The sequence below is a fragment of the Pempheris klunzingeri genome, chromosome 9 (genome assembly GCF_042242105.1).
Source record: "Pempheris klunzingeri isolate RE-2024b chromosome 9, fPemKlu1.hap1, whole genome shotgun sequence".
Classification (NCBI taxonomy): domain Eukaryota; kingdom Metazoa; phylum Chordata; class Actinopteri; order Acropomatiformes; family Pempheridae; genus Pempheris; species Pempheris klunzingeri.
This window is the reverse complement of record NC_092020.1, coordinates 12,365,615-12,645,698: the sequence shown is the minus strand read 5'-3', so window position 1 is coordinate 12,645,698 and position 280,084 is coordinate 12,365,615. Positions and strand designations below refer to the sequence as shown.

At 42.3% G+C, this 280,084-nt stretch overlaps 26 protein-coding genes and 1 long non-coding RNA gene across 35 annotated transcripts in view; 10 read left to right on the top strand and 17 right to left on the bottom strand.

Moving 5' to 3' along the window:
- Positions 1-33,229, top strand: part of LOC139207169 (amyloid beta precursor protein binding family B member 2) — a 37,442-nt gene extending 4,213 nt beyond the window's left edge. The window contains exons 2-14 of the mRNA XM_070836813.1: positions 1-478; positions 1,150-1,358; positions 3,184-3,327; positions 3,970-4,055; positions 4,205-4,265; positions 6,389-6,535; positions 6,975-7,102; positions 23,174-23,288; positions 26,803-26,878; positions 29,413-29,493; positions 29,605-29,720; positions 29,860-30,042; positions 32,030-33,229. The exon at positions 1-478 is cut by the window's left edge and continues 802 nt beyond it. Of these exons, the coding sequence (XP_070692914.1) occupies positions 1-478; positions 1,150-1,358; positions 3,184-3,327; positions 3,970-4,055; positions 4,205-4,265; positions 6,389-6,535; positions 6,975-7,102; positions 23,174-23,288; positions 26,803-26,878; positions 29,413-29,493; positions 29,605-29,720; positions 29,860-30,042; positions 32,030-32,206 (2,001 nt within the window). The 3' untranslated portion in view covers positions 32,207-33,229. The remainder of the gene's footprint in view (positions 479-1,149; positions 1,359-3,183; positions 3,328-3,969; positions 4,056-4,204; positions 4,266-6,388; positions 6,536-6,974; positions 7,103-23,173; positions 23,289-26,802; positions 26,879-29,412; positions 29,494-29,604; positions 29,721-29,859; positions 30,043-32,029) is intronic.
- Positions 33,230-33,909: 680 nt separating this feature from the next.
- LOC139207168 (putative methyltransferase NSUN7) lies at positions 33,910-52,743 on the bottom strand. The gene is made up of 12 exons (XM_070836812.1): positions 52,397-52,743; positions 47,193-47,251; positions 44,490-44,620; positions 44,245-44,397; positions 43,458-43,641; positions 42,305-42,539; positions 41,469-41,612; positions 40,867-40,968; positions 39,304-39,439; positions 38,618-38,741; positions 35,083-35,338; positions 33,910-34,724 (listed from the first exon to the last, which is right to left on the bottom strand). Exons 1-12 carry the CDS (start codon positions 52,725-52,727, stop codon positions 34,327-34,329), a joined length of 2,253 nt encoding a protein of 750 aa, XP_070692913.1. The 5' UTR covers positions 52,728-52,743; the 3' UTR covers positions 33,910-34,326.
- Positions 52,744-57,173: 4,430 nt separating this feature from the next.
- Positions 57,174-62,796, bottom strand: LOC139207392 (neuronal acetylcholine receptor subunit alpha-9-II). Its single transcript, XM_070837099.1, has 6 exons — positions 62,748-62,796; positions 61,901-62,046; positions 60,669-60,823; positions 59,294-59,474; positions 58,644-58,995; positions 57,174-57,955 (listed from the first exon to the last, which is right to left on the bottom strand). The coding sequence occupies exons 1-6, from the start codon at positions 62,794-62,796 to the stop codon at positions 57,174-57,176; spliced, it is 1,665 nt and encodes a 554-aa protein (XP_070693200.1).
- Positions 62,797-65,022: 2,226 nt separating this feature from the next.
- Positions 65,023-70,147, bottom strand: ube2ka (ubiquitin-conjugating enzyme E2Ka (UBC1 homolog, yeast)). The gene is made up of 7 exons (XM_070836655.1): positions 69,827-70,147; positions 68,993-69,086; positions 68,701-68,759; positions 68,493-68,575; positions 68,122-68,221; positions 66,433-66,561; positions 65,023-66,345 (listed from the first exon to the last, which is right to left on the bottom strand). Exons 1-7 carry the CDS (start codon positions 69,887-69,889, stop codon positions 66,271-66,273), a joined length of 603 nt encoding a protein of 200 aa, XP_070692756.1. The 5' UTR covers positions 69,890-70,147; the 3' UTR covers positions 65,023-66,270.
- A 918-nt stretch (positions 70,148-71,065) lies between these two features.
- klb (klotho beta) lies at positions 71,066-76,696 on the bottom strand. Its single transcript, XM_070837200.1, has 6 exons — positions 75,733-76,696; positions 74,221-74,734; positions 73,846-74,114; positions 73,461-73,717; positions 72,334-73,265; positions 71,066-71,900 (listed from the first exon to the last, which is right to left on the bottom strand). The coding sequence occupies exons 1-6, from the start codon at positions 76,492-76,494 to the stop codon at positions 71,464-71,466; spliced, it is 3,171 nt and encodes a 1,056-aa protein (XP_070693301.1). The 5' UTR covers positions 76,495-76,696; the 3' UTR covers positions 71,066-71,463.
- Positions 76,697-78,026: 1,330 nt separating this feature from the next.
- tlr1 (toll-like receptor 1) lies at positions 78,027-82,371 on the top strand. The gene is made up of 2 exons (XM_070837457.1): positions 78,027-78,268; positions 79,635-82,371. Exon 2 carries the CDS (start codon positions 79,642-79,644, stop codon positions 82,048-82,050), a length of 2,409 nt encoding a protein of 802 aa, XP_070693558.1. The 5' UTR covers positions 78,027-78,268; positions 79,635-79,641; the 3' UTR covers positions 82,051-82,371.
- On the bottom strand, positions 82,339-89,891 carry ints10 (integrator complex subunit 10). Its single transcript, XM_070837458.1, has 17 exons — positions 89,343-89,891; positions 89,121-89,188; positions 88,912-89,015; positions 88,645-88,784; positions 88,472-88,553; positions 88,235-88,375; positions 87,936-88,110; positions 87,286-87,455; positions 87,051-87,190; positions 86,728-86,881; positions 85,823-85,905; positions 85,424-85,579; positions 84,669-84,777; positions 84,244-84,323; positions 83,941-84,103; positions 83,706-83,799; positions 82,339-82,874 (listed from the first exon to the last, which is right to left on the bottom strand). The coding sequence occupies exons 1-17, from the start codon at positions 89,469-89,471 to the stop codon at positions 82,718-82,720; spliced, it is 2,145 nt and encodes a 714-aa protein (XP_070693559.1). The 5' UTR covers positions 89,472-89,891; the 3' UTR covers positions 82,339-82,717.
- A 238-nt stretch (positions 89,892-90,129) lies between these two features.
- Positions 90,130-93,801, top strand: slc25a51b (solute carrier family 25 member 51b). Its single transcript, XM_070837459.1, has 2 exons — positions 90,130-90,241; positions 91,837-93,801. Exon 2 carries the CDS (start codon positions 91,892-91,894, stop codon positions 92,825-92,827), a length of 936 nt encoding a protein of 311 aa, XP_070693560.1. The 5' UTR covers positions 90,130-90,241; positions 91,837-91,891; the 3' UTR covers positions 92,828-93,801.
- A 1,802-nt stretch (positions 93,802-95,603) lies between these two features.
- Positions 95,604-113,198, bottom strand: frmpd1b (FERM and PDZ domain containing 1b). Its single transcript, XM_070837252.1, has 16 exons — positions 113,122-113,198; positions 110,671-110,781; positions 108,827-108,999; positions 107,300-107,402; positions 106,828-106,873; positions 106,392-106,496; positions 106,122-106,217; positions 105,180-105,305; positions 104,910-105,029; positions 104,016-104,149; positions 103,034-103,160; positions 102,546-102,638; positions 102,187-102,369; positions 101,690-101,837; positions 100,428-101,405; positions 95,604-100,213 (listed from the first exon to the last, which is right to left on the bottom strand). Exons 2-16 carry the CDS (start codon positions 110,775-110,777, stop codon positions 97,626-97,628), a joined length of 5,127 nt encoding a protein of 1,708 aa, XP_070693353.1. The 5' UTR covers positions 110,778-110,781; positions 113,122-113,198; the 3' UTR covers positions 95,604-97,625.
- Positions 113,199-120,981: 7,783 nt separating this feature from the next.
- Positions 120,982-121,854, top strand: tomm5 (translocase of outer mitochondrial membrane 5 homolog (yeast)). Its single transcript, XM_070837106.1, has 2 exons — positions 120,982-121,180; positions 121,539-121,854. Exons 1-2 carry the CDS (start codon positions 121,060-121,062, stop codon positions 121,571-121,573), a joined length of 156 nt encoding a protein of 51 aa, XP_070693207.1. The 5' UTR covers positions 120,982-121,059; the 3' UTR covers positions 121,574-121,854.
- Positions 121,855-123,119: 1,265 nt separating this feature from the next.
- Positions 123,120-125,174, top strand: LOC139206713 (zinc finger and BTB domain-containing protein 5-like). The gene has a single exon (XM_070836275.1). The coding sequence runs from the start codon at positions 123,120-123,122 to the stop codon at positions 125,172-125,174; it is 2,055 nt and encodes a 684-aa protein (XP_070692376.1).
- Positions 125,175-125,385: 211 nt separating this feature from the next.
- grhpra (glyoxylate reductase/hydroxypyruvate reductase a) lies at positions 125,386-128,909 on the bottom strand. The gene is made up of 9 exons (XM_070836738.1): positions 128,667-128,909; positions 128,280-128,410; positions 127,586-127,658; positions 127,216-127,332; positions 127,001-127,089; positions 126,734-126,835; positions 126,444-126,579; positions 126,131-126,261; positions 125,386-126,013 (listed from the first exon to the last, which is right to left on the bottom strand). The coding sequence occupies exons 1-9, from the start codon at positions 128,750-128,752 to the stop codon at positions 125,892-125,894; spliced, it is 987 nt and encodes a 328-aa protein (XP_070692839.1). The 5' UTR covers positions 128,753-128,909; the 3' UTR covers positions 125,386-125,891.
- Positions 128,910-130,925: 2,016 nt separating this feature from the next.
- ssh3 (slingshot protein phosphatase 3) lies at positions 130,926-144,316 on the top strand. Of its 3 annotated transcripts, none has more exons than XM_070836848.1 (18): positions 130,926-131,098; positions 131,193-131,282; positions 132,087-132,251; positions 133,927-133,964; positions 134,081-134,267; positions 135,811-135,926; positions 136,066-136,134; positions 136,982-137,047; positions 137,275-137,457; positions 139,010-139,103; positions 139,177-139,305; positions 139,796-139,842; positions 139,966-140,112; positions 141,084-141,284; positions 141,416-141,632; positions 141,734-141,832; positions 141,966-142,055; positions 142,809-144,316. In XM_070836848.1, the coding sequence occupies exons 3-18, from the start codon at positions 132,204-132,206 to the stop codon at positions 142,944-142,946; spliced, it is 1,869 nt and encodes a 622-aa protein (XP_070692949.1). In that variant the 5' UTR covers positions 130,926-131,098; positions 131,193-131,282; positions 132,087-132,203; the 3' UTR covers positions 142,947-144,316. The 3 variants fall into 3 exon arrangements, with proteins under 3 accessions (XP_070692949.1, XP_070692947.1, XP_070692948.1); XM_070836846.1 differs by having other exon boundaries at positions 141,416-141,644; XM_070836847.1 differs by lacking the exon at positions 131,193-131,282 and having other exon boundaries at positions 141,416-141,644.
- A 79-nt stretch (positions 144,317-144,395) lies between these two features.
- On the bottom strand, positions 144,396-147,062 carry mrpl18 (mitochondrial ribosomal protein L18). Its single transcript, XM_070837036.1, has 4 exons — positions 146,844-147,062; positions 146,539-146,719; positions 144,740-144,974; positions 144,396-144,652 (listed from the first exon to the last, which is right to left on the bottom strand). Exons 1-4 carry the CDS (start codon positions 146,926-146,928, stop codon positions 144,587-144,589), a joined length of 567 nt encoding a protein of 188 aa, XP_070693137.1. The 5' UTR covers positions 146,929-147,062; the 3' UTR covers positions 144,396-144,586.
- Positions 147,063-147,472: 410 nt separating this feature from the next.
- On the bottom strand, positions 147,473-156,907 carry tcirg1b (T cell immune regulator 1, ATPase H+ transporting V0 subunit a3b). 2 transcript variants are annotated; one of them, XM_070836401.1, is made up of 21 exons: positions 156,802-156,907; positions 155,714-155,849; positions 155,167-155,245; positions 154,908-155,056; positions 154,690-154,785; positions 154,523-154,584; positions 154,230-154,356; positions 154,024-154,106; positions 153,826-153,919; positions 153,144-153,356; positions 152,888-153,038; positions 152,631-152,770; positions 151,910-152,067; positions 151,723-151,813; positions 151,491-151,609; positions 151,147-151,360; positions 150,338-150,448; positions 149,756-149,842; positions 149,536-149,656; positions 149,174-149,345; positions 147,473-148,342 (listed from the first exon to the last, which is right to left on the bottom strand). In XM_070836401.1, the coding sequence occupies exons 2-21, from the start codon at positions 155,828-155,830 to the stop codon at positions 148,249-148,251; spliced, it is 2,478 nt and encodes an 825-aa protein (XP_070692502.1). In that variant the 5' UTR covers positions 155,831-155,849; positions 156,802-156,907; the 3' UTR covers positions 147,473-148,248. The 2 variants fall into 2 exon arrangements, with proteins under 2 accessions (XP_070692502.1, XP_070692501.1); XM_070836400.1 differs by having other exon boundaries at positions 155,714-155,836.
- A 987-nt stretch (positions 156,908-157,894) lies between these two features.
- prpf19 (pre-mRNA processing factor 19) lies at positions 157,895-163,111 on the bottom strand. Its single transcript, XM_070836583.1, has 16 exons — positions 162,943-163,111; positions 162,588-162,737; positions 161,933-162,009; positions 161,463-161,604; positions 161,217-161,290; positions 161,053-161,118; positions 160,918-160,959; positions 160,703-160,777; positions 160,506-160,581; positions 160,275-160,384; positions 159,987-160,142; positions 159,799-159,868; positions 159,521-159,694; positions 159,152-159,234; positions 158,843-158,948; positions 157,895-158,726 (listed from the first exon to the last, which is right to left on the bottom strand). The coding sequence occupies exons 1-16, from the start codon at positions 162,959-162,961 to the stop codon at positions 158,629-158,631; spliced, it is 1,518 nt and encodes a 505-aa protein (XP_070692684.1). The 5' UTR covers positions 162,962-163,111; the 3' UTR covers positions 157,895-158,628.
- Positions 163,112-163,729: 618 nt separating this feature from the next.
- Positions 163,730-166,329, bottom strand: LOC139207610 (uncharacterized). The gene is made up of 7 exons (XM_070837347.1): positions 166,323-166,329; positions 165,880-166,164; positions 165,363-165,701; positions 165,077-165,258; positions 164,705-164,806; positions 164,512-164,610; positions 163,730-164,424 (listed from the first exon to the last, which is right to left on the bottom strand). Exons 1-7 carry the CDS (start codon positions 166,327-166,329, stop codon positions 164,206-164,208), a joined length of 1,233 nt encoding a protein of 410 aa, XP_070693448.1. The 3' UTR covers positions 163,730-164,205.
- Positions 166,330-166,938: 609 nt separating this feature from the next.
- On the bottom strand, positions 166,939-167,372 carry LOC139206728 (uncharacterized). The gene is made up of 3 exons (XR_011585007.1): positions 167,335-167,372; positions 167,116-167,246; positions 166,939-167,025 (listed from the first exon to the last, which is right to left on the bottom strand). It is a non-coding gene; the product is annotated as an uncharacterized lncRNA (long non-coding RNA).
- Positions 167,373-171,103: 3,731 nt separating this feature from the next.
- LOC139207515 (uncharacterized) lies at positions 171,104-174,226 on the top strand. The gene is made up of 8 exons (XM_070837251.1): positions 171,104-171,135; positions 171,272-171,314; positions 172,285-172,433; positions 172,600-172,732; positions 172,873-173,148; positions 173,244-173,549; positions 173,636-173,796; positions 173,884-174,226. Exons 2-8 carry the CDS (start codon positions 171,275-171,277, stop codon positions 174,109-174,111), a joined length of 1,293 nt encoding a protein of 430 aa, XP_070693352.1. The 5' UTR covers positions 171,104-171,135; positions 171,272-171,274; the 3' UTR covers positions 174,112-174,226.
- Positions 174,227-176,557: 2,331 nt separating this feature from the next.
- Positions 176,558-182,521, top strand: LOC139206715 (uncharacterized). 3 transcript variants are annotated; one of them, XM_070836277.1, is made up of 8 exons: positions 176,558-176,727; positions 177,664-177,927; positions 178,415-178,723; positions 179,007-179,170; positions 179,275-179,373; positions 179,469-179,513; positions 180,899-181,066; positions 181,497-182,521. In XM_070836277.1, the coding sequence occupies exons 1-7, from the start codon at positions 176,679-176,681 to the stop codon at positions 181,046-181,048; spliced, it is 1,080 nt and encodes a 359-aa protein (XP_070692378.1). In that variant the 5' UTR covers positions 176,558-176,678; the 3' UTR covers positions 181,049-181,066; positions 181,497-182,521. The 3 variants fall into 3 exon arrangements, with proteins under 3 accessions (XP_070692378.1, XP_070692379.1, XP_070692377.1); XM_070836278.1 differs by having other exon boundaries at positions 179,010-179,170; positions 180,899-182,521; XM_070836276.1 differs by having other exon boundaries at positions 180,899-182,521.
- A 2,195-nt stretch (positions 182,522-184,716) lies between these two features.
- Positions 184,717-188,485, bottom strand: LOC139207099 (voltage-gated monoatomic cation channel TMEM109). Of its 2 annotated transcripts, XM_070836733.1 has the most exons (4): positions 187,493-188,485; positions 187,047-187,106; positions 185,469-185,571; positions 184,717-185,208 (listed from the first exon to the last, which is right to left on the bottom strand). In XM_070836733.1, the coding sequence occupies exons 1-4, from the start codon at positions 187,727-187,729 to the stop codon at positions 184,853-184,855; spliced, it is 756 nt and encodes a 251-aa protein (XP_070692834.1). In that variant the 5' UTR covers positions 187,730-188,485; the 3' UTR covers positions 184,717-184,852. The 2 variants fall into 2 exon arrangements, with proteins under 2 accessions (XP_070692834.1, XP_070692835.1); XM_070836734.1 differs by lacking the exon at positions 187,047-187,106.
- A 201-nt stretch (positions 188,486-188,686) lies between these two features.
- rnf20 (ring finger protein 20, E3 ubiquitin protein ligase) lies at positions 188,687-197,966 on the bottom strand. The gene is made up of 22 exons (XM_070837092.1): positions 197,892-197,966; positions 197,335-197,515; positions 197,156-197,224; positions 196,947-197,045; positions 196,707-196,854; positions 196,433-196,618; positions 196,193-196,308; positions 195,722-195,868; positions 195,528-195,602; positions 195,290-195,409; positions 194,737-194,916; positions 194,523-194,658; positions 194,294-194,415; positions 193,996-194,152; positions 193,562-193,874; positions 192,721-192,838; positions 192,346-192,495; positions 192,048-192,260; positions 191,632-191,757; positions 191,319-191,459; positions 190,746-190,850; positions 188,687-189,449 (listed from the first exon to the last, which is right to left on the bottom strand). The coding sequence occupies exons 2-22, from the start codon at positions 197,503-197,505 to the stop codon at positions 189,273-189,275; spliced, it is 3,069 nt and encodes a 1,022-aa protein (XP_070693193.1). The 5' UTR covers positions 197,506-197,515; positions 197,892-197,966; the 3' UTR covers positions 188,687-189,272.
- A 3,397-nt stretch (positions 197,967-201,363) lies between these two features.
- On the top strand, positions 201,364-204,274 carry aldob (aldolase b, fructose-bisphosphate). Its single transcript, XM_070836456.1, has 9 exons — positions 201,364-201,477; positions 202,130-202,242; positions 202,329-202,540; positions 202,649-202,703; positions 202,846-203,006; positions 203,109-203,192; positions 203,275-203,449; positions 203,555-203,754; positions 204,007-204,274. The coding sequence occupies exons 2-9, from the start codon at positions 202,131-202,133 to the stop codon at positions 204,100-204,102; spliced, it is 1,095 nt and encodes a 364-aa protein (XP_070692557.1). The 5' UTR covers positions 201,364-201,477; position 202,130; the 3' UTR covers positions 204,103-204,274.
- A 541-nt stretch (positions 204,275-204,815) lies between these two features.
- LOC139207420 (uncharacterized) lies at positions 204,816-209,214 on the bottom strand. Its single transcript, XM_070837139.1, has 8 exons — positions 209,096-209,214; positions 208,180-208,338; positions 207,951-208,061; positions 207,176-207,232; positions 206,925-207,071; positions 206,715-206,828; positions 205,788-205,934; positions 204,816-205,754 (listed from the first exon to the last, which is right to left on the bottom strand). The coding sequence occupies exons 2-7, from the start codon at positions 208,309-208,311 to the stop codon at positions 205,884-205,886; spliced, it is 612 nt and encodes a 203-aa protein (XP_070693240.1). The 5' UTR covers positions 208,312-208,338; positions 209,096-209,214; the 3' UTR covers positions 204,816-205,754; positions 205,788-205,883.
- Positions 209,215-209,265: 51 nt separating this feature from the next.
- On the bottom strand, positions 209,266-214,108 carry tmco6 (transmembrane and coiled-coil domains 6). 2 transcript variants are annotated; one of them, XM_070837137.1, is made up of 13 exons: positions 213,966-214,108; positions 213,217-213,323; positions 213,030-213,142; positions 212,734-212,917; positions 212,526-212,630; positions 212,171-212,262; positions 211,907-212,023; positions 211,667-211,781; positions 210,794-210,974; positions 210,580-210,674; positions 210,243-210,410; positions 210,014-210,121; positions 209,266-209,929 (listed from the first exon to the last, which is right to left on the bottom strand). In XM_070837137.1, exons 1-13 carry the CDS (start codon positions 214,054-214,056, stop codon positions 209,906-209,908), a joined length of 1,500 nt encoding a protein of 499 aa, XP_070693238.1. In that variant the 5' UTR covers positions 214,057-214,108; the 3' UTR covers positions 209,266-209,905. The 2 variants fall into 2 exon arrangements, with proteins under 2 accessions (XP_070693238.1, XP_070693239.1); XM_070837138.1 differs by having other exon boundaries at positions 213,217-213,312; positions 213,966-214,085.
- A 257-nt stretch (positions 214,109-214,365) lies between these two features.
- On the bottom strand, positions 214,366-218,821 carry LOC139207144 (uncharacterized protein DDB_G0286299-like). Of its 2 annotated transcripts, none has more exons than XM_070836779.1 (8): positions 218,605-218,821; positions 217,935-217,987; positions 217,760-217,836; positions 217,341-217,399; positions 217,032-217,206; positions 215,224-216,519; positions 215,024-215,133; positions 214,366-214,904 (listed from the first exon to the last, which is right to left on the bottom strand). In XM_070836779.1, the coding sequence occupies exons 1-8, from the start codon at positions 218,710-218,712 to the stop codon at positions 214,875-214,877; spliced, it is 1,908 nt and encodes a 635-aa protein (XP_070692880.1). In that variant the 5' UTR covers positions 218,713-218,821; the 3' UTR covers positions 214,366-214,874. The 2 variants fall into 2 exon arrangements, with proteins under 2 accessions (XP_070692880.1, XP_070692881.1); XM_070836780.1 differs by having other exon boundaries at positions 217,935-217,984.
- Positions 218,822-225,986: 7,165 nt separating this feature from the next.
- arsia (arylsulfatase family, member Ia) lies at positions 225,987-228,741 on the top strand. The gene is made up of 2 exons (XM_070837152.1): positions 225,987-226,300; positions 227,343-228,741. Exons 1-2 carry the CDS (start codon positions 225,987-225,989, stop codon positions 228,739-228,741), a joined length of 1,713 nt encoding a protein of 570 aa, XP_070693253.1.
- Positions 228,742-280,084: the final 51,343 nt, after the last annotated feature.

Sequence of the window (280,084 nt, the reverse complement as noted above, 5' to 3'; positions counted from 1 at the left end):
GACCCCACACCAACACCCAGACAGCCCCTGCTACCAGTGGTGATGGAAGCCCCTCTTTCCTCCACCTCCTCCTCTTCCACCAATAGCCCAGAGTGGGTGCCAGATAACCAGAACCAGGCTCCAGCCCAAGTCAGAGAGGAGCTGTGTGTCCAGGTTCAGGCTAGTCCCCGCAGTCCTGCAAAGCCCCCTAGGACCTCCCAGCCCAGAGTGATCAAGGTGGAGCTGCACCCCAACAACGAGAACCAGTTCCTTCAACAGTACCCACCTTCTTCCCCAAAACAGGCCCGGGCTGCAGAGAAGAACACCCCTACCAGGAACTGGGCACCCCCTGCCCTGTCAGATCCTGAACCAGAGACTGGACTCCCTAAAGTGGGCTTAAGAATGGATCTCACTCCTGATACTCCATCAGAAGATGAAGACTCAAGCTGGACCACACTGTCCCAGGAGACGCCCTCTCCTCAGACCCCACAGGAGACAGGTTCGATTTGTGTGTGTTTGTCTTTTCATCTGATCTTTCTTTCTAAAAAAAATATCTGTGTCAGCCTTTAATCACGCCTCTATTCATCTCTACACACTCCTTTCATCCCCTCTCTTTATCTCTCCCTCCGTCGACCTCCTACAGACTGTCTGATCTGGAAATTTAAACAAGCAGGTCACTCTAGCAATACTGCTGGAACCTTTAAGGCCCCTGTGAGCCACCTTATGGTGCAGAGAGTGATTAGGATGGATAGAAGGATAGGATACTGCAGATATAGGGGTGTGAAAAAGGAAGGAAAAAAGCGGGTTTTTGTAAGTGACGAATGCCAAGGATGTATGACAAAGCAACAGTTAGAGGACATGAGGATATGGAGACAGAAATGAGAAGGCAGACATGAAGAAAAAGGAAAACCAGGAGAGAGGGAAGGGAGAGATGTGGTTGCCCAGTGGGTCCTAGTACAGGGGATGAGCCCCAGAGTTGCTATGACAACAGACAATAAGCAGGGGCAGGCTGACCATCTCTGAAATTTACCCTGTCCATCCCTCTGTGTGTGTGTGTATGTGTGTGTATATAGCCTTGTCATTATTGTGTGCAAGCATGCATACCAGTACTTTTATGTTTGTGTGATACTCATATGCAGTATGTGTTTGTGCATCGCTGTCATCCATCAGCAGATGTATGGGGTCAAGGGGATCTACCCCCAGGCTGGCGGGAGATCTCAGACTCATCAGAGGTCTATTTCTGGCATGTCCCCACCGGCACCACACAGTACCACAGACCTGTTGCCTCTGGCAACCAACACACCTCTCCCAACACTGAGCCAGACACCGAGGGTGACCCACGACAGGAGACGCAGGACTCACTTAAGCCACCCATTGAGGTGAGAGGACCCGCAGACCAAGCACACGTCATGGTCAAACAGATTTATAATTAATTTCACATGCACAAAGCTACAAACCCAGGTTAAACCAGTGTGGCTTTTTGAAGTAGAAGTACTCCTTTATTAAAATATGGTGTTTTTTATCATGAAGATGTTTTATGTCAACATACTCAATCCCCAGAGAGAATACACAACATTTTATTCTGCTGGATGTCAATGATAATAGTGTTAGATGTTTGAAGGTTAGATGGTCAGCAACCAAACTGATAACAGTTTCATGTCTTATCTATATATATCCACCCATTGTTTATACCGCTTACCCTTAAGGGATTGCAGGGGGGCTGGAGCCAATCCAAGCTGACTTTGGGCGAGAGGCGGAGTACACATAGAGACAGACAACCACTCAAGCTCATACTAACAAGCAATTTAGAGTCACCAATTAACCTAACCTGCATGTCTTTGGACTGTGGGAGGACGCCGGAGTACCCGCAGGGAATCCATGCAAGTACAGGGAAAACATGTAAACTCCACACAGAAACGCTCAAGGTTTGAACCTGGAACCTCCTTGTTGTGAGGGAACAGTGTTAACCACTGCACCACCATGCTGCCCCTTCTTATCCATATATGTTAAGTGTAAATATATGTAAATATATAAGTAAATATGTCAAGTGTATCTGGGGACATGCAAATGTATTTTAATTTTTCTCAGATATGCTTGATACATTTACATTAGCTATACAGGCAAAGCATGCACATTACTAATTCAAAACATTTGAAGTTGGAGCTATAATGTCTCAATGCTGAGGCCGTGATTTGGAAAATTAAGAGTACAATGAGTTATGATATACTTATAAGGTGGATGGCAGTGACACGTCTCTGCCTCCATTCTTCTATAGCATTTTAACAATGGCACACTTCATTGAAATCTAATATCTATATCTAATGGGTGGTAGCAACAAGAACACCTTCTCCTTTGCGAAAACATTTATTTATAAGTGTTAGAAACTTTTTCGGCCGGTTCTTATATTGGCAGCTCAAGAACTCAACGGAGGTTTTCAGTCTGGTCTCACAAGCAGTTTATTCTGGTCACAGGTCACAGGTAAAGTACTCGCAGCGCTGGGCTCATGACGGACCCCGAGGGGCCGGTCAGAGGAGCTCCCTCTCGTGTGTGTGTCCCTCTGGTGTGTCCTGTCCCGTCTCTGTTTCTGTTTCCAAACATCTCATGTTTAAATGCTTGTTGGATATCATAAAGTACGTAACCATTTCTGATTAACTGTTTAGGTTCGTGCGTCACAGATAGCACGTTCCTGTAGTGATGTTATGGTAGTCTAACAGTTGGATGTTGGTTGCAAGGCGTGTATCTATAATCAAACTTCAGAATATGTTTTGCACAACAAAAGCACTACAATCAAGGTCTGTCTGGTACATTCTGGAGGTCAGATTGACATATTCTGTTCACTCTCATGAGGAGAGAGTAACTTTATTTGAGAAGGCCTGAAACATTCTATGGTCATATTAAATTCTAATTCAACATAAGACTAGAAATTTGTAAAGTAGTCCACTTACTAGTTCTCTCCAGGTTTCATCACATCTAACAGTCCCACTGCTGATGAATGCAATTGAAAGCTAGTAAGTGGACCTTGAGTTAAGATTGTTTTGTCTAACTTTTATGAAATTGAAAAAAAATACAAGTACAATACAATAACTATACTGGCTGTAACTGGCAAATATACTATCTATGCCCAATACACTGGAAAGCTGTTGGTGGTTAATGATGCCCACCATCTTCTGTCTCTCTCCCTTCATCTGTCTCTCTCTCGTACAGCGCCCCAGCAGTCTGATATCTGACAGCTCGGTTGAGCCCGTCCCCTCACCCTCTGGCTCTTCCCCCTCCTCCTCTTCCTCCTCCCCCTCCAATGATGTCATCTCTTCTGGACCAAATCTCAACCTGACCACCTGCCCAGCCGACGTGAGACACAGAGCCACATTCATTTCAGTGTTCACTTGTTGAACCTGTCTCTCTTTGTAAAAGTCCAAACACATTTTTGTGAGATGTTTATTTATTCATTAATGTTGGTCTGAATTAAAAAAAATTAAAGCATGCTACTAAATTCAAAGGGAGATGTTTGCTATATTTGATCATTCATAGTTATATATGGTTGTATACAGTGGCATATTCCTTTAATACAGGGAATGTTTCACATCACAGTAGCTGCAAAATATTCCATTCCTGGTCGAACTTTTGTGTCTAAATCACACATCATTGTCAGCTTATTAGCTTTGGTTCATTTAGTCTGGATTTTCCCCTAAAAGCTTGATGGTGTTATCGATATATCTCTGCCTTCACAACTCCATTTATTAAATTGAAATGAGCACATAATAATCTCTGTCCAGGCCAGTCTGATGTGTGTATTCAACAAAGATGAATATCTTTCATATTAAGTTAAACTGAGTATTATCATGCTCAGTTATTACAAAGCACATACATCAACTAAATTGGTAAAATCAGTATTAGAATCTGCCAGTATTTTTCCTCAGTCCTTTACCAGTGTCTGCTGCTGAGGTTTGTCTCTCTGTTTGAATATCTGTCTCTGTGTCTGTTTTGTTGCAGCAGCTAAAGGACTATCCTGTCTATCCAGATCCCAGTCTTAAGGCGTTTGAAGGGGCAACCCTCCGCTATGCTTCACTTAAACTCAAGTAATGCAAAAACACACCAGAGAAGAGAAAAAATGTAGTTTTTCCACTAGATTTGAGCAACAAGGCCTGAGCCATGATATTTTTTTTCTTCATGTACAGGTTTATGAACTTCACTGTGGTTATGTGTTATGTTTGATGTTTCTCTGCAGCCCCCCAGCCCAGCTAGAGACAGTGGACCTCAACAATACCTTCTCCGATCCAGAGGCAATGGTAAACCATAACACCAACACACTTGTGTATGAAATAATTTTGTGGCCAAGAACAATCATCTCCTGGAATTTTTTAGTGCACAAAATCATAAATATTCCTTGTTAATGGCTGCACTGTGTCAGGGTTTGCAGATTGATATACGATACTGAAGCTCTTTCATAATGTTTGTTTTGTTTTGCTTATGGACACACAGTGTGCACGTTGGTCAGACGAGACAAAGTTATACACAGTTAAGGTTACAGGCAAATTCCCCAAATTGTGTTTATAAGTGAGAGTTCAAATATTATGATTTAAGTTACAAACCAGTGTGGTGATTTACTATATCTTCCATAGACTCTCAGCATCATTTGTGCATTATTCCAGACTCTGCATGAACTGAAATACTATTCAGACAATTGGTAACAGGATACCACATATAACTGTATAACTAAATGTCGGCCTTTCAGTAAATCATGCATTTGTTAATGAAGGGAGGTCACCAGACTTTGTTTTCAATGACGTAATGAACCTGCACACAAGCATCTCGCCCTCTCTCTGGTCATTGCAGTGCCACTCAGTGGTGACTTTGTGAACTGAGCTGTGGTGAATGTGTTTACAGCCAAATTAGGTTTTGGTGGTAGAATAGTATATAGACAAACGTGTGGGATGTTCACATTGAACATAGCGGAAAGGAGAATGAGCTGAAGAACGGAAGGGGGACACCAGCTCTCCGTTTAGGTTTAGAAAAAGACAGACAGAAGGAGTCATCTTTTCTCACTCAGGCATACCAGCTGGAATCACAACAAAGAGCGAGTGTTTTGAGTGGAAGTGTTCTGTCCAATATTTTTTTACTTCTGAGTTGACAGACTTCACCATTATCACAGAGGACATATCCAGTTAATCCAGCATTAAAAAGTCAAATGTTGCTCACTCACTTATGTGCAGAAACAAGGCAAAAAACAAAGGCAAATGTAGCAGCATATTTTAGGATCCAAAAACCAAAAGCACCGTGTAAATGAAACCACGAAGGACTGAAAATAATTTGAATTCAAGTGAAATAAAAGCTTGGGCCATTTGATATCTCAGAGGAACCCAGGATCACCAGGGAGAAGTGTGGGAATTCAGACCTCAGGATGTGTGAAAGTTTAATGAAGGAGAAACTGAGAGATAGAGAGAGAGAGATGATTGGTGATTCTGTGTATTTGTGTGTGTGTGTGTGTGTGTCTGTGTGTGGGCATGTGCTGAAGTGCATGTTTGCTTGACGCTGTTGACAAATGTATCCTGAGGTTTTCCTCAGCAGGGACAAGAGCTCCTCATTGTGGTAGAGACAAAGAAAGAGGAGAGGAGAGGAGAGGAGAGGAGAGGAGAGGAGAGGAGAGGAGAGGAGAGTGTAATAGCTGCTGGTCTGAAGCAATCTACACGCATACAGTACAGACAGAAAACACACACTCTGTCTTTCATATTTCATGTGCTGTCGTCCCCAATCAAACCTCTCTCAGTTATTGCTCTGATGGTACAGTAGCTGTCACTGTACCTCTGTGACCACAATTCAACTTTAAAAGAAACTTTATTGTAGTTAGTGTAATGGTGTAAATTAATACCTAATTTTGTACATTTGGCCCTGGTTTCCTTCAGTAATGGTGACCATCTCAGTAACAAGTTAGTTACTGAGATCTGGGACAATGGCAACATTGCTGTAAATAAGTTCGATGTGCCAAAAAGTACGAGCAGCCAGGCACTTTTTAAACAAACACACAGATTAGCCAAATGTATTTGGGGGAGAATAACAAAAGTGAACAGCATAATCAAATCCATCACAGTTTCCAGTGTGACATTTTGGATTAACGTTGACCTTCCTTACTTGCTCTAATTATGCAAACAGTTTTCATGTGCAATGAATGATTATTCTTTGACATCTTGGGTGACAAACCAAAGTGGTTTAAGATAATCTGGCAAAATCTGTCTAGTTGTCTGACTCTTTGCCTCTTCCCCCGAGAGACTTTATTGTGTCAGTGTCACCCTGTTATGAAATCACACCAATTATTTCGGTGAACGCTGTCTTATCATGACTGACAAAATGATAGTTTTGAGTTGAAAGTTAACATGAAATTGTCATTAAAATGTGTGTCTTGTGCTTCTGTCAGTCATTTCCGGTGCGATCTCTGGGCTGGGTGGAGATGGCAGAGCAGGACCTATGTGAGGGGAGGAGCAGTGTGGCCGTCCACCACTGTATCAGACAGCTGTCCTACTGCAGGAGGGACATACGGGACTCAGCCGGTGTCTGGGGAGAGGTCAGTGTGTGAGCGCAGACAGTTACATACAACATGCAGTACGTATACTAGAGTGGGGTAGTTCCTGACTTTTTGGCTTGTGAGCAAAGCACAACAGTTTATATGTCTATGAGTTGCAACAAGTTCAACCAAAAGTGATTTGCCTTCTCAGTTTTAATATCCATGTGTTATTGTGGGCTGTTGGTGGTTTAATAAAAGAAAAATATAAGAAGAAAGAAGAAAAAGTGCTTGTCCTATCCAATAGAATCATCTTCTGGCTGATAACAAAATAAAGAGATTAAAAGGAAGACAATGAGTAGAGATGAAGTCTTTAGAAGCCTGAAGAGTTAAACCAATTATGCCCACAACAAAACCAAGAATTAGTGAAATGTCGGGAGAAATAATTTAATTTGTTGTGCGCACAAGCTATAGCATAATTTCCTTGTTTGTGGTCTTACAGGGTAAAGGGATGTTGCTGGTGCTTCAGGACCGCATGTTGACCCTGGTTGACCCAGATGATCGCAGCCTGCTCCACTCTCAGCCAATCAGTAGCATCCGTGTGTGGGGTGTTGGCCGAGACCACGACAGGTAGGAGGGCCAAAGAAATGCCTTTCTTCTTCTATGAGATCTTTTGTTGTTGTTGTTGTTGTTGTTGTTGCTGTAGGTATGCTTGGCTGTTTGATCCTGTTTTTTTTACATGCGTGTTTCTTCTTCTTGAATTTAACTGAGACGCAAACAAGAACATTCACACACATGTAAGTCATGCTACAAACATACACATCAGTGTGCAAACACACAGCACATAAAACACTCTAAAATGCATGTGTGGAGCGCTCTTGCTGTTAGAAGGTGATTCAGAGTTTTATCTAATCATCAGAGAGTGGAATCAGCCTCATTATTATTCAGTGCATATTTGCACAAACTGCATTCAAAACACCATAATTACGCACATTGCTTCATGTTTCCGCTCCAGACTGAGGACCTATGGGGCCTTCAGTCATTGGGCAATGTCCCATGGTCTTAACCTTTCACTATTGAGCTGACACTGTGCTGAGGCTAGCACCACTGCTAATGGGGGGGACATGCTAATGTGCCCATATATGCTTAACATAACAACACCAGTACAGAAGTCTTGTGAAACTCTGTTCTCACTATTAAATGTCAAACCACTAAGAGACTTTGGGAGATTCACTTTGGAGATGTGTCATACAATGACTGTACAAATGAGCAGAGTAGGTGGGGGTTTGCAGTCCAGGAAGCTGTCTGGACTTGACATGTGTAATCAGCTGTTAAGGGATTGGGTGAAAATGGAGTTTAAAATAGCATCCTTGTAAAAGGCTTGATCTCAGTTCACACAGTGTCTTGTTACCTTGTTTTTTTCTGATGTCTGTCATCCCATCTCTGTGTCTTCCTACCCATCTCTTTTTTCTGTCTTTCTCTTTGTCTTTTAAGAGCTGCCATAGTCTCTTTCACACGCAGAGGGAAGCTCTGGGACATGCCATCCCACTCTTCTCTCCCTCTTGTCTTTCTTTCTTTCCGTCCCTCAATAGCAACACTTCCACAACATTAGCTGTGTGTGTGTGTGTGTGTGTGTGTGTGTGATAGATAAAGAGAGGGAGAGAGAGAAAGAGAGTCCCTCTACCCTCTTCCATCTCAGAGGATTGAGAAAGTTTTCAGTGGCTGCCTCTCTCAGCGGTAATGGATAAAGCGTGTAGTGGAAAGAAGAAGGGAGGGTCGGCCCAGGCTAGCTCTCCCTCTTATCCTTTTTCCCTCACTCCATCTCTCTCTCTCTCTCTCTCAGTATTACAGCTTCCACTCTCTTCATCCTCTCCTCCCACCCACACTTTAAAATCTGCAGTTTACAGTGTGCACTCTGTTTCTGTTTGATTTGATGAACTATAATCCTACCCTGGCTGGAGGTGTGTGTAAAGATATTAGAAGATATTTGATGCTGTTGGAGCACAACGCACTTCCTGTACATGCAACAAATTGTTTTATAGTGTCCAGCATCTGAAGAGGGGTGGTCTGCATGTGTGTGTGCATGTGCATGTGAGAAAGAACCTTTTTGGAGTAACTTAGATGTGCCACTAGAGTGCACTGTCATCAAAGTCTGTGCATCCAGAGAAGCAGATAGAGTGCAGTAAAGAAGCATATCAGTTTATCTATTTTGTTTTTGTCTGTTATTAAACCACACTAATTAGATATTAACCCATCTATGGGGAATGTGTGTTTTTTTATTTAATCTTATTTACTGGTCACTCAGTACGTCTATCACAATGCATATCATATCTAAATGTGTTCGTTTGAAATCATACAGGTAATAGTTGTTAGCAAACTAACCGCCTTTCTGAGTAATGTAAAGAAAGTGGAAATGTGACAGAGAAAAGGGGAAAAAAGAAAAGAGAAATGGAGCACAGCATTTGAACAACTAAGCTAAAGAGAGGGCAGGGGTGAATGAGAGACGGAGATGCTTTTGCATGCATGCATGGAGCATACCTCAAAGTAAAGCTCCCTTTGCTCTCTCTCCATCCATCTCTCTTTCTGTCTGCTGTCTCTTTCTCTATCCATCTATGAGAGGACTATTCCCAGTCTTGTCCTGAATGATCTCCCCCTCTCTATCTCTCTCCCTCTCTCTTTGTCTCTCTCTCTCCCTCCCTCCTACAGCTTGATTCAATATGAATGAGTCCCCCTGTCTCTTAAGCGGGGTGGGACGAGGGGGGGTTAGCTCCTCGATGAAGTCACGAAGCTATATCTGGAGCACTCAGCAAGTCCAACTATGTGCACACTCCTGTGTGCGTGTATGCATGTGTGCATGTGTGTGTGTGTGTGTGTGTGCACATGGGCTTGATTTGATGAAGTCATACGTCTATATCTGGAGCACTTTGTTTGTATGTGTGTGATGGTGAATGAGTAGGTGTGTGTGGTTCTCCCCTGTTTCCTCATCTCTTCCTTCTGTCTGTAATGCTCTTGCGCTATTTCTACTCTTTGTCTCCAGCGCTCTTTCTGCCTCTCTCTTGTGCCATTGGCTGAACAGCTTTGACTCTTCTTCTTTCTGCCTCTCTTTGTTTGTCCCGTCATTGCGGGGTGTTAGCCTTCCCTTTTTATCAGCTTCAGTAAGACAAGAGAGGGAAAGACAAACATAGCAGCAACTGAGGAAGAAGAGAGGATACCCAAGACAAACAGGGAGAGTGCAGGAAAAAAAAGAGTGGTGGTGCTTTTGAGAGAGAGTGGGGAATAAACAGAGCGATGGAGAGCCGGTGAGGGAGGAAGGGGCAGTGCATGCTTGCATGCTTTCCTGCTTGCACTGAGCAGGACACAGCAGGACTTTGTAGGAGACTCTTGGACTGGGCGAGCAAAGCAAAGGGACCCGACCGTAGAGGAAGATAGGGAGAGAAAAGGTGTAGCAGAGGGAAGACGAGGAGGAGGAGAGGGAGAAGCAGGGGGGAGGGGAAGGAAAGAGGGTGAGGAGAAAGGGGAAAGGAGCCCCAGAGGATTAAAACAAGAAGGGGAAAGAGAAAGGAGGCAGACGGGAAGAGATTTAACCCCGGGTACCACGGAGAAGGGGCTGTAGCAATGTCACCGTGGCGGAGGAGCTAACGAGGCAGGGAAGTAGTCGACTGTAACGGGGCGAGCATGTCTGCCTGTGTGAGTACCCCTATCTCTTATTCATTCACTCCTCTAGCTCTCCCCATCCAGCCATCCATCCCTCTACTCACAGTCATCCATTACTGCCTCTCTTTCTATCTCAACATCACCCCACATCTCTCTCCTCTCCTCTGTTGATTTCCAATTGCTTTGCTTGTGTGGAGGACACAACGCACAGCTTCCAGCCCTACTTTCAGTCATTAGCTTCCCCTTTATTTTTTCACTCATTTACTTCTCAGCGTCCTGCTCTGTGTTTGACTTCGAGCTGTCTACGTTACTCTCTCTCTCTCTCTCTGGCTCACTGTCAGGTGTGGGGATGCAGGCTGGCAGCAGCCAGAGTCACAGTGACATGAGCACGACGTTCAGGGAGCCAGATAAGAAAGAAAACTCATAAGAGTGGGGGGGAAGTAAAGAAAGAGAGATGAAGTAAGCAAAGAAGGGATTGAGAGACAGGATTAAAGAGTCTGGATATGCTGCAGGGATTTTTGAAAGTGTGTGTGTTACAGCTGGTTGATATAGCACTTGGTTTGTGTGTGTGTATTCTGCAGAACCAAAATATTGCTGCTTTTTTGACACACACACATTGAATTTGTTAAAGTGAGGATACACACCTAGGTGAAGGTGCGCGTGTGTGAGAGAACATGATAAATGCCTTCACTGTATGCATATGTGGCATTTCCCTCTCTCTCTCCAGCACAAGCAGAGGAGGAGGAGGAAAGTGGAGGATGAGGGATGAGCAGGGAAACACTAAGCGAAGTACAAAAAGCCAGAGTGAAATGATTTACAACATCAGGGGGCAGTTCCTGCTTGTTTTCTTGTCCTTGGCGTGTGACACTTATTAGGACTGAGACAACAGTGTTTCAAAGCTGTGTGTCCCTATGGTATACGCCTTTTAATAGTGTCTTTGTGTAGCCGTGCTGTCTGTGCATGTGCTTGCTGGTAGTGAAGTGAACTGTTGGTACACACATATCGGTCCACATTTCATTCATATTCATTAGTGGGCAGCAGTGGTGCTTATTCCCCCCAGGTCTCACTTATTTCCCCCCAATATTGACCTTCTGTGGACAGCTGTGGCATGTAGAAGAGAAGAGAAGAGAAGAGACACGCAAACCTCCAGTATCATTAATATTTTAATGCTGAACACACTCAAGCGATCACCTCCATTTATGTCAATGAAGTGAGTTTGCATGTGCATGTTTGGGCAGTCACTCTTCCAGCCCTTCCAGTCATGACTTGCTGATGTCAAAGCCCCTATAATCTTAATTAACATGCAAGGCCCCTCTGACAGCCCACAGGGACGGAGCCCGAACACCTAGACCCACTCGATAGACGACAGAGTGATTGATGGCCTTTCCTCCCCACTCCTGCTCCGATTTGACCAACCCTCTCTCTTTCCCCACGAGTCATCGCTCCCACACGTCAGCCCCTTCCATCTTCCCATAATCCATCTCTCCCACTTCTGCGCACACATACACACACCTCATGTCAGCATATGTCCACCCAGCCTCCCAGAAACCCTCCTTTTCTAAAGGGTCATTATGGTAGGAGCTGTGTCCCCGATCACTGTCCAGGTCAGAGTCATGTGTCACACAGACACAGAGAGAGAAAGGGAGAGAGACAGAGAGAGAGAGAGAATGACAAACAAAGACACTCAGGCATACAAAAACCTTAAAAGCACACAAATATTTCTTCTTTTTCTCTCATATTTGCTCTCTCTCCATCTCCCTCTCTCCCTCTTACATTAGCATTGTTAGGCACACCTGCTGTAATCCCTGTCTTCCTGACGGATTACTCCTCCTGTTCCTCCTATAGATTCCCTCCCTTGTCCCACCAGCCAATAAATCTCCTCCCGATAAACCCTCGCCGTTCCCGGCGGCATGAGGTGATGCTGATGTTCGCTGATCATACAGGGCTGAACACGGCAGGACGCTGGCGCAGTCACTGTCTGCCTGCAGTCCATCCATCTATTCAGACTACAGGCGGCAGAAGTGGGCACGGATTGTTTAAGCTGAATATATTTGAATACTCAACATGCTTGGAAGTGCTCAACGTCAGTTTCTGATGATGTCTTCTGTGGGGCAGCTGTGCCTAGCGGATTAAATGTATTACATGGTAAATTAATCTCCCCTTAGTTATTTCAGGATCAATATCACACTTTATTCAGTGTGTGTTTAAAGATACATTTATCACTTTTCATGAATAATTGTGCAGCTCAGGATCAGACTACTATGACTCACAAATAACTGATTTGCCAATAGTTGCATGTAAAAACTTTAACTAGTAAATGAATTTGAGTTGAACATATGCATGTCTTACTGGGCAAACTCGCCAGCAGCTGAAGATCATGTGATATGATCGAAAGATCCAGGGCAGCTAGGAAGTGTACCATAAAAACATTAATTTAACAACTAGAATGTTTTTATATGATTTGCTCAAGAGATATGTTGCCATTTAAAGGGTCAGTTCACCCAAATCAACGAACCTTTATACTTAACTTGTGTGGTGTCTAGTCAGAGAGACAGTATTTGCCCAGGCTTTTTGAGACTTCTACCTCCACCCAAATACAAAGTAATGATGAATGGAATTTAATTTCCAATTTAAAAAAAAAAGAGCTTTGATTGTTCACAGCAGAAATGTCAGAGGTGAAAATCTCAAATAAAACCATACTATTTACATGGAGGTGGGTGAGGAAAAACTGCTCTTAATCAATAAACCATATGGTATATTAAATGTCAGAAAGAATGCCTGTTGATTTGCTTAAGCCCAAATTAATACCTTCCTTTTTCTAATCCAAAACAGTCTAAAACCCCCAAATTGCCCATTTACCACAAAATAAGAAAAGACAAGCAGCTGGAACCTGGGAATGCTTGAATTCATTGACTAATCATTTGATTGATTTGAAAATATATTGTTTTTTTGTCAGTAAGGTGAACTGACCCAGATTTCAGCATATCTACTGTAAGAAGAATGAGATAGAGACTTTTAATTACTGTACACTGTGTGCATGAAACCTAATGATATATGGCACATGCAGCTAATTAGGTTACATGCATACAGTATGATCCAAACTGCACTGTGAGTAGAGCTTGGAATAACTCTACACTAGCTCAACACCAAATCCCTTCACTCTCCCACACACTCTCTTATCTCTCTCTCACACACATACACACACACACACACACACACACACACACACACACACACACACACACACACACACACACACACACACACACACACACACACACACACACACATTAGTAAGATACATGAATGGGGGCGTCTTCCTGAAGTGACATCTCACTGAAGCTTTGTCTCAGTTGAGAATATTGGCACTTGTGTACAAAATCACGCACACACGTGCACAACCACAAACATTCACTGACAAACTCACACACACACCCACATACACGCACGCACACTCCAGAGCAGTGTGATGTATAAATGATCAAGAGCGAAGAGAACAGCAGGACATCATCTTTCTCCCTCTCTCGCCCTCTCTCGCCCACCCAGGATCCCTCTTTCTCCCCCTCGTTCCCCACACTCTGTCTGTGTCTTTCCATCTCACCCACCCACCCACCAATCTCTGCTCTTAAATATGTAATGAAACACCACGACTGTTGACACATGGGTACTGTGTGTGCCTCCTCAGATCGTCGCCCCTCCCTCTCATATTTGCCTCTCTGCCACACCGAATGCTTGGAATTGGGTCACAACATAAACTGGGGTTGTGTGCGTTTCTCCCTTTTAGTTAAACACCATTTTCACCATCAGCTTTATAAATCTGTGCGTTTTCTTAGAAATGATGTGAAGGTACTGGGGCTAAATCAAACTGAGGCTTGTTTCTGCTGTAAACAACATCATGTGTCTGCTCAAATCACGCAGGCAGCGCCCTGTGCTGTGTACGCTGTTTAATACACTGTAGACAACAGTTTTATTTTTATTTCGACTTGATTTTGTCCTAGTTCTTTGCTGCTTCGGGCGATATTGGTGATAGGGTGTGTGTTTCTGTCTGTCTGCCTGTGAATGTGTATGTGGGCGCAGAGAGACAGGGAGGGTGTAATGCAAAGAGGGCCTCCTCCTCCTCCTTCGCTGTACCCTCTGGCCCTGGGTGCTCATTTTGCGGCTCATCTTGGTGCTGTAAACAAGTTTACGGCGTAGAGAGATAATTACGCACAGACATTTAACATTAGGCTTAATAGCTGTGGGCCATGACTAATTCACCAGGTCGCACAGGGGTTTACCCTGCTCAGTTGTCACACAGACTTTAAGCACTCCAGTGCCGCTGTGGATGGAAAAGGTTTTACTGGTGTTACTTTTAGTGAGTCCAAATTAACTTCAAAATCCTGCTTCATAGACACTTACTTTTTTTTTGTCATTGTGCCATTTTGGGTAATATCCTTTGGGAGATTTGGTTTCTTGCTTGACAGATGAGGAAATACTTTTCTTCTGATATATGTTATTATAAGTGTTTTAAGCACAGTGCAGGGGCTGGGAGGTGATTACCTTAGTTAAGCATAAAACCTGCAAGCCAAATTTCAAAAACACACCTTCCAACACCTCCAAAGCTCATTAGATAACACCATGTGGCCCGTTTGTTGAATCCATATACAAGCAAAAATGTAAAAATGTGTTTTAAGGGGAGATAGAGCTGTATCCATTTCCTGATGAACAATGGCTCGGTGCAGTAACTTCCCAAAACTTTCACTGTGACATTGCCAGGCAGCCAGTGGAGATGCTAAACATGAATGTTGGGCAGATAATTCATGTTGTTAAGAAACAATTCCAGCACACAGCTTCTGCCAAAGGCTATCATTTTTATATATATTTTTTTGTATTGATTCAGCCGATTGGCCTGATGTTAGGCTAGCTCTTTTGCCCTGATTCCAGTCTTTATGCTAAGTTGAGCTAAGCTATGCTAATTGCTTCCAGTTCCATACTGACATAACAATGGTATCAAATTTCTCACAAGATAGTTAATATGTTTATTTCCCATGATTTCAAATGACCAATTTGTAATCAGAGCCCTGTGAATACATCAGCAGGCCGATATTCACCTCAGAGGGCTTCACATGTACAATTTATGACAACGTCCATGTTTAGATTCTTAATTCAAATGAGGAAAAAAATTCCACACTAAAAAGGAACAAACTTTGGGAAGGAAGGAGGAAAGGAGGAAATCCTTTTTCAGAAAAGCTGTTGTGCATACAGAGTAGACAGAAGTAAGTACAAAGATGGAATATTAAAAGAGCAGTGAAATTTATTTTACTACTGTAAAATGTTCTGTTCAGTATATATCTTAAATACATAAGAGATCCTTCAAAAATGGTTTATTCATGTTGAAAATAAATGTTTACCAATAAATCATCACCAACAGCAGTATCAGCCTCAAAACTCCAGTGTTTGTCAGGCTAATTAAAACATTGGATATCTCAGCTTGCTATTGACACAACTGTAAATACGAGATAGTGGACACTAACATAACATCAATAGTGCAGTGCCGTAAAACTAAGCCAATATCTGTCAGCAGCTCTGTACAGTCCTGTTAATGGCACTTTGCATCTCTTCTTCTCTGGTTTTATCTTTGAGTTTTATTTGGCTTTTTATCACTATAATATACATTCCATTACAATAAAGTAAAATTAACATGAGCTACATTCACTGTTTCTTGCAAACACAATTATCAGCACTCAGGGGTCCAATTTTTTATAACTGTTTACTCACAGCGGTGCATTGCTATGTTCATTGATAATGGATAAATTTGCAGCAGAATACACGTAGATTATGAAGGCCCATCAACCGAATTTGAATTATTCAAAATAAAAACTAATTTGTAAGCTGTGTGAACAGAAACGTTTAACTTTTTTTAGCACTTAAAGGACGCTTTAGGGAGGATTTTCTTTTACTACTTCTTACAATATTACAATATGAACATTATTATTGCTGTCATTTTTATGTGTTTATATTGCCTTTGTACTGATTATATTACTCCACTTAAAAACATTGAGGAGCTTAGCTACACTGGGGATGATTTAACGCTGCGTCAGGTTTTTAAGTGAGCTTCTAAAACAAAGAGTCTCACACAACTGTTGCAAAAAGCAGCTTTTTAAAAGAGAGCAATTGGAGGGAAAGCTACTAAATATAAATATACCTCAAGGTGTTTTGTTATTCTCTTTACAGTATGATGAAAGGGCTTTCCTCTAAATCACCCACCAGCTGTTCCACTCCAGTGTTGCTCTCACTTGTCACAGTTCTGCGTTGAGTTTTACTATGAAACTGGATCAGATCTGCATCCACTTTGGACTGAAGCCAAAGTCACAAGACCATCTGCAATATACAGTTACCAGTTCAGTTGCAATCAATAAAATAACATATATCCCTTTACTCGCACACACACACACACACACACACACACTGTACACACCTGGCCCTCTCTGCCTCCCCGTCTACTTTCTGCTGACGGGAGAGTCACTAGAGCTTGCTCCTCAGACATTTCTAATCACCACTTGTCTGTGCAATTAGCGTATGCAAGTGCATTAGCATAGCGGTGGGCACTAAGCAGGCTCTCTGTAAAGCTGTTTGATAATTGAAGTCTGTGTGAAGTGTGTGTGATGCCACAGTGCTCTATGTCTCTCTCTATGTGTGTGCGTGTGACAGATGGTTTGGAGAGGACACGAGTCTCTGCTGAGTGATACTGGAAGCTACAGAGCAGAGGAAAGTACAGCAGATCAGGCTGGGGACTACTTACGTTTGTGTTGTTTTCACTGCCTCTTAGAAAGCCTGTTTTACTGCAGCAATTCTGGACACTTTATTTTATTACATCATTTAAGGACCTGAAGATGCATAGTTAGAAGTTACTCTCTATTTTCTCTGTAAAGGAACAACTTGAATTTAAATAACACGGTTTAATCTGTGAAAAAAGTGTTAGTGTGAGCATTACATTTGCAAATTGTAGCTAATGCCTATGGCGAAGAAAGAAAAGGGGGAAAAACATTACCAACACTTTTTACTGAGGTGCCTCCATTCCTGCTTCTGTTTAGTGTTTGCTGTTTTTATTTTACTGGAAGTATTTTTCTGTGTTAAATTGTTTACTACTGCCCTTTTACTCCTCGTAGTATGTGCAAGTTTAGCTACTCACAAAATATACAAAATAGCAATGTATTTTTCCTATGTACCCTAAATAATCAAATAATAAAGGATTGTATTTGATCCTCACATTTAAGATAACAAGTGTAAAGTGTTATGGTTTATGTTAAAGGAAAAATATAGGATGTTTTCAGGTTCAGATGAAAACAAAGTTGTTTTAAAATGTCAATGAGGGAAGAAACACATTGACAAAATTCTTAAAAGCTCTCCTGCTCATTTCTCAAGCAAAACATCATCTTGTCATCTCGGCTCATTATAGTTCCAAGCAGCATCAAACTTGGCAACCATACCTCAATCATGAGCGGGAAAAATTATTGGTCTTGTTTCGTGCAGAAAAACATTATGAGGGAGACAAAGACATCGACTTCACAATCAACCTCAGCATCAGTAGTCTGCAGTCTTTTTCATCGTAGCTTTTCACATTTCATTTTCCTACATTTGTCATTAGCGTATGATATATTTACATCCTATTTGGCGCCCTTTCATCACTGCAGGTATAAGAGATCTAAACATATAACTATGATAAAAAATATGTGGAAATGCATCAACCACTGAATATCACAAACTGAAACCATGTTTAAGTATGCAAAGGTGGGATTTTCCTTCAGCTGTACATGTGCTAATGTTACTACTACACTCTGCTGTTAGTATTCCTGATGGTGGGTGACTGATGTCAGAGCTGCAGACACTGACGATTCTGGGTGACTTTCTCAAACCCAGTTCACTATACATCTGCAGCCATGACCTCATTTAATCTGCAAGTTGTACGCACCCTCTCCTGCCGAGCCTGCCTCACAGCCATCAGGATCAAAGAGGGATTGGTAGTAGTGAGTCAGTCATCCTTTATTCAGCTCTGGAAATATGTGGAGCACAGAGAGAAAAAAAAAGAACACATGAGTAGTGGGAGTCTTGCTTTAACTCATCTTTCTGCTGTGGTGCTTTCATACCTTTCATCTCGTACCTCTTTTTACCTCTCTTTTTCCTCCCCGCCTCATCCTCCACCATCCAGCCCCCAGTGAATCTCACACCTCGCTTCCATCCCTCTCTGCTACACCCCAACCTTTTCATTTTGGCTTTCTGGTCTCCTGCTTTTATCACTCCCCTCCCGACATTTTATCTTTCCATCTTCTCTCCTCACTTTCCTGCCAAAATCTCTCCATACATCTCTGAGGTCTATGTGTCATTCATCTTCAGTTGTTGGTTGATTCACCGCCTGTCTGTCTCTTCCATGTGTCATCCCCTGTGGTAACTGAGGTCAGGGATGACTGCTTCTTAATGCCCAAGTAAGCCAACAACTCTCTCCTCTTTTTCCTCTCCATCTCTACAGTAAGCCGCAGTATATCTGTGAAAACAACCTGCATCCACACTTGTTTTTAGGTTGTTTTCACAAAAATCTCTGTCTACACTAAAATACTATTTCATTAGGAAATTTACTATATTCCTTCTTTTTCCTAATTTGGTTACAGCCAGCACGTAGACAGGTAGGGCACTGAGGTCATGTTCTTGGTAATATCGCCTGTCTTTTGTAGGAAAGAAATGAAAGTAAAATGAAAGGAATTTAATATTCTCCACCAGGAAATTACCATATGTATTACATACCTGGCACCAGTATATACAGTACAGAGCAGGAAATTTCAGACGAGTTAAATGTTTGCTTTTTTTAAGTGAGTTTGAGTTTGGTTGGTGGCCAATCAAAAATCTCTCAGGTGTGTGAAGTTCCACAAAGGGACTCTATTATTTCTACAGTATATATTTCTTGTCTACGACTCCGGCGCAGCTCGGTTACACTGCTGACTCTCAGCTGGTTAAATCTCCGTTCGGTCTCCTCTTGTTCTATTATCACCTACAATGTGTTTTACAATGTCATTTTCATACAGTTTTTGTTTCTCATTCAGACACCTGATTGATTATAAACCAGTGGTTTGATCACAGCTCATAAATGCTACCATTTAAGCTCACGAGTATTATTTGCACTCAGTAAACCTCCAGTTTATGCTTGTGAAGTCATCTGGCAAATTCAACATAGATATGATTTAATGAGGATATCGGCTTTGTATGATCGACTTTACTGACATAGTGAGCATAACTTTACTTAACTTTACATGACAGTACTGGAGGTTTTTGGGAGGCAAGAGTCTGTTCTGGGTTTGAATCAGGTCTGATGTTGTTCTTCCATTAGTAATAAAGCATTTGCAACACTAGTCTGACACTCACATGCAAATGTAGAAAAGAATGGCATGTAGTGTTAAGGTAAATGGAAAGCAGCTTTTGGGGCATTCGGAAATTTGACACCAAAAATCCAATTCCACCAAAGTGACTGGCAGTAAGAAAAGCATTGAGCCTGAGTTTGAAATGGAGCAGAAGGAGGTAGAATGAAAAGTAAATGGACTTGAAAATCCTGAATGAAATTCAAACAGAGAGAAAGAGATGCATTTTAACACAGCATGTGCCACCACATGTTCATGTGGCAAGTGAGAGCTTTTAGGCAACTTATACATGTGTTGATTTAGTCTCCATATGTCTGTGTGCGTATGTTTGTGCATGTGTGTGTTTGTGTTTGCATGTGGGCGACCACCGTCTGCTTGGAGAGAAAGTTGAAGCAGCAGCTCTGATGCTCTGCTCTGACTCTGAAGATTCTTGTTTGAAATAATCTGCCAGCTGCTACCATATACACACACACAAACACACACACACACAGAGTGCTTCTAAGTGGATCGTCAAAGAATCAAAGGCAGTTGATGTTTGAATTAGCCCTCTGTTCTATATTCAGCCTTTCCCTCCTTTGTAGTGTTCCTGATAATAGAGTGTCACAGACTATATGGAGGAGAGCGGCTGTGATGAGTTGCACTGTTGATATGAATCATTCTGTGTTGCATCGTTTGTCTTTTTTTGGGCTTCTCCTGTCGTGGAAAGAAAAGAGAGTGAGTAGAAGAGTGAGAGATGGAGAGAGCTGAGGAAGGGGAGAGGAAGATTAAAGAGCGAAAGCAAAGAGAAGGATGAAAGAGAGATTGAGAGGACGAAAAGGTGGAAGAAAATGGGGAAGAGGGGGTGGAAAGCTGCTGCAACAAGCTTGTGTGTGCGCGCGCGCGTGCATGCGTGCGTACGTGTGAGTATGTTGGCATATCTAATAGGAAAGGTGTGCTGTGTCATAATGTAGCAATGAAATGAAAAGTACACAGAACTGAGCTCCAGCGCACGCGAACACACACACACACACACACACACACACACACACACAGCATACATACACAGCATACATACACAGCATACATACACACACCTCACAGGAAGACCATGGTTGAGGTGAAAGAGCATTGTGTCTGTTCCTAACTCAGTATATTGTATTTATTAACATTGCTTGTTTTTTTCCTTTCTTTTTCTATCCTGACTTCTGCTCCCATTTTTCTTTTCCCTTTTCATCTTTTGCTGTAATGCAATTTTCTGATCCTTTTATTTTTTGTCTCTCAATTTTCCATCCCACTTTCTTCCGTAAATTCATTTATTCTTACGTACTTATTATTTACTATTTCCTCCACCACCCTCTTTTTTTCCTCATATTCCCCACCTTTCCCTCTCACTTCATTCTGCTTCCTGGGATCCAGAGAAAGGTAATCACTCTTCATGGTGTGCACAAGAGTGTGCGTGCTTCTTCCTTGTTTTCAGTAATCGTTGGCTCAAGACTCCCACCCCTCCCTGTGCAATCACATCTGTCACTTCAGGCATCAAATCAGCAGCTTTGCGTGGCCCAGAGTCACTGTTGCTCTTTACAGGAGTACAGCAGCAACTACTGAAGGTCTAAATCACTGATGTTAAATCATCAGCGAGCCAGACTGGCCACAGGCTATTTCCTATTAAGAGTTGCATGCTGTTTTATAGCATTTTGATGCCCCAGAGAGGGTACAAAAGTCATAAAAAAACCATTTGTAGTACGTGAGGCAAGGCCACTCATGCTGCTTTGGTGACACCCTGCTCAAATGTCCCTGAACGAAGCACGCTCACTGCATACATACACACACACACCACACACACACACACACATCCCATTGCAATTTCCTATCAGGCCACAGGCGTAGAGCATTATCGACCCAAAGTATGTGAGCACACAATTAAGCAGAGGAGACGGGCCGGATAATGGACTCATAAACACAAAGAGCCTGTTGTGATAAATGTTGGCTGTGTTTGCCATATTTCTGATTACGTCTGTGGGAGTGTGTGCATGAAGCTCTTCAGCTGCATGTGGTGACACTGCCGGCATCCAGTTGGCTTCCCTGCATGTCCCCACTCTCCATTTTGACTCTGCTTTTCAGTCATTTCAGACCGAGCTGTTAATGCATCCTCCTACCTTTTGTTCTGCAGCTTGTCTCACCTGTTAATGAGGAAGAAGTCTTTCATCTTGTGCATGTGTTTGTGTGTGCGTTGTATCTCCCAGATGTAGCTGTATTTCATCTCCCACCCACTCTCTACATAAAGTTTCTCTCTCAGTGGAACTTCCTCTCTCAGGCTCACCCTCACAATCACCAGTTTTCTCTGCCATGTGGCACCACTGTGAAGGGTTTGGCACATAGTTTCCTCAGTTTGACTCATGTATGTGCATATGTCCTTGTTGCTAAAATTGGCACCCACCATTTTCAGCGAGGGAACCGAGAAACCTGTTGTTTATGGAGCAACAGCACACAACATGTTAAAGGGGCTTTAAGTAAAGTCAAATAAAAATAAATCTTGACTGGTGTAGAAGGAATTGCAGCAACTTCAGCAGAGCCTATGGCAGCCTTTAAGTGACATAAATAATGAAGCAACATTTTCACAATAAATGAGTGAGCTAATTAGAGCAGAACTCCGACAAGAAATGTCTTGAGAAGAGGTAAATAAATCATGATGCAAAATGGGGAAATAATTTTGTGTTCATTTGCTTTTTTAACTTGTCTGAGAAACTTTTTGTTTTGCAATTAATTTTGCTGGTTCTTCTTTCCATTGTTGAACAGCTGAAAACACAAACGGGTGTAGAGAGGGGGCTCTGATGTTTGCAAAAAGACACCTCCTGACCACACACATAGAATAAAGAAACATCCACTCCAGTGGAGCAATTCTTGATGAGGAGAATGAGAATAAAATCACTGGGAGGGATTTTAAATTGAAAATAATCAAGACACTTCCAGATACTGTTGATAATACCAAAATTGAACCCAACAAATTGGCAATCATACCCACATATTGTCCCTAAGCTAGGTGCCCTAGAGATGTTTGAAGCCCATAAAGTGTTTAATCTTAATATGCAACAATGTCCAAAAGTGGCTCTCCAAGGAGTTATACCAGGAGGCTTTGAGAGGAAAACACTATTTGCTGAAAAAACGGCTTGTAGCAGCTATTCAGTACATTAAAATAAAGTGGATGAAACCTGACTTTCCCACTATATGGAATGAAGAAGTGTTAAGAGATGGAACAAAGGCAAAAAAAACATACATTAACAAAGAAATGGAATTCTGTGATGGGCCTGCAATTAGGTCATTTAGCATGTTTTGTATTTCAACCCAACTGTAAATAACCCACACTTATTATCTCCCATCTCCCCTATCAGACACACACATACTTACCTAATATTACATGTTAAAATAATTCCTCTCTCTTGTTTTGGTTTTATATTTTCATGTTTTTGTCCATGATGAAGTTAGACAGTGGAACAGTAATCTGTACATAAATTGCTCAGGCTGGATGTATAATGATTGTAAAGCTTGTGTTATGGGACAACAGAGATTCTTACTTACTGCCTCTTTAACAGAGCAAAATGTTTGTTATGTCTGCTGTGGAGATGCATGAAGGGATATCATGTTTGCTTGTGATAATCCTTGAGTGTCTTCGTCCGTGTTTCAGGGACTTTGCCTATGTGGCAAGAGACAAAAACACGCGGGTGCTGAAGTGCCACGTGTTCCGATGTGATACTCCTGCTGCAGCCATCGCCACAAGTCTCCACGAAATCTGCTCCAAGGTGGGTCTCATTAACTCCGCATGAATGAGCTTATCTGCCACTCCGAAACAAGCTATCAAGCTTTAATCAGGGTGACTAGTGAGGAGAGAAAAGAAAATCTTTTTTTCTGCTGATGCAGTTATTGAGAGCTACTTATTAAAGCTGCAACTTAGCTAGTTCTCTATGCATGTTACTTAAAAATGAAAAAAGCATGAGGGCAAAACACAGTGGCTGTAACCTGGCAAGATGTCCATTATCTTTCTGTACAGAAGTAAGAGCTGAGGAGCGAGACAGAGGAAGGTTAAGTTAAGAGCCTTTACGGCAAAGAGAGGAGATAAGATTCAGGTTGCAGAGTACATGCAGTATTTCTTGAAGAGTTTGCTGTGTGTGTGTGTGTGTGTGTGAGAGAGAGAGAAAGAGAGAGACAGAGAGAGAGAGAGAGAGCTGGTGGTGACAGTGTGTTAACCCTCTCAAGAACAGGAAGACCCCTGATCCTTAAAGGTGCAAAGCTGAGGTATCACCTCTTCTCCCAGAGCAGTTACTCTGCTTACTGCTATCTGCCTCCTGGTTACAGAGATTACTGCAGGTCCAACTGTCTTTGCACTTACTGATTGTACATTGAACAAACCTCACGTAGAGAAAATTACATTAAGAACCAGCGGTCAGTGGAGCTCTGTCTTTGAAAGTGGTTCAGGTGGCGTCTCTGAGTCAAGTAGAGTCTGAACTTTCATCACTGGAAGTAGCTTTTTTCTGAGACTCGATCATGGAGATCAATGATATGCTGAAGCCCTTTCAGTTTTATATAGCTCTGGTGGCGTCTCTGTTACTGGAGTAAACAGTATCAGAATCTGTGTCTTTTGAACCACTGGGGACTGAAACTCTGTCAAAGGCCACAGCAGTGGCTAAACCTTCATCATAGTCTTCATCAGAATCCTCCTCACTGGAACCAGCATTGCTTGAGGCTCCATCACACGAGTCAGTGCCAGCTAAAGCGCTGACACCTCCAGAGTCTGTCAGCTCTGGGAATGGGAATCCTCCCAGAAATCTGAGTGGTCCAGGGGCCAGACAGTCTGCATAAAAGCTGATGTCATTGGTCAGAAGTTAAAGCTCACCAGGACTGATTCTCTTTTTATCATCCAGATGAAACAACGATTTCTTCGACTTCAAAATGCAGCTTATCTTTGCACTTAATGATCTCTACTTTCTTCAGGTATCTCTGGATAAAGTCACTCTGCAGGTGATTCCCTGGCTGATCCAGGAGGTGCACATATCAATGACTTCAAGTATTGCGAAGCCCGAGGTTGAGTGTTCACACCAACCTTCACTTTGTACACTGGAAGGGTCAGTCAAAGACAATTGACGTCATCCTGATGGGAGGGTTTTTGAAGGATGTAACTACCCTTCAGGGCTTCTAATGCCACGAGCAGCTGGTGTGTATCAGGGCGAATTTCAGTGAGATACAATCACACATCTCATTTCAGGTCCCTAATGCTCCTGTCCAGCACCTCAAAGGGCGTGAAAGGTCTTCAGACTTCAGACTCAGAGTTTTTGTTCTCAGGATCAAAAGTCCTGACAGCTTCCACCATGTTCCATGTTTTTTTGAATGATGTAATCCTCTCTCTTAATTCTCTAAATTCAGACACTTGGCAACTATGCGAAAACATCCTTGTCCATTAAAATCCAATACAGACTTGCTGGAGAGTATTTCACACTTGTCTACCGTTTTTGTAGTCAAATGTTTCCAAATACCACCCAATGTCAATATAGATTCACTCTTCTTCTTGGTCTGAAGGTGACAGATTCTGACACCAAGTCTGGATCTCTGCAGGTCTGTTTGTGACATCATTCAGTTCTGAGTTCTAAAAGAGTTCTAAATTCTAAATTCTCTCCCTCATATCAAATATGATTCGATTTTTTTCTTAGTCTTTTGACATATATTATTTTTATCCTAAATCCTTTGTATCCTTTTTAGGACATTGCACTGACTTCCGTTCACTGTGAACAGCCTAACCAAAACATTAACATTAACTTTAACTATAACAAATTCACACTTTACCCTTACCCTTAACTAGAACCTAACAAATGGTGTTTTGCCTCATTAGGACCAGGCTTTGGTCTCCATGGAGTCTCCAGGAGTCTTCAGGACTGCTGGTCCCACACACACACACAGACACACACACACACACATACAGTACTCTGTACACAAAGAACAAACAGTGTGTCCTCTGGCCAACAGTGACCTTGTAAAGAATGAATCTACCTGGAACTACAGATCCTCTTCCTTAGAGACATGTTGACCCATTTAGAGTTTTTTTTTTCCATTAATTTCTCCTTATCGTCTACCCTAAATTGAAGGAAAAGTGTGTATCTACGTATCTGTATGTCTATGTGTGTGTGACCATGACTCTTCACGCCGCCTATTTTAAACATAGTGGCTCTACTGCAGCCAAGAAACTTGGTGACCTGAGTGTTGCAGCTGCGCAGCGGGCTGAGCGGGCTTCCTTTGTGTGTGTGAGTGTGTGTGTGTGTGTGTGTGTGTGTGTGTGTGTGTGTGTGTGTGCATGCCTCTTCTTGCGTGTTCCCCTGTGAGCAGAGGTGCAGACTCACCACGGACTTTGATTAATGACACCTACAATTAATCAAGTATCTGTAACAGGAAGAGTGCAGCAGCTCAGTGCAGGGGCCATGCAGACTGTTCAAGACTCTTTAAAGAGTGTGTACACTCCAGCAGAAGAGCAGAAAAAAGAAAATAAGAGTAAAAGATGGCTTTTTTTGAGACTGTTAAATTCAAATATATTATTTCAAAGAGAATGTTTTGAAATATAAGGCTGGTAATACTCAATATTTTTCTTATTATCACCCGTACTTTGATTTAGACCATATTCTACTCATACAATGAGCCCCTCACAAGATGGAGTAACATCCATTTTTGTCCAGTGCCATTGCACTTAGTGACACATTCCTTCATCACAATGAACATGGGTACTGTAGTTTATTTGGAGTCAGTCCCACATACACCAACTTCCTGCTGTAAATGCACTCACACCAAATCCACTGCAGAAAATAGTCCCTTTACTCCTGTTTGTGTAGCATTTGCTAATAACTAAAGTGCCCAGTTGTTTTAGGAAATTACCCTTTTAAAAAAAAAAAGAAAATATGTGTTTGTGTCCAGTTTGTGTTCAGTAGAAACAAAAGATCCTGAGACACTATAACACATCGTTGGTTTTGGTATTTTCATGGGCTTTGGTGACAAAAACAAAAATATAGAATATCACCAGCCCTATCAGTTACATGCCGTTATTATTTGTGTGCTTCCGCTGTAATTCTTTGCTGAAAAAGAATTTTGATGCAAATTTGTAACACAATCTAAGCCAATTATGCCCCTGCTGTGTCCACTTTAAACCTCTTCCCATTCCCATTCAGGTTGCTTACCTCTTCTCCTCTCTGTCTCCCCCTGCTTTCTTCTCTCATTTTGTCCCATCCCTCCTGTGTTTTATCCTCCTCTCTCTCCAATTTTTCCTCTCCCCTCGTCTAGATTATGGCTGAAAGGAAGAGTGCCAAGGCTGCAGCTGGCAGCTCCTCCCAGGCCGGCTCCGATGTACCCCTTCAAGGTATATACACACACACACACACACACACACATCTTTTTCTTTGAGTCTCATTCTTTTGTAGTTCGCTCGTGAGAGAATTGGATTTGTCTGCTGTGTACTATCTTCCCTGCTGTGGTTTCTTGTCTCACATCACAGCATTCCTCATCTAAAACCATGTATATGTTTTTTTTTTAAAAATGACCTTATCGCCTCAGGAGCGACTGTGAACATTTGTTAATAGAAAAGATAGCAGTGTTTGGTTCAGTTACACGCGGATACTGCTGACTCCATAGCAACTCCTCACTCCACGATCCCTGAGCTTTATCCTCCCAGCGCAAATTCTATTCACCGTTTCACATTTCGCTAAGTCTCACAGCTTGTTCCTCTCAGTCCCAAGTAATTATAGGAAGAAAGAGAAAAGGCACCCGCACAATTCATCCTACGCTGTAAATTCAGCTGGTGTGTGTATCTGCTGAGCATAGGGGGAAAGGAGCCCTGGCATCAGAATATAAAAGAACTATATCGGCTCTTCACTTACACAGGCAGTCGGCCTCATTAAAACCCAATTAGTGTTTCTTTGAGGCAAGGCCTAGTGCTCCACTTCACCCATCCCAACGCCAGGATCAAAGAATTTTTTGGCGAACCATCCCTCACATCTTTTAAAGCTATAACTCGCTTGAACTCATAGTCTTTTAACTGACAAACCAGTTGGTATCCAGTGAGAGGTGTTGCCCTTGCAGTGGAGAGTCTATTAGCTCTAGAGGTCCACTCATTGAATGGAAAACAGGTCTTGTCCTCCCCTGGATTAGATCTCTTCAGGGTAGCTGGAACTGCACAATCCCATGTCGGGACGCATTTTAGGTGATTAGCACCAAATGATTTGGGATGAGCACCAACGCCAGGATAATGGCCCTGCTGTCTTCATCAGATACGGCCTGTCAAATATCTATTATTAATGTATGAAAACTCTCACTAGTCATCATTCTTGTAACTACTGTTTTCAAAGCTTTAGCTGTACATACTGACTAAGGGACTCTAGCTTTTTTCTTTGAGTAGACTGATGAGGTGAATCTTGGCAAAAGCAATTTTCCCTGATTGATTTCCCTTTTTCAGTCCATAGCGATCACATGGCGATGAGTTCATGATGAATTGTTAATCTTGGAAATTCTGTAATTAAGATGTGGATAGTGCAAATTGGGCTGAAACTCTAAATGAGCGGCTTACATATCTCAGCTGATAAAGTTTAGCTTCACATCCCCTGAAAATCTTGATTTTCCTTACCTCCTTAATGGTTTAACTTTCAACTTTTAAATTAAAGTGATGTATAGGTGTAATCCAGGACACTGTGACATCACTGTTGGGTGTAGTCACAGGTGCCACAGGGCTTCTGACCACACCTAACCACATCCATGTGATGCTGAATGTAGTCAGAGGTGAAACAGGCTTGAAATTTTCAACCAACCATAAAAAGTGGGCAAAAATATGTTTAACTGCACAGTACATTTTTAAAGTCACCATGTTTACAATTTTTGATAAAATGATTCACATTTTTTTTAGTGCTTTCATCTCACTGTGACACTTTTTTGATGGTGTAATGAAAGTTTATGTATACGAAAGCACATTGTGGTGTTTTTATGAGCAATTTGCAATTTACCTGTGTGATACATTTTGGAATCTGCCTTTTGCTATTCAATACTTCAAAACAAAGTATTTTGGGGCATTTTATGTCTTTATCAGTGAGTTGACAGTAGCGAGATAGCAATAAAAGAAGGAAACAAAGAATCGAAAAGGAATGCTACTGCACATGGTCAGCATCTTAAACTCTTCAGTCATATGCTTCCATATAACATTAATACATTACCACTGTCATAAGGTTTGTATATAAATTACCCACTGAGCTGGGTGTGTCATTCAGCAATAATGAAGATTTCTTTTTTTTTCTTTTTTTCATGTGGCAATTGGCCCTAATTTTTAAAATCCATGTCGGAACGCGGTACAGCAAATATAATTAATGTTAATGTCACAATTTTGACTTGGATTTTTTGATTGTGCCCTTTTTATTATTGTTGAATTGTTAATTAACAATCTGTAAACTGTGTAGTTTAACCTCTTTCAGTGTTTTGCATTTTACCTTGTCGGAAATAATCTCAAGCTTCTGTAGGTAATTGCAGTGTGTGTTAATAGCAAGATCCATAGAGCAAATGATGTTCTCTTCTGCCCTGATTGAGATGCAGGTGATACATCTTTGATGGTCCGCAGTCACAGTTTATGGCAATTTCGTGTGCCTACAGGCCATTGTGTAAACAGGCACAGCTGGGTTTTCATGTAGAAAACCCTGAAATCTTGCATGCTTGTGAATATATTTTTCATGCCCTAATCATGTCAACACCACCCTAAAATATTAAAATATTCACCAGTGTTTGTTTATTTCTCTAGTCTAAGCCAATTATCATGTGTGGACTTCTCTTTTGGAACTTTGTGTTAGATGTAGTGTGATAAAATTCCCTGGAGGTGATCTGTGCATGTGTTTTAATGTGTGTGTTTTCCCTCTGCAGAGTTTCCCATGCCAAAGACTGAGTTGGTGCAGAAGTTTCATGTTCTGTATCTGGGTATGACGTCTGTGTCTCGCCCCATAGGTAAGCCTGAACTAATACTCTGACCCATACACACATCATCACAGGCCCTGCATCCCATAATAAATTCACACAGTGGCTCCCCGTTCAGACTCTCCTGTGATTTGTCCTCAGGTATGGACATAATAAATGGAGCCATAGACAGCCTTGTGTCCTCCACAGGCAAAGAGGATTGGACTCCTGTCATACTGAGTATTGCTGACACTACTCTGGCTGTCATCAAAGAAAAGGCAAGGGACTTTTTGTTGCCGTCCTGAGGAATAGCAGATAAATAAATAAAAGATATGAATGTGCTTGATGTTTAGAGAGGAAGATCCACGAGAGCAGAGTTTAGCACAGATCTGATTCTCATGTTGGCTCTCTGTGCAGGAAGAGGAAGAGGAGGCTCTGGTGGAGTGTCGTGTCCGGTTCTTGTCCTTCATGGGCGTTGGACGGGATGTGCACACATTTGCCTTCATTATGGACACCGGGAACCAGCATTTCCAGTGTCATGTGTTCTGGTGTGACCCCAATGCAGGCAGTGTGTCTGAGGCTGTGCAGGCAGCATGTGTGGTGGGTTCATATTTAATTATTTTGTTATGGAATGATGATGAGATGTTATGCTAACCTGGCTCTGTACGAAGGTGACAAAGCCGACCTATTAGCACCTCTAATGCTCATGAATTAACATTTTGTATCTTGCTTGTTAAATTCAGAAAGTGTAAAAAAAATTCTGAGTGAGCCAGGGTAACTGTTTCTCTGATTCCCGTCTTAACCTAAAATAAGCGGCTGCTGGCAGTAACTTTATATTTCGTGTATACAGTGCTGTGAAAAAGTATTTGCCCCCTTACAGATTTCTTCTGTTTTTGCTTTTTTTGTCACACTTACATGTTTCTGTTCATCAAACATTTTAATATCACACAAAGATAACCTGAGTAAACACAAAAAGCAGTTTTTAAATGATGATTTTATTTATTAAAGGACAAAAGCTATCCAAACCAACCTGGCCCTATGTGAAAAAGTAATTGCCCCCTAAACCTAATAACTGGTTGTGCCACCCTTGGTGGCAACAACTGCAATCAAGTGTTTGCAGTAACTGGCAATGAGTCTTTCACATCGCTGTGGGGGAATTTTGGCCCACTCTTCTTTGCAGAATTGTCTTAATTCAGCCACATTGGAGGGTTTTCGAGCATGAACGGCCTGTTTAAGGTCATGCCACAGCATCTCAATTGGATTTAAGTCCGGACTTGGAGTAGGTCACTCCAAAACCTTCACTTTGTTTTTTTTTTTAGCTATTCAGAGGTGGACTTGCTGGTGTGCTTCGGATCATTGTCCTGCTGCATAACCCAAGTGCGCTTGTGCTTAAGGTCATGAACTGATGGCCGGACATTCTCCTTCAGGATTTTCTGGTAGAGAGCAGAATTCATGGTTCCATCAATTACGGCAAGTTGTCCAGGTCCTGAAGCAGCAAAGCAGCCCCAGACCATCACACTACCACCACCATGTTTGACTGTCGGTATGATGTTCTTTCTCCGAAATGCTGTTAGTTTTACGCCAGATGTAACGGGACGCACACCTTCCAAAAAGTTCCACTTTTGTCCCGTAAGTCCACAGAATATTTTCCCAAAAGTGTGGGGGATCATCAAGATGTTTTTTGGCAAATGTGAGATGTGCCTTTGTTCCTTTTGGTCAGCAGTGGTTTTCGCCTTGGAACTCTCCCATGGAGGCCATTTTTGCCCAGTGTCTTTCTTATTGTTGAATCATGAACACTGACCTTAACTGAGGCAAGTGAGGCCTGCAGTGCTTTAGATGTTGTTCAGGGCTCTTTTGTGACCTCCTGGATGAGACATTGATGCACTCTTGGAGTCATTTTGGTAGGCCGGTAGTCCTGGGTAGGTTCACCACTGTTCCATGTTATCTCCATTCGGGGATAATGGCTCTCACTGTTGTTCGCTGGAGTCCCAAAGCCTTAGAAATGGCTTTTTAACCCTTTCCAGACTGATAGATGTCAATGGCTATGTTTCTTGTCTGTTCTTGAATTGCTTTAGATAGGGGCATGATGTGTTGCATTTTGAAATCTTTCAGCCTACTTCATGTTGTCTATTTAAGTGATTTCTTGATTCTACAGCTCTGGCAGTAATCAGGCCTGGGTGTGGCTAGTGAAATTGAACTCAGCTTTCAAACATGTGGTTAATCACAGTTAATTCATGATTTAACAAGGGGGGCAATTACTTTTTCACATAGGGCCAGGTTGGTTTGGATAGCTTTTTTCCCTTAATAAATGAAATCATCATTTAAAAACTGCTTTTTGTATTTACTCAGGTTATCTTTGTGTGATATTAAAATTTGTTTGATGATCTGAAACATGTAAGTGTGAGAATAAAGCAAAAACAGAAGAAATCTGTAAGGGGGCAAATACTTTTTCACAGCACTGTATTTAGTGTATAGAGTAGTATCAATCTTCTCATCAAACTCTGGGCAGCAAAGCAAATAAGCGTATTAAAAAGTATTCCTTTCCTTAATGACCAACAACTTCTAACACTGTCTTTTTCTTCCCCAGCTGCGGTATCAGAAGTGTCTCGTGGCACGGCCACCCTCCCAACGCGCTGGCTCCTCCACCTCACCCTCTCCGGACTCAGTGACCCGCCGGGTGACCACCAGCGTGAAACGAGGTGTCCAGTCTCTCATAGACACTCTGAAAACCAAGAAACAGCCGTCAGAACTCCCCCAGCAATGACCTTCACCAGTGACCACAGCACCCACCCCCCCAGCCGATGCCTGGACGCCACTCACACTACCGCCACGATAACACGTAATCAGTACCAGCCATGGTAACCAATGATGTACATATATGTTAACAAACACCACTGCAGATGAAGGAGAGAGGAGCAATCATCCAGTATGCCTGGTGATAAAAAAAAATAATAAGAAGAAAAATTTATCTGTTTCATGAGGAATGGAAAAGCTGGCGTCACTGGTTGAACTCTGACCTTTGAACGCTGCTGTGTCCAAGTGGAAACCACCTGCTGGTTTCTTTGGCCCTTACTGTATGTGAATCTCTGGCCTACGTGGATTACTTGATCAAGCAGACAGGATACAGGATAACCCAGAAGAAAATGATCAAATTTGTATTAACAGACTGGTTCCTCAATGTTCTTTCATGCTCTGTCCCTTCCTGAAAAGCAGCACAGTAAGAGATCCTGGACTGGACACCTGAGACACCAAGATACCGAAGCCTTCCAGGACAGTGAAGGTGTCATCTTGCTGTAAAGGAATTTTGACAGGGGGAATACTTAAAACAAGAAGGACCTGACAGACAAGGCCTGTCAACACACTCCCTGCCAGCAAATGGCATAAAAATGTTTTGATCCCTTCGATGTGTGACAGACTTGAAACAGACAAAAACTAAACATCTCCGTTGAGGATGAATGAAGCGACTGTAATCATGAAGTGTATGTAAATGATTGTATGTAGGAGTAATGAATTTAGGGCACAAAACTTGTAGATATGAGGGACAGAGGAGGTGTTGGTAACAGAGGATGGCACAGATGCGGGTTTTGATTTTGCATGTTATCTTGATGGGATATGTTTTATGTTATTGAGCTAAAAAGGGTCTCAGTAAGAAGAGTGGTGAATACACAAGAAATAGATGCTCTCAGCACAAGTCATCTCCACTTGACCATGACTGGATTTACACTGGCACAAAAAAATCTGGCCAATTTCTAACACGTACCTAAATAAAAGGATACTCTCTGCCCCATTTACAGATGATCTTTACTTTCCATTCCGAGATGGACAAGTGGATCAGTAAAAGAAAGGTTTTTAATGTATTTTGAAGCTTTAAATTAGTTATGATTGTATTTTTTGCATATATTATAGAAAAAGTGAGTTTAAAAACTCGTGAATGTTACATTGCTTATGTTCAAACTTAACAATTTCCTCAGGAATCTTTATGCATACACCCAAGATCTATGTGGTAGCAAGAAAGTCCTGGTCAGGGCTTTGACTTTGGCAGATGTGGTAGTGGTACATAATTGTTTGCCTTGCTTAGACAGCATGGCAAAACATGAAGTCTATACCAGATAGCAAGGGTTAACTATATTTTCTCTTCCTCAGTAAATCCAGCCAGTCTACTCCCACTCACAAACAAAACACACACACACACACACACACACACACACACACACACAAACACACAAACACACACACACAAATATGCACATAAAGCAGTAAAAAAAGTCTGCTGTCACTGCTTTCAAAACCTTTACACTGCTCCTATGGCTTGGGTCCACCACCTGCACTCATCATGAACTCTGTGAATGCAGTCCGATCTAAATGAAAAAGACACACACACTCAACAAAAAACACAAAACAAACCAGAGAGATGCTGTAAATCATTACCAGTTCTGTTCTTCACTCATCTCTACACCATGTAAATGTAATCTGTTGTGACAATAAATGCATTACCAAAAGAAACGTATTAGCTTCTTGAATATGTCCTTTAATTTTTCAGGTCAGTAGAACCCCATGTAATAGCTATTCATCATGTAGTGACATTGAAATGACATTGGCCCAGCCCTATAAATATATGCGGTTTGATTGGATTCTGACTGTGGCAAGGTTGTTCCTTTATAGCACATAAAGGCACTGTAATAATGACATTGTAATAATGACAAGTAATAATAGCTCTGGAAACATTTAAGGTGACTTATATGTTCATATGCTCTATGAAATTTGGCAGTTCAAGAACACTTTATACATTTTCGAGTTTGGTTTACATACTATTGACTTTATTATGGAAAGCCTTTGGCACAAAAGTTTAAAAAAAATTGTATATTTGCGTTGATGTTTCTCAGCTCAAAAAAGAGGCCGGGATTTGACCATAGCATCCTTGGACAGACTACCACTAGAACGGGACAGGGGTACGGTTTGAGATGGCATCCTCCACTTGTTGTAGTTGAAGCTGGGGCTGTATCCTGTTCGGCTATGCTGAGGTGGGAGGAAGTTGGGGAAGTGAACGGGAGGAAACACAAGCACCATAGGCTTCAGCACCTCCAGATTAGCTCTCCGGGGATGGACAACGGGGGCCAGCGGGGTAGCAGGAGGAGGGGCGGGACCCAGACTGGGGGTGGAAGTTGTAGTATTGCATACAGGGGTCATGCTTTTCTTGGGTGTGCTGTTTTGTAGTTTGGAGGAAGAGAAGGAGCTGGACATAATATTCTTTGAGGCCGGCAAGCGCAGTGCTTTGCCTTTTCCTGAAGGACAAAAACAATGAGATGGAGGTCATGGGAAGAGGTTTTTGGACCAAAACACACAAAGCACTGAGAAAAGGGGATGAGGAATAATAGTGCAAAACATTACATGCTGAACTACATCTGGTCTAGACTGAGGATTGATACCACTCTCATATTTGTGTAAATATGAAGCCACAGCCAGGATGCTTATCTTGGCTTAGCTGTAGCTTTCATATTCACTGGACAACATGGGAGTGGTGTCATAAGCAACAAAGCAAAAACAATTATTTACCAAAATGTTTCTTGTTTAATCAGCTGCATTTACCCATTACTACATAGCAACTGACTTAAGATATAGAATTGAAGTAATCATGCCCACCTTGTGATGGCTGATGCCTGTTAGATTCCCGATGTCCAGTAGTATTGTTGCCACCCTTGGTTTCTTGGTTTTTAGACTGAATACGGGAAGAGAGTTGGGGCTGAGAGGTGCGAGCATGGCTTATTTTTGTCATCCTGTTGCTATGTCCATGCTGCTCTTTTCTGGTGAGCTGGTTGGAGCTGATCCCGTCCAGTATGCCTTTGGCATTTGCCCTAACAAGTACTTTGTGTGGTGCCTCTTTGACCACTGGCTCAGGCTGTTAAGAGGTAACAAAGCAATTTCTTTTATTTTCAAAGACATGACCAAATAATTTTTGAGGTGAAAATGTTTTTGAATTATGCATATTTTACACTGAAGCATACAGCCGACCTTCCTGGTACCACATGGCCTCAATAACTGACAAGCCACACAGACACTCCAGAGTAAATTAAAAAATGCTATCATACATTTTTATGTTAAACGAGAAATCTGGTATCACACACATAAATGTATGCTGATACACGGCTACCTGCTGTGAAAAGTACTGTAATCGTATAGCCACACTGTTTAAGCCCTGAGCATTAAAATATTAGATAAAAAATTTTAATATATTTGTTTACATACAAAACATAGAATTTATGGTCCAGGTGAGGTACACTATATGCAATATTGGTATAGGATAGGAGAGGAGAGGAGAGGAGAGGGCCACCATGTCCTTGCTGCTGGCTGCGGGGTCACCTGCTGTCTCAGCACCAGCCCACACAGCAGCCTACTGCTCTCCTCAGTGCCTGAATTATTCACAAGCACAGTGTGCACTACTGGGGCATGCAGCCTGTGTGGGTTTATGTGTGTATTTGTTTTTAAGTGCTTGCTTGTCCTTTAATGCAAATGTGTATATGTGTTTGTACAAGCTGTCTATAATTCTCTGTACACAGAAATGTGTGCATACATGCTTACACGCTGCATGTGCATATCCATTGTGTGCATTTTGCATATATGTATGTACTTATGTATCTTGCTAAACTCTGTGCACACAGGTAAACATGCTTCAGAAGCACCGCTGTAATGCAGTCTTTGGTGACGCCCTGAACTTCATTGATGCTAACTCATACAGACAGGGGGGCGCTGAATTATTCAACAGACACTCTCCCTTGCCTCCCTTTCCTCCCCCTCACCCCTGTAAATCTCACCTCCTCTCCATCTCCACTAACCAAGGATGCCATACTCTCTAAATCTCTCATTTCCTTCAATACTCCGCCAAACTTAGCTGCCACAGTGTACCCTGGAGCAGAACCCATTCTGTTTTAATACTTGCGTCAAAGATTCATTGCATCCAATATATCTTGCCAAATACATCCAACTTTATGAAACTCACCCTAATGAAAAAAACAAAGTAAAACTGAAAAATGTAGAGTTTTGAATCCCGTATTTATATTGTCCAAATTCGTCCTTCAGTGGATGTCCACCTGTAATGTGCTCTGCTTCCTCTGGAATTTAGGCCGGAAACACATCACTTGACTGTCTTTATTGTTCCCAGCTGTTTCTGTATGGAAGGCTCATAAAGACTTTTACTGGGCACTGCTATGACAGTCGATGTAAACCAGACAGCATTCAAACACTTATATAATTGCTATTTTTATGGTGCCACAATAACTTTTGATTAGCTGAGTTGAGAGAAAAAAACCTGTTTGAGGCACCATTACAGCAGTTTGATTATCTTTTCATACCTATCTGTGGAGGAATAAAACATGATGGATGGTTAGAGAGGAACAGACACTACAGTGGGAGAGAGCTCCGTCATACCCAGTGGGGGTAAGATGGCTTAATAAGCATAAGAACAAATTTCATAATGTGAGGGAGTATGTTGTAAATGTGGCTATATTGTGGATTATGAGGATATGGGGAAGCCCGGTCACACAGACTTGATGAGACTTGCTGATGCACCTTTACCAGCCCTGTTGTTCCACTGCAACACACTGCACCTAAAGCCAGTGGGAGCTGGGCTTACCTCCTGTAGCAGTCTTAGTGTCTCACTTAACAACCACTGACAAAAATAATTAAGACGTAGAGGAGGAGAGAAGGTTAGAGGGAATCAGGTGATAGCAGGAAGGAGAAAGGGTCAGTCTAGCTAAAATAGAAAAACTGAGACTGACTTTGTGAAGAAATAAAAGCCTGTGACTAGACAACACAACATAGTCGGAGGCTGAGCACATCCCAATTATAAGTGCACATAAAAGAGTTCGCAAATTTATCAGAAAGCTCCTTTCAGGCATGGACATTGTTGAAGTTGCTACAATAAAGCCACATCTCGTCAAATATACTTCCACAGTGCCTAATTTTCAAGAGTAATTCATAAACACCTTCATAGACATAGTCATACACAAAAAGGTGGACTAGATCAGGGTCTTCCCTGTTCCCCTACGAGGTAGGACGTAATGAAATCCAAGACCAACTCTGTGCTCTAACTGCATACTAAGAAGCTAACATCCATCTAACATCTCTCACTCCTCCAATCCTCTCATCTCATTCTGATTTTCCCATTTCAGCCGGACAAGATTTTCACCTGATCCCAACTTCAGTCACCTGGTTCGATAAGATCTTCAAAGTGCACAATTTCTACAAATGGAAGAAAAATGTGCTTCAGATTCACAATGGATAAATTGTTTTCGGCAGATATCGGGCAGCATTATAATTCCCATGCTTGTCTTAAGGCTCACCAATCAGACACCTTGTGTCTGTTGTTCAAGTGTCTGTGTCATGAGACAGCCCACTGCGTGATGTTTTTTCAGTTGAAGAACAAGAAGTTCCACAGCAGACATAGTGGGTCAGTCAGTGTTTATCTTCACACTTAATGTGTGTGTGTGTTTGTATTCATGTTATACCCAAAGATATTTTTTTCTCTGCAGCACACATTTGATACTGAACAAACGGTCACTCATACAGTCAGCCAAGTGCCACTCTGGCATCATACTGGGTAAGCCCATGGCCAGGTCATTGAAGACCAGACAGCTTGCCGGGGCCAGATGCTAAATGAGCTAAATTTGTCCCAACTTGTCTCTTTGGCTGCACTACCTGTGAGCAGCAGCAGCAGCAGCAATGAACTGCTAGTGTAACTTTGTCAAGGGAACTACAATAGTTCTGTTCAAGAAGTAAAATTGTCATTTGGACTATGACACCTTGCGGAAAAAGTTCTTGACTTTGCATTTTACAAGAGAAATGTTGTAAGAAATGTTGTAGGTTTTACCAGTCCTTCTGGCAAGCAGCTGCTTGAAGTGAATAGAGAAACTGCACCTAAAAAATGTTACAGTTGGTACATATATGTGTTATGTACATGTGGTCAGCTGGACTGCATCCATACATCACTCTGCCTTTCTTGTGGTCATGACATTTAATAAAATATTAAAGGGCTAAATTGAAACTAGACTTCCTCTGGTAGACAAGTGGAGATAAATAATAGACTGAATATTGGTGATGCAGAAATCATCCTTTCTTGGTCAGTTCATCAGGGTTAACCACTGCTTTGCTTTGTGAGGTTTTCTGTTAAAGCAATGTTTACCTCTCTGCTGAGAACAGCTAGAAAACAGCCATTGCTCTCCTCTGAGGGCTCCAACGTGAAGAAAGGGTCTGTTTCCTTCAGGCCCTCGGCATGGTCAGGAATGCTGAACGGGGATGGACTAAGCCTGTATAAAGCACACATACACACAAACTGAAAAATACAGTTTTCAAAAATATACATAGGTGCAGCTGCTAAAAATACAACTTAAAACAAGATACATTAACATTCATAGTGTTTTATTTATGCTAGCCTGCGGCATTGCCGGCACACCAGGCCAGCTTACTATAGAGAGGAGTCAGTCTTGGTATATTTAAGTCTATAGGAATAGTAAACTTCAAGAAGTCTTCAAACCACACACACACACACACACAAACGCGCACACAAACAAAAAAACTACTGAAAAAATAAAGTATGTCAATGAGAAGGAAAACTGTCTGAAAATCTTTTTTCTGCCCTTTTCACAGCATTTAGAGACATAAAATGGCACCTTAGATTATACTTTCACTGAGACTCCTTCAGTTCCTGTGTGAGGTATGCTGAGACTTTGACAGAAGCCTGTCTGAAGGGAGACAGACAAACAACCCAGCAGGCTGACAGACAGCGAGGCAAACAGACAAAGAAAGACAATGACAGAGACAGATGCAGAGAGTGCACCGAGGCACTGAGGTACAGAGAATGAGGCTGACCTGAAGTTTGCTTGTTTTGGTTCCCCATCCTGCTCTGAGCGGGCTTTGGCTTGCTCCAGAGCTCTGCTCACCACCGCCTCATTTTCCTCTGGGTATGATGAGCAGGTAGCGTATACCACTGCCAAAACCTTAAGGACTATACAAAAAAATGTGTGCAATGTATCAACATACTGAATGTTGTTAAATAAATATAGATTATGTTTAACCTCTGTGTTTTTCAACTGTATCAGATTTAATAATCTAAAATAAATAAATAATCGCAATCTAAATAAATCTGACAAATCTGTGACACATAATACCAAGACACTCAAATAAAGCTGCATGATTGACACGAGACCACACCCATAAACAACAAACTAATTTCATGTTCAATTAAAGCAGGGGGACAGACAAACACACACACATTCAGTCCAAGAGTTTCTTCCTCTCATTTTATGACAATTAAATTTGATTATTCAAACTGAGCCATCCTCCTCATCAAGCGCTCCCTTTGAAGAAATGGTTTCTTGAATATTAATTTCTTGGTACTGTTTACGTATGTACATGGCTCATCTTATTCAGCTGCTGCTGGCTTGTAGATTTGCGGAGCTGTCGGCCGTTTGATTTCCTTCATTTGAGCTTTGATTTCTTTCTTGCTCACTAATTATAGCCCGACAGAAACAATTAACACCGAGCTGATAACAAATAAAACCTGCTGAGATGTGGCAAATCGGCTCCAAACTTCTAAGGAAGTGGAACTGATTCAAGAAGAAGAGATGACTGAGGTATGAGACAGACACATTTGTCTTTCAGATGTCCTGTTCTACAACACATCCACCTCACAGCCTGGACATTAAAGGCTATGGAGGTGTGCTTACATATGTCTACAACTCAACCAAATGTCGACTCAACCAAACCAAGGCTCTTGATACCCGTCCATTAATTAACAGTTCTGTTAGAAAGAATCTACACTTGCAAAAGCGTAGACAAAGGCTGATCGATGGCAGTGTGATTAGAGGTGCTGGTTTTCTTTGTGCTTCCACCTGCTCGATCATGATCGAACATGACTCAGACCAACACAGAGAGAAGAACAATATAAGACGGAGTGAGGCTAATGACTGTAGATCGTGGAAGCTGATTGACATGCTATTGAATGGAACAAAATAGATCAAATGGAATACCACTGAGCAGAAACAAAGTATTGACTGCAGTTTAACACCTGTGTAGAATAGAATATGATGTGGCTTAACAAAGTAGGTTAGCTCTGTCATATCCAGTTCTACAGAATGTATGCAATACAAAGCAGAATTAATAATCACTTGTTTAAAATATGCGAGGAATGCTGCAGCAGACTGTGGCTGACCGGCGCAGAGCAACATTAGCATTCCTAATTAAGACTCAGACGATCTCCCAGGGACACTGCAGATTTCAGTCTAATGGCATACGAGATTAGATAATTAGGAAGTATAAGCTTCATTGTGTCAGAGAGGTGAGAGAGGCTAGACACTCGAGACTGTGCTCATATGGTGCGTGTGTCTGTGTGTATGTGCATGTCAACATGAGAGCAGGAGGTTCAACACTCACACTTCAAGGCATGATCAATATCCTTCCTCTGCTGGGCTACCAGAGCTTCCAGTTTGCTCTGGGCTATGGAGCCCTGGGATAAGTCCTGCAGAAGGTCTGTGTCTGAGAAAAGGAAGCAGTGTTTCAAAAGAGCAGAATTGCTGTTTTATTAAATGATCTGTTTGCAAGTGTGGTGCGTGTAAGTATGGGTATGGATATATAAACAAGTCTAATATAAACCACATCCACATAAGTAAATGGAAGGGCAGGTTTTGACAGGTTCGTTAGAGGGTTAGAGTTATCTATAATTTTCTTAACTACATCAAACATAGCAATTAAATGTATAAATTGGAAGACAAAAGAAAAACAAGCAATTAAGTAACAGAGACCTCTGTGACATAGTTGTTCGTATGTGTGTGCGTGTGTGTGGTCAGTATGAACATGCAGAATGTTGTGAGTGCACTGTACACACAGCATCCTGAATTTTGTAGACTTAGCAACAGTATGTACCTCCGTTCTACTTAAGTATGGATTCAACAGGGTGTAATGTAGACTTAGAATTACAATCTGTATTTCTGATGTATCCACACTTTATGTGCTGTAGTGCATAGGTCATTATGTACCTCCATTCTCTTGCAGTATGAATTCGACTGGGTTGCTGACTGCAGACACAGAACACTTGGGGGTTAAAAGGATAACGTGCACCCTCTGAAGTCGTTTGTCACGATTGTCCAAAGACTGGAATTCCTCTGGTATCAGCTTCACATCTGAGCACAGTGCAGATAGAGTTTAAATAAGATTTTCGAGACCCACAGACACACATTTTCACAATGCTTAAAGTCTGTTCTCAGTGTTCCACTATATTTCTTTGTAGAAAAATATCTTGCCCGAGGGCTTCTTTTGCAATTATAAAAATGTCAGCTTTCCCTAATAACTAGCTGAGAAGGCAGCCTCTATCAACATATAATATTTACATACAGCTCAGAATCTCAGCAGACAGTGTCTGATTTAAAGTGCCTGCATACAAGAGTATCTGAGAATTTGCTAACAACAACTACCAAAACTATAGGCAAAAGTCTCTGTCTAAATATCCCGAAACTCTATTGTAATTGGCAAGCTCAGAAAAAAGCCTGTCAACATTTGATCAAATTCAATCACCTCGCTTTAGCATTTGGTTATTTTTCCAAAGAGGCCATTTTCTCAAAAGAAGTCAGTTTGAAAAAAAGCAGAGCACTTTGAAGAGGCCAACAGGCAGTTTCCTATTTTCTCTTCCATTCATGTAGGAGACACATAAAGACAGATACAAATTGCCTACATAGTCATGAAACAATGATAAAATATAATAAAATAAATAGACAGCTGTTTTCTCTGCTTCCGTTTCTGCCTATCTCCTCTTTTGCCTCGTATACAAAGACACAAACAGATACTGCACTCATGGACGCATCCATTTTATGCCTACTCTTGCAGCCCATGGCAGTGACGGCCTGCTGTAGCTCCTCCCTCTGAGCCTGTGTACGATCGCTGACACAAATGTAGACTGTGGGCTGGCTGCTGCCGTTTGCTTTATGCTTCATGACAATTAGGGAGGCAGTGTGGGAGACGGTGAGGCCAGAGAAGCAGCCCACCATTAGAACATCTCCTTCCTCTGGTAGCACGGAGCAGACTGCAATTGGGCCCAGGCTGCAAGATTTATCCTACAGACACACTGAGACAGCATTAGTTTGATAAAGACTCCAATAGACTTCAGCATAAGACTTCTAGATTCAGGCTTCTGCACAGCAGCAACACTCTGCAAAGTGATGAGACATAAACCAGGATAAGAGAAAGTAGAAGGAAAATCCACACTGTAAGAGAATGGTAAATAGAATTTAGGCGGGAATAGTTGAACGAAACGAAACTGAGTTGCAGGTGGGGGGGAGAAGGAAGGGGGCAGAAGGGGAATACGGAGATAGAGAGAGAGTGAACAGTGAATTCAGATTACAACAGAGATGTCCTTCAATCAATAGGGTCCCCTCTGGAAATAGTGCTGAACGCATCCCTGTGGAGCTACAGGGCTGGCTTGAGTTTCTGTAGTTAATATCCTGATCACAGGGAAAGACGAACCAGGAAGGAGAAGAACAAGGACATTTGAAAAGAGAGGAAAACAGAGGAGAGAAAGTGTGATGGAGGCTCATAAAATGGAGAGAGGGAGAGGTGATTAATTAGGCAGGGGCGTTGAATATTTGATTGAATTTGGCTGCGAAATCTGATTTAATTGTGTTGTGGTGCTGTGTGCTGCTTACAGTTTGTATGGCAGCTTGACTTTAATGGAGTAGAAATTAAATGATTAAACTGCTCTCCCCCTCCCAGACTGGAGAATTCTTTATGGCTCAAAGTGAAGCATGGCCAGATTAGAGGGAGGAGTGTGAAATATTTGTATCTGGGCAAACTAATCTTAGTTGGCATAAGGGGTCTCAGTCTTGTAATCAATGTGAGCAAGTCCATTACTGAAGTGAAATCATAAATATCAGGGAAGACTTATGGAGCTGAACAGATTTCCACAGCTACATTAAAGTCTAGTCAGGGAGAAGGCTGCTCCTGTCAAAAACCTCCTCTCTCTTTGCAGTATGTACCTGGGGGATGAGTTTGTGGTCACTAAGCAGCTTGGTAGAGTACAGCTGAGCCTTCAGATGAGCAGGGAATACCAGTATATGCCCACAGTGGGGATCCTGGCAGAAGGTCTGGCCCTCCAGTTGCCCAATTGACTTCACCTGCGAGAAGCCTGCACTCCTCAGCACGCTTTGGACCTCATCAAGGCTAGAAATAAAGGAGAGGACGAGAGAGGAGAGCAGATTAGTGGAAACCCAAGAGACAGGATGAGGGAAGGAGGGAAAAAGGTGAGAGGTGTAAGGCTGCCATCATAGATAATAATAGTGTGTGGAATCGCTGTGGCCTTTTAAAAACTTTAATAGTAAAATGTGCTGTAAAGGCCATTAAGATACGCACATGCACACACATGTACACACACCACTAGTCCCAACAGGTGACCTTTACAGTCCCAGAGCTTGCTGAGGGTTGTTGCTGATTGAATCTGTCCACAGCAGCAGGATTTACACCTAACTGAATCAGCCTGACGGTGTGCGTACAGGAACACACAGTAATACACACACCCAACGACACAAAGACTCACACATACACACACACGTAGTCCCGTGGTTTAATTGGATGTCAGCAGGGCACCTGGCCCATAAAACATTGGGCAGCACCCCAAGTTAAAGGTCTGTGTAGATGTAGGTGTGTGAGTAGATGCTTGCACACACTCATATTCTTACAATGCATTCCTGTGTTTACCTACAGGTGTGCATGTACAGGTGTATGTTATCTGCTTCTGAGTGGGTGAGTGTGTGACGTTCAGCTGACCTGCTCTTCAGCGTGTTCACCCATGCATAAAGTGGAATGCTGCTTGATCTCTCCTGCTTTGTCTTCACACTCTCTGGCAGGATACACTCAATGGTCAAGAGATTATGTTTGATCCTACAGCGGGCCAGAGAGGCTGCCAGCTTTGTTTTAAACCTGCATACAACACATACAAAAGAAAAAAAAAATGTTACCTCTTTTTTTGACGATTACACTCCCAGTTTGGGATCTTCTTTCTCTTTTCTCACCTGAGGAGGTAGTTCTCCACATCTCTAACTATCTGTATTATCTCCTCCTGCCCCTGGTGTTCCCATGGGAGGAACTTTCTGTCCTGGAAGTCATACAGCATGACAGCAACAAGGCTCATCTGATCATCTGGCTAGAACATAAGAACAGAAAGTACACTTAATTGGTGACTTCCAATGTCAAATTTTTAACAATATGACTGAGACATATGACATAAGCTTTTATTTTGTGTACTGTTTAGCCTCAATGGTCAGCTGCATATGGTACATATGTATATATGTGTACAAATAGACAACACAACTTGACACCTGGTATTACTGCTGGTGGTTGCTTTATTTTGGTTACCTAATGAGAGGTTGATTTAGAGATTTAACTATCCAGCACAAATTGACACACACACACACACACACACGCACGCGCACACACACACACACGGTACCTCAAGGATGTCCTGAAATGAACCACTTTCTGCCACTTAATTAAAAATAGGAGGAAGCCTGAGTTATGTCTCCACCTCTCCTCCTCTACAATTATCTCAATCCCTGTCCTCTCTCTCCTTTTCCTCCCATGTCTCTCTCACTCTCTCTCTTTCTCTCTCCACCTTTCAGTCCCTAAGGGTGGGAGGGCACGAGTCGCATTAGTGGCAGATGGTGTTTCACGGCAGCAACAGCTTGCAACATCCTCACTACTGGGCTAATGGGCCGAGACGCTAGAACGCTACAAGGGTTTATGGTGCAGCTAAGGAATTAGCCCGCACTTATTATTCATTCCAGAGGCAGTTAATTTCATTTTTGGAAAGGTCGCTTTCAGATACAGGTTGTAGCCCTCCACTTTTCCTCTCTTATCCTCATCCTCTCTACCTCAAGTCCCACTTGCCCTTTATCAAGGTTAAACCCTTGGGTGTGGGAAAATTCCCAGTCATTAAGTTGCCTGGCAACAGTGTCCCATGGTGAGACACTGGCCTACAGTAAACACGCTGGCTGTGTTTAGTCACCTAACATGCAAGTCTATGACATATGAATCTTGATCTCATCTGGATCTGGTATTCCATGTCACCACATGATCATAGGATGGATTTAAAAATAATATTAGTGTAATGCTAAGGTGCTAGATGCTAAACTCTGGTTTAATTCAACAAAGTATTATGAGACTTGTGAGTTTACTTCTATACATAAGGCAGTTGCAAAATATAGCATTGATGTGCACCAATGCTTACTTCTCACTTAATGCCATGCTTATTTTTAACATGAAACAAAGCAAAGTACTAAACTACTATTTTCAAGCAGATTCTTATTGTTATTAGTGTAATTTCATGTGAACCATGGGGCTTGGGGTACATGGGGCTAGGGACTATTTCATGTTAAATGTGCCAGTGTAACTAATATGCTTGCCTCACTTCTACATTGTCACTCAGGCTCACTCATTTCACATCTATCCTCTGCAGAATTTAGGCTTCATTTTCTTTCCATTGTGATCAAATGTGCCTCCGGCTCTTTCAGCATGCAAGTCTATCTCTGTCTTCATTTTTCAGTCTCATTTTTTCCCCCCAACACCCTCATGTACTCCCCTTTTTCCAGCCCGCCTATTTCCTCTCTCTTTCTCCTCTCTCTATCAAGGTTGAACTTTATAGATGCCAGCAGTGTAAAAGGAGGTGAGAGTGAGTTCTAAAGACTGTCTCATTGTGTCTGGGCTTTATTGTCTCGCTAGAGGGATGCAGAATAACGACCTGCCAGCAACACATAGGGAGACCCATTCATTTCACCCAGGGCCATATTTCACAAGGCTACAGTGTGAGTGTACTGTATGTGTGTGTATGTGTGTGTGTGTGTGTGTGTGTGTGTGTGTGTGTGTTTCCTTTGCAAGCAAACATTCATGTGTATTAATGTGTCTGTTTATATTTGCTGAAGTAGACATTGGTTGTCTATAATCTGTGCTCTCCGTGACAGCTCTGTTTGCTGTTTACACATTCACCACCTCTTGCTTTCATCAGTCTTCTTCTCTACCAGCTATGTGCACACAGACTAGCTCCGTGCATGTTTTATCACCATGCAGACATTTAGAGAAGCCACTAGAGCAGCCCCCCTCTTTCTACAGCTTCTTTTATGTGTTGTGTTAAAAGTAGGGCAAAACTATATTCCAATCTCGTCCAGAGGATACCTCTTCATTTATATAGCAGAATGTTCCTCTACTGTTTTGATTTCATCACTAATTAATGGGGCGTTTTGTTTGAGAAAAGCAATAAGGAAAAGACACATTCTACTACATAGTACCTTTCAGATGTGTTACTCCAAGGGGAGTGATTGTCATTGATTAGGGTAGGGAATCTAAAAGACACAAGGTGCTTTGTGAGTTGAAAGGAGTGTATCAGTGTAATTCATCAATATTGCTGTAACTGATTAGAGGTCTAGAGAATAGAACAAAGAGGAGTATGAACAGCAGGACATGAATATTGGAGAGCAGTGAGTAAAGCACTGTCAAAGGATTGTGAGCAAAACTGTTTAGGGAAACAGTACAAGGTAAGCAAAGCTATAAACAAAGGAATAGTATGGTAAACATCATCAAAGGGCCTTTTACTTTAGGCTGTAAATTGAAACAGACATGCCTCTGTGTCTCATAATGCCAACATACACCAAGGGAATAAATATGTTTACTCCTCTCAAACTACTGCCGTATTGAAAAATACTGCTCCTATGGATCTCACTTACCATTGGCTGAGTGAGGTAAAAACAGCTGTCAATCATGATGTCCTCCAGCAGTTCTTGATCTGCGCAGACACAAAGTACAACAAGGTTAGGTAGAAGGATGGAAATGTAGTACTGGGGCTTTCCATTACTAATTATGAGCAATGGTGAGGCATATTAGCGCCATCTTTTATATCAGTGTTTAATTATGCCTGGAAACCAATCCCGACTCTTTCATTTGCAGCATGAGATAGAGGCACAAGAAATTACTCCTATCCATTAACTGGCAAAATACATGCTGCGAAGGACAAATCCATATCTAATGATGAGAACATGTCTAGAAAAAAGACAGAAAAGAGATTAAGATAGAGAGCAAGAGAGGCTCCTGGAGGCACCCCAAATGATCGTGATGTAATTTAAAAAGATAATTCAATTAGATGGGGGTAATTAAACGCTTATTTGGTGTTTAATTATAGTTAATCTGATTCTTCATTTGCCTAATTTCTTTCATTTATTATGTCTGTGGTGAGTGGGCGTGTGGGTAGTCAAAGGACTAATGATATTAATGACATCTGAAGTAATAAACAGGCTACATCTAGTCTCAGGTTCCTGTGGATACGCCCGGCTACAGTTCTCAGGCTTCCATGGATCCTCACTGCAGACTGCCTACCATGGTAGGCCTGCACGACTCCTACTGTTTCTATTACTATTATTAGTCAATATCCATTATTAGTCATCCATTATTCTTTTTATCATGAATATAGTTGCTATTATGCCCTGTGATTGACTGGCAACCAGTCCAGGGTGTACAACGCCTCTCGCCCAAAGTCAGCTGGGATTGGCTCCAGCAATGGATGGATGGATAGTTGCTATTATGCATCTCTCTCCCACTCCCTCTCTCCCTTTCCCTCTCTCTCTCTCTCCCTCAACCACAGCCAACACAGTCCCAGCAGGAATACGCTCACCTCTGAGCAGGATTCTGTCTGAGCTGCTCTATATGAAAATTGTATTGAGATATCGTTTGTTATGAATAAATAAAGATTGATTGTTTGGTTGATTGATTGACTGATTGATTGATTGATTGATTGATTGAGGCCCATTATAACAATATAACACATGTATTTCATACCAGGCAAGACCGTGTTTGCCTTGTTATCTTTATTTTATTCAACACCTGTTCATACTAATGATGTTGTGGTGACTTGATGGACAATAATGATTATTTATCATCTATGTGTCTTTTATTTTACACATATTTATTTTACAGATATAGGACTTATAAGGCTTATCTATTACCTGTTGAGTTTTTTGGGAGTTTTCCTTTTCTCCCTCGGCTATACAATTAAACTTTGCTTGACCTTCTTTATCAAACCGGGTAAAAGGTAACTTTTTCAGACTACTGAGCTGTAAAGCTCATCCCCATGCCCTGGCTGTCATATCATGAAGGCAGCAACTGTCTCGCTAGCCTACAGGATGCTTTCTCTCTGAAATACACATAAAAAAGATCCCTTCCATTCCCTTCTGTGAACAATGGGCTCTCCTTTTTAATATGAGGGAGATGGAGAGGCAGCAGCAGTATCCAGTTTATCATGTCAGGATTAATGAAGAGCCGCTTCCACAGCCACTCTGCAGGTACAGTGTTAGCTTATAGCACACAGGAAATGGGAAAAAAGGATAATTTCTCTAATGTGGGTGGGTTTCTAGTGAGGTTTGAAAAAGCGTCCTTATGTTACTGCAGAAGAGTAAATAAAAGGTGGAAATTTTAACATTGAAGTACGTGTGCAGTATGTACTCGTGGATGCTTTCTTGGTTAATTCTTATTCTTGACGGATACACCTTTTAAGCTGAAAATAGGAGGTATGCCCAGGACACAGCCCGTCCACTGGGACACCATGGAAACCACAGACACTGCTGTTAACTTATCACAACATCACAAAGCATGCTGGGTAGATAGTGTGGAGGGCAGGACAAACACACATCTGCATGCAGTGTGTACACCCATACACAAACAACCAGGTACAAAAATAAATGTTCGCACGTAATAGAGCTTATCTTTAATTGAGGAAACAAATGCATATCATCAGCAGTGGTGTAATTTATGGTAGATGCAGGTTAGTTCAGTTTACAATAGCAGCCATTAACTCAGAAGGCCTTAAAGATAAACCCTGAAGAGATAACCACTCAGTGCACACAGAGCAGCACAGACCCCAGAGGGAGCCATAATGGTTTGGTCTGTAGAGGTCATTGTCTTCCACATGCTATAAATCACACATAGCAGGCTGTGTAAAACACAGAGACAATTCAGCTATAAACCACTTACAGTAGACATCTTTACACAGCAGACACAGTGCTTGGGTTTTACTTGTGGAACATGACAGAATTTCTCAAATCAGAAGTCCTAACTCTGTATGCCGACATTTAAAAAAATGGTTTGAAATCAGCCAAACAAGACCGGCAGGAGGCACTAGTCATTACAGGACTCGTGTTGAGATTGTGTGTTTGGTGGCATCCGTCCAGGTATTACACAATGAGCAGTGACTGATGGTGCCTGTAGTCAAACAAATCCTTAGTGAAAGAGCCCGAATGCAGGCTCCTCTTCTCTTCAGCTAGGTCTTTGTCTCACAATGCTCTGCACCAGTACACTAGACTGCACATCAATATAACCGAGGACTAGCCAAAAAAGATATGTGGCATCAGTTATACAATCACCTTTGCACTAAATGGCAAATATATCTTACATATTTATATATACACCAACTTCCTGCGCAATTTATTATTTGCTGAATACTGGTGGTAGCTGCTCTGATTGTGGTCAAGGACGAAAAAGTCAGCCTTTGTCTCTCTCAAGGTTTAAATCCAGTCTAACACAAAGTGGTCAAATAAACCTCTCTAGTTGCACACAGAGAATACAGCAGCCACAGTCATCTGACAAGGACGTCTGGCAGCCCATTCGGACAGTATGGAGAATGAGGCAGAAATACTCAGAGGAGTATAGCCAGGAGGAGTGGAGGGGGGCTTTCATGGCCAGCAACAAGGTCAACTAACTTTTTACATGAAAAACTTCACAAAAAATGACTTAACATAACTTAACATCTGCAAGTACCTCAAGCACTGAGAACACAAAACATGAGTCAACAAGAAATGAGACCTTGACAACACAAACTGCCTCTAGGTCAGTGATCAAGAAGGCAGTCACTCGGATATGAAAAAGGCATTTTAAAGAGACGGGAGAGGTCAAAGAAATCGAAAAAGCCCTGAAGACATAAAAAGAGGCCGAATGAAGTGAAGGGAGAGAGGCAGAGGCAGACAAGGGAAGGCGAAAAGTACTTGACTGCTAATATTTGTCATTTGGGTGACTTCAGCTTTGTCTTTGTCTAAGAAATGTCAAATCTACACCAGGGTAAAAAAAACATCACTCCATATATTGATACTGATTGACAATCACAGCAACAGACCCGTCTGTGTCCTCAGCCACCAACGCATAAGCTTACAGAGGGACTTTTTTTGTTTTAAGCAGATAAGAGTTATAATCACAAGATCAATACCAGAGCTCATTGACATTTTGCTCTGTATGTTTTTCGCTGCTGAAGCATTTCTTCTTTAGGTTAACAACTGACCTCAGCTCAATTTTGGATCATTCCAAGGCAGCGAATGACGTGTGTGTGTGTGTGTGTGTGTGTGTGTGTGTGTGTGTGTGTCACTAGCAAATCAATTTCTGCACCAAAAGTCAGGCTGTTCGTAGGAGGAGGAAGAGGAGAGATTAACATTGGCTTCCAGGCTGTGTCATTTCATCTGCACCCTATTTCACCACACAGCCAGCACGGGTGAATCTAACATGTGACTGAAATACGTATGTGATCGGGGCAAGATCAAGGCGACAATCTTGTCCCTATAACAGGAGTCAAATTTTATTTATAATTGGTACCGAGGTGCTTGTCTTGTGTATCAATGATGTGCAGTCAATTTGTTGTGCGAACTGTAACAACGAAAACGTCTTTCAGTATGGATCGAGGAGTACTTTTACCTCTTTTTTTCTACTATAGACTACGGTCCATATCAAAAAATGTATAACTAAAGATCAGTAATAATGTAAGGACTGCAGGTATTTGCGTGTAAGCTATCTAGTGATGGCTTTTGCAGCTCCACCTTTCTTCAAGTTATCACTGTTGTAGTACCCCACTAGCTGAAATTCTACAATGCTAGAAATTCTAGAAATGCCAGACATGTGGGATGGGACCTGTAGAGAAGAACTGTACTAACATGGCACTGATAACACAGAATATTTGTCTTTGAAATAAGCTCTGAACAAAACGGAGGTTACACTTAAGAAATGTAGTTCATTGTAATTGTTCTTAACTCAAGCAGGCCATTGTTTATAATAATAGCAAACGCATACAGGCATGCTCTCATGGAGAGGAAAAATTATGATGGATGAAAACAAAGTCCTGGCAGTAAGGTTTTCTCTTATCATCTTCAGCAATCTAGTCAATTTCACCTTGTAATGTAACTACTATGATCCAAAGCTGTAAAACTAATACAGGTTACTGCAACAAGGTGCTTGGGCTTTTGATGATGGATATTTTGAGCTGATTTGCATTAACTGTGGGACATGTAGGCCCGAGGCTTATCCAAGTTCAGCGGATGGATAGTGAGAAGGAACAAAATCCTTCATGGCAACGAGTGTGTTCCTGCTACTTGACCTCTCCATCCAATGAGAACGCATTAAATCAATTCCAGCCATCTTCCTGCGCTGACAGTCGGCTCACCTCCCCTCCCTTATCACCATGGTGATTACACATCCCTGTGACTTCGGCCACCCAGACCCCACCCCAGCCCTAGATAACAGATTATGGGCCAAATTGATTTGCAGCATCACACAGAATTCCCACTGGTCTTTCAAGCATTTTTTTCCTCTGTTTGCCCTTCATCAATCTATCTATATCCAATTCTACCTGTCAATTAACTTCCCCAGGGCTATTCATTCTCATTTCGAATGGCTGCTTGTTTCCCTGGAATCAAATAGGGTTTGCTTGGAATTTAATGTACCTGAAATGAATCAAAACAGGGTTTGCTGAACACCCTTTGTCCTCACTCCAAGTGTTAAGTGTGTGAATATGTACATATATGCAATGTTGATAAAAAAGGGAGGGAAGGAAGGTAAACAGTAAAGACAAAACATTTTTAAAAAATCAAAACAATTTCACACTACCAGTCACTTACACACTCACATTTAAGTGTATTGAAGGCCAGCTCATAAGCTGTTCGTTGCATCCCCTCATCTTTGACTTCAGGTAACGGAAGCCCTCTCTCTTTGCCATAATTCACCAGCCGATGGGAGGCAGGCTTCTCCAGGTGATTATTCTGGAAGATGACTGATGCCAGCATGTAGACTCTGTCTGGAAAGCCCAGCTGACCTTGGCCGCTGGTCTGGAGCTCAGAGCCTGCTGGGTTATCCAGAGGAGTCGGGTCTTTGCTGCTTGTAGTTGGAGAGTCAGCATTCTTTGTCTTGCATGTGGAGGAGCGACTGGGACGCCCATCAATATTTTTATTTCTCACCATCTTCTCACAAATGTATTTTCTTCCTGACACCTGAAAACAAACCACATATATGAGCCCTGTGAGGACTTAAATAATGCACAAATCACTCTCACACAAGTCTGGCACTCAAAACTAAATTTGTGATTTTGGGCAACAAATTTACCTTGCTTGATTTTAACATCACGATGTTAGTCAACGCTTTAGACATAATTAGGATAAAGTAAGTTATTTGCGACTAAATGTCCATAATTTTCAGATTTTGATACATATTTCCTACAGGCTATATTATCTTTGCTTTGTTTAGTTTAAGGTTAGCAGGTTGCAGGAAACTTTCCTAGTTGAAGTTACTCACTTCAGCAAAGAAATGCTAATTTGTGATACGTAATTAAAAACACAGAGTGGTAGAGAGACACTTGAGTTAGTTGACGCTAAATAAAAGTTTGTGTTGAAACAAGTGAAGTAAATTAAGCTAAGAGTAACCAAGGTAGCTGTTATGTAACGTTACATTTTCTGAATGATATGTTCTAGCTAGCAATGCTTGTTATGCTAGTTCAGCTAAATTAGCCTTGATTTAACCACGCTGACGTTACTGTCTGTTAGCAGCGGTAAACTACAGCATATTTCTGTGTAATTCACCTTACCTTATGAGAAGAGTGTCATGTTTTCTCTCCTAAAAACACCGTACTTGTGTCCGGGACTGTCCATGTTTTCTGCCGGTGCTGGTGTACGGTCTAACGGTAACGTTACAAACTTTTAACTGCCGGTGACTAGAAATCTGGCTCCGTTATGAGGCTCCGGGCGTCTCCGCCGATGTTTACTGCAACCCCCCCTCTGATCCTGCCCTTCAGTCTTTTTATCGTTATTTTACAGAAGCCCCTTTAAGTCTTTAGACACACAGGTCTGTGTCTCCGCTCAAAAACAAACTTTCTGACTGTCTGTTCTGAGCTCTCTGGATTAGCGTACTTCCGTCACCATGGCAACCGCATGCTAATAATTTCAAGGTCCCGTTCTTCACGGATCAAGAGCTAATCTCTTTAACGCTGGGCGTCCTCTGTCTATTCTGTCTACATTGTGGGCTTGTTAAAGTTTTACAGAGCATTATGCCAGGGGGAGAGCTGTGGCAACAGTGGTGGACAGTAACACATTGACCTAAATCAGCTGCAGATGGCGTGCAGCTGCTGTTTCAAAGCTAGGCTCCATGTCATGGGCCTTCTGTAGAGAAAGGGACTGAGGGCCGACCTCTGCTTTCCTCTCCTATTTGCACCACCAGCAGTCCGTCTGATACGATCAATTAATCTGCATGTTTATAACCACGCTGCGCTTTGACCAGCAGACCAGTGTTCAAAATCTGAGAAAAACGTGGTCAGAACATTGTCAAATTGTACTCCTGATTCTTCCATTTCCAGTTTTGTATATTTGAAACTAAAATGTAAGCAAACAATTCCAATGTTCTCTTTGCAATTAAATAGAAAATACTGTGCACTTCAAGTACAAAGCTAGTTACAATGGTGGACAAAGTATTCTGTAAAAGCATCAATGCCACAGTGTAAAAGTGCAAGAAATAGTTAGTGATTAAGTACAGGGGTATCACAAGTGAAATATACTAAGTACTCCTTATGGCCCCTGGTAGAGAATTATATTATCGGATTATTATGATATTTGATGTTTGAGGTGGAGTTAATATCAATTGCTTTATATACTACTGGACAGTTTAAGATCATATGTTTTGTATATAAAATCTTCATCTGATCAGATAAATGTGGTACAGTACAAAGTACATTTCCCTTTGAAATGTGCTTAAGAATGGTGATTGAGTGAAAACACTTGGTTCTGCACCACCATAAGTTTTTCATGGGTGAATTAATTGTATCATCACAGTGATTTTTCTATTCTGTTTGTAACTCTAAGTGGAGATAGATAGTACATCTCTAAGTGAAATTTTGTAAAGAACATGGTAATGTCCTCAACAGACTTTCCATCAGTGCCTGAGCTGCTACGCCTGTCCAAATTACATGGTTCGCACTTCTCCTGGTCTCCCGTGGTGATTGCAGCCTGCTGTGGCCCCTGCGGCTCACTGAGCACTAATGGAACGCAATGCAGTCGGGTTCCTACAAACAGAAAATAGGAGATATTCTCACTTAAATCAGAAGCATCATGCCTCAGCATGACAATCACTCTGGAGAGGAGGGTAAAAAGAAAAACACTCCCCTTCCCATTTGATTCCTGCTCAAAGAGCCCACTATGGAGAGCCTCGACAGAACAATCAACAGGCCTGCTGCCTGCTGCCCCAGCACGTTTTACTGACAAACTCACTTCCATTAATAGCCTCCAGATTTAATTATGGAATTGCAGCAAGACTTAAGACTTACAGTTCATTGCCATAGAATAAACTGGAGGACTCATAAATAGCCTACAAATCTTTTTCCTCTTTCAGGAAAGACATTTTGTGAGTGAATCACTTTAGATGGTTGTGGGAATGATCCAAGGTGCAAATCTTGTGCAATTGGGCTTCCAAGTAAAGCTTCAAACAATAAGCTCTGGGGCATCCGTCACTAGAATGGTATGTGGGAAATGAGCGCCCTCTACTGTAATATTAAGGTAAGCTCACCTGGAAAAGCAAATTACCTAAAAATGCAGTTTTCCTCAGTGCCATTCTGCCTCCATTCTGACTCCTCTTTTTCCCTTCCTAGTGTAGTGTGTCCTTTCGACATATATATGTAACATATGTATGTTTTGTTTTTTTTTTGTTTGTTTTTTCAGATTGCGTCAAAGTCTGACATACTGTAGCTTGTATATGCGTCCATTTCATGTCAAAAACTGTTATGGACACATTACCGCACTGCAAGACACATTTGTGCATCACAATGAACACGAGCACTTCACTTTATTTTCAGCCGATCCTGTATACACCATCCTGCTGCCATCAATATTCACTAGCACACAAAATCCACCTCTGAAAACAGTCCTCAAAGCTTACATGGTTTGAGTAGCATTTGTGAAAGACTACAGTGTTGAGCTGCTTTAGGAAATAACTTGGCCTTTTTTATACCAATGAAGATAAGCAGAAAAGTTGGAAATACTGAGACCAACTAACACAGTATTATTTTGGTCTTTTCATGGGATTTATCAACAGCAACAGATACACAATATTGCCAGCTTTCTAGAAAATCCTCCATTCAACACTATTCTTTTAGCAGCAAAGTGTAATCAAGTACGAAATGTAAAAGTATCCATCATGAAGAATGTTCAGAGCACTGATGTTTTAACATTTAAGTAGTGTTTTAAAGCTGTTGTTGGTTCAGGTGGCATCTATCTTAGGTTAATAAATCTATAGGAATGCATCATATTAATAAATGCAGCGTGTTTTGTAAAAAGTACAATATTTACATCTGAAGTCATATGGAGAAAAAGCATTAAATCATATCATATACTATATACTGTATAAACTAAACTAAACTGGAAATACTTCAGTGATCTACAATTGCTTTAAAACTCAACAGTTTTGTACAGTACTCAGCTTTCAGATTCTGGTACAAACACTATTAGGTTTTCTTTCCTTCCTTGTTGTACTCTATTCTTTCATATTCCTGCCACCTTGTACATGTGTGTGCTCTCTCTCTCTCTCACACACACACACACACACACACATTCACTTGACTTTTCCAAGTTTTCCAAGGGTATGGGGGTTTTGGTGGTGGGGGTGGGGTGTCTGAGTGTGCTCATTGTGTTACATAATTGATGCTCCATATTACCTTACAGCCCTAGCTGTGTTACAAACAAAGCTTGCTCATTAACTATTCACTGGATGATTTTGAACAGAAAAATGATTCTGGGGATCCAGAGCGTACGCTGACACTCAGTGACGCTCAGCCGCAGGCATCTGATTTCACAGTAGTGAATAAGACATGTGCTGTCTCCACTGGTCATATTTTAAATTGACAGCAGATCCCCTCCAATATACTCAGTGGTCAGATGATGAAGTACCTGTATATCAAAGCCATGACTGATGGGGATGGTAATAAGATGCAACATGCTAACAATAGAGAAGGTAAGGATTGTATAGGAAGTAGTAAAAATGGATGTAGAGTTGTGGGCAGCAGAAAACAATAATTTAACAAACAACAAATAATCGTCATATCTAATGTCCTTTCCATTAAGTTCTCAGCATTGCCTACATTGTATACATTGTCAGAGTCTGGCACATTATGTTTTTTTTTTATGTTAAAGATAAAGACCAAAGAATGTAATAATATATATAGGACACTACACTTACTACGTACATTTTGTTTATCATGAAATCACTATAATCTGTATTGTTATTATGAATAAAGAAATAATGTCCACATATGCTTCAACTTAAATGATGTTTATAAAACACAAAATAGTCCCTTTGACATTTTCTTTGACCAAAAAAAGTTAATTGAGTCAAATATTAAAAAAAACAAAAACTGCAGCACCACTGCTCGGTCATGGTGCCTTGCCCATGATGAGGATGCTCATGAGGAAAACCATGATGAAGAAGATCCACATGAAGAATCTGTCCATCACCTTAGCGATCTTCTTCCATTCTGCCACTTTAGCACATGTGGCCCTCTGCTCACGGAAGCAGTTGGCGATATACTCAACATTACGCACCACCTTAGTGTCCACACCAGGGAAGCCACTGCCATGGGTACAGAACACACAGGGGCCAAAGGTTACAGTGGGGCCTTGAGGTGGAGACTTTTTGTCTTCAGGGCAGCAGGGAAGCTTTTGGTTGTCAGGATAGCCGGGAACCTTCTGGTCTTCTTTACAGCAGTCACCTGTGGGAACCTTCCCATTGGAGCCTTCATATTTCACAGGAGCAAAGCTGGAAAGGCGGCTATTCTCCTCTCTGGTGATGTGGTGCTGGGCTTTCACTCTGGGATGGTGTTGCGGCTTGGGGGTCTGAGGTCTGGGGTATTTGTGACTCTGCCAGTCCTGTCGGCTACCGTGGCTGCCTGATTTACCATTCACATGAATGTAGGGGCTGAGGTGCTGGTGATGGTTGTCATCCTGGGGGTGAGATGACGAAGAAGAGGAGGAGGTAGAAGCACAGTTCTCGCCCACCTCATAAACAAAGAAAATCTTGGACATGTAGTCAATGATGAGGACTTTTGCCCATTGGGGGACTGGTTTGGCCTCTGCACCACAGAAGTGGATGTTCATGATGAAGATGGTAAGAGAAGTGGACGCTGTGACCATGGTCATAGTGGCAATGTAGTACTTCCCTGTGTAATGAACAGGAGAGAGATGTGCTGTTAGAACTGACAAACAGAGAGGCACCTATCTTACCTATCTTTTGTCTTTTTGTATCTCTGTATCACCTGCAACCAGAGCCATGGTTTTGGCCAGAGATTCCACTCAAATAACAAGCCTTGGAAGTAAATCTGTGAAGCTGGCTCAGTATTGCTTTGAGCTAAATTTAACATCAGCATGCAAACATCACAATGACAATATTGATGTTTAGCAGGTAGGCTAGTATTTACTATGTTCATCGTGTTTCAGCATGCTAACATTTGTTTATTAGCACTAAAATTAAACATAAAGTACAGAGTATTACATATTTATGATGCCATACTTAAGTTACAATCAATGATCCTAAGGAGGGGATTTCACTCAAAACCACAAATGTTAACCTCATGGTAGCATTAGAGGAGAAGTCAAGGAATAATTAAGGCACTAAAATACAACACCTGGGCATCATGAACGTCCATACAAAGTTTCATGGAAATACATCCAATGGTTGATGAGAGATTTTAGTCTGAACAAAAGTAGTGGACCAACAGACCGACATTGCCACCCTAGTAGCATGGCTAAAAACACTAATACAGTCAGGATTACAAGCCACTATAACAATTATGTGACAGTCACATAAGAACACATACATACTGACTTCCTGAACCACCACAGTCTTACCTATTAGGGGTACACTCTCAGATGGAGGCATGCTCTCAGCCACCATTAGCTGGAACACAGTGAGAGCCAGAAGAACTGTCACGCCAAGGGAAACCTTCTCCCCAGAGTCTGCAGGCAGGTAGAAACCCAGAGGAGCCAAGAAGGATATGAGGAAGCAGGGGAGGAGGAGGTTGAAGATGTAGAAGGAGGAGCGGCGCTGCAGGAGCACTGTATAGGTGATGTCTGGATATGGGTCAGAACAACAGCCGTACATGATTACATTCTTGGTGGCCGGCATCCCGTGGCACTCCCACTCCACGTTTTCCACAAAGTCTGACAGGTCGCCGCTGTCCATCCCCATAATGATGTCCACCTGGAATTAGGGTAATGGATGAGTTGGTGTACAAGAGGCACACAACCAACTGTACCCACTCATAATGTCAGACAAGACAAATTCAGTAAATGTATGGAGTGTAAGTGTGTCTGATCTCTTCTTCAAGATGGCCTGCCTCAGTTACCTCCTAGTCTGTATCATTTAACTAAATCAGCTGGCCTAATAGATTTAGGTGGCCCACATCATCATCCTAAAAAGGTGGATAAACTGAAATGAAGTGTTTTTTTCCTGCATTACATGTAACAAGTGAGTGCGACCGCCATGCTTCTCTACAAACCTGGTTTCCATTGTAGGTCCAGGAGCCAAAAGTCAGGTTACATTCCTGGCTGTCAAAGGGGAAGTAGGAGACATCCACCACACAGGAGCTCTTGGTGATAGCGGGGGCATCCCAGGTTATCTCTCCATTGTAGCGCAGTCTCACGTTGGTGTCAAGCGGTCCTGAGAAGTCATCGTCAGCTCTGATGGAGGAGAAGCAGTGGGCAAAATTGACTAGTCATATTTCCTATTTTGGTTAGATGGTGATGAGTTGTGGTATACTCTGAAGTTAGCATGCGACCTGCAGGTTGTTGCTAGTGTTTTTTTGTTTGTATATTGTATGTTGTATCCTTTTCGTATGAAGTTACTGGTGTGTTAGACACTCCATTACACAATAATATGAGCCATAAAAACTGCACTTAACAAGTTCAACATTTCAGACTACAGACTCAGAAATTACATTTTTTGTCCAGGACTCCATAATACCCTAATAAACTGGTAAGTTAGTATAAATCACCATAACGTATTTGTTCATTATACACTGTTGCCCATAAAGTTGGAATAAAATGTTTTTTACCTCTTCTCATGAAATGATTGTGACAATGTGATTTATTCTTGATGAATAAAGTGTATATCTTCTCAACTTTATTGATCAAACTCTTCCAAACATATCACAGTGAAACTTAAACCACAATTAACCTTTGCAAACTGTGTATTCAGGCTTTAACAAAATTGGGGGTATTGAACAATTATTCCAACTTTATGGGCAACAGTGTATATTACATGATTAGGGCTTCATTAATACAGACTTTTTATAATATTATTATAAATTATATTACATATTCCATGACATAATATATAAAACTGGCATACCAACATAGTTCATGTGTAACATTGTATGAATTCTGACAATGGCTTATACATATTTTATGAACATATTAAGGTATGGTTTACAATAAAAATGTTCGTTCAAATACTGAATATTTGTAATAAATGTTTTGGCTGATATTTTTTCTATTTGAATCTTTTAATGCATTCAAATTGCACTCAATGCACTTTGTTGGCTTAAGAACTTTGTAGCACTGTAGACGTAAAGAGTCATCTAACTCAAGAAGATTATTATTGTAAGATTAGAACTATAATTTCACAATTATAGAGATTAATCCATGGACCCTTGAGTAATGTTAGTAAGGCTGTGGAAGTATTTAACTCCCAAGGGTGAATGTGTGTAATTATGCATCTGGCTGCGATTACTCTTTTAAGATGATGTTGCGGTAATACAGTGTTCTTAACCTATTGCAATGAGAGTTTGATGAAATGTCAACATAGGGCCCTATGAAACAGAAAGATCACAGAATTATAGTGTGTGTGTGTGTGTGTGTGACCTACTAGCGTACTTGTTATAGAGGACGAGGTCGGGCCTCCACACCAGGCTGCTGGGGATGTGGATCACCTCCAGTCCATCGTAGTCCTCCTTATTCCACCTCAGGTACGCATCATACCATGTCTGCCTGATCCACAGGTAGGCAATCAGCACCTGGTTCCTCTCATCCTTCACACACACAGAGACAGAGAGAGTCAGAGTCACACAAATGAGAACAGACACATACATACCTACAGTACATACACACAATGGATGAATACCAACAGCAGCTTGAAGAGGGATCCTCTTGGTCTCCTTCTCATTTCTCTGTTGCTCATTAACTCCCTATGAGGGCAGACACGCTTCAGATTATCGCAACAGCTGAAATCCAGACCTGTCTGTCAATATCAGGTGAATGAGCTGAATCCCTGTATAACGGGGGTGGTTTTGATATCGTTGCCAGAGCTTCACTGAAGCACCGAACCGAAGAAAAACATCAACACTTTCTGTAATAGGACACTCCAACATAAACACACAGGAAACCTGGTATACTACGGAAGGTTGCACTCAGTAGGAGAGCTGTATTATATGGTATATACACTTCAACCACACACACCCAAACACATGTGCACAACACAAATGCTAATTCAATGCGGGCTGACACAGCAGTGAACCTGAACAGCAACCTGAGCCAGCTGAGTAACAGTAGGCACAGCCAGTACAGCAGGAGGTCTATCATCCATACACACCAGCACCTATATTTTGACTTCTGCCTTTGCAATGTTGAAAATGCATTGATAAAGGTTAATTTTGCAAAGATTGCACAAAGACTGAGAACTGTAAGTTACACCACAGATACGCTGAATCTAGAAACAAAATTAAACTTTATCAGGGCTCTCAGTCCGGCATTTATATTGAAAGCACCAGTGCACTGTGACTAATTGATCGACCAAGAAATCTTATGTTGACTATTGATTTTTTTATGGTGCTGTAATGAAGAATGCGCTCTTAGTAATTACTGAAAGTAGCCACATATCAGGCATCAAAGCAATGTTCAAAATGCCTCTTGGTCTTTAATGACAACTTTGTGTGCATGATGGATTCATCTGCAGAGGTATTATAACATTGGAGAGATACTTTTACAGACCTTTCAGTTAAATGAAATATGAGATATGGTAAATCTTGATCACTAAAATCTTATAATAATATACAGTACATATAGTGAACATTAAAGAATGTAGATGTCGCACATGAGTTAGTACCCACCATGTCTTTGATTTGAGAGAGGGTGATCTGTAAGGTGACGTTCAGGGCTCTGTCTGTGTCCTCCACAGGCCGCAGGGCGCTGGAATAATTCTCCATCAAATCATTCAGGAGCTTGTGGGCATAGTGACCCTGAGCTGAGTGAGCCACTGGAGGGGGAAAGTATTTTTTAGGTCTTATGTACCAGCACTTCTAAGATAATTCTGTGGTCTGGATGTGTCACCACTATGAAGACCATGAAAAACTCTCATGCTTAAACAATATTTCTGTTAATTCATTTTATCATTAATTCACACCTGCCTACCACAATATTATGCTTTATTTTATTTCTATATTTTAACTTGATGTCTTATGTCTGAGTTTGTCATTTTTACTTTTACTTGCATGCATTTCTTTTTCATACATAATAGTTTGAGCTTTGTAGGAGGGACACTGAGATTTAATTGCCAATGACTACTTCACTATAACTGTGCACATGACAAAACTTAAATGCCTTAAATGCAATGTGATGACTTGGTAATTTTATATGAAAAACTACTGTAGGAATAATCATTGCGCTTTTATTCACATCCTTGGTAAATCATTAAGAAGGTTTAGGTCATTAACAAGTTAACAAGTTTTTACTTTCATAAGATTCTTTAGATTGTTTGGATAATTTGAAAGTCATATACAAAATTTTGCATCAACGTAACTGCTCATTGCTTGAGTGGCACACTGACTTGTGCATAATAATGCACAGAGCAAAGTGTTTAACATTGATAAACTTCGGGCACCTCTTTGTAACTCTTAACCTCATTAACAACAGCACAGACATGTTTTATCTTAATGCAAGTGTGGGCGTCTGACTCACCTTCAGGAAGCAGCATCACCAAACAGATCATGGGAATCATCTTTGGCATTTATTAATACATCCAAGAAGAAATAAAAGGTAACTGCGACCAACAACCTAATGATCCTTTGGTTTCATCCTCCAACGGGACTACATGATGCCCGTTCAACCCCAATTGAACTCAGCTGCAGATAGCAGAGCACCGTTTCATCTGCTCGTCCTCGTGGTCAGGCCAGCTCTTACTGCTTGGCAGGGGAGACAGCCTGTCTGCTGACTGAGACATGGAACAAAACTCCGGCTATCACATAGCAGCTGCAGACCAAGAGAAACAGGATGCCCACGAATCATCGCCTCACCACACACTGGGCTATCACCTGTCAATCAAAGGCCTGCAGCCAGGTGGGCTGGAGGTCTGCTCCTACATTAAAAGTTAACAAATAAAAAGTTTTTATTTGAAGTTAAACCACTAATCTGACTGTGAATCTTCTTTGTGGTTGTTGTTGAAGATATTGATGCACTATAGTAAGTAAAGGCCGGTCAGAGAAAAACACCAAGGTGGGAGCACCAGTAGTAGGCACAGTAATTTTCATCAAAATAACTATTAACATTGATATAATACGTCTATATATACACTGTAGGGATTTTAGAGCTTTATTTTGAATATGGTAACTTGCATTGGTCACATTATTTCTGACATTTTATAGACTGAAGACGGTTATACTGGTTAATTGTTTTTCAGGATGGGTTGAAATCTGTCACTGTGGCCTTAGTTAGATTTAATTGTACCAATAAACATACAACATTTCATTGCTGTGAGTAAATTCTCTCTGAGCCCTCCAGTGAAGTTGTTAAAATGACTCCTTACTGAGAGGTCATAATGGACATAACACATGAAATACATGTTTTGGACTTGATGGTATGTGGCCTTCTTGTAGACATATATATTATAATCATCCATGGCAGGAGGGCTTATAGATTCATTCAAGAACTGGCTAAACATAACAAAAAAAATAGTGAAAGGAGTGCTGAGGGACTTATCTTCAATTATTGGTTTATACTGGAAATACTGACCCACAACAGTGCCATAAAAATCTCCACTTATAAAACCACATAAAAGTGAATTTCATTTAGTTCCCCCATAATAAAATTTTAAAAGAGGCCAGTAAAACCTCACTGTTACATCACTGACACGAAGATTATTAATGGCAATATTATGGGGGTCATCTTTATTTTCTTACAGTCTTTAATGCATCCAATCAGCAAAATTGATCTATGGTGGCGTGGCTGGAACAAAGTGTATCCAAAGAAGCATGCTGTGGTGAAGTCAGTAGTATGGAACCTTCAACACTTTAATAATGCAACTAGGTAATTTATGATTATCTCAGTGCCACTAGATAAGCTAGGAAGCATGCTCTTTATGTATTCAGCCCTGGATAGCAGTCCTCTGCTCTGGGAGGCTTGGAGGAGTTCCAGATGGTAGATGTACTAGGGATCATCCAGCATCCAGTGGAAAGATACAAAATGAGCTATTGTCACCTGGGATGGCTGGGAAACCTGAGGCTGTGCAGCAGGTGCATCGCAACATCGTAGTATTGTCACTGAGGTCCTTCGATGGATCCACATGACATCCTGCTGTTGATAAGCAGACATAAACACATCAGTGGCAGCTCGTCTCCCCTTCGTGCAAGTATGCAGGCTGAAATGTGATGTTCAGATTATTGCCAGGGTTTCTTGGAGAGGTTCAGGATGGCACAACATGCTACCAAACAGGCCATCTGTTGTTGTGCTCATTCTCAGTGTGCCTACTATGAGCAAGGTGATCTGAACATTACGATAAACGCTTATATCACTTCCTTGTTGAAATGCACTAAAAAAAAAAAAAAGTTTGCTCAACCACTAACCTTATGCAATACAGCAATACTACTGTACAAGTCCGAAGTACTAGTGCACAGACTCCTATTATGCATAACCCATTTGCTTGTTCTTCTGCATGCACATTCTTCATTTAAATTGGCTTGCTTGCTCCATTCTTTTTTTTTTTACTGGCAATCTAATTCCCTGTAGGTTTGATTTCTGTTGAGCTTGTAAATTTAGAGCCTCACCCTAGTTTTTATTCAAATGTATGCACAGCCAAACAATCTGGATCCTAAACACCATCAAGCATTAAAGGTTTTCCTGTTAATCAATATTGTGACTGAGATTAAACTCATAAGAAACTGATTTACTGGGGGGGAGAAATTATTCCAGTTGAAAAATAATACTGCAAAGATGCATCACAGAAAGGCCAGAGCGTGGATTAATTTACACAGACTTTAATATCTTTATTTACAGATGAATCATTTTGACATATTTATCCATTGGCGTCGCTAAGATGATGCAATATTTTCAAACTCATTTTGAACTATTTCCATCCCGACATGTGACAGGTTGTGTCATGGCTGAACATGTTTTTTTGTTTTGTTTTCTCTCAGTTTAAAAACAAGAATCCAAATGTATTCCTGCAGAAGGCCAAAACCAAATAAAATGTTTAAAAATGTGGGGAAAAGAGACAGAAGTAAGCGGTGTCAGGAACAGGTGTGGGGATGGACGCTGGGGTTTACTGCAGGAGCTCTGGGTTTCGTCAGACAGGTGGAAGAGGGCTGGGGAAATGAGTGTGGCCACTGTGTGAACACCTAAGTGACACTTTATAAGCTGGTTTCCTGAACAGGGAATAAGCCTTGTCCTATTCTGTGCCCAAATAACTCAATGTTTTCCCACCAGGTGCACTACATTTACTTTATTTTAATGTGGAAAAAGTGAAAAAAAAAATGTATTAACTTTAAAGCCTCTTCAAAAAATCCCAGCGGCGGAACAAGATAATGATTTAAATGAGTCAATTTCAATTTACCACTAATTTCAGAGTACACTATACCACAATAGAGTTCCCCCAAAAAAACTGTTTATTGTACAAGGATGAGTGAGTGAAGGTACTGACGCTACCGGCCTAAAAATGTGGTTAGTGCAGGACTCGGCTCACTCCCGGTTTAGAAACCCAGTCCAAAAGTGTGTAAAAATCCAAAAGAGCCTCCTAGAATGGCTTGGCTGTCTCCTACAAAAGGTTTTCGCAAATGAAAGCAAATGCACTGCATAGGCAAGGATAAGCCGCTGACAGCCGCTTCTTGGACACAGCCAGGAAAGCTGGGAGACTTGGTGGGCGTGGGCGGGGTCTTAAGTCTGACATTTGCTTCAAAAGGGGGCGAGATGTGGTTGAACTTCTGATTGTAGCGCTGAGTGGAATGTTGAATGAACTTAAAGAAATCTCACAGAGCGACTGATTGGAGTGTGGTACAGCAGAGGTGATGGGGGAGGGAGGGGATGCCACAGACGGGGAATAAAGGGGGTGGGGGGGTTGGAGAAGAGTGTGGAGGTGAGGAGTCGACTGTGAAACAGAGGATGCAACAGGGGGAAAGACGCCTTGAGACAGCGGGAATTGGGGGGAGAAAAGGTGTGTATGTGTGAGGAGGGGACATCGGTATCGAGAGGAAGATGAAGAGGGTGTCAAGATTCAGTTACTGAGCAGTAGCTCTGTTGCTGTCTCCACGTCCCAGGATTTCGACGACAACGCCACTATTACTGCATTCTGGGAAGAAAAACAAAAAACATTCAGAAGCCGTTCAGTTTTATTCAACAGCAGGGGAGCAAAAAAAAAAGATAGAGAAATACTCACTTTTTCAAAGCCCATGGCACAGAGTTTGTCTATTTTGCGTGTGTACTCCGGACTGGAGACGGGAGCGCCTGCATAGACATGAGACCAGAGCCTCGCTGTCTGTTTGAACATCTCTGGGTTCTGCTTGTACTGTGTGATGAACAAATGTGAGAAAATAAACAGTAAGTTTGTTTGTAAGGGGTTCAGTGTACAACAGTCAACCACTGAAACATTGCGCTTTTCTATTTAGTTTACATCCCCAAGCACATATGCGCCTATAAGCAGAACAGCAGTGCACTTATTCTCCATCTACACTATTTTGTATGTGTGACTCCACAACAGGTTGCCAATAAAATAATTCTCAGCAAGATTTTAAGCCGCTGAGACATTCAGAGACAGAGACAAGTAGAGCTGCAGTCTGCCAGACACTCATTTCTGCCCAACGGCCCAAGATTCTGCTCCTGTGCTGTGTTTGCATTTTTGAAATGTAATGCAGGTGTAGAGTTTTGATCATCATAAACTGTTGGAGTATTTAAAGTGTTATGTAAAGAAAGGAATTTATACTTTGACTCAGCATACCTTAATTAAAAATGGTCAATATTCAGTATAACAATTGCAATAACCAAATATTATTAATGTCCATCTGGATAGCCTTGGGTATCTGCTCCATATTGAGCCTCTGTTTAACATTTCAAAATTTTCTGCATTTAAAAACATTGCAGTACAGCTACCAAAAAAAAGCCATCTTATACTGTACTAAATCTTATCCAACCTTATTTCCCTCCTTCGCGTAAGTTTCATTGGGATGTGGGTTGGTAAGCAGTAGATGAGTGTTACTACACTGGGGATTGGTGATAGTATGTAGGTGTTATAATGTGTTCAGTAGAGTAGGGCAAACAGCTCACTGCCTACAAATGATATTTCAAAACAGTCTCACTTTACTAGCACTCCACTGAATATTGCTTCACGTGCAACAATTAGCTGGTGTGCAGAACAGCAGAAAGCACGATGCCTCCGCTTATATAAATTTAAGGCAACAATCCAGGGTTATAAAACAGGTGGACATAACTATCCAAACAAAGAAAATTAACTTGTCATGACGATTAAGTGTTTAGTAATGAGGGTCTGAGGGACATCATATTTATATCAACAGTTAAGACTTTGAAATGTATAATTTAGTATGTGTACAGTACACAACTGTGTGCCAGGCAGATGCCACAAATGCCACAGTAAGTTTCAAAATCGTTTTGAAAAATTGACCTTACAGCCTTTTTCGGTATGGATAGTAGTGCTTACGGAAGGTATTTACACGCTCATAAATTTTGAGCAGCAATCATTAGCAGTGCGTATATGATCCAATCAGGTGGAGGAATTCACTGTTCTGTTTCATTAGAACAGGTTAATACAGAGAATTACATTTACAGGACAACTCTTTATATCCTTATGAGAATGAGTTATGAGAATTATTGTTCCTGAAACACACAATAAGTTATCAAAATAAGAAATATTGGCATCTCAGCTGATTGTAACTGAAGCTTTTATAAGCAGAAGACACTTGATCTATACATCAACAAACCTCCCTTCTATCTAGTATCATATGACAATAAATACAACACATACATATGTTGCTCTCCTTGAGATATTTGAAATGCTTATCCACAGTAAATTTGTTAAACAAAGGTCAAAACGTTAATACACATGCACACCCACCTGATTAGCTACCACTGCGTCCTGTGGATCATCTGGTTCTGCGGCTGCCAACAAGGCTTGTAATGACAGAAGGACCGTCCTCAGTGTCATAGCTGCTGCCCTGAAACAACATACTGACTGTTTAGTGCAACGCAAAAATAACGCCAATTGTCTATGTTTTATTTTATATAAATAAAGAGGATATGCATATTAGGGACATCTGCACAATTTCAAAGTTGTAATTAAAAGTTGTTGTAGTAAAAAAAAGTGGACTATGTTGTTAACTAAGTGTTGACAGGGGTGGGCAGAAATGGCTACTGTCTTACACGACTACTAAAGTATTTTTCACGATGGATGAAAAATGTTAGGAATGCAAGAGCACATTCACTCACCACTGGTCTTTGAGGATGTCCAGACATATTGCACCTGTAACTGAGCTGATGTTTGGATGCCAGATCTTCGTGATGAACCGCACCTGAGAGATTAAATGAAAAGGGAAAAAAAAAGAAAATCATTTGCGGATTAGGAAAGTAATGGAAATCTTCTTAAGCCAATATCCACGAGGAAAGGGATGGTTATCAGTAACAATAACAGCTCTACCTTGGGTGGATTGAATGGATACGTCTCTGGAATTTTAATTTCTAGTTGATATCTACCCCCTGGAAGAAATTAGAGGAATCACAGTTATTCAAAAATCATGACAGTAACGTTTAAAGTCGACAATAAAAGCCTGACTATTGGGTTACATAAATGAGGATGAAATATCTCTTTGAAAAGATTGTTGGTGGAGTCTTCTCAAAAGGCTTTCAGTGAACACCCAAGTCACCTACTGATATTGTTTGTCCATGCATACAGGTTAGCAGACAGCAGTGTGTCTCCATGAGCCCCTCACCTTCATATGGTGTGTCAGGTGGCCCTGCTATCTCCCCTTTAAGTTCTGTGAAGTTCTCATCCACCAGATCCACCTTTATCTGGTTTTTGCTCGTCTGGAGGGGCGAAAAGGTAAAGGAGCATTTTAGCTTCAGCAGGCAGGCAGGCTGCACAGTGTTGAGTTAAGCTAGCTTGCTGTCAAACTAAAACCTGCCAATGCAGCAAAAGTTGACACCCCCATCCCCAACACGGCGTTAGCCAAAGTTGCCCTCAACTTGTTGCACACATCTTACGGACCTACATATATACAGGCTGTGTATAAGGCTCTCTGATGTAAGTTAAGACGAATCTATGCAGCATGTAGGGGATCATATGTGAGCAAACCTTTAGTACTACACGCGGATCACACAGATGTATCTTTGCTAACACCGCTAGCTTGGTTGCCATAGAAGTCATGATACATTAGCAAAATGTGCTTGATTTCACTTCTCTCTGTTAATGCTTTCATAAGCTGATAAAAGTGCTAGCTAACAACTCTAACTTCCCCACGGCGGCATATTAAGCAGCTAGCTTTGTGTGTGTGTGTGTGTGTGTGTGTGTGTGTGTGTGTGTGTGTGTGTGTGTGTGTGTGTGAGTGAGTGAGTGAGTGAGTGAGTGAGTGTGTGAGTGTGTGAGTGTGCGAGTGTGCGAGTGTGCGAGGAGCCGGACGCACAGCCGTGTCTGACACAGTTAGCTCCAGCTAGCAGCTCGGTGATTAGGAAGCTGACAGCTGAGCCATCGGTCAGATTCAGCCCCGTAGCCAAAGAAAGGAAAAACAGGAAAGCTGTAACATTATCCGGCAAACATGACAACCAACCTCTTCGCTCTTGAGCACCTCCTTGAATTCCCGTTTTATCCTCTGAACTGCGATGTTGGCCATGGTTCCCCCGTGTTCCCGTCCGGTTGGGGCCTCGCCGCCGTCCGACCTGACTAACGTTAGCTAGCTTGCTCTGCCCACAGCAGCTCTGCACTTTTTTGGATACAACCTCAAAAATAACAGCTGCAACGTTGTTGACGGTGAGCGCCGTCAGTCCCGGTTATCAGCGTGATGGTGTAATTCGTTAAAACAGCTCAGCGTGTGTGTATCATCTCAAATGTGTAACAACACAATGGTTGGTGGTACTGAAAACATTTTAATACCAAACTGCATGCAGTCTGGAGGAGAGGGGGTCATGTGATCTGTATTGCCATCCTGAACGCCTTCTCCTATTGGCTGATCTGTTCACGATGAATAATGAATTATTATTATTATCATTTATTATTGTTGTAATTTAAAAAAATACAATCATAGGATTTCCGGCGGTGTGCTGCATACTCAATAACAAGGTCAATGTGCCATTTTAGATCACTTTTTGATGCAAAATAAAAGTGATCTCAGACCATTTCTGAGCAGTAAAGATGGTTTCACACAATAACTAGAAGATTAGTGCCGTGGCATGATTTGTTGTTAGTGAACGCTCTAAGATGAACTTAGGCGACACTGTTCTGACATGGATATCATGGGTTATATGGTTTTGAAGACAGGTATGGACAAAGATAAGTCAATAGAAAATTCCTCACTCTTGAGGGACAGAAAAGCCCTCAGAGAAACACACAATTAACACACAGCCTACTGATTCAAAGTGATTCAGAGTGAGAGGCACTCATCCAGATGTGTTACATGCTTAGCTGTACTAATTAGCTGTAACTAATGTAAGCTGAGCCTCTGGCAACAATCATGACAACATCTGAAATGCAAAGTTATCTTTCAGTGATCCACAGTCACAAAAAAAAATCCCTGTACCCTGCCATGCAGCATACACTGCACGTTTGGGTATTCTTCCCATTCAATAACAAAAGACGGATTCATGTTTCACATTGTTTCATCAGAACTGCAAACTTCAACACTAGGGGGCATCATTGTCATATGGAGACTCACACAGACTGAGAGTCAACAGTATGTCCCCTGTTTTAATATTATATAGAACATCATATCAAAGTAAAACTTTAGTCTGATCTGCACAATATAATCATCAGTGACTGACATTATTACTACATTACACTCATAGAATTAAGATAAGATAAGATCAACTTTATTGATCCCGAAGGAAATTACTTTGCCAGAGTACAGTACAAAGTTGACGCAACAATAAAAACGTTAAATACAATTGAATTGAATTGAAATACTTTCACCATAATGGGGGTCTTCGGTAAGGTGAGCAATTATGTGAAGCACTTCTTCTCCTTTAGAGTGAACCATGGAGCTCAAATGTCACAATTATCAACATTGGTAATCTATTATCCTTATATAAATAACTCTGTAAAGTGATGGAGACATTTCCCTTGACAGCGAGTGTTGGTGAACTGATCACACATTTGTCACAAAACACAGATATAGCTATTATTAGACACCACACAATTATAGATCCCTGCTCTTCTCTGTCAAAGAGCCACTACCTGCTCCGCCTTACTGAGTCAATGTCTCAACATTGAGCACTTTACAGTTGGACATGAGCATACAGGAACTCCTTCCCTTCTTCTCCTTCTGTTCATCCTCTTCATCCTCCCTCTGCCTCTTGTTTGTTTTTTCTTGGTGAAGACAACGAAGACGACAAGCGCTGCCAACATAACAGCTGTTATAAGTAGGCAGCCCCCAAAGACGAGCATCGCTTTGTTCTTGAACATCCATGCACACACAGAGCAAGGTTCATGCAGCCCACTAAACCTGCAGGCCTGCATTGTGTTATCCTCAGGGAAACCGCCCTGAGTGATGATTTCTCTGTAGACAGCAATGGAGGCTTTGGCTTTGGATTGATGGTGGGTTGAGGTGAAGAGGCCAAACTGGGGGGCGTGTCGATCTTGCAGTTTCCATATGTAGAAGCCCTGCAGGTTGACTCCATCTAACTGGTGAGCTGAAGAAAAATAGAAGAAAAGAGAAAAGAGAAATGTGAGGTAAGAACCAATCATCGACTCTCCAATTTCTCCTCCATTTTGAGCAATATGGAAAACCCAGACATACTGTGTTTCATCATCAACCAAACATTAAGAATATGTGCCCATGTTAGAAAGCAGCATGCGAGCAAATACAGGCAAACTTACAGCCATAATGGGCAAAGTATGAACATGACACTGATCTGATCCGTCACTGTGTTGTTTTTCTCTCACTTACTCTCTCTTTTTATTATCTTCCTGGGTTTTATAGTAGGAGGCAATATAGTCATAAAACCTGCATTGCCTGTGGAGTTATAACTTTGTCTAAACATCCTTTGAATAAATCTATTTTGTATCCACCAAAAAATGATGATACAAAATCAGATCGGAGAGGAGAGGAACTGCATGTCCCACCTTTAAAGGCTTCCTGCAGATAACTTCTGAGAAAATGCTGCCTGAGTTTGTCCTCCACAAGAGCCTGATCATCAACCCCGCTGGCTGTGATGATGATAGGCAGAGCCCCTCCATACCTCTGGCTCACCCAGTTCAGGATCTTCCGCAGGCCCCAGGGTACAAGAGCCTGCCCCATACTGGAAGAGGGCCAGGTGGGATCAGAAAGGGTCAGACAGCCATGATCAGGGGGTTGTTTCTCCTGAGAATTGACCAGTGTGTTGAGATATGGAGAGACCAAATGGGTGGTAAAATGGTTCAGTGCAATGAAACTCAGTGCGCCTCTCAGTTCCTCCCTCTCAGTCTTAGTAAAGTTAGGGAGATGGGTTCCAGTGAGGCCCATGACTTCAGTTCTCTCCTCCAGGTATGCCTTCATTTCTTGTGGATAGTCCCCTTGGCTACGCTTCTCCTCATACATAGTCCCAAGCAATGGGTCTAAGAAGCGACCAAGTTCAAACAAAAGGAATCTCTGTGCTGCTGCCGCATGTGAATCCAGGAAGGGGTTTGCAGGTTCAACCCAGTCAGCATGTAATGCGAGTGATACCAGTGCTCTCTCTTGACGAAAGTGTTCCCTTTCATACAGCCTCCAGGCTTTTGCATGAGCCAGGAGAAGGTTATGAGCTGCCTGATGCTTCTCTTCCCCACTTGAATACACATCTACCAGTCTGTTTGGCTCATTGATGGTGATCCAATATCGAACCCAGGGCCCCAGCTCCTGGTAGCACAATGCTGCATATTCCTGAAAGGCCTCCACAGTGCTGTAGTTAAGCCAACTACCAGAAGCATGCAGCAGCCTAGGCAAACCCAGATTTGGAGCTCTGTGAGTGGGGTAGTAGAGAGTAACGACAGCCTCCAGGTCCAGCTTCTTGAGCTCGGTCAGGACACAGCGGTAGTACCTTGTAGATGAAACAAAGATGAGAAACAGGATTATGGAACCAGAAGTTAATATGTGTTTGCACAAAGACAGTTAGACATCTAAAATCTTTGGTGTGGATCAGGTTATGTTATAGTTTTGAATTGAAATTAATCAAATTGCATTTGGTAAGGCTGAAACAGTGACCGTCCATGTTTCTTTTTTTGTGTGTTTTTACCTCAGAGCTTCATTGTTCACATTAGAGAGGTCTCCTTGGGGTAAAATCAGAGACCAGTTCAGAGCAAAACGGTAGTGAGATGCACCAGTGGACTCGAACAGCCGTAGATGACCAAGGATGGACAAGTAGTCGGTGCACTGGGCTTGTCTGGTGTGGATCCTCACTCCTGGGACAGGACGCAATGATCCATCTCCTGTCAGATTCCAGCTGTACAAATGGGGGTCAGTAAACTGTGGTGAGAAAGGGTAGAAGTGGACCTACAGTAACAAAAAAAAGATGAAAGAATATCAGAGTGAATATAGCCATTAATTGTTAATTATCTTTAATCTTTAATTTTTTTTCTAATCATTCAAAATTACTCTTTTCATATTTTCTCTCTTCTTACCTGTAAAGCGGAGTCAGCAACACCCCAGTGAAATCTGCAGGGGAAACGGCCTTTGATCTCTCTGGAGGTTTCATCACTGGGGAAACCATTGTCAGCGACAACACGCTTGTAGTACTGAGCAGTGGTCTTTGGGGTCCTGTTTCGGTTCGGTTGGCTAAAGTCGATGTAGAAAAGGCCTCGTCTAATAGTGAAGCCATAATTCCACTCAAATCCATCCACCAATGACCAGGTGGAGTAGCCAAACACCTGCACACCATCAAACTTGATAGCTGCAACACACAAAACACAGCAAAAAAATGGATGGAAAGGATAACTTTTATTTTTTCTGCCTTAATTAGATCATTCATTATATACTCTTGTCACTTCTCCTCTTACCTTGCAGGACCTGGTTGATAAACCTCTTCATCAGGTAAATAGCCACTGTGTCCTCCTTTCCCACACTAGCTTCAGAAAACCAGCCTCCCTCAGCCACCAGCACCCTCGGGTCCCCATACTCCAGCTTTATCCAGCCCAGTACGCGCCTCAGGTCTGGAACCACAGTCTGCCCATACTGAACCAGGCCCCGGCCAAGACGGAGGTTGTTTGGCCCGAAGGACAGAGCAAAGAAGTCAGCTGTTGTCTGCACCCAAAGCTTCTCCTCATGAGAGAATGCAGGCATGAGAGTCCCATGCTTGATTTTTAAGGAGACAGGGTAGTCCCCATCGCCAAAGATGGGATTGGCAAACCAGCCAAGGACAGCCTCTATTGACTGCTGGCAAAGCTCAACATTAGCAGCAGTGGCTTGGCCTCTTTGAGGCTCAACCCAGTGGGATCCCAAAACAATGGATACTTTACCCTTCTGAGCTGGACGGAAGTGGGTGTCATAGGTGTGCCATGCTTTGGCGTGTGCCTGGAAATCAGAGCAGACACATTATTATAATACACTGTATTGTAGTCTTCAACACAATATCACAATAGGCCTTTCTCACAGAAGACACGTTGACACTGCCACAGCCATCTTTAATATAATTTGTAACACACACAACTTTTGTTTTTTCGTAGTATGACAAGTCAATATATCTGCAGTGACAAAAGCCTTTTCGCCCTTTTAAAACACTTGCAAAACTTTAAAGCTCCCACAGAATGCACAATCTTCAGGATTTGTTGTTTTAAGGACAGAGGAACATCCATTAATTTGAAACACACACCTGGATCCAAATGGGCATTGAATGACAGTGTGAGATAATCATGTAATAGATTCATATTCATTTGAGTACTTAAAATGCTGTAGCTGTTTGAGTTGGGTGGTTCAAAGTTGTAAATAGTTGTAAACAAATGTGACTAAAGACTTAACTTTCTTGGTAGAGGTAATAGGACTAACATGAAAACTAAAAACTTCAGAGAATTAGTATTTGCTCATGCTATCCGTGCTAGACTGCACACATACAAGTGATTATTAATGAGGCATATCTCCATGACTTCCTGTCACACACTGTTTCTCTACAGCACAAAAGTGCTGATGTGGTGGACTTTGACCCCAATGTCTCTTTAAGTGTCCTGTTTACTGATCACAAACCCCTCAAAATAACACATGAACAACTGGCCATAAGAGAGATAAAATAAAAGTGAGCATCAAGACTTGGCTGCACCTCTTATATGTTACAAAGCAATAAATCAAACGTCAGAGTCTTTATTGATTTGATTGCAACAAAATATCAGAGCACTTGTGCTTGTTTTACTGCCTTGTGACCTCAAAATCATTTGGAGGACGCAAACATTCATTTACCATCATAAACTGATAACTGCAGCAGTTCAAAGTCTACAGACGGTCTGTATCATTCTCCAGGCAGAGTACACACTATATTTATCTACATACTCACATTAATCACTTGACCCTGTCTGACTTACTCTGATCAGATTGTGGGCCACAATGAGAGATGCTGCAGGACCCCCTGTTTCTCCTGGAGCATGCACACCTGTCCCATACCCCTGTACAGCCACCAGGTATGGATTATGCATTGTGAGCCAATACCTAACACGGCTCCCAAACGTGTGGAAACAAAATGCAGCATACTCCTCAAACACTCCCACCAGTGTGTCATTTTTCCAGCCTCCATAGCGCTCCTGCAGGACTTTTGGCAGGTCCCAGTGATACAGAGTGACGATGGGTTCAATTTTCTTTTCCAGGAGCCTCTGTATGAGACGGCTGTAATGCTCCACAGCAGCTGCATTGGGCTGACCTCTGGCATTGCCATCAGGAAAAAGTCTAGCCCAGCAGAGAGAGAAAGAGTATGATTTTACATCTAGATACTCCAGCGCTTCCACATCTTCTTCCCAGCGGGTGTAGCTGTCACTAGCTACATTGGCCGTCTCGGCCAAATTATCACTGACAGTAGAGTGAGTGAAATGGTCCCAGATGGATTGGCCTTTGCCATCCAGATCCCAGGCTCCCTCTGTCTGGAAGGCAGATGTCCCCGAACCCCAAAGGAATCCTGAAGGGAAGGTGTCATGAAGGAAATTCTGGTCTTTGATGATGGGGTCATGATTGAGCTGCTGCCAGATCTTCCTGCCGTTCCCAAGAGAACAGGCTGCCTTGTTCCAGCCGCACACCAACAACAGGAGGAAGAGTAAGAGGCTCTGAAGTGTGGGAGGCGAAGGATGGTTGAGCATACTGAAGGAGTCTACCTCATTTCAGAGATCCACTTAAATGGGGGTAGCTGGTGTCAGTCAGACCATTTAATCTGTTGAGTATCGTAAATTTTCTTGAGAAAAACAATAGATCCATGATGGTGGATGGCGAAGGAGAATGATCACAGCCAGGAGAGAGTAACATCTGAAGCTGCAAAGTATTGTATCTGTCTGAGAACCTGCTCAGACTTCCCTATCTTGTGCTCCCTCTCAGCCCCTCCCAATCACATAGTGTTCACACATACAAAGGTTGACTCATATCCACACACACACTTGCATTTTTTTTTTTTTTTGAAGTTTCCGGTGAATTAGTCTCACCTGTACTTCACCTGTTGATCGTCCTTCAATTATATCACAAAATTTAAAAAAAGACCCCATAGAAGAGAGGATGAACACTTTGGAAGATATTAATGAGCTACTCTTGCAAGGACACACACACACACACACATACACACCTTGACATACTGCTCTTGCTGGAAAAAAAAGGTTCGTGTCAATAATTAGCTTGTACTCTGATCTTAGCTCCATGACCAAGAAGTAGTTCACATTGTGGTCTATCTGTTTCCAACAAACACATACAGATTTTTTGTCCTGTATTTTTCCAACATGAATTCACATGTTCAGCACACACCAAGGACATTTATTGAAAGAAAGGAAGGATAATACAATGTAGTGCAGAGTGAAACTGAAAAAAAAACAGGCTATATTCTGTTGTCTTATGGCCAGAGGCTGCTAAGCAGATCTTCAGTAATCTTCCAAGATATGAGCAAACCATGCAAGGTGAGAGCAGTGACACCGGCTCATATAACATTATTCAATTAAACTCCAATTGCCACATGAGTAACAGTTAGTGGCCCATGGAAACGGCAGTGGTGCAAGACTAAAAACATTGCTAGGAAATGCATGTGTGTTTGTGTGACTGTGATAAAACCTCCATGTCACAATAAAACAGGTCAAAGCTCATTGAAAAGCCCCTTCCTCATCCTTCATTAAAGGCAATGTCGAGAGCGTCCAGAGTAAACAGTGTTGTTGCTCAGGATACACTCCGCCTCAAGGCATTAGTGGGATGATGGTAATTGAGTTGGGAAATGGCATAGACTGACCTCAGTGCTCAGTGTGGTCGCTATGACACTGCAGAAAAGTGGATCAACATCTTTTTAAACACAGTCTAAATAAGAATAAGAGCACAGAAAGAACAGTAAGTTATTCAAACACCTTAATTATTAAACCAGAATAAGCTCTAAAATGCTTTTACTTTCTCCTTCACATTGCCACAATTCTACGCAAAAAGGATCTCATCATGAAGCTTAACAAATGTGGTGGTTCCCCTCAGTAAAAAAAACTCAGTGCAGTAAATAAAAAGGGAAGTGAGAAGAGGATGTACATGAGATGAAAATGTCATTGGTCTCTGAGCTGTTTTCACTTCCATGTCTCCTCTCAGCACTATTACTTACCGTACCGAGGTTGTGTCAAAAAACGAATGAGATGAACAGAAGCAGACCATTATGATTGATTTTTGATCAAGACTGTTTTTCTTTGTTGGTTGCTTTACAATTTTCGTGATTTTTTTAACCACTATGATATCAGAGTTTTAGACTTGAAGACAGAGCACACCTTCATTTGGCTATTTATTGGGACTGTGCACTGGAAAAGTGCTCTAATATGATGGACTGCAACATGTCAGCTAATTAAAGCTCAACAAATGAACACTGAGAGGCAGCGCTTCTGCTGAAACATCCATCTATCCACAGAACAGGTTAGTGCACTCTTTTGTCTGCCTATGTACTGTAAAGTAGCAGTGGATTTAGTTTTATTTTAAGTCCTTTATATTTAATTTCTCTACCATGGTCTATTCAGACTGAGATCTCACTCTGGCCATATTAGCAGAAAAGCATAAAACAAAAATTTAGCATCATAATGGTTAAAACTATTCAATTCAATTCAAAGAACTTTATTTATCCCTTAGGAACTTCATTTGTGCAGAACATTGGCGCGTGTACAGTTTACATACCAGCAGCACACCACAACATACCACATACACATCAACACATATCACATACACACCAGCAGCAGGTAAATAAAGCTTGCTAAGAACAATACTAAAAGAAGTAGGTAATAACATTAAAAGAGTGTGTTTAAAAATGAGATAGATAAAGTGATTTGAGGACAAGTTAAAAGGAAGCAACTATGTCAAACTTGCAATAATTCATTTATTTGCTACATTTTGGTGCAAGACCTTTATCAGGCGAAGTTTTGCCTGATCAAGCAAGTTGCAAGTCAGGCACTGTGCAGGAATTTTGTTTGCATATCTGTATTTCTTGGGGTCTTATGACAATAGACGGCAATTTATGGCAATTTACAAAAGACAGATGAAGACCAGAGGACACTCCAGGTCAAATAAGGACAAAACCAAAAACTCAAATTACATATACTGTATGTACAATCAGCTAACTGTATATTTTGTACACTAATAACTAATGCAGTCTAATACAACAGTCCTGTAATACATCCTGTTCAGTTTAATGTTCAGTTTTGTGTTGGGGAAATTCAGACTGACTTTTTTCTCCATTACTCTTTGTTTCTATTGTGGTGTCCACCAGATTATATCACTGAGCATAGGCTAAATAACAGAAACACCTCTGGTTAATGGCACACAGTTCAGCTCTACCACAAATCACAATCAAAATGACTATAAAGTTGAAACAACACCTCTCGAACAGTTTTAACAAAAACTTTAACCTTGATGAGGGAGGATTTATAAGACTGTTGTGTGACAACAGTTATTGCTAAGGAAAAAAACAGTTATTGCTAAGGAAAAAAAACATTTTTCTATGCAGCAATGATGCTGCTGATATTTAAGACAGAAAGTCCTACTGACATGTGATGTGCATTGTATTTGGAAATATTCCAGATATACAATCACTTTTTTCCCCTGGTCCATTGTTAAAAAATTCAACGAAAATCATTAGAAACCATGACATCAAATCTCAATGCTTGTAGAATCGCAGTACTTAATCTCAATACATTTTGCCACCCAAGTATTGTGATAGTATTGAATTGAGAGAAGTGTATCATCCCAGCCCTAATAATAACATGGATGTTATTTCCTTACTTTAATCCAGTGAAGCAATGAGGCCTGTGACTGTTGTGCTCTGGGCAGCAGCCATGTTGGTGGTACTCCAACTGAGTGCTTCATCCTCTGACAGCATCATGGACCGCTCATCCAAAAACCTGTCTTCTGTCCCAAGAGACCTGCCACAGACAGTTCAGCTTTTGGACCTTTCATTCAACTACATACAGCAGCTTCACAGAGGAGACTTCAGAAACACCACTCTCCTGAGGTTCCTCAACATGTCGTGGAATAGTTTGGAGGACATTGATCCTGACACGTTCCTCGACACACCACTCCTGGAGTATCTAGATCTGTCACACAACAGGCTGAAGAATCTGTCTGGTCAGTGGTACCTGCTGCACACAGGAAACCTTGTGGCACTTGATCTGTCCTGCAACAATTTTCCCAAAATGACGCTGGGGAGTGAGTTTAGCTCCCTGGTAAAACTAGAGAGATTAGCACTTGGAGCAAATAACATCAGTATGGGTGATTTGAAGAATATTGCTGGAGTGAAACTGCGTTTGCTGACCCTTTTCCTGGAGGATAAACTGGGTTATGAAGCAGGCAGCCTGAAGGATGTTCACACTCAAAGGCTTCAGTTAGTGTTAACTGAGAACAAAATAATAAACCATGATCTGTTTGCCGATGCTCTGTCACTCTTTGTTGAAGTGGAGTTGATGAATTTGACAGGAGGCTACAGTGACCTAAGTGAGCAGATAGCCAAGAGAGCAAAAATCAACACATCTCATCTTTATCTCACCAACATATCAATCGAATGGCAATACTTAACTCTCTTTGTAAATACTGTCCTGCGTACATCTGTTGCCCATCTGAGCGCCTCTGATGTGGCCATTTACAAGTTGCCTTATAAAGAGACTCCAGTGGTCACAACATCTAAAATGAGGTCCTTTACAGCCAGAAGGGCAGTGGTGAAGTCTTTCTTCTTTTCTCAAGAGGTTGTATACAACTTTTTTATCAACATGCCAGTGGAGAGTTTAGCGATCGTTGAGACTTCAATTGTACACATGACATGTCCAAAGTCAAAGAGTTCCATCCTCCAGCTAGACTTCTCCTTTTGTGCTTTATCTGACTCCATCTTCTCCACAGCGGAGGGTCAAACAATTCTTGAATGTGAGAATTTGGATAAGGTTAAGGAACTGACTCTGGTTGGCAACAATCTTAAGAGCCTTAAGGTGATCAGCAAACGTGTGCAACACATGAAATCCCTGCAACATCTGGACCTCACCCTCAACTCTCTGGTTTATGATGGTCTGGAAGAATGTGTCTGGCCACCAAACATCACCAATATGATTTTATCTTCGAATGGCTTAACAGGCTCAGTTTTTAAATGTCTACCAAAAGGAACTGAAACACTGGACCTCAGTAACAACCAGATTTCTGTGGTACCATCAACCATCTTGTATCTGGAAAAACTGCTGTCTCTGAATGTAAATGCAAACAGGCTGCTGGACCTGCCAGTGTGTAGTGGTTTCCCCAGACTTAGTGAGCTTCTGCTCGGGTCAAATTCCCTCCATGCCCCGTCTGTGAACAAGCTGGAGAGCTGCCCCAATCTGAAAATCCTGGATGTCAGTAACAACCCTTTCACCTGCACCTGCTCTCTGAGGAGTTTCATAAATCTTGGCATCAAGTCTGAAAAGAAGAAAAGCCACGCAGGAATTGAATTGTTGAGCTGGCCATCAGGCTATTACTGCTCATACCCAGAGGCCAATAGAAACTCCACCTTGAAGAAGATCTGGATCACATCGGTCTCCTGTAATGCTGGTCTTCTAGCTGCCACCATCTTGTGCCCAGCAGTAGCAGTGATCATAGCAGTTGTGACCTTGTGCCATCGATTTGATGTTCCCTGGTATATGAGCATGATCTGGCAGTGGACCAGAGCCAAACATCGTGCCAGAAGGCGACAAGTTCCAACGGAAGATCTGGTGGGTGTTGAGTTTCACGCTTTTGTGTCTTACAGCCAGCATGACACAGACTGGGTGCACAACACCCTCCTTCCCAACCTTGAGGGCTCTGCAGGAGGCCTCCGAATCTGCCATCACGAGAGAAACTTTGTGCCAGGAAATACCATTATCGAGAACATCATTGCCTGTGTGGAGAAAAGTCGACGCTCCGTGTTTGTGCTCTCTGCTCACTTCGTCAAGAGCGAGTGGTGCCATTATGAGCTGTACTTCGCCAGCCACCAACGCCTTGTTCACGGTTCAGATAGCGTTGTGCTGGTGTTGCTCGAGCCTCTGCCTCAATACCTGATCCCTTCCAAGTACTACCAGCTGAAGTCCATGATGGGCCGGCACACATACTTGGAGTGGCCACAGGACAGGGCCAAGCACAGACTGTTCTGGGCTAATCTCAGAGCTGCCCTACAGGCAGACCTGCCAAATGCACCAGTCACAGAACTGGAGGAGTGAAAGTGGGAAGAGGAAGTGCAAATGCCACAGCAAGGACAGTTTGCAAGAGTTGGACAACACAGTTGGAGGAAAAAAAACATCTGGAGAGACTGAGTGAGAATAAGTGTGTGCATTTTTTAGTATTCTTTCTTGAGCTAGAGCGTGCAATTTTTTAAAATCTTGTGCTGTGAGCTGAAGATGAACAGATTGTTCTTGTAGTAAAATCATATAACAGCATGCCAGAGCTTCTTTCAATCACATTTAATGAAAACATTTATATAAACTAACAATTTGATCAAGTTTGTAACAAAAACAATAAACTTTGCCCAAGAATATCAAAAATGCACTTAATTCTTTTGTCAATACTAACCCCCATAACATGTCAAATATGATTAAACTACTTGTGGTTAAGAAAATGTTGTGGTTAACACCTGTAAAGCAGAAAACTCACAAACCATGAAAACTGCATGAGTACTGTGTATTCAGAAAACTGGCATTCTCTCTAAATCTCCACTTTCCACTTTTAAGGCAAGGAGATGTATTATTTTCAGTGATGAATGATAATGACAAGAGAGCTGGAAATGTCTCCTGTGTTGAGAAACAGCTGTTGGGGTCATTAATTCAGTCCAGCTGCATTTAATCTACGACTGAAAAACTATGAAAAGGTTCAAAAGTCGCAGGCCAGATGTCAAGGAAGAGACTGGATGATGATGATTTTTTCGTTGATGCAGAAGCGGTGAAGAACACTGAGCAGGTTCTCTCCACAGCGCGACACCTGTCTCTCCATGGCCAGACGGAAATCTTCCTTCACTCCTTTGGTGATTCCGCGAGTCACTGTGTGGTGTCTAAAAAAATACAGAGGGTAAAAAAAAAAACCATAAACACAAACATACATATAGTCAGGGATGTGTTATTGCAAGATGACCAAATGGAAACTGAGATTTACATAGAAAAGACAAAATCATAAAAACAGCATGTCACTTTTTCCTAAATCAGCCAGTCAAGATTACACAACAGAAGTTCCGTCATAAATAAAAACCACATAAAACATGTCCACAAATGAAATGAAAGTGCACAACAGGACAAACATCATCCCCAAATATCAATAACGACAGCAACAGCAACAACAGTGATGACCACAGAAAGACGAGCGATGGCTCAAAGAAACAAACGCCAACGGGAAATCAAAGAACGACTAACTCTTGATGTAAAATGACAGGCCCAAATCAAAATTGGGGGGATGGCAAGCCTTGAAGTTTGAGAATGAAGGGTGACCAGTGTGGGGGAGGGATGAGACTGTGGGAGGTGGGGCCTGGGGTACCTGTCCATCGTCTGCACCCCTTGTAGCAGGAGGGTATTTAACTCCACCCCCAGGGCGGGACTAGGATTCCTGAGGGATAGCAACATTCAACAACTCTCAGTCAGTGAGGGTGCATTCAAGTGTCTTTACTTCTACAGCAATGAATGAAGGAGTTTGATAAAAGCTTTATTTTGACCATAACCCCCTTCTTTTCCTACTGTCCGCTCCGTTAACAGCATTTAGTACAGTTTTCCCCACAGGCCATGTCTACTTAGATCATCAAACAAGAGCACTGTTCTCTTTGAAAACAGCAACAGAACGGGAGTGCGCTGAGTCACGATGCCAACTGAAATGTTTCTGAACGCAAGGTGCTTACTTAATCAGCATTCCCTGATTGGGCAGAAGCTCCAGCTGAATCCTCCCTCCTTCTGGAGTACGCAGGTACGCAAACTCCTCCAGCATGTCAATGTCTGACAAAAATCATGAGCTTATGGAAACTAACATCCCAGACAAGAAAGACAGGTGAAGTAACCACAAAGCACTCTATGCGTTTGCCAATCCATTCTCGTCTCTAGGCTTGAGTTGTGCGAGTTGTTACAAAAAAAGGATACTGGTGACATAGTTGAAGAAATTCTCATACTGGAAACTGCCTTGCTGGCAGATCTTATCCACTGCCTTTAAAAACAGCATCTCTCCCTGTGGCCAGTCATGCTGCAGGAGCACCACCACATGGCCAAGGGACAGGTCGTCACGATTGTCTGTGAAGGCACGGAGCTGTTCGAACACATTGAGAAAGAGTAAGTGGGTTATACAAAGTTTAATATCTGAAAAAGTCGCATAAATTGTGCTTGTCTCATCACAGTTCAGCGAATAAAAATCAAAAACATTTGCAGAGACATAAGTAGTTAAAGTACCTTGAAGCAGGCAAGCATTAGCTGGAGACAGAAAGGTAACACAGCTTTGCTGGTGCAGGGAAGCAATCTCAGGTCATTACCTAGGTATGACAAAAATTAATGACTCCATAATGTTGTGATAAACACAGTTCTCTGTCACAAATGGTGATAAATGGTGTCATTCACATCACTTCTGTATCAACGGTAGTTTCAGCTGAGTCACTTCTTTCCCATCAATAAGTAAACTGCAGCAAAGGGGAACTTAAGGTTGTTACTGGTAACAACAATCTGTCAACATAAGGACTCATGATTGTCCTGAATATGAAACAAGTTTGTACTTGATACAAAAAGGATATTAGTTGTCAATTTTACATAGCAAGTTAAAAGCTGTTCATAGGTCTAGATCAGTTACTGAACATTGTTTTACAAAAGCAGGAAGTGGTCACCTTTCCTTGTTTTAGTCTTGGCTCTACCCTGATCCTCTGGGGTCTTTGTTGGTTCTTGGATCGGGGGCACCAGCCCACTGACAACATCAAGTAGCTTCTCGCAGGCCATCTGATTACCAGATACAGTACAATACATACATCACATGTATTAACAGGACAACACAGGACAGGGCTATTACACAAACGTTTGTAAAGAGTTTCATTAAAATCAACTGTCTGCGTTTATTTTGTCATAGTCCCATGGAAAGTGGATGAGGTCCATGTGTTATGGATATCCTTTTGCTAAATCAAAATCTTTTCTGAATATTATCAGTGACCATTTACACATTTTTCAGGAAAGTTTACTGATAATTCAAGTATGTATGTTAAATATAATAAATCTATGTATGTTCAAAATCTGGCATTAATGTTAAATAAATGCAGAGGCTTTGGAGGTGAAGGTCAGCATTATATTGTACTTGTCTAAAGCCAAACCTCTGAAATTTTAAGCTGTTTGTGTGCCTCTAGAATGGACCTTAACTATAACGCCACCTGCAGGCCAGTTTGTGTTATTGGTCCACCAATCAATACACAGCAGACAAGCTTAGAGCTACAGACATCTAGGTGGGATCAAAGAACAGAGTATAAATCACAAATGTCAATTTGATGCAAGAAGGAGATAAATTACTACCCAACACTATAAACCTGGAAAAGGGGATGAGATGAGAAGAAACATGTAACCTGTGTTTATATATGAATGTTGTGTGTGTGCCTACCCTGTATTCTCCAAGTGCATAGTGACAGGAGGCCTGTTGTATGAGGGCCCTGTGGTGCTCCAGACTGGCCTGACCAGAGGGGCTCTGCTGTCCAGGCTGAGGCTGCTGCACTGCAGCCATCTGGTTGAGGCTGGAGAGGGCCTTACGGTATTGTCCCTGGAAACACACACACACATACATAATCAGTATATAGTCACAGACAACTCATGAGGCATGGAAAGATATTTCAGCATTTGTAAATATCTCCATGTTAAGAAAACTACCGTATACATTGCATTAAAATTACTAAATTTCCCTCAGTTTCATACACTTACAGTCATCAGCATAGAAAGAATACAGACCACACATGAAAGGGTTTCTTCTCACAAACAAAATGAAAACATCCTCATTGTTTCTTGCCTGGTAAATGATCATGTCGGTGAGGAATATTCTGAACCACAGCCAGCTGTCCGTCTTCCAAGAGGCACAAATCTTCTTGAACTCTGTTAAAATGCAATGTTAAAAGATAAATGATGCCTGTGTGACAGTGTCTTTTTTTCCAATTGTTACCAACTAGGAGTGTGGTCACATTTGGCCACCTAAAGAGAGAGCTCTGCAGCCAGCGTCTTTTCTCACAGCACTCCACCTTTTTTGTGCAGCCACTCCAAGCACCTCTAGTTGGAAATTTCTGAACATTTTAGACAACCAATCATGTCTTAGATTGGAAGGCTTGTCACCCTGGTAACCAAGAAAATGGAGGAGAAGCTTGTTCTGGTCGTGTCTATCCAGAGCTTTAATTATTACATGTCAGAGAGCAACTATCACAGAGTAAGAAAAATACATGTGTGGTGCACTGAGCAGACCAGACAGACATTAAAATTCAGAGGAGATGAATCGTATTGTTGTCTCTGATGGATTGTGCAATACACCCACATTGATCTACAGCTGTCAGATTGAGCAGTGACAGTAGGGACATTAAGCTCCTTTGTACCAAGTATGGGGGCATACATCCTCCAGTTGGTGAAAACAATGCCAAACAAATAGATATGAATATTTAACAAAAAGCAAAGGGGTGATTTCTCTCTCACTGCACAAACACTTCCTCTCAGTGCCACGCCAGTGCTTTTCTGCCAAAAAAAGACGTAAAGCGGACACACGCCTCCTTATCTCACCTTAAAGAGAATTTAAGAAAGTTGTATAGTTGTACATTTTTAAAAGCCTTAAGAATACATCTGCAGCTGGTGACAAACCTATGATGTTGCGTTGAAATCTTTTGACACTGTCTGAGCTAAATAAAAACACATATGAACAGAAGAGAAATTTACCAGTTTCCAGGCCGTCATGGGAATGAAGAAGGTCCCAGCTTTCCCTCGCTGTGCGGAAGCTTTCCAGAGTCTCTGACCAGCTGGGCATCTCAGTCTTATTCATCAAAATGTGACGGGCGCGACCTTTTCCCAACCCTTCCTCATCATCTGAGCTCTGCAATGACACAAACGTATACAGAGTGACGAAAAAAGCACATATATTAGTCACATACTAAAACCTATTTAAGAACATATACACAGCAATCTGGCACAGCAAAAGTGATCTGTCTGTCTTTCTTGGCTCTAACAAAACATCAGGTAAATGATTTCAGATATGTCCTCACCATTGTCTTCTCTCTCCCGTCTGCCAGTTTGCGTTTCTTATGTGCGTGCTTCAATGCTCCTCTTTCCACCTCCACATCATTATACACGGAGCTCAGATCCTCCACAAGGATCCACGGCCCTGAGCTCAAAGCATTCACACCTGCCAAACATGAACACATCATTTGGTGATTTCGCCTTTCATTGAAAAGACAATAGAGATGCATATCAGACAGGGAATTCAAGGTAGACGCTGACCCTGGAAGAGTGTGGGCTGTACAGCTGAGACATAGAGGAAGGCGCTGCGAAAGAGGACGAGCGAAGCACAGATGACCACTTGACTGCAGCAGTGGGACCTTGTGTCTCCTTCCAGACCAGGCAGGTAGCGACACAGCTCCTTCACTCTCTGCAGCATGTCCACATAACTCCTGGAGTGTAAAGCACGCACACACACACACACACACACACACACACACACACACACACACACAACAATTATACTCACCTTCAAGTACACTTGCTATGTTACACATATTTAGGTAACGATGTCTTTCCCCATGCCACTCACTTTTACAGACTTCTTAACACATGCTGGAATTGTTATTTGCACACAGTTTGTGAAACTGGTAATTTTTTTTTTTTTTTTAATATTATTTTTCAAAACACTTAATATTGACATTCATAATGAAATATTCGTGTAATACTAGCAAATTTGCACCCTTAAATATTCCTACTCTATTATATAATCAATCTCTTTGTATGTATTGTGCGCCTCTGCACCCTATATGCACTTCTTTGCAAATACATTTCATTGTTCATTGATTTATTCTGACTTCTGTGCGGCGTCCTAAATACAAAGCAATACTCAAAAACAGTCCTGCTGACTGACAGACAGACAGATAGACTACCTCTGTCCCTTGTCTCCCTGCCACTCGCAGCGTGCTCCAACCCCAGCCAGGATATCCACCAGCCTCTCCCAAGGTTCTGCTACCACTGATGACTTCTCCGACAGGCCGTCAATCACATATCGCTGGGAGCTACGGGACACACTAGGTGACTTCAGAGACCCACCTTCTTGAGAGCCTGAAACAAGAGGAACAGAAAAATGTGGAGATAGAGCCTAGTGTGGGTAGGACAAGAAATCTTGAGGTGTAAAATGATCACAAAGAGAAAAAGAAATAACATCATCAGCACTGTGCAGGTTTACCCTGTATTTGTACATCAGCTGAGGGTCCACGAGTTACATAACCGATGTAGAATTCAGCTGCTTTCAGCATGTACTTCTGCATCAGGCTGGCTGGCAAGCGCATGTCCATGTTGTTTATGACCAACGGAAGGACATCACACACTGTAATAATAACAAAGAATTGGTTTGAAAGTCATTTGATATAACAAGTGGTTTTTGCAACCAAATGAAAGGTTTTAATCAAATTGTTTCACTCACCAAAGAGTTTTCTGAAGCAGTTGACAGGAGTCTCCACATTCTCTGATGCCTCCGCCTCTAACAACGTTTCTCCTAGATTGACCTAAACATACAGCAAATGTCACCACCACTTAGAGCTATTTACTCTAGGTGCAAATGTCAACACATGTGAGTGTTATGTTATTAATATGTACCCCATGTTGGACCACGGACTCTGGAAAACGCTTAAGGAGGAGGAGCAGCATCTCAGCCTTCTCTAAAGTGTTGAAACACTGCTCAGTGGCTTTCAGAAGCATCTCACACTGCACACGACCAGGCAGTGTCTCAAAAAGCCCTGAGGGAGACAATCACACACAGACAGAAAATTAGGGACCAACACACACTCTCATGGCAGCACACACCTCATTATCAGTCTCCTGTTAGTAAGGATGCTTTGTATACTGATACCACAGTTAAATTACCTCGTAGAAACTGTGCATGTTTGTCCTGAGAGTCACTGCGCAGGGCAGCTGTGATGACACTGATCTCCCGCCAAACTATGGGCTGATCTGGAAAGTTTATAAACCTGGACAAAGGATGGATGATGACATTGGCAACTGCTAGCTCTGATTCAACAGAGCTACTGACATTAACACCAGCAGCCGCAGCGACACAGTACACAGTAACTCACATGTCATACAGCAGTCTCCCTGCCGAAGCTGTCCTCTCTGCATTGCGTTCAATGATGTACATTTCATACTGTGAAAACATGTCACACGTTCAATAATTGATTCACAACTGGGGATGCACACATTTCAAACACGTGATAATACTTGAAGGATTTTGGGAAATTCATATAAGTAGTAGTAGTAGTTAAACTGTAACGTTAAACAGCTGTGTATCTCAATGTTACCTGTATGTTGAAATCTGCAGGGTAAAGGGTTCTTGCAGTTATGAGCCAGGCTTTGGCTGCACAGGGATCATCAGAGACCAATTCCCGGGCTCTTTTCACCAAAAACTCGCAATCTTTTTGCACTGACATTTTAAATTATTCTAGCTTTCAGTGCCGGGGGACACAGTCGCAATTCAGGCTGTAGATTAATGCGTACGGCTCTCTTACATGCACACGTCTTTTTGGACAAATTTCAAATGTAAGCTGCAAAGAGAGCTGCTCTGTGCGAAATTTAAGAAAACAGCTAGCAGCACAGCTAGTTAACATTAGCTAGCTGTGTGGCTTTCAGTTGACATCTTTGTTACAACTGTACAATATTCAACTATCCTATGAACATATTAAATCATTACATTATCTTATAAGCATATAACAGCCACCTATATCAAGAGAAAGAAAAGCGAGTAACCCTAACCCTCTTTTTGGAATTACCAGTCAAAGCTAAATCATTATTTACCGACATATCCTCTAACGCTACGATAACGACGTCACGTTGTCGTAAAAATGACGCTGCGTCCTGCTTTACGGCCAACACACCTAGCTGCCTGCCTAGCTAGTCGCACCAAAAACAAAGCGAAAAATAGCTTATTTTGATTTTCAACTAATGTTGTGCGTCGTCACAGTAACATTGGCGATACTTTACCAACACGAACCGCCCACTACTCACATTGTGCAACACAATTAACTAAGTGTACAAACATCCTCATGATGTCAGATCTGCAGTAGTGCGCAGGCGCTAAAGATGCATCGCTCCTATCACCTGCTGCTGGGGCTGCAGACACGACCTACAGCTGTGGCCCAATTACCCTGAGAAAAACTGCCCTCTACCTGCCCCGGGACAGGACAGTGACTGGCGTTACACGGTAGGTAAAGACTCGTTTATCAGCCCCGGTGGTCGCTTGACCATAAACCTGTGAGACCATCTGTGGCCTATTTTGACATTCTCCAACCAATCAGCGCCCTTCCGTGTTAACTCTGATTATGTTAGCCACTTAGCATGCTAGGCAAACGAGTAATTTTCGGAAGAACGCAGCCATTATATTTGAGCTAGTTCCTCCTCTCGTTACCTTTTTAACATGCATGTGATTGACTGTTACTAACATAACCGAGAAGGCCCGGTCACTAGCACTGTTGAGCTAGCTTAGTTAGCTAACCAGCCTAACATTTGGGTGCCTAGCCTATAGCTCTTGAGCTAAGCACGCTAGCCCTGTCGGGGATTTGTTGATCTTTGATTTGCCAGTCGCACATTTACTAATATTAGTTCTTGTCCTGAAGCTAAGCATTCATGTCTGTATCAGCCTGCTGACTGACAGCATGCTAGGACAACAGGTCTGACACGAAAGGCTAAGTAGTTTGTAGAGTAAACGGAGGGCGTGTTCGCCAAAGACTAAGTCATGGAAAATCATCGGATTACGCAATACGGTAGTTGTATTCTGCTCAAATGATCAAAGTAAAGAATCAATAGCACAATGTGTCTGTTTTCATTTTTTATCGTAATCCGTTAGGGTGGAAAACTTTGCCTCCTGTATGACACATGCATGCACTGAAAGTGCACAACCAGCAGCAGTCATGTGTACTCGTAGTAGTCACTGAACTGTCTGAATACCTGTAAAAGTAACTGCAGCAGATCTGACCGCTCTTTGTCGTTGCTGCTGAGGAATTAAAATTGTAACCGTGCCATTATTATGTTTATCACATTGCAGGTTTTTTTAATAGCTTTTTAAGTCCAGTGGGGGCTCTCACATGTCAGTAACCATGTGGCAGTCTGATTTGTCACACTGACCTGAGACTGTGTGTAAGGACTTCTTCAGTGATATTTTGGTTCCATTACTGTGACCTCTAATGACCTCTCAACTTTGCCACCACTATCTACTCCTTGGGCTATATTTAGGCAACTTGCTCAATGTTGTAAAGGTATTTGTACTCTTATTTTTATTTCTGTTGGACCTTGCTTTGACCCAGGTTATTATTGTATTTGGTAGGGTGTGACACTAGCAAATATTACATTAAACACTTTATGATAATGTGAAATATATGGTGCTTTGTAATGTAAATGAATGGACCCAGTGTCTTCTGCTGCTCATGATTGTGTCATCGTCCCCTATGACACACTCAGTCGGTGAAGTTGTGTAATAACTGTTATCGGTGGCCAGTTAGGGCAGCCTGGTTGTACAAGCTGAAGGCAGGTGGCTGAGATTAAACATTTTAGTCTGTTTAAGCCAACATGTAGCCTGTATGGCCATTTTGATTTTATGGTTTCGGTCACTGTGTATTTATTTGCTATTCTAATGTTTCAACAAAGCAAGTCTTAAAAATGTTATTCTTTGATAAGTCTATAAATGAACATACTTCAGAACTCTTTCATAACCAAATTACTTTTATTTTTCCATATTCCATCACATGGGGATGAAAAAGATAATGAAGCAGGTATATCTGATATTTCTCCTCTCTTTCACAGGGTACGTATGCTGATGTGATGCTGGAGGAGCAGGCTATGGAGCACTGAGCCTCCCATGGCAGTTAGCACCATGGACTCTGAGTCAGCCCGGACACCTCAGCCTCAGGCTGCTCTGACTAAAGGGGGCCACTCTCTGCTGTCTGCTGGGGCTCTGAGCGCCAGGCTTGGCAATCAGGGGAAGCACTATGTCTGCGGCTCCATTGCAGCTTTTACCAACATTGTGTTGACTTTCCCCATCCAGAAGGTGCTCTTTCGCCAGCAGCTGCACGGTGTGTTGGCCTTTGAGGCAATGCAGCAGCTCCAGAGGGATGGGCTGCGAAATCTTTACAGGGGCCTGTTGCCCCCACTACTCCAGAAGAGCACTACAGTGGCCATCATGTTTGGTCTGTACGAGGACTTCTCCAGAGTCTTACTAGATCGCGCTGTTGGCACCGGTGTGCCTGATCTGGTCACACGCAGCTTTGCTGCAGCATTGGCGGGAACCGCAGAGGCCACCCTGACACCATTTGAGCGTGTGCAGACTCTACTACAAGACCATCGGCACCACGGGCGCTTCAACAACACAGTCCACACCTTCCGGACACTTCTGACTGAGTACGGTGTCAGAGAGTGCTACCGTGGCCTTGTGCCCATACTCCTCCGTAATGGCCCTAGCAATGTGCTCTTCTTTGGGCTCCGTGGGCCCATTAAGGAGAAGCTCCCTGGGGTAACTAGCCAGGCCGGTCACTTAGTTAATGATTTTGTGTGTGGAGGGTTGCTGGGGGCAGCCCTTGGCATCATGTTCTATCCATTAAATGTGGTTAAATCCCGGGCTCAGTCTCAGGTCGGTGGAGCCTTCAAGCCTTGTCGGGAGGTGGTGTTAACAGTGTGGAGAGAAAGGGGTGGCAGTTTGGCCATGCTCTTCAGAGGGGTCCACCTCAACTTCTACCGTTCAGTCCTCTCCTGGGGGATCATCAATGCCACCTACGAGCTGTTGCTGAAAATCTTGTGAGGGGGGAGGGTTGGAGATGAAGAAATGGAGATATAGAAAGCAATTAAGGTTATTTAAAGGGAAAAACCTGCGTGGAATAATAGAGCCAGTTTGTTGTGGAGAGAGGAAGTAGTAAAGTAAAGCCAATGCACTTGCTGTCTGGCACTGTTTTTGGGATGCTGGAGTTTCCATGACTGAAAGACAACCGTGAAGTTGCACTTCTGAAAGGGGCCAACAGTCAGTTTGAGATAAACCACCTGCCACATGCCATTACCACTTACTGTTATCAAAGTATTATATACAAGACACACGCTTTAGCCTATACAAAACTTGTGCCAGGGTCCAATTGAAATGCCCTTGTTTGCTCTGTGTACAAACATTTTGGGTGGCAAACTGAGCTCCAGTGCCCCGACCCCCCCCCCCCCCACACACACACACACACACACACACACAGTTTCAAGCAAAGGTTACTTGACTAGATTAACTGTTTTGTAGGACACGCTTTTCCTTCATATGTCCTGTGATGTTTTGTAGAGAATATCCGTGTGTCTGTTTGACCAAGAGCACTTTGTCTGTGAGGCTGTATTCTGTCAATTAACTGAAACGCTTTTTGTACTTTTAACCATTGAAATGCCCCAAGAATTAATGTCAAGCAGAGTATAGCACAGTGTTGGCTGTTTTATTTCTCTTTCACCTCCAAACATTCGGCATATATGTTGATGAATTCAGAGGGCTAATATTTATGAAATTATATTGAAATGAGTATAAGTGATGCACAGGTTCTTGGAAATACTGTCTAGCAGACACAGGCTATTTTAAACAGGTTCTCCTTTCACACACGGTTCATCTATGCCAACAGGGACTGAAATGGTTTGTCAAACGCAATTTGTCTTGGTTTATTTTATGAAGTCCTACTGGCAGGTTGTATGTGTTATTTGAGTTTTGACAAGTGCCCATTGATGTATATGTCAGTAAAATATACAGTTGCACCCAGATTTTGTCTTTTTTTTTTAATATGATTTAGTGGAAGAGGAAAAAAAAGATATTTGATTTAGACTTTTATTGCAACAGATAATCCCACAGAAAGTGTTTTCCCTTTTGAGTACGCTCTCATTTTTTGCAACACCTTTTGCAGCTTCAGAAAAAAGACCTTTGTTGTTGATTTGGCTATGCACCACTGCCACATTTGTTTATTTTTGGGATATGATTGACTTTAAAACCAAGTGTTCCTCAATGTTTGTTTCTTTTTTTACAAACTTTAACATATGTTTTATATATTTATCTGTCTCCTTCTTCTCACTCTTTTATATCTTTCCTCATGTCACGCTTAGTCTCCTCTCTGTCTGTAACATCTGTTGACATAATGGGCTCAGATTTCAAGCTTGAGTAGACACAGTCACCATGCAGCAGCTCTCGCTGTGTACGACAGCCCGAAGAGGAAAGGCATGCTGCTTGGACACTGAGAGAGAGACTGAACAGTAATGGTACTGAGAGAAGACAGGGGCAGAGGGTAATGTTCAGTGGCACAAAAAGCTCAAGCTGCCATGTAAATGGACCACTTGGCCTATTTCTTCAGTTCTTTTCATTTTGACTGTCCACAGTGTACTGTTTTGTGAGATCTTTTCAGGATTTTCTAGGGTTTCCTCCTCAAAGGTAAGATGCCTGTATTAAATGGCACTATTATAATTACCACTTTACCTGGAGCACAAGATGCCGAATCTCTATGAAAATGTCAAATTGTAATCAAGTGAAATGTTTAAAATCAATCCATTAAAGGTGTTGACAGTGAATAAGTATGTGGGTGTTAATGGGGATACATTTGTCAACAGCCACATTTTCTGAAAGAACACGCTTCAATCACAACACAAATTATGTTTAATTTATGTAAGTCACCCATACATTGTGAAACTGAATGGCTTTTGTGTGTCCTGTGAGCCCTGTGACTAATACTTCACAATAAGATGTCTATCTGACCTGTCATTTCCCAGATATGCACCTTAATCCCTTCTTTGTAATCAATCACACACGTGGCATCACCATTACAATGATGTATTGTAGTCAAACTGAAGAGACTACACTGTCAGATTGTTGTACATGTGCAATGGTGCAGAGTGCGGCTTTCTAGATCACTGTGTCAAGAAGTTAGACTGCAATAATGATCAGATTAAGGGCAATCTGACATGGAGACTTTGGATCAGGCAGAGTTGAGCTGCTGTAGTTACAAAGCCTCTCAGCTCCACAGCCATATCTATTCACTCTCACAAATGTGTTTTTGACCATCATCTTTGGGGAAATCTTAATTTCTGTTTATACTCCAATTCATTATTTAAGGGAGTATTTTAATAAAAACGGGTGGAAATGTTCCCCTAAATCTGCAGGCTCTGTAAATAATTTAGGGACATTCCCGGAGAAAGAGAGAGGAGGCACCAGCGCTACATGCATTTATAAACTCTGCCTTTGTGGGAGTCCAGTGCAAGGAAAAACCCCACAGTAATCCTCATTAACAGTATTAGTTGTGCAGCTGTGTTACAAACAAAGAGGTGATGCTGATCTTCAGATCTGTATTCTGTGTTAAAAATATGCATGCCAGGGTTTCATGTAGGGCCAAGATGGTGAACTAAATGTCTTCTGATCTTATTCGTAAACTATTTATTAACAGAGCTTATATGAACTGACAGTTGGCTCATAAAATTAGTGAATAACCGCTCAAAGACAAAACCCAAACATCCAGATATTCAACATTGTCAAGGTCAATGTGTAATTTATTCCCAAACAATACATTTCTTGGTACATCGACTTCATTGTGGGTATGGAAAACTGACTGCTCCTGTAGAAACACAATGTCCTCTTTGAAAATGAAATGCTGTCGATTCAGTTTCACCACACAGAAACAAAACAAACAGGTGGCACAGGCACTCTTCCCTGTTCGGGCCTGCTTGATGAACAGCTAGAGATGCTCCTGAGACCTATGTCTTGATGTTGGTGCTGTGATGGACGCTGCTACTGGACATTACCTCCATGGCAACTGGAAGCTCTGAAATCCCACACAAGAGACCTGCCTTTTTATATTTCTAAGTTTGGCCACCTTGACAAAACTTCCTTCAGTCATCAATTTAGAAGATTAAATATACAACCGATCTCCTCACCAGCTGTTTCTGAACACTAATGCAGTCCTTATTTTAGCTAATCCCCTAATCATATTTGTATAAGCAACTGCTGACTGATTTGGCTTATTACCTTTTTTGTCGTAGGTGGCTCAAGTAAATCCTCCAAATCGGATGGCTCTTTAATGAGTTGGCATCATGTGCTATGGACGAGCTGATTAGTGAACACTGTACATCAGCAAACTGATCAAGCAATGTAATCCTTTTACTGACAATTCACAGACATCAGTATAGACAAGAGTCTTAATATTGACAAATGCTAATGCCATGCAACGTTGCAGAATGTTGCAATCCATAATGCAGTAAGTTTTCCCGAAACAAGACAAAGGCCAACATTCCAAACAAAGAAAGCACCCATTATATTCAGACAAACATAATGCAGCTATTGTTGTTTTTAATGTTAGCACAAAAAACAAGATTACAGTATGTGGAGGGTGGGGAGTTTATGTTTGCATAGCCATAAACTAAAGTAGAGACAGAATAGGACACAAAGATATAAATGTATATCTACAGTTCTGACCCCAGCATACAGCAGTCAGTCCATCTGTCAGTCAGTATGTTATTAATAAGGTGGCGTGCCCAAAGAGGAAACCATAGTGGGGAACACTTGTGGCTCAGTGTTGTAAGACTTTGGATCTTTGCTACATCTGGACATAGTTTAACAGTCACCTTTGTGCCAAGTCAAAAACTTTTTTTAACTACATAAATAAGGTCCCCTGTTTTGCTCCCTGGGCCTCATCCACACATTCCAAGAAAATATATATGTAAATGTCCTTTGGATGAAAACTAGATTAATGTTATAATACTGCATACGTTTGGGTAATGGGGTCATTTTCCAAGAAGCATTCACTCAAAATCAGTCAGGACAAGGGAAAGGGTAGAAAAACACTTTACACAAGGGTATGTGTCTCATAAAAAGGTGCAATCTGTAACAGTCAAAAGTGCTCTCCCTGCTTTGTAATGGTACAGTTTTGTATCTCATTTATATGTGACGGTAATGTTGAAAAACTAAATCCTTAAAAAGGTACGGTCCCTGCGCATTTAAAACAAATCAGTTAATAACTGTGATTTGCAAGTGTGGCAAAGTATATTTTCTGCATTTTGTCAGTAAAATATACTGTTATAATAAATGTGAAAAATGACAATTTACAGATTACACCTTGTGGAGTGGAGGAATCTTTAAAGCAGCAAAAGAACATAATACTGTCTCAAAGAGAAGGAAAAAATAAAATTCCAGTGACATCCATAGTTTTTTTTTCCACCAGAGACCTGCATATCACAGACCATGGTGCAAATATTGTAAAAATAAATACATAAATACATAAATGGGTAATTCATCCTTACATACATACACAGATTGTATCATAAAATAAGAGAATTATAAGATAATTATAAAATTCATTTGTACAAATGCATAGTCCATATGCGTCCAAAGAGAAGCCAAGCAATGACGTGTCCTCTCATCGTTTAGGGTCTTGTTTGGTGTTTGTGTTTTCCATGTGGGTGTGTGTAATGTGGGTTAAAGTTCATGTGCTGTGGTGTGCATGGCACTTACTGTACAAGAACACAGGGGTTACACACCAGATCGCTCTGTGCTGTTTCCTCTTGTCTCACCTCTAGAGTCAGTGGGTTATTAGTGGATACAAGTACACAGGTCAAAAGTTGAGAGGTACGTGGCCAGGCGTGTCCGAGGTGTCTAGTGTGCGTGTCCGGAAGAGCTGTGTGAGTGCGAATACAGAGGAGATGAGCACAGTGCAGCGTTTGGCTAGTAGCCTCACCCCATCACTCTCCCCATGACCCTGTCCAGACCCAGTGAGGCCCACACTCTTACCCCCAACCCCAGTACCAGTCCCAGCTGTCTCAACATCCCCAACAAACTCCCGGTACAGACCCACTATCTCCTTTAGCTTATCCATGGGTTCCTGGCTGTCGTCATCCTCATCCCCATGGACTAGACTTGCATTATGGCAGATGTCACAACCAGGACAGGGGTTTGTTCTCAGGCAGGCTGCTGACAACTGAACCAGGGCACTGAAGCTGTTAGATAGAGAGCGTAGGGCTTCATCAGGAGCCCAGCCTACACGTGTGGCCCGCTGACAGCCAGATGCCAATCGTCGAGCCTCTGCCTGGAGAAGACTCCTTTCAGCCTCTGTCATGGCGGCGGTGCTTGTCCCAGTACAATTTGGGTTGGGTTCTGGGGTAGTGCTGCCTTCAGTTCCATTGTGATTTAAATCAGGCCCTACTTTTATGCCTGTGATATCCTGGTTTGAGTCTTGGCATGATGTTTGTTGGGGTTGCTCAAGTGCTCCCCTCTCTAAGACCAGCAGAAGTTGGTCTATATCTTGACGCAGGGAGGCGAAACCTCCCTTCAGCCCACCATAATTTTTGTTGGTAAGTGAACGAAGAGGACAGCCAAGTGAGGTTGTGGGAGAGACCGGACGTGAAACTAGGGGACTGAGTTCAGAGGAGGCAGTGGAGAAAGTAGAGAGCGGGCGAGGGTTGTCCCTAAGTAGTGACAAAATATTGGGGTTTGGAGACGGCGTTGTCGGAGAAGGGACAGCTGGGGGTTTGGCAGGTTTGGGGCGTGTGCGACGGGAAAACTCGTAAACAGTAAGCTCCTCATCAAAGCTCACACCATCCTCAGTGTCTCCACTGAAACAGTTGGCGTAAACAGTGCGGCAGCCACAAGCCTCTCGGTGCTGCTGTGGAGGAGTACTCTCTGCAAGTGAGGAGGTTGGTGAGTCACCTCCGATTTGCATGCTGGACACACCTCCCAACCCCACTGCTGAATGTGGCCGTGACTGAGGCTGCTCTGATGAAACGCTGCCGCGGTGTGCACTATTCTCTTTAAAACTCAGATTAGGATGGGAGCCGTTTGTCCCATTGGCCTTTTTCATCTGTGATGTCACTTCCTGGGCCTCTTTGATGGTTGCTATGACAACCTCAGCTCCATCCTCCAAAACGCTCCCCTCCCCTCCTGGTTTTGAGGTCAAAGGCTCTTTTTCTTTGACAGGAGTCTTGTTTAAGTCTGATAAACCGCTGGCCACAGACAAACCAGAGCCAAATCCAGATGTATCTCCATTGATGGAGCTAGTGGAGGGATAGTCCAGAGTTCCCAAAATTTCCTGGGAACGGGTCATGTACCAAGGCAGAGCCTGGATCTTCCCTCTCAGGGCAGAAGCTGGTAGTCTGCCCCCCAGACTGGAAGAGCTGGTCCTCAGATCTGATCCTGATCCAGACCTTCCAGGTTCTCTGCTTTCTAGGCCCCCAACGCCTTTGGAGTTGGTTGAGGTGAGGGAGGTGGTGAGGGTGAGAGGTGCATCTGTATTTTTTGGTGACAGACTTTCATGACTCAGAGAGACCCTCCTGGGTCCTGACTGGATGCTGCCATTGCGGCTGCTCCAAGGGTGGATTCCATTTGGCGTACTGATGCAATCCTGATAAATCCCTTTATTTGAATCAGTCGGGGAGACAGGAGAGCTAGCAGGTAGTGATAAGGGGTGCAAATTGGTGGGAGAAGTGGGTTTGGGGGGTACTGGAGGTGGAATGGCTAGCTTTGTACCTGAATTAGAGCGGTGGATAGGGGGTAGGTTTGGCGGCTTCTTTGTTGGTAGGGCAGTCCCATTGCTTTCCCCCTCAACTTTGGGGGTTTCCTTCTGATCAGGAATGCATGCTTTGTCACTGGAAACAACATGCGCTCCATTCTCATGCATCAGGTCTTTGTTCTGCTTTAGGCTATTTTCCTGCCTCTTTGTCTTTTCCTCAGTTTGTTGTGTTGTAATGGGCAGTGGTTGCTTGCTACAGCGCACTGCTGTGATCAGGGGCGATGACAGAGGCAGTCCACCTGCCCCAGATGTAACAGACTTGAACTCCATGGTGTCTGGCTCCATTTCCAGGAGTTCAGAGGACAGACGGCCAGAGGCATCTCCATTGCAGTGGGCGTATGATCTCCCATGCTGGGGGGATTTGGGATTAATGATCTGAGGTTTGGGAGGCAGCTGGGGCTTCGGCGCCAATGGTGGTTTGACCTTAATTTCAGATTTCTGGGATAGCTTTGGTGGACTGAGCTGTTGGTTGGTACGTTGATTTGTGGGGCCTTTAGGCACCTCCACTTCCTTTTTGATTTTAAAAGATTGGGTTTTATTGGCAAGAGGGGAGGATGGCGATTTCGCTGGGGCAGCTGGAAGACCATTCCAGGTTCCACTCAACCGATTAGCATTTCGTCGGTCGGCCAGCTCAGCGTCTGTGAGAGACAGAGAGAAATCAAATGAAAAGGACAGAAAGAGAAAGTGGATTTACACAAATCGTCCTCACACGTTCTTCAATCACATTAATATGTTAGTGTATCGCCTGCTGCCATCAAATAAAATCCAGACAGCATAGACAAAGGACCATCCCAAAAACACAATTGTTGTCTTTTTCGTCTGCAAAGTTAAACAAACATGCAGTAAACAAACCTGACAGATCAGGGACTGGGGGAGTAAATCTCTCCTGTGCATCAAAAAACTCGTCCTCAGACTCTGAAACAGTCTCTTTGACCAAAAGAGCTGGTTTGGGATTGGGTGAAGGTGTCAGGAATAGAGCGTCTTCATCCTTGGAGAGGCGGTGCTCAGCCTGTCCTGCTTTGTTCCCAGGAATTGAACTCGTCCTTAATGGGACTTTGGGAGGGATCTTTTTCTTCCTTTTAATGGGTAATCTTTCAAAGGGTATGCTGTCAATCATTCTCAAATCTCTTGAGCTAGGGATCTTAGAAATGCGTCTGAGTTCCTCCATTCCTTTCCCTTCATCCTCATCATCATCGTCATCGTCATCATCATCATCACTAGTAGCCTCAGGTGGGCTGGGGAGGAAATCAGCCTTGGAGAGCTCAGCAAAGCAAAGGCAAGAGTTGTCATTGCCACGGTAATTGAGGTTGGTGGGTCGCAGGGGCCCTTGGTGACGTTTTGGCTCCAGGAGGTAGGGGTGGTGAACATCCAAGCTTGGTAGATCCTCACTGGTGCGTGGTCCACGCAGTGCATCCAGACGAGATGGGGCTTTGGCTGTGGCACTGCTCTCCTCCAGGGCAGCACTCAAGGAACCACTGGACAAGCTGGAGAAGCTACTGGTGACCCGTGGGTCTGTGTGGTACCAGCTGGTCTCCAGGTTCATTTCTTCATCCATAATACTATATCTACGCAGACCACTTCCTGTTGCTCCTTCTTGCTCTTCACCCTCATTTTCCTTACCTTCTGTTGTCACAATTATCTTCACTTCCTGTTTGCCTTTGTACTCCTCTCTCTCTTTTCTTTCTTCAACTCTCCTCTTTTCTTCCTCCTCTCTCCTCCTTTCCTCCCAGTCCTGACTTGCTGGGTCTGGGCGTTTGTAAGTGTGAGAATCCATTGGGTCATCCTCATCTGTCGAGTCATCTGAGTCACTACAGCAGCGAGACACATAACCTAACAACACCAGGAAAATACACACACACACCAGACAAGCATTGAAAAAAAAGTTAGTTCATTAGCAGAACAGAATAAAGTTTAAATCATGATGATATATCATGGTTGCTTTTCTATCCGTACCCCTACTGGCTGGTGAAATACTGTACTTCAACATGTGATGTGAAAAATGTCTATCAAAAGGCCAAAGCCAGAAAGTGATAATTTTAAGTGAAACAACTTTTGCTCACTTGATAGGGATTCATAGCACACGCCCTCTATTACGGCGAACTTCCCACACACACCTTCTTCAGCAGGAATCCGGTGCACCCTCACTTTTGGGCGCCCCAGACGGAAGACACTCACACTGGGATCAACCAGGAGTTTGCAGTAGCCTCCCAGCAGACACCCTAAGTCTTTGGCTGCCAGAGAGTCCATCAGTAAGGCAAATGGCTGAGAGGGGGAGGGTATTGAAGAAGATAAGGTAAAGCGGTGGTGATTAAAGCCAAAGGGTAAGGAAGAAAAGGCGATGGAGTGGGAGAAAGAGGGAGAGAGAGTCACCTTTGAGTCCAGTGAATTAGTTTTATATAGCTACATACACCCTGAGGCTGCATACTGTTTGTGTATCGGAGGAGAAATGCTTGACCTATATTTACTCTAGCATGAGCTTTTGCACAAATGTGGTGTGGTGAGTGAATATCCATTTTTCATATCTGTGTCTGTGTATAAGGGCCTACACTTTTATGAATAATAGAGTCCAGTGTCCTAATGACCATGCATATGAATGCATTGCCTTCCATACCTTCATGTCGTGCAGTGAGATGCGCAGTAGGCTAACTTTGTCCGACTCCGAGAGCAACTCCACTCGGCTTATGCTGCTGAACTCCACCAGTGTAGAGATCACGTTGAGCTTGTGGTTGATGACCTGACTCATCCCATACTTGGCTCCCACCAGCAGGCTGACCAAAACCTCCCTGTCCTGAAGCTGGAGTGTAAGTGAGAGTGAGAAATAATACATTAGAAAAGAACTGAATAAAAGGAGTAAAATGTGTTTGATAATGTCATGTGACAGTGATCAAAGGTCAAATTTGAATCAAATTGGTTATATGTTGTTCTTTACCAAGCAGACCCAGAGGACCACAGCAAGCTCCTAACCCTTACCATCATCGTAGCTGTGTATGATCGCCCTCCATATGAAATGAGCTCTCCCAGCTGAGTGAGGTAGGCCAACCGAGCCTGAGTAGCAGATATTACCTACAATGCCACAGTGAATATGGGACGAGAGAGAAGAGTAAGAGTGACAGCAGGACAGGCAGACAAGATGACGGAAGGAAAGAAAACTGGGGGGATGTCATGGTTGACTCACTGACCAAAACACTGCTCTCCACAGAGAAATGTGCTTCACTCATTTTCGGAGAAACATTATCCAAGCCCCAGACCTACTATTTCCTTTTTAATTACCCTTCCACTTTCCATCTATCTCCCTCTCAACCTGCTGTCACTCCATATACCACTTTAAACCTCAGGGAGATTAGCAGTCACTGTAAGTGTCAGCTAAAAAGTACCTTAAAGCCAATACTAAACTGTCACTATCCATCTCTTTATGCCTCTCAGTGCTTCCTTCCACTCGTCCATTAGTTGGTATCTACCTTCTGGCGCGGTTCTAGCAGGGATTGAATCTTTTTGAGGTGGTAGCTGATGGCTTTCCTCAGGTCCTTCTCTCTCATGTTGCTCAGCAGCGTGGGAGAGATGAAGCTGTCAAGGCCAAACTCCTTCCTGTCATCACCACACAGACAGAAAAATGAAAAAAAAAAAACACTGATACATGATGAACAACTCTGTTACCTCAATGCCTGCCACAGCTAGAAGTGAAGCAACCCCCCAAATGTGCTGTAATGCCCTTGATTTAGTGTCCGTAAAAAAGACCAATGTCAAGAAGAAGCTTCGAACAGTTAAGATAGCTTGATATTTGTACATTAAAACCTGAATTATTTTTGAAAAAAAAAAAAAACACATTGGGATTTGTGAAGTTTTGTAGAGTAGACATAGCTGCTGATTTTTTTCCCTCACAGCTGCCAATAGATGTTACTAAACATCCATATTTTACCTGAATGTATTGTATCTATAACCATGACTGGATTGTGACTTTAATATGAGGTGAAAAAAGCCTGCATAGGCAATACAGAGAGTATTTATAACTGCGATGACGTATGTAACTATATTAATCTACGACTGGTGCGTCAGAGAGGTGGTCTTTTGGGAAATGTATCTGTGCTTATGTGTCTGAGCATTTATATCTTTTAAGTGTGAAAGAGAGAAACAGAGAATGGCAGAAAGAGGGAAATTTATAAGACTATAAGAAACTTTTGACCCACTCACAGGAAATAGGACAAATACACACCCTGGTGCACACATACAAAACATTTTCCAATCACATTACTAGATTAGGCATTTAGTGTGCACCCTTATCCCACACAAATTACGATGATTGCAGCAGTAGAATAAGCTCAAACCTTTAGATCACCAAAATTACAAAAAAATATATATAAAAAGGAGTGCTGGAGTCAGGGCCACAGTGTCCCACCAGCATGACCCTAAAAATGCATGGACACACAAACACATATGACTCACGTAATACTCTTGATAGAGGCCCTGGTCTGTCCACAACTATCTAGTCTCTCGTGCATGTGCAGGGCTGCCAGGCGGAGTGCAGTATTACACTTCATCTCTACTGCAAAACGCTCCTGCAGCACATCCCCAACACTCTGCAAACACACAGAATCACAGCATAACGCATACAAACATTACAAACACACATGCTTTACACTGCTCAGCACTGCACTGTATGGAAGTAAACATAACGATGAACATCTAAAAGGAGTCATACTTATAAATTTATATGTACAATATACCAAGATACACTTCATGTCAGACATTGCAAAATACACAGCCCTTTATGATTAAACCAACTCTGGGCACACTATCTGCCTTTTATACAGCAAAAACAAACACAGCAGGAGGCAAAGACTCCTCATAGAACAATAAATCAACATGACATAAGTGGCACTCCCAATGCTTTACTGTGCAACAAAAATACACAAAGATAACCGGTGTAGGAGATGACAGAGTTCTTTGTTAACTCACAAAATGTCTACAAGGTGATACAGTAAAAGGCCACAGTAATACATCTTATTAAGTGAGATTAGGACAGGTTTGAACTACTGTGAAAAAGACACAAGAAGCAACTGTATGTTGACTGCAAACGTCTTCATCTTCTCAACTTAGAGCACACAATTCAACATCACAGATCAGGTTCACATACAGGTCGACATCTATTTAACTTTGGACATACAGCTACATTTGGCAAGTTGGTTTGATTTTTAATGTATGGACATTTATCTTTCCACATGCAAGTAAAGAGAAAGGATAAAACTTCTGATTGAGGCTGGGCAACACAGAGTCTCTAAAATGGACAGAGAGGGAGACAAATAGAAAATAGTTCTGTAGATAAGATGATTTTCTGACCTGTAAAAAGAGATACTCAAAGGCAGATGAGTCCTCCTGCAGCAGGTCCGTGGGGTCTCTGGGGATGAAACACACCCTGAACAGACATCTGTAGTCATGGGAGTCTTTTTTCTGCACCACCTGGTGAGGACGTAAAATAGAGGTATAAGGATGTAGGCAAGTTCTAATTGGCGTTGTTTTATTAGGTCTTAAATAAATTACATTTAGTATAAGTCATCCACAACTACTGTATATATCTGTGTGGATTTGTGCATCCATTGTGTACGTCACCTTCTGTATGAACTCGTCTTCGTGCAGCAGCAGCAGTTTGGTGATGCTGTACTGTTGCTCTAGCACCAGGGAAAAGTACTCGATGGCCCGGATGGACAGTTTATCCTTCAGAGTCAGAACAATGTCCTGGAATGGTGAAAAACCAACAGCTCAGACCCCCTTAGACAAACATGTTTCATCCCAGTCTGCTGATGGCAGATGGTCAAATGTGATTCTCCTCTCAGTTTTCCTCTGGCTAGGAATACAAACTGAAATACAAATATAAAACATCCTGTGACAATAATAATGTGTCCACGAAGACAACAACAGACATGAACCTACTGGCAGTGACTTACTGACCCACTGATCTACCTCGTGTCTCATTATGATGATCGTGTACAGCACATCTATGTAACACCGCACTGAATCACTGCACACTCTCCTCCTCACTTTGAAATGTTTCATAACTTCCCAGAACCAGAAACAGCACACAATTATGAACATCTAAAAACAGCAAACCCACACTCCAACACCCCTGGGGCAATCATACCTGAACTTGTGGTGTGCTTAATTGCAAAATACACCCACTTGTTTCTGGGAAGCCTTTCAAAGCTACAGAAGATCCGTTGTTTGGTCTCATAATGCTTATGAGAAACTGAGGGCGGCAATGATCAAATCTTCTGAGGACAATAATACAGTGAAATGTAGTTCTTCACATTAAATAAAAGGGAACTAACACAGTTTATCTATATTGTCTTTTTCTTTTGTTGCTTATTGCTTTTGTTACAGTAAGATAGGTACAGCTGGATCTTGGTTTTGTTATATAAATGAACATGGAGCCAGTGTCTTCTCATTGGTTTTCAGTGAGTGCACTAGTAGTGACAAATATGTCAAAAATTGCCTCTCTCTTCTTCAATTCAGTATCTACACTGGTTTCCATAACAATACTGGTTTAATACATACCTTGACAGTGGTGGTGTTGTCAAACTTGAAGGCCTTGGTCTGTCCGTTCTCTAAATAGACTTTTAGGACATTGGGCAGGAAAAGAAGAGAGTTTCCCTGATGGAGAGAGGTGAGAGATATCATTATGACTGGATTGGAATCAATATCAAGCGAGGACAGATGAAATAGGAAAAGACTGGGCCAAATAAACACTGATCAAAAGTGTGACAGATCCAGAAATAAGAGTAATTCATCAGCGGCTCAGTCTGTGTCAAATAAGATTTTTCCCACCTGAGTGTGCCCATTGACCACCACCTCTTCTGCAAAGCGCACTTTAACTGGATTACTCCTCAGACGAGCTCTCTTCTCTGCCGACATGATGGACGACTTGGGATTCTGCAACAAAGAGACACACACCAGGTCCATTATGTGAAGGCTGGACTGTGGACTAAGACGCACACACTGTCAATCTCAAATCAGAGACCAACAAACTTTAAGACTCAACAGCCACAGCAGGAATCAAATGGTTGATGCACACGTTTGCATTTGCACAGTCTAAAAGCAATGTGGGGGCGGTTAATCCTGTCAGAAGATGGGAGCTTACAGTCACATGCTTGGAAACACACACAGAGCTTATATTTAAATGAAGGATGGTGTAATGACTCTTTGTCACTGTGTGAGTGTGTTTGTGTTGAGCTGGGGTCATCAATGTCGTCTTTGTACTCACTGTCATATGCCGCAGGATGGTCACATTGATACAATCCTCCAAGTCCCTGGACATAGAAAAACACACGCACACGAATACAGAAACACATGTAAAAACACACACATGCACACCAGAGAGATCATTATCTTTCTGTCCTGCTGTCAAGTAAGCACTTTTTCCTCTGATCTTTGCTCTTAACTTGCTAAGCCTTTCTCACACACACACACACACACACACACACACACACCCTCACACATGAATTATCCACAAACATGCACACATGCAAACACACACACACACTCAAATGTCCTATGACGGTAGTATGACACTGGTCCCAATAACTGAACTGGTTTGTCATTAGATAGATAGATAGATAGATAGATAGATAGATAGATAGATAGATAGATAGATAGATAGATAGATAGATAGATAGATAGATAGATAGATAGATAGATAGATAGATAGATAGATAGATCTCTGCAGTTCTTCTCACCTTAAAGTGTTTTCCACCTGCTCGTCACTTAAATCCTCTAACACTATATCATTAATCTGCAGCACGTGGTCCCCTGGGAACAGTATCCCATCTGCAGGACTCCCTACACACACACACACACACACAGGCACACAATGAAAAGAGTGAGTGCTTGCATAAAACAAAAACCCAGCTGCACACGTGGGCTTGCACTTTCAGTTCAGATAAAGGGAGGTGTACACACAGAGGTAGGCGCACACACGCGCACACACACACACACGCGCACACGCGCACACACACACACACACAACACGACACGACACGACACGTATGGTTATTTAACATGGCTGACTCAACAGTGTTCAGCTGAGCTCTCCAGGATGTGAGGGGTTACAGTTATGCTGGGTCTCATCCAGCTCAGCTCTGCTCTGCTTTCTCTAGTTATTTATACTCATTTGTCTTCAGGCAAGAGAGCACGACTGAGGCACAGCAGTTTCAGCTTACTCTAGCACACACACACATATATAGAAGCATACTGTGTAAGTGTATGTGTGCATAAACACACACACACACGTACATATTTTAACACACCCCGTATGCCTGGCAAAGCCCCGTCTGTCCCTGATTTTTGACCCACTGACAGTATCCCACACTGCTTTGCTAGCACCAACGCACATACGCACACACATCCTCTCTCTCTCCAGACAAGCCGACCCCACCACCCTCATCAAGCTTTTGTGTCAGCTCAGCCAATATCCTGATCTTTGCAGTTTTTCAAGTTCTCTCCCTTCCTCCTTTTTCCTTTTCTATCCTCATTCCTCATCCACCACTTTCCTCTCACAATTACATGCTCACTACCAGGACCTTGCTGACTCCTCCCACACCCAAAAACGTCACCCAACCTCCCTCTCTGCACTCTGCGTACTTTCACACTCATTATTTTGCTCTCTTTGGCCATATTTGCACTTTGGTTGTTGTCTATACCCCACTGGGTCTTCCTGCTGGCATCTTCTCCGTCTATTACATCTTGTCTTCTGTTATCACTTCTCACTCTTTCTCACTCTCTCTCTCTTTTTCTCTCTTTGGCAGCAGATAGCAATTACAGAGTTGGTGGGAGGGTGGGACCTTCTTCGGGGCATTTATCAGCTTATTTTACAGAACAGACATAAAAGTAAGGGGTCAGCATCTCTCTCTCTTTCTTTCTCTCTCTCTCCCTCTCTCCCCTATCAAAGTTGTTTAAATGAAAAGTGATTGAATTTAAAAAGAATGAGCAGGTGGCTCTGTTGTTTCAGTGGCTTCTCTGGCACTATGCCTTGCAGTTTGAATGCCAGGAGAGAGTCAAATTGTGTGTGTGTGTGTGTGTGTGTGAGAGAGAGAGAGAGAGAGAGAGAGAGAGTGTAAATCTGTCTTGCTGCAGGCAGTGCAGGGTTGATAAAGCAGGTGGCCATTTGGAGGGGAAGCAGGAAAACAAAGTGCACTCAACCACACAGATAAACATGTCACACACAAACACAAACACACGCCATCACCTCAACACAGCCCGTGTACCTGTGGCTACGTCCCTGACCAGCAGGGGTGCGTTTGTGGTGAGGGTGAATCCATGTCCAGTGCTGCTGTCCAGTACCGGGTCCCTGGTGATCTGCAGCGTCAGCTTGGCCTGGAAGTTCTGATTGGACAGACTGTTGGAGCGCTGCGACCTCCCATCGCCTAGCAACCGCTCTCTGAAGAGGTCAAACAGGGTCACAGGTGACCTGACTGGACATCACTGTGGTCATCGGGAGATAAACTCCCTGTCCCTGTACACTGTCAACTTAAATCACTTTGTACAGAAAATCTTTCTTTTTTCTGTTACACATCATTGCTGTCTTTATTAGGTAGATGATGTGAGATGATTATTGAATTGTAGGGAAGCTGTGAGAATTCGACTTCAAATAATTTTTTCACCTGAAGTCTAAATGTATAGAGGAACTCTGACATAGTACAAGATCATTTCAGACTTTACAGAGACTTAAAGGCTGCAAATATTGATTATTTCAAAATTGATTAAATGGTCATTTATTTACTCAGTTTATCAAATGGTCATTTTGTCTATAAAATCACAATTTCCCCCTAACCCAAGGTGACATATCAAATAACTAATTTTGTGTAAAACAACAATCCAAAACTCAAAAGGATTTGGTTTACGATGAATCCACGTACTTTCGTCTCAGAAAATGTTTTTCAAAAAACTTTTTGGATTTCCTATTTTGAAATGATCCCAAATCCCATTTAATTTTGTGCTCAAAATACCATTTTGTGTTGTTTCCTTACTTCCCACAGTACTTTAAAAGTAAGCTTGGTTGCTAACATGAATTAGCAGGCTAAGTAGCCATTACTGTGTACTTCTTCATATGTGTTGAACTCAGAACAGATGTGACGTTCGTACAAACTAATACATCATCAGCACTCTGGGAATGTACAGTATCTGTACACGTGTTTAAATCTAGCGGTGATTTAAATCTCCCTGGGGCCTGTGAGACGTTTTCCCAAGAATGACTAACAGGGAGTTTACTGGGCTTCCTCTCTGCACGGCTTCCACTGCTGCGAATGAGAAACCACATAGGGGACAACAAGGGAACGAAGGGCTATTGAGAGCATAGTTGTGGTTCACTGTTGGGTGTGTTTGTGTGTGAGAGAGGGACATTCAGGTTTTGAATATGTACTCAACTATGTGTTATGCATCTGAATGTGAGGGGAGTGTGTGTGTGTGTGTGTGTGTGTGTGTGTGTGCGTGTGTGTGTGTGTGTGTGTGTGTGTTCATAGCAGGTTAAGAAATCAGCTTTACTCTTTCTCAATTTCTGCTTCTGATTTTTGGGTATTTCTGTCTTCTTAGAGCCATCTCTATTTAACAATAAAACATCTTGAAGCCCTTTGTACAGTTATATTTTTTATTTTAGAAGATATATACCACACATCCCACACTCCCTCCCCACTATAGATTCTGGCAGCAGGCCTAGAAGTGGATTATGCTGTTTTCTCCACTCTCTATCCCAAACTTGATTGTTTAGGGCTTTTTTTTACTATATAAGTTGTTTATTTGTTGTTGATGCAGTGGTTTGTGTGGGGTGGACATTTTCTGCTACTGCTGGCTGTGTGGTACCTACATTTTCTACAGCATACTCAGTTGTTTCCCCATCAAAATCTACTCAGTTTCCTCGTTGATTCTCACTGGTGGTGTCAGTATTTATATATGAATATTTAACAATTTGCTAACTAAATGTGAATGACGTGGGATGCAAAAATTGCAGCAACCTTTAAGGGAGCACATTCCAACTTTTTACATGTTTTACAAACATTTCCTGAACTTTAAAAAGGGTCTTTGCCCTGAGCTCTGACCCTTCTTCATTCTGTACCTGCTGAGCGACTCTCGGGTGCGACGAATTATTGTTCCCACCACCTGCTGCACCCGACTGGCCCTCCGAGCCGGAGACCTGCTCCTACATCGCTCCTTCTCCTCCATTTATCTAAAGATGAAGAGAGAGAGACAGAGCTATATGAGTTACAAGCAAAACACAGAGAGAAAAAGAGACGTGGAAAGAAGATGAAAGGATTTAGAGGGAGAGAATAAGTTTGAAACTGCTTAGGCTTTAGCTCTGTCTTGTTGGATTGTTCATTGCGCACCTCAATTGTGCTCCAGCTAAATTAGCATCTTGTCTGCTCCGTTTTTATATTCAGAGCATGTAGAGCTGCCTTGAACACGATGAATAATCAGATATGTGAACAGAAAGAAAGGCTTAGAGAGAAAAAGAGAGGGGTGGAGTTAAGTCAGCCTGAACAACAACACATGTCACACACATTTGCCTAAATGACCTGATTCTCAACAACAATCACGCCTTCACACAATAACTTGATTCGCAAAGAGTTCAGTGTAAATATGCTACAATCTGCATGTTCACTACAACTCTGCAGCTGTGCACTTTCTGCTTAGCCTGCCCTTTAAAGAGGGGAGTATTGGGAACATAATGAAGGATGGACGGCCCAGTCGAACCCCAGGGAGGCAAAGTTGGTCAGCATAGAATCCTGACTGAATCTCAAGACCTAACAACTCCCCTCAACTGTGATTTGTTTCTGTCAGCCAATCAATACGCTGGCATTGAGCTTCTAGAGCCTCTAATAATTCCTTAACAGGATTTATTTTCTGTTGCTGAAAATATACTCTACGAGGAGTGCTGTTTTATACATATCCATGTTTCTTTTGTGTTAGATGATAGCGACAAAGATTTAAATGGCAGAGATGTCATCATTTAATTTGCGACAATTGTTTGCGACACTGGATGACTCAAGTTCTCTTCTTTGTTTTTTTAAGTGGATATTATTCTGCAGCTGTCTTGTGATATAATTCATCTGCTGTTCCCGGCTGCTTTGGACTGTTTGACCCCATGACGCAAAGAACAAGGAGGGAAACTTTGGCAGGCACAGGAAGAGTAGCGACCAAGACCTGATCAATACGACTAACGATGATGAATGTGCTCCTGAAACCTAATGATCCAAACCTTGGCCTCACAGAGAGCACAGTTTGATCAGCTCTGAAATACGGAGGAAACTTCTGCAAGCCAAGCATTTGTGGAGATATTAAAAGAAGCACAACAGTTTTCTTCCACGCTTTACTGAGGCATTTTAAAACATGCCTTTGTCCAATAAATAAGGAGGGTAAAGTCATTGCAGAGCAATTACCTCACTGTATTTTAAGTTCTGAGTCATGGAGAAAAAATACACATTGCACTGCAATTGATAGAAGATGTTAAGGAGTGCTGCTGTGAGGGAAGTTGTATTCATGGAATAATATACAAAATTAATTTTCCTTTTTTTGTTGTTGTTGAAACACTCAGCAGCTAGAACAGCAAGATTTCAGCTCGTCTCTGATGAAGTGATCACTGGGTATAGACCAGTGATGACTAGCCTCCCTCAGTAGTAGTAAAGCATGAGCGTAGGCCTGTCCTTTAAGAGGATTAGACACCCTGGTTCTGCACGGGCCCATACTGGTCAGGGTGTCACTTTAGCACCTCACGCTGATCCGGATTGACGAAGATTGACATGGACGAGGAGGGATGAGTGGAGCTAGGTAGCTGACAGCTGCACATGAGGAACCGAGTGTGATTATTGACACACTCGCCCCCCGCAATCATTGAGAGAAAGAGAAACATATAGACCATATAGAATCAGCATCATATAGATGAACCACAGTCCATGTTGCTGATACACACTTCCTTGCATTGTGTTGTTGGACCGTATGTGCAGCACGCTTGGAGGCGTGTGGGTGTGCAGGTGTGTGTTGTATGTGCTGTGGCGCTGCAATCAGTGCTGAGTCAGGTGATGGTTTTTGCTGTCATTCTTTCTCCCCTCTGTCTTCTGTATTTTTCACCCCTCTCTCTCACCCGCACTGTCCTTGCCGAGTCAGGTAGTCATCTCAGATGACAGTCTCTCTGGGCAGCAGCAGTCGGCCATTTTTTATTTACATGCACATCCCAAGCACTTGAGCAAGGGGTTTACAATCCGCACTCTTTGAAATAACAACCCACCTTCAGAACCTTACTAAAGCAGATAGTTGAAAAGACGTAAGGGCAAATATGCTTGTTTTACTGTGCATGGTTCAGCCCTTGAAATGCTTTAATTTCAAACAATTACAAATTCTACTCAAAAACGAGGTATTACACATTAATTACATGTGGTAAGCTTCTGGAAAAGGCAGAAAAAGATGTATTCTGTCCTCAGGATACCAACACTTTTAGGAGCTTATCCACGTATTTTAAAAAAGCAGCAGAATGTCCCACATTTTAACTAAAGACTATGAGAGTGTGACTCACCGTGATGTGGCTTGTCTCTTCAGGACTCCAGAACACAAATACCCTCTCGCTCTCTGAGACATCAGCTCAGCAGCCCCTCCAGGATTGGCTGAAAAGAGGTGGAGGGGGGTCCTTGTTATCATCAGGGCCAATCCCAATCTGGTGCGGCCACCTGTGCAGAGCAGAGCAACGTTATCAGGGAGACCTGTCAAATTCCATAAACGAGATGCATATCCACACGAGCAGTTTATAATTAGAACGAAGTGTGAAAGAGCAAGTTATCAAGTCTGATTAAGTTGGATCAGCTGTATCTGACATGGATTTTTCACCTATTCATAAGTGAAAGAACTATATTCCAGTTGTTGATGTTTTCAGAGTGAACAAGCAAGTATGTCAAGCAAAGCAGATGTGAGTTCAAACCAGCTATGTGGTTGTGGTTTTCCAAGAGGCCCCTCCTCTGGTCCCCAAGGCACACTCTCACTCTCTCTCTCTCTCTCTCTCTCTCTCTCTCTCTCTCTCTCTCTCTCTCTCTCTCTCTCTCTCTCTCTCTCTTTCTCTTGCAGCCTCAAAAGCACATGGCGATGTGAAGTCGAGGCACTCCATCTCCGTCTGGTTGTCTAAATTAAAATTTCATACCACCCAGTTCAGTTAACAGTTCTTACTGGGCACACACTAAAAGCAAAAGAGGACAGCCTGTGAATCCTGATGTGGTGGAGATGGAAACGCTGCCAGGCAGACAGAGATCTTGGCCAATAATAAAAGAGGACAAGTCTTTAATATGAACATCGGGGCAGATATGTCTGAAACCTTAGCAGGCCTCTAGTTTGGGGAGAAAAACACACTTGGGGAACGCTTTGTTGTGAAAAGCCTGGCTGTTGAGTTAGGAGGGACACTGAATAAACATTCTTGATCTCATCTAAGGAAACCGCCCCCTTTTGCACTTGAATGTCGATCTGTGAAGTAAACTCTCATTCCCCGGGGCTTTCATCTACAAGAGGGAGCCAAAATTAAGGAATTGATAGTCCCATCTGTGCAGCTCTTCCATCATGCCCTGTGTCCCACACTCAGAGCTCTTTCGCCAGACCCATGTGTCCCAGTGAAAAGCCAACAGAAGACCCAGACCCACACAGACTGCAGGGCACATGAATAATGCATTGGGCTAATGCAGCTCGCTAGGCCTCCGACCGCCTCCTTCTGCCACTTTGCCAACACCGGCAACAAGAAAAGCAGAGCGCAGAAGAAGAGAGAGACACATAGGAAAGACGTATGGGGGGGTTGCAGGGGTGTGCAGGGTGGGAGAGGGGAGGTGGCTCTGTGGGGCTGAGAAAAGGGGAAGGGATACAGAGAAGAGAATTGCAAAGAAAAGAGAGAAAAGACAGGATATTGGAGGGGGGAGTAAAAGGGGAGAATTTTAAAGAGGGTGAAAAGGGCAGCGGCAAAGAAATGAGAGGGTAAAGCAGCAGGAGAAGAAAAGAAAGAACAAAAGTTATCTACTGTGAGACGTTAAAAAAAGTCTGTTGACGAGGAGGAGTGAGGAAAAAGCCTATCAATGCAGCATTTCTCGAATTGAGAGCAAAACAAAGCCAAGCAACAGACACTGATGAATGGTCAGATGTTAAATAAATAAATAAAACAGCAGGCCTGCAATGTTGTTACCATTTGTCACTTTATTTTTCCTCTGTTCCGCTATATCGTGTCTTAAATTAAGAGATTGTTCCTCCTATCTAATGATGTGACAGCATTTTCATTTGATCCTGGTTTCAAATCCAAGACAGTAAAGCCTATGTGTCTGCGAGCTGCTGATGAGTCTGCTCCCTAATCTGGTTCTGAATCAATAGTAATCGTGAATCCTGTCCTCCACTGTCGTGTCCTTTAAGTCCCCAAGCTGCCCTCACAACACACACAGCTCATCAGCAGGCCTTGTAGACTGTCTGGCCTTTCACTCACTCTCCCCTCTTTCTTCCTTTTACCTTCTCACCCCTCCACCAATCTCTACTGTACATGAAGAATATTTGTGTAAAGTGCTGTTAGGCAATGAAGACTGTCTCAATCCCTTCGTTTTGATGACGGTCTCATTTCTCTGAGACAATACCACCCCCCTCTCTCTGTCTCAGCTCATTTTCCCACACAAAGTCACTCTGTCTTGGACAAAACAGTTATTCAATCCTGTCTCCTGGTAGGAGCACACATGCAGTTCATAGAAGCACTCCGTTCTCCTCTCTCTCTCCTCAGGGGCAGAGAGGTGGCACTCAACTGGCAATTTCTGTGCAGCCAGCTGGATAGAAAACAGCCCAATTAGCACTGCTGGGCCAGACCAGGCCACGGCAGGTCAGACCAACCTGGACAGGGCCTAGTGAAGTTTCATGAGGACACGCAAAGGAAAAAAAAAAAAGCTCAGATACGGCGGCTGCTCTACCAAATAACATAATCCAAGCTAATGGATGTGACAATCTGACTGACAGGATGAATTTCTCAGTAACAAACTTTAATTCTTGTCAATCTGCTAATAAATTAAGCCTGAACTCAGCACTGGGGCATTCTGTTAATGCAGTTATAAACACTCAAGCACACAACACATGTATGCACACACATAAACACACAAACTCGCAGGCCTTGATATGATAAGCAAGTGGAGCGTTACACAAGCGGTAACCAGACTCCAGCAGAAGCCTCGTTCACTTACTGAACAACAGCTTTTATTTAAAAAGAACCAGTTGGCTGCTATTGACATCTTGTTCCCAATCCCCTCTACCCCCCCCCCCCCCACACACACACACACACACACACACACACACACACACACACACACACACACACGCAGAGAAACGCACACACTCCCCTCCAGCCGAATACGACACACCGGACACAGCTGCACCACATGAAGCGCGGGGCAGCAGCAGCAGCAGCAGGGGTTGGTTCAGCAACTCGACAATTCATTTTGGCTCACAGTCGCTGCCAGCAAAGTTGGACACAGAGCTCAGGGAACATTCAGTCCACGCTTAGCAGCGTGCTGCAAATGTTGTGTGTGTGAATGTCTGGATGACTTGAGGTGAGAGTGATTTAGGTCTATGTGAGGCAGCTGGATTGCTTCAGATTTCATCAATGCAAAGTCGTAAATGTGAGGAACAAAAAGTAGAACAGCCAATAATTACTCCAAAGAGTCATTTTCATGTTGCAAAAGGTTTAGGAGACTGAAATACAGATGTGTTTTGCATTTAATGCAGGGGTAACATTTATGTAAAGGTGAAGACACACACAATGTATTAAACAGGCTTCAGAGGAAAAATATGATTCCCATCTAAAATTTTAGAAACAGAGAAGTGATGAGGAAGGTTACAACAGAGACTTTACGTTATTTAATTTATTGCTAATTATTCTAATTATATTATACATATTATTATACTATCATATCATATATATATCATATAACAAGTTATTTGTTGTTATTTAAGTTATTGTGCAACCTCATTGTTACAATTCATGCTATTTCTTCAATAATCAGTCACTTTCCATTTTGGATAGGAAGCCCATAAGATCTCACCCCTGCCACCCAGGCCCCTCAGCTGCTCAGCGACCTGGAGTAATAGCATGCTATCGTGGATCAAGGGTTTGTTTCACAGAGACATAATGAAAGGTATGACGGGTGTTAACCTGCTACCTCGTCCTGATGGTGACAACTCATGTTCACCATGTAGAGGATATGTTACATCACTCAGGATCATCCGCCCTTTCCTCACTACTTCCTCCCCAGAGGATGACGTCTGATACACTAAGGAGATCCCCGGACTTTTCCTCCAGTGCTAGCAAAATTTTCACTGATGCAGTCAACATCAACCAGATGGTCTGGTACAAAATACAGACATTCCTGATTCCCAGATGAAAAATCCTAATGATGATGAGAATCCCCTGACTTTAGCTTTTGTACCACCAGTGGGTTGAAAATTTTGTTTTTTGGTGAAATGTCTCCATAACTATCAAACGTAATGCCATTAAATGTAATGCACACATTCATGTCTCCCCAGGATCAATTGTGGTCACTTTGGTGATGCCTTGACCATAGACTGTGTATAAGAACGTGAGTCTCTGATATGTGGACTGCTGTTTTGAAGCCTTGACATTGGCTTTATGGTTGTCACGCAGGAGGTTGGAGGCTTGTTTAAGTCTACTGATTGCCACTGTTGCTTGTTGTGTTTTGCTGGTTATTTCTCTGTTACCTGTCTTCCAGACATAATCACATCTCCTGTTTTTCATTCAGCCTGTCAGCTCAGTCCATTAGCATTATGAAGACAGGGCTCGCCATGTGCTGCTCATTTCATTTCCCCTTTCATCAGCGACCTGGTGAGGCTTGTTTTCCCCAGTGCACTATTAAATAATGGGTCTTTTGAAGATTAATAGTGCGCTGCATTGTGTTGCACATCTCTATTGATGGTTCTGATGGTTCTGGAGAGAGACAGACAGTGAAAGAGAGAGCGAGAGGAAGATCCTGATGTCTTTGGATGTTAGAGGATGATAGATGTTGCAAGTCTGGAAAACTGTCTGCCTCACTACTTCTGTTGCTGTCTGGGCCAATTTCCTTCAACTCAGTGATCCTTCAAAAACTGCACAATAGAGGGCTTATCTTTAAGTAAAAGTAATATGAGGCTAGCAGTGAGCCAGCAGCTACAATACGCCTCTGGGCTCTGGAATAATACTTAGATTTAGCTACAGCACCACTTTAATATTTCATATCACTGTGAAGAATAGAAGAGGATAAACCTGGTTATACAGAGCTTCTGATTTACTTAGATTTTATGGTTTTCATACTCTAAATGTTGTACTGTATGTTCATAAATAGAGTTGGCCTACATTATGGCGCCACTGCCAGTCAATTGTGCCATCACCATGGAGCTGTCACATCAATGAGGTCACTTCTCTTTTTTCCTCAACCGGAGTAACTGGTACAATTTGAGGGGGGCTTTCAGAGCACCCCACTTTTCATCCATTATCCATTTATACTGCACATCCATCCATCACCGTTACTATACACCAATGTAACGGCCCTCACCCATGAATTAACTGAATTAATTGTCTGTAAAGACCAATATGGACGATCAACAGCTTCCTGTAACCTGTAGCTGCAACAATATGAATGGCATTCCTGAACAGCTTCAGTTATTGACTAATCTAAAGATCAGTTAAGACAGTGGGCCAGAGCAGCAAACACCAGCCCAGCAACACAGTGTGCCCTGGAGACACGAGGCTAAGACTAAAGAGGAGGAGAGACTGAGAGGCTGGCTGGCTGGCTGGCTGGCTGGCTGGCTACAGTAAGTGGGACAGAGGAGTAGTGAGCAGGGCAGATTCAGGCTAATGCAGCCAGGCATCAAGTCTTTCCTGATGTGCGAGTTCTGCCCACAGTGTTTCTCCTCTGGCAGACTGACCTCGGAGCTGCAACTCCCATCACATGTTGTAGCATACATCCCTGAGTCATAGCACAATGCCTGCAGCAGTGGCAGAGCACAGCCAGAGCCGGCACAGGAGAAACAGCAACACACTGAGCATCCACAGCTATTTCACACATGGGCAAGGCTGCACACCACTGGATCAAAATGGCATTCATTCATTATGTGGGTTTCTGTGTGTGTTCATCTGTGGGCCACTGTTGTAAAAAAAAAAACTACTCAATGATTAACTCAAGTGATGAATGCATGCACAGCGAAGGCCGCGGCATCACACGTGTTTAAATGGAACCGCAATCGGCGGTCATATTGAATCATATCATGCATTAAATGAAGGCCCCAGAACAGCAAAACGCATTGTTCCGGTCTAGTTGTGTTGCGCTTGTCATGCCTGGCACGGCACGGAAGAGCGCAGGGAAGAGGCTGCTGCTGGCCAAAGGGTATGAGCAGAGAGGGGGAAAAAAGGAGAGGCGACTGTCCCAGAGTGGCCGCACATCGCCTACGCCCATTCATAATGTGCGTGTTTTACTACCCAGACTCCTGGCATCCCCCTGATCCGTCAGGATTTAGTCCGCTCATTTCCAATCTGTAGCCAGTGACGGTGATTTCACTGCGCATACGACAGCATGGATCTCCACCATCGCTGCATAACACATGTGTTTGTGAATATGTAGAATGAATGCCATTCAGTGTGGTGAAAAAATCACCAGAATTTCACAGCAGTGATATGTAGCCTTGTACATATTTATATTAAACCCAATAAGATTGATTTAGGTTGTCAGAATGAACCACGAATCGATCGAGTCTATCGTTCATAAACGCTTTAAAATACCCTTAAAATAATCAATATTTGTTATTGCACTGACCAAACACTAACTTTGATCATTGGCCGCAGCCATGTCAGTCAAACCAGGAGGCTTAACAAAGAAAAAAAGGTCAGTCTTTTGTTGCTTCCTTTATAATTTTAATCGGATTTAAATCTCTCCGCCGCCTCTCTCAAACAGGGACACGAGTATAGCCTGCAGGCGGTGTGAAAACGACCATCGGTTAAATTATTCATTTTTCGATGAGATAAATATCAGTCCAAATGGCAGGAATGGATGCAAGGTGCAGGCGCCTGTGTACACAGCCGGGCGCTCCTTCATCAGACAATAACACCGGGAAATACCGAGAAAACTCACCTCGTGGTCTGAGGAGGAGACAGACGGACGGGGAGTCTGGGAGGGCTGTCCCCCAAAAAGATCAGTGATGCGAACAATTTGAGGGGAAACGATATTTGCCTCTGAAAAATATCCGCGGCGTCCTCCCGGGCCGGATGGTGATGGTGATGTGGTGTGTGGGGGGGTTGGCTATGTGCTGGATGCTGTCATCGTACTGGGACTGCTCTCTGCCTTAATCCTCGGCCCTGAGCTCAGAAATAACCCACCCCCTCCCTCCGCTCGTCTCTCCCTCTCTCTCTCTCTCTCTCTCTCTCTCTCTCCTCCCTGCCTCCTCCACTGTCTGCCCAGAGGACCCCCACCCCTCCTCCGCAAGGTCAGCTCTAACCACCGAGTCACACCCAGTAATGATACTAATACTACTACTACTACTAATAATAATAATAATAATAATAATAATACATTAATAATACAATAAATCTAATTACATTAAATAAACCATGTCTGATGTATTGTGAAATTAACACAGCTCAAATCAATGTACACGTTTTCATCTCAACTTACACTAATTTATGGTTTTGCCCACAATCATTCCGAAACTAAAAAGCCCACAAGAGGGTTCATTGTGTTTCAGCTGATTTGTGGTAATTTAATCAACAGAAAATGTATTTGGCAATCACAATATCAGCTGAACTGAAATGGGCCTCAAAGCGGGTCCTATGTGTATTGCTATCTGCCTTGTTAGGACCTGTATCAATATTTACATGGTGCATATTCCTAAATTAATTTGTTTTTTATCTACATTATCACAAACAGGGGGTCACTGGGAGGTATTTTTGCTCAAGAATATCCTTGTGGGTTAACCTTGCTGTGCCCAAAGGCCAGTGTTTTATTGTTCAGGAGAGGTATTGTTTCTTTCTTTAATAATAAAAAATTAGAGTTTAGACGTTGACTTATTAGCTTGAGATTGTAATTTAAAGCTGTACTGCTACTAGATATGCCTATTTTTAACGTCTTTGCTTCAAGTCTTACACATTTATGGAAATACAGTCAACAAAAATAAATCTAACATACCACCAGAGAGAAAAAATACGTTTTAAAAAGTTAAATAATAGATGTATGCTATATGTAACAAGTTTTCACTACCTCACCTAATGTGGTGCCATCTTCACATGGTTATTGTTGCCATTTTCAGTGGGCCACATTTAATTGTTACCTTCTGGTGTCTTCATACGGTTTGTCCCTCCGTGCTCCCCATCCTTCATCGTAACTTCCGCTTGTGATGTGCTTCCGGTTTAGATTATTCCATCCATGCTCCCGAAACGGTGAATTTTCCTCACTGAAGACCCAGTAAAACCACCGCTGTAATGTTCAAACTGGAAGGACTCGGGCCTAAAATGGACCCAGAGGAGATGAAGAAGAAAATGAGACAAGACGTGATCTCATCTTTACGAAACTTTCTTATTTACGTCGCCCTTCTCAGAGCCAGTGAGTAACGTTAACTTACGGGCAGATGACATTGACATTTTAGCTCAGTGCTGATAATAATGACATTTTTAACAGTGTTTCGTCGGTGTTGGGGACATTGTTTGGTCGCCCCGTGCATGTTCATGCACTAAAGGAAAGACTAGCATTAGAGAATGAGGGGTTTTTGTATGTTTGTTGTATACAGTATATCCTACAAGTGTGATGTAAACATCTCAACACTAGCTATTTGCCCTAATCACTGCGAAGATGAAAATATCACAAAACTCTTCCTGCTCTAATTTCACACTCATAAATCCCCATGAAGCTCCTCTCAGTGTTCTCACAGGAGACTCACCATCTGTGTTTTCTGTCTACACAGCTCCATATGTGTTAAAGAAGCTGGACAGCATATGAGTGAAACAGCTGCTCTCTTCTTCCGCCATCCACTGAGAGGTTACTGCACCAGAGGCAGTATGGACGACCACCACAACCATCGTCATCGTCACCACTATCAGCAGCAGCAGACAGCAAATCTTGATGAAGACGATCAGTGTCTGTCCATCAGTGCGCCTGAGGAAACACCTTGTTTTCACCTTTAGTGTCGTTAAACACATTGTGATCATTGTTGAATGGAGAGTTTGATAGTGTGTATCTCGCCGTGTTCACACAATAAAGGGAACAATGTTTATTGTTCATTTGTTGGTTTGTTATTACTTCATTGCCAAGTGCCAAATACATGGAAAAATCTACTTAAACTGCATTAGAAATTTGTCAACATTTTCATTAATGAGTCTAAATCTTAATGCTATAATGAAATTAAAACCAGAAATGATCGGGAACTGTCTCGCTGCCGACATGTAGGCTTAACACCAGTACCAACAACTTAATATAGACTCTGTCTTCACATTGACACTACAACCACTTTAGGATTGGGTTTTAGATGCATTTTGAGTTTTGAATTGTTTAAGAAAAGTTTAAAGTCTAGGCCACAGAACAGAGTACAGTAAGGTTTTTTTATTTGTCTCTTTAATGACAATTTCTCAGAGGAATAATAGCATTAAAGCTTTTCTCTGTGATTTACTCCAACAACGGCTGCTGCTGACCTATTATTTGGCAAACTATCAGCTCAGATTGGGACCCCTAATCATAATCATACATTTTTGAAATCACAGTGTTCAATCAAAACTTTCATCTGCTGCAGGTGCCTAATTAGAGCGATGCAGCTTAAGACCACTGCCTGAGGAATATATGAAACATTTCTCTAACATCAGTTGTTTTACATATATTTGTATAATGAAAAATTAAATATATTGATGTTTACCCGCGATTATAAAATATAGTGAAATATATATTTACTTGCAGTGTGCAATTACTGCAAAATAGCATTTTGTTTAATGAGATTTAACGAAGTATGACAAAAACGTAGATACACTTGCACAGCATCACCAGCTGGGGGCGGTGGAGGGTCGATGATGGGGCTCTAAATGATGGAGGCATCGACAGTGGACGCCAAAACGGGCTGATTGTGTTTGCGCTCTCAGTCTGTAACAACAGTAATAACCAGGAAAGAGGTCATCTGGTCGGATATGATCATTGAGTTGCGGCAGTAAGCGAGCAGCAGCTTTGCAGATATCGCGGCTGTTCTTGGAGACAAAGCTCGTGACCGCGCCGCATCCTTCCTTCATTGTTGCACCAGGCCCGCCCATACTCCAGAGCATCAGTAGGAAACCGGCTCCAGCAGACAACAAACACACTGCTACACATCGCACTGGAGGTAGGCTTGTGATCGGAGCTCAGAGTCCAGTCAGCCTGATGAGATGTGGACAACGAGGCAGTACAGATCCTGAGCGGCTGGACTGTTTTTCGCAATGACCTCCATTGTGTTTTTGTGCCAGCAGCATCACGGACGCTAGAAAACCTGTAAAACTAGACTAGACAAGAAGAGATCCTACCGCCCATTATGGACTTCCCAGGCCATTTCCTGCATATTTTCAAGCAGCTCAACCACCAGCGCCTGCATGCTCAGCTGTGTGATTGTGTGGTGGTGGTTGGAGGCCAGAGCTTCCAGGCTCACCGCTCCATCCTGGCAGCATGCAGCTCCCACTTCAGGGCGCTTTTGAGCTCCACGGACAACTGTGACGAGATTGGAGGACCAGGGACTGACACAGGTGGTGGAGGTGGAGGAGGGCCCAGTGTGATGGAGCTAGATCCAGAGGTGGTGACTCCCGAGGCCTTCTCCACCCTGCTAGACATGATTTACACCTCCACCCTCTCTCTGGGGGCATCTAATGTGATGGATGTGCTGTTGGCAGCATCACACCTGCACCTAAACACTGTGGTCAAGGCCTGCAAGCTCCACCTGTCCAGGAAAAACTTCCCTGCATCTCCGCCCAAAGGCTGGAGGTCAATGCAACAGCAGCAGCGGCAGCAGTGTCCGTCTTCCCAGGCTGAGAGGTCGGTGTTGCTTCAACAGGCCACATCTGTCATGGAGGAGGACACAGATATGGAGGAAGTGGGGGTGGAGGTTAGTCAGTCTGGTGGGGTTGAAGACCTGATGAGGAGGCAAGTCAGTGGCGAGGAGGGTGCTGCACCATTTTTGAGGCACAAGAGAAAGTCACAAGAGGACAGGCTCAGTGGCAGAAAGAGGTCCTGCAGGCTGCCTGAGGGAAACTATAAGGAGGGTTCACCTACCGTGACCAGAAGCACCATCAGTGCAGAGGAGGGAGGAGAGGAGCTGCTGTCCCCGGACTGCCTGAAGACCACTGACGGGCTCTGGGAGAGCCCAGGACAGGGGGAGGAAGAGGAGGAGGAGAAATATGAAGCAACCAAGGGCGAGTCAGAGGAGATTCAGCTTCCGAGCCAGTCGGACAGCAGTACAGGTGGTGCAGGTGTGTGGGAGAAGGGTGGAGATACAAATGGAGACTCTGTGGTCAAAGTAAAGGTGGGAGAGGAAGGGGAGGATGAGGGGGATGAAACAAAGATGGCTATGATTGAGGTGAAAAAGGAAAATCTGAGCTCATACTCCCCTGATTTAGTACCTAACAATTCTCCATCTCCACATCCACCCCAACACTGCACAGACAATTTGAGGACACATCTGAATGATGAGAAAATGGCCACAGCCTGCCCAGCAGAGGGAGATGTCAGTGCTTTACAATCTCAGCTGTGCTCAGATCTTCAAACTGATGCTCAGAGAGAGGCTGGAGATTTGGGTGAGGAGTCGGTAGATGGCGAAGGCCTAGAGAGCCTGTCAGAACTTGCTTTTTCTTGCTTCCTCAACTCCAGTAATGAAGGAGTAATGGGAGCTCTGGAAGAAGAAGACAGCCTTGCTAGCCTCACTGCTGCAGCTACTGCCGCTGCCGCTGCAAGTGATGCTGGGGAACCATGTCAAAACTTAGGAGAAACAAACGCCTCCTCCGCTCAGTCCTCGGATTCCTCCTCCTCGCTTGTTTTTCCAGTAACGTCTGTCCCCTTGCAGCAGCTTCTCCCAACTCAGGGCTCTGGTTTCAGCGAGACACTCATCCTCCAGCCCACCCAAAACTCTTTAGCAGGGTTCCTGAATGGCATCAGACCGGGCCTCGGTCTGGAAACTTCCCTCATCCAACCCTCTAGGGCTGGGAAGGTTTCAGCGGCAACAACCTTCCGTCGCATCGCCCCCAAAGTGCCGCCTGGGTCAGAAACGGATCCCTCCTCTGCAACAGCAGGGGATGCTGCTGATCGGCCACCTCTCACAAGAGCGTCAGAGGATGTTCTGTCCAAGTGCAAGAAAGCAGCTGCGGAAGACCACGTACTGCTGGTGGAAGGGGAGAAGAAATACGCCTGCAAAATCTGCTGCAAGACCTTCATGAACCTGACTGACTGTAAGAAGCACATTCGTGTCCACACAGGTGAGAAGCCCTATCCCTGTCCCAAGTGTGGCAAACGCTTCAGCCAGTCCTCCCATCTGTATAAGCACTCGAAAAACACCTGCATTAGCTGGAAAGATGATCAGCCATTCCCAGACACCCTGCTCTGACCTGCACTTCACTAACCGACGTTTGTGCACACATCAGTTTGGAGAAAACCACAAAGTTGATTATTTATTACCCCAATCAATTCTTGATTTTATGTTACATGAAATCAAAGTCAATTAATTTATGTAATATTAATGTTTTTATGTTCAACCTTTGCGTTTTTTTTAATTATTATTCAATGAAATGAAACTGCTAAAATGCAGCAAAATTGTGAATGCACTGAAAATATTCTCAAGGAATAACTTGTTTGTCTGAGTGATGAAAATAAATGATGCAATCAGTCATTTTTATTGATCTTAAATCTATTTTGAGCACGAGGAATTTATAAAACACAGTGAATTACATTTAAACTACAAGTTTTATTCTTCAGAAGAATTCTGCACACAAAGGAGTGTTCAAATGGAGTGTTGTACTGTTTTGTTACAGTAGACTTAAATCTACAGCAGACATCAGAGTGGAGACTAAGAAGTATGTTAATGTAACCTTTAAGGAGTGCAGTGAGTCATTTCCAGAAATTGGATACACGTCTTAGCTTTTACCTCCTCAAAAATGCACATTGTATATTAAAGGTGCAATTCATTAGAAATAAATCATTATAATTCCTTATTATCAAGTTAACACGTCTGAACTTCATTAGTATTCTTGCTATTCTTTCCATCCCTTCTCCACTTCAATCTCACACATTGGAGGCCGTAGATACAGCAGCTCAGGTTCAGGCTCTAGAAGGTGAGCTCACTGGGCATGTCTGTATCCTGTAACCCCCCCAGCAGGTTTCGAGCTGACAAAGCTGCCATGATGCCTCTTGTGGAGTAGGTGGCACTGCCAATGTGCGGCAGCACCACTGCGGAAGACAAGAGAGGACAGGGAATGACATTAAAAAGAAAATCAAGGCAAAGTTTCACATGTGAAAACAGTGGGGAAAAAACTTGTCTACCTAGTGCATGTCCTGTATACTCACCACAGTTTTTAAGTGAGAGAAGGGGGTGGTTTGTTGGGAGTGGCTCAGGCGTTGTGACATCCAGTCCAGCTGCAGCTATCTGTCCGCTGGTCAAAGCCTCGTACAGATCCTCCTGGTTCACCACAGCTCCTCTACAACCAACAGTTCACCACATCTTCATGTATTTTAACAGCAAACATAGTAGGTGTCATGACCATATACATGACAGCCGTCTGCACCCATAAAAAAAAGTCAATCGGTACAGAATATGTTTCCTAACCAATGCTTATTTGCCGTAATGCACACCCAGGGTTGCACTGCTTTGGAAGTCTACCTGCTTGAGTTGACGAAGACTGCTGTGTTTTTCATCTTGCTGAAGAAGGCCTTGTCACACAGCCCCTGGGTTTCCGGTGTCAGGGAGCAGGAAACAACTATGAAGTCGCTCTCAGACACAAGTGTGTCCAGGGGAACTGTTCAACAGAGGGGGAGGAGGAGGTACAAAAGGGGAAGGGAAGAAAGAGATAGCCAAATATGCAGATGTACATTACAAAAACCCTTATTTTTATTAGATAGTTGAATAACATTGTCATTACTTGTCATTTCTATATCTCTCCTTTCTCTTACCAAACTCTCCAGTCACCTCAGCAGCGTCAGCCTTGGCTGTTCTTCCAGAGTAAAGCAGCCTCTTCACTCCGAAAGGCATGAGTCTCCGAGCAATGGCCATGCCTGAACACAAACGTAACCCTTTACTCACCTTCGAACAGGTGTTAAACTTCACTGATGCTAGTTAGGTAAGACAACACAGGACATGGCCACAGGATCTTGTCATACAACATAACAGCCTATGATAATGAAAGTAAAGTAAACTGAGGAAATAACAGTAAGTCTTACCAATGCGTCCCAGGCCAATGACTCCTACTGTGCTGCCAGACAGACCATAACCACACAGCCAGAGAGGCTTCCACGAGCTCCAGCCACCACTGAGAGGAGGAGAAAGACAGTATCACCATTGTGTGACTCCATTAAGGAAATGAATTAAAAGGTTACAGATGCACAATCACATTCAAAGTAGACACAGAGTTGTGTGAATATGTAGTGAGACTGACTTTTTGACCTCCTCCACTCCCTCTGGTAATCTGCGAGCGGTGGCCAGCAGCAGAGCTACAGTCAGTTCTGCTGTGGCATCAGTCAGAACATCTGGAGTGTATCCAACACGTATACCACTGGTGAAAACAAACAGTAATGTAACTTAGATGCCACATGACACTTCATCATTTTGAGAATTAGCCACAGTTTATTTATGTTACCTAAGATTTGTTTGGGGGGATGGCATTTCTTTATGCTTTAAAATATGAAATATACACGAAGCAGGGAAAGAGAGGGGATGAGACGCAGAACATGGTCAAGGCTGGGTTTAAGCCTGTGCCGCCGCTGGGACGTGCTGTGCCATGTGAGCTACCAGGGCGTCGCACCTACCGTTTTTTGATTTCGTCAAGAGCCAAGTGGTCAAATCCAACGGACAGAGTGCTGATTGTCTTCAGGTTTGGCCCTGAAATCAGAGACAGATCTGCTGAAACACTGAAATATAGACACTGGTATACTTACACCAACAGACTAATACTACTGCCTAATCAGAGCTTAAGCAGATAATTGATCTACAGATACTTGACAATTTTGATAATCGATTATCGAGACAGAAAAATGTCTCTGTGTCATGTCTCTCTATCCTCAATTCCTGTTATCTCTGTACTCCTGACTGCAATAAAAGCATAAGAATAACTCCCAAAATTAAACCCATTAAACCCTTTTACAGAAAAAAGATCCTTTAATGTAAAGTGAAAAAAAATCTCAATGTAACATGAAAACTTGCAGCAGTGGTGATGAATTGGTGATTGGTGGTGACGCAGCATTTTACTGTACAGGGGCTGTAAATATCTTTGAATCTTATATTTTTGGTTACTATACTAAAGTACAGTAATTATTCCCTGCAGCCGTATTTTTATTTTTATTCTAGTTTTATGCATTAAGCCTTAGAATTTATCTTAATAGTATCATTATTATGCACCTTGGACTCCCAAGAAAGCAGTATTGACACTGAATGTCAATGTTAATCATTGACTGATTGATTGATGAGTACAATGGCCCGGTTCTACACACAGATGATGGATACCTGCAGCGTCCAGAACCTCAGCATCGATCTTGTCTGACAGCAGACACAGAAGGCCGTGAGCCCCCTGCACACCTTTGAGAAGCTCTGCCCTCGGCACAGGTTCATCAGAGTCCCACAGAGACACCTCGCATCTGTTTCATGGAGACAGACCTCATTAAGGCATAGAGGTGGAGTGTTAGAGATCACAGTCTATGGACTTTAAATAACAGATCTCCTAACTTCCACTGGCTGCAGGAGTGAGAAACATGAATTCAAGCAATGCAGATGACTGTATTCATACATGCTGAATAAAACTGAACGAAATAGACAGTAAAGCCAGTTAATCGGCTGTTAGTTAATAAATGCTGCATTGTCTGTGTGTAATTAAGTTAAGAAAATACTGCATACACTCCAGCTGCTGAGAGGATCTTCATCCCCTCTTGCGGGATGCGTCTCGTCAAGAACACCTTCATGAGTTTACCAGCTGTTTGCATCCCACTGTCACGGTGGAAGTGAAGTGTCGTCCTCCTCGGACAGACGGCCGGCTAACTTTTAGGACTCTGGGCGTGCACACAGTCCGTTCAGACAGGTACTTGAACTTATTTAACCTTCCGTGTCCGCTCTACTCGCTCACTTCAGAGCAACGACACACATGACACACATCCACTAAAGACCAGGAAGTAGTTCGTTTCATACTACTGCGCATGCGTGGAGTTGTGCGGCTGTTTAGACTGGTCCACAGTTGAATAAAGAGCAGGTGTGGTTGAGTTTGTGCTGTCCTCGTCTCATGTGGATGCATTTTCAGATCAATTAAGCACTAAAGTTTAATGTCAAAGACTCGGCGTGTCTGTCGTCATGTCGGTCAGGATGGCAGTTGTACAAATGGGTTTAAATCGCTATGTTAACACTTCTTCTATTAATTTATTTTGGAGCAATTCGTGAAGTATTTCGTCCATGTAGATAAGCAAGTGTGTGCTTACATGTCCCTTCTGATTTCACCTCTTGGGATTGTGTTTAAAAAGTTAGGGTAAGACAATATTATAGTATACACACTTTTAAACCGTGTGGTGCTTTAAGTTGGATATCAGTCACTCATAATGGGTTTGTAAAAATTAAGATTTGAGGGAGTTGAAGTTGAGGGATGTACAGATGAACAATCTGATGAAATGTATTTTGAAAAACACAGGGCTTTAATTTTGAAAATCGGACTCCGGCAGAGTTCCTGTGACTGTTGTGAGTCAACACGTGTAGTTGTTTGTATGTATGTCTGTGTGAGTGTGTGTGTGAGTGAGTGAGTGTGTGTGTGTGTGTGTGTGTGTGTGTGTGTGTGTGTGTGTGTGTGTGTGTGTGTGTGAGAGAGAGAGAGTGAGTGTGTGAGAGAGAGAGTGTGTGTGTGTGTGTGTGTGTGTGTGAGAGAGTGAGTGTGTGTGTGTGTGTGTGAGAGAGAGAGAGAGTGAGTGTGAGTGTGAGTGTGTGTGTGTGAGTGAGTGTGAGTGTATGTGTGTGACAGTTCAGTTTGTTCAGTTCAAATCTCTGCTGGTCAAATTTCGCCAAAAATCACCTGATTCCCACCAACTGAGCATGCTCAGTGTCTCTGTGGGGCTCAGAGGTCACTCATCACCTGATGGTTGCTTTGGTGATGTTGCCTAATGAGCCACTCTGGGGAGACACTGCTCTTTTCATGGAGATTTGGGCTGTGATATGCCTCTGAAAATTAGGGTTTTACTTGAGTGTCATAGCTTTGGCGTGTGGACCAGTGGACAGACGAGGGTCTGCTGAACACGTACGTGTAGTTTTGAGGTCTCTAACTTGTGAGATGAGAGAGCTGGAGCAGGTTAGAAAAGTGGTTGCGTCTGCCTCCCTCCTCAGTTTGTGCTGTCAGTTAACATGGCAGTTGATGCGGCAGTTGGTCTCACTTCCCGTCGCTTGGAGGCTCGTAGCGGGTAGCTGCGTGCATTTCTGTTTGTCCAAAGTCACACCGTTGCGACCGGCCCGAGCAGTCCTACGTTTTGATGTATGAATCATGAGTCTGAGTGACACGCTGTGGGCATGAGAACGAGTTTTTCACAAAATCTTCAGACGATTTTTCTGTCCCTCTCCACTCTAGCGATGACATCACCTACTCTAGCCCTGAACATTCCACCACACACACACTAATGTGCCCTATGCTTTGCATAGCTGGCACAATAGTGGGCCTTGCTTGCAAGCGGCCCACTAATTACCAAATACCAAAAAATATAACACTGATATAGTATGGAGCCAGGCCAGGACTTCAAAAATAGGTATTTAAATTTTAAAAAAAAACCTGACCTGAAAAAGTAAACATTGGCTTTGGAACACTTGCACTGTAAATATGTATGTTGGCACTTAACCAAGAAAACAAACAAAAAAAAAAGTACTTAAGTTTACTAGCTAATGTTAGCTAATGAAATAAACTAGTTTTAATTCCTGTGTTTTTTTTCGATGAAATTTGTTTTAACGCTAATATAACTTTCTACCACACAAGTGTTTTTTTTTCAGTCCATGGTTTGTTTTCAAAGTGAAATTTAATTTTGAACTAATTTTCCCGTCTCCATGACAGCAACCCCCAGCGCTGGTTTCTGCGGACTGACGTTGGTCACATGCCTGCCTGCGTCTGACGTCACCGCGCCCTACTGCGGCCTGGGCTGACGGTGTGGTGGAGCGTCAGAGGCTGAATCGTCACTCCGCTGAGGCAGACGGTGCTGTACATGGTGGCGTCCTGACCCTCTGAAAGCAGCACAAGAAGGGCTGAAGACTTGAGGAACAGACTAGCAGCCGCTCAAAGCAGGAAATTACAGCCTGGGCCCGGTCTGGAAAAGGTGAGAAAACGGTTTTTATTTTACTCACGTTGTCGTGGAGACCGTGGTGGCTAACGTTATCGTCAGCTGTCAGCTTGTTTGTGGTTTGTTGCAGAGACGAGCTGCGGTCTGTTTACAGCTAGTCTGGCACGTTCAAACCAATTCTATGAATGATTTCTTGCCTGCTAACAGTGCCAGGGTAGAGGTCAGTGTATTATGTGCATGCGTCGAGCCGAAGCCATATCACATATTAGCTGTCGTGTAATGCAGGCGTTCCCTCACTGTTCATGTTATGCTGGTGGTCAGCAGTCAACAACAGTTCCTTTATGGGAAGACAGTAGCAAGGCTGATTATGTAGATTTGAAAACTACCCCCATACCGCATTATGCTCATTGTGGCATGTATTTTATATATATTTTAAACTTTAGTTTCGCCCTTAAATGCAAGACTGTACTGTATCGTCAATCATTGCGCCCTATCAAATACGCACAACAAGGAACTCACTTATCACTTGTTTATCTTATTCAGTTTTCATTTTGTTTTTATCGTTTTTCTTTGTGTTCGTTTTTATTGTTCAGCGTTACAAAATAAAAAATGTGGCACTGAAGGAATGCAGTTTGTTTCCTGTGTATGTAAAGCAACACAATATCCATAGGAGATATGGATAAAACATTCTATTGCAGTACATATAATTTTATATTGATATCTATCGTGAAAATATGACATTTACTTGAATCGATAGATGTGTATTACCAAAAAGATATCAAGGCACTTCATTACACTGATCTTGTAAATTCAGTAAGCAATTGTGGCCTGATACAACCAGAGATATGACAAAACCTGTGATGACATATATACACACACCATGGCATATATGTTCTCTGGATTAAACAACAATGCCACTATTGTGAGAACAACTCAACTCCTCAGACGCTGGTTGTCTGATATCTCTTTCGTGAGACCTATTTATTGAATGTAGTCAAGCCCAAATATCCATGTGTCATTTCAGAAATAATACCAGTAGTCGCCCCGCCCAGGGCACGCTTTTGACTGAGGAACTTGCCAAGCTTGTCTGAGCCTGCCAGCAGCAGAAGCAGGTTTAGTGGAGACATACCTGTACTCAGCAATGGCTCTGCTCACCTTGCACAGGATCCCATCCATCTCCGCTGCTCCGGTGAGTTCAGCCATGCCCAGTCCTTGTTGCACACAAACAAGTTTGTTTTATAAAAAGTGACTCAGAGCTATAAGAGCTCCTGCCCTTCATGCAGAACTTGGACCCTCCAAGGTTCGAATCCAGGTTGGATCCTGGGGTCTTTCTGAGTGGATTTTGCATGTGCTACCCGTGCTTGCGTGGGTTTTCGCTGGGTACTCCGGCACCTAAGGCATGCAGGTTAAGTTCATTGGACACTCTAAATTGCCCATAGGTGTGAGTGTGAATGGTTGTCTGTCTCTATGTGTTGCCCCTGTGATTAACTGGCGACCAGTCCAGGTCGTACTCCGCCTCTCGCCCCATGTCAGCTGGGATTGGCTCCAGCCCCCCAGTGACTGTGACGGATAAGCGGTATAGATAATGGATGGATAACAAAAGGCTGTTTTGTTTTTCTTCCAGGGATGTGATTGCATTGATAGGCTTGCAGGGCAAACATGCCACAGATACAGGAGCATCAAAGTGATTTAGATCCCATTCATATTCATTACAGTGATGTTGGAGAGTGATTACATCACCTTCTGTCTATCTAAATGCTCACTGTCCCTGTAGTTGTTTGATGCATACATATAATCATATAAACACTGTTTCATCAGCTACTGTCTTTAACTTTATCTCCTTTCATTCTGTTACTCTTATCATGAACATATTTAACTTTACATCCAAGGCCAGGCTTTTCTTCAACTCTTTGTCATTGCCAACTAAACCAGAAATGACCTGACAGTGGGTCCAGGTTTAATTTTTTGCATATTTTGTCACAGAATCTAATCACGCTACTATCTTAACTTGTGTTCTCTCCTTTTTTTTCCCTTCTTCAACTCCTCATCATTCCTCTCTTGGCTCCTGCCCACTTCTCCTCTTTAATTTGTTTTTTTTTTTTTCTTGACTCTGTCTGGACTTGTCAGTTGCGTAACAGGTAATCTTACTGTCTCATGTTTCTTTTTCTGTGAACCCTGCAAACCTTTGTAACTTCTGCTACTTCTTTCTCTCAGCTTTCTTTCTCTTTCCTCTCTTTTATTGCATTTCTGTTTAATTTCCTATCCATCTATCTTTTTTGCTGCCAGCGTCTTTGTTTTTATTGTCTGTTCCCCCCTTAGTGCCCTCCTCCCTGTGTGCACATGTCACTCTTTGTGACTGTCTCCTCACTTCAGTCCTCCACTGCACCTTATCTGTGCTGCACCACATTTCACCCAAGAAATTTCTGAACATGTTTTCCGGCCATTTGTGTCCACGCTTCTCGTCAGCTAAAAACATCTCACACACATTGAAAGTTAGATACAACTTTTTCAACACTTCATCAAGTTAGAAATGTTACCTTTTGGTGAGTGTTAGAAACAGCAATGTTTTAGTATTTTACAGCTGCATTATCTAGTTATATTTTATTTGGGATTTGCATACATAAACTTTTTTTTCATAATTACAAACAGAAAACAGAAAAGTTATAGTCTGCTGTGATGTATAGAACAGACCCTGTGATTAAAAAATAAAGTCACAAAAGTCATCATCGCTACAACAAAAACATCATAAAGTAGATTGTTACATAAAAACTAAATCACACACAAACTTAATAGGGGCTAAATATTTTTACTTTTCACTCTTTTTGTTGATGCTTTATTGTGACTTATTTATTATCTTTTGTAAGGATGAAAGCCTCCAAAGAAGAGGGAGACTTCAGAAAAGGTAGCTGTACAACAGTGTTGTCTTTTAATTCAGTCATCTAATAATAGTCCTAAAAAATGATTCATAGTTGGTAGATTACAGCAGCATTATGCTCATTGATGTCTGTGTGTCTGTAGGGAGAGCTTTGCCCTTGTGAAGGGGGCGGTCCTTCTGCTGGAAGAGGGCGAGAGAGAGGGTCTCCATGAGGAGACTTCTCGCGCTCCACATTCTCCTGTAAAGGAAGGCCACGAAGCCCCAGACACGCGGCACAGACAGCTTCAAGCCATGGTTGAACTGCTCAGACCAGAAGATACCATTAAGCTGGTGAGGCCTCATGTTTACATGCATCTTGCAAATCAAATCAATAAAACCAGAAAAATGTCTTGGTTAGCCTTACCAAGTGGATCTTATCTTACCAAGTATCTGCAGTGGTGTGATTTATCCACAATATCTTTGTCAATGTCATCATAAAATAAAATGAAATGGTTTTTCCATCAGTTACATTCAGTCAGTCACAGCAGTCTCAGTTCATGGTGCTACAGCATCCCAGGCCCTTCACATGTGAGGTTTAAACATGGTCCAACAGCTTATCTGTGAATAAGCATAATGCTCTCCAAAGCATTCCACTGTTTTTGAGATTGACCAGTAAATTTTGCAGGCAGCTGCTGGATTCGTTTCAACTGTTTAAATATGGAAATGTCCTGCAGAGACCCGAAACATTTTTTGTGTCACTCATGTATTTATTACATCCTCAGTCGGTCTCTTGTTCGTTGTCATTGATTCTGTATGCAACCACTGAATTCCCTTAGATTTTGTGCTACTGTGTTAGCTCAGTATCTTAGCTGAGTCTGTTGCTGGGCAGCAGCTCTGTGTCGTTGTTCAGCTTGGTTTCACTGTGCTACGGGTTTGCTCACAGAGCGATTCACAGGCTCACATGCACACATGGCTGTACAACAACAGGGAAGCTCAGATTACAACACACAGAAGGAGTGTGAATTCATTCTCTGCTCAGGACAACATTACTCCGCTGTGTCTTTACATGGCAAATAGCTGTTTGATGCTATATTAATGTTCTGAATATTGTAAAGCCTTAAACCTTAACATAATTTTTTGTTCAGTGGTCAGCTCTTAACCCTTTAACCTTCCGCTCAACCATATGGTAGAGCACATTTTGACTCACTATATCTTATTGAAAACATGTTTTACTTACGACATCTCAACCGTTTGGTAGAGGCCAATATTTCAAAAAATGTGGGGTCTGTTCATAAAAAAACATAGATTTTTGTAATTAATGCCCCAAGGAAATAAAATATATAAAGAATAAATTTTTCCATCACTTTTTTCTTGGTGCGGACCTTAAAGGGTTAAAGTCATTGTTTTAAGAGCCTCTGACAGCCTTGAGTACACACATCAACTGTGTTACTTTGTCAAAGAAAGGGGGGGGGGGGGGGGGGGGAGACTAATTGAGTGTGATGGACTACCGGGGAATATATTGAAACCAGAGGCTGTGTGGATGGCAGAAAAAGAAATCTTAAACATAATGTTTGCTGTAGAACATACTAATTGAAAATATAAAAGATTTAGAGTTATTGTGCTAAAACATGTAAAAGGAACACAGGTATGGTCCTTTAAGTCGACTGTAACCTGTATCTGTCTCTCTGGAAAGAGAAAATTGATGTCCCTGATGTGATTTTCCCAGGAAGGCCAAAGAAATTTTCCTACATGGGATATTTTGCAGCATGTGTAATCAGACCGGTTTATTCGGTGTGATTGATTACTTCAGAGGAATGGGTCACATTAATTTTGCTTGGCCGCACTCTGTTGCCCATCGTTTTGTTGCTCTTGTCCTCCGCCCTCTGTCATGCAGGCTGTGCAGCTGGAGTCCATCAGCTCGGTCAGAGTCAGGTATCTGATAGTTGTGTCCACCCTCGGCAACAAACAAGAGAGCATCCTGTTGGGCATGGACTTCCCCGACTCAGAAAGGTGTTTGTAACCAAGATGCTGATCTGCTGTGTCACAAAGAGAGCACGAGATAAGACTTACAATTCATTAACAATGTCTGGTTTACCTTTGATTAGTTAAATTTCCTTCCTTGTCTTCTGTCTCTGTGTCCTCTTTGCAGTGAACAGTGCACCATTGGCCTGGTCCTGCCGATGTGGAGCGACACACAGGTGTACCTGGACGGAGACGGGTAAGAAACTACGTAATAAAAAGGGAATGAGGGTTGAATTTTTAAAAAGTGAGGGGTTTGTTAGGCTGCAGCACAGACGGTGCAGCATGATATCTGGGATTCTGGCCAGAGATAATGTGAATGAGTAATGTCTCTATTTATGGAGGTGAATCATTCTCCAGAAATTACAGCTGCTCCTATAACTCGCTCAGATCCTTACATAAGCATGTCGATCATGTGTTTTTGCAGTTAAATGAAAGTAAATCATGGTTTGCTTCTTTCCACGTCAGTACAAACGGGTCAGTTAGTGTCAGCATTGTTGATGTGGGATTGTTAACAAACAGCTATGATTTAACAAAAATGGTCAAGGTTGTGTTTTTAGCTTGTTGCCACTCAGTACAGCGTTTGTTAGAAATGTGGCAACTCTTTAGCTGTCGATGCTCGGAGGTGAATGTTGACAGGGGCTCTGTGAAACTGAGAGCTGTAAAAACAGTCGAGTCAGGTTAACACAGTGTGGTGGCTCTGCTGTCGGATGCTGTGTTTTAACTAATCCGCTGTCACATACTGTGTGACTGTGATGCTTTGATCGGTTGCCATGTCTCACAGCATGTTCACCCTCATTAGGCTGGATCACACCTCCAACCGTGCTAATTTCTCTCTCTCTCTCTCTCTCTCTCTCTCTCTGTCATCACATCTTCATTCTCAACTTTTTCACAAGAACCATCAATTTACACTGAATAACTGAATAATCTCTCTCCATCTGGCCAGTAATGGTAGTCATCAGTATTGCTTCCTTTTTTCTCTCTTTCTTCTCTTTATCTTCCTCTTACTTATTATTGCAGCTCATATCTCTGTCCTTTTTCCACAGTGGTTTTAGCGTGACCTCTGCTGAAGAGACCAGAATTTTCAAACCTGTTTCCATGCAGACCATGTGGTGAGTGTAAAGGCTGACACCCATGTATTCATGTTAACACATTAATGTCCTTACTATAGCTCGTAGCATGTCACTTCCTATAGTACCTCATTAACAACTACATGGGTCTCCATTGCTCTAAAGTTTAAGACTACTGCATTGTTAACTTCTTTAGCCTCCTTGTTTTTGTTTGATTTTTTTCTCAAATGCATACTATCTTCTGTCCTCCCTCTCCCCACTGCTGTAAGGTCAGTGCTGCAGGTGTTGCACGGCTGCACTGAGCGGGCGGTCAAGGCAGCGGTGATCCCAGGCAATGGCCTGGAGTGGGCCCAGCATTACCACCAGCATGTTGAATCAGACCGCATCTGCCTCAATGAGTGGGAGGCTATGAATGACCTGGAGTCAGTCCGCAAGGACAGTGATGGACAGAGGTAAGTAAAATTCAAGTACCTTTAGACCAGGGATGCCTACACTTTTCCGGCTTGCGAGCTACTTTTAAAATGACCAGGTCAAAATGATCTACCTACATTAAAAATGCTAAACATATATTTATTTATATACACCGATCAGGCATAACATTATGACCACCTGCCTAATACTGTGTTGGTCCCCCTTTTGCTGCCAAAACAGCCCTGACCCATCAAGGCATGGACTCCACTAAACCCCTGAAGGTGTGCCGTGGTATCTGGCACCAAGATGTTAGCAGCAGATCCTTTAAGTCCTGTAAGTGGCGAGGTGGGGCCTCCATGGATCGGACTTGTTTGTCCAGCACATCCCACAGATGCTCGATTGGATTGAGATCTAGGGAATTTGGAGGCCAAGTCAACACCTCAAACTCGTTGTTGTGCTCTTAAAACCATTCCTGAACCACTTTTGCTTTGTGGCAGAGTGCATTATCCTGCTGAAAGAGGCCACAGCCAGGCAGTGGACAGGGGTCAGCATGGGCACCCTGACTGGTCTGCGGCTATGCAGCCCCATACAAAACAAACTGTGATGCACTGTGTATTCTGACACCTTTCTATCAGAACCAGCATTAACTTCTTCAGCAATTTGAGCTACAGTAGCTCGTCTGTTGGATCAGACCACACGGGCCAGCCTTCGCTCCCCACGTGCATCAATGAGCCTTGGCCGCCTATGACCCTGTCACCGGTTCACCACTGCTCCTTCCTTGGACCACTTTTGATAGATACTGACCACTGCAGACTGGGAACACCCTACAAGAGCTGCAGTTTTGGAGATGCTCTGACCCAGTCATCTAGCCATCACAATTTGGCCCTTGTCAAACTTGCTCAAATCCTTACACTTGCCTATTTTTCCTGCTTCTAACACATCAACTTTGAGGACAAAATGTTCACTTGTTGCCTAATATATCCCACCCACTAACAGGTGCCATGATGAAGAGATAATCAGTGTTCTCTTCACCTGTTAGTGGTCATAATGTTATGCTTGATTGGTGTATATACTGAGTATACTTTATATATACAATGTATGTTGGCATACACTGCATAACTGCAACTAATGTAACCCTTGGTATTACACATAAAAATTGACAGCAGTAATGGACAGAGGTGACAAACAGTGATGTAACCGTCAATATTGCACGCAAGTGACAAGAGTAATTGGAACATTCAATACATTTATGGTCACTACCTTACTCTGATGACTTGCACTGAATGGAGTTGAATATCCTTCCTATCCCAGAGTATCCCTTGTTTAGTAGATATAAATTGGAAGGCTAAACCAGTTCACTTCGAGAATTCACTGGAGTTTTGCAGTAGCTGGCGCGTTTGACCACACATATCCCTGCCGGTGACCCGTAGCAGAGAAGAGATCTCAGACTGGCCGCCCTGTATGTCAATCAAGTCGCAAACCACTACCCTCTGCTATAAATGTGGAAATAAAATGAAAGTTATCATCCATTCTTTTTGCAAGTGCTCGCATGATGGCATGTATTTAAGTTTTGTTTTTTTCCTGTATGGGAAGCTCGGCAGAAAGGATTTCCAATGAAGCACTGATCAAAGAGCATCTGAGAGACATCATGAGGACTGAAGACCTGGACAACCTCACGTCTAAAATGGTAAGATATTGTGGGCAGATATAGGGAGGAGTATGTCTGCCTGTATAATCTGATTTTTGCTTTGCTGCTGTAGGTGCACTCTGCCCTGGAGACCAGGATAGGCTTCGACATGAGACCCTTTAAGGAGTACATTGACAATGAGATCCTGGTCACCATGGCTCAGATGGACAAACCCTCCAAAATATTTGACTATCTTTACCTGGTGAGTGATTACTCAGACGTTATTAAGCTTTATTGTACCGCCGGAGAAGCCTTTCTTGAGCTTTAAGGTCCATTCACACCAAGAAAGATAACTGCAACATTAACAATATGATAATCCACACTGATAAACAATAATTTTATGCAAACAGTGGTGCTAAGCTCTCTGAAAGTGATCCCAATGATATTGTTTGCCTCTGCCATCGTTACAGCTGTGGAAAAGACTGAGTAAGAGTGACTTCTAAAACGATTCATTTATAGTTATCATTATATTATCTTTCTCGGTGTGGACGGCTCTTTAGTCAAGAAAAGCTTCAGTCGAGAAAGTGTGCTTTCACACACATAAGCCTTCACCAGGATGTGGTCATGTGAGTATTAAGTTCCCCTTTTGTAGGAGATTTGTGTCGACAGCGATAGGGAAGATGACTCTGTAGGCCCGTTCCCTTTTGTCCTTTGTGCCCTTGACTCAGCTGTTTGTCTTTATCTGGTTTCAGGGCTCTGAGTGGAATGCAGCTAACTTTGAGGAGCTGCAGAAAAACAAGTAAGTGTTTTCACCTGCAGCTATAGTGCTTCATTGTCTCATGACATGGGCAGTACACAATTGCATATTGTGTTTTGCTGAGTCACCACTGTGGCTCTAAGTTTGTGTCTGTATGTTCTTCAGCGTGGGCTATATCCTGAATATGACGAGGGAGATTGACAACTTTTTCCCAGAGTCCTTCACTTATATGAACATCAGAGTGTACGATGTGGAAGCCACCGACCTGCTCTCTCACTGGACAGACACATACAACTTCATCAACACTGCAAGGTAGTCCTGAAACCCCAAACACACCGACTCTTAAAATCCAAACACAACGACAAGCACAACGCTGGCACATTTCTGTCGATAACTACATCTCATTTACTGCTCCAATAGCCTGAAGCTCAAGCAGAAGGGGCAATGTTTGACACACTAAATCCCTTAATACTAAGAGGTGATTTGTGCCAGCTTTTTAAGGCAAAAGTTTGATCTTTGGGAAATAAACGTTTCCGCTTTTTTGTGCAGAGCTCGATGAGAAGATAGATGCCACTTTCACATCTGTCCGCCAGATATGAAGCTTGATGCACAAGATGGTTAGCTTTGCACAAAGACAGGAAGCAAAGGGAAATAGCTAGTCTGGCTCTGTCCAGCAGAACCAAAATCTGCCTGCCGGCACCTCTGAAGCTCATCGACTCTCAGCAGTTGCCAGGCAACTAGCAAAGACTGCAGGAAGTTGCTGTGCCTGGCCAAGAGATACTGCCAAACATAATGCCTCGTAAAACTGAGTTTCTACACTGTGTGTAGTGTAGATGTATATTAATTATTGAGTTTTGCAGGTCGGCAGATTTTTACCCTCGGACAGAACTAGGCTAAAAATTTCCAGTCTTTATGCTAAGCTAAGCTAAGCTAACTAGTTGCAGGATGGAGCATCATATTTAGTGTGCACACTTCAGAGTTTTATTAATCTTCTCATTCCTGCCAGAAAATGAACAAAAATCAAAAATGTATATCATGAGTTGCTACACTGTGACTTCCATTCAGGTTAAACTGTGTGAACGAGCTCTATGAACTTACTGCATTAATCTAGTAGAGCATAACAGAAAAAACAGTGCTTCTGTATTTTACAATTGCACAATTGTCTGTCTGTCTCAACATTCCAGCAGGGTATCCGGGCACTTCCCACCATTATCCCTCCATTATATGTCAAGCAAAATCCCTAAACCACAGAGTGAGCTTCTTTTGATCTCTGTGTATTTCAGGAAGAGCGGACAGGCGGTGTTGGTGCACTGTAAGATGGGCATATCTCGCTCTGCGTCCACGGTGATCGCCTACGCCATGAAGCAACACCATTGGCCGCTGGATATGGCGCTGACCTATGCCAGGGATTGTCGGTCCATCGTTAAGCCCAACGAGGGCTTCATGAAGCAGCTCCAGACCTACAACGGCATCCTCAACGCCAGGTCAGGCATAGTGTTGGGCCTAATGCTGTATAAAGATCATACAATCGGTTGTGTTGTCCAGTGTGACTAAAGCATTGATCAATTTGTGGGCTCATGAGAGGATTGCGCTGCATGTTCCTTCATCATTCCAGCCAGCAGCGTCACAGCGCACTCTGGAGGCGGAAGTCTAGAGACCAAAGACAAAAGTCAGTGCGAAAGGAGGAGAGTGGAGAGGAAGGAAAGCCAGATGAGGAAGACGAGGACGAGGACGAGGACGAGGACGAGGACGAGGACGAGGACGAGGATGAGGATGAGGATGAGGGACTTGATGATGAGGGGGAGGAAGTGGAGAGTCCAGATGAAAAAGAGGCAGAGAAAGAGGTGATTAGTAAATGTTATTAGTGTTATAAATCCTGCAGATTTTTAAATATTTATGTCTTAAATTATTTGGTCTTCCCAAATGCACCCAGGTGTTTGGAGAGCCCACCCTTCCGTCTGATACCAACCAGGACCCCGGGCAGACGGGGCCAGACGTCAATCCTGTTATCACAGTAAATGAACCAGACAAGGTGAGCAGACACAGATCTATTCAGACATGCTTCATCTGAAGACTTTTATCTACATGTCTCTCTTTTTTTGGTGCCGATCTCACTGCCTCACTTATTTTGGGGATTTTTTTTCCTTCCTCTCTCCCATGTCAAGGTCGCTTCAAGCGTTAATCGCAGTGGCAGGATGAACCTCTTCTCCCTCATGCAATCCATTAGTGAACTAGATGATGTGGATAAAGGACAAGTAAGTGAAGCAGAGTGCTTCAAATGTTTCTATAGACACTAAAAAGTAGCATTCATAAAAAGAGAGTTGGCAAAGCGGAACACAATGAAAACATAGTGACATGAAATAGTCAAGAATCATAGAAAAGATCAGATAATAAGGCTTTAAATTATCCAATGTATGACACTAGCTTGAGGGAAGTTCATTCCATATAAAAGATGTGTTATACCTGAAACCAGTTCTGCCAACGTTAGCATTTACCTGGGTGATATCTAAGGCTGAGTGGTTACTGGATCCTGTTCTTTAGTTTCTGTATAACAATATGTTGTGTGCTGTATATATTGTAGCTAAGCAAGAAGATGTGAGGTAGCACTTTACTCAACAGTAGCACTTGAATGAACGAATAACATGAGATGGCAATTTCTTGTTGACTGTAGGGAAGCCTATCCAGCCTTCTGGTACGGAGAGCATTGGCGAGTATGTTATGTGTCATTTGTGATAAACGCGTAATGTGCATATACACATCAGTTTAGTTGGGATCTCACTTCAATGTTGTTCTCAAAGTTCTTCTGTGGCATTTTGCAGGCTAAGTTTTTCACAATAATGCCGCCAAATGAAAGATACAGGAAACATGAGAATATTTCATAATCTATTTTTAGCTTCTTTCCCCTGATTTCAGGTTGGAAAAACTGCCAAATCTTTAGTTCAGTGCCAGTGCTCATTAAATTTAGCCGCTCTATAAGCTACTCTTCCTTTTCTTTGTTCTTTTCAAAGCTGCCTGGCAGCCCCAAGCGTTCTCCAAAGCAGCGCAGGCGTAGCCATAGCCGACGGGGTCTGATTCACCAGAGAGCATGCATCGATGTTTCGCCTGAACCACGAAGCCTGACGGACGCCAGACTGAGTAAAACCTAAAGTGATCAGAGATAGAAGGAATAGCAGGGAGTTACAGGAGGGAGAGCAGCCTATAGAGAAGGAAATAGATGGTGAAGGAAAGTTTGCTCCAGTAACATGCCAAGGTTTTTATACACTGATACGCTCTGGCTTTATACTTTAGATGATTTAAAGTTTTCATTTATGTTTTGCAAGTCTTTCATTGCATATCTGATCAAGTGTATTGCAATAGCTCACTGTTGATGGAAGGATCTTGCTGCAGTATTGCTACACCAGTGAAAGTCAGGATATCTGATGACTGAAGTCATTATCAGTGTACATTGCTGCGTTATCATGCTCTCTCCCCCCATGTAGCATCCTTCCTTGTTCCCTCTTCCCAAGTTCAGCTCTCACATCACCACCCCAGAGATGATATCTATGCAATTACCATTCTCATTTACTTTCCTTTGTGAACACGTGGCTGTAAGCTGCCAATCCAAGGTGGATGGTTTTACATGCGTTTCATATTCTCTCCCATCAGAAGTGTTTTTCAAAACATGTGACATTGTTCAGGGATGTGAGAGCATCACTGTATCCAAGCTTTGCATTATGGACCAAGTCAGGGCCAGTTTTATGGCACAAGCCTGCCAAACAATGTATTCCAATGTGCCAATGACTATATTTAATTGAAAATCTTTATCATGTCAGTATGTAAAGAATCATGCACCCATTTTATCTTTATTCCCTCTATTTAAACACCAGGGCTGTATGAGTGCCTTCAACCTGATAATGAAATGTGACTATGACAGGTGTTTTGTAATGTTTTTACTAAGTGGTGGTGGCTACATATTGTATCTTGTACCATTTCTCACTTGGTCTGATTGCAGTATAAATGTGACCTCCCATGATTTCACATAACGCGTATGTATACAGTATAAATGTATCGACACATAATTGCTGATGACCTGGGTGCATGTTAAGTGTTTTTATACCAACATGTGAGCAAATCGTTCAGGGTTTTCTCATGTATTTATATTGACATTAAATGAACTGAGGTAAATTATTCAATATACCGTTTTCAGATGTCCCATCACTCGATGCTGACGTGGAAGATTCTTATTCTATGCTGGTGATATTTTTTTATCCAGTGAACCCAAGCTGAAGCTCACATTTAACCTGCATGCTCACTGTTAAAAAGAAACATGCACTTTATAATCCCACAACACGCACTGTTCCCACTGCCTGAGCCAACGTCACGCTGTATTATGATTAAAATGATCCATGATTATTATTTTTTTTTATCTTGTCCACATCTCTATGCCTTGTTGAGTGAAGCCACTCCACTGTTTGTACCTCTCTCTCGTTTACAACAAGCACCATGAGTGGAAAATAAATCTTTATCTACAAACCAACTGCGTGGTTTCTGGGTTAATTAAAACACTAGAGAGGAACTTCTTCCATTCAGAAACATTTTAGCCAAAAGAGACAAAACACAGGGACAACCAGCTGTACTTTAATCACTTATTTTGATTCTCTTTCTATCACCATCCACTGTAGTGCTGGCCATCTTATCTTAATATTAGTACAGTTGTAATTCACAAAAGAGCAAAGAGTAAAAGATACAGAGGACATTTTTACAAAACAACAGATGTGATGGATGACACCCAAAGTTAAATACCAACTTATTTCCTTCTGGGTTCACTGAGGGTGATTCCTCCCTCTTTCATAGCTCCTCTGAAGGACTGAACCTGTAAGAGAAGCAGGTGACGACTTTAGGAGAAGTAAAGATGATGATGATGATTTTTCTATCAGCATTTAGTGCTGCCTGTACTCACAGAGTCTGAGCGATACGTCCAGGGAATCGCCCTGTACACCATCCTGGTGATGCCAGCCTGCTTGCATCGGTATGCCAGCACCTCGCCAACAGCCTGGCAGGCTACCACGCAATTTGTGGAAGCCAGCTCCTTCTTCACCGCCCACTCCTTAGTTGAACAGGTAAGCACCGGGGCAGGAGAGCTGCTGGAGAACACTTGGGCTGTCACATGATGCTGGGTGCGGGAAAACACCAACCTGAAAAGACCAGAAAGACATACATAGTGAACTACAAACAAGAGGGGCAGCAACATCTTTTTGAATATACAGTGGGGCAAAAAAGTATTTAGTCAGCCACCAATTGTGCAAGTTCTCCCACTTAAAAAGATGAGAGAGGCCTGTAATATTCATCATAGGTACACTTCAACTATGAGAGACAAAATGAGAAAAAAAAAAAATCCAGAAAATCACATTGTCTGATTTTTAAAGAATTTATTTGCAAATTATGGTGGAAAATAAGTATTTGGTCAATAACAAAAGTTCATCTCTATACTTTGTTATACGCCCCTTTGTTGGCAAAGACAGAGGTCAAACGTTTTCTGTAAGTCTTCACAAGGTTTTCACACACTGTTCCTGGTATTTTGGACCATTCCTCCATGCAGATCTCCTCTAGAGCAGTGATGTTTGGGGCTGTCGCTGGGCAACACAGACTTTCAACTTCCTCCAAAGATTTTCTATGGGGTTGAGATCTGGAAACTGGCGAGGCCACTCCAGGACCTTGAAATGCTTCTTACGAAGCCACTCATGCTTCCCAGTAGGTATGGTGTTCTTTGGATGCAACTCAGCATTCTTTCTCCTCCAAACACGACAAGTTGAGTTTTTACCAAAAAGTTCTATTTTGGTTTCATCTGACCATATGACATTCTCCCAATCCTCTTCTGGATCATCCAAATGCTCTCTAGCAAACTTCAGACGGGCCTGGACATGTACTGGCTTAAGCAGGGGGACACGTCTGGCACTGCAGGATTTGAGTCCCTGGCGACGTAGTGTGTTACTGATGGTAGCCTTTGTTACTTTGGTCCCAGCTCTCTGCGGGTCATTCACTAGGTCCCCCCGTGTGGTTCTGGGATTTTTGCTCACCGTTCTTGTGATCATTTTGACCCCACAGGGTGAGATCTTGCGTGGAGCCCCAGATCGAGGGAGATCAGTGGTCTTATATGTCTTCCATTTTCTAATAATTGCTCCCACAGTTGATTTCTTCACACCAAGCTGCTTACCTATTGCAGATTCAGTCTTCCCAGCCTGGTGCAGGGCTACAATTTTTCGAGTTTGGAGTGTGACTGTTTGAGGTTGAGGACAGGTGTCTTTTATATTGATAACGAGTTCAAACAAGTGCCATTAATACAGGTAATGAGTGGAGGACAGAGGAGCCTCTTAAAGAAGAAGTTACAGGTCTGTGAGAGCCAGAAATCTTGCTTGTTTGTAGGTGACCAAATACTTATTTTACCAAGGAATTTACTAATTAATTCATTAAAAATCCTACAATGTGATTTCCTGGATTCTTTCCACCCATTCTGTCTCTCATAGTTGAAGTGTACCTATGATGAAAATTACAGGCCTCTCTCATCTTTTTAAGTGGGAGAACTTGCACAATTGGTGGCTGACTAAATACTTTTTTTGCTCCACTGTACGTACTTTAATTTTTATTTACTATACTGAGGTTCCCCTTGAAAACAGGACCTCAGCTGAATATATGCATGCACAGGTTTTCTGATACATTTTACGTTTAGGGACACTGCATCCGTACAATGTGCACACAGACCTGTGGTAGTACTGCCGGTGGGGCCAGGTCGTCTTCCAGCCCCGGTCCTTCACAGCCAGAGCCATCTGCTCCAGGTTCCGGGGGTTTCTGTTCACAAAGGTCGGGTTCACGGCTTCATTTTCATCCGCTCTGGGCTCCGGCTGAGAGGCTGTCTGACTCACACACCGAGCTGAGCAGTTAGCTGAAATGAGTTCACACACAAAGGTTAACGATACCGGTAGAGTAGATATATAAGCTGAGCTGCTCACGGACTATGATACATAAGGGAAAGCACATGTAACAATGACGAAAACATCTCTACTTACCCGTCAGCTTTGAAGCCACAAACGGACGACATCGTTGAATTTGACCTAAGAGTCGCACACCTCGACTTATCTCGCTGTTCGCCATCTCCTCCTCCGCTGTGTTCGCCTCAGAAAACACAACAAAGGTCCAGACAACCTGCTGCCACCCGGCGAGGCACTACGTACTTCTAATCTGAAAACATACTCCTTTACTCGATATAAATCACCGTGACATGCGGAGCGCCATCTTTGACATTTGGATAACATCCGGTTCGCTCGGTGCTACATTAGAAGCAGCACTGACAGAAACAAACGCCAGCGTTTCAAATGTTCCGCTTACGTATTACAGAGATGCGCTTTACTGAGATTAGTTTGAAGTTGGATAGTCGTCAGATAAGTGACTTTGAGTCACTGGTCGCATAACATTTAAGCTGAATAAAAAAGCACGTTTTTTTCCATAAAAATATCTGTATGATATTCAAGCACTACATTCCAATACAATGAGTATTGAGTATTAAGGATTTGTACGTTTTCCATCAGTGATATGAATTACTCAAACAGATACGACACAGAAATTTAATAAATGGTGTGACTATGCATCAGGTAATATAACCTGTTCAATGAATGACTTCGCACATTAAAACTGCAGAAGAAAATCATTTTTAATTTCAGTTCAAATTTGACCCAATTTACAGTGCAAACTGGCAGAAAAAAATATGATAAATGTTCAAATGTTTTGTTCAAAATAGTGGCATGATAGTGGATGTCACGATCTGTCCAAAAGACTTAAGCAAGCACTCAGTCCCAGTAAGGCACATAAAAAAACGTTACTACCAATAAATCCCTGTTGCGTGTTGTGCTTGGAAGACATGACAATGAGGGAAAAGTATCTTTGGCTCATGGAGATCATTCAAATTATTCCCTGCCATCATTTGAAGAATCTTACAGGACTGGCTAATCAAAGCACAATACATCAATTCAACAATCACACATTCCCTTACACTGCAGAACAGACTCATTGACTGCTTCATTAAGTGCTTTCCCTTTTCATAATTTGTCTATAATGTATGGTCATACAATGAGGAGTAAATGATTACTATTTTTAGAGTGACTGAAAGAGTAATTAAAGCAGTACATAACATCGATTGTGAAAAAAGGGGATACAAAAGTATATTTTTTCCATTTCATAATATTCAATTGTAATTCATTATATATGGTCTCATTTTCATTCTACTGATGCAAAAATAACAGTCTATACCATCATGATCAAGTCCGTTAAATCATTTAATAGCGTACAGGCAATAGAATACCATTGTTAAGTTGGGGAGACGGAGTCATTCTGATGTGTGTGGTTGCAGTCCAAGTACTGAAATAATACACATAAATTAACACAACTCTTTAGCAAATTAAGTGATGGCTTGGCCGGTCATATAGCAGCTGATGCATTGATCAGAGATGAGAAACAGAAAGGGCTCAGCTTGTAGCCTGATCCGCTGTAGAATTTGTTCTGAAACTCCACCCTGTGAGAGAGAAGTAAAGTCAACATGCGATGGCAAATATAAACTACAACACGTGATCCATTTTTATCCACGCAACACCTTTGGCCTCTGAATCTTTTCTCTAGCACCGCCATCAGACAAAAATGTCCATTTATACATAAAATAAATAATTACAAAATGTAACACGAAGATGTTCATGAAATGTAATTAACACATTCTAGGAGTGATCCATCCACAACGTCTCTTAGTGTGCACGTTGCACTCTAAGTGTGGATAACTTTGGTAAGTGAATTGAAGAAGTCTTCATGAGTAAGGAAGTTATGTTGCGGTACATTGCCATTAGCTGTAAATGACAGATTTAGACTTGAGATTGTTGTGAAATGTACTTAATCTCACCCCTAATCACATGTTTTCTTATTTACTATATGACAATTTCTGGTTCTGGATTTATGGGTTCTGGTTGGAGGGAAACTTGAGTTGTGTTTTAGGAAGGAAACCTTTTTGTAGCAGCTTGGGAAAGGAGATAAAGTTCTTTGTTTGCAACATTAAGTTCAGGGATTGAAGGAATAAATATTTTGGAGCCTGAAAAGTTGTCCAAAGTATTGAATCAAGTGTTATGAATTTAAAACTGCTCTATGCCTGAAACTAGACATGGTGCCTGAGAATTTAAAGCCCTGAAAGTTGTATCTAAGACATTAAGTACATCAGTGTCTTATTAATCCACAAATACCATAACTAACTCAATAGCCCCCTTAAACTTGGACTACACACATTTCAAAATTGTGATGATTAAGAAATTGAATAATTGACAGTAATTTCACCCCTGTGTCTTGTCGGTCTTCCTATCCTTACCAGTGCAGACGGAGCGCATGCAGGAAAGCCGAGAGTCCCTCCATTACCAGCAGGATGGAGACGGTCAACACAGCAAAGAAGGCGAATATCACAAAGAGGACTGCAGATCCCACATAGCCCTGCCACTTCAGGGCCATTCGCATCACCATCACCCACAGCACCTCTGACAGCTCTGTGGAGACGCAAATAACTTACCGTCAGACAGATGTCAGTGTGTGGAAAGGACATATCATGTGTGTATGAATAGCTGGCTGAAAAAAGAATAACGCGAGTGTATTTTTTGATTTTTAGAGAAGGAAGTCTATCTGTGTGCGTGAATCATGCGAGCATGAAGGTCTACATTGTGTTTGCGTGTCACTAACGTGCGTGTGCCAAGCTGAGAGCCCAGAGTCGGAGGTAAGAGGCGGTGTTGGAGATGCAGCCCAGGCAGTACTCAATGGTGTGGATGGCCTGATGCATGAACACATCTGCGACATCGAACTCCTGCAGACGGCACATTTTGAACACAAGAGCCACAGCAGTTCATATCTGACCAGATTTCATCTGTTTAAGCAATTTAAGTTACTCAGGCCGGTCTCTTACCTCCTCCTCAGCAGATCCTCCCTCCACCTCCCCCTGGCGAGTGTTGATTGAGCCGTCGTCAGCCACCAACGGACGCCTGTCTTCCCCCTGATGTTGCAGAAAACCAGACCAGATCTGTCAGAAACTACATCCTACATCAAGTCTATCCATCCATCCATCCATCTTCTATACCGCTTATCCGTCAGGGTCGCGGGGGGAGCTGGAGCCTATCCCAGCTGACTTCGGGCGAGAGGCGGGGTACACCCTGAACTGGTCGCCAGCCAATCGCAGGGCCACATACAGACAAACAGACAGGCAACCACTCACTCTCACACTCACACCTACGGGCAATTTAGAGTTACCAATTAACCTAATGTGCATGTCTTTGGATTGTGGGAGAAAGCCGGAGTACCCGGAGAGAACCCACGCTAGCATGGGGAGAACATGCAAACTCCACACAGAAAGACACCGAGTTCAAACCAGGATTTGAACCCGGGACCTTCTTGCTGTGAGGCAACAGTGATAATCACAGCACCACCATGCTGCCCCTACATAAAGTCTAGAAAAATAAAATGTTCGAAATGTTCAGCCAAACAGACTCACCACTTGACGTTGTCTTCTCCTGAATGCCATGTATTCACACGTGGGCTTCCCTAGCAGGAGGACTGGGACACAGCACAGGGCCAGCACCACCAGGACCTTTTGCACTACAAGCTACACATGAGGAGTTACAGGACAAGCTGTTAGCATGTGCTTTAACTAGCATAGCTGTTTGCACAAATAGCATCTGCTTTGACTTCTGCAAACCATTTCCCAGAGCATGCTGTAGTTTTGGGAGGTTTGAGTGCTGTTTATTTCTAACTTCCAGGTGTTCACTGGTTACAGTATGAAAATGAACTTGTAGAGACCTGAACCTTACTGAAATAGCTCATTGCTATTCCTCGCAGTGAGCATTTCATTGCCCCAGCGCAACAATTGAATCATTGTTGCTCATTAATGCAGTTACAGCATTGACAGTTTGTGGGGAACTTCGATATCTGAGATTTGAGAGTAATCTGCCAAACAGTACTGCATTCACAAGCTATATTGCCCGAGTAAAAAACCAAGAGGACACAAGCAAACGCTGGGAAAAATGTTAAATACAGTAACTTTAACCATAAGAACAATTGTTGACTAGTTGACTGTTCACTGTTATGGCTGTTTTCTGGTTTCCAAGCTGATTTTCATACGGTACTAACAAAATAAAATAAAACCAGTGGCTTCCAGGAATATGGGTAAATGCATTCATTAATATAAAAACTACGCTCAACATGCTTAAAAAGAGCTGGTGGGTAGGTAAGGTACAAGCAAACTGTTGAGTGTTAGTGAAAACACTCACGTTCCTTTTAGGGAAATGCTCAAACCACACACACCTGTCCAGTATAGAGCACTGGGTTATCTGGGTTGTCTGAGAAGAGGAACATGTCTATGAAGTGAATAAGTATACTGGGAGCGATTCTAGACTGGGCGGGAGTGTAGGCGATCCACTTGAAGACAACCATGAACACCAGGTAGCCAAACAGACACAGCATGAAGAGCAGCTCAGGGATCAGCACAAAGAAGACACTGCTTATCTGGCGAAAGTGCCTGGAGAAAAAAAAACAACAACAACAACGGAGGAAAGTCAGGGACAGATATGTGGAGGCAAGTCATAACAAATGAGAAAAGAAACAAAATGGACACAAAACACTGAAAAAAGTAAAAAGTGATGACTCACCAGTAGTTGAAGAATGACAAGCAGACTCCAAAAGTCATGTGAATGACACCAATGATGACTGACATCTTCATCTTGTACGAGTTAAGGAAAGTTAGTTTGTTATTGGACATCCCCCAGATCTGACAACGACACAAAGCAAGAAGAGACTGAGGACGCATGCAGCAACAAGATGAAAACAAGAAAGAAAATAGAAGAGTCGTGAATGAAGGGCTGTTGAGTGTGATGGACATACTGGGTCAATGCCGAATGGATAGGGGCTGGTGAAAACACCAGTCACATTAGGATTCAAGGCCAAGTACTGGTTCCCTGCCAGGACAGATGAACTAAAAGACACAAAATTATTATTATCAACAAAAAAAAAAGTGTGTGGAGAGAACAATAAACAAGAATTGAAGCCAGAGGGCATGAAATGTCCTCACTTCCATAAATTCTTCTCAAACATGGGGCCGACGTGCCACGATGAGCTGAAAGTACTGAGGCCCCTGCTGAAGCACTCGTTGTAAACAGCGCCCGTGTAGACAGAGAACAGTCCCATCAGCAGAATCAGATACCGTCCTCCAAACATCATCTTCCAGATCTGACACACATACACACACAATGATTTATTTCAGTAATTAATATGCCAGGTCAAAGCCATGCTTCAGTTCTTTTATTTTTCACTTTTGTTGACATCTTACAGATGATTTTACTCTTAGAAAATGTAGACGCAGCAAAAAAAAAAAGTTTGTAATGTTATTAAGTTTGTAATTAGGCCAAGAGAATACCAACAAACTAAAACTCAATGCCCTGAATGCTTTCAGTAAAATGAATAGAGAGTAATAATATTGTTTTAGCACAAGTATAACATATATTTTTTGATTTCCAGTTTCATATTGAATGGAATTTCAGTCATCAAACTCTTAATATTTAAACTCTTCAAGAGAAATATATTATCGTTTAAAGTAATAATTAACAAACAGCAAACATATTTGCTAACAATTTTCAGCTGAATGTCAATGTTTTTAGTTTTAGTTCTTAAATCTTCTGGTTACTTAAAACTGTTGAATGCTAAAAAAAAAAAAAAGAGAGATTATTTCACTCAACCAGATCCAGTGAGAGTGTGTGTGTGTGGTCACTGTGAGCCAACATCCTCTGAATTACCTCATTGTTGCAGCTCTTGAGTTTGGGGTCCTTCTCCTCAAGGACCATCCAGAGGGCAGCCAGAGTCATCAGTAAACCATGACCCACATCCCCAAACATGACAGCAAACAGGAAGGGGAATGTAATTATGGTGTACACCGCTGCAGAGGCATTGAGAGAAAAGACTTCATCAGTATCTGGTTTCTACTTTAATCATCCCACATGTCCTTTCTTTCAAGACACGAATGAAGATACTTTTTAGTGGTGCGTCGACGTACCTGGATTGACTTCACGGTAGCTGGCCACTCCATAGGCATCAACAATGTTTTGGAAACCAGCTGTGAAAGAGTTGAGGGGAAACAGGGTAGGTGGAGGGGTGGAAGAAGGCAGGCGGTTGTAGAAAGAGTCGACCCCACTGCCACTCTTCCTCTGAGGATGGAGAAGAGGGTTGGATAAAAATGGAGAGTGAGAAATGGGGTAGTCTACTTATGTCAAGTCTCATTTACAACTTTCTGCTGTTCTCTGTCGTCTTACCCCTCCCTCTCTCAGAGCGCTTTGCAGCTCAGGCAGCTTGGCAACGGGACACCAGGCCTCAGCGATCAGGCATTTGTCAGTGACGGAGGGGCTGCAGAGGTTCAGTACCATCTGGACCGCCTTACACTTCTGCACCCGCACCTTCCACTGGGGCAGCACAGCCACCGCACGCATCAGCAGCTGCTGCAGGAAGGCCTCGGTCTGTGCCAACACCTGCAGCAGAGGGAAGTGAGATTGGCTGCATAAACAACAAGTTGACGACTACGCAGGAAAAAAAAGTTCTTTTTTTATTATTTATTTTTAGCAATTTAACAAAAGCATGATATAGATTACCAAAGACAAACATAGAACAAACCCAAATCATCACCATTATATAAACATGACAACCTCTAAGAGTAACAATTCTACACTTTAAGTGAAATAAACATTGCAAATTCATTGATATTCAAGGAATCCACACCAGCAGCTTTAGAAATAAATCAATAAAATAATTATATTAATAATATAAAACTTTTCGTCTCTATAAAAGTAGTTATTTGAAGAAAAAACAGATTAGTTATTTTTGTGCTTTCTACTAGTTTCAAGTGATACAGACATTGCAAAAGAGAACTTAAATGCTGGTGATAGCATCAGTGAGAAACAAATAGTGCTCTGTGCCTTAATAAACACGCACTACACTTACTGATTTGATATCTTCAATTCTGCCTTGAAGTCCCTGGAGGATCTCCTCTCTCTCAGCAGTGCTGTCGGGGTAAGCAAATGTCTGTGTGCGAAAGCTGTGAGGGGGAAATCAAAAAATATTCAACAAATACTGCAGCGAAGTAATCTATAATAAAAAATTTAAAAAAAAGAGAAATAAGTTGCTTAAAGATTTACCCACCAATCACATATCTTCTTGACTTTCTGTCCGATCTGATCTCCCCAGTAGGAGATGAGGAACACTGTCCACTGCACCATTTCCCCCTGCAAATGAGGTATGGATGTAAAAAAAACACCCATAAGAAAACTCATTAAATGTGCGCAGAGCAGAAATAATGGTCATATCTATCTAAACCATGATTCCCTCTTTGTTCCCAAAGTTCCCACCGTATCTGGATGCTCGAGTCGATCGCCCATTTCTCTGAAATCCACGATTATGTAACCGCGACACGCCCGCCATAACAACCGTTCAAATGAGGGGACCTTCCAAGGATGGACCACTCCTGCCACAAAACTGAGAGAGCAGGTGAAGTGGAGAAACGTGTTAAATTTAACACACACACACACACGCACACACACACGCACACACACACGCACACACACACGCACACACACACACGCACACACACGCACACACACGCACACGCACACGCACACACGCACACGCACACGAGATCTACCTGAGGTGGACATCTTGGCGGTTATCAAACAGGCCTTGGCTTTCCAATACAGGAGGTGGTGCCTGTGAGAAGAAGCCAAGAGAGTAGATTTGCTCACTACAGCACAAGAATTCAAGAGACGGAAATAAATGATACAGCAATTTGTGCAGAAATGTGGTTTTTACCACCTGTGAGGCTGTGAGAGAGTGTGTCTTGGTCAGGACTCCTCTGTATTGACAGAGCTGAGTCAGCTGAGCCCGAAGGCTGTCTCTGTTTCTGGACACCTAGTGAGACACATGGGGAAAAGAAAAAAAAATATCTGTCAGACTTAGGTTAAACCTAATCTTATAACAGCACAGAGGCTGTTCTTTAATGTAATTATCACTGCATTGTTCTAAACACTCACCTCTTTGAGCTCCCTGGCCAGCCTCTCACTCTCCTCCTCTATGGTGATGAGTTCACGGGGCTGAGGGGCCAAAGGTGTCGGGCATGGAGGAGGGAGAGGACCCTTCATGGGTGGAGATAGGGAGCGATTGATCTCCTGCTCGAGGAAGGCTGAAGGGCAGATAAAGAAGGTCAGAAAGGGCAAAAGGGAAAACTACTCAAATCTAATAAATAAAGGACGTGGATTAAAGCATAGGAGGGACCAATGAGGTAATACTTACTAAATGTTTTCTCAAGTTCCTCGCATCGTCTAACCTCGCCAACAAACTTCCTCTGAAAGGCGTTCACATTCGGATTTAACTAAAACATCAGAGCAGAGGGGAGAGGAGGAGAGCAGTACGGTTACTCGTGATCATCTGATCACAGTAAGAGAGAAGGAAACTTTAGCTGTGTCTCATAATGACTCAGAGCAATCATCAGTTCACCATTTCAAAGCTGAGAAAGTCCCAAAGTGACTTCATAAAGTACCAAATACAAGATAATCAAATTTAGTTGTGAATAAGCCAATTACTGTGCATTACTGAAAGTTAGAATAACAATCAGATGTTTGTAATGTGACAAACATTACGTTACATAAAAACAGGGGTGAAATCCTCCATTTGCAGGTGAAGAAGCCATAAATGTGGGCAAAGTGGTTGCACATGGAAAAGTACTGTGGCCCAAACAGCAGTTGAGTAGTTTAGGAGGCTAACGGGCCTCCATTTGTACTGGACACTGAGCTTTTCACCACAAGGTCATGAACCAAGAACTAAACCGGGAGTTACTCACATCTCTGAACTCAACCAGGCCCAGCTCTCCCAGCTCACTGACACAGTTGTAGGCCGAGCCGGACTGAAGGAAAAGCTGCACCAGGCACACCTCTTCACTGCGAAACATGGAACCCATTGCTGCCTGCGCAAAACCACTGAAACAAGTCCAAATTAATATTTTGTCTAAAAATTGGCAACGCAGTCAAAATACTACAGTTTATTGAGAAGTGGGGGATTTTATTGAGAAAGTGAAGAGCAGAGAGGCAGTAAAAAAAAAAAAAAAAAAAGGTTCACTGAGGGCATCTGTTAGGACAATAAAAGCCTCTCTAACAATACAGAAGCTTGTGCATGGACACTGAAGAAAAAGGGAAGCATCAAGTTCTCCTGACTGTGATCATCAGGTGGGATTTCCATGCTTGCACAAGCGCATTTCTGCCAATATTACAAGCTCACAGTGTTTTCATTTGAGAGTAAAACCTCTCTACAAAACTAATACAAAAAAAAAACAAAAAAACGATTCCTATGTACCGCATAGAAGTATAGTCAGTGGCCAGTTTATTACCTCCACCCAGCTACAACTGATGCACTAAATCCCACCTTTATGGAGGTTATATGGTTCAGTTTTTAATAAGTGTTTTGGAGAGAGTTTAATGTTTGTGGTGATTTTGGTGGCTGTGTTTTGCGGCGCTGTAGAGCTCTTTTGAGTTATGAAGTTATACATATTAATGAATACTAATGGAGGTATTGAAGTCTTGAAAGAAATCTCTTTTAGGAACACTGCAATTAATAACTCCAACTGTTTCTACAAAGCGTCTGGCTCTGTCAGTACATCCAAATTAAATTAATTCGCCAAAATAACGAGAAGCAGGACAGAGCCTCGTTTTTTAGTGGCCCGCCGTGTCGATTAAACGAGGCAAACAGACAAGCTACAAAAGACGTAACGTTAAAACATGAAGAAAGTCCTAAATTGTCTGATTGGGGAAGTCCCATGAGGAAAAGAAAAGGTAGCTCGGTGGTTTGGTGACAATAGCAGCCCACACATGTCGGACAGAGGCAGAAAACAGCTTCACATGACCACAAAATGACGCTAAAGCAAAGACACCTCACCTGTCTGCCCGCCGGATTCCAACCTGCCGTCTCTCAGCCTGTCCAGCGCCGCACCGACCGTCACACCGGTGACTGCGAACCAGACGTGTTTATGAGAAGTTCACCGTCTCACACTTCCTGTTTGGGAGAGTCACGTTACTGCGGCCTCACGTGACAGCCAGCAGCTCGGCTCTCATTTGGCCGCGAGAGGTCGAGGTTTTTTCTTCTACTTAAATGGCGGTGAGGTCCTAGTAGCCGGATTTCACGACAAACCTCAGCTAAAGGTCAAGTTTTATTTCTCCCCCTCGCTGAAGCTAATAGACATCATGTGTGGAGCGGATGGTTTGCTAAACAACAGTTGCTAGGCAACACTATAATTAAATAAATGGCGTGACTCTCATTTGTCCTCGGCTGTGTCCGAAACCCTCTCTGAGTTCACTTATTCACTACATAGACTGTGTATGCGCCCCACACTGTGGACATTTGGTGCTTTACTCAATAGTGCAAAGAGCAGCGACGTCTTTAAGCTCTCAACACTAAAGAATGTAACACATTTGGTGCCAAACTAGTAAACACGTATTAACTTCACCTTCTAAAAAGTGTTTAGTTAGTTTGGACATGACTTTGATAACATTCAAGACCATTTCCAGATATGTTTTTAAAAATAATAGTGTTATGTTTTGCAAAAAAAGTGGAACGGGTTTCATTTGAAAAGTCTCCTACCTGACAGAGAAGTCCATTCTCAATGTCTGTGCACTGATAGCTTCAATTATCCACATCACACTGGTGTCACAAAATCAAGTCATTGCTCAGAGTGCCTGTTGCCTTTAAAGTTTAAGTTTTAAAGTGGACACAGAAAGTGTCAATCTGCAGTAGACTAATGTGAAAACAGCCTTATGGTGTCAAACTGCACAAATCTGTGTAGTGATGCTCAAACGTGAAGTTCAAAATAAGCAAAGCAGGTCAATATCACAAGGCAGCTATCAGCACTCTGAGCAACTTTAGTTTGTGACTGAGAAAATGTCTGTAAACTAAGGTAAAGTGAAATTATTTCAATTCCTGCAGAGGTGACTGCCGCTGGTCCAGATGTGACAAACAATGAATGGCAATACAAAAGATATTTTATTTTATTGTAAAAGGGCAGAGTTGCAACAGGTAAAATAGCACGTAATGAGAAATATACAATTCGAAAAAAAAAGACAAAAGCTTAAATGGAAAAAATGAAACAGGAAATTAAATTGAATGGCAGTTCAAGAAAACTAAAATTTCCAGAGGAACGTGAATCTCATACACCTGTTTTTTGCTTAGCTTTGCTTTACATCACTACAGATGTATTTTCTTCTTACCCTAAAGATACTGTAATGAAGCTCTTCTACATTAAGAAGCAAAGCAGATTGATGTCACACCAATTATATTATAGTTCCCAACAGTGTACTACAACACTTTGGAGTTGTATTACAAGCAACTTTAGACTCCCCCACTCACACACAAAAAGAAAATACTACAGTAAAATCATATTTGCTGGCAAATCAGACAGGAAGATTACACTGGCTTCTGTATCTTGTATCACATCATTTACATTTTAGACTTACAATGCCAACAAACATGTCATCCTAACCATGCTGCTGTGGTTTCATAAAGCAGACAATTTTATGGGATCTCCTTCCTGGACATAAGGACAAACACACTAGTGAAGCAAAGTTAGCAGTTATTTTTTTCCTCTCTCTTTTTCTAGAAATTACAGGTCTATGCCAAATCTGCGGCCCGTATAGTGACTGCTCAGACATTCAGACCATTCTATCCTCCTTCCGGTTGTCTTCCTCCCTTCATCCTGAATTTATCTTTTTTCTACAAACTGTAAAATTTGAGACTTCTGTCCATTCCTGCAGAGGTCAGGAACTGAGCGTTCTCTCCAAAGGCCACTCCAGTCACCAATCCTGTATGGTCTACAATTAGAGAGAACGAACAAAGGTTAAAAATCTCATACCTTCTCAGGAAAAAAAACATCACATGCAGACGAGATGAACATTTGACAAGATAAATTGTTTTGTTTTCCCCTCACCTGTGAAGTTCAGGACCTCAGACCACTGCTTGCAGATGTAGACACGGATGTCAGACCCTCCTACAGCCAGGTAGGTACCGCTCTGATCAAACACCAGGGACTTCACCTGAATAGGGAGTGAGATCAAAATCCTTACATGCTCACCATGGTAGCGAAACTCACTGACAGGACATTTGTGAGTCAACTTACTGTTTGCCATACTTTGTTTGTCATACCAGCGCACAGTTTCACATGAGATGGCCCAAAATTGAGTACTCGGGTCCCGGTTATAAGCCAAAGAGATTACATAAACTACGAACAAGAGCTTACCTCATAGTTATTGTCCAGAGTGATAGTCTTGAAGTTCTTCAGTTTCCTCAGATCCCACAGCTTCAGAGAGCTATCCTGGGCACCTGGAGCACAGCAACAGACAAGGATGTTTGGGTCAAAATAAACAGCCAATTAAATATATACATTTACAATTTGAGATCCCTTCAGTGTAAAAACACTGAGGATGCTGAAGATGCTAAAAGCATTTTAAGGTTTTGTCAGTCAATGGACAGGTTAATGTGATGTGTGTGCAATTTTTTAATATTATAAAATAAATAATATAACTGCAACTTTTTAACCTGATGTAGCACACTTACACATCAAAGATCATCGGCTACAATGTGTAAAAATGCTGTTAGAAACTCTAACCTGTGGCCAGATAGTATCCATTCTCAGAGAAAGCAATGGAGGTGACGGGGCCAGAGTGGCCGGGGAAGTTGGCCACGTTGGTGCGCTCCTTCAGATCCCAGATCTTGATCTGGGAATCGGCCGTCCCAGTGCCAAAAATGAGACCATCGGGGTGGAACTGAGCACAGGTGAGAGCTGTAGGGGTCAGACAGAAACATTAACACCTGGAACAAGAGGACATTTATTCAGACTGCCAAACGTGAAACATGACAAACACGAGTCAACATGAAGGCACTTACCACAGCCAGCGCTCTCATCAGTGACTTTGGTGAGGACCCTACCAGTCTGGATATCAGAAAAAGCCCAGTACTGGAATGGAGGGAAAAGTCAATGTAGTGGTGCACTTACGCAGTGAGGAGATGACTTGTATTTCCGTGTTAAATACAGTATGAGGTGTGTTGGTATTTCCATCAAGCTGCACACATACCTGATCCTCGGAGGAGCTGAGCAGGTAGTCCCCGGTAGCATGTAGGGAGAGTCCAGTGACACCTGCCTCATGGGCACGCACCACTTGGACACAGTTGCCCCCGGTGACGGACCACACACGGATGGTGGTGTCCGGAGACGCAGAGAAGACCACGGACTAGAGGGGACAGCAAGGGAGCGAGGGTAGGAAAAAACAAAAAGGGCAAACAATGAGTTTGACTAATAGATAATTGGATTTATTGGAAAAAGATCTGATTGGTTGATGTTTGCAACAAAGTAAAGACATTACCTGGGATGGATGGTAAATGACAGAGGTGACCTTCTTGGTGTGACCCTTGAGTGTTGCCACAATCTGCTCCTCGTTCTTGTCAAACACCACCACGTTCTTATCAGCTCCACCTGAAGAACACCAGAGGGTCCATATCAAAGTAAAGTCTTCCAGTGACTTGTTGGGTGTAAACAAATCACAGAAACATTTAAAATGAAACATGTAGCTGAGCATTGGATGAAACCAATCTACCGGTGAGAACTTTGTTGGTGTCTGAAGGACACAGATCCAGAGCCAGAATACCAGGGACACTGGCGCTATGAAGACCCTGAAGGCAACAAAGAGAGAGCATTAAGACACTATGTACAATAAATCAAAACACTCTTTCAGGCTTCTGATTAAAAAGAGAAAAATGTAATTTATACTCAGATTCACAGATTTATACTTACAGCATGCGAGGCCACTTGGCGGTATTTGCTAAGATCCTCAGCCCTAACCAGCTCCTCTGGCACAGTTTTTCCTCTCTGGAGAAATACAATGATGTGGTTAAAAGCTGTTTTAGTACCACAACAATTATAGACTTGTGGTAAAACAAGTGTTTACACTACATTGAGATATTCCAGGAGAAATGGGTATAATGCCGCTGAATAAAAGAGCAAAATACCTTCTTTCTTTCTGTAGTGAGGATAGTAGCTTTGTCTTGAAGCTGCAAACAGAAACAGGCATATTAGGTTGATTAAAAAAAATGCAAGGTTTGTAGGCGCATAAAGTTTTATACAGGTAAAAGCAAAAATCTTACCTTCTGGATGATCTCTGGGGTCATTCCCACCTGTTCGCTAATCTCCATAGGCTCTCCACCAGCACCCTGAGATGCAGAGAATGTTAGGAGGAAGTGTGGCAAAAATTTCAATAAGCATTTTTGATCAGTGTTTTATTGACTGAAATTAAAAGTCAATCACTCACCGCTGCAGCGGGCTGCGAGGCAGGCACCGCCTGAGGGGCAACCAAGCCAGCTTGGGGTTTGAGTGTGGCAAGAGCTGGAAGAAGGAAATAGAACCGTTAAAAAAGAACATGCTCTCACAATATTATCTCTGAGCTCATATTGGTGTGGAACAGATTCTGGAGAGAGTTGATGATCGTATAAAAGCTGTTCTATCTGGTTTATAACTGGAATTATGCCTTGCAACAGACGGCATGCAGTCAACCCACCTTCTCTCGCAGCAGTGACCTCTTTGGTGAGTCGAGCGATGACTCTGCAGGCGGCATCATGTTGGTAGAGGGCGTGTGAGAGTTCTTGGCGAGTCGTCTGCAGCTGCTGCCGCAGGGTGAAGCTGTGAAGCATAACAGCATCCTAGAACAGAAAGAGAAAACATGAAAGATTTCACTGCCTGAAATCAATAATTCAAAAGGGGAAAAAAAGAAAAAGCAACTCTAAGTTACTGTTGTATTACTGGCTCTTCTCAAATACACACTTTGCTCGTAATTCCTCAAGTGCCTTTGAAGAACCAGGGAGCAATATGTTTCAATTTATTGGTACGAATCAGATGGGGAAAAGAGCAATGGCATGATGAGAAACCACCTTGAAAGTAAAAGTCAGCACAAATTCTGGGCAACTTTTACAGCACGAAGGTGTTTTGTTGTGGATTTCTGCCTCCTCAAGGTAGGTTATAAATACTTACCCACTCATCCTGAAGGGACTTGAGAATGGCAGGAATGCTTGTTGCTGATGGTGCCTTTGGTCTAATAGGATGAGACACTAAAAAAATAGAAAAGTTAATGTACATGTTAATTTATCAAGGTAGTCCTGTTTATTAATAGGAATTGTTATGGTTTGAAGAACAATTGCTGCAGAATAGGAACAAGTCTACAACAGGGAATTAGTTTTTGGATCAAGTACATCACAAGGTTGCAAATAATGCCAGATTAACATTAAATGTTTAAAGCCCCCTCTCATGTCCCACTTTATGCCTAACTTTAGCTAAAATCAGTTTCATACAACAACCCTACAATTAATCATTTCCATAAAGGTTGTAATGTTGAGCTTAGCTCACAGTTCATAACAGAGAGATATTGATTCATTTCAAAGGTGGCGGTTTGTGTCGCAGCTGAATAGTTCTGCGTTATACTGAGTGATTTAGCACATCCGCATCGATATAAATGGGGTGAACACAACTGTGCTCAGCATAATCCAAAGCAAATAAAGGCCACCTCAAACTTGAACACGAAACGACTGAGCATTATAACATCATGGGAATGGATTTATTTATAGGGCTGTCATATCAAACTGCATTAACTATCGCCCGGTGTAGACTGGCACCTGGGTTTGGATCTTACCTTTGATATCTACGAGCTGCTCCTCAGACAGGGGTTGTCCGTTCATCGGGTCCGTCCCATTCTCTGCGATGTACTTCTCGATCAGCCGGCGCTCAAACACCTGGTTGGACACCGGAGAGACGCACGGATGCTCCGGCACCTCGTTGGAGACTGGATAAAACGAATTTGCATCTTAAAAACCGCACGATACCAACAATAAAATAACCACAACTCAGACCGACCAACTATCCATGGGTAGAAGGCGGCAGTGCGTGGCCGCTAACGTTAGCTAACTTAGCTAGTAGCATTAGCGCGATGCCTAGCTAGCATAGGGTTGCATTGCCTCCGTCGTATGAATGAATTCAACTTAACTCACTTGCACAAAACAAAGACATTTTCCCGGAGCAGTCCTTTGAGTCTCTTGAGCAGATGGGAGTTTGTTCGTCCTGTGCTTTGATAGTTATTACCGCTAATGAGGACTTTACTTATGTTTTACTCGATTTAGAAGTAGCACGCTGTCCTTTCATTGCCGCTACAAACGGGATTCTTCTTCTTCTACGCTTTCTTCCGATGACTGAGCGCCCAGTGCGCACTGGGGCTCCACTGCCCCCTACCGCCGGAATCATATCAGTGCCCTGATCAATGCAATAAAAAGGTAGAGGTAGGGGACAGGTGGAAATGATATCTGTTAACAACTTTTAAATTGTGACCATAAGCTGATTTTTTAGGTTAACATTTGAAGGAGTTGAATATTTCAGAGTTTTTGACTCGTGCACATGGACATTTGAGTGCGTGATGGACATTTCTCACTTTTCCTGACAATTTATGTGCAAGCAATCCATTTAAAAAATGATGGCAACAATCAATAGTTACAGCTCAAATGTGTGTTAAAGATGCATTTTATTTTTTGAGAGATGACATTTTGATAATGCAAAAATATCACAGCAGCAGTCCAACCTCTTTTCTTTGATTTGGTGATAAGATATCATCCTGTACACAGACTAACAGACTAATAGGTTATTGCAATATTTGGTGGAACATGTTACATTTCACAAAAGTAGTATTAGAATTACCTTGAGGGTAAATACACTACATCACTGAAAAAAAATCAATGAACTGCAGACAGACATTTAATATGATAATTACATGCTGTTGCAGTCAGGAATGGTTAACATGATGGATGGAGAAAAACACATCAGCTAACTCTCTGTTACTGTACATTATGTAAGAAATCCCTTTTGCAAACATTTGTGTCACTCTAATTTCTACATAGCCCTAGAGATTACAGTACTCTCACAAACATACACTTACCAACACCCAGTAAATACAGTGCAGATCATATTGGTCCTGAGGGTCTAGAGGTAGATAACAGCAGGAGATTTCAGGAGCACCATCAACAGTGTCAAGAAATATGTAATATTAGATAGGCTAATGCTCAATTCATGCTTCAGATTCATTAGAATCACATGTAAATGACATGCAATATTGATATCAAATCATTAAAACTAGGCTAAGATGCAAAAGGCACAGGTGAAGTCTTTCTTTTCCACAACAGCTTCACTCCATCTGAGAATCCTATACTGTAGCCTCTCCATGCCTTGCATTTCTTCAGCTCCTCATTCAGCTCCAGTTCTCAGTTTCATAAGAAGTTCAGTTTGTCCGAAGTGTAAACACTGCAGGACTCAGAGCTGTCCACGTCTAGTGGCAGTGTGGAAAAGTACTCTTGTGAGTTGTTTGATCTTTCTTTGTCTTTATTTTTCTTGATCTTGAATTGGACACATTCCTCAGAAGAGTGGAGGCAGTCTGAAGCCCCGGGCACCGAAAAGGAAATCCGTCTTTCTTCCTCATTAGATGTGTCCTGCTGGGACGAGGAATGAAAACATTGTGTTTCAGAAATACCTCAATCTATGATGCACAACTACTCCCATCTGAAGTGTAGTATTACCTCAGCAGTTGCATTATGAGTTGGGGAGTTCTCAGCTGCCAATCTGTGAGCTTCCTGGTTGTGAGCTCTCGGGGTTCCTACCCTAACAGGACTGTAACCCTGGAAATCCAAATGTACTACTCAATGCAATTTAACAATTTCAAGCAAAGAGACAAACCCTGCTAAGTCGTTAAGCTCAGTTGATCAGTCTTACATTATGAGTAGGACTGGCTCTTGGAGTCCATTTTCTTGGTGTTCCAGGCTGCTGACAGTGACTGTAGAAGGCTGCGGGCTGAGGGCTGGGCTGGCTGTAGTCCTGCACAAACAAACATACACAGACACACATAGAACTCAATTATGAATCATGCAGAATTCTTTGTATTCCCTCTTTTTGCTGAAGAACATGCTGAAATCAAAATAACCTGAAGTTAAAAACAGTAATAAATCTTCTATGTAACTACCAAACATACTAAGCACTAAACAGAGCAAAGACCAGATTTACTTTTAGAACATGAAAACAATCCTCCAACCTGCACAGCTATCTCAGCCAGAAGATCACTAAACAAGGTTCTTCCGATTTCCTCACCTGGATGTTGACCCTGGGAGGGTTGGCTGGTGGCGTGCGGTTTGCTCTGAGGCCAGCGATGATCTGTGACAGGCTGCAGTTGGGGTATCTCTTCATGAAGAGGATGAAACCAGCCAGTGATACAAACATGCCAGAGGGGACAGTGATGGACTTGAGAAGTGCTCGCCACCTGCCTCCCTTCTCTGGGGAGAGTAGAGACACAGAGATGACGGTGAGGAAGCAAAGAATTCCGATAAAAAAATAAGAAAATAAAAAACATTTTGACAAACAACAAGCTGGCGCTCACCGATGACCTGCAATAAGGTGGAGGATACCAGGTTGCCATCCCCGTCTCTGATTTCATACACCCCATCATGCCTGGAGGTCAGCCGTGCTATGATAACCTCATTGATGGTGCCATTCCTGCCAAGTGAGATGAGACCCCTGTAGCGCATGTCGTGGTCAGTTATGTGGCCCTCGCGGATCAGCTGCACAGGGCCACGGGGGGGCTTGGGATCAAAAGGGCCCAAAGAGGATTCATCAGGATAGCGGGTGGGGGTAAAAATGAGGTGGGCATGAGGAATAGGGAGAAAGAGGGGCAGGTTTAGAGACTCCTTGGTAAAGCGGGTGACATTGAAGGAGTGGCCTGCGTCCATATGCAGGATCATGAATGCAGAGAGAGAAGTGGAGAATGATGGAAATGTGAGGGTATCAGATGGAAAGGGAAAGATAAAAAATATATATATGTTACAGTTGACAGAATCCTGAAGTTAAAAAAAATCACCAGTCAGCTTCTTAAAACCCCTTCTTCTGTCTCTGCTCACCGCGGACAGTGAGGGTGCTGCGGGACAAGACCTTCCCCTTGCTGTCTTTCACAGTGTAGTTCCCTTGATCCGCTTGGGTCACTCTCTCGGCCACCCAGACCTTCCCACTCCTCAGAAGTCGCCCCCGGCCCGAATTGCTGGTTTCAGGATCTGTGCGGTTCCACAGTACAACTGGCATGGCCTCAGGTGGAGCACCCCGAGGATAAAACTCCAACACGGAGCCATTTTCAGGGATGTTGTGTTCATAGTTCTCCCCGTAGTTTCTGTAGTGAGACTTAATGCACTCTGAAGGGATGAGGTAGAGGCAGAGAGAATGATCAGCAGCAATGCAAAGCAGCTAAGTAGATTTACTCAATATTCATGGTAACTTATACTTCCTACATTTTAGAGGAAAGTTTTATTCTTTTTACTCCACTACACTGAAAGTTGTAGTTGCTAATTACTTTGCATGAGAGTATATGATGAGCGTAAAATATGCGATTAAAACTGGAATTCTCAACATTTTTGACTTGACACCACTTACAAAGAAACACAGTCTATTTGGTGGCCTCTCTTGTATGTCAGAAGTCTAACCTTTTTTAGCAGTTCAATCAAAGACATATTTCCCCACTAAACTTCTCAGATGTTTTCATTCAAATAACTGTTCAAGGTCTAAAGGGGTAAAATGATCCAATATTTCACAACAAAGCAAATATTAGAGAAAAGTCGCAAAATGAATACACATTTATGTAGCAGAACTTTGTTTTGTGTTCTCAGGAGGGGGCCTGACCCCTAAACTGGGAACCACTGGACTTGACTACCTAACTGTATAAAAGGTAGTTATTAAATGTTGATCCTCCTTGACCAGCTGCAACAGTGATGTGCTGCTGTTTTAAATTTTAGTTACTACAGCCCTTTTTCCAGGGCAAATACTTTCAATTTTGATACTTTTTCACTTACTTTTACTTTAATTTCAAGACGATAAAAGACACTGGTGATACATTGTGAAAAAAACAAGGAAACTATTGTACCTGAAACAGTCAAACGAACAGTCTCATAGGTGAATCCAGAGAACAGTTTGATGGCGTAAAGTCCCTGATCATCATGAGTCACTTCTTTGAGGACTAACATTTTATCTCTGGTCCACTCGAACCTTGGGTTCTTTACCTGCAGTTGTACAGTAAATAGGTTGGGGAAATCTGTACACAAGGCAAACGAAAGAAAAAAAACCAAAATCAGTGACACACTTCCACTCACAACAGTTTTGTCCAACAGGACACGCCTCGGCCCCTCAGAGCTTGGTGTAAAAGTCACCATTCTGGAAGTGGAGTACACAGGTAAACGAAATTCCTTCCCGGCACACACCACCTGGACTTCTTCTCTTTCAACTGTTGAAGTGGAAAAAATTTGTAAAACTCTTGAGATAATATGTTTTGTAGGTGAAGGACATGTGATAAAATCTGGCATGTTACTCACCCGGTAAGACCCAACCTGTGTGGAGAGCAGAATTGAAATTATCAATCCTCTTCAGAACAATGCTTAGACCTTACATACCCATTTCATTTTTGTTATACTTACATTTTTGATATGCATGATTCCTTCTAAATCAGGTTATACATATATGCATATGTTCTCTGTCACTATTATGCAGATGATACACAGCTTTACGTTCCACCTTATTCCAATGACACTAACAACCTTGTTACTAAACATGCTCACTAATATTAAAAGTTGGATGTCCCAAAACATCCTAAAACTTATTCAGTCTAGAGCTGTAAATCTCAGCGTATTTGATCATTTGTCTTGATGAGCAAGTAAAGAACATTGTGAACTCATGCTTTTTGAAAATTTCAAAAACTGGGTTAGTTTTCACTGTTGTTGATTTCAAGCTATACAATGTGATGAACTTCCCTATCAGTCAGAGCTCCCTCTCAGCCAATTTCTACCTGCTACATGTCATATTGATTTAAAAGAGAAAAAAAGAAAGTCAGGAAAAAGTGGTACTTCCAAGGTTAAAAACAGAAAAAGAATCACCTCATGTGTTCATCTTTTGAGTAAATTTCATTGATAGTCAGTAGACTGAGGAATGTGGAGTGCCACTTTTTTCCTGACTTTGTTTTGGGGAAATACAGACCTGCATGTGGCCTCTGACTTTCTGGGAAAGAGCTGCAGTTCATCTGGATCATGATCTATTTATCAACAACTAATTAACATTTACAACTGCGGACTGACAGACTTTGTTAAGAACCTTGTAGTAATGATTTTCATAACTGCATTTGCCTTTATGATTGCTCATGACAGATCTGTGCCTCTTTAATGATGACTTTATTAACATTATGAAAACTGTACTTTGTATTAAAAAGTGATGGCTAGTTGAATGGTTATCCACATCATTGCTACATAAAACAGGATACACACCATTTAAAAGGATTTTCACAACCTGGCAACCCAGTTATTTTGCTTAGGAGAGGCATATGTAGAAAGCATTGGTTAAGTATTGATTAACAATAATTTAAGCCATTAATTACACCTTATAAAATGTAAAACGGATGTCTTAATTTAAAATGGTACCAAAATGACAATAAAGAACTTACCCACAGCAAAAGGAAGGGTAAAAAGGGCCGTGAGTAGGACACAGGAGGACATCTTCTCTCCTGAGAAAACAGACCAGCTTGTTTCACACACAAACACAGTGGACAGAGGTGACACACAGGAGATTATCATTCATGCCCACCCTCCTCTGAAAGCGAGCCTGCGAGCTGCGGGACATGCGACCATCAATCAAGCAGCCACACAAGGGGGAGCTCACAGACAACTGTGGTAATGTTTCGGCTCTGGGTCCATCATAAAAACATCAATACACTCACAGGTCTGTCTTCTGTCTGAAGTCATGTCCACTCTGGTGTCAAACATGTTTCCCAGCAGATGAGCAGCATTTACAGCGATGCAGCGGACAGTTAGGCCGCAAATCATCCATCATGTGCAGATGATCACATAGTCTGAGACGCATCTCATCTGAACTCACCTGCAGGATGTGTGAAGAATAAATCCAGCTGGATTTGTAGGAATGTTTATGTGAAATGTGGATTAGAGGATAACAACGTCCTCCGCAGAGCGCGCATGAGCATTGGTCTCCTTCTTTTAGTTATGGCGACAGTAGATCTTATTCTCAGCAGCCTTTACGTAAGATGCACCACATGTTGCGTGATTGTTGGCAGTCCCTGTGTATGGATACGCTATTAGCGCAAGAGAGCGCGCACACATACAAAGTGGGATTCTCTGGATGAGCTGTGTGCCGAGATTAAACCTAAAATGTGCTCAGGAATTTACAAGAAAAGGAGCACAGATGCTCACATGTAAACATTATCTTTTTACTGTACTAATGTACAGATTTGAGGTAGCCTATGTGTACTTCACTCTAGTATTTCCATTCAATGCTATTTTAATGCTACTACTTACTTTCATATACCTCTCCATACTGTACATTTATGTTCATAGTGTAAATATTTATTTATTATCATTACAATATATATTTATATACTATTGCTTATTTTGCTACTGTTGCTTATTTTATTTCTTTTTATTTCTATTACTGCTTATCTTGCCCCTACCTCTGTTGCTGCTGTAATATGTGAATTTCCCCCTACGGGGGATCAATAAAGTCTATCTGCACCATAATTCTGGGGGAAATATTGTACTTTGTACTCCCCAGCATTTATTTGGCAGGTATAATTAACAATACTGGGATTTTACATACAAAAAAAATTATGCATTTATAAAATGTAATATATTGTTTTAGAGCAAACTACCAGTAAAGTTAGCTCAGTTTGTTAAAATGTGACATCAAATACTATATACACATTCATGCACCTCCGGTTCTTATATTGGCAGCTCAAGAACTCAACGGAGGTTTTCAGTCTGGTCTCACAAGCAGTTTATTCTGGTCACAGGTCACAGGTAAAGTACTCGCAGCGCAGGGCTCATGACAGACCCCAGGGGGGCCGGTCAGAGGAGCTCCCTCTCGTGTGTGTGTCCCTCTGGTGTGTCCTGTCCTGTTTCTGTTCTGTTTCCAAACATCTCATGTTTAAATGCTTGTTGGATATCATAAAGTACGTAACCATTTCTGATTAACTTCAGAATATGTTTTGTACAACAAAAGCACTACAATCAAGGTCTGTCTGGTACATTCTGTCTATCTGCTTCACAAAACAATACAGGAGAAGCCACGTCTGTGGAGGTCAGATTGACATATTCTGTTCACTCTCATAATGAGAGACTAACTTTATTTGAGAAGGCCTGAAACATTCTATGGTCATATTAAATTCTAACTCAACACACCTGTAATAATAATAGTAATAATAACACCAAAAATTATTAGTGCTTTTAATTTAGTTGCTTTTAGGTGCAATACTAACTAGTGACATTTTCGCAGGACCCTTACTTGTAAGAAGTTTTTTATATTGCAGTATCCTATTACTTTTACTTATGTGAAGGATTTGAATACTTTTTTTCCAGGAGTAAGAGCAGGTTTGATCGTTAGGATCAGTGCTGAAACTGTGAGTTTCACTTCACTTATTTATCTACCAATCAAAACATCAGAGGCTCCAACAAACACTTGTACAGCCCCCCAAAGAGCAGAGAAACGCCAAAAATGTTACATTTCCTTATGAAGCATGTGACCTGATGTCTGCATGTTCATCAACTTGGCTGATCTGTGAACATACAGTATCTCAGTGAGACAGTTTAGCAGGTCCTTAAAAAGGTCTTCTCACTTAATAGGAAAGCTTTTTTCTTCAATTGCAATTAATACCTCAAGTGTGCACAACAAAGGAGCTGACATGAGCCAACATTTTTACTGTCTGTGGTGGGACTGTAGGGCACTAGTTTTGGCACTATTATTAGCATTTCAATCACATGGTGATTTTGCCTCTGAATTGTTTATTGTGGTCTTAAGTGGTGAAAAAAAACTCAGATTTCACCAGAATAAAAAGCAAAAATTAGAATCAGAAATTGACTGTTTTCTTATGTAAACGAAACATTTCATTTCTTTCGAGTGCCTTAAATTATAGATCGATCTTGAGGCCACAACACACGTAACACCTTTACAGACTATAGGCCTATGTACTGTATGTGTGCAGTTTGCGCACATGAGGCGCAGCTACTGCGCATCAGAGTATGAAGGAAGCGAAGGAAGCAAAAGAAGCCTCGCCCAGTTTTCTCTTCAGTCCTGAAGCAGAAACGCACAAACTCGACCACCACCAGGAAACCACTTTTGCAGTGAGTGGACAACCTTTGGTCTGTCAGTTGTGCTAAAAGTTGTGCTCGGTGTTGAGTTTTGTCCTCTTTGGGTTTAGAGAAACGTTGTGAACGCTGACATGATCGTTAACATGTAACAGGCTCTCTTCTCTCTCAGGACATGTTACTACTGTCCATGACTGTGTGCTGCATCTTATTTGGTGAGTATAACCTCACGCATTCTCTCAAAAGAGGAACGATGCAGCTTTAATCCGCTCTTTCATTTAACTTTGCAGCTTTTCTATCGTTTGAACCGAAGTTTGTGCTCCACAAAACTGTGAACTCTGTGATATGACGGTGTGCAAATATGCGAATCATCCCAACTGTGTCCTTTTGCGTGCAAAGCTGTGCGCTGCTGCAGCAACTGCAGTGTTAAAAATGTGTTCACGGTAGGTTTAGTGTTGGCTACATGTACAATTAGGTGTTTTTGTAATCAAGATCAAATGAATCAGAAAAAAAGCCACCAACACCCCTTCCCTCCATTTCTACTGTAACTTCTTGGTGCAAACATATCCCATTAAAATAAACAAATTAGGCTTTTAAGGGTTAGTTTAATTAAATGCAGTAAATTTCAATGAAACACGATTTCAGAGTCAAAGCCTAGTTAATGCTTTATTTGCTTTGTCTTCGTGCGTTTACATTTATTCTTTATTTATAAAGTTATTCATGGATAGCCTGTGCTTCTCTATGTATATGACCTTTTTGTTAATTCATTTATTTAGTTAAGAAGTTCGGTTGTCATGTGGAATAGACTGGTCACTGTTCAGCTTTTTGTTGAAAGTGATTAACAGGTGAAGGGACAGATGTGCAAAGAATGGAGATACTGGGATAGTGGATGCGGTGTGGCACCAGCATTAAGAAAGTCAGAATGTATTAATGGGGAGCAGCATACCTATATGGCACTCAAACTCATTTTCTGTTCTGGGAGGCCTCTTTAAAGGCCAGTTCATCTCAATTTCTTGAAAATCACACCCCCCGTAGAGGGCAGTTGAAGATGTTTTATCTGATGATATTTATTAAAGTTCCTTACAGTATGTCCCCCCCCAAAAAAAATCCACTTCAGATGGGAAATGAATGGCATTAACGTTCCCTCCATCTATCTCTTCTGCACTTGTATCTTTCTGGTTGAAGGTTCGTCTGCTGGTGTGACATTAAAAGATGCGTGCTACGGCCGTGGTTTGTTCTTGCCACATGATTATGCACCACCTATTTTCAATGGACAGATATACTTAACTCCGAATAATCAAGGATCCAAGAGACTACTGATGGATAATGGGGAGGTGAGCAGCCTATCACTGATATAATCATGACGTCCATGGATGGCAAGATCTGTACATAACACATGTTGCCCTCTGTTCTAGTCAGAGCAAACCAGATTTCGAATGAGACTGCAATGAGAATGGTCTGTGTCCTGAATAAATGCATTTGTGTCGTTCACTGATTCAGGTAAAAGACCCACGCATCATAGTTTCCCATGGTACAATTTATTTTAAAGATTTGACTGAACAAGATGAAGGAATGTTTTCCATCTCATTTAATGAGGACAGACCACATGACATCATCAAACTGAAGATTATGGGTGAGAACGTTACACTGTATTGCACATGTAAAGGCTTTAGTACATCAGGAAACACTGGTGGAAACAGGTATTTCTATTACCTATGTGCAGTATTCCAAAATACGTCCACCTTGTTTTTTGTCCATCTGTATTTTTTTTAGCATGTGTCGACAGGACGTTCAAGACAGATTATGGTGCTAAATACTTCTTCCATGCTCCTGATCGGACCGAATTTCTGGAGTTCACTCCTAGTCAAAGTGTGGACCAGCCAAAGGTCCTGTGGAATCGCACGGACCCTCAGATCCATAAGGAAAGCAAAGGACAGATGAGGGGTAATGTCTGGGAGATTTCCAGTGTCACTCAGGCAGACAGCGGCTACTACAACTTCCGAGACAAAGACAACGCCTTACTGTTCAGGATACAGTTCACAGTAACAGGTGATGTCAGGAACTTGATTGAAGCTGCATGTAAGCTTATAGACTGCTGTGTATCTGATTACATTTTCTCATATAATAATCTCTTTGTCACACAGTGAACCAAAAGCGTTATGTTGCAAAGGTGAACGAGAAGCTTGTCATCCAAAATCCTTGGGTCGTTGCGCCGTGGACTGTGACTTTTTTGCCTGAGGGGGAAACAGAAGGAACTACAGTGATGAAGGACGGCAAAGTTGTCACAGAAGATGACGGGATGTCAGGGCCTAAACATTTTAAAGGGAGGATTGGGGTCGTGCATAATGGCATAGCGATTGATCCTGTGGAAAACACAGACTTTGGCTCCTTTGAGTTCAGAGATCCGCAAGGCAACCTGGCCCAGGCTGTGAAGGTGGAGGTAATCCGCGGTGAGCAACAGCACAGGTAAAATGTATGAATAAACTGTCACTGTTGATTCAAACTAACACGCCGCATCCGTCTTCTTCTCTTACAGAACATCTTCCTACATTTGTTTATGTTATTTCTATTATTATTATTGTCGTCGCGGTGGTTTTGTGCAGTTGCTACGTGAAAAAATACTGTTGTAAAAAGAGCTCTTCTAAAAAGGACCAGCCTGCTCCTCAGACTGCTGCAGCATCTGCTGTGTATTACCATGTAAGTACTTCTTATAGTGGGCACTCAGACCAACTGTTTATAATATCTGTTATTAATTTTACTTCAGTATCCACTCTCCACTTGCAGGATCAGAACCAACCTGCAGGCCCAACATACTCTGCCACACCTGGTCCAGCGTGCTCTTATCAACCAATGAAACCCCAGGTTCCTCCAGTGGCTGTTTCTGCAGAACCTGAAACTACCTCCCTTGAGGCACCGGCAGGTGTTATTCAAAGGTTTTCAAACTGTGAGGTGCCTCCCCAGGGTGCATGGGAGAGTTGTAGAGGGGAAACAGGAGGCAGAAATACTGTGTGAGGTGAAATATAGATGCGCGCCGGCATTCTGCAAACAACGGGAAGTCAGTTATTGGGGGGAATCATGATAAAGAAGATTGGCCATTCATTCTTTTGTTAAGTTAGAGTGTGGGATATCCTCTTTCTTTCAATATAAACACACATACAAATATGGTGTGTTCAAAGTTTGATCCCAGCACCAGTATAAATGGGTTTTTATCAGTTAACTTTTGATAACTCTAGATTGGTTGTAAGGTTGTAGTAGATATATGTGGATATGAAGTCATTTAAGTCTGTTCCTACAAATGCTTACAGTATTGGGACATTTCCTAAATTTGGCCATTTTTCCCTCCTTTTTCTCAGGTAAGGAAGAATAAAGCTCACTCAATAGTTCTTGAATTAAAGGTCCCATATTATGCAAAAAGCACTTTTTAATGTCTTCTCAACATAAATATGTATGTAAGAGGATCTGTTAATCATGTGACCTCCTCCATCCCTTCAGCAGGCCGAGGGTCCTGCCCGCTGAAAACCTCCTGACTCCCCCTCACTGTCTGACATTGTTTTTCCCTCACTAACATAAGCTCCCAGTAACATGAAGATGTTGGAGGCTAAAGCAAAGCAGCAGACAGTTCTGTTCTTCCAAAACGAAGTGTTCAGATGGAGCAGCCATGTCTGTTATGAGAAGAATAATGTGTTTTCTTTGAGCATTAAACCATGTAAACCTGTTCTCGTAGGACCTCCAAGTAAAGAATTTAAAAGTAGCAGAATATGGGACCTTTAAAGCTGTGCGTTTCAGAGGTGGACTGCCATTATCGGGATGTCTGTGTGATATTAGACCACAAGTTTAGCTTACGTTGAGAGTGTATAATTTACACATCTATGTTTACTTTGCCTTTCTCCTGCTGCCAAAGATATCAAAGGTGGCAGATATGGTGCTACAAAGGGGACTGTAAGTAAATCTATGTATTAGATTTTAGAGATTTTGGAAAATGAAGTTTAACCAATCTCAGCACTTATGGCGGTCAAAACACCACACTCAGCAATTTAAGCCATTTTTTTTTATCAGCTTTACTTCTTGTGCCTTCAGCCTTCATTTATGAATGCCTCTGTAGCTTTTATCTTTACATTTTTAGAAATTAGATTTTTGTATTTATGCTATGCTTTGTAAAACTGTAAGTCCTACACCGGGAAACTGTTACAATCTGTATCTTTTTGTGTTCATTTGTAAACTGGAGTTTGTTTTTTGTTAGCTATCAATGTAATGTAGTATAAAATTGCATTTAAAACACAACTACAAAGGGTTGCTATGTATGGCAATAAAAAAACATACATAAATGAGTGTCGAGTTCAGTCCGTGATAACCCTGACAACCCTGACATCACTGTGACATCATCAGGGATTATTTTCTCAGATTTGATAAAACTACAGGAGATGTTTTCACAGACTGAGTAGTACTCCTCATAGTACGTAAACTGATTTCCATGCGTAAAATTGGTGGTTTACTCCTTTAATAAAGTCCTTAGTTAGCGTGTTAGCATCCTAACATTCCCGTATTACCACCAAATCCAAAGCTGATGTAATTAGTTTGCTGGTGTAGAGGGCTGCAGGGATATTGTTTTATTGTAGGCCAACGCCCCAGTTCCCTTGACAAAATGCTAGTGGGGTTTTTTCCATTGGATTTTGGATTCTTGCAGAAAATAAGCTCTGTGGGAAACAAAAGTTTGTGATACTTGGATGTTTTTTTCAGCAAGATGTCCTCACAAGTGAACACCACTTTCAGGATTGTTGAAGCGTAAATGCAAGCACCTGAAGTAAAACGCTTCAATGTCACCACCTCAAAGCAACATTATATTTAGGAAAAAAGAACTTTACAATACTAGAAAACTGATAAATCTGCAAGTTGGAAAGTTTGAGTGAAATTAGTTTACAAGAGTGTAACTATAAACACAGCTAGAGGCTGTAAAAGGTGACTAGTAAGAAGCTTGTTTTTGTCTTGGGACATGAACATGTGTAACAAATTTCATTTCCACCCACCCAATAAAACTCAAAACCGCAAATGCCAGCCTCATGGTGGCACTTGAGGGAAAGTCAGAAAGTCAGGGGATCATCAAAGTCATTAGGAGTCATTGTCTGTGGACTATAAATGCTGTCACCATCCATTCCACAGTTGCTCAGATATTTCAGACAGACAGACAGACTGGCATGGGCAGCCCTAGCACGGCTAAAGAAAAAAAAAAAGGACGAATATTTTGACTTTTCCCTCAAGGTTAGAGCAGAGGTCCGACCTACTGATAGAGCCAGTTCAAGTGCGGTTGAACCACAGTCCTTTCCGACAGTCCTTAAACGCACCACTATCACCACCATCAGTAACGCCCTGTCGGGTGGCCCCAGACAAAGCCTCCTCCCCGGCCCAGCGAGCCAGGAATAACCGCACACTGTAGAATACATGCTTTGCTCGGCTCCTTGTTAATATTGCGCCTGTTTTGAAGCCATTAGTGATATTTCATTAGTAAAGTGCTGATGAACTGTAAACACATCGTGCGCTGAACTGGTCGACGACCAGCTTGTTTGTGTTTTCAATCGCGGCAAATGATAATGATGTTGCTGTTGCTGTTGCTGGGTGCCTGTGTTGGTATGGGTGAGTAATCGTAAGAAAATATTATTATAACCTGTTTTCCTGAGTGTAAAGACTAAGACTGTTGAGTAAGTAAAATTTGTGGCTCTTATAAAATGTACACTTTTGTGTTATTTAAAAGCCTAATTGAGTATTTCCTGTGTATGCTACTCGACACTCCCACTCACGGTACAGTTCAGAGGAAAAATGTTTAGTTTTTGTTTCACTAAACAGCCATCGGTACTAGTTACATTAATTCTACATACAAAACATCTGATCAGCTCCTACAAGATAATGCTTTATAATATATTAGATGCGCTGCATACCCACACTGATGTTATGAGTTATGTAAGGTCGTGTTCCATTAATGATATTAATAACTTGTCCTGCAACAAAACAGCAGAGGAGAGACCCCGAAGTCTTGAAGAATTCTTTTTATTATGTTTTATGTCTCATTCTTCTCATTATTATGTTACACAAATTAGTAATTTATGCACATTTTGTTGTTAGATCAACTTTTGGGACCATTTGCTTCAAAATGCAACTCTTTTTAAGGGATACATAATGAGCACTTGTATTGGTAATACTTAAAGTTTAGCTAAAGGTACATATGGGCTTACTTACTGACCAACAAAGTATTTTAGCATTGTGGTATTGGTACTCTTTCTGAAGTATAAAGTCTGAATAGTCCTATGTAAGCCTTCTCAGTCATAAGCATCTGCAGTGGTGAAAAGATAAGTTATTAGATATAACATAATGGTGACATAATGCATCAGTACATCCATTAAAAAGTTAATCTTGCTTATCATCAAAGATTGCTAAATTAAGTGACATTCTTACATATGCTATTTTAGTCAAACATAAGGTAATCAATTCATACAAGCATGTTCAAATAATAAAAAAACACTGCATAAAAGGGCTCAAATGATGTTTGGTAATAACTTTTTCTGTTTTTTGTAGGCCTCTCGCATGATCAGCTGTATGGGAGCACATACAGAATAAGGCTTCTCACAATGGCCCATTCCATTGAGTTCACCCCTAGTTACAGCTCAGATGTGACAATCTTGTGGAAACACAATGACCCTCCAGCCAAAGAGGACAGTAGGCGGAAGGTGGTGGATTACTTCTTTGTAATGTCTGATTTAACCCAGAGAGACAGTGGCCGCTATGTACTAAGAGACCAAAATCAGAGAGCACTGTCTAGAACTACCATTGATGTCATAGGTGAGGATCCTGCTTTGTCTCAGTTCATTTCCCTTCCTTTCCTGTTTGCCAAGGCACTGTGGTTGTCTTTTCTTGGTCATTCATCTAAAAACTGACTGTAGGTTCGAATACACAAGTACATCAACCGAAAATGTCAATGTCCTACTGTGTTTTTTTATGATTACATGACCTTATGGGTAAAGATATCAAACCCATAACTCAAAAATACACAATGGTCAAGCTAAACAGTGTTTCATTTTCTTTTTTTGACTATAGTGTTTATACTCAACTTAAGTTGTGTCGTTAGTGTCGATGCTTTGCATTAACTTGTTCATGGTTAAGACTCAACAGTCTTCTTCAACTGAGTTTAATCAATTTCGTCACTTTTTAAAGGCTTGGTAGAACACTAAAAACTTACATCAAGCACCTGGATGAGTGTTTGGTACTCAAAAGATTCTGGGAGGAGAATCACTTTGATATGCTCTGATTTGTGCGTCCTCTCTTCCAGCATCCACAAAGTCCTATACAAAGACTCCAGGTGAAATCTTCAGCTTCACTTCTAATCTGGAATCAAAGTCCTGCAACATCTACTTCTTCCCAGAAAGTGAACACGGCCAGACGGAGATGGAGGCAGAGATAGTTCGTAAAGGCAGGCTGCAGTGGCGGGTTGTGGATCTGTTGATTTGCAACGAGTTTGACGTCTTAGATCCATGTGGGATTTTAAATGAGGACATCAGAACGTCGTGCAGAGGGCGCTATGAGGTCAGAGATTCAAATGGCGATACAGCCTTAGTGGTGAATCTGGAAGTAGATGAGCGTAAGTAAACTGTGTGTTTTTTGATCATTGTCAAGGTGACTGTGTTATTGAAATATCATCTTGTCATAAAAAGCCTTTAGCTTTGTTTGTTTCAATTCAATCATAAAAACCTAATGTTTGCCTCATTAGTGGTGTGTTTCCACCTTATTATTCTCTTACACATTCTGTACCTGTTTACTAATATCTACAACCCACAGCCTGGTCTGGTAATAGGTCTGCAACTAATGATTATTTCCATTATCTTCTTTCTTTTAATAATCTTTCTGTGTACTCATTATTTCAGCAGAACAATTTGAACCATCTTACATTGGGATTGGCGTTGGCCTTTCCCTCGCTGCAATTTGCTGCCGTTGTTGCGTGAAGTGCTGCTGTAGTGGGAAGAGCTCCAAAAAGGACCAAAGTGAGACTGCTGAAGACGAACCTCAACCTGCCGTGCATTACCAAGAGGTGAGCACATTCTGCCCTCGACACTTGTTTGAGTGTGTACAAGTAAAAATCCTGCTGTTGAAATCACGTGAACCCACTTTGTCTCTGTTTCATTCAAACTGCAGTATGACAGGGAGCCTGCTGGACCGAGGCCAGACGAGCTCAGTCCGCCCTCGGAGACGGACTACCCCCCTCAGCCTTCCTGTACTCCAACTGGCCCGCTGGTCAGTGTGTGTTGCATTTCATAATTGTCTCAACACTTGAGCTCTGTTTATTGTCTTCCCTGTACTCTGCTAATATGTGTTGTTTCACTCTGCAGATACACAATCCTCCTCCTGTGGACGTGCCGCCAGCTTATTCTGAGGTACGCTAAAAATGTTGCTCCATAGTGCAACTAGTTGTCAGAACTCCACAGGGTACCTGTAACCTCACATTTCTCATCACTGGTGGACCACAATACTGGTGGCAGGTCAGCCCTGTCAGTGGTGTCACTCTGTTTGTCATGTAGTTTTGTCTCTTACCTTCTTTATGTAAAAGGAGAAGCATATGAGTATGGTTTTTGCTTTCACTTCTCAACTGTTCGACCATCAGTTTTAGGAAACTCTTAAAACAATGGCCTATTGTTGTTTTGTGCTGTAATTTCCCATGTTACCTAGCAGCACACAATGTAAAATATTGTTACAAGCCTCTTAACACCGATTTACCTGTTGATAAAACAATCTTTCCATAAGGCCCGTGTCTACTGACACTGCGTTCTACAATTCATATTGAGTAGCTTATTTTTTCCAATCTAATGTTGTTGTCCAGTACAACAACCCCGCCCCGTGAAGCCCATGATGTTCAGTTTTAGTGGTCACTATGTCAGACAGGTGTTAAAGGTCCCTTATTATGCAAAATGCACTTTTAAATGTCTTCTCAACATGAGTATATGTCCCACGTGTGCCTTCGGACCACCAAACTATGAGGAAAGACCATCCTCTCTCCTTCTCCATTTTTCAGTAAATGTTTGTGAAAACACACTGTTTGGATTTGGCTTATCTTGTGATGTCATAAGGAGAACAGGTGAACATATGACTTTCTCCAGCTCTTTAGTAGGCCCACTGAAAACCTACTGAATCCACCTAATTGTTTTTCCTCACTAAGACTGTCTCCCATTAACACGAAGATGTCTAGACGAGAGTAAAGCACGCAGATTCTGTTCCTCTAAAACGGAGCATTCAGACGGGCCTTGAAAACAAACCATAGACCGTGTAAATCTGTCCTAGTAGGACATCCAAATACAAGTATGAATTTTGAAATGAGCATATATGGGACTTTTACTTTAACTCAGTAGATGTTTTGGAGCTTGCAGTCTGTGTCTGTGTTCAAAGGTCTTTGCTGACACTCTTTACTGTACATATATGAAGGGATGAGCATATCAACAAAAAGTAAACATACTAAGCATCCAAAAGGTCAAATTTGTTGCAAGGCTTTTGTACTGATTGTGCAGCCGAACATCTAACTAATGAAACAGTATATTTTGATTGTTCAGTTATAATGCTAATATATTACACTAACTGTTATACTAATGATACAAAAAATGCTTTATGATAATGCATCAAAACATTCGTGGCAATAATTTGACCAGAATATACATTTACAGAAACTAATATCTGTGTTTTAGACTTAATTCAGGCAGTTCTGCAACAATATAAGAGCCTGATTGTGACTTAATGATAAACAGGAACATGTCTGTCTTTTCTTCTCCAGGTTGTAGCTCCAGCAGAGCAGGCAGACGCTCCATCTGTCCCTACGCCGCAGTTTGAACTAAAGGGGATGACTTTTCCCTCTGCTCCCCTTCTCAATTCAGACCCCTCTTACTGTGATGTTTATACCTCAGACAAACTCAACTTCCTCTGAGAGCCTTGATTTTCAAAGGTACAATCAAATTAGGGAACCCATTCATTAGTGGGACATGAGAGAAATAGTTTGACATTTTGGAAAATAAACTTATACACCAGTGACTTTGTGGACTGTCTGCCGGCTGCCTGACAACATGTCCCAGTCAAGACGTAGTCTGGTCCTTCATCTTTTTACACTTAGATGTTTTATGGATTAAACAAATATTAACTCTGCACAGAGACCCCCATTTCTCCTAGTTTCTAGTGTTCATGCTAAGCTTAAGTTGTCTAGCTGCTGGCTATAGCTTCAAATTTACCATACAGACCAAAAAGTGGCATCAGTCTTCTCATGAATAAGTGCATTTCCCAAAATGTTGAACTACTCTTTTAACATTTATTCAGTTTTTAAGGGACCTACAGTTTTTAAAGACACACTCTCAATCATCAACATATCTGTTCTTCCACAGACTGCTTATTCCCCAATGTTCCACTGTGCAAAATATTACATGTTTTGCATCCAAGTCAGCTTTACTAGGAACTTTAGAGCCTTCAAAAGCGTGATGAGCAGAGGATGAGATGAGGATCACAGATTCAAAGCCGGAGGTGAAAAGGAAATTTTCTATAAAAAAGCAAGTGCATGAAACTGAGTATTATTTGCTGTAATTTTCTACCTCATGGGTCTAACTTAAACATAGTTGGCTCAAATGTTTCTCAAAGGACTATTAGTGAACTGCTCTCTCCATCCTGCAGTTCTGTATGGAATACATAATTTATCTCAGACCAACTTGACTGAACATTTCCAGGGAGGCATGAACTTAAAGTAGCCTTATTTCTACAGTGCTCTCAGTATAAGTAGTAGATATTGTCCTGTCCTGTGGGATTCTGTAATAGTTGATGCTTGCATTGTAGTTTAATGTGGATTCTGAATGAGAATGAACTTGAAAGGAGCTGTAGATGTCTCTTCATACTGACGGTGAGTCACACACACACTCATATCTGAATGTTATTACATTACAGTGTAGAAATCTGCACCGATTTCTTATTTCTTGTGTATATTTTCAAGAGCATGGAGAACACAGAGGCATAAGAACACCTGTGCACTGCACTCATGACAACATTGTGCCTTGAACAGCTTACTTTAAAAACGTAACATCAACTATTTATAAATCACAAGAGAACTGAGACACATATGAGCCATAAACCTGAGTACAGCTGCAGCCTTTCAAGTCTCCATTTTGGCACCCACATGTACACTAGAGCTATATTTAGAGCTTTTACGATTCATCAGCTATATGTCAGTGATTTTATTTTTAATTGTGTATTGATTTGGAATGCATGTCATAGTTTATGACTTGTGTATATATTGTGGGGTAGGGATGAGTTTTATCTCAACACCAACTGGAGCCTTTAAAGAACACAATAGTGAGCATTGTTGTGTTTGTATGTCAGTGTATTAGGAGTCATATGCATTAAATCTGACAACATCCTGCTATATGGTTTTAATTGTACCTGTTCCACTCCAAGTCTTCACAAACAACATAATTTACTTATTTACGTATTTCTGTGACACCAAAAGCACCACCCACCCAACACGTCATCACCCAGCAAGCAGCTCATCCAAGCACATAAATTCTTTCCCACCATACCAACCAGTTCACAGAGGAAGCTCAACTGAGCAGAAGTTAAAAGACAGCTGAGCCTTTTCTGTGCTGTAAGAAAAAACACAGAGCCATAAATTTGTCTGCTGTACGAGAGAACAACAAATTCTTTGTAGACACATTTGTTACCCGCAGTGATCCTGAAAACCTCTCCTAAGGTTACATCCTTGTTCTTTAAGTAGGACTGCAAGGGATTAATGCCTGAAATGCATGTACAGCATTATGCATTTAAGATGTCTCTGTTAATAGAAAGAAAATATAAACTAACCAAAACTTTGAGAAAGGAGTTAACTGATAATTACATCAAAATAGTCATCCAGAGTAACTGAAATCTTATCACTGAGTTAAATCACATATTTGGTTATCTTCAATCAGATTAAACTAACTAAATACATTTATATCTAGAATCACATCATCATCATTCTCTATTGTTTCTCTCAAACAATTAGACCTCACAGTTGGTTTCACTGTGGATTCATATCTGGCCCACGTAGTACTCCACCACAGCAGAGTGTAGGAGGGGAGTGAGTTTTTGTGCCGCAGCTGAGCGAGCCAGCAGGAATGATAATTCTGGCACTGAGGTCAGGTTGTTCCACTCGGCTGGAGTGGCAGTGGGGGTGAAGATCACTGATGAACCCAGAGGATAGACATAGCTTCCAGCTGACTGAGCAGCAGGGAACCAATCAGGAACAGGGGACTGATGAGACTGTCAACAGGCCACCGCTCAGCCTGTGTTGAAGATACTCAACTAGCTGTGGTGAGCTGAACTGAGACATCAAAAATTAATTTGGTGGTTTAATACTGGATTATTCCAGGATCTTGCTAAGCGTGATCCAAGATACGTTTCACCCACAGAGATATTTTTTCTATGCTAGAGGCATGTCTACATTGATGCCAGTCTGGTCTCTGAATGACTGTTTACATTTTATCTCAGAGCTCCATCAGGTCAAATGTGTAATTTATCCAATAATTTGGTTTATAACTGGATGCCTGCAAAACTAAAGATACTGGCATCGGCCTCAGCTGTACTTTCTCCAGTGAATGTTAGCATGCCGTCATGCTATATTAAGATGGTGAATTTAGTGAACATTAGCTGCCCAACATCAGCACATTAGCATTGCCATTGTAAGAATGTTAGTATGCTGATGTTAGCATTTACCTCAAAGTACTGCCTCAGAAAGCCATTGGTATGGCTGTCTTGTTTTAATTGAAGAATTACATAACGTTTTGCAGTTGTGGAAAACTATACACATAGAGGACAGTTTACGATCTGACTGGAAGAATTCTTCAATCCTGTGTGCACACTGTTCCAGCCAGCAGCCTTTTTCAACCTTTGTGTCAGTGATGGTGTTTCCATCTACTTCCAAGGGAATTTTTGAAATGTTGCAAAAAAAAAAAAAAAAAAAGTGAGTTAAGTGCATTTCCATCAGCTGTTTTTTTTGTGAATAAACTGGGAATAAACTAAAGGATAGTTTTGTCAGAAAAAGTTGCAAACCACAGACAAAACCTTGGCCATCTATGAGAGTAAATTTAGGTCTACAGGAATTTGTTTCATTTGGGCAAATTTTAATTGTTCTCTCATGTCAGCTAGTATTGGCCATGTTGTTTTTCACGTGTTAGGGAATATCCGGGAAGACACCGACAGTGGAAACATAACTTAAGTGTTTCCATCTTCTATTTGGCGCATCAATTATTTATTTATTTTTTCAAAAAGGCATTTTTGTGAGATAATTTGGTTTTTTTTTCTATTAGTGGGAAAACGTAACATCAAACAGAGAGCAGGGAAGAGAGGGGGAGCTATAATATGCAACAAATGGCTGTTGAAATTGAACAGGTGACAGCTGTGACCATGCGCACTCCAAGTTATGTTTTTTGCCAAATTGAGGACGTTTTTCTGTATTTTACCGTTTCCATTAACCTTCTTTAATGCGATACTACACGACTAGTGATTACAATTATTTATCATGGTAAAAATATTCCATGTGGTTATTTTGGCATTTTTTGAAGACAAACAAAAAGAGCATTTCTGATTGAAAAATCCCAGAGATTACTTTATTTCCCATAATAGTTTGACACACATAGAAAGCATCAATATTACCATTTTCTTATCGGACATTACCATCACCTTTGTCCATCATAACTTTCCGATCCACCCTTCGCGGTCACTATTCCCCTTTCCTCTTCTCTACTGCCTTCAGTCGGCCCTCCAGGCTGCTCAGCCGGTGCTCCACTGCAGAAGTCTTTTCAGAGCCAGAAGTGAGCAGCGTCAACAGGACGCATCCCAGCACCAGGCCGGCCAGTCGCACTGCCGTGGTGTCTGCAGTGGCATTCTTGTCAGTGGCGATTAGTCCGAAGAGCCAGAGCGCCAAGACGGTTTTCACCAACCAGAACAACCGCCTCACCATGCAGACCAACAGACGGAAAGCAATGGTCAGCACCCAGTAGCCAATGAGGGCCAGCAGACCCCACTGGGCTATGGCGGTCACACCTTCTGGAGTGAAGCGGGGCAATGTCAGTGCAGCTGTAGAGGGAGAAAACACCTGTTTGTTACCCTGGAGGCAGCAGGAGTAAACACACATTTGAAAAGGTGTGGCATACAAATGGCCTGCGGGGGAGGCAAGTCTGCACATTTTCACTTGCACTTAAAAAGCAGACAATTTGCAGTGAGCTACACACACACGGGAGGAAAAAGTGGAACATGCAGGAAAGCCTTGACACACGCAGTAGCACAGTCACTCTCTCTCACACACACACACACGAACATCCTATCCTGGTACCCACCATCAAATCCAGTGACCCTGAGGATCTCTGTGACGTAAACAGCGATGACGTTCAGGCCGCTGGCAGCTCCTTCAGCCAGGAAACGGATCGCCATTTCCAAAAACTATGGCAGTGTGGAGGAAGGGCAGAGACATATTTGACTTCATTATACAAGGTAACTATGTAGAGAGGCAGCATTCTGATCACATTACTAATTGTGCAGAATTACAGACCTGTTTACAAAATAACACCCAACCTATATGAGCCTGTATGTATCATTGTTCTAATGCACGTAAATACAGTATAATTCATTCATTCATTTTCACATATACATCATATATTTACAGCAGCAGTTTATACGAGAACTCTCATAGACTTTAAGTGCTGCTGAGCTGTACCTTAAGATAGAAGAAGTGCTGTATTGTTGATTTGGACAAACAGCTGTGCATGCCAGTGACAGCTGGACTGTGCCCTTCTCTATTCCTGTACAGTCTCTGCTCACCACCTCCCAAGTCATACAACAGACACACAACAGACACACACACACACACACACAGAGTCACCTTGTCAGACAAGGTCAAGGGTAGCCCAGCGAAGTGGACAAGCACCTTATCTGCACCTGTTGCACTACACACTGGCACACACATGAACACTGTCCAGTATGTCAGAGCCAGTCAAGCGTCTGTCACTCCACGTCAGTGTGTGTATCGGTTGAAAGCACACTAAGTCATTTACTGCTCTGTTTGGTACTAGAAGCCTCAATTTCCCAACCAATTACATACATCAAAGTTTTAGTATGTTAGCTTTGTAGCATGTGAAGCTGCCCATACAGGGCAATGAAATGGCATGTGTCATTTTCAACTCTGCAGAATTGCATTGTGTCCTTTCTGTGGACATAGACAATACTATACCTATTTTTATTTTACTTTACGCCGTGTCATTATTGATGCTTCAAAACTGACTTCAGGGTTTATATTTTGAAGACTAACAATGCAGAGTGTGTACATTTAAAAAGGTTTACTGCTGCTGAATTAAAGAGAAAACAAAATATGACAAACTGTGGGCAAAAGTTGGACAAAAGATCTGCACATTGTACTGAAAGCACCCAATAAGTTTAACAAAGCAACATTATCAGACAATGCCTGACAAAGACCTTGAAAAAATGTTGCTCTGTTACAGTCAGTTCAGAATTTTGTCTAACTTTGGCCTTCAGGAAAACGTGATTGCTAATAACTTAAAAGTCTCCTTTCAAACAAGGTGTTCTTGCTGAAAACCAGAGTCACATAGAATTTGGCCCCCGTTTCAGTCTATTTGTCATCCCAGGATCGTGTACACACCCTGTCTTTTGCCCACGGAGCCACCAACTGAGACATGTTGAACAACTTCATCCTACTTGCCAACTTGTCAACAGCTAAACTGAATCTTATCACTGCAAGCTCACAAGCAGAAAAACAAGTATGCCCACAGCTTCACCAGTCACGCTCCCACTCACTGCACTAACTATGGGGTGACATGAGCCAAACAGAGCCACATGAGAGCACTATGTTTAGGGGACCATGTCAGGGCAGGCTGGATGGAGACACCCAGGAGGTTTCTTACCATGGCCACCGTATAGACGTTCTCCTGACCAAGCAATGACTCAAGAAACAACACTGCACTCTGGGGAAAAGGGAGCCACAGCAGGGGTGAAGGCAGGAAGACAGAGAAGTGTGTGTGAGTGAGTGAGGGGGGGATGCATGGATATGAGAAGACGTGAAGTGAGGGCAGAGAAGATGAGGGGATCAGAGGAGAGATTAACAAGTTGAGGGGACATGTGGAGGGGAATGTGTGTGAAGGGTGAGGGAATGAATGGAGAAAGACGACAGGGTTGGAGTTGAAAATTAGTGATCAGATACAGTTATTGATCAAGAATAGTGACAGAGCAACCAGTGAGGGTAGACCAAACATCAAGTAAAATAGAATATTTAGAATTAAGTGGGGAAAAGGAGAGTGTAAAGCCACTTCCTGGTGCAGCGAGAGAAACAGGTGGTGCTGCTCCTCTGTACCTCAGCAGCTGACCGTATCACGCCGCTCCCCACCAGTGACTCCGCGTACCGCTGGACCTCCTGGCAGGTCCCGGTGATCACGGTACGGAGGGTGACCGGGGCCGGTGGGCCCTCCCCTCCCGGCCAGGCTTGCTCAGGTTCAGCTCCAGCCCAGCCCAGCGCCAACAAACAGATGGTGAGGAAAAACCGAGCCATGGCACCTCCACCGCGCCCAGAGCCAGACGCACAAAAACTCATTGACAGAAATATGAAGAACAATTAAAATAAAAGAAAAAAAACGATTAATGCTGCAGTCCGGAGCAGGTTGAGCAGCTCGTGTTGAATTGACTCAAGACAGGCGAGTAAATCAAAGACTTAAAAATGGCTTCTGTTGAGAGCGGTCTTTGGCTACGGAGCGTTTTTAAATGAGCATGCTGCAGTTCACAATAGGCAGAAAAACAAGTCAGGAAAGTAATAACACACAAACTGATTCAAGTGAACATTTAGCAGGTTGGACAAAATTAGCTGGTTAAAAAAAACCCAAATGACTCTTAGTGATCCTGGTATTTAATTATAAACTTTGGCAGCGCTGCAAAGATCCAGTCTAAGACCGCTCCGTCAAGGACACTCCAGCATTAACAGTGGCTATATTTGGTAAGAAACTGTTAAAGGCTTAGATCCGGCACTGGGTGAGATATCTAATCGTCAGTCAACATGCAGCAGAGAGTTGTTATTAAAAAAGACGCGGCGCTAAAAAAGTGGTGTTGCAGCTTTGCGCGTAAAAAAGAAAAGGGTAAAATCGCGGTGACGCTGAGCCGACCACGAGTCTGCTAAAGCCTCTTATTTCAGATCGGGGCTCCACAGCAGCAAAGTTTGGTGCTCCTTTGTCTCCGAGCTTGCACCAAACACACCGCTGCGATGGATTATGTTGCACAACCCTTAAAAAAGTCCCTTATCGCTTGTTCCCGCATGACGCTCCCTTGCTTCCAGCGTTTCCACCGACGGTATGAAAACACGTCTACATCCTCAGGGAGGGGAGGAGGAGGAAGGAGCTCTGCAGGCGCATGAACGGAGATTTGCACACTGGGACTTGTGGTTTAAAATCGCAGGTCAAATGTTAAGATTATTCACAGGGTTTGATAAACATTTAATATTTGATTATAGTGAAATGGAGGCAGAGGCTGGATCAGATGTCAGTTTAATAACTAGTAGAACAGCAATTACACAGCATCAAGTGGGATCTGAAAGATTTCAGGACAGTTTGGAGCCAGAAGAAAGAATATTCAAATAAAAAATAATGAAATACAATATGTACACACACACACATACACTCACACTCATACACCAACATGATACAAGCAACCACAACACTGGCAGGAATTCTATTTTCTCGCTGTAATAATCATTTTCTTTGTGTAATGTTATGTGTAATTGCCAGTTTTCAAACACGCACACACACTCGAACATACACACACCACAAAACTCAGTATGTGATGCACACTCACAGAATCTCATTTCTCTACATCCTCTCTGCACCAGTACCTGAAAATGTACAGTAAAGTACAGGATACTGGTTTGGAGAAGCTTAATTAAGTCATTGTTAAAAAAAAAAAAAAAAAGTAAAAGCTTCAGTTCAGAGCATTACTTGGGCCCTTCGAGGCTGGAGTCTTACAGAGATATCGCACTGATAGTATCCTGTACACACACACACACTGGAGGAGGGGGTGAGTCTTGCTCCCGGCAGTGTTCGTACCACTGCTTATCTCGTGGACCTGTTTCCTCGCAGGTATCCGTGGCAGCTCTAGCCGATGTAAATGCGGTGGAAGTCGTTTGCTCCGAAGGCGGCGTTGCACTTTGGGCACTTCCTCTGACGTGTGTCATAGCGAGTCTTAACGCACTCGAAGCAGAAGACGTGGAAGCACTTTGTCAGTACCGCGTCCTTCACCCGAGAGTTGCAGCACGGACACGTTAAGCGTGCCTGGGGGAGGAGGACAGAGACAGAGAGAGAGACGGGGGGGGGGGGGGGGGGGGGTGATTTGAGCAATAATCTGAGAAGACATTTTGGTCCTGAGCTTAACGGTTTGTAATGAATGGACACAAATATCTTTAGGCTCAACTGTCCTTGAAGACTGATTATAACCCTGATGGGACCACGACTGATTATCAAGACCCTCATGATTACATCTAACCGCTTGGACAGTGACTACTCAGACTGCAATTGTCATTCAATGTGTGATGTTGAGTCTTTGCACAGTTGGTTGGAATTTTAAGTGTTCTCGTGAATCTCGTCAAGAGTGTGATCACACCGACAGTTGGTCTCATTTGGTGGAAAGCACAGTGATAAAGATTACTCCGGTTTATTCGGATAAACTTCCCACTTACAAGACAAACAGAGCCCTGAGACTCCCCTCAACCTCTGTCTAGTGCTTTTGGTAGAAAGTCATCAACTCCTGTTGCTGTGGCAGGGACCACCATGTATAAGTGGACATGCCTGCTGTAATATCCCACCTCAGGTGTTCATATCAAAGAATATGAGCATTAGTTCACACTGTGGTTTGTCCTTTTTTTAATGCTAATATTCTGAGCATGAAGAACTGTTGTAAACACTTTGGGAAACACACTTATTCAGAGAGAGTTTGCAGAGAGTTTGATGAGAATGTAAATATCACATGTCTTTATGGTAAATATTAGGTTACAGCCAGCAACTGTTAGCTTGGCGCAAAGACTGGAAACAATGGGGAAACAGCTAGCATGGCTTCGTCCAAAGCTCACAGAATCTGTGCAAAAACTAATGTGTAAAAACAGGAAGTCATCGATTTACTAGGTGTTATGTTGAGGACTGTTTTTTGGTTGCGAGTCTTCACTTGATAAACATTGATTAGTTGTTAATAATGCGTTAATTGACGAGCGTCAGAGGTGCTGGTAGGTGGATTACCTTCAGACTTACCGTTTCCCACTGCCTCTCATCTTTGTGCTAAGCTAAACTAGCTGCTGAGTGTAGCTTCATATTTACTCTACGACATGTGACTGGTGTCAATCTTCAAAACAAACTCCGAGCAGGATAGCAAGTGAGTGCATTTTAAAAGTCACTACAGATGTTCTTATGCATGTAATAGTCATGCACAAAACTACTTGGTAGAGAACAAAAGCTAAATACTGGTGCATCTAGTTGATTTAGTGACAATTGAGTCTGAGCATTAGTGTGAGCCATTCAAAACATGGAGAGGGGCCTAAAACTATATACAACAATATATTTTATACCACAAGAACCAACCTTATATTCATTAATTTCTTCATTTAGGATATCATCTCCATTACTGATTTTCTCAGCTGGTTTCTTGGCCTTCTCGATCTTTCTCCTGAGTTTGGAGATGTCCTCCTGAAACACAGTTGAGAGTTGGTGAGAGTTAACACCTAAGTAAATAAAAAGAGTCTGTCTGCCACATTTTACTTTTATTTGACGACAGGCGCTACAAATTCAATAGTCATTCGCAATATTGGAGACTAAGATGCTGGAACTTCACCCACAATCAAGTGAACACAAAAGCTCACAGTAAAAATGGGGCTGATGTTGAACTTTTTCACAATTTCTGTAGAACAACGTAACTGGAGGCGGAAACGGAGGGTTTCAATCCACCAATCTAATTTGTCATTAGAAAACATGCAGTGTATTTTAACAGAGAGCCATCCCATTACTTTATGAACATAAACAGTCTTATCCTCAGTATATACCAATATGTTTTTAATGCTTTAAGGATCAAACTGTGTGTTTGGACAGTGTTTTGTCTTTTCAGTCCATGAATTGTTTGAAACTTTATGGGTTGAGCTCATTTGTGTATGTTGTTACCTGTGCTCGTCGGGCGTTAAATGACTCTTTCTCCCTGGAGATACTGTTCTCTACGACTTCCTCTCTGACCAGGTTGAGCCTCTGCTGAACCTGCTCTAGCTGAGTCCGCACCTCCTCCGACAGCAACGCAGAGTCCTGAGCCTGGAAGACGAACAGAGAGATGCTTTTATTTTTCCTCAATAGGACAGGCAGTCCTTCATGCATGTATATACAGTGTGTGAATGCGTGTTTAAGAATAACTATCAATCCAAATGTCAATATAGGATCGATTTACTCTGCAGCTATATGTCATCATCACTGAACAATGTGTTACCTTGCGTTTGTTCATGTCCAAAGCTTGCGTTCGAAGAGTCAGTTCTCTCTCAGCAGTGCTGATGGTGCCCTGCAGGAGGCGCTCCTTTTCCTCAAGCTTCCTTACCACCTGTAGCTGGGCATCGACCTGACAAATGGGCACAATCCCGAAAAATATGAATATTAAAAAAAACACATTACAGCTAGAAGTCTAAAGAAAAAGATTAGAAACTGGGAAAAGACACAGAATCAGGCACCAAAAAAATACAGTTTGTAAAGTATTCATAACATGCAATGTATGGACGTTTCCAACTTTTAGTCGTTTGTGAAAAACTAAAATTTTACATTTTCTGTTGAATATAATTCCATTAAAAGTCACAAAACTAGCATCTAAAAACTCCTATTCTTGCACATTGCGCCCTACGTCTGCTAGTTCACCTGAGTTTTTAAAGTGAGCAGTTGGTCGGCGAGCTCCTCCTTCTCCTCTTTTAGCAGCTTGTGGATCTGGTTGGACTTGATCCGCTCACTCATCAACTTGAAGTTGGCATCGTCTTTTTCTCTGAGCTGCTGCATCAGACGGATGTTCTGTTCCTGCATGTCCTCGAAGGCCTGGCCCGTCACATCCATCTCGCTCAGCAATGCATCCTCCTCCTGCGGAGGGAGCGGAGAGGCCGAGCGTTAGACAAGAAAAACAAGTTTTGTTTGTGCATAAAAGCAAACTGACCAGCTCACACACCTGTTTAGCTATAGAGAGCTTCTTGTTGAGGATGTCGATCTGCTCCTCCACAGAGCGGATCTTCCTGAGGGCCTCTTCATCGGCCATTTTCTTGCCCTCCCTCCTCTCCCTCTCCTCCAGCTCTCTCAGCCTCTGCCGCAGTTCCTCTCCCTGGAATCAGCATTGTTACTAAAAGACTGCTATAATACATCACCATTAATAATTACTATTGTGACACAAATATCCATTAACTAGCCGTCCATATATCCACACAAACGTATGTCACAATTATACATACATTCACTATCCTGCGTCTTAACACTGACTGTGTTCACATGTCTGTGTAAATGTCTGTGTGTAGGTGACTCTGTTCTATAGTGCGTCGTACTGGATCACCTCTGACTTGGATTTCTTTTCTGCAGCCATGAGCTGAACCTTGTCCCTCTGCTCCTTCGGTGCTGAACGGTACATGTCCAGCAGCAGCTTCATCTCCCTCTGGGACTCCTGGGCTTTCCTGCATAGTCAAAGTAAGTTAAGAGTCTTTGACAAAACTATCACCATCAGCGAAAATCATACAAACCTCCATCAGAGGTCACAAATCAATGGCAGCTGTGAAAACTCAGAGGTGAAAAAAGGTGAGAAAGATGCAAACCCCCTCAGGAGGCCTGGGGACATGCCAGGTGTGAAGCTTCCCAGGGTCCCAGCTCAACTGCTGAAGCGGTTTATACCACTACCCCACCAGACAGAAAGTGACTAAAGGGCAAGTCTCCATTTCACTCTATTCCCATTGGTAATTACTGCTATTTTTTTTTCTGGTCACTTCCTTTTTTGAGACGGAAGCCAGCAGTTTTGTTTTGTTTTCGTGGCTTTTTTTTTGACAACTCAGAAGTTACTGCTGGTGATTCCCAGAATCATGATGGTGACTTCTTTCACGTGGTATGGGTAAGACGAATGTTAGACAGTTTTATTGGGCGCTGCACCTGTGGTGTATATATGGTTTCTTTAAAAACATAACATGGCACAGCATTGTTATTGTCTTTGTAATATGCATATTTACGGTTTATATTTCTTAGTATTAACAGAGGTATTTGTGATCATCTACACAAAAACTTAAATGATCCATCATGATTAAATACTTGCTGACACATGGATGACCACCAAGTTTTTTCAAGTCTATTTTGTGGTTTAAAAAAAAAAAAAAAAAATCAGCTAAAATCAACTCCCACAAGTGTCTTACTTGAGTTCTGCTCGGACAATCTTCAGCTGCTCCATCTCCTTCCTCTTCGACCCTCCGACCATAGACAGGCGCTCCCCTGCTGACTCCTCAGGTTGGCTGCTGCTCCCAGGCTTCTCTTTCTCGTCCTTTATCACACTGCTGCGAGTTGCCCTCTCCCTCTCCTTTTCCTTGTCTTTCTCCCGCTCTCTGTCTTTCTCCTCTTTCTTTATAATGTCCTTTTCTTTCTTTTCCTCCTTCTCCTTTTTCTCCTCTTTCTCCTCCTCTTTTACTGTTGCCTCAGGTTCTACTCCAGGCTCTGTTTTTACAGAGGCTCCTAAAGGACGAAAATTGCAATTGTAATATGTTTTAAAATGTTTAAGAGCACCGTGAAATCAAACACATTTTGGTTGTTTACATTCTAACATTTCGTAGACGGTCAACTAGATATTAGTTACCAGTGCTGCTGGGTGTGGAGCAGCCATTGTCAGGCTCTGTCTTGATCACAGGTTCCCCAGAGATGGCCAGGGTTGAAGGAGAGGTAGTTTCATCCTTCACGTCCATCTCCGTGCTAGACTGGGATTGGAGGATGGCGTTGCCCTTTGAAGCACGGACCTAAACAGACAGCAGATTAATGTGTTTTAGTGTGATGTGCTGTGGTGTGCTCCTTTACTACACCCATCAGATGTGTCGCTATCAAAGTGACCTATAACTATTTAATTTCTTTTGTTGCCGAGAGGTGACTGCACAACCTACCTGGTTGAGCTCAGCTTGTGTCTCTCTCAGTCTGATCTTGTATTTCACCACCTCTCCCTTCATCTGCTGGTTGTGGGTTTGCAGCGTGCTAATCAGGTGACGCATCTCCCTGTTGATAGGACCTGAGAGAAAGAGGCAGTCAGAGTCCAGATTAGGACTCGATTGTTCGTTCTACTGCCTTTCAATTCAAGCACCTCATCCACTATTTAAGTCAGAACCTGTTAGTTACCTGCTTGCTCGTTGGCTGCAAGTGTCTGTTCAAATTCGATGCGCAACATCTCATACTCCTTCCTGACCTGAGCCAGTGTGTCCTCCAGCTGGAACACCTCCGTACGAACCTTCCTCTGCAGAGCCACTTCATCATTCTGCACACAGAGGGGATGAGAGTAAGAAAAGGACACACACACACACACGCACACGCACACGCACACGCACACGCACACCTCCATGTGCTCCAGCTGTCGAAGCCTTGCCGTCCTGGTAGTGTTGAGACGAGCCCGGGTCTCGTCCAATTGGGCCTTGAGGATCAGAGACTCGTTGTAGAGCACAGAAAACTGTGACTGCAGACAGCGATACTCAGAAGTCTCTTTGACCATGCCCTCTGCTCGACTCAGCAGCTCCGTCTGAGGGGAACGGAGAGAAAGGGGAGAGGAAAAGAAACAGGAGCAAAAGATGGCAAATATGTAATAAGTAAGTAAGTACTGAATAACAGTTTGTTTAGTTCACCAGGGAGATTTCTAGGTAAATATTTAAACTGATGTAGTACTTCGTTTCCCATGGATGAATTTTAATCCATATCCTCTTTTTACATTCATGTGGCATCTGGTAAAATGTATTCAATCATAGCAGTAAATTTAAATCATCTGTAGTTTACTCGTGTGATTTTACATGATAATGAAATCCTTTAGTGCTTTTGACGAGGGTCTGTCACCATGATTCATAGAATACCATAATGCATTAATGAGAATGAATGGTGTTTGAGAAACACAAGTCTACCTTCATGCTGTTGTTGTCCTGGTGCACATTCTGCAGGTCCTGCTGGAGTTTCTGCAGCTCAATGAGGCGGTTCTCTGCCAGCTCCCTGCTCTCCTCCATCTCACTGTTCATTTCTTCAAACTTGAAAGGGGAGATGAACGAAAATGTATGAAAAGCAAGGCCCGGCAACAAAGAATTTGCGGGAATCAAACTTAACACTTTTGTCTTAATTACCAAAATTGTAAAGTGAAATTCCTACCTTTCTTTTGTTAATAGTGATGGTCCCACAAACACTGCTGGCCTCCCCACACACCTTATAGCCTTTGCTGTTCACCTGGGATGCATAATATGGAGTGTTATAACCTACTTTAATATAATCATCTGAACATTTGCACAACACAGACATATTCTCAGACGTACGCACACACACAGACAGAGAGAACACATCCTCACCCTCTCCAGTATCTCGCTCAGGTGAGCATTCAGTCTGTTCTCTCTCCGTCGGATCTTCTCCATGTCCCACTGAAGCTCCTCGATCAGAACCTGCAGCTCATTGACGCGCTGGTCTGCTTTGTTAGCTGCACGACCCAGAGACCGGGACTGGACAAGACAGGAACACAGAGAGACTTGGCACCACAGACTAAGAGCAACATAATCCTCCCTAAGCTATTCCTCTGCAACAAATCAATGGTTACTAGAGGATGATGAGCGTCAGTAAAACACAAATGAACAATGTTTTTGATAACTTGCTTTTACAAAGTGAGCGACAGTGTGATAGTGAGTTTGAAATGAATTAAATATTTTGCACAAATTCCAACCTTTCTTTCTTTCTTTTATTTATTAACTCACTTGGATCCCCATTAGCTTCCACTAATGACCTGAGGGGGAACATAAGAGGAATAAGGGAGGATTTATGGCTTGTACCTCGCTCGTCATGTGACTGTGCTTCTGCTTGAGGTCCTCAGTCAGCTGCTGTAGCCGCTCATTCTCGCTGGTCAGGAGGGAGTTCAGTTTGGAAGCTACCTGCCACAGACTGCCCTCTGCAAAGACAATCAACAATAATATCACATTTTTAAAGTGTAAACATGTTTTCCTCAGCTGTACTTTTTTACTGCAATTCTATCGTGTCTTCCTCCACCCAAACCTCCCCTCCTTTTATCTCACCAGCTCCAGAGTCCAGCTCTGTCTTCAGCTTGTCCACTGTGTTCCTCAGACACTCGTAGATCTCGACGACTTGATTGGCCTGCTTCTGACTGGACTCCACCCTCTCCTGAAGCTCAGCCTCCATCTCCTCACTGCTGCTGCTCGCCAGCGTGGCCAAGAAGGAGTTCGCTGCCTCTCCTTGGTTGCCTGAGAATGAAAGAGGGATATAGCTTTGATTAATTTTCTATATGTTATTGCTATGAAAGTCATGATCCTGAGTCAGTTAAATCTTTACCTCTGTCCTTGGCCCTCTCCTGGTTGGAGTCGCCATCAGGCTCTGGAGTTTCTGGCTTGAGGCTCCGTCCCTCACCTGCTATAGACTTCTCAGGTTCGCTCCTTGCTTGGTCATAACGCCTGATGATCAGCTTAATGTTTTCATCAAACTGGAGGAGAGAAAGTGGGATCATGCTTTGACTCTTTGACGCTGTCGTGACAAGTCATTTTTGCTTTCACTTCCTTGTCTGAAATCGTTTACCTGGTTCCAGTATCTATTGAGGATCAGCAGACTGGCATCATCAGTGGCCTGCCGGGTCTCCAGTCTCTCAATTCGCTCTCGTAGTTCATCCTCAATAACCTGCAACCAAACCACACAAGGGATTAACTTTCCTACAAAACAGAGTACATGCTTGCAGCGTCCTGTGTGTGTACAAAAAGTGGCAAACAAATATTGACGAGCAGATTCACCTGTCTTAAATCAAGAGATTCTCCCAACTTTCGGTTCTTCGCCTGGAGAGCTTTGATGTCTTGTTCTTCCTGAAAAACAATTGATTAGAACATGAGCACAAAAGAAAACGCAGCTAAACAAACAGACAAAACACTTCTGCAGTGAAGGCTGTGAATAAACACATTAGCGGTGGACTCACTGAGCTGGACACTCCTCCCAGTTTGATAACTGTCTCCACCGCGGTGCTCCCCCCAGCAGCCGCGCTGACACCGGGACCCCCGTCCTCTCCTTCCCTCTCCCTCCGCTTCTCTGGGGGCGCACCGGAGACGGAGGAACCACTGGGGTCAGCCGGACGCTTCTGTCCCGACATCCTCAGACTCCTGAAACAAGCAGAGACGGAAAAAAAAAGCTGAATGTGACTGATGAACAATGTGGAGGCGAGATGGATTCAGATATGCAAAGAGCTAGAAACCATTAAGTGGTCGAAACTATCTGCCCTAATGTTTACTTTGACACGCTATTCATGTAGCTAAGTGCTGAGAGGTCGAAACAAAATTACACAAAACGATAAATCGCATTTTGAACCCCGAACAAGCTGATTTAATCAGTCAGTGAAACGTCAGGCTAACGTTAGCCGTTTGCTAACGCTAGTTTTAGATGCCGCTGATGCTCAGAGGAACTCTATCCCGACCCGACAAATCAGCGCCTTTACTTTAAAATATTGTCAACATCAACCACACCTAACCTCAGTCTTACCGCTTTTAATGTTAGGAGGTTTATAATGAACTAAAACTGTATGTGGCTGTTGTTGTTGCGGCTCTTTGCCTCTCGGAAACGGAAGTAAAAACCAGCCTGGTGTGAATCCAGCTGACAGCGCGCCCCCTACTGTCATGGAGGGTTCAGTACACATGGAGACGGGGGCCTAGTTTGGAGAAACTCTCGCGAGATTTGAGTTAAGAATTGAGTTTGTGCTTAGGGTTATGTTTATCGTTGGGTTTACATGTGGGTTAGTTATGGTTAAGGTTAAGGTTAGGATTAACGGTCCACACATGACTAACAACCCCACAGCATATGCTAACAATGCTCACCATTAAGAAATGTTTATAAATCTCGCGAGAATTGCAAATCTATCCTTCCTAATATCCAAGGCTAGGCTACTACCATGGCCCAAGTGTGCTGCTGTTATTCGTGATTATACCATTTAACACAATTTAATCTAGCAAAATGCGAGCACTATAGTTTATAGATTGAAATGGTTCAGGTGCCAGCAAGGTTGGGCTGCATGATTACATAACAGGATCCAGTTGAATATGGTATTATAGTGGTGCAAATTCACAAGCAAATCACCCATAAGCAACGGGGAACCTGGTGCTATCGGGGCCCCTGTAAATCTGTAGTAATCCAACCCTTTCTTAAGTAAGGCTATACAGTGAAGTGTCATAATGTACATTTACTAGGTCCCAAACAGTGTGCTGTAGCCTAAGAAAGTGAAAAGCCTACAAGGCTCTTAAGGGTCAGGCTCCATCATATCTTAAAGAGCTCATAGTACCGTACTACCCCACTAGAGCACTGCGCGCCCAGAATGCAGGCCTACTGGTGGTTCCCAAAGTCTCCAAAAGTAGTTCAGGAGGCAGAGCCTTCAGCTATCAGGCTCCTCTCCTGTGGAACTTCCTTCCAGTTTGGGTTCGGGGGGCAGACACCCTCTCTACATTTAAGAGTAGACTAAAAACCTTCCTTTTTGACAAAGCATATAGTTAAGGGCTGGCTCAGGCCTTAGACCAGCCCCTAGTTATGCTGCTACAGGCTTAGACTGCCGGGGGACTCCTATGGTGCACTGAGCTCCTCTATTCTCTCTCCTCCTCTTCCTCTTCATCGTTATGTCTCATGTCAGTCAAATGTCTGCCTCTAACTTGCTATCTTCCCCGGAGCCTTTCTGTGCTTTCTCATCTCTCAGGTTCCTGTGGATCCTGTGGATCCTGGTCCTGGCCCTGCTGATGTGGTTCTCTGGTTCCTGTGGGTCCTGGTCCCGGTCCCGCTAATGTGGTTCTCTGGTTCCTGTGGATCCTGGTCCTGGTTCTGCTGATGTGGTTCTCTGGTTCCTGTGGATCCTGGTCCTGGTTCTGCTGATGTGGTTCTCGGGTTCCTGTGGATCCTGGTCCTGGTCCATCCATTGGCTGATGTGGTTCTCCATCAGCCAATGGATGTGCATTTGTCCAAGGCTACAGCCTGTCTGTCCTTAGGAGCTGGATCTCTCCTTCATTGTGGTGCTCCCGGAGGTTTCTCTTTTCCCAATGGGTTTTTTGAGTTTTTCCTTCCCGAAGAAGGAGGGTCATAAAGGGCAGGTGATGCCTCGGACTGATCCATCGGACAGATCCATTGGCCTCATCGACTGCTGGACTCTTTATTAGATTGTTTGTTCGCTTACACTTCTTGTTTATTTCAGTGAACTTTGTAAAGCACTGTGAGACAACTCTGTTGTGATATTGGGCTATACAACATAAATTGAATTGAATTGAATTGAAAGACCTGTGGCTAAATTAAGACAGTTGTAATGCACATAGATAACTTCCCTTTATCGAAACTACAGAGACAAAACAGGAATGTCCTGATCATAGCAATGTGGCTTCACTGTAGAGATAAGATACTCTGTGTTGCTACACTTTTGGATTGCATTTCCCACAGACTCATTGATCAAGAGTTGCAAATGTGGCGATCATTGGGCAACCAAAACAACTAAACCAACGTTCCTCTTATGCTATCTTTTTTTTAATTTATTTTTTTAGTTTGCATATTTATGAGGGTAAGAAAACTTATCTGGACAACATTTTGCACTCTGTAGACGCAGAGGCTCATGGACAAAGACTGAACTCTGATCAGCACTATTAAAAAGTACATTGCACACGGCACAGAGTCCAGGTTGTGTAAAAGCCAGCATGTCGTTATTTGTAAGTTACAGATCTACTCAAGCCTATCGGTTCAAATATCCCTATCTGCTGAGGTCACTCATGGACTAGTGGGAGCATTACAAACACCCCTACAAGGTTTTTTTGGGCCATTTTCAGCAGTCGATAAGAGAACTGTTTATGCATAACGTCCTTAACAATTGGTGTGACGCATTGGGCAGATACACAAGGTAGCATGAAAAAGCAGGTTTTGCAGTTGTAACTGATGGCATATTTCTGTCCAATCCATGAAATAGGCCAAAACCTGGTCCTATACTAGTGTGATTTTCCAAAATGTATGTTCAACCTGAAAGTGAATCAGTTATGACAATTAAGCTATAATGACAATTATAATGGCATAAATTAAAAGATAATAAGCTATTTTCTCCTGGTGTCAAATGTAGACAGGTATTAGCAGAACTAGATGCATTTCCTGATGAAAATTACATCAATTTTGAGTTTGGTTTATTCACACAGCTCAAAATCTAACGAATAACAGCGAAACCTTGTGTCAGGATGAGAAGGGAAATAATTGATTACCTCTACCTTTCACACTAAGAAATATATGGTCCATGAAAATATAAGCAGTACATTGACTTGCAGGACTTTACAGAAGACATAATTTTAACCAAAAAAGAAAATAAATTATGACCTCTGTGTCTAATGTTTGGAAATGATGGGGATCAGATGACAGATCTGCTTTAGTGGGAGTGATTCTTTGAATTAGTTTAATACTCTTTAAGTGTGTCTTATGTATAAAAGCACATATCTGGGACATTAATATTATATATCAATTTAACAAAATCAATTCCATCCACTGTCTTGGGAGCAGAGGACACTGTCCTCTAAAATGAGACAGACAGACAGACATATCACATGCTGTTGTAATCTACACTCTCACCAGGACAAATGAGACACTGAAACCTGAATCGCAGGATTGCAGCAGGCCTCTCACGTTGCTTTTCATAATTTTCTCAAAGTGCAGAAACAGTAGGCCTACAGGCTGCAGTGGGCAGAAAGGAGAGGCGGGGCTGATTCAGGACTGTGTGATGCATGCATGCATGCATGCAGACCTTCACACTGCAAGTCGTTTTCAGACGACACACAATGTTCCTTTCTTGTTTTCAACTCGACTGCCCAGATATGAGCCTAAAGTCCACAAAGGATCACTGACGCCAGACCTCGCAAACGCCGCCCCTGGCTTCCTGTCCGGGCCAATCCCGCTACCGGGGACACACACGCCCCGCCACATCACGAGCACCTCCTCCACAGCACCAAGCGGGCGATAAATACAGCTGTGGACCCGGAGCTCGGCCTTCTCAATCAGTCCAGTCACTGTTTGGAGGCTGTGGAGGCCGTCTGACACTTCTGTTGCCGTCGCTGTTTGTCTAAACTCTCAAGTAAGACAGTTGTTTAGCTTTTGCATATTCTTTCTGTTGCTGATTTCTGTTTGCTTTCATGCAAAATGATCTGAACTATTGCGTACTCTTTGGGGTTCATCACGCCTCTAAACCTGCAGCCATGGAAGTTGTAATGTTTCCGTTGTGGAATTTAATGTAAGTTTTCACTAGACTATACTTGCAGTAGAACTGGATAGACAGGATGGTCCGTAAGCTCGAGTTCCACTGATAAACTAGGACGTTTTTGCAATACAGAATGGCGGTGACTTTACTTTGAAATATTAAATATAGATGTGCGCAGTTTGGTGAAAGTTGCCTTTAGGCTTCTTTAGGTTTGTGCAAATATTTGAAACAAATTGCACATCCTGGCGTTTTTAATTAATTCGTTGTCTTTTGTATTAAGCTGAGGTGTCTTCTGCACAAAGTATTGGGAAAGCCAACAACTATGAGTGAACTATGAACTTGTGTTGCTCCTATCTGAAGGCAAGACATATCTGTTTGCAGGCCAAAGTTCAACCACACAGGCCAAATATTTACAGAGGTGATGCAATAGGCGGGATGTCTGAGGTTCATTGTGTTTGATGGGGGAAAAGAATTAAATCTTCCTCATACTTGCTGATTACCTGTGAAATAACTTGTTTCTCTCCTCCAGGATGACTCATCAGTTCCCATCCCTGTCTCCGGAGCAGAAGAAGGAGCTCTCTGACATCGCTCAGAGGATCGTGGCTCCAGGAAAGGGAATCCTGGCTGCAGATGAATCAACAGGTGAGGCTCTAGTGCCAGTTATTGTATGGTAAGAGGTGACTGCAGTGTGTGCAGCTCTAATGATTTCCTTACCCTCTTCTTTCCAGGAACCATGGGAAAGCGTCTCCAGAAAATCAACGTGGAGAACACAGAGGAGAACCGCCGCTGCTTCCGTGACATCCTCTTCTCCTCCGATGCCTCAATCGCCAACAGCGTGGGTGGGGTCATCTTCTTCCACGAGACACTCTACCAGAAATCTGACAGCGGCAAGCTCTTCCCCCAAGTCGTCAAGGACAAGGGCATTGTTGTCGGCATCAAGGTGCGGAGCCTGCAAGTGGAGATTGAGTCTAGTCGAATGAACGCACCTTCAGGTGTCTTCCATGTTGATGCCTTGTAAGTTAATCAGTGTTTGGTTTTCTTGCTTCAGGTGGACAAAGGCACGGCTGGTCTAAATGGAACAGATGGAGAGACAACCACACAAGGTGAAAGCTAATTCTATTTCTATCTGTGCCTCCAAGTGTAGTGCAAGTGCACGCTGCCTTAATTGCAAATTTTCTAAATATCTATCAGCAATTTAAATCAGAGCACTACCACCATAACAGTCTGTGGCTTGTTTCTCTGTAGGTCTTGATGGCCTCTCGGAGCGCTGTGCTCAGTACAAGAAGGACGGTTGTGACTTTGCCAAGTGGAGGTGTGTGCTCAAGATCTCAGATGGCTGCCCATCAGCTCTCGGCATTGCAGAGAACGCCAATGTCCTTGCCAGATATGCCAGTATTTGCCAACAGGTGTGTGTGTGGCCATATTCTCTACAGAAATGACTGAGTTCATTGATCAAAATATTGGCTGAGAATAAGTAATTTTAAATGTGCATTTATGTGCTCAACCAGAATGGCCTGGTGCCTATTGTGGAGCCAGAGATCCTCCCTGATGGAGACCATGACCTGCTGCGCTGCCAGTATGTCACAGAGAAGGTTTGTTCATCAGCTTTGTCTTCCTCAGCAGATGATGCAGTTTAAAGCAAACGCAGTAATAAAACCGCCATTTCATCTTTAGGTCCTAGCTGCTGTGTACAAGGCTCTGTCTGACCACCATGTGTACCTGGAGGGCACTCTGCTGAAGCCCAACATGGTCACTGCTGGACACTCCTGCACCAAGAAGTACACACCTCAGGAGGTTGCCATGGCCACAGTAACCGCTCTGAGGCGCACTGTCCCTGCTGCTGTTCCTGGTGAGCATCATAAGGCCAGTTTTTCCCATTTTACAAGAAAAGCAGGGAGGTCTAAGTTTGAGTAACTTCCACACACAAGTAGCATGCTACTCTCTGTCTTTCCAGGCATCTGCTTCCTGTCTGGAGGCCAGAGTGAGGAGGAGGCCTCCCTCAACCTGAACGCTATCAACCAGGTGCCCCTCCATCGCCCATGGAAACTGACCTTCTCTTACGGCCGTGCACTCCAGGCCTCTGCTCTTGCAGCCTGGCAGGGCAAAGCTACCAACAAGGCAGCAGCACAGGGAACTTTCTGCAGCAGGGCCAAGGTAAGACGTGGGCAGCTATCACTAACAATGAATAGACATAATTCACACTTATCAATTTGTACTTGTGGACTGTGCACAAAACTGGCTATTAAATGGGTCTTATCTTGCATTACCCAGCTTTACAGTGACTGGTAAATGATTAGAAAAAGCTTTTTGCCATTTGAGTCTTGCACTAATATGGTTTAGGTAACTTGGCTGATCATTTACTCTGATTTGACTTTGCCCCAAATGTTGCACTCTGTTGCCTTTCAGATCAATGGCCTGGCTTCCAAAGGAGAGTACAAGCCCACCGGCTCAGCTGGCCAGGCCTCCATGCAGTCTCTGTACACAGCAAGCTACGTCTATTAAATACTGTGAACATTAAATAAAAAAACATGGACCAAATATGACTACAAGAGATGCCTCTTCTGGATTTCCCTCTTCCCCAGATTACCACCACCAGGGGAAGACTTCTATTACAATGTTGAACTACTGTTTGTCTACTCAGTGAAATGACTGGAAATAAATTAAGTGACCAAGATGTTGTTGGTGTCGTTGCAGTTTTTTGTTTGACATTTAAACAACATTGGGTGCATGGAGGGTAATAAGTTCTAGGATTGCCACATCATAATGCTTATGAACATCATCTGCCACTGATAGACTACATGTCTTGCATATGATATACTATTTACAGTCCATATATGGAGTAAGCTTGGACACATAATGCAGCCCAAGACCTACATGGCTGAGCAGCTTACACAAGTTTACGTGAGCCCTGACAAAATGTATTTGAATCTGTGCTGAGTGGAGAAAAACCTGTTTACTTAATGAAACAGAAGGCATGTCTTTGGAAAAACCAGAACTAGGATGATGGCACCTGAAAACTCAGGTCTCTTTGAAACACCAGCACTAGAAAGTGAGCCAACGCCAGAAATGTTTTGATGCTGATCAGTTTGGTAACACAAAGTGTTCATTTTTCATCTGCAAATCCATGTAATCTATGCTGAGTGTCTGTGAGGCTTGACTTTCACAGATGGTATATGTTAGTGCTGTCTGCAAATACATTTGTGTCTTATATGTCATCAAATTGAGAAATGTTTTATTTTATTTATTCAACAAAGACAATGTACATTACAATCATTGCACCAGACATAGCTCAAAGCTGTAGCTCAATCACTGAAAAGTAGTTCCAACCCAGGGGCCAAATCTGTTTTTCACACATTCATGGGAAAAAGCTCTCCAAGCAGGCTCTTCATATAACAGTCATTTAGATACTATAGAAACATATACATCAAGTCATAAGATTTGAAAATACTGATATACTGGATGGATGTTTCAGCTCATTTGTAAAGATATTCAAACTCAAATGTATTAAAATATACTCTAATGCTTTAAACATGTACGAGTGGATGTGTTGTCCTGTAAACAAAACATGGAGCCAACATCTGCTCATTCATGCAAGGCCACTCTGTGAAATGTCTTCAGCGAAGTGTATACAGAGGCTCACACTGATTACCAAAAGCTGCAAGCACAGTTGAAATAACCACACAGCTCACACAGTAATAATGATGAAAATGATGATAAACAGAAAATATGTTGTTGACATTACAGTTGAAGCTAACAATGACCACAATATACAATCAAAATATAAACTATATTTAACTTTCACAGTTGGATTTCTTGTAGACTGGGGTAGTATGGAACAGAGGGAAAATGATAACATCACTGTACATTATTATTGTTTGTACAATAAACAATAAAGTTGGAAATATAACATCACCATGAGTTGACTTTACTGATAGATATCAGTATGTAGGACCTGTTCACCTTGTGGCTTTTGTTCAAAGTAATGTAACACAGGTGAGGGTTTACTACTGTATAAGCGATATAGTTAGTACGCATAAGCCTTGCTAGAGAGATTAGTGGTTATTATGTTAATTCATAAGCGCATGTTAAATAAATGTGGTTCCGTAATGCATTTCTTACTGTAGTAACACTGTAGCTACTGTTAGGGCTGCTGCCTTAATGTGATGTAGCATTCACATGTAATATACTGTAAAGAGTTAAGAGTTATATTTCTTTCACAGGGTAGGTGTGCTGCAGGAAAATCAGTGTTAATTATTGTGGGATAATACTTCAAAGAGTTGATCTTAGCTTGATGTTGTGCCATTCGGTGGGGGCGGGATGCGCTGGATAATAACCTGTTGAACATATGGAGGTGATACGGGTCAGTAAAGAGGATAACAAGAAAGCAATAAAGTGATGACTGACTGACACAGCTAGTGAACTAAATGATTTGTTAGCCCTGTGGTTTCAGACAGCTCCTGGTTTTAAAGTCCTGTTTAGGTTGGTTCTAGGAAAACAATCTTGTATTATTCATTAGACATCTTATTATTATGATTTTAGAGTTGCATTTCTGTTTAATTCTGGTTTTGTGCTATCCGTTTTATGTTGCTCGTCTGTAATTCATTGATGACGCTGCCTGTCTTTGTTAAGATTTTTTACAATAAAAATTGTAGATTTGGATTCAGTCAGGTTACTCCTTTAGCGAAATTTAGATTATAAGTTAAGGTTCATGGTAGTGGTGCAGTATTCAGCATCAAGAGAGGATTGTCGAGCATACCAGGGGGGTCAGAAGATAATCTGAGGTGTTAACAACATAGAAAAGCAGAAGATTTATGCTACCAAAATTATATTCATTATTTAGACACAGCTCTAACGTAGAAGAAATGTTTTGTCCCAGTGAAATACTGGATAAATAAAACTAACCCTGGTAATAACCCACAGAAATAAGCAATTACATATGACTTTTCTTCACTTCTCCCTTTTCATGTCTTTGTTCGTGCTTTTCAGTTATTCTTTGTACATTGTTGACTTCTGTCTCCAACTTATATGCTGCTTGTCAAGAAATTTCATTTTAACTATGCTATCTCAGTGGGAAAGGCCTGTTTTAGACAAAGTTACAGTGAAAAATGTTTTACCTGAGTGTGTGTAGATTTTAGAGCTAAACGTGCGACAGTACACAAGAACATGAGGAGCACTGACACGCCCAGAGAGGAAGTGAACAATAAGACCTCCACAATGAAAAGCTGCTCCTAAGAGAAAATGAGAGATTCAATTATTCACACATTGTGAAAATGTGCCTGTTGTCCAGTCAAGATAAAATAGATAAAATATAGGCTGCAACTCACCACTTCATAATGCTTCCAGTCCTCCTGCCAATAGAATCTGCCCATTCCCCTCCAGTAACTGATTCTGATGAGGCAGTATATCCGGTAGCCAACAGAAACTAGGATCCCCAACAGGGAAACCACATACATGGCCAAACACACAGTCACCTGGGAATGATAAATTCAACAAGATTTGGGGAGTTATTCAGACAGAAAGAGAGACTGAGGGCGACTAAATGAAGTTTAACACTAAAAGTAGAGCGCATACTTACCATCTTCTTGGATGGATGTATCGCAGTGTAGATAGACAGGTTTCCACATATAAGAAACTTACAACAAAAGAAAATCATTATCACATCATTTTGACTTTGTCTTTCAGTTTGACATTTTGAGAAAAGCACCTATTTGCTTTTTTTTTGCTGAGATATAGATGAGAAGATTTATATCACTGTCTCATGTCAGCAGTAAGCTTAACTTAACATAAAGGGAAACGGGGGAGAAGACAGCTTGCCTGGCTCTGTCTAAAACGCAACAAAATCCACCTTACATCACTTCTGAAGTGATCTTATTTGTTTAATCTGTACCAAAACTTGAGCACTTACACAGCCATTCAACATTTTACAGGGGTTTATATGTGCTGGAATTATTTCTCAGCCAGGAGCAGCTGCCAAGCAAACAGTGGAGACTGTAGTAAGTGCTCGCAGCCTAGAAAAAAAGCCTGTCACACAACCCGTGTAACACCATAAATTCTAATTAACCAACAAATTATTGTGTGTTAACAAGTGAGCTCTAGAGGCGCTAGTGTTGATTTTTACACAGAGCCAGACCAGCTGCTTCCACATTTCCAGCTGGCTGCTGGCTGCACACTCATTTTTACGTTTTAAATTTTCAGGGCATTATAGTAGCCACTATGACTCTGTACATTGTAATTTTGAAGACAAGTGCTTTTAAACGAGAAATGTAGCATGTGGGTGAAGATACGTCTGATCAAGTACAACATTTCACCATTTTCAGCATTTTACTGCTAATCAGAGAAATGTTATGTACCAGAATTCCCTGCCAGAAAGGAATGTAGATTGCAGTAGAGGTGGTCAAATTTTCACTGGTCAGATGAAATCCCATCAGGACCTCTGCACATCCAAAGATTATAAGGACAATCTGAAAATGACAAGAGGAAGGACGAAGTAGCAGCATAACAACAGTTTGCAGCTGCTGTGTGTATACATATGTGTCTTTACACTTCTTTACAACTTGTGGCCCTGGTTTGTTGCGTTACCCCAAGACTTCTGGGCTCTTTTCGGAGGAAGCGGTGCAGAGGCTTGCTGGACATCAACACCTGGTGGTCTGCCTCCTGATTCCCATCGTTTCTTGTAGTTCTCTCTCTGCTCGATGACTCGCTGCCCTCCATGGCCAGTAAACTATGGGCTTTGTTTGGCTGTGGGAGGAGAGAAGAATTAATTGATCCAGATGTATACTCTCCCCATGACAGTACAGATTGCGTTTTGAGAGTCTACTAAGCAGATTCTAAGAGGCAGGAATAATTGTTGTGTAGCAAGAGGAGTTCAGATGCCTGCTGCATGCAAGATTGTACAGGCATTCTCAAAGAATGCAGGCACATATAGCAAAACATGAAGTGACCTACCTTGTTTTAGTTTTTCGTTCAGAGAGGCAGTGTGAATGATAACGGGAAGGGAATGGTGTGGGTGGAAAGAGGAAGTGGGGAAATTTGAGAGTTTTGTTTTTGTTGTCATCAGGGGGAGGAGCTAAGGACTTTGTTTGACAGTTTCAGACAGACTGCTACTCAGCACAATGATGTCTTAGTCATCAAATCAAATGAAAACCATCCCCGAGATCTGTGTGGAAATCCAACGACACCAGGGATTAGTCATTAGAAATCTTAAAATACTTTGTTTTTAAGAGGTACTAAATGGATTAATCCAAACTCTGACAACTCTTTTTGTTGAAGTGTTACCACTGGCTTGATTTAAATGTTTATCTATTGTATATACAAAATTGATTATGGCCCTATAAATCCTGCAGCCCTCGTATTAAAGCGCCATTTGAAAGGGAGATGTCTTAATTTCTGTTTTTGCAGGCAGGTGTGGACAGAAGTAGGATTGAAAGCAATGATTATTTTCCGTCAGTGTGCTTATTACTTTCTATATAAATCCATGGTAATGATAAATTGTCACCAGTTATGTCGACTGATTCCACTGGGTGACACTTTTGAACCTGTCACTGGATGCATGGCCATGCAGAGCAGCAACTGGGAAAACAACACACGAAACAGTTTATAGCTTAGTATGTTATTCATCTCTTGCAATGCATTAAAACACAATAGGAATGTGTGATGGACATACATCATTCTGTTCTGATGATTTCTTTTATTAGAATTTAATGGTAAAACTAAATAAGACTTACAAATATTGTTACCCAGAGAATATCTTACACTCAAAAACAGTTCTACATTTGTGAACGTTATGAAGATGATATTTTCTAATTTATTGGATGATTTATTGGCTCAAAATACATAATACTCTTAAAAACTGTCATGATCACAAAATCCATAGGTGTGCTTTCACATTAGGCTCATTTTAGATATTCAAAGTTAGTTAAATAAACCCCTCCTCTGTGCATACAGCGGGAGAAAAAAATTACAGACTTTGATGAGCAAAAATACATCAAATATTATTGGTGGCACAATATGGAACAGAGAAATAAACATGTGAGAGGTTTGTGAATGAGTGTAAGGATAGAGTCTTGGGTATTAAAAACACATTTCATCTTTACATATTTCAAAGTACCACTGATAACACAGAAGATGATGAATATCAAACGACCAGTGGATCATATTCAAAAAGGTATCAAAAACAATTTAAATAACAGTGTTTTATAAAGATTGCAAAAAGTAAACAATAAGTCCTGCATTCTTGTCCCCATGTAATCAGTGTTTAATGACACACTGGACCCCATGGGTGTGAATTGATACACCTCCCATTGGTTCAGGAACACGAGATGTTTTCCTCCTGCACCACAACAAATGATATCAGTCATTTTTAAAATTCTGAATCAGTCCAAAATCATCAAAAAAAATCAAAACCAAACTATACCAAAGTCTTCAGGAGATATGTTGCTCTTTGTCTAATCTCTCCTTCGCTGTTGTACTGGGTGGCTTCTAATACTGACAGGCCGCCATGCCTCACAAACTCCTCGGCCACCTAAAGGGAAGACATAAATCTTTTAAAAGGTGGTGCAACTACAGTAGCTTGGTAAAATCTCATCAATCTCTGGTTTGATTGTTTCTACTCAGCATAATAGTCAAAGGTTTTACTAATTTACCTGTGGACCACTAACTACCAGCATGAACAGGACATCCATGCTCAGGGTCACCATCTCCTGGTCGGCCATTTTAAGTGTGGCACAGAGTGCAGACAGCAGTCCGAGATTGGCCAGCTGGACACAAAACTCTTTTCTGTTGTGGGCAATATTTGCTAGAACCCTGAGGATCTGAGTAAAACAAGTGGCCATGGACCAGTGAGATGTGCAACATGTGAAAAACATTATTCCAAAGATATGAGAAGCAGAGCAAACACATTGTGCATCATCAAGTGCTACAATGACAGTGAAATACTATATGAAAGCAACTGTATCAAGTTTGGATTTAGCTTGCACAGACCATGGTGTTGATGCCTTGAGAGAAGGGGAGGAGTTGGATCAGTCCAGGGACCAAGTTGAGAGTCAGCAGAGCAGAGCAGAAAGCACTGGAGTAAGCTGTGGCAGTGAGAAGGACAATGCATTGGAACAGACCCCATGAATACGAAACATAACAACATTCAGATACAAAATCCACAGTCTATCTCTTTAGATAAGGTGTGACTTTATATTCAAACCTGTGAGGTTGTTGAGAACCCAGGCACTCTCTCTAGCCAAGGCCGGCTGGGTCTGCAGGTAGGCCTCAAGAAGTGCACACAGAGCAGCCACAATATGATGGTCGCCAACTTGAGTGGTCAGGTCCTCCACTGGGCAGAAGGAGAGGAGGTTTCCTACGCACCTCAGCAGAGGAAAGATGAGCTGGAGAAAAAGAACACATTGCAAATCTCTGTGTCAGCTTCAATACCATACTGCTTTTACCATGTATTTATTTAACATATGCTTGACACTGTGGCTCATTAGTCTTTGATTTTCTGCCTTTCAGTGTGAAGATCAGTCCCTTTTGATAAGTAATTGATCACAGCGATTATTTACTCACCTTTATTTATTTATATATCAAAATAAGACATTTTTTCCTTTCTTTAGTCACTGTAATGAAGTCAATATTGTTTTAAAAACTTTTTTTACAGTCTGGGTGATGCAGAAAACAACTAAAAGCAAAATTAGTCCCATAATTAAAATTTTTGGATATTATTTGGAGGAATTTAACCAACAAAGAACGGCATGCAGATACTTTACGATGACAATGACAGCATATTTCTGATAAAACAAATGAACACGTGAATAAAACCATTAATTGTTTACTGTGATGGATTACCTGTCTCAAGCATATTTACAGTCACTGACATGCTCTGAAACCAGAGGAATGGGGAATTGGAAAGTAAGAAATCAACCACACTTGTGGCCCTATCGTCAGCAGTGAAACATACTAGTACACATCATTTGTTTTAAGCAAATAAAAATAGAACAGAACAAACAACAACAAAAAAACAAGAGGTTTGAAAAGCAACAAACATACTGAGATATCAGATTTCATCTATTCAATTCCTCACCAGCTCCATTCCTTCTTCTTTGTTTCCTGAAGCCACAGCACCACCCAATGATACTAATAGGGAACTGCACTGCAACATGGCCCTATGAGCCAACAGCACTCTGTTATCCTCAATGCTTTGGAGTGACAGAAGAGAGACACGTCATCATTAGTATTTATGTTTTGGAGCAAGTATATGTAATGTCAACTGAGTAATTATAACAGACTGTTAACCCCTGCTGATTATATCCTCCTCTCTCACCTGCATGTGAGGTAGTGGAGACACCACGCACACTCAATGGCAGGTGCCAGCCCAAACTTGGGGTCAGGCGTCAGGACTGATAACAAGTGTGAAGGTATGCTGGAGGCCAGGACCGTCCTGCAGACACAGAGTAAGGCGAGTATACAGCTGACAACAGTGTTTAATGTGAGCAATGCCTCACATGAGAAATGATTGTAACATTTTCTGAGAGAACAGCAATCTAGAGAACGGAGAGATGACCTGGTGTGTCAATGGAGTGCTTACGGGATTATTTTCTCTGCAGCATCTTTGACCTGGAGGAGCTGAGAGAGGGTGAAGCCCACAGCTTCCACCACCGCAAGGTTATGTCTCTGGTTCTGAACACACACACAGATGCAGAAACATCAAGAAACACGTTAACTTCACTTCATTTAACCTTACGTGACATCAGTTCAAGGCAATGTTGAAAATTTAATTTTGATTCAGTTTTGTCGCACAAATTCTACAAATTTTTTGACAGACATCTTACAGGGCACAGTGAAGATATTGGTTTACTTCTTCAAAGTAGAAGTGTTCAAAGCTGAGGTGTTAGTACAACAAGACAGTACAACAAAACAAGACAGAAATCTTGTAACGTTACCTCTATACAGTTTGCCAGAGCTGGTATGATTCCCTGTGCCACGAGTTTGTCTTTTACAACATCACTGTCTGGGAATAAATTACCCAGTGTGTAGAGACACAGCTCCTGTGTTCACATGAACATACACACATGGAAAGTTAAAAAAAAAAACAATCCTGCAATATTTGATTATAACATTACACACTGCCTGGTATGAGTGGGTACTCACAGTGAACTTTGTGCTCTGGCCAGACAGGTAGGTGAGCAGGTAGGGGGTGGCAGGCAGACAGGCTGGCGCCACATTGTTGTGGGGAGAGTGAGACAACTCATGGAGACACCGAACTGCCTGCAGACGGCATGTAGCATTAGAGCCAGTGAGGAGGCTAACCAGAAGATGCATGCTGTTCTCCTTCCTAGACAGAAGACAGATTTGCACACAGACACAACACATAATAAACCAGAGATACAAATGCCAAAAACATCAGTTAAAGTAATTTGATGTGGCAACAAAAGTTACCACCCTACTTGATGAAGGTGAGCTGTGCTGATGGGTCACGCAGGGCTTTACTCAAGGCTTTCAGGTGGGCCTCCCTCTCCGGCCCACTGTGTTGAAGATTGTGAAACAAAGTGACCATGTCCTGGGGAAATGATAAGCCGATCAGATGGCAAGTTTTACTTGACCTACCATTATCTATCACTGCGTCTGTCTCACCTGTTCTGCTGTGTTAGTGTCCATGGTGGGCTCCGGCTGGTCCTCATCTTCATTCAGCAGGAGTCTCTTGCTCACAAGCTGTCTGTCTCTGCGGGCCTGTCTCAGAGCTGCAGCAATTACCACAGACACACATCACATCACATCACATCACTTTCTGCTTCAGTCATCTGTAGCCTATCACACTGAGCTGTTCAGTGTGAAGATGTAGTACAAGCAAGACACTGACATTGACTTAAGGATAAGGATGTCACAATGGCTTTAATATCACGATTAAATATTGGATTACTTTGTCCTTTGTTGTATAGGCTGATAGCGTTATCTTCTTGTCTTGACAGCTGTGACATTAATAGTGAATGGACCCAGGCTAGTTTGCCTTTATCTAAATGACTTTTCTCCCCTCAGAAATCATAACACAAACATTAATATTTAACATTTTATGACAGAAAAGTTACCAAATGTCATACGAAGATATATTTTTGTAGGTGCCGTATTTATATCAAATATAACAGGTAAATATGAACTTAGCCAGCAGCGGTGATAAATAACTGTATGCTTTGTTATCAGATTACTGTTAGCTAAATACTTTAACCTTTAACGCTACAGTAACCGACGTTAATGTCAATTTAAACCCTGCTCACCGGAGTTTTTAAATTGTCAGTAAGTTACGTTGGTTTGTTGTTTAACCTTTGACTTAATCACGCACTTAAGTTACTAATAAACATCGTATTTTAGCGCTAAAAGAGACTCACCTTTCTCGTGCTCTCGCCTCTTTAACCTGAGCTCCTCCAGGCTGTCGCCTTGTTTGCTAGCTTTGTGGTGAACTTTGTTTAACCTCCACATTTAGTTATTTTGAGGTCGATAACTTGCATGAAAACAGTGAAGCTTTATTTCATGTCGGTGGACGTCACTGTAAGCGGAAGTTGACCTTCTTCTTCGGTGGTTTGTCTGACCTCAGCACGCCACAGCAGCGCCACCTGTCGGTCACACACGGCAGAGACACAGTTCTGCCCCTCTGTCCACAACAATCAACTTCAAAGACTTCAGACAGGCACAGGATTTAAAAAAACACACATAATGGAGTTTAATTTGTATTAAAAGCATACTGTACAGTGAATTTATAAAAGCTTTATCAAACATTTAAAACACTTTTTAAAAACAGTTTTCATAAACATAGAAATTTAACCCAAAACCAAAACAGGCTGTTAAATGTTTCCCACATTTTTTTGAATAGATATAAAACTAATCATAAAATGAAATGTTGTGGTAGCTAGTAGTTACTAGGCTACTATTGACAACAAATTAAGATTCAGCACTAGCATGGGAAACCTTCCTGAGTCTGAAAGATAACGTGTGTAAGATTTTTCTGTTCAATCAATGACTGAATTTCACAAAATACGAGTGGGATCATTCCACGAAACAAAAAGTTGTCAGTCCCTTCTACATATTCATACCATTACAATGGCAGTATCATAAAAAAGCCTAAGTAAAAAAAACAACAGCGGCGACATCGTATACCACACGTGTACCAAAATAAAAAATAATTTTCTCTTTACAGTCTTAAGAGATCCATCTGATCATTAAAATATGATTAGAAAGTGGATGGAGAGGATGTGATGCTTTCATCCTTTGCTTCTGCAGCGATGGAGGACCACTCATCTTCATGACTCAGTGCTCTTGGATTTCTTTTTCTGTGAAGAATTAAAGAAAAAGTCAAACATTTAAAAAGAGATGTGAGTTACGGAGGAATTATCATGTGGCGCTCAAACTAATAAGTTATTCCAAGTTGACCAGTGTGTTATTGGGATACCTTTTTGTGGGTGTCACTTGAGGGTGTCTGGAGGGTTTGTGAGGCTGCAGCATCCTGGACAGGAACTGCAGGTGTTTCTGGGACTTCAGGTGATTTCAACTTGTTTTTCTCTGAGAGAATGAAAAATGAAAAAGTGGATACAAACTCGCAGAGACAGTTAAATTGCATCTGGTCACGACTGGTCTGAGATATCTACTCACTTTTCTTCTTCTCTGTTGGAGGACTTGGTGTCTCAGGGTTGAATGGAGGTAGTGGCTCTGCGTCAGCTGACTCATTTTTCATCCATGAGTCTTTTTTCTTCTTCTTCACTGCAGTAATCTGCTCTGACTTTTTCTCTCGGTCATTGCTCTCGTTCATTGTTGTATTTTCTTCAGCTATCTGTTCCGACATCTCCACTTTGCATTCAGCTTTGTCCTTTTTTTTCTTTTTCTTCTCTTCAACTATCTGCTCAGACTGGTTTTCATCAGGATTTTCTTTTTTCTTTTTCTTTGCCTTCTTTTTTTTAACTGTCTGCTCTGAATTTTCTTCAGTATTAGCAGTCTCCTCTTCGTTCTTCTTTGCTTTCTTTTCTGCAGCTATTGGCTCTGTGCTTTCTTTGTCTTCAACTTTTTGCTTGGATTTTTCCTCACTACCAGCTGTCTTTTTCTTCTTTGATTTCTTTTCCTCACCTATCAGCTTTATATCTTCTTTTACTTTTTCAGCTGTCTGCTCTGAATTTTCCTCACCATCAGCTGGCGTTTTCTTTTTCTTTACTTTCTTTTCTTCTGCTGTTTGCTCTAAATTCTCCTGACTATCAGTTCTTTCCTTTTTCTTCTTCTTGGCTTTCTTTTCTTGCACTACTGGCTCTGATATTTCCTCATTCTCAACAATCCCATGTTTGTTTGTCTCCATTATTTCTTTTTCAGCCTCATTCTGTTTGCTTGCTCCCTTTATTCCTTTTGTCTTTTTCTTCATGTCTGTCGGTTTATCACCAAACTCTTGCTCTGTGACTTCTTCCTTCTTTTTCTTTTCCTCTTCACTCTCTCTCTCTTTTCCATCTTCAACAGTCTCTTTTGTATTTTCTTCAGACATCTCCCTGTTTTTCTTCTTCTTCTTCTTGGGCTCAGACGTTGCCTCATCAGGTTTTTCCTCGCTGGGAGTCATAACTTTCCTTTTCTCTGTCTTTGGTGCCTGTTTTGATGGGGAGGGAGTGGACACCGCTGGTCTCCCCTCTACAGCATTGGTGTTTTGCTCTTGGCTCGGGGTAGCAGGGGGGGTCACAGGTGCTGCCTTTTTGGGCCTGCTCTTCTTAGGTTTGCCGATTTTCACTGGTGTGTCTATCACTGCTTTCTCCCCCACGTTTTCGTTCTTTTCAACCGACCCATTACTCTGTTGAACAGGAGTGTCTGTTTTTTTTGCGACAGGCTTAGTGCGGGGTTTCCTCACTCTCGTTTTCTTGGGTTGTGGTGCTGAAGTGTCCAGAGCATCGATGGTGTCCATCTTGGCTACGTCAGCCTCTGCGGACAGAGTAAACATGGTGAAGACATTGAACAAACATGGCTAGGTGGCACAGATGCATAAAAGGAAAAACATCAGTAACAACCTCACAGCTACTGTACACAGCTCTGTTTGTATGAAATCACTGTTTTCCATGGAGAGGTTGTTCATGGGTGCTGCTGTCCCATCTGGTGGTTGTCTTTCTCCCTTTACGTGAAATGATCCAACTCTTTACTCTCCTACCTCTCCACCCTTAATTCAGCTTCTTTCCAGTGTTAAATCCACTCCAAAGCACCAATCTTTCCTTTAACCTGGAGTCCTATATCTGACTATCTACATTGTTTTGGCGCTTTGTCTTAATATTACCAGTCGCTTAATACAATGAACTTTCTAAATGTGGCGTTTTCTTTCTAAACTATCCACAAGTCAGGACAGGAAAATATACACCTGCTCACAAATGCTGCCATCAGTGACACACACACACACACACACACACACACACACACACACACACACACACACACCTACCTACCTGTCATCTGCAGAACCAGTTTCTTCCATTTCTCCACATCCAAACTGCTGTCAGAGTCTGAATCTTCTCCTCCAGCAGCCACAACCTTGGCTTTTGTTTGGGTCTTTGATTTCTTGGCCTTGATGACCTTTTCTCCAGATTTACCTTCAACTTTTTTCCTTTTCATTGCAACAGTCTATGAAAAACAAAAAAGAAGGACTAGCTACTTAACCAGGACCAGCTCTTAAACTGCTAACTAAACTAGTGTACTGAAAAAACAAGAAAATACCTACAAAAAACAACAAAAAAACAAACAAAATAGAAACTCACCTTCTTTTTTGGTGTCTCTGATTTTTTTGCAGGTTTATCTTTCCTTTTCTTTGATGTGGCTGGACACAAAATGTGTGTAGAATGGGTTAAAATGGGCTCATGTGCATAATGAAAATAGAAAAAGACAACTTCTGCACTAATTTCTTCTCAAATTACAAAAACCTACTAAAAGAGATGCTGCTGCAGCACCTCTGCATAGAATCAATTAACTTAACTAACCTTAAACTTCTCTTAACTTGTTTTGAAGTTTCAGGAACATTGCATAAAGTACAGTACATCTTAAAAAAGTTTCTATGTCCTAAAACAAGTTGGAGGCAGAATAGTAATGAAACTGAAACAGAAGAAGAAAAAGCAAAAAACCTCACTGAGCCCTTTTCATGCTGTGTATTTCAGGTTTTAGGAAAGAAAAACAGCCATACTCTTAGCTGGAGTCCTTCCTTTGTCTTCAAAACTGGAGAGCTTGGTCAAGTCCAGCTGCTTTTTCTTTTTTGAGTCACTGACAGGAGTAAGAACAACACTCAGCATGTATCCCATCACTGAGTCACTTCAGTCAATGAAATTGGTTTGATTTCTGCATGGAACTGAGAAACTCACTTTAACCACGAACTGTAGATGTCCAGTAGTGATGCAGATACTTGTGTATCCTGCTGCATGGATCAAAACAAGAAATTATACAATTGACTGACTGGAAGCAATTTATCACTATTTTAACTGATGAAATAATATGATGATCTGGACAGCAGGCAGGCCTGGAACAAGAGTGTCTGCATATACACGTGACATTACCTTTATTTTCTCCTATTTGTAATGTGGACAAACATTTAGTGGGATCAAGCTGCATGCCTAATCTCCAGTGAATACTGGGCCACGAGAGACCGACAATTATCTATCCTAAAGGAGCTTCCCTGCAAAAAACATGTACAGTATGCACACAAATAACACAGTGAGAAAAGTGGAAACAACTTCAAAGAGCAGTGTGGGAGTTAGCAGGGAAAAGGTGCATGTAAGCACAGTTATCACACAATAAAAAAAAAGCACGTCAGCAGAGGTGCTCATAACGATAAGATAGCTCAACGTGTGGTGCGACAGAGGAGATTGGTTTAGTAAACAGGAGGTGACAGTCATAACGCAGCCTGTTAATGCACATAACTAGTCTCTGCGAAAAGTTACTAATCACTGTTGCCCTTTTCCACACTGTAAAATTGTCTGTGTGTGTGTGTGTGTGTGTGTGTGTGTGTGTGTGTGTGTGTGTGGCAGTGTTGACCTGTGGGCTGTGCCTCTGTAGCTCATCGGCAGCTGAGTGGAAACCATGCTCCTTCAAATGGCGGTAGATGAGCTGGATCAGCTCGTGCTTTGATGCGTTCACAGACATACTCGACACACGAAGAAAGCGACAAATAAACACAAATGAGTAACGACTAGAAGTATTTTCATCTTAAAGTTGGCCGCATGCTGCTCAGAGTCACTTCTACTCCAGTAAAACACGCATGTGAGCCCGGTCAACTTTCACCTCAGGATGTCGTTCAGTTTGCCGCTGCAATGCACCATGGGAGCTGTAGTACTTCTGTGAAGCAACTTCTACAGCAGGGTTATTCAACTAAAATTAAAAAAGGTCCAGTCAGAGAAATGGGATTAAAGCAAAGGTCCGGAACATCGTAATGTCTAACTTGAGTTAGTGTGATATATGTTGATGTAGCCTAGTAGTTGTATGCATGTAATCAATAACTGACTGCCAAATCAAATAAATTCAGTATTATTCAAAAACAATATTTATTGTCACTTAACATTTAAGTGAACAGATACATGATACTGTAGATACGGTATAACGGTCTTGTCTCATTAAGTAAAAGAAGGGCTGCATTTAGGAATAAGAGAAAATAAATAAAATAGTTTTTGAATAACTGTGCATCTTAAAATAAAGTTCTTGAGAAAAATAAAGTTAAGCAGCAGCTTGTCCCTTTTTCTTTGTCACATCTTGACTGAACAGTCTCAACCAATTTTACGACATATTAATCTCAAATCACGTAGCGTCACATGGGATGGTTTAACTCGAATGCAATTGGTCTGTGCGTTTCCTGATCTGCTCAACCAATGCCGTAAACACTGAAAAAGCTGCGCCGGTTAAAATGGAGGCGCATCGTCAAACTTAAAATCCTCTTATAATTTATTGATAAGAGGTCTGGGTCCGTAAAAGATGGCGTCTGGGTCCGGATCCGGACCGCGGTCCGCCAGCTAGTGACCTATGGGTTAGACTAATGACTTGTCTTCGTCCAGGCTGTATGTCAATGTACATGATGTGTGTAATGTGAACTCTAGAATCATGTTTAATAAGCATCACCTGTTTTCAGAGTAAAACACTACATACAAGTAATTTTGTAATGATATTGCCTTTTTTTGCTTTGAGGTTCAGGGAAAATAGTTGATGTTGTTGTGTGCTTCCTTGCTCAAATACTGTATGTATTTAAAGACTTTTTTTTTAGTTTGTCAAAAGCCCACATTATTTACAGTCTACATCCCTCTATGTAAAGTAAATAAAGATAGAGCTTCTTTTCAGCTGCACTAATACACATACACATGAGGTTGAATAGCGACCTCAGACAAAAAGCCAATCAGATTGCTTCTTTCTTTCAGCCAATCAGAAGGCCCCTTTCATTCGACCAATCAGACTGCGTCTTTCTGTCTTTTCAGTGCCAGAAAAAGATGTCTTGGTAAGTACAATAGTTAACTGTATATTTACAGATCACAGCACTGAGTGCAAAGCTTAGTTAGGACTGATATCTTATAATCGTTCAAGCCAGCGCCTTTGAAAGAGAGAGTAGCGACACTCCGGAAGACTTCTATTGTACTCGTGGACTGCGGAAGTGACATGACTAGTTGCTAGCCGTTTGCTGGACTTGTTCAGAGCCAAATCGTCAGGGAAAGATGATATTGAAAAATGTTATTGCTTCTTCAGGACTTTTCGCACTGAGTAGCTTAAGAATATAATACAAGTACCTCCCAATTACTTATAGGGTGCATGAGTAAATGTGCTCAGTTATTTTCCACCGCAGGAAATGCTTGTGAGGGGATTATGTTTTAGTGCTAACTTCTTGCGGATTCTTCCAATAGCAAATAGATAGATGGATTGAGTCAGCATGTTCTTTGGGGTTGACTGCCTGTCCTTGTTAAAGGTGCTTGTAACATAGTTCAAAAATGGGTGGTGGCACATGGTTTCTTTCATAGCCAGCAAAGTAAGTGTGCACACGCTAAAAGGTGAGAAAATAAAGGAGAGGGCCAACATACACCACTGGCTCATACTTAAGGAAATAGCACCAATATTATCCTGTAAGTCCTAAAATAAACCACCCTTTCTTGTCTCTTCTGGCTGCCATCTGGAACGTTTGTGGCTCTAGGTTCCTTGACTCAAGCTTTCTTCTAAAATATCTTTATGTTAGAGAAACATCCTTCGAATACACAGAACGATGATCCACAAAGTATCCAGTAAAACTGACAAAGCAGACACAAAGCAACAAAAGCTACCAGGATCTCCCTTCAGTCAGCTGTACTTGGATAAAAGCATGACTTCTTTTCTGCTGGTCGGTTTGGAGTCTGGACACAACAGGCTGCCAGGCAGTGGATATGAGAGAGCTGGTGTTGAGACCTTGGGTCAAACTAAAGGAGAGTTTTGGGTAAGCAGAGGGTCAGCAGGAGCAAATGGCTGAAAGAGTTCTATTCATGGAGCAAAACCAGGAAAGGAAAGCAGTATGTATTCCAAACTCAACGTCAGTGCTCAGTGGGTCTCAGCAAACTTGATTTCACCGTCTTCCACAGCCACTCTTCCCCCAAACACACATACACGACATGCACACCATAGGTTTGGCAAAACGAGCTGGTTATGAGGCTGACTCAGTGTTGATGGGTCAGACCACCATGGTTTTATGAGTAATAACTATTTGTAAAATGAGAAATGTAATATTTCCGTAGCCCATTTTCCTCTATAGATACCCTATTGAACCAATAATTGATGTGTTATACTACATAGCTGTTAAGGAATGAAGCAGAGACAGAGGAGGCTGAATAATTTTGCATCCTTGAGCACAAGAAAAAAGAAGCAGAGCATTTCCTGTGGCTTTGATGACATTTTGCAGTAGAAATGACTAGGATATTTGTACAGGTTACCCTCCCTTGTAAATGGCACTCTGTTTCACAGGAAATAAATCTACTTTACATTCCACACATTTAGCAGCTCACATCTGTGCTCACTCTGCAGGTAATTACCTACAACTACACCCAGTGGAATTTATTATTAGTGAGGACCTTTAATGTGTCACAATCTGTCAGTGCTGCCTTTTAAAAGCTGTTTTTAATGAAGTATTAATATCTCATTCTTAAAGATATGTCAATTAATCTAATTAGTCATGAATTAAAAAGTAAGAGCCCTTTGAAGAAATTGCACACAAAGTCCCAAAGTGATTGTTCAGACCTCTATCCAGGTGGCTTTGCTGGGGGGTCATAATGAAGTGCTGTGTCTGGCCTTCCTGCCCAGGTGCTGCTGCGGCTCCGCAAGAGCCAAATCAAACACACCTCCTGTCAGGGGCCGAGGCCAGTGCTGGACTGCCGTCGCACCTGTGAGGTCCCACCTGGAGTGGCAAGATGTGTGGATGTTAAAACGGCCTCTTCATCTAGCTAATTTTCAAGTGTTTTTTAACCTCTATATACAAATGCTTGTTTTTTGCACTGCATCTCCACTGATGGTGAAGGGTGCGGCTGTTGACGCTGCCACGTTAAACCACATCCACACACCCATTCACAGATAGAGTGTGAAGATCTGGGATTCTATTAGCATATATTTATCTTATCATCTCTTCAAATGCAAAACTGCTACTTGTATTTTGTCAAAGTTAAGACGTGAATCAGGTCCTTTGAGACAAAATGTCATATAAATCTTTAAAAAACTGCTTTTTAAAATTGTAGTAATTAGATTATATAACAGAGCAAGAAAAGCAAGGCAGCAAATCACAATAAATGTGACTCTGGCTGTATAGTTTCTGCACTCACTTATTACACTTTGTTACAGAGAAACAGCCAACTAGACAGCCAAAGAGAGCTGTGTAGAGGGAAAGCTAGCCAAAGCTTAACTAACCGAACCAAAGCTTAACTTACTGTACAGATTTCCGCCATCTGATATTTTGGTTATTCAGCTTGAAATTCCACAAAACATGATGCATTTACATCAAACCTGTTAAATTCAATTGCACTGAACCAAGAGAGAAAGATGAGTGCCTTTCCCCCCAGAATTACTCCTGGTTCAATGAACTGATGATAACAGATGAGAAAAAGAGATGTTGAGCAAAGTCTAGAAACAAAGGTACTCTTGTACATAGTAGAGGGGCGACAAGCTTAATACAGTTCTATTGAAGTGAAGGTCTTTGGCTCGGTGGTTGGCGCACAGGAAGAAAGAAAACCTCCATCCAGTCTTACTCAGATTAGAAAATTGGGGTAAGAGGGGAAGTAATGTGCAGGTTTACTGGCAGGGCTGCGTTGATTAGAAAGGGGGTAGTGTTCATGGTGAAGGGGAGCTGCCGTATTCAGTAACAGCACCTCTTCCTTTAGCCAAAGCCAACATCTGGTGCTGACCAACACAGAGCAGCAGCAGCGGCAGCAGCAGCAGCACCCCCTCCAGTCTCTGCTTCCCTTTCAACTCATTACATGGATCCTCAGAAAAAGTCTCAGAATCTGGTTGGAAGGTGACGTGAAAATGAGAAGTGGCTGTGAGCGTGTGTTTCGGTGTTTCTGTTTATTTGTTTGGAGATTATGAGTTGGTTAACGTTACACAATAGCATGCATAAGTATATAGTCCTTTTGTTTTTTTGTTCATAGAGCTCTCCTTGACCTGACAGAAAATATTAACACAGACACAGAAGAATAGGTGAAAGGTCAGCATAAGATTTTTTTTTAAAAAGCTACCAGTGCCTTGACCTAACTTCTTTCATCAACCTCTCTTGCTTAGGGAACTCCTTCTAAATGAACACACACTTTAATTGTGATTTATAAATCCACTTTCAATTAATAAATACAAAAAACGGAAGTGTTGTTGAATTTATGCTGTTCCTCGACGCTCTGTTCACATCAAATGGAAGAAACTTCTTAAATTAGGAGGGTAATGCACAACCAACAAACACACCACAGATGGTCACAGTACAGTTAAACACAACTCAGATACTCTCTGATGTAGCCCGATCTCAAGTTTGTTTAAATCTCCATTTAGTAAAGACACGTGTTCCTTTAAAAACCCTACTCTTTGATATATAGCCATGTACAGTGAGGAAATTGGTTTGAAAACATTTACATTTAGGGCAGCAGGAGAGCGTGATCAAAGAGATGAAAAGCATTAAATAAGAGTCTGAGAATGTGATCTGCAGACTGACTCACATATGGGTCAAAGGCAACTCAGCACGAGTGGTTCATTAAAGGAGAGAGAGATTCTTTTTCTTCTTCTTCTCTCACCTGACATGACCACAAACGATGTTTTAATCATGCTATTACTGGAATTAGACAGCTGTGGTTTACAAGAATTCTAATAAATGAACATATTTTTTTATTCTTAGCTCATTTTGACACCAAGCAGCAGCCCAAGAAAAGTCATGGCAAACAAATGACTGAAAATAACTTCCAGAAACCAAGTATGATGTTTGTACAAAACATTTAAGGGTCAATGAAAGCTCTGCTCGTGGTGTATTGTACAGTAACTGTTTCTTGGTTAATGGTTGAGGTCAAAAAAGGATGAGCAAATGTGTGATGTGAGCTTTAATACATCTATGGTATCAACCCATCAACTTCTCCTAGCACTCAGCCCACATGATGGTTATGTGGGCTGTATGTGTGAGTCGGTGTGTGCTGCTTCCGTTTCTGTAGTGGTGTTGGTTGTAAGTAGAGTTGTTGCTGTTACACCTCCGACCAACAGAAAAGAGATGCGTCACATGTCATAAGTGAGGTTGCAAAAGACCTGGACACACTTACTTTACACACTCACAGTTCACACAGGTATGTTCCCCTCCAGGCTTTTCTGGTTTTTGGTGAGATTTCTATCCAAGCCGCTCCCTCTAAGAAAACTACATAAATAAACATGAGGGTGTAAAAACTGTAAAAGTGCACCTCAATCATTTTTTCTTCTCTATCTTTCCCAGCTTGACCTGTCTTAAACTCAGAGGCTGCGCTCCACAGTTGCCTGTGCTGCCGGGCAAACATCCTCGGCCACAGCTTTGTGCCTTTTTTACGGGAGGCTCAATCGTCCTTTGGCTGCACCGCGACCTCCATGCCCACAAGTCTCTATGTAACCAATATCAACATTTGGGAGGTGCAGTGTTTTACCTTCCAGTGCGTTGACTTCAACAGATCTCATTTATATATGCCGGCCATGTTTTATCTCAATGACCTTGAGTTGGAAGGTTTAGGTTGTAAAATGAAAATTATATACGGACATATACTACAGTGAATGTGCAGAACATGAAAATATTAGCGCCTCTTGCATTCAATAGGCCTACAGAGTCCTACACATGGGGTTAGAATAAAGGCCCGATCCAGTGGACAAAGGGGATCAGGAGATAAAATGTTCGCTGAGCCTGACAGTTGTAGTTTTATCCCATGTTGAGTGTCACAGTGTAAAACAACTGACTGTCCACTGATAAGATGCTGTGGAGGAACATGTTCACTGTACAGTGCTGCTGCTTTCTGTTGACCCGCTGGATGATTTGTAAAGTGGTTCTGTGACGCCTGGGTGGAGATGTTATCAGAGTCTGGGAAGTCTGCTCTGTCTCTCTCCTCAGGTCTGCAGCACTCATAAAGCAGCAGGAATAATAAGAGAGTGTTTGTGAATGCAGTGGAGTGGAGTGGTTGAACAGCGCCTGTGATTGTGTCTGCAGGGCCCCTCAGGGCCCCACAGCTGCCTCCAGACTCCAACTGCCCCCCACACACCGTGCTTTTCTGAGGGTCTTTTTGTAGAGTGTCTGTCATCCTTTACTAAACTAAGTTAGATGGGAATGATTTTTCTTGCTTTCTAGTAATTTGTAAAGTTGGCAATGTGGTTCATTGAAATCAAATTACCGTGAAATGGCATGAGTGAGGAGGAGGGTGTATGAAGCAAGGTTTTTTGCTGCTTTCATTTTTCAAGCTGCTTTTGCACCAAATGCAGAAAATATGAACATCTGCAAAAAGCCCACACACATCAAAACTTTTTCAAATGAATCAGAGAACACATCAGTGCCTACTGCCCAGACATCATAGAGTCACACTGCAAGAGATCTAATGTAAGATGTGAACTCACTGTTAACACCTGGATGTAGTAGCAACATTCCTGTGTGTGTGTTTTTGGTTGGTGGGGGGCTGATGTTATTTCAGTGAGACAGCAAGGCAAATGGGCGGGGTTAACAGGACCACTAGGGAAAGTGAAATGTTTTCAAAGGAGGCTGAAGCACTTTGGAGAGTCAGTGAGGTGGAGGTATAGCGTCTCTGTGGACACGTGACCACGCTTGGGATTGCTTCACAGCCATTTTAAACGCGTAAAAGGGTCAACTGCCACATCTGATGGTCTTTGACATATTTCCCCCTCAGCCTCTCTGTAGGATGGTTTGGTGACAGTGGACTGAGCACCACACTGACTGAGGAACCATGGCAACGACGGCTCTGACCGGGTTCTCCATGATGAGCCTGCTCAGCCTCGGGTACCTGACCTGGGACCTGATGAGCCCTAACCAGGTGGACATAGAGCCCGATGGAGCTTTTGTTGACATGCCTCCTGCCCCGCAGCCTCCTCACATCATTTTCATCATGACAGACGACCAGGGATTCAACGACATCGGCTACCACAGCTCTGATATCAGGACGCCGGCTTTGGACAAACTGGCTGCGGACGGAGTGAAGCTGGAGAGTTATTACATCCAGCCCATCTGCACCCCGTCCCGCAGTCAGCTTATCACCGGCAGGTAAAGTGTTTGTCCTTACGCCTTTTACACCTGAGCCTGGCTGAAGGCTTCACTGTTATTAGTCTCATATTGACATGAAACACACATGTAAACAAGGCTTACTGTCAACATACCGTTATTATAATGGAAATTATAGATAGATTTTGGATATTGTTCTTTACGTTAATAAAAAGAATAAAAGTAAAAATATAATAATATGATATAAAGAAACATTAAAGTAGTAAAGGCTAGTCTTTTGGAGTGTGTTTTTGAGAAAATAAACTGCAGTGGAATAGCCCTCATGGTCATTTATTTTGGCTTGAAACATGCATAACTGCAAAACCATTAAAGAAGAACCTCTTATGAGTCATTTCTTATGAGTTGAGATTCTACTGAGATGTGAAATGACATTTTATTGTCTGAAAAAAATTGGATGGAAAAAATGGAAATGAATGCTTAAAACCTTCGGCATCAACCTGACTATGAGATCTGAAAATCATAATCGTAGTTTTGATAAAATATTTCTTACTGCCACAGTTATGATATGATGATACGCGTAATGTCAGTACTGTCAGCATATACACTGTTGCCCATAAAGTTGGAATAAAATGTTTTTTACCTCTTCTCATGAAATGATTGTGACAATGTGATTTATTCTTGATAAATAAAGTGTATATCTTCTCAACTTTATTGATCAAACTCTTCCAAACATATCACAGTGAAACTCAAACCACAATTAACCTTTGCAAACTGTGTATTCAGGCTTTAACAAAATTGGGGGTATTGAACAATTATTCCAACTGGGGAACAGTGTATATATATAAAGATCAGGTCAAGTTTGAGACAATAAACAAAACAGAACATGTAGATGAAACACTTTTTCAACACCCTCTCTCTCCTCCTCTCTTACTTCTTGTCCCTTCCTCATGTGTGTGATTATCCAACCAAATCTGTTTGTATATCTGATTATAAATATTTTTTATTATGATAATTGATGATATTGAAATATAGTAATTAACAATATTTGTCCCTCTGACAGTTTTCTTAACCATTAACCCTACAGGTACCAAATTCACACTGGCTTGCAGCACTCCATCATCCGGCCCCGCCAGCCCAACTGCCTGCCCTTTGACCAGGTCACCCTCCCCCAGAGACTGCAGGAGCTCGGCTACTCCACCCACATGGTTGGCAAGTGGCACCTGGGCTTCTACAAGAAGGAGTGCCTGCCCACTCGCCGTGGCTTCGACACTTACTTTGGCTCCTTGACAGGCAGCGTCAACTACTACACCTACGACTCCTGTGATGGCCCTGGACTGTGTGGCTATGACCTCCATGAGGGGGAGTCAGTCGCCTGGGGTCAGAGGGGTAAATACTCCACCCATCTCTACACACAGAGAGTCCGCAAGATCCTGGCAACCCATGATCCTCAGTCTCAGCCGCTGTTCATCTTCCTCTCTTTCCAAGCTGTTCACACGCCCCTGCAATCTCCGCGGGAGTACATCTACCCGTACCGTGGACTGGGAAACGTGGCACGCAGGAAATATGCTGCTATGGTCTCAGCTGTAGACGAGGCAGTACGTAACATAACGTACGCACTCCGCAAATATGGTTACTACCAGAATAGTGTCATCATCTTCTCTACCGACAATGGGGGCCAGCCTTTGTCTGGCGGCAGTAACTGGCCGCTCAGAGGACGCAAAGGCACTTACTGGGAAGGTGGTATCCGGGGTCTGGGGTTCGTCCACAGCCCTCTGTTGAGGAAGAAGAGAAGGGTGAGTAAAGCCTTGGTGCACATCACCGATTGGTACCCCACGCTGGTGGGATTAGCAGGTGGCAACGAGTCCCTGACCAAGGGGGTGGATGGATACAATGTTTGGCAAGCCATCAGTGAAGGGAAGGAATCACCCAGATTGGAGATCCTCCACAATATTGACCCTTTGTATAACCATGCACGCAGTGGCTCCCTGCAGAAAGGATATGGGATTTGGAATACAGCCGTGCAGGCCTCTATTCGAGCTGGGGACTGGAAACTCCTAACAGGAGACCCTGGCTATGGGGACTGGACACCGCCACAGATGCTTCCAGGTTTCCCCAACAGCTGGTGGAACCTGGAGCGCCACACTATACCCCGTAAATCTGTGTGGCTTTTCAACATCTCTGGAGACCCCTATGAACGGTTTGACCTTTCTGAGCAGAGACCAGATGTTGTCAAAGAGCTGCTGGCTAGGTTGGTGTACTATAATCGCACTGCGGTGCCAGTAAGGTACCCATCAGAAGACCTACGTGCGGACCCCCACCTGAATGGAGGGGCCTGGGTACCCTGGGTTGGAGATGAGGAGGAGGACAGCTGGGACAGTGTCTACCAGAAAAAGAACAAGGATTGGAAGAAGAAGCTTAAACTGTCCAAAAGCAGGTCGTTTTTCAGGAGACTCAACACGAGGATCATGTCCAACAGGATATAGAAAGGACATGACTGACAAGGGTTCAGAAGCAGACCTGAGGGTCATATGATGGATAGTTCTGTTTGTTGGTTCTTCTTCATCTTTTTATATATGTTGAACAAGGAACCAGATTTCTGTAAGATCCAGCAGGAGCTATTGTGTTAAGCTGCAGGTTTATGTTTTGTCTCTCTAGAACTGATTGATGAAAAAGGTCCAATGAATTGTTCAAATGGTTTTTATCCATTTTGAATGAAAAAATTGTGTGCCTCTAAATGGAATATTCTGTAGTGAAGAATGAGAGTTGATTCCATCTTACATGATGATATAGGAATGTAAGCAAATGTGTTTCATCACCATACAAGGACACTGTGTGTGTGAGAGACTGATGTACAAGATGCAAGGTTATTCTATAAAATCAAAATGTCTGTATTTCACATGGATGACAAGATGACCATGAGAAGCCATCTGCAACCATTTGTATCTATAATGAATAGAACTGATGACTACCTCTATGTCAGTGTGACATTAGTTGCAAGTTTTATTTATCTCAGCTTACACTGTGTATTGATTCACTAATTTTCATCAATTAATAAAGAAAATATTTTTGTTTTTGTTGTTATTGGTAAAGCCTCTTGTGATGTCCTCATTACAATACTGACTCTATGCCAATCATCCTTTTGTATTTGTCGTAATTCAGTTTAGTTTTCTGATCCCTTTAATGTTATGTAGCAGCATAGAAATTGTGTTGCCATTATTATATTTTGACGGTGCCAATTGGCAGCACCATAGCCAACCACTGACGGCGCCATGGCTATTTAAGGGGTGGATTTCCCCCTGCTGGCTCTCCCTCTCTGCTTCCTGGTTGGTTGCGTCACTGCCGGCTCGACCACGCTCTCATCGGGCAGGGCCCTTGGTTCGAGTGCCCCGGAGTTTTTTAATGGATCGTGTACCCCGCTCACTGTCGGCACGGTGATTCTTGCGCTCAGGTGTGTGGCGTCAGCAGCTGACAACACAGTTGGCGCTGCTCGTAGCTGGGGATCGCTGCTGCTTTGTTGGGACCTGCTTTGTTGGGACCTGCTTTGGTGGGACCTGCTTTGTTGGGACCTGCTTTGTTGGGACCTGCTGCGTTGTGTGGATCGCTGCTGCGTTGTGTGGATCGGCGTCAGTGAGTTTCCTCGGCGTGTCCGCTATAACGCGCCGATTTCCATCGTCCGTCCGGTGGAGAGGTTCTGCTTCGCCAGCTGTGGACCTGCCTTCTTGAGACAGTTGCTTTTCCCTTGGCTTGCATCACTCGCAAGTATTGCGTGGTACTCTGGTGTGCTGACTGTTAATTGACTGGCTTGATTGGAGCCCTTTTAAAGTCTGTTTGTTGGGAGTGTGGGTTGCATTTTTGTTTTCATTGCCCTTCTCCGTTGTCTTGATTTGTTGTATTGATTATTTTTGTATTTAGATTTATTTGTTTAGATATTTCATTTGGGCAGAGTTTTTCTTGTTTCTTACCTTATTTCTCTTTGTATTTTGAGTAACTTATATTTGGCAACCGGTAGTTTTGTTTAGTTTAATTGATTTCTGCTGCCATTTATTCGTTTTTGTATATTGTTGTTCTGTTGGATTACTGTAACCCTACTAACCTGTGTGTGTGTTCCTTTTGTTTTAGTTGCTGAGGTCCGGTGGTCTGGTGGTGGGATCCCCTTTTGTGTGCTGTGCTCCCTGGGATTCGGGCATCCTTCACGTGTGTGTGTGTGACTGTCACAGCTGGGTGTCTTCTCTTTTTTTTGTTTTTGTTGGGATTCACCGCTCCATCAACTCGTGCACCGGTATCCTCAGCTTTAATTTAGTCCCCTAGTTTAATCCCTGTGTGAATGGTGTGTTTTTATATCATTTTAATCAAATTCTGTTAATAAAACTTATATTTTTTTTGAGATTGGAACACTGTCTCTTGCTATTTGAGTGAACGGACCTGTGCGCCTTTAAAGGTGCGTCATTCAGTTCTTTGGGCTGAGATCCCAAAGTGGCGTTGTCTGGCAACTTGATTTGTTAAATAGAGTAAGAACGACTATCTTTTTATTTTCCTGACCCTCCGCTCGCCACAACCTGGCGTTGTCGGCAGGATTTACTCATTTAAAGGCAGAGACGTGTGTTCCATCTCATGTTTGTTTGTTGTGTTTTTTTTTTGGTTTTAATATTGTTGCTGTATTTTTCTTGTAGGCACATCAGAGCATCCTAGTTTAGAGGCAAAGCAGCAGTGGTTCCCAGTCATCCCTCGTACAAGTGTGGTGAGATCTCTTCCGCACCCTTTGCTTTTCTGTGTTCTCTCATTGAGATTATTTACTAGTATTTTAGTGAAGTTCGCTGTAGCAATGGAGGCCGAACTGCAGGAACTCAGAGAATTGGTTGCACAGTTAAAAGCTGATAATGAGCGGTTGCGTCGTGAAGAGGTTGACCCTAGTGCCGTACCATCCACCTCATCGTTACCTGCTGCCCCATCTACTGTTGGCGCCCCTGTAGCGGAGAGACTAGTTTTTGTTCCCAGAGATAGGAAGTGTCCCATCTTTAGGGGAAGAACAGGCATAGGTTTGGGTGAGTGGGTGGAGGAGGTACAGGCATCTATGAGGGCTAGACATTTATCGCGGTCTGACCAGGCATTTTTTCTGTTTGACCACCTTGAGGGAGAGGCTAGAGAGGAGATTAAGTACCGTGCCACTGCAGAGCGAGGAGACCCTGACAAAATACTAGCCATTTTACAGGAGCTTTACGGGTGCACCGAATCCTATGTTGCCCTGCAGGAGGCTTTCTTCTCCAGGAGACAGCAAGAGGGAGAAACTCTTCAGGAGTTCTCCCTTGCTTTGATGGGCCTCATGGAGAAGGTTGAGCAGAGCGCACCTAGTCGCATGCCCAATTCACAAGCTCTGTTGAGAGATCAGTTTGTTGAGCATGTGCTAGATGGTTCTCTGCGCCGTGAGTTGAAGCAGTTGGTGCGCAGGCAGTCTGACCTTACCTTGCTTGACGTCAGAGCCGAGGCTATCCGATGGGAGCGGGAGGGTTTGCCTGGTGGTGTGAGAGGCCGCAGTCATTCAGTCCCCTCAGTGGTTGGTGTTCAGTATGGTGTCCGTGTTCCTTCTCCGAGCATCATTTCTTCGCCCCCAGTGTCTGAGATGGCTGAGATGAGGGAGATGCTCAAGCGTCAGCAGGAGCAGCTCAGTCAGCTTACTCAGAGCATTTCTCTGCTGCAGAGCTCTCAGCAACGTAGTCGTTCCCCTCGTCGTAATGGCCCAGTAATATGCCGGCGCTGTCATCAGCCTGGTCATTTGCAAGGGAGTGTAGAGTGCATGTCCCCCCTCCCTTCCAGTCTCACTTGCAACCTCCGTCCAATACTGTTGTGCGGGCTCGTTCCACTTCGGCGTCGGAAAACTAGTGCCCACCAAACTGCAGAGCCACAGTTTGGGTGGGGCCGCTACTGGCTCACAGGCTGTTTCAGATAGTTTAGACACTTCTAAGCTGATTTCTTCTTGTCCCCATTTAGATGTGGACATGGGTGGAGTGAAGGTGCCTTGTCTGGTAGATACTGGTTCCATGGTTTCTACTATTTCTGAGAGCTTTTTCCGCCAGCATTTTGAGCCTTGGGGCCAGGAGCGCCTCCGATCATGTCATTGGTTGCAGCTTAGAGCTGCTAACGGCCTAGCGATCCCCTATATTGGCTATTTGGAGCTACAGGTCCATCTTTGTGGCAAGTTAATGCCACATTGTGGGGTGCTAGTTGTGAAAGACCTGCCTGGTGGTGTGCCTTCACAGGTACCTGGTGTCTTGGGGATGAACATCATGCATAAATGTTACCAAGAGCTTTTTGGACAACATGGTAAGGCTTTGTTCTCCCGGCCTTGTGTTTTTGATTCCCCAGAGCCCCTTGTGCAGGCACTGCAGCAGTGCCATCGTGCTAGTGCTAAGTCCCGGCCGGACAGTCCAGGGAGGTTAAAGGTCAGGGGTAAGAGAGCTTGGCGCATCCCTGGTGGTGTCATGAAAATTGTGGCAGCCACCTGCTCAGAATTGTACTCAGACTCCACAGTGCTGTTTGAACCGTTAGATTCTGGTTTGCCAGCGGGGTTGCTTGCTTCCCCGGCTCTGGTACATGTGATCAGAGGGACCGCATATATACCAGTTGTGAATGTTGGCTCAACTGATGTGCTGTTGTATCCCCGGACTGTTGTTGGCACATTAGACACGGTAAATGTTGTCAGTCTTCCATCAGGTCTCACTGAAGTGCCATCAGGTGTGGCCACAGTGTCGTCTCAGACAGTCACTTCCACAGTACAGCAGCAGGTGGATGACTTGGACCTGTCATCATTGTCACCTAAGGAGCAGGGTCAGGTGAGATCCCTTCTTAGCCAGTACACACCTGTCTTTTCAGCTCATGATGGAGATCTGGGTTGTACCAACCTAGTCTCTCATGACATCCCTCTGGTTGATGATGCCCCGGTCAGGCAACGCTACAGGCGCATTCCACCCTCTGAATACGAGGTTGTAAAAGAGCACATCAACCAGTTGTTATCATCACAGGTAATCAGAGAGAGTAGTAGCCCCTATGCATCTCCCATTGTCCTAGTTCGTAAAAAGGACGGCAGTCTCCGCATGTGTGTGGATTACCGGCAATTGAACAGTAAAACCCGAAAAGATGCTTTCCCTCTGCCCCGCATAGAGGAGTCTTTAGATGCATTGTCTGGCGCCCGCTGGTTCTCTACTCTGGACCTGGCCAGTGGCTACAACCAGGTACCAGTTACAGAAGCAGACCGACCAAAAACTGCCTTTTGTACACCGTTTGGCTTGTTCGAATGGAATAGGATGCCCTTTGGCCTTTGTAATGCACCTGGCACTTTTCAGAGGTTGATGCAGCGTATTTTTGGAGACCAGCAGTGTCAGTCGCTGTTATTGTACCTTGATGATATTGTTGTGTTTTCATCAACAGTGGAACAACATTTGGAGAGACTGAAGGTTGTGCTAAGCAGGCTAGAACATGAAGGCCTTAAGGCCAAGCTCAGCAAGTGCTCCTTCTTTCAGAAGGAAGTGCATTACTTGGGCCATGTGATTTCTGGCGATGGTGTGTCAACTGATCCAAGTAAAATTGAAGTGGTTGCCAATTGGCCGATTCCCACTACAAGCTCAGAGTTGCGATCTTTTCTTGGTTTCGCCAGTTATTATAGGCGTTTTGTGGAGGGTTTTGCCAAGTTGGCAGCTCCCCTTCATAAGGTTGTATCTGAGTGCGCCCGCTCAAAGACAAATCAAAGGTCTAAGCATGGAGTTATAGGGTGTTGGTCTGCAGAGTGTCAGCAGAGCTTTCAGGCCTTGAAAGCCAGACTCACCACTGCACCAGTGTTGGCCTATGCAGATTTTTCCCTCCCCTTCATCTTAGAGGTCGATGCGAGCCATGGTGGCTTGGGAGCAGTGCTCTCTCAAGAGCAAGCGGGCAAAGTGAGGCCAGTTGCCTACGCTAGTCGAGGTCTGAGGCCCACTGAAAGGAACATGGTAAATTACAGCTCTATGAAGCTTGAGTTCTTGGCCCTTAAGTGGGCCATGACCGAGAAGTTTAGAGAGTACTTGCTAGGGCATAAGTGTGTTGTGTACACCGACAACAATCCCCTGAGTCACTTGTCCTCTGCTAAGCTAGCCGCTACTGAGCAACGTTGGGCAGCTCAACTTGCTGCATTTGATTTTGAAATAAAGTACCGGTCAGGGCGGAGTAACACCAATGCAGATGCTCTCTCTCGTCAGTTCCCACCTGGTTCTCAGGATGTGGAAGCCATGCTTCCAGGTACTGCCATGCCAAAGCCTTTGCAGCAAGCTCTGGCTTGGCGAACAGTCGAGGTAACTCAAACTGCCATCGCAGCTTTGCCACAGCATTCCCCAGCTGACCTTTGTGCCCTTCAACAGGCAGATCCAGTTCTGCGGGACGTGCTGAAGTTTTGGGTTAAAGGGCAGCGTCCCAGCCATGAGGAGCGGCAACAGCTGTCCCGCTCTGCACTGGCTCTGCTTCGGCAGTGGGACCGCCTTGTCGAGAGGGATAAAGTCCTTTATCGCAAAGTTCTTAGATCTGATGGTGCGGAAGCGGTGCTTCAGTTGTTGTTACCTAGTGCACTGACAAATGAGGTTCTGACCAAAGTTCACCAGGAACATGGCCATCAGGGGGTGGAGCGAACATTGGCGCTCCTGCGGTCTAGGTGTTATTGGCCTGGCATGTCCTCTGATGTTGCCCAGTGGTGTCAGACTTGTGAGCGTTGTCAGGTTGCCAAGGATGTTCACCCAACAGCTCGCAGTTTCATGGGACATCTGTTAGCATCCCGGCCAAATGAGATCCTCGCCGTTGACTACACCACCTTAGAGCCTGCCCAGAATGGTGTAGAAAATGTTTTAGTGATGACCGATGTGTTTAGCAAGTTCACAGTAGCTGTCCCCACCCGGGACCAACGTGCCTCCACTGTGGCGAAGGTTATAGTGGCTGAATGGTTTTACAAGTTTGGTGTACCAGCTCGTTTACATTCTGACCAGGGCCGTAATTTTGAGAGTGCTTTGATTGCACAGCTTTGCAGCTTGTATGGCATTGCGAAATCGCGCACTACTCCATACCATCTGGCAGGAAATGGTCAGTGTGAGCGATTTAATCGCACCCTCCATAACTTGCTGCGCACTCTGCCAGTGACTCGGAAGAGAGACTGGAACTCATGTTTGCCCCAACTGTTGTATTGTTACAATACTACTCCCCATCAGTCTACTGGGGAGTCCCCTTTCTTCCTGATGTTTGGCCAGGAACCAAGGCTCCCAGTAGATTTCCTGTTGGGTAGAGTGAAGAGTCCAGTTAGTGGCCCTGTCCATGAATGGGTTCAGGAGCACCAGGCCCGGCTCCAGATGGCTTTCGAGGGAGCTAGGGAGCGGTTGCTATATGCAGCCAACCGTAGAAAGCAAAACTATGACCAGCATGTTAGAGACTTGCCTTTGAGTGAGGGCCAGTTAGTGTTTTTGCGTGATTTCAGTGCCAGAGGGCCTCATAAGACCAAGGATCGGTGGAGCTCTGTTAGGTATCAAGTGTTGAGGATACCTAGAGAAGGTGGTGCTGTGTACACCATTGCACCAGTAGATGATGGGACTAAGGTTAAGCAGGTTCACCGTTCCATGCTGAAGGCTGTGGTCAGAGTAAACTCACCTGGTTCAGCCTCTGCCCATCACTCACCACCTGCAGATGAGCCACCCTCTGAGGATGGGCCTGTGTTTGAGTATGATTTGTTGGTTTTGAGACAAAATCTCCCTGAGGCACCTCCTGTTGTGCTTGCAGCACAGCCTCCGCCTGTGACTCAGGCCATACCTCAGGTGCCATTGGACCTAGACCTTCCCACAGCTTCACCTGCTGGAACATCAGTGTCTATGGCTGCTCCCCCAGTCAGTCCTGGTCTCAGTGATGTCACTGTGCGCAGGACTGCACGATCCACTGCTGGACACCACTCAAATCCTCACCGTCTCCCACAGCCACCTGCACGGGCTGAGGCTGGTAATCCTTCTGTATTTGTGTCAAACGCTGTCTCAGTTCTATTTAGGCCTTGGAGTTAGCTTTCAGGTTTGCATTGATTTATCCATCGTCGGGGCGACGATGCAAGGAGGAGGGGTAGAATGTAGCAGCATAGAAATTGTGTTGCCATTATTATATTTTGACGGTGCCAATTGGCAGCACCATAGCCAACCACTGACGGCGCCATGGCTATTTAAGGGGTGGATTTCCCCCTGCTGGCTCTCCCTCTCTGCTTCCTGGTTGGTTGCGTCACTGCCAGCTCGACCACGCTGTCATCGGGCAGGGCCCTTGGTTCGAGTGCGCCGGAGTTTTTTAATGGATCGTGTACCCCGCTCACTGTCGGCACGGTGATTCTTGCGCTCAGGTGTGTGGCGTCAGCAGCTGACAACACAGTTGGCGCTGCTTGTAGCTGGGGATCGCTGCTGCTTTGTTGGGACCTGCTTTGTTGGGACCTGCTTTGTTGGGACCTGCTGCGTTGTGTGGATCGCTGCTGCGTTGTGTGGATCGGCGTCAGTGAGTTTCCTCGGCGTGTCCGCTATAACGCGCCGATTTCCATCGTCCGTCCGGTGGAGAGGTTCTGCTTCGCCAGCTGTGGACCTGCCTTCTTGAGACAGTTGCTTTTCCCTTGGCTTGCATCACTCGCAAGTATTGCGTGGTACTCTGGTGTGCTGACTGTTAATTGACTGGCTTGATTGGAGCCCTTTTAAAGTCTGTTTGTTGGGAGTGTGGGTTGCATTTTTGTTTTCATTGCCCTTCTCCGTTGTCTTGATTTGTTGTATTGATTATTTTTGTATTTAGATTTATTTGTTTAGATATTTCATTTGGGCAGAGTTTTTCTTGTTTCTTACCTTATTTCTCTTTGTATTTTGAGTAACTTATATTTGGCAACCGGTAGTTTTGTTTAGTTTAATTGATTTCTGCTGCCATTTATTCGTTTTTGTATATTGTTGTTCTGTTGGATTACTGTAACCCCACTAACCTGTGTGTGTGTTCCTTTTGTTTTAGTTGCTGAGGTCCGGTGGTCTGGTGGTGGGATCCCCTTTTGTGTGCTGTGCTCCCTGGGATTCGGGCATCCTTCACGTGTGTGTGTGTGTGACTGTCACAGCTGGGTGTCTTCTCTTTTTTTTGTTTTTGTTGGGATTCACCGCTCCATCAACTCGTGCACCGGTATCCTCAGCTTTAATTTAGTCCCCTAGTTTAATCCCTGTGTGAATGGTGTGTTTTTATATCATTTTAATCAAATTCTGTTAATAAAACTTATATTTTTTTTGAGATTGGAACACTGTCTCTTGCTATTTGAGTGAACGGACCTGTGCGCCTTTAAAGGTGCGTCATTCAGTTCTTTGGGCTGAGATCCCAAAGTGGCGTTGTCTGGCAACTTGATTTGTTAAATAGAGTAAGAACGACTATCTTTTTATTTTCCTGACCCTCCGCTCGCCACAGTTAGAAGAGGGTTTTTTGGTTTGCAAGAAGAAGTGAGGCAGTTTTCTTCATTTCCTGCCTTCAGACCACAGTACTAAAACACCACCCATTTGCATTTCCTGTCAGTATCTGACACAACCCTGGAACTGAGGTTTATCATCTTTGCTTTAACAGTGCTCACTTCATCATTTCTTTGGAGTTCGTTAGTCCTTTAAAGGTACTTTAAAGGCAACTTTATTCTGGATGACAGAGGAGCATGGAGCAAGTTCTCACTCTTCTTGTGGTGTTAGCTGGAGTAACGCATGGTAAATTCCTCATTAAAGAAATACAGCTAAACACAATGCAGAGCCACTGTAGTATTGTGTAAATGGCAAATTATTTATACAGACTTCTTTTGAATGTGCCGTTTTCCAATTGTCTTTCCAGCTGCTGACACCAAATGCAATGCCATCCAGAACACATCTGTGTGCTCTGCTGCTCTCGGAGGATCTGTGTACATCCAGGTGATGACTAATGCCAGCGGCCATCAGCTGCGGTGTAAGAAACAGCTTCCCTCCGGGTCCATTAATGTCTTCTCTCTGAAGAAAGAAAAGGTGACCATGCAGGAGGCATTTAGAGACAAGGCAGAGTTTTTCATCTACAACGGGACACTAAAGATCATGAATGTGGAGAGGAATGATTCAGGTCAATACTTCGTAGAGGTCTATGATCCAAATGGGGTCCTTGTAAGAAACATTCATGTTAAACTGGATGTTCAAGGCAAGTGTTCACAATTTAACCTCATCTTCCAACTCATGCTTTAATGTTGTTGTGTAATATGAAGCTCATCAGTTCAAAACACGATGCAGCCATTAGTGCAATACAAGATAGAAGATTATAAGAGCATACATAAGAATCTTAAAGCTGTGCAAGCTATGTTTCTTCCAAAACGTATTACTTCTAAGAACTATTTCCTCATTCTGGTGACATTTACTGTTCTTAGCAATACTTACTCAACTCTTACTTTCCAGACTCAAAATCTACATAAAAATCATAATAATATAACCTACATTGCACAGCACTAAAAATTTACTAAATATACTTTGTGGATTACCTTTGCTCAGCCCTAGTGCTGAATTTTGGTCATGATAATATCTTGCTATTTACCAGGCAAAGGAGTATGAACCTGTTATAGTTTTCTATAGTTTTCATGTTGACAGTCATGGAATCATGAAACAGTTTACTCCTTGTCATGGAAGACAAATTTCAGACAAATCAGATCAAACAAAAGCTAAAAAAAAAAAAGAAAAACTTAGCTCAATCATCACCTCAAACACGCCTTCAAGGTTGCAAAAAAACAGCACATTCCTGGGTGTAGTTCCTGCTCTCAAGGAACAGCTGGAAATTTCAGATTGTGTTTTAGTGTTTTTATCTGACCTGTCTGCAAGATGAAGCTCCTTGATACTTTTTGGATCTGTTTATAGAACCCTTGCAAACAACTGGTGTCTTTCTTTATTGTAGCAATGGCAGTTCATAAAAACTGTGTCGGTGTCATTTTATATTTTGCAGTCATGACACTGCCTCACACTAACAAACTGGCTATGCATGCTCATAGTTAAAGTGGATCTGCTATGTTATGCAGTTAACTGCAATAGTAATAATCATTCTTGTCATACACTACATAAATGTCTACAGCTGAGGCGGTGAACAAAATATAATATATGAAAAACATCCATATTGACAAGTGCGAACAGGATCGTTTAAATGCTGTACAGGTTGTAAATACGTATAATTACCATTGTGGTCTGTTCTCCCCAGAAAACATTTTGTCCATCTTGATCCCAGTCTGCTCTGCGCTGGGCGTTCTACTGATAATAGTGCTGATATCTTGCTGTCTCTACCGAAAGTGGGACGCCATAAAACGTCAAGTAAGACTTAACAAACCTGTTTGTAATTTAAGAAAAACAAAATCAATAGATAATGGCATCATTTCAGCCAATACCATGAAATGTTGCTGGAAATGTGAATACTTTTTGTTCTGCCGTCACCCCAAATTTATTTTGCTTTATTCTGTCTTTCTTGCAGGCTCAGGTATGAGTTTGGCCTCTAAAGAACTCAACTGAGGACTGTTATCACTAATTGACACTGAGATGACAACTCTGAAAACAGCAGCAAACAGGACTTGTGGTATAACTTAGGAGCTGGAAAAGTGGAGCTTTGCTTTTCTATTTTGCATAAGAGTTTAAAAAGACTTGTGGTGTGTAAGCCTTGTTAATCTAATTTTGGTACTGTAGCACCATCAGGAGCAGGAGCTATGTGACCACTTTTGTGAATGAACTGACAAGAATAAAGTGCTGTAAATCATCAGAGGTTTGATCTGCTCTTTGTCAAACAACAATTAAAGATTGCTGGCCACTATTGAAAAAAGAAGAGCTGTCTTTTAGGTCAATTGTAAAAAAAAAAAAAAGACAAACTTACGCAAGGTTTCTAAAACTGCACTCACAGTAAGTAAGTACTTCTTCTTTTCATTTTGTTCAATATCAGTGGTCTGTTTATATTGCTCAGGACATTAAATGTTGGCACTGTAGCACTGAGACCAAAATACTTTACTTTTTTAAAAGACTTCAAATACTTCCAGGAAGTAGATAAAGTAGCTTAATGAAAAAGTTGTTGCTGAAATTTATTAGTTACGTTGTGTTGGGGCGACATCTGCAGGCTGTATTTGGGTTTCACTCACATCATGTCCTAATAATGTCACATTTGTTAGTATTCACTCTCAAATGCAACTTTCTTTTTAGTTTTCAGCATGGATATACAAGAGATTTGTGTTTCATTATGGAAATACTTACAAATGCATACTTTTCTGTTTATATAGAAAAAGGTGTCGTAGAATTTAAAATTATAATCACTGTAAAAATTCATTGAAATATCCAATATCTTGTGTCTAGTCTCCTCCCACACATTACATTGAAAATAGAAAGATTTCACACTGTGTACATGCACACATTGTGCAAATATTTAAATCACAACCGTCCATGCATATGTTCATCTGTCTCAAATGTGGATGATGGTTGAAAGAGCAAATTATAACAGACAGCAATAATAGAGTGAAAGAGAAGATCTGTGGGAGAAGCTGATCATATGGTTTATACTGTGTAATCACAGTTTTACAGTTTACAGTTTTGTTTCAGTTCCTTCAAAGCTGAGTGAAATGACAGTCTTTCTGTGAATAGTACTGTCTCGAGCATCCTTTAAAGGCACTTTCTCTCTGACATTTTCTTTTAACCTTAACAAATTTTCAACATAATATAGTGTCTTGAAACATAACCAATCATTTCAATATTTGTTCTAATGTTCCCAACATAAATAAGGAACTGAGATGACCAGTTGGCTGCTGTATTTTGCTTCCTCTACCATGTTGTGAATAACTCAAGAGGCATCACTGTGTCATCTGTGGGCTTCGTTTGAGGTTTGAGTCCTGATGACTTGATTGTGTTAAAACAACTTCATGCAGGTTTCCCTGAAAGTGCATATAAGAATAACAATAAGAATAAGAATGACTTTATTGATCCCGGAGGAAATTGTTGTGCCAGAGTGCGGTACAGAGGTCAAGTCACAACAATACAAAATATTGAAATACAAAATTGAACAGAAACAATAAAATACAATTAAATTAAATAGTCTGTCCCTTTTTAAAACAAAAAGTACAGATTGAAAAGTACAAATTTGTGAAAAGTGTCACAGTGTGTGAGGTGAAGTGTGCAAAGTAAGTGAAACTGTTAGAAACTTTTCGTCCTGTTCTTATATTGGCAGCTCAAGAACTCAACGGAGGTTTTCAGTCTGGTCTCACAAGCAGTTTATTCTGGTCACAGGTCACAGGTAAAGTACTCGCAGCGCTGGGCTCATGACGGACCCCGGGGGGCCGGTCAGAGGAGCTCCCTCTCGTGTGTGTGTCCCTCTGGTGTGTCCTGTCCTGTTCTCTTCTGTTCAAACATCTCATGTTTAAATGCTTGTTGGATATCATAAAGTACGTAACCATTTCTGATTAACTGTTTAGGTTCGTGCGTCACAGATAGCACGTTCCTGTAGTGATGTTATGGTAATCTAACAGTTGGATGTTGGTTGCAAGGCGTGTATCTATAATCAAACTTCAGAATGTTTTGCACAACAAAAGCACTACAATCAAGGTCTGTCTGGTACATTCTGTCTATCTGCTTCACAAAACAATACAGGAGAAGCCACGTCTGTGGAGGTCAGATTGACATATTCTGTTAACTCTCATAATGAGACACTAACTTTATTTGAGAAGGCCTGAAACATTCTATGGTCATATTAAATTCTAATTCAACAATCTGATATCTGACCATGAAATTGATTTATTGTGTCTGACTGAAACCTGGCTACGACCTGAGGAGTATGTTAGCCTTAATGAGGCCACTCCTCCCAGTCATACTAATACTCACATTCCCAGAGATTCTGGACATGGAGGTGGAGTTGCAGCAATCTTTAACTCTAATTTAATAGTCCAACCTAGACCCAAACTTAATTATAACTCCTTTGAAAGCCTTGTTCTTAGTTTTTCACACTAAACCTGGAAAACTCTAAAACCAGTGTTGGTTGTCAGACTTAGTCCTTAGTGTGGACAAAGTGATTATAGTAGGTGACTTTAATATTCATGTGGATAATGAAAATGATAGTCTCAGCACTGCTTTTGTCTCACTATTAGACTCAATTGGCTTCTCTCAGAGTGTAAATGAATTATTATTATTATTGTGTAAATGAACAGTCGCCATTTGGTTTGAGCGTGATTACAGCCCAAGATTTGGAGGGTAAGTCTAGCTGCAAAATCTTATTTTGTATTGATTTAATGTGTTCCATTGAATTGTTTTATTCACTTCACATCATTATGTTTTACTTTTTGTCAAGTATTTAGTAAAGATAATAAGCCTGAGCAACAACAGTATGCTAGCTAATGTCAGCAAAATAACACGGGTGTACACTTGAACTTCGTTGCATTAATTTAGTAAACGTTTACGTGTCGTTTTATTTTATTTTTGTCTTCTATTCAATCCGTCAGTGTGTTTTCGTGTTGGCGCTTATTAGTAGCGCAGCTACAAAGAGCCGGGTAGGTTAGCTGTAGTTTAGCCTGGAAACGAGACAGGCCGCGGGTCAGAGGCCGTCAGCTCTCTGTGTAACTTCATGCGGTATCATACGCTATTTTCGGCGCCAGACTGTGCAGTCATTATTTTAAATTATGTACACACTCTTGCTGGCATGTCTCAGTGCTTTCAGAAAGCGGTTATTTGCTGCCGCCGCCTTTGTTAGTTCTAACCGAGCACGAGCACCTGACTCTGGTGCAGGGCCGGAGGAAAGCCGACCCTTGTGCTGTGCGGGAGCTGCAGCGGTGATAGCCGCTCACGGTAAGACGGCTGTTAAACGTTAAAGCTGGAAGTTATGGAGGCGACGGTAATTAACGGTTGCGGTATAAATTATTTTTTAACTCTCTTAGGGGCTAGCGCAAAGCTAAGTTACCCCCCTCAGTTGTGCTAAATCAATGTGTTAATCGGTTGCTCTGTGAGTAGACTGAGCTGCTGCAGCTAACGCTGTTGTCCCTCTCTGTTTTCGTTGTTCTTAAACAGAGAGCTATTCAACCTAAGCATGGCATACAGACCCCACTGTTTCCTGTACAGTAATATTAATGGACTAATATTTTTTTCTTTACGTCCCCCCCATCCCAGACTTGTGCTGGTAGTGTCAGGCCAGGACTCAAGACTCACTGGACTATTTAAGGTGAGCTATATATTTTTATTTTCAGTTGTCAGTAAGGTCTTGTATCAAATTAATAAAGAAATGTAATAGAATGTAATTCCAATTAATAACAGGGCTCTGCAATAGGCTGATGTGTTATAAAAAATGAAAGTATGGTATGGTCTGCAGTAAATGAAATATCAATGGACTCAAAAACTAAGCTGAATATCCGCAGTGACAGTTAAGGTGAAGTGCAGTGGAGTGCAGGTGATGTGGCATTTTATGTAATCTTGACATAAAAATCTAATCTTAGACACAACTTCAATTTACTAATCCATGTCTGTTTAAACTTTTAAATGATTGATAAATTGATCATAATCCTGAAAAACCTCTAACAGAAAGACAATTGTTTGAAAAGTTAATTTTTGCGGAAGTCTTCAACCCTTGCAGTGAGAGGATATTTAAAGAATCAGTTAATATGTCTATAAATAGCTGTACTTAGAAATCATGCTTGTTTGTTATTATTCTTTCTGTTCATACTCAACTCAAAAACCACCCACTGAAAAAAGTTTTGTAGTTTGACAAAATACTGATTTTACTTCAGAGTGCAGAAATTCATTCTGTAGTCCAGATATGAGACATTTACATTAAAATTTGATGAGTTTGTTATGAAGCTTGAAAAACGTATACAATAAATTATTTGTTAACATTTATTTGATGCCAGTCTCCTTCCTGACTTGAACCAGTACTAGAACTACTGTATATATATATATATATATTCTTCTGTTTTTTACTTGTCCTCTGTTGCAGCTCAGAGAACTTTGTCTGATAAGTTTAAAACCAAGTCTAACTTTGGAAGATTCTCACTTAATACTTAATTACTTGCTCAGACTACTGAAGCCTCATAGTATTTTCATACTCATACTCAAAAATTATTATAGTTATAAACAAAACAAGGCTCTGTTGTCTCTGCATCATGTATGTTGAAATCACTTCACATATTACAAATATGCAGCTATTGTGGACAGAAGGAACAATTGCAAACAGCAATAACATTATCAATGAACATCTAGAGATGCTTTAAGGACCTTTAAAACTGTGACTTTTTCCATTCTTTAGCAATGGACTTTTGTGTAGAACTGCATCAGATCAACTTGTGTTTTTCTGGAAGTATTTACACTCACAAAGATTTTGGTATTTAAGTCCATCTCTTGCTGTTTCAGTGTTGCACTTCATGTGGAGATGCAAAGACTGCAAGACAACATTTAAAGGAAGATCTGAACTGCTCAAGCACTATAAACTGAATCATAGGCATTATGGACGGGGCTTTTCTTATCCCTGCACCTATTTAAGTTGTCCATGTAGATTCAAGACCTGGAATGCTTTACTGAGCCATTTATCAAGAAATCATCCTACCCAACGAACAGTTGCCAGAGACTTAAACACATTCATATGTCATACTTGTGGGCATAATCAACTCTCCACAGAAAGGGAATATTTTCAGTATATCTTTCAGCATCTTAAAAATAAGGAGACTGTCACATGTGTGTTTCAGAACTGTGCATATAAAACAAACAATTATGAGAACTACAAAAGTCATAAATACAGAAAACATTCTGGCACAGTGAATGAATTTAAGCGTGGGATAGTTGAAACAAAAAACATACATTCTGCTGAAGAATCTTGTGCCCAAGTTGCTAGTGATAATCCAGATGAAGAAAGTACCATAGAGTGTAATGCAAATTTAGATTCTGACTCTGAAAACTTAGACAAGGACATTGAACTTAAACTTGCATCAGTTCTTCTAAAGTTAGAAAGTGTCTTTCTTGTGTCAAATGCAGCTTTAGATGAGCTCTTGCATGAGTTAAACTATTTGATTGAATCTCTGTCTCTTCCAGGTACTCAAAAGACAATTAGGCAAATATTACAAAACCACCAATGTCAAATTGACCCCTCAGTTGTTGAAAAACTAGCCAGTACCCTCTGCGAAACAAACCCTGTTAAAAAAGCAATTGGAGATAAAGGTTCACTTTCCAGTGCTTGGAGGCGAAAAGCATACTATAAGAGCCACTTTGATGTAGTGGAACCTGTAGAATATATACTTGATCAAAGGAATAATAAGTCATTCCAGTTTATTTCAACTTTACAGTCTTTGCAGCAAATTCTTGACTGTCAGACAGCATCATCACGTTCTTATTCACTTGACTCAGATGACTGTGGTTAAAATTACAAGTCTTTGCCCCACCTATTCACCTACCTGTCACTGAAAAGACCACACCTCCCAAGACGATATAGGCCAGCCCTTCAGGCCTCCGACTCCCTCTTTTCCCTCCACACCAGAACAAAGGAATGGATATTCCTGAGTTCATTGCGAGTACCTTAGTTTAACTGACCTAAGACGGATGCATTAATGATGTAAGTTTAACTAGAGACTTCATTTGTATTATAACTGTCTTTGTTTAATATTGCAAGAGTTGTGATATTTTCTTATTTATTTGTAGACAAAATCATCAAGTCAACCAGTTGTTTTGAGAAAGTGGAAATTAAATACTTGGAACATCATGAAGGATCCTGTGTCTAAATGTGCACGCACGTCAGATGTTCAGTGAGCCTGCGCCAGAAAGCCACAGTTTTTTCATGGTCCTTCGAGCCAGAGGAACATCTATGCTGGAAAATGGATCCACATGCTGTTCCACCTGGAGAGCAGGCTGAGGAAGGAGGAAGGCCCCAGAGGGAAAGGTTCCCTCCAAAATACCTTCAAGATTACCAAACTGAGCTTTATGGCAATCACCCTAAACAGTTAAGAGACTGTGCACAACCTGTTCCAGAGAAATCAGAAACTGATTTATTAAGACAGAAGTAGCACAGTTAAAGGATATGGTTAAAGATTTAACTGGTAGAGTTGAACAGTATGAGCAAAGCTACTCAGAAGGAGATTCAGAGGGGGAATGTGGATCTCAGGAACCTCACCAAACACAATACAAATGTGGACAGCTATCACCGACTGACACAGAAGTTCAGGGCGGGAAGGACCAATCGGAACCAAACCTATTGGGACCTGTTCCTGCTCGGAACACGGGAAAAATTTCCCAATCAGTCCAAACATTGTGTCCTCAAGCCTGTAAGTCCTCTACTTTTGCAGAATATGAACAGAAAAGACCTGCTTCTGATCCTTACATGAGATATAATCTAGAGCTTCAACACCAGGAACCCTCAAGTTTATTACCTTCAACCTTATCAGCCCACGTGCTACCCCCCCCAGCACTTGTCTGGAGAACACCTTCAAGTTCTGCCTTCCCAGTGTCGGTGCCCCCGTCCAATATACCCTCAAGCTTTAGGTTGTCGTCCAACACCCCTTCTACCCACATGCCTGCTATTCAGCCCCCTTTACCTATTCCAAACCTGCAAATTCCTCACTATGTGCATCCAGCCTCTTCTTCCCATGTGTCTCCTCACCAATCGTACCACCCACCTATTCCTGCACCCCACGTTTCATTGACCAGTTCACAACTATCTGCTTATCATCCAAGTAATATAGCACCATATCAGTACCAACACGTGCCTCAGCAGTCTGTACAGCAGCTACGGTCTCAGTACTCTGTTCCTCAGCCAGCTCCAGTTTCATATGGTCCACAGCTAACTGGAATCCCACTTAATCCAAGCTTCTCCTTACCTTTGGCTCCTGTACAGCAAACAATGAGCTTGAGGTATCCATCACGAGTGGAGGGACCCTCATTCCCTTATTTCATCCATGACGACCCTCACGAGTTTGTAATGCTGAAAATGGCCTTCACAAACCTTTTACCAGCAGAGGAACCTGAATTGTACAAGTTTCATATCCTATTGGATCATCTACGGCTCCCCTCTGCTCGTCATATTGCAATTTCCTATGCTCATGACCCTCAGCCTTTCAGTAAGGCACTAGCAGCCTTAGAACAACAGTATGGTCAACCACATCAGCTGGCCCTTAAAGAGATACAGACCATGTTAAATCTCCCTAGACTAGCTCGTGGAGATGCTGAAGGATTTCAAAACTTTGCAGTGAGAGTGAGGTCATTAGTGGGTATGTTACAGTCCCTCAAATCAGGAGAAGGTGCTGCAGAACTTGCCTGTGCTTCACATGTTCAACGTTTATTGAGTAAACTCCCTGTAGAACTAGTTTCTAATTTTGCCAGACAAGCCCGTTCAACGTCTCCTAATGCTCACTATAACCTAATGGATTTTTCCGCCTGGCTTGAAGGAGAGGCCAAATGTCAAGCTGTTGTAGCACAAGCTAACAATCTTCAAATCAGTGCTCCCCAACTTCAAAGGAGAGACATAAGACAAAAATTGAAGTTTCCACCAGCTACTATTCTCCATGGAGCTGATCGGAAGTCACCACATGAGCACACTGCAGCAGGACATCAGCCACATCCCCAAAAGTACCCATGTGCATACTGCCAGTCAACCTCACACTACTTGACAAACTGAAAGTTTAAAGGATTTAAGCACCAATAAAGTGGCAAAATGGCTGAAGGAACAAAACAGATGTTGGAGATGCGGTAGGACTCACAGAGCGGCAGACTGCACACTGAAAAAGCCTTGCCCTAAATGTAATGGCCAGCACCTAGGCATATTACATAATGTAAATAGAACTAGAACAGCATCTAGAGTGTTGTACATGAACCCGCAAAGTATGTCACCCAAAGTACTACTTAAAGTAGTTAAAGTCAGACTTTGTAACAAAAATAAAATATTTGATACCTATGCTATTTTAGATGATGGATCTGAGCAATCAATGTTGCTACCAGGTGCTGCCGAGTACCTTGGTTTGGATGGACAGCCAGAAAAACTTGAACTGCGCACGATGAGACAGCAGACAGAAATTCTAGAGGGAAGAACAGTTAACATCAAAATATCTGCTGCCACATCCCCTGGAAGAAAATTTTCAGTTGATGGTGCCTTCACCTCTGACAATATCATGTTTGTTGAGCAGAGTTACCCTATTGATAAACTCAAGAAACGTCACCAACATTTACATGGTCTCCCACTGACTTCATTTTCTAAGGTACAGCCACACATCCTTATTGGATCAGACAATCCTTTCCTCATCACACCTATAGAGCGAGTCCATTATGGGCCAAGAGGAGCACCGACAGCAGTGAGGACAAGGCTTGGATGGGCTCTACAAGGACCTACTTCTCTCAGTGAGTCATGTGATTCTAACCAGTGCCTATTTACATCACAAGGCAACTCCTATACTGAACTGAAACACCAGGTGGAGCTACTGTGGCAAGTTGACACTCTTCCTTTCAGAAATGAAAAGTTGATCACTAGATCAAAACAAGATAAGGAGGCCATGTACCTTCTGAATGCAAAGACCACACAAGTTAATGTAGATGAAACTGAACGTTATGCCACCCCTCTGTTAAGGAAGAAAGCTGCACCTGTTTTCAAAGCCCCACGTGAATCAGTAATGCCTCTTCTCCGCCAAGCTGAGCGCAAACTTGAGAAAAACCCTGAACTGGCTGAAATTTACAATAATGAGATAGGCAAACTAAAGCAGGCTGGTTATGTTGCAGTGCTGACCACAGGACAAATTACTGAGTCTCCAGAATCCTGGTACATTCCACATCATTTAGTGAAGCATAATGGTAAACATTGCGTTGTATTCAACTGCTCCTTCACTTATCAAGGTCAAAACCTTAATGACCAGCCCCTTCCTGGTCCCAATTTAAGTCCATCACTAATTGGTGTTCTGCTCCGTGTCCCCCAGCACAGAGTGGCTATAAGTGGAGATATTAAAGGAATGTTCCACCAGGTGAGGCTTCTGCCAGAAGATAAACCACTCCTCAGGTTCTTGTGGCGTGACATGAAACGTAAGGAGACACCAACTGTCTATGAATGGCAAGTGCTCCCATTTGGCACAACATGTAGTCCATGCTGCGCAATATATGCTGTTCAAAAGCATGTGCAGGATCAGAGTAAAGGTAATGAAGATGTGGTTGAAACGGTCCTGGAGTCATTTTATGTGGACAATTGCCTAAAATCACTCCCCTCCTGATGTATCTCAAAGGCTCCTCCTGAAAATAAGAGATCTATTATCATCTGGTGGATTTGATAATAGGCAATGGGCAAGTAACTTCCCATCAGTCGTTGATAATCTACCATCGGCTGCCAGATCAGACAGTGCTGAACTCTGGTTGGTTCAGAACCGGACAGATCCAGTCGAAGGAGCCCTGGGGCTAAGCTGGCATTGTGTCTCTGATACCTTAAGCTACAGACATAGACCTGTCTCCTACCAAACTCTAACCATGAGAAATGTCTACAAGGTTCTGGCTTCACAATATGACCCCTTAGGATACCTCATCCCATTCACGGCTAGAGCCAAGGTCCTGCTCCAGCAACTTTGGGTGAACACTAAGCAGTGGGATCAGCCTATACCTGTTAGTGACCTGCAGCATGCATGGAATGAGTGGGAGAGTGAACTTCCAAACCTGGTTCATATTTCCATTCCAAGGTGGTATGATGGCAACAACACTCACATTCCTTGCAACAGACCAGACAGAGAATTACACATTTTCTGTGATGCTTCAGAAAGAGCATACGGTAAAAGCCGGTAAAGATATTTCCCCACATAGCCGGCTGTCTCCCCTCTCTCCTGAGTTTGATGGGATACTGGAAGTCATAAGAGTGGGTGGCAGACTTAGACAGACTTAAGATCTTGAAAATGATACAATCCACCCCATAGTGCTTGACTCTAAACATCCTCTAACGCAGCTCCTGATTAAAGATTATGATCAACGTCTCTTTCACCCCGGTCCTGATAGAGTATTTGCTGAAATCCGCCGTGCCTACTGGATCCTCCGAGGTAGACAAGCTATCAAGAAACATCATTGGTCATGTACAGAGTTCAGAAAATGGCGTGCAAAACCCAAAAATGGCAGACCTACCTGCATCCAGACTAAGACTGTGGAAACCCCCCTTCTGGTCAACCAGGGTAGACTGTTTTGGTCCCTTAAACATAAAAGCAGGACGCAGAGTTGAGAAACGATGGGGACTGATATTTAAGTGTATGACCACTAGATGCACACATATTGAACTCCTGAACAGTCTTGACTCTGATAGTTTCCTTATGTCTCTCAGGCGCTTTATTGCTCGAAGAGGACGTCCTTATGAGCTCCTTTCGGACTGTGGCGCCAACTTTAAAGGAGGTGGAAGAGAGCTGAGAGATGCATTCACATCCATGAACCCACACCTGAGAGAACAGCTAAGTAAATCACAAATAAGTTTAATCCTCCTAATGCCCCTCACTTTGGGGGAGTATGGGAGAGAGAGATTAGATCCATTAAAGCTGCTCTCAAGGTAACACTAGGAAGCCAGACTGTTTTTGAGGATTTATGTAATTCAAATGTGCCATTTGAAGGGGCGGCTGTTAAAATCACAAGTCTTTTCTCCACCTATTCACCTACCTGTCACTGAAAAGGCCACACCTCTCCCTCTTTTCCCTCCACACCAGAACAAAGGAATGGATATTTCTGAGTTCATTGCGAGTACCTGAGTTTAACTGACCTAAGACGGATGCATTATTCATGTAAGTTTAACTAGAGACTTAATTTGTATTATAACTGTCTTTGTTTAATATTGCAAGAGTTGTGATATTTTCTTATTTATTTGTAGACAAAATCGTCCAGTCAACCAGTTGTTTTGAGAAAGTGGAAATTAGATACTTGGAACATCATGAAGGATCCTGTGTTTAAATGTGCACGCACGTCAGATGTTCAGTGAGCCTGCGCCACACAGCCACAGTTTTTTCAATTGGCATCGAATGACACTACTCCTTTCATACCCTGAGTCTGTGTCATCTCGAACACACCAGTGGCCAGAGGACTTTCCAATTCCCAGATTTTCATATGACACGGAGCTCCAGCTACACTGAAAAAAATGATTCTGACCCTTTTTAAATGTAACATGTTTTAATCAAGTTTGTTTCATAGATTTTAATGTGTTATGTAATTTTTCTTAAATCATTTAATTAATTCCAACATATTTTTGGAAATTAAAACAATCAATTTTACTTGAGTAAATGTAGCATGAAAAAAATATGTACATTTTAATTTCCACTTGGTGCTCCCGTGTGCGCATGCCCATACACATGCGCCATTTGCAGAAGCGTTATTTTGAAATCTTGAGCAACTGCCATGTGCTCGGAGTAAAAGATTCTACCAAGACGGTCTGATTTTGGTAAGTAAACTTTTAATAATCATTTATGTGTTTCTACTTTTGCTTTAGTCATGGTGTATTTACACTTAAAACATAGTTTTGTTAAAGGAAGATATTGTTACAGCTATAAACTACATACAGTCAACGATTCTGAGTAACTTTAGCTAGCCAAGTTCGAGTGAGTTGCTAATACCTTAAAAGTAATCATTGTAGTCTTTTTAGAGTTCTTTTTAATTCGTGGAGACCAGAAACAAAGTCTGCCATGTTTAATTCATAATTTATTGTCTTGCAGCTTTACATTTTCTTCTGCCAGGGCCTGCACATTTGCCATCCTGACTTGTCGTAAGTATGTGTGTCATTTATTAGTAAACCGGCTTTAATCTGCGGGAGTTTCTGAAGGCATATATAACGTGCTTTGCTGCTACGGAGTAATTAGCGTCACACGATGTCTTCATGCAGAGGAAAACAAGGGCTGCTTCAGGTGACAGAGATTCAATTCAATTCAATTCAATTTTATTTGTATAGCCCAATATCACAACAGAGTGTCTCATAGTGCTTTACAAAGTTCACTGAAATAAACAAGTGTAAGCAAACAAACAATCTAATAAAGAGTCCAGCAGTCGATGAGGCCAAAGGATCAGTCCGGTGGATCTGTCCGAGGCATCACCTGCCCTTTATGACCCTCCTTCTTCGGGAAGGAAAAACTCAAAAAACCCAGTGGGAAAAGAGAAACCTCCGGGAGCACCACAGTGAAGGAGAGATCCAGCTCCCAAGGACGGACAGGCTGTAGCCTTGGACAGACACACATCCATTGGCTGATGGAGAACCACATCTGCGGGACCAGGACCAGGATCCATAGGAACCAGGGAACCACATCAGCAGAACCAGGACCAGGATCCACAGGAACCAGAGAACCACATCAGCGGGACCGGGACCAGGACCCACAGGAACCAGAGAACCACATCAGCTGGGCCAGGACCAGGATCCACAGGATCAACAGGAACCTGAGAGATGAGAAAGCACAGAAACGCTCCAGGGAAGATAGCAAGTTAGAGGGAGACATTTGGCTGACATGAGACATAACGATGGAGAGGAAGAGGAGGAGAGAGAATAGAGGAGCTCAGTGCACCATAGGAGTCCCCCGGCAGTCTAAGCCTATAGCAGCATAACTACACTCAAAAAAAGGAATTTGGCTGGCTGTTACATTTACTTAAGTGAATCATACATTTTGTACAATACAATTTCATGTTTATAAAATGAACATGAATAAATCCTGCTGGATTAACTTGAAACTGAACTTTATCAAGCACGCTGGGTATTGTGATAGGAGACCACCTGCAGACAGTTTCGTCAGCGTGCACATGGACAGGTAAGAATCTTTAATAATCTGCCTTTAAAACTGGTCAAAAAGCTAACGAATATGATGCACAAGTGCCTTTAATCACCTTAAGTAACACATGTCTGTGGTAGTTTTTTTTGTTCGACGAAATGTAATGTTAGGTCGACTTAATATCCAGTACTAGCTAAAAGCTAATTAAACGGCGTTCAAGCCGGACCTTAACTTTGAGCGCAACGCTCTTGCGCTGTATAATGCATGACGGAGCGGGGAAATGGGAGCAGACAATAATAACAGCAACAATGAAAGAGATAACGGATCGAAAATGTGAAAGCTGTGGGAGCATTTCAAACATATCTCTAAAGTAAACACCGTGACGTGTTCAGCGTAATTTTTTTTATAAGTTTCCAAGATGCATAACATAAAATTACATCAAATTGATTTAAATAAATCAAACATAAAATTACACTGCACTACTTAACAAAATATTCAAAAATTTAACACATTGGACAAAACCAATCATCAAACATGCATTGGAGCTCTTCAGACATGTCTCAATAAGATTCTGACACCAGGGTAATGTTAATTAGCTCCTTAATTTACTGTTCTTTTGATGGTCTGTATTTGTTCACAAAAATGCATTATCATAAATGCTCAGAGTGTGATTTTTTTTTTTAGATAATCAGTAAACTTGGTGAATACAGCCCCTATCAGCCTGATTTTGATTCTTATCATTCAGTTGCACTTCAGTATAATGGATATTATAATTCATAAGATGGATGAAAGACATTCTACTTTGTTGTAACTGTGGTTCAGATGTATGTGTGTTTTTATTGTCTGATCTGCAGGACGATGGGATTGATGCCAGACGAGAGTGCGTTCTGAAGGGACTGTGTGCCTACCTTAACGAAGATCTAGAGAAGCTGGTGAAAGAATACAAGGTATGTTATATGACCTTTATCTTTAGTAAGGAAATGGTCACTTGAAGTATAGAAGGGATTCCTTGTGGGTTTTCAGCTTTAAAATTTGTAAGAGATTGGCTTTTAAAGACCTTTTGAAATTTAATATCAGCTGGTCATCATTTGTTTTGATGATATGATTTATGTTAATTTTAGCTGTTTTACAGTAATGTTAAAAAAAAACACTTAATGAGAAGGGATGTAATAAACACCAATTTTTGGAAAAAAATCTTTTTATTTCTTTTGTCACAGTCGGATGATGAAAATACTCAGGCAGCCGTGGCAGAGACCGTCTAATGGATCTATATGATTCGACACAGTGATGCCCCAGAGGATGTGGGAGTCATTCTGGAGGGAGTGACGGTACTCAATGATTTGGAGAATGTACCTTTTGCGTTAGCCATCATGCTTGCCTTTGTGTACAGTCTAAACCTAAGTTACCCCCCAGAGCTAAAATATACATTCGAAGCTCTGCAGAAAATAATCCTGGAGCTTGATGGGAACAGACTATCTGCAAAGGTTCAGGCCCTAAAAACAGTTCTTTCCCGTTAAGAATTTGTGCTCACATGAGGGAAAATCCTTCTGTTTTCCCTTCTTTTGTTCAGGTGCCTTAAGTTCACTGTCCCTCTGTTTGGTCCCAAATTTTCCTGGTCTTTAAATAAGTTTTTGTAATTGTTTTGATTTGGATTTATTTTATTAGATTTTTAAACACATTGTGGTTTTATCAGTTTTTAAAAATGGATATACAGTGTGGTAAAAAACACAAATGACCCAAACTCACCAAAATTAAATTAAAAAAAATGTAAATGTTAAAAGATACAAATATGAACATAACAGATTAAAACCTTTCTAATCAGTGTTTATAAAACAATTAAATACATTAAAACATTAAAAATGTGAACCTGTTGCATATTTTAAGCACTTAAAGTGTTTTTTGTTTTGTTTTTACCACACACTTTTCAAGCCAGCAGTTATGGACCACAGATTTAGGGGGAACAGTGCTGAATTTCAGAAGTTTTCAGAAGAAGAGATAAATGTCTTTTGGTATTGAGCGTAAAATATTTTAAAGCTCAGTTTTTGTATAACAAGTTTAAAACTTGTCTAACAAGCACTTTGTAAAGTATTCAGTTTGTATTCAGTTTTTCATTAAAAATGAGCCTAACTCTATTGCTGGTACTATTAGAGTGTTTAAACGCATGAGACACTGTAGACATTGTGAAATTATCCTTTTATGAGTACAAACTCAAATGTTATATTTAGCATTAACTTAATATCATGGAAAGTATTTCCACATGATTAAATGTCTTTCTTCAAACAATAAGCAATTTTGTTGGGCCAACTCAATATACTAAAGTTAGAGCAAGTTAATTCAAAATGGTTGGATCAACCTTGTTAAATTGTGTTAACCCAACCCGAGTAAATTAAGTTGGACCAAATGAAATGTTTAATGTTTAATTGAAGAAATTTAATAATGTGGAAATACTTTCCATGATTTTTTTAAGTTCATCCAAAGAGTACATTTTTTGAGTGTAGGGGCTGGTCTAAGGCCTGAGCCAGCCCTTAAATATATGCTTTGTCAAAAAGGAAGGTTTTTAGTCTACTCTTAAATGTAGAGAGGGTGTCTGCCCCCCGAACCCAAACTGGAAGGAGGTTCCACAGGGGAGGAGCCTGATAGCTGAAGGCTCTGCCTCCTGAACTACTTTTTGCAACTTTGGGAACCACCAGTAGACCTGCATTCTGGTAGCGCAGTGCTCTAGTAGGGTAGTGCGGTACTATAAGCTCTTTAAGATATGATGGGGCCTGACCCTTAAGAGCCTTGTAGGTGAGGAGAAGGATTTTAAACTCTATTCTAGATTTTACTGGAAGCCAATGAAGAGAAGCCAGTACAGGAGAAATGTGGTCTCTTCTTTTAGTTCTCATCAGAACACGAGCAGCAGCGTTCTGGACTAGCTGGAGAGTCTTTAACTACTTATTGGGGCAGCCTGATAATAATGAGTTACAATAGTCCAACCTAGAAGTGACAAATGCATGGACCAATTTTTCTGCATCATCAGTGGATATGATGGGCCTGATTTTGGCAATATTACGTAGATGGAAAAAGGCAGAACAGTAGAAATCTGTTTAATGTGGGAGTTAAAGGACAAATCCTGATCAAATAAGACTCCCAGATTCCTCACAGTGGAGCTGGAGGCAAGATTAATGCCGTCCAGAGCAGTTATGGTAGTAGAAAAGCTGTCTCTGAGGTGTCTGGGGCCAAGCAAAATAACTTTATCTGAATTTAGCAGCAGAAAGTTGCTGCTCATCCAGGACTTTGTCTTTAAGGGAGATTTGAAGTTTAGCCAACTGATTGTGTTCATCTGGCTTTATTGATAAATATAATTGTGTATCGTCTGCATAACAGTGGAAATTAATGGAGTGCTTCCTGATAATATTACCCAGAGGAAGCATATATAAGATAAAGAGTATTGGTCCAAGCACTGAACCTTGTGGAACTCCATGTCTAACCTTAGTGTGGACAGAGGATTCATTGTTAATATGTACAAACTGAAATCGATCTAGTAAATAGGACTTAAACCAGCTTAATGCAGTTCCTTTTATACCAATGAACTGTTCCAGTCTCTGTAACAGGATGTGATGGTCAATGGTGTCGAAAGCAGCACTCAGGTCTAACAAGACCAGGACAGAGAGAAATCCTCTGTCTGATGCCATAAGGAGGTCGTTTGTAACCTTCACCAGTGCTGTCTCTGTGCTATGGTTCGCTCTAAAACCTGACTGAAAATCCTCAAATAGACTATTAGAGTTTAGAAAATTGCACAGCTGATTAGCTAAAACTTTCTCCAGGATCTTGGAGAGAAAGGGAAGGTTGGATATAGGTCTATAGTTAGCTAACACACTTGAATCAAGAGTAGGCTTTTTCAGGAGAGGTTTAATTACTGCTACTTTATAGGACTGCGGTACATAGCCTGTTAGTAAAGACTGATTTGTCATATTCAGTAAGGACGTGTTAATTAGGGGCAGGACCTCTTTAAGTAGTCCAGTAGGAATGGGGTCTGGGAGACATGTTGACGGTCTAGATGAGGAGATTATTGAGGTCAATTCGGCAAGATCAATTGGAGAAAAACAGTCCAAGTACACATCAGGTGTAACTGCTGTTTCTATGGTTCCTAGGTTTGAAGTTGGACCAGACCCTGTTGAGGGCAGGAGGTGCTGAATTTTGTCCCTAATAGTTAGAATTTTATCATTAAAGAAGCTCATGAAGTCGTTACTGCTGAGCTCTAAGGGAACACAAGGATCAATTGAGTTCTGGCTCCTTGTCAGCCTAGCTATTGTGCTAAAAAGGAATCTAGGGTTGCTTTTATTTTCTTCTATTAATGAGGAGTAGTAGGCGGGCCTTTTTATAGGTTTTAAGACTATCTTGCCAGATTAAACGGGATTCTTCCACTTTGGTGGCCCGCCATGTCCTTTCTAGCCTTCGTGAGTGTTGCTTAAGCTCACGTGTCTGGGAGTTATACCAGGGAGCTTGTCTCTTTTCTTTAATTCTCTTCTTTTTTAGAGGGGCAATAGAGTCTAGTGTCATTCGCAGTGAACCTGCAGCACTATCAACCAGATAATCAATTTGGGAGGGGCTGAGATTAACATGGGGGTCATCCATAGCACAGGGACACACTGGCTGAAATACTGAAGGAATCAACTCCTTAAACTTGGCAACAGCACTATCAGATAAGGATCTAGTGAGGACCTCCCTGTCATATAGAGCATAGTCTCGTAGCAAGAAATCAAATGTTATCACGTAATGGTCTGATAAAATAGAGTTATGTGGAAAGACTGTTAACTGTTCAATTTCAACACCATAAGCCAAAACAAGGTCAAGAGTGTGGTTAAAACAGTGAGTTGGTTCATTTACACTCTGGGAGAAGCCAATTGAGTCCAAAAGTGAGACAAAGGCAGTGCTGAGACTATCATTTTCATTATCCACATGAATATTAAAATCACCTACTATAATCACTTGTCCACACTAAGGACTAAGTCTGATAAAAACTCTGAAAACTCAGTTAAGAATTCAGAGTACGGGCCAGGAGGGCGGTACACTGTGACAACCAACACTGGTTTTGGAGTTTTCCAGGTTGGGTTTGAAAAACTAAGAACAAGGCTTTCAAAGGAGGTATAATTAAGTTTGGGTCTAGGTTGGACTATTAAACTAGAGTTAAAGATTGCTGCAACTCCACCTCCACGTCCAGAATCTCTGGGAATGTGAGTATTAGTATGACTGGGAGGAGTGGCCTCATTAAGGCTAACATACTCCTCAGGACGTAGCCAGGTTTCAGTCAGACACAATAAATCAATTTCATGGTCAGATATCAGATCGTTTACTAAAACTGCTTTGGATGGCAGAGATCTGATGTTTAAAAGTCCACATTTAACTCTCCTGTCCTGTTTCATAGTGCCAATGGTGGTATTAACTCTGATTAAGTGTTTAGGCTGAACTCCTCTCCGGACTTAATAGATCTAAATGATCTGAGTGGTCGGGGAACAGACAGTCTCTATAGGATGTTGGGTGGGTGACTGTACTAATGGAGGAGCAGAGAAGCGTGTAAGACTGCAGCTCTGCCTCCTGGTCTCGACTCTGGATTGTCAAGTTTTAGGACTAATAAATTAAAATATTATTTTAATAATAATATATTTTATTATTAAAATATTTTTAAATATTTCTAGATAAGAGCGCAACTCCGTCCAAAGTGGGATGGATGCCGTCTCTTCTAATGAGACCAGGTTTTCCCCAGAAAGACTTCCAATTGTCTGCGTATCCCACATTGTTAGCTGGGCACCACCTCGACAGCCAGCGGTTAAATGATGACATGCGGCTGTACATGTCATCACTGGTCAGGTTGGGCAGGGGACCAGAGAAAACTAGGGAGTCCGACATTGTTTTGGCAAAGTTACACACCGACTCCACATTAATTTTGGTGACCTCCGATTGGCGTAATCGGGTGTCATTAACGCCGACGTGAATTACAATCTTGTTAAATCTACGATTAGCCTTCGCCAGCAGTTTTAAATTTGACTCTATGTCGCCCGCTCTGGCCCCCGGGATGCACTTAACTGTGTTCGCCGGTGCCGCTAGCTTCACGTTCCTGACTATGGAACTTCCAATTAGCAGAGTCTGTTTCTCAGCGGGTGTGTCACTAAGTGGGGAGAAACGGTTGGAAACCTGAAGGTGGTGGTGCACTGTGGGCTTCTCCTTTGGACTATGTTTCCTCTGGACAGTCACCCAGCTGCCCTGATTTCCTGGCTGCGCGGGAACCGCCGGGGGAGTAGGAGCTAAGCTAGGTCGGCCCGCACCGGCTACTTTGGGCTGGCTAGCTGCAGCTACAGACTTATGCTCCATGGTGTGGAACCGTGTCTCCAACTCACTAAGCCTCGCCTCCAGTACAGCAAATAAACTACACTTATTACAGGTGCCCGTTTCACTAAAGGAGGCAGAGGAATAGCTAAACATTGAGGACACTGAGCAGGAGACAGCAGGAGACTGAGAGGGAGAGAGAGAAGCCATTGTAGAGGTTTTAGCTTTTTAAGCTAGCAAGTGATTTAGATATAAAGCTACAGAAATAGCGAGATAATCACCACAAGGAAGTGAGATCTATGTGCGCAGGTTTTAAATTTAAATGTACAGCTGGTGGTTAGGACAGTAAAGCGTGAAAATAGATCCAGTGGAGTAAAAGGAATGTGAGACGCTGTTGATAGCGCAGTACACAGAAACTCCGATAGCCGGAAATGACGCTTACCGTAACAGGAACTGCACCGCACCACAGTGCTCCACAGTACTGAATAAAGGGTGTGAATACTTATGTACATATGATATTTCAGTTTTTTAGTTTTAATACATTTGCAAAAATTTCTAAAAAACTTTTTTGACTGTCATTATGGGGTATTGTATGTAGATTGATGAGGAAAAAAAGAATTTAATCCATTTTGGAATAAGGCTGTAACATAACAAAATGTGGAAAAAGTGAAGGGGTCTGAATACTTTCCGTACCCACTGTATGTACTCAACCTGGCCTATCCAAAGCCTCTTCGTTTCACATTTTAAGTGTTCCAGAAAATCATTATGCAGCTTGAGCATCAAGCTGATGTCCCCCAAAGTTCAAAATTTGTATGGAAGACTATCAGCTTCACAGTAGTGACACGCTGCAATGTGTTGCTCTCCTGGGCCCCATTTTTTAAATTTTTTTTTTGCGAACTGAAGAATTTATCTGGCCTTGTGCATTGCTTTGAGCACAGTTGTGGATAAATATGGAACTCTCTGAGCCTCTTTTGAAAATTGCCCTCTCCTTGCTCTGTTCTGTTAAGCAATTTAAATGCACAAAATATACATCAAAATGTAAAGTGAAATACCACTTATGTTGTAACAGGGTTTTGTAACTGTTGAATTTTACAAATGTGTAACTGTAAACTTGAATTTGCAGATAAGGTTTAATTTCAGTTTCATGGTTCTAAAACAACTAAAAAATAGAGCTGTAGAGCAGAAAGTGGTTAAAACTTTGAATAAATATCTCACCGTGGGGGTAGTGAAAAATAATAGTGTAATTGCAAACGGCAAAAAAAAAATTTACCATTGGTGACTTTGTATTGAAGGCAATGATTTTTGTTTAGCTTTTACAATCACTCATCAAAGTCTTTCAGTTATCATTTTGCCCTTGAGTCCTGGATGTCACAGTCTCATTGTCATTTTATACCAGAAATATTTCATTTTAGTATTACTGCAACTTTTCATTGATTTTACCACCACTACTGTTCATTTTGAGAGAATTTGTGAAGTTTGGATTTCATATTCAGTGCATTCCTGATGACAATTACACAGTTGGTAAAACGTTGAATGTATTTGAAATGAAGCTGCCATCGTAATAAGTTGGTAATTTGAGTGCATGCATACAAGGGCTCTTTTTCTGTTTTGTTACAGTTAATCTAACTGTTCAGATCTGACTATTGATCAGTTTTTTCTCAGTATTCATTTAGTCAGGCAAAGGTGATGTCAGACAGATATTGCCTATTACATGTGAGAAGCTTATTTTGTAATGCAGTGCCTGCAGATTTGATGGCAGTGTTTCACTAATAAAGTCTGATAATTGTCAGATATGTGTATTTCATTTTTATTTTCAGCCAACTTAATTTTTTATTGTCAAGACAGTATTTTAACTATATTTTACAAATCAAAACAATACACTAAAGTAACTACATATAATCCTTTCTCTTAACCCACAATATTAAATTGTGTATGACTAGCATTTTACTTTAGATTATAGCCAATACTTTAGATTAGAAAACTTGTAAAATTCAGGTTGGGAAGCTTTAAAATCAAGTTGCAGTAATGCAAACTTTACATTTGAATTTAAGCATCTGAATTAAGTTTATCTGACTTAAACCAATCAAGTTACTGTTACTCAAAAATCTTAATTTGGATAAATTTAATTCAATTGCGTGTTACCAATTGAAACAATTCAATTAAGTTGGTTAAACAATTTTCTTTTTTCAGTGTTGTTTATAGAACTTGTTATGAAAACACTGGAAAACAGCCGGGACCTTGAAAGTTTTGCTCTGTTTATACTTAGGAATGGTAAATATTGGTAGTTTACACAGCACAGAGCAAGTTATGATGCTGTGTTTTGGTGCTGAGAGCTGAATGTCTGTTTTAGTCATCTCTCGGCTGTGGCTCAGTGGTAGAGTGGGTCGTCCCTCAATCAGAAGGTGTTTGATCCCCAGCTCCTATGGGTCAACATGTCGAAGTGTCCTTGGGCAAGACACTGAACCCCCAACTTGCTCCTGAAGCATGGCTTCAGTGTGTGAATGAGTATGAAAGAATAGTCTCCTCCTAATTACATTCCTCCTGTATGAATGATGTGTGAATGGGTGAATGAGGATGTCATGTAAAGCGCTTTGAGTAGTTGAAATAACTAGAAAGGCGCTGTACAAATGCAGACCATTTACCATTTACCATTCTTGGCCTGAAAAGCTTGTTTATGGAACTTGTTATGAAAACACTGGAACACAGCCAGGACCTTGAAAGTTTTGCTCTGTTTATACTTAGAATGGTAAATATTGCTAGTTTACACAGCTATGAAGTTATGATGCTGTGTTTTGGTGCTGAGAGCTGAATGTCTGTTTTAGTCGTCTCTCGGCCTGATAAGCTTGTTTAACTATTCTGAGTGTTTCCTGTACAGAAATTCAGAGCTGCCAGCACCTGGAAACACATTTCACCTCCTGTGTCCAAAATAAGCTTAGAATGGCGAGAGAACACCAAAATGAACATATGATGAATATCAATCAATCAATCTTTATTTATATAGCGCCAATTCACAACAGCTTTATCTCAAGACGCTTTACATAAAGAGCAGGTCTAGACCAAACACTTTAATTAGAGAGAGACCCAACGATTCATGAATTCAAAATTAAGGATTCAAGAATTCCCACATGAGCAAGCATCAGATGTTATATTGAGCAACAGTGGCAAGGAAAAACTCCCCTTTAACGGGAAGAAACCTTGAACAGACCCAGGCTCAATGTGGGCGGCTTCTGTAGGGGTCCGTGTTGGGTGGAGGTTGGACAGAGAGAGAGAGAGAGACAGAGAGAGAGAGAGACAGACAACACAAACAGCAACCAACGTACTAACATTGACTATAGCACTAGCAATAGGAATGTGACTAAAAGATTAGCAGTATGATATTGAAAAACAAGACGAGTGTCCGACAATCCGCAGCAGTGATTCATGAACCAGAGAACCACATCAGCAGGACCAGGACCACGATCCACAGGAACCTGAGAGATGAGAAAGCAAACCAACTAACTTCAAAAACCTGCCAGCACCTGGAAACACAGTTCATCACCTGAGTCCAAAATAAGCTATAACTATTATGAGTGTGTCCTGTATAGAAATTCTCATCTACCATTACCTGGAAACACAATTCACGTGTCCAAAATAAGCTTAGAATGGCGAGAGAATGCTAAAATGAACACATGTTGAACACAGACAAATTATCTGGAGAAACTTCATCCAACTAATGTCATTCATCATCTTTAACTATTCTGAGTGTTTCCTGTACAGAAGTTCAGGGCTGCCAGCCCCTGGAAACACAGTTCACGTCCTGTGTCCAAAATAAGCTTAGAGAGAACGCCAAAATGAACACATGTTGAACACAGACAAATTAGCTGGAGAAACTTCATCCAACTAATGTAATTCATCATCTTTAACTATTCTGAGTGTTTAATGTACAGAAATTCAGGTGTGTAAGCCCCTGGAAAGACAATTCAGCTCCTGTGTCCAAAATAAGCTTAGAATGCCAAGAGAACGCCAAAATAAACACATGTTGAAAACAGAAAAATTAGGATAGGATAGGATAGGATAGCACTTTATTAATCCCTTGGGAGGGTTAACTCAGGAAATTGAAGTTCCAGCAGCAGCACAGCACCAACAGTACAATAAAGAGAAAAAAAAAAATATATATATATATATACGCAACTGTCACCAGAGAGTCCAGCTTCATGCCGACCACAGAGCCAGCTCACCTGATCAGTTTATCCAGCCTGTTGGTGTCCTTCTTTGGTGCCCTGCCACCCCAGCACACCACAGCATAAAAGAGAACACTGGCGACCACAGTCTGGTAGAACATCCACAGGAGTTCCCTGCAGATGTTAAATGATCTCAGCCTCCTCAGAAAGAACAGCTTACCCTGGCCCCTCTTGTACAGGTGGTCTGTGTTGCATGACCAGTCCAGCTTGTTGTCCAGCCACGCCCTGAGGTACTTATAGTTGCCTACAATGTCGACCTCGTCGCCCTTGATTGACACTGGACGTGGACGTGGTCTGGACTTCCCAAAGTCTATGACTAGCTCTTTAGTCTTTGAGGTGTTGAGCTGTAGGTGTTTTTTGTCACTCCAGGCAACAACGCGGGGTGCGCGCGCGCGTCTCAACAGCTGCGGACGGACGGGGGGGCGCCACTCGGGGATGCAAATTATTACCGGCAGCGCCCCTCCAGCAGCTGGCGCTCTAGGCGACCACCTAATTTCACCTGGCGGGCCAGGTATTATTGGCGGCGGGCCAATTCTGCGGGCCGCTAGTTGCCGACCACTGATCTACACCAACAGCTGCCCGGTAGGCAAACTGTAGGGGATCCTGGGCATGCTGCACTTGGGGCCTGAGGAGGTTAAGGACGAGTCGCTCCAGTGTCTTCATCAGCTGTGATGTGAGTGCCACCGGTCTATAGTCATTCAGCTCGCTGGGCCGGTTCTTTGTTGGAACTGGAACGATACAGGATGTTTTCCATAAGGAGGGCACTTTCCCTAGCTGAAGGCTAGACCTGCTGGAGTGGCTCACACAGTTCAGCAGCACAGATCTTAAGCAGCCGGGGGGACACCTTGTCTGGGCCTGCTGCTTTCCTGGGGCGAAGCTTCCTCAGTTCTCCCCTGATCTGGTCTGAAGTTATACAGGGAAGAGGCTGTGGGGAGGGGAGAGGAGGATGGGATGACGGAGATGACAGCATTGTTGTTGGGGGAGGGGTGCATTGGGGGGAGGGAGGGCTGCAGTGAGGGTGGGGGGATGGTCAAAACGGTTGAAAAAGTTGTTGAGTTTGTTTGCCTCCTCCACTGTCCCCCTTACTGTTTTTACAGACTTTGTCTTGAGGCCTGTGATAGTATTGACACCATCCCAGACATCCCTCATGCGACTCTCACTCAGCATCTGTTCCACCTTCCTTCCGTCCTGAAAGCCACCTTCTTCCTGTTAAGAACAGCTTTGACCTCTTGAGTCACCCAGGGTTTATTATTCGGGTAGCAGTGTACAGTCTTAACAGGGGAGGGTCCACGTCCAAACAGAAATTTCCCAGCACATCCCAGTCCGTGGCTTCAAAGCAGTCTCTCAGGGCGTCCTCCACTTCAGGAGACCACTTCTTGATAGAGCGTGTTGTAGTAGACTGTCTTTGCACCAGGGGAGTGTATTGTGACTGTAGGTGGATCAGGTTATGATCGGACTTTCCCAGAGGTGGAAGGGGGTTGGCTCTGTATGCATCCTTCACATTGGTGTACAGTAGATCAATTGTCCTGTTATTCCTCGTGGGACAGTCCACAACCTGATGGAAGGTAGTCAAGGTGGAGTCCAGGGCAGCATGATTATAATCCCCAGAGATGATAATGAACGCCTCAGGGTGTTGTGTCTGCAGCCTTGCTGTCACTGTGTGGATCTTCTCAGGCTATGGTGGCATCGGCACTCGGAGGGATGTAAACACAGAGTGCGATCACGTGACTGAATTCCCTCGGTAGATAGTATGGCCGCAGACTAATGGCTAACAGTTCCAAATCTTTACAACACAAGACCTTTTTTTCGCAGTGACACCAGCGGTTGTTAATATATATGATTATCCCCCCACCTCTGCATTTCCCGCAAGTGTTAGCGTCTCTGTCGGCTCTCACTGCAGTAAAGCCCGGCAGGTCCACATTAGCGTCTGGTATCAGTTGAGTTAGCCACGTCTCTGTGAAGATGTACAAGCTGCTCTCTCTGTAAATCCGCTGATTGTTGAGTGCAGACAGCTCGTCGATCTTGTTTGGTAGCGAGTTAATATTTCCCATTATGATGGTGGGGATCGATGGTTTGAAACGCCTCCGTTTGTCTGCCAGCTTAGCCTTTAGCTTAGCACCAGCCTTGCAGCCTCTGTAACTTCTCCTCAGTTCTGCCGGTATATTGTGTCGTGCTCCGGCTTTTGCCATTGTCTCTAAGGCCAGTAATTCCTCTCTTGAGTAAACAAGATGACCGACTCCTGGTGGCATTTTAAAGTCAAAAAATAAACATTAGATAGAAGAAAAGGGAAAAAAACAAAAACAAACAAACACTCAGCAACTGGAGAGGCTGCCATTTCTACAGCGCCATGGCAACAGCTGGAGAAATTAGCTGGAGAAACTTCATCCAACTAATGTAATTCATCATCTTAACTATTCTGAGTGTTTTCTGGACAAAAATGTCAGAATCAGAATCAGAATTACTTTAATAATCCCCAGGGGGAAATTGCTTTTTGTTACACACAGCTTCAAAAGAATAAGAATAAACTTCAAACACAAAGTACAATATAAATATATAAAAGTATGAATAAAAAAAAAAGATGTATTAAAAATTATTATTACAAATTATTACACAGAGGTAAATTACTGCACCAGGTGAGTCTTATAATAATAATAATAATAATAACAATAATATCACTACTAATAATACTAATAATAATACTACTAATAAAAATATATAACAACATGCACACTCAAAAAAATGAACTAGGGCATGTGCTTGTTCAATAAACTAGAACTATGTTCACCTTAAATGAATTAAGAGCGTTTATGTTCATTAAATGGTTCATTCATGTCTGTTGAACATGGATTAAAAAAAAACTGGATGAATTAGCTTCACTCATGTCACTGATACTGCCATATTTTTTAGTTGTCGGTTGTTTAATCTTTGAAAAGTGCAATTTTCGTGCTCTGTGTGGAAACTGCTGCCTGACCCGCCCGTTGCATCAAAACTAACTTGCAGCCAGGCAAACATGAGCTGCTCCGCCATGACAGATTCACGTGTGCGCGCGGGTGTGCGTGTTTGTGCGAGCGCGCGTGTGAGAGAGAATGGGGGAACGGGGGAGTGACTGGACATAGTTGCAACTGTGGTAAATCATGTTTTGGCCGCTTCGTTTGTCACACGGATTTGTTTCCGTGTCAATTTCATTGAAAAAAATCCCATATGTAGTACATTCATTTATTCCTTTATAATATAAAGAATATTGTAGCACTTACTCATAATAGAAACATTTGTCCTGTTGTATTAGTTCTTTTAAAAACAATGTTTGGACTAACTTTTTTTCCTCCAGAAATACATCTCAAAAATAAGCAGTGGCCCCATGCTCTGAAGATTTGCATGCACCTCCTCTACATTACATGGTAAGGTAATATATTTGTAACATTATTGTTTAGGTGTTAAAAAAATATCAAAGTTTACTTAAATGAAAAACTAGACTTGAAAGAATTGACAATGAACTCAGACAATGTTGTCTATTAAAAAAAATACTAAAATTAAATAACAATATACAAAAATACCATCATTATTAGTTGCCCCTCACCGACCAGTCTGTTGGGTCTTTGTATTGAGCATTCCTATTTCATTTCATCATTTGCTAATGTTTTCCTTTCTTCTTCTTTCAGTGACCTGTATGTGGCAGTGCAAACATTGTACAACCAGGGAGAGTAGTAGGTACAAACTAATTAAACATTACAGACTACACCACCATTACGGATGAGGCCAACATTATGTGTGCATATATGTAAATTGTCCATGCACATTCAAGACATGGAGTGGACTTGCCACCCATGTCCATAAAGCTCATTCTTCTCAGTTTACACAGACAGCCTCTAACTCAGTGACGTTTAAATGTGAGTTATGTGAATGTGCTGAACTAGCCTTTGAGAGAGATTTTTTTGTTCATATTGGAACACACCTGCGAAGTAACGTTACGTAAGTAACGTTAGTTGTGTATTTTTTGGTTGTCCTTTCAAAACAAATGTTTACAGTACTTTTTACACACACAAAAAGAGGAAGCATCATCCACACACACTTAAAGATTTTAAAGCCAGTGTAGTTAGATTTGTTTACCTGGTTCGAGGGTCAGATACCTCTGATATTGTGAGGGCTGGCTGTTCTGCAGATGTGTCATGTGATGAAGTTGAAAATGAATCATTGACAGAAAATGATGGTGCTGTTGAAAACCTGCCAGAAGTAACTGAGCAGAAAATAGCATTAATATTGTTGAAATTGGAACATATTTTTCATATTCCAGCAAGAAGAGTTGATGAGTTATTGGAAGAGTTGCATTTTTTGTTGAGTTCAGCTTGTGCACCTGTCACAAAGCATACAGTTACTGAAATTTTCAAAAGCCATAACCTCCATATTGGTCAGGCTGTCATTGAAGAACTTGCCAATTCTGTGTGTGTTTCTAATCCTGTAGCTAAAATATAGGGAAAGTGTGGCCCTCTTGCCACTTCTTATAAAAGAAAAGAATACTACAAACAAAATTTTAGGGTTATTGAGCCAGTTGAGTATTTTTTATCTGCAGATCAAAGACAGTCATTTCAATACATTCCTTTGTTACAGTTCTTGCAGGAAATATTAAGTCACAAAACATTACTGGATAAAGTGATTGACGAACAAATAGCTCAAGAAAATAGAGAGGAATTGCATGGTAATCAGCGTGTTTACAGGTCTTTTCGAGATGGTGAGCATTATAAAACAAATAGTTTTCTAGCTGTTGGAGAATTGAGAATTTCCATAAGACTTTATATTGACGAGTTCGAGATTTGTAATCCTCTTGGGACGTCACGCAAAAAGCATAAGCTTTGTGGTGTATATTGGGTCTTGGGGAATTTGCCTCCTGGCTCTCATTCTGCTCTGTCATCCATTTATTTGGCTGTGCTTTGTAAAAGTGAAGATGTGAGGACATTTGGGTTTGAACAAGTGTTGGATCCACTTTTGAAAGATCTCGTCATTTTGGAGCAACGTGGTGTGTTCATCAGTCAGTTGAATGAGTCTATAAAAGGGACTGTTAGTTGTGTAGTAGCTGACAACCTAGGTGCTCACGGGCTGGCAGGTTTTGTGGAAAGTTTTTCTGCTGAATACATCTGTAGATTCTGCACAGCTAAGAAATCAGAAATTCAGTCATTGACTGCTGGTGTTTTTGAGCGTTGAACGCAGCAACTTCATGAAGCTCATTTGAAGCGTGCACTGGAAACACAGAGTGTATGCTGTGGAGTTAAAAGGGATTGTGTTTTGACTAAGAATCCTACCCATTTTCATGTCACTGCAGGATACCCTCCAGATTAAGCGCATGATCTGTTTGAGGGTATAATACCTGTGGAGCTTGCTTGTTGTTTTTCTATTTTGATCTGTAAAAAATATTTCACCTTAGAAAAACTTAACAATTTGATCCATAATTTTGAATACAAATGGGGAATGTATTCAATGGCCCCATGCAATACACCAGACTTTCTCAGCAAAAAACAACATTGGTGGAAATGCACATGAGAATTGGTCTCTTCTTCGATTGTTGCCTCTGATTATTGGTCCACTTGTTCCTGAGGATGAACCTGCATGGCATGTTCTTTTGGATCTCAAGGACATAGTTGAGCTTGTCGTAGCCCCTGTCCACTCTGATGAGTCAATTTCATATCTTGAGTGGAAAATCAGTGAACATCGCCAGAGATACCAAGCACTTTTCCCAGAAAGCCATCTTCTCCCTAAACATCATTATTTGGAACACTACACTGTTCTGATTCGCCTCTTTGGGCCTCTCGTTCATAAATGGACATTGAGATTTGAGGCAAAACATAGTTTCTTTAAAGAGATTGCTCGCCATACCAACTGTTTTAAAAACATTCCTCTCACACTGGCCAAAACGCACCAGCTCATAATTGCTTCTGACCTGTACTCTTCTGACCATGGGACACCTTTGGTAGCAACTCGTGTGTCATCAATACCAGTTGATGTTTTACAAAGTGGCGTTGCAATTGCTATTAAGCAAAGACTACCAGATGAGGCTGATGTCCATATCACAAACAGTGTGTCACACAATGGTATCAAATACAACAAAGGAATGATTGTTGTCTATGGTCAATTATTTGGTCTGCCCGAGTTTGCTGAAATTATGCAGATTTGTATTTTTGCAGATTTGCAAGGAACATTTTATTGTGAAAAGGTTCTCTGCTTGGTATAGAGAGCACTTTAGAGCTTTTGAACTTGATATGTCACATGTGAGAGAGGTGGTTCTGATAGAGCATGGGGAACTGCTTGATGACTACCCGTTAGCTGCCTATTCAGTGGGAGGCCTGCAGTTGGTTACTCTGAAGAGACACATTAACTTACAAGAACAACGGGAGTAATGTTAGTAAGTATTTTCAGGACATTACATGGCACAATAAGTCATAAGGTCATTCTTCCCAGTTGGGCTGCAATTTATTACTTTAATGATTAATGACTGATTATTAGTCATTTACTTAAAAATATGTGACAGTTCTGAGATATTATTCCATCTGTCCTTGTTCAGTCAGAATTTCCTGGAGCCACAGGTGAAATGTTCAAGTTTTTTTGTCAAAGCAACGGTTCAAAAGATACTCATTTTAATGTTAAGATGGCAAATGATCACATCTGCTGATCTGCTTGCAGCATTTGAGACTTCTAAATGTCAGTTTTGATTCATTTTCAATTGTTTACCCAGCACTAACTTGATGCCATGTATACATACATCCAGATACACTTTCCAAAGTACAAATTAGTGTCCGAGTTGTTTTCTAATCGTGAAATATTCAACCAATGTTTTTGTGTTTTATTTATTTAGGTCTACACAATGACTCAACCTATAAGACTGAGAATCATCCTTGGTAAAGGTGACGCCAGGAAGCTCATTCTGCCAGCAGGGATGCCAGACTCCACGGAGGAATTGTGCCAGACAACAACAAGATTTTCGGCTTCAATATCAAGATGCTGATTTTGGAAATGAGTTCGGAAACCTGTTGATGATCTCAGAAATAATTGACAGAGCAACTCTTAAGGTGGTCTACCAGCAAAGTCAGACAGAAGGTGTTTCGATTACATGTCAACCTCCAGAAGTCCAAGGCCCAACACATTCCTCATCAAGTGCCTCATGTGACACAGATGACACAGAGCCCGCTTCATCTTCTGGTTCATCACCATCTACAAGACACTAGGTTTGGCCCAGTGTTTTCACAGTACCTCATTTTGGCTATGAGGCTGAACTGCAACTTGAACAGGCCAATGCAGAGTACACTGCAAGTGGAACTCATTTGAGCCCATCACCAAAAATGAAGTCTCAACTTTTGGAATGACTCTCAGAAGAAATTAAATTCAAAGCCTACCCAACTGACAGCGACCTTAATGATGTTGCTGAAGCTCTTGTCAAAAAGCATTCTTGTTTGAGAGAGCAAGGATCCTTCAACAGCTGTTATGGGTGGAAGATTAGCCTTAAATATAAAATGGCAAACTTCCGGACCAAACTGAGAGGTATGGGATGTGCTGAGGTTGCGATAAATTCTCTGAAGAACAAGGCCTATGACAGATCTCAAGCAGTGTTGAATGTGAAAAAGCCCAAAAGAGCAGAAATCAATTACTGTCCGGAGCACCCCAAAGGAGAACCACTTGACAGCCTTGAAAATGAAAGAGTTGCTCTGCTTTCAGAGATTAAGAAGACAAACAATGACCATGTAGTCACAGCAAAAATGGACAAGACTTTCTCGTACAGGAGGCAAGAAATACTTCAAGAACAGCCCTTGGTTGCAGCCTTCAAACACAGATGGCCAGCTCTGTTCACAGAGAAAGAGGTACTTGTCCTATATGTGCTCAAGTTATATGTAGGACCTCTAGTGTGCACACAAGAATGGGAAGATAAAGACAAATCAAATACAATAGTGTTGACCATTTGTTTCTCTTCTTGATAATGTCATAGTGATGAGACAGCCAGTATTTCATTGTTCATCCTTCCTATGTTGTATATTTTTTTGATAGGTGGAGTCACTTGTGCATTGTTCATGTTTTTCAGATTGATAAGGAGTTCATGCGCATATCAACTGTTCCTCTGATATCTACATTCTTTGCTGAACTTGACCGGTACTCTCCACGCATGATGCTGCTCTTTCAACGCAAGGGTGGGGTGGCTGGAAGAAAAATAAGACAGCACATGGCGGCCTTTTCCAAGGTTTGTATGGGTACACCTATGCTTAAAAATGCCTTAATTCCCCTGTCATGACAATTGTGTGATTGTAAGAATTCTCTGTACAGTTATTGGATACAGGTTTTGACTTAATCAAAATATTTAATCCTGATTTTTATTGATCACATCAGCTTCAGCCAGAGATGAGGAAGTAAATGGTTTAATCACATCGTGAACAATTTGGTCAGAATGAAAAACCACCTTGTGTGTGAGATTGCTTCATTTTGTGTTTGATATGATTGAGATGTTGTATAATACTTGCATTTGGGCTCCTAAAGCCAAAGTATTGTCTAATGCAGTGGTTCTTGACCTGCAGTCCATTTGGGAACAGCTGTTCCCTCGATTTTCCAGGGGCCTGGAGGACCAGGCCATGGGGAAATGTTTTTTTTTTTTTTTCTCACTCCCATCTCATTGACTAGAAATTAGTCCAAAGAGAGAATATATAAGAATGACTACTGTTTATTGGTGCCCCACTCTTCATTGTTAATCTGCCAATCCCGACAATTATGGAATAATTAAATCTCATCAGATGTGGGTCCACAGCCTGATGTGTAGAAATTTTAGGCTCCTTGACACCAAAAAAAGGTTGGGATCTAGTCTACCATAATAATTATGCTCAAAATTTCTGTAAAACTTGCAGTTTGCTATCACAACTGCAGAGTTCCTTCTTTAAACTACTACCTTAAATGTTATATTTTGTCTAAATGGATTCCTTTTTTTTCCCATCAGGATGACTCAATACACAAAGGAAGAGCATGTATCCTCCAGTCCTTGTGTATCTACTTGAACGAAGACCATGAAAAGCTCATACAAGAATACATGGTGAGTTACATACACAAAGTGAGACTAAGTACATATAGATCAACTGGACAAAGCACATATTTACTTCCCTGGTATGTTAAATTCAAAAATTAAGTGTAAAAATACAATAGTTTTAACAGCAAAACAAACCCTTTGAAGCCCTGTACAACCAAAACAGAAGTGTGTTGGAAACAGGCTAGCAGCTGCTTTTTATGTTTTAAAGTGCCTGAGAAACAACAATTGTCAACAGTTTTTTTTTTTAAACTTAGGACTGTGATGCTGCATCGGATGCTCTTTGTGATCATGGTTGCCTTTGGTTGCCATCAGTTTGTTGCACACGTACTACTCTGTTACCTGATACCGTGCATATTGACAATTGTCTAAATGAACTATTAAATGCAGTTTTGTTTTTATTTTTGGGCAGATGTAACACCGTACACTGTATGGTATTATATTATTTTAAAATCTGAGGATTACTAATCTAGCCGCTAAGTCTGGAGCTCTTTTATAGTGACCGTTTGTCTCTGTACTAACTTCCTATGAATTTTTAATGCTCATTGCAATGTCCAACTGTAGAAGTCACTTTGTGCTCAGGTTCTGTTTGAAGTCCTGCAGAAGATTCTGCTGAATCTGGATGGGCAGAGATTGTCTGCCAAGGCACAATTTCTGAAAAGCAAGCTTCTTCATTGAACATTCTGGAGGAATAACAGAAGCCTTTGGCCAAATCTGTGCAATACAGATTTGTTGTTGTGTAGTTTTTGAAGTTTGGAATTAGAAGTCCTGAAAGGTTCATCACAATATGCCATATTGCAATGCTCTGTGAGATACCTTGAGCATACTTACCAGATTCTGTCAAAATAACAAGGATTGATGTATTTGGGTCAATACATTTACATATTTTTTGTTGTTGAAAAAAGCTTGTGTAATGTTACATCCCTGACTTTTAAATATGCATGTGTTGATGATTACTTTTGCACTTTAATTTTTGAAACTTGAGATGACAGGTCATGCAAGTCCTGAAAATGTGTTCTTTTTTTTATATGCTGCATCCATTTGCATCCGTCCGTTAGCAAAGTTGCTGCATGTTAAATGTTAAAAACCTCAAAAGATGGAAGTTGCATTTTGCAACACTGTTGGTGTGGAGAGCTACTTCTGATCTCCTTCAAGCATTGGAGACCCTTACCTATTTTATTTTCGTGATTTGATGTTCTTGGTCTGTTTGCAGACTTGTTGACTATTGTTGTTGTCAAAATTAAATTAAAAAATATATATATGTAAAAAATGGTAATGCATTTTGGCCTTTTTCTTTTGATGTAAGTACCTTGTGGTTATATTGGCATAAAGGATAAAACCTAAATTAATTCATTCAACAAGACCAAAACAAATAAATCAGATGAAACCCATATTAGTTCAGACAGCAAGATTTTAATTCAATGAAAGGCAAATTAATTGAATGTACATATTCACATGATGCAGCACCAATAAATGTATTTGGTGTTAAAACAACACAGTCAAGATTAATTGACTTAACTTGGTTTGTTTTGATGGAATATAGGTGGCATGATAAACTCACGTTCATCCAATGAATTATTTTTTTGAGTGCACAATCATAGTAAGGCGCTGTACTATATAATACCAATAATACTACTACCGCTACTACTACTACCAACAATAATATATAACAACATGTACACTCAGAGTGAGAAGATGTATTATATAATACTAATAATACTGCCACTACTACTACTACTACCACCAACAATAACATATAACAACATGTACATCAATGTGTACCCCCAAGTCCTTATAATCCTCAACAATGTCCACACTGACCCCCTGAATGAAAACAGGGGACACCGGCACCTTGGTCCTCCTCAGATCCACCACCAGTTCCTTTGTCTTTGTCACATTGAGCTGTAGATGGTTCTGCTCACACCATGTGACAAAGTTGTCCACAACAGCCTTGTACTCAACCTCATCACCCTTGCTGATACATCCAACCACTGTTGAGTCATCAGAAAACTTCTGGAGATGACAGGACTCCATGCAGTAATTGAAGTCCGTGGTGTAGAGGGTGAAGAGGAAAGGAGAGAGGACAGTCCCCTGTGGGGCCCCGGTGTTGCTGACCACTCTGTCTGATACACAGTGTTTTAGGCGCACATACTGTGGTCTGCCAGTCAGATAGTCCACAACCCAGGACACGATGGTGGGGTCCACCTGCATAGAATGGTGAGAGAACACTAAAATGGACACATGTTGAATACAGACAAATTAGCTGGAGAAACTTCATCCAACTAATGTAATTCATCATCTTTAACCCTCCCGTCGCCCTTCGTATTCCGTGTACACACAGTGTCCTCGCACTGGGTCAAACTGTCCCACAGTCTGAGGAGGAGGAGGAGGAGGAGGAAGATGGCAGCTTCTGCATATGTATTTTTCGCAGTGACGGCAGACTTTGTGCGTTTTACTGTCCTTCTTGGAGGGGCAGACCTGACACCTCTTCCTCTTACTCGCGGGGAGGGGTTTGGCAGCAGGGGTTGTGGAAGCGGCAGCGCGGGCCTGAACCTGAGCCCGGGCCCGGACCCCCGCTCTATCCGTCGGAGGAGGACGGGAAGAAGAAGAAGAAGAAGCAGCAGCAATCCCAGCCCCTCCGCCTCCGGAGGCCATCGCCGCCACTGCCGCCAGCTGAGCGGTTTTCACAACCGCCGCGGTGAGCCTTCCGTTCGACGAGCACCTTGCCCAGTTGCTCAAGAAACACCCTCCTCTTGTTGCGCCTGCCGGGCATCCAGTCGGGGTTGAGCTCTCTCCAAATTACGAAGGCGTTGTAGGAGGACACGTCGAGAATGTTGTGGAAGACGACACAGGGGCCAGCGCGTGGTCATCCTCCTGCAGCTGTAGGTGCTGACGACTTTGTCCAGGTTGTCCACGCCGCCTTTGTTGGAGTTGTAGTCCAGGATGACGGAGGGTTTCTTGTCCGCGTGTGGAGCGTGCTGAGCAGCAGCAGCACGTCCTTGTTTTTCTTGGGCAGGTAGGACACCAGCGCGGTGTCGTGCGTGAAGAGGAGAGGAGAGGACCCGTCTCCCTCGGAGTGCGAGCAGGGCGTCCGGGAGCTCGAGTTTGTTCTTTCTGATCGTGCCGAGCAGGATGTTGTTGCTCTCGTGGAGGAGCCGCTGCGCGAGTTCGTAGGAAGTGAAGAAATTGACGCAGGTGACGTTGCGACCCATCAGGCCCTCCGTCACCTCGAACACCACGCGCGCTCCCTGTCCCTTTACTCCTACTGCGCCACTGGCGGCGGCACCGGCGTGCTTCCCCGTGTGAACCTGCATTTTCCAAGCGTAGCTGGATCTGGCATCGCAGGCCACCCGCGACTTGATCCCGTATTTGGCAGGTTTGCTCGGCATATACTGTCGAAAGGGACAACGGCCTTGGGTATTGGTGGATCGGACCACAGAGAGAGAGTGAGTGAGTGAGACAGTGACTCATCCTCAGTTGGACATTTCCTACTGGAGAGTATAGTTCTTTTCCTCTTTTTTTTCTCTTGCACAAGTCATCCTTGACTAAAAAACGTGTTCGGATAAAGAGAGTCCGATCAGATACAGGGAGTCTGATTGGATACAGAGAGTCTGATCGGATATGTGAAGAAACTGTATGTGTGCTGGAAATGTCTCTGTTAGAGGGGATTTCCTTTGTGTGTGTGTGTGTGTGTTTATTGCTCCACCACCGCCACCACCACTTTTAGCACTATGCTTCCATCACACACGACAGGTGCCCCACCACCGTCATAAACCAATCAGCAATTAGCTCTCCAAGCCACACCCAAATAGAAAAACAAAAATCAAACATACAAGTATGTCGTGCCCCTAGTACTCTAATGGAGGTCCTGTGGCCCTAGTACAGAAGGTTACAGGACTTTCCGGAACATTCCAGAACATATGGCTGTGTTGGTCTGTGTGTGTGTGTGTGTGTGTGTGTGTGTGTGTGTGTGTGTGTGGTTTATTGCTATACAGTTACGGTAGTGACGGGATGAAACACACACACACACACACACACACACACACACACATACATACATACATGCATACATACATGCCAGTACGTTCCAGAACCCTCTTGCTTGGTACGTGGCAGCAAGCCCGGTTTCTGTTGGTGCTGTGAGACGAGAGGAGGTGGTGCTGCCCAGACAGCAAATACTGAAATGGTGGTTTTCTTGCTTTTCTCACTAAACTAAGGCTGTTTGTGACATTTGACTTGAAAACTACTCTGCCACAGCTGCCAAGTTGATATTTCGTCATTGTGTCCTTTCATCATGTTAAAACAAACACCTCAGGGCACTTTGAAGCACGCTTCAGCAAGTATGAGCTGCCTAGACAGCAAATGGTGGTTTTCCTGCTTTTCTCACTAAACTAAGGCCGTTTGTGACATTTGACTTGAAAACTACTCTGCCACAGCTGCCAAGTTGAAATTTCATCATTGTGTCTTTTCATCATGTTAAAACAAACACCTCAGGGCACTTTGAAGCACACTTCACCAAGTATGAGCTACCCAGACAGCAAATGGTGGTTTTCCTCTTCTCTCGCTAAACTAAGGCCATTTGTGACATTTGACTTGAAAACTACTCTGCCTCAGCTGCCAAGTTGAAATTTCTTCATTGTGTCCTTTCATCATGTTAAAACAAACACCTCAGGGCACTTTGAAGCACGCTTCACCAAGTATTTCTTCCCAGACAGCAAATACTGAAATGGTGGTTTTCTTGCTTTTCTCACTAAAGATAAGATAAGATAAGATATTGCTTTATTTATCCCACAATGGGGAAATTTCAAGTCAGCAGCAGTTCACACATACAAAGAAAGGGAATAAAAAATATATATATGTTTACATGTACAGTATATACAAAAAATAATGTATGGTGAAAGAATGAGGTGAGATAGAAAGGCTATTGCACATGGGGAAAATATAAAATATATAAATATATATGAAATATTGCACTTGTTCCTTTTTCTTGGTCTTTGGTCTACTGGGAGTGGATTTGGTTGTAAAGTCTGATGGTAGCAGGGAGGAAGGACCTGCGATGCCTCTCTTTGGAGCATCGTGGGTGACGAAGCCTGTCACTGATGGAGCTTTCCAGGGCTCTTACAGTCTCATGTAGGGGGTGGGAGACATTGTCCATGATTGATGACAGCTTCGCTACCATCCTCCTGTCACCCACCACCTCCATAGGATCGAGGCTGCAGCCCAGGACAGAGCTGGCTTTGTCCACCAGTTTGTTCAGTCTCTTCCTCTCTGCTGCCGTGATGCTGCTGCTCCAGCAGACCACACCGTAGAAGATGGCTGATGCCACCACAGAGTCATAGAAAGTCCTCAGGAGGCCCTCCGCCACTCCGAAAGACCTCAGTCTACGCAGCAGGTGGAGTCTGCTTTGGCCTTTCTTGAAGAGTGCCTGAGTATTAACAGTCCAGTCCTGCTTCTTGTTGAGGTGAACACCCAGGTACTTGTAAGAGTCCACAATCTCTATGTCCGTTCCCTGGATGTTCACCGGAGAGGGAGGGTCTTTGTGCTGACGAAAGTCCACTACCAGCTCTTTGGTTTTTCCGGCATTAATCCGGAGGCAGTTCTGCTGGCACCAGTCCACAAAGTTTTTGTTCAGCTCTCTGTACTTCCCCTCGTCTCTGTTGTTGATGAGACCGACGATGGCTGAGTCGTCAGAGAATTTTTGAAGGTGGCAGTTTGTTGTATGGTGTGTGAAGTCTGCTCTGTATAGGGTGAAGAGGAGAGGAGCCAAGACGGTCCCCTGTGGTGCCCCCGTACTGCAGACCACCGTATCAGACACGCAGCCTTTTGTCCTCACAAACTGTGGCCTGCTGGTCAGGAAGTCCACTAGCCATGCTGTAAGTTGGTGGCCCACTCCTGCATGGTCCAGTTTGCCCCTCAGGAGTTCTGGCTGGATGGTGTTGAAGGCACTGGAGAAATCATAAAACATGATCCTCACAGTGCTTCCGGATCCCTCCAGGTGAGACAGTGATCTCTGCATGAGGAAGATGACAGCATCCTCGACCCCAATGCTTGGCTGGTACGCAAACTGCAGCGGGTCTGCAGATGAGCTCACCAGGGGGCGCAGGTGGTGGAGGACCAACCTCTCTAGGGTCTTTGACAGGTGAGATGTCAGGGCCACTGGACGGTAGTCATTGAAGTCACTGGGACGAGATGACTTGGGTACCGGTACCACGCAAGATGTCTTCCACTGCTGTGGCACCTTGTGGAACCTCAGGCTCATGTTGAAGATATGCTCCACGATCCTGCACAGTTGCCTAGAGCAGGATTTGAGGAGCCTGGAGGTGATGCCATCCGGACCTGTTGCCTTCTTGACCTTGAGCCTGGCCAGTTCTCTCTCTACCTGGGCCGTGGTGAGCACCATGCTGGGTGGGGGGGCAGTGAGTGTGTGGGGGGGCTGTGAGGGGGCCACAGGGAGGGGGGTTTGTGGAGTAGAGGGTAGGCAGGGGGGTCGTAGAGAAGCAGCAGGTAGGGGGTTTGAGGTGTGAGTCTTTTGAGCAGCTGGGGTTCCAGTCGGGGGAAGTTGCAGCAGGGCTGGTTGAGTGGGGGGAGGGTTGGCTGGTTGTTCAAACCTATTGAAGAACCTGTTCAGGTTGTTCACCCACTCCTGATCCATGTCCAGCGCAGGTCTGGAGTTGTTACGTCCTGAGATGGTGTTCAAACTCCTCCAGATCCCCCTGACGTCGTTCTGCTGCAGCTGTTCTTCCATCCTCTTCCTGTAGCTACTCTTTCCCACTCTGATGTTCCTCCTCAGTTCTCTCTGCACACTCTTCATCTATTCCCTGTCCCCTGACTTAAAAGCCCTCCCTTTGTCTTTGAGTAGGCTTTTTTTTAGGCGTTTGTTGTTTGCAAACAGTCTTACTGTCCTGGTGGGTATGGTGGAGTCTACACAGAAATTAATGTAGTCCGTGACGCAGCTGGTAAGACTGTCAATGTCCTCACTGTCGTCCTCACAGAACACATCCCACACCGTGGTGTCAAAACAGTCTTTTAAAGTCTCCATCGACTCTTCGGACCAGATCTGTTTTGTGCGGGTGACTGCTGGTTGTCTGTGCACGAGAGGCTTATACAAGGGGAGGAGGTGTATTAGGTCGTGATCAGATCTTCCCAGGGGGGGGAGAGGGGATGATGTGTATGCCTCCTTAGTGTTGGCATAGAAAAGGTCCAGTGTTTTATTTCCTCTGGTGCAGCAGGTGACATACTGGCTGAATGTTGGCAGTATGGAGGAGGGAGAGGCATGGTTGAAATCCCCGGTAATTAAGAGGAGGGCTTGTGGATGCTGTGTTTGCAGCCTGTTTACACTCGAGTAGAGGACATCACGGGCTGAGTCAGCATCAGCAGATGGAGGAACATACGCTGCTATTGCGATAACATGCGAGAATTCCCTCGGCAGGTAATATGGCCTCAAGCTAATGGCTAGCAGCTCAATGTCCCCACTACAAAGTTTTTCCTTGATGGTAATGTGCCCAGGGTTGCACCATCTATCGTTCACAAACACAGCAAGCCCCCCTCCCTTTCTCTTGCCGCTC

Bases quoted from the DNA above. Each gene is read 5' to 3' on its own strand.
- LOC139207168 (XM_070836812.1), bottom strand. From the start codon at position 52,727: ATGGTGAGAAATAAAAATATTGATGGGCGTCCCAGTCGCTCCTCCACA. The intron at 39,440-40,866 runs GTGAGTGTTGAA...TTTTTTGTATAG, and splicing joins TATTGATCATGCCTTGAAGT to TCCTTAAGGTTTTGGCAGTG. The intron at 34,725-35,082 runs GTGGGCATGATT...TTTGTCCTTCAG, and splicing joins CAGGCATCAGCCATCACAAG to GAAAAGGCAAAGCACTGCGC.
- LOC139207392 (XM_070837099.1), bottom strand. From the start codon at position 62,796: ATGCCAAAGATGATTCCCATGATCTGTTTGGTGATGCTGCTTCCTGAA. The intron at 58,996-59,293 runs GTTTGTAGAGAA...CCCTAATTCCAG, and splicing joins GGACCTACAATGGAAACCAG to GTGGACATCATTATGGGGAT. The intron at 57,956-58,643 runs GTAAGACTGTGG...TTCATTACACAG, and splicing joins TGAGAGTGTACCCCTAATAG to GGAAGTACTACATTGCCACT.
- ube2ka (XM_070836655.1), bottom strand. From the start codon at position 69,889: ATGGCCAACATCGCAGTTCAGAGGATAAAACGGGAATTCAAGGAGGTG. The intron at 69,087-69,826 runs GTTGGTTGTCAT...TCGCCCCTCCAG, and splicing joins AGGTGCTCAAGAGCGAAGAG to ACGAGCAAAAACCAGATAAA. The intron at 68,222-68,492 runs GTGAGTGAATGT...ATGTTGTTTCAG, and splicing joins GACATCCTCAAAGACCAGTG to GGCAGCAGCTATGACACTGA.
- klb (XM_070837200.1), bottom strand. From the start codon at position 76,494: ATGCTCAACCATCCTTCGCCTCCCACACTTCAGAGCCTCTTACTCTTC. The intron at 74,115-74,220 runs GTAAGAGGAGAA...TGTGTGTTGCAG, and splicing joins TATCAACCAGGTCCTGCAAG to CTATCAAGTTTGATGGTGTG. The intron at 73,718-73,845 runs GTAAGAAGAGAG...TTGTTACTGTAG, and splicing joins TTGCTGACTCCGCTTTACAG to GTCCACTTCTACCCTTTCTC.
- tlr1 (XM_070837457.1), top strand. From the start codon at position 79,642: ATGAGGCCTGTGACTGTTGTGCTCTGGGCAGCAGCCATGTTGGTGGTA.
- ints10 (XM_070837458.1), bottom strand. From the start codon at position 89,471: ATGTCAGTGCAAAAAGATTGCGAGTTTTTGGTGAAAAGAGCCCGGGAA. The intron at 89,189-89,342 runs GTAACATTGAGA...ATGTTTTCACAG, and splicing joins CTGCAGATTTCAACATACAG to TATGAAATGTACATCATTGA. The intron at 88,785-88,911 runs GTAATTTAACTG...TGTCTCCCTCAG, and splicing joins ACATGCACAGTTTCTACGAG to GGCTTTTTGAGACACTGCCT.
- slc25a51b (XM_070837459.1), top strand. From the start codon at position 91,892: ATGGCAGTTAGCACCATGGACTCTGAGTCAGCCCGGACACCTCAGCCT.
- frmpd1b (XM_070837252.1), bottom strand. From the start codon at position 110,777: ATGGAGGAGAAGGAGCGATGTAGGAGCAGGTCTCCGGCTCGGAGGGCC. The intron at 105,030-105,179 runs GTGACGTACACA...CGTCCTCACCAG, and splicing joins AAGACGAGTTCATACAGAAG to GTGGTGCAGAAAAAAGACTC. The intron at 101,838-102,186 runs GTATGGAAGGCA...TCCCCCTCTCAG, and splicing joins TCTCACTGCACGACATGAAG to CCATTTGCCTTACTGATGGA.
- tomm5 (XM_070837106.1), top strand. From the start codon at position 121,060: ATGTTCAAACTGGAAGGACTCGGGCCTAAAATGGACCCAGAGGAGATG. The intron at 121,181-121,538 runs GTGAGTAACGTT...CTGTCTACACAG, and splicing joins CGTCGCCCTTCTCAGAGCCA to CTCCATATGTGTTAAAGAAG.
- LOC139206713 (XM_070836275.1), top strand. From the start codon at position 123,120: ATGGACTTCCCAGGCCATTTCCTGCATATTTTCAAGCAGCTCAACCAC.
- grhpra (XM_070836738.1), bottom strand. From the start codon at position 128,752: ATGCAAACAGCTGGTAAACTCATGAAGGTGTTCTTGACGAGACGCATC. The intron at 126,836-127,000 runs GTAAGACTTACT...GTTTGTGTTCAG, and splicing joins CATTGGCCTGGGACGCATTG to GCATGGCCATTGCTCGGAGA. The intron at 126,580-126,733 runs GTAAGAGAAAGG...TCTGTTGAACAG, and splicing joins TGAGGTGACTGGAGAGTTTG to TTCCCCTGGACACACTTGTG.
- ssh3 (XM_070836847.1), top strand. From the start codon at position 132,204: ATGGCTCTGCTCACCTTGCACAGGATCCCATCCATCTCCGCTGCTCCG. The intron at 137,048-137,274 runs GTGAGTGTAAAG...CACTGCTGTAAG, and splicing joins GTTTCCATGCAGACCATGTG to GTCAGTGCTGCAGGTGTTGC. The intron at 139,104-139,176 runs GTAAGATATTGT...TTGCTGCTGTAG, and splicing joins ACAACCTCACGTCTAAAATG to GTGCACTCTGCCCTGGAGAC.
- mrpl18 (XM_070837036.1), bottom strand. From the start codon at position 146,928: ATGGCGAACAGCGAGATAAGTCGAGGTGTGCGACTCTTAGGTCAAATT. The intron at 144,975-146,538 runs GTCTGTGTGCAC...TGGTCTTTTCAG, and splicing joins CACCGGCAGTACTACCACAG to GTTGGTGTTTTCCCGCACCC. The intron at 144,653-144,739 runs GTGAGTACAGGC...CTTCTCTTACAG, and splicing joins GGACGTATCGCTCAGACTCT to GTTCAGTCCTTCAGAGGAGC.
- tcirg1b (XM_070836401.1), bottom strand. From the start codon at position 155,830: ATGGGTTCCATGTTTCGCAGTGAAGAGGTGTGCCTGGTGCAGCTTTTC. The intron at 155,057-155,166 runs GTAAGTATTACC...TCTGCCCTTCAG, and splicing joins GGAACTTGAGAAAACATTTA to CCTTCCTCGAGCAGGAGATC. The intron at 149,346-149,535 runs GTTAGTGACACG...GCGTCTCCACAG, and splicing joins TCTCAGCTTGGCACACGCAC to AGCTGTCAGAGGTGCTGTGG.
- prpf19 (XM_070836583.1), bottom strand. The intron at 160,960-161,052 runs GTAAGATTTTTG...TTCTGTTTGCAG, and splicing joins CCCCAGAGATCATCCAGAAG to CTTCAAGACAAAGCTACTAT. The intron at 160,143-160,274 runs GTAATGTCTTTA...TGTCCCCTCTAG, and splicing joins TCATTTACCATCCATCCCAG to TCCGTGGTCTTCTCTGCGTC.
- LOC139207610 (XM_070837347.1), bottom strand. The intron at 165,702-165,879 runs GTGAGCAGAGAC...ATATGGACGCAG, and splicing joins CAGCACCCTCACTGTCCGCG to GCCACTCCTTCAATGTCACC. The intron at 165,259-165,362 runs GTGAGCGCCAGC...TACTCTCCCCAG, and splicing joins CACCTTATTGCAGGTCATCG to AGAAGGGAGGCAGGTGGCGA.
- LOC139207515 (XM_070837251.1), top strand. From the start codon at position 171,275: ATGTTACTACTGTCCATGACTGTGTGCTGCATCTTATTTG. The intron at 171,315-172,284 runs GTGAGTATAACC...TTCTGGTTGAAG, and splicing joins TGTGTGCTGCATCTTATTTG to GTTCGTCTGCTGGTGTGACA. The intron at 172,733-172,872 runs GTGAGAACGTTA...TATTTTTTTTAG, and splicing joins CATCAAACTGAAGATTATGG to CATGTGTCGACAGGACGTTC.
- LOC139206715 (XM_070836277.1), top strand. From the start codon at position 176,679: ATGATAATGATGTTGCTGTTGCTGTTGCTGGGTGCCTGTGTTGGTATG. The intron at 179,171-179,274 runs GTGAGCACATTC...TTCAAACTGCAG, and splicing joins CTGCCGTGCATTACCAAGAG to TATGACAGGGAGCCTGCTGG. The intron at 179,514-180,898 runs GTACGCTAAAAA...TTTCTTCTCCAG, and splicing joins TGCCGCCAGCTTATTCTGAG to GTTGTAGCTCCAGCAGAGCA.
- LOC139207099 (XM_070836733.1), bottom strand. From the start codon at position 187,729: ATGAGTTTTTGTGCGTCTGGCTCTGGGCGCGGTGGAGGTGCCATGGCT. The intron at 187,107-187,492 runs GTACAGAGGAGC...CCTTTTCCCCAG, and splicing joins TGATACGGTCAGCTGCTGAG to AGTGCAGTGTTGTTTCTTGA. The intron at 185,572-187,046 runs GTAAGAAACCTC...ACACTGCCATAG, and splicing joins ACGTCTATACGGTGGCCATG to TTTTTGGAAATGGCGATCCG.
- rnf20 (XM_070837092.1), bottom strand. From the start codon at position 197,505: ATGTCGGGACAGAAGCGTCCGGCTGACCCCAGTGGTTCCTCCGTCTCC. The intron at 195,603-195,721 runs GTGAGGATGTGT...TATGCATCCCAG, and splicing joins TGAGCGAGATACTGGAGAGG to GTGAACAGCAAAGGCTATAA. The intron at 194,659-194,736 runs GTGTGCGTGTGC...CTCTGTGTGCAG, and splicing joins GACAGCTGGAGCACATGGAG to AATGATGAAGTGGCTCTGCA.
- aldob (XM_070836456.1), top strand. From the start codon at position 202,131: ATGACTCATCAGTTCCCATCCCTGTCTCCGGAGCAGAAGAAGGAGCTC. The intron at 203,007-203,108 runs GTGTGTGTGTGG...GTGCTCAACCAG, and splicing joins ATGCCAGTATTTGCCAACAG to AATGGCCTGGTGCCTATTGT. The intron at 203,450-203,554 runs GTGAGCATCATA...CTGTCTTTCCAG, and splicing joins TGTCCCTGCTGCTGTTCCTG to GCATCTGCTTCCTGTCTGGA.
- LOC139207420 (XM_070837139.1), bottom strand. From the start codon at position 208,311: ATGGAGGGCAGCGAGTCATCGAGCAGAGAGAGAACTACAAGAAACGAT. The intron at 207,233-207,950 runs GTACATAACATT...TTTTGTTGTAAG, and splicing joins CTTTCTGGCAGGGAATTCTG to TTTCTTATATGTGGAAACCT. The intron at 207,072-207,175 runs GTAAGTATGCGC...TATCATTCCCAG, and splicing joins TACATCCATCCAAGAAGATG to GTGACTGTGTGTTTGGCCAT.
- tmco6 (XM_070837137.1), bottom strand. From the start codon at position 214,056: ATGTGGAGGTTAAACAAAGTTCACCACAAAGCTAGCAAACAAGGCGAC. The intron at 212,631-212,733 runs GTGAGTACCCAC...ATGTGAACACAG, and splicing joins GCCAGAGCACAAAGTTCACT to GAGCTGTGTCTCTACACACT. The intron at 212,024-212,170 runs GTAAGCACTCCA...CTGTGTCTGCAG, and splicing joins GCTGCAGAGAAAATAATCCC to GACGGTCCTGGCCTCCAGCA.
- LOC139207144 (XM_070836779.1), bottom strand. From the start codon at position 218,712: ATGTCTGTGAACGCATCAAAGCACGAGCTGATCCAGCTCATCTACCGC. The intron at 217,400-217,759 runs GTATGGCTGTTT...TTTTGTGTCCAG, and splicing joins AGGAAGGACTCCAGCTAAGA to CCACATCAAAGAAAAGGAAA. The intron at 214,905-215,023 runs GTATCCCAATAA...AATTCTTCACAG, and splicing joins CAAGTGACACCCACAAAAAG to AAAAAGAAATCCAAGAGCAC.
- arsia (XM_070837152.1), top strand. From the start codon at position 225,987: ATGGCAACGACGGCTCTGACCGGGTTCTCCATGATGAGCCTGCTCAGC. The intron at 226,301-227,342 runs GTAAAGTGTTTG...TTAACCCTACAG, and splicing joins AGTCAGCTTATCACCGGCAG to GTACCAAATTCACACTGGCT.